General features: G+C 48.1%; 1 protein-coding gene across 3 annotated transcripts; it reads left to right on the plus strand.

Moving 5' to 3' along the window:
- The first annotated feature begins 1,051 nt into the window (after positions 1 to 1,051).
- Positions 1,052 to 239,454, plus strand: LOC149371993 (uncharacterized). Of its 3 annotated transcripts, XM_089566333.1 has the most exons (5): positions 1,052 to 1,351; positions 73,158 to 73,228; positions 159,961 to 160,037; positions 197,165 to 199,208; positions 236,522 to 239,454. In XM_089566333.1, the coding sequence occupies exon 4, from the start codon at positions 197,531 to 197,533 to the stop codon at positions 199,199 to 199,201; it is 1,671 nt and encodes a 556-aa protein (XP_089422459.1). In that variant the 5' UTR covers positions 1,052 to 1,351; positions 73,158 to 73,228; positions 159,961 to 160,037; positions 197,165 to 197,530; the 3' UTR covers positions 199,202 to 199,208; positions 236,522 to 239,454. The 3 variants fall into 3 exon arrangements, with proteins under 3 accessions (XP_089422459.1, XP_089422460.1, XP_089422461.1); XM_089566334.1 differs by lacking the exon at positions 159,961 to 160,037; XM_089566335.1 differs by lacking the exons at positions 73,158 to 73,228; positions 159,961 to 160,037 and having other exon boundaries at positions 1,337 to 1,351.
- The last annotated feature ends 48,904 nt before the right edge of the window (positions 239,455 to 288,358 follow it).

Below are 288,358 nucleotides of genomic sequence, written 5' to 3' on the forward strand. Positions count from 1 at the left end.
GCGAAATAACAACTGCAGTACTTATATTTCCAAGGTAAGATTTAATGCATTTACTTTTTATTCCAGCATGCAAATTTGCTTTCTGTGCGCGCAGTTCTATGGATTCATCGCTCACCTAGGTGTTCGGTGCTTTCTACAGAACCATCTAGGCATAAAGCTGCCAAAAATCATTCTTGTACCTCAGCATCAGGTTTGGGAACACCACAACTTTGAAAATGAAAATGACAGGGTTGACGGAAAATGTTGTTGCTGCTTGTAGACAGAATACGGTTGACGTATCTTATGTTTAACGTCTGGAAACTGGACATCGCATATGAGCAGATTAATTTCCGTCATGCAGTTTTTTTTTTAACGTGCACTACACCACACAGCACACAAGTGTTTTTGTACCTCGCCTCTGTTTAAGCGTGGCCGGGATTCGAACCCGCGACCATCGGATCAGCAGCCTAACGCTAAAGCCACTGAAGTACTGCGGCGGGTCAGAACGCGATTGGTGAAACCAAGGGGCGTAGTAAGGTAATGGCAGTGAAGTGGCCGGGACAAGACAAAGAAAAAAAAAGAGTGAGCAAAAAGTACTACGATAAACAATACAAATAGAACAAAAAAAACATTGCACTCTAAGCAGTTCGGCAGCGCCAGTTTCGAGGTCTCAAACAACGGATCCCTATTTCAGACGCTGTCTTATTCTAAGACAGGGACGAAATCAAAAAAAAAAAAAAGCAGAGAAAAGAGACAAACAGCGCAAGAAAGCGCCGTGTAACAGCCGAATTTATTTTTAACTCCTGCGTATCAAGCAGCTTGGAAGAAGAAAAAAATTAACTTTGTTGCAAGTCTGCACTTTTTGTATTGACGGCTTGTATCCTCACTTGGGCCGCTCTTTGAACCCTTTCTTCAGCCTGTTGCACAAAGCTGTCATTATACCGACGAGTCCCCTCAAAAGCCTCACCCATTGTGCGCCTTCTCAGTCATCTTAGCGCTTCACAGAGGCGGCGGCGGCGGACAGTGGACTACAGCGTGGGCGGGGAAAGCGGAGGCGCGCAGGCGAAGGCGCCGCTAGACACGGGACGATGCGCTCCTTTCCCTCGCCGCCGCGAGAGAGCGCGCGGCTCGGGCCACGGGGGCTCCCGGGCGCACCAGAGCCTCTTGGGCCGGTGTTGTGCACGGACGCATCTGTGAACTGCTGCTGCCGACGCCGCCGCCGCTGCTCCGGTCGCCTCTGCTGCCGCCGTCGACGCGCAGCGCCGGCGCTTGTTGCGAAGTCTTCGCAAGTGCGATTGCGGATAGACTGTGCGGCCCGACGACGAAGGGGAGCCGGCCACGGGCCGTGCCGCGCGCACCGCCGCCTCTGCAGGTGAGTTGCACCTCCGTCAAACGGCGCGCTTTCGGTAAATAGGCTGACGGTGCAAGACTTCCTGGACGGTCCCGGAGTCGTTTTCTCGGTGGAGTTTTCCGGTCACGGAGACGCGCGATAATTAAAACACGACACTGGCTGTTTTCGTTACGTTTCTGCGAGAACTGATGTTACCTTCAGCAACAAGGAGTACTAGCCGCGATTAAAAGTTCCTAGAATTAGGACACTTCGTGTCTCAGGTTGAGTAGCCTGCACAGTGTGAACATCCAGCGGCCACAGAGTGTAATACAAGAACAAACAAAGAACACACATGTGTCTATATAGGGAGGGACACTATTTTCCCCTGCGGCTGAAGCGTACGGAAACCCCGTCGCTACGTCCAGCTGCAGGGGGACGAGCGAGAGGGGGAGTGTGGCATAGACAGCTTTACAGGGAGGCTGCTGTGATAGATGATGATTACGACCGAAGGCCGGCAAACTAGCTGATAGCGGGGCTCATTAGAATGCCCCTTTTAGGGCCAATCGGCCGGACCGGTTAATGAGCGCCAGTGGCCATTTCGTGCCCGAATGTTGGCCACACGGCGCGCCCCAGGTTAGAGGCGCGGACTCCGGGCTTCGATAATCGTCGCGTCCCTTCCCGAAACGGCGGGGTTCTGAGCGAGCTCGTCCCGCTGGGGTGGGTGTGCGCGCTGATTCCGCATGGGTGCGAGGTGGAGATGGATGTGCCTCTTTGACCGGAATGGGCGCATTCGGCCGGCTGCGAGACACACCTGGGCCCCCTCCCACCGACGACGCTGTGGACCATGTGAAACTTTACGATCAAAAGCGAGCCTGTCTGTGCCGTTCATTTGTTCTTAGGGTCTACCTAGAAAAAAAATTATTGTTTTTCTCTATAAACCATCAAATTTGAATTCGCTAAGATGCCGAAACTTTGTTAAAAGCGAACTCAAGCTTTTTATGAAATTTTAACTCTACTGCTCCCAGAAACGAGAGTCAGACACAACGGGCTTCCAGAATGCTAGTGGAGTTTCTGTTGATCATTTTGTAGCATTGCTTATGCGTTATCTTGATTCCACTTATCTGCGCTGTAAAGATGGCTTGTATGTGCAACATGACTGGGTGTGCTTGGTTTGGTTTGGTTTATTGGGGTTTAACGTCCCGAAGCAACTCAGGCTATGAGGGACACCGTAGTGAAGGGCTCCGGAAATTTCGACCACCTGGGGTTCTTTAACGTGCACTGACATCGCACAGCACACGGGCTTCTAGAATTTCGCCTTTATCTAAATTCGGCCGCCGCGGCCGGGATCGAACCCGCGTCTTTCGGGTCAGCAGCCGAGCGCCGTAACCACTGAGCCACCGCGGCGGGTTTTTTTATCTTTACGCCTTCGACGGCAGGACTGACTGTGCATAGGCTCGGCTATCGCTCCTATTCTGAGTGAAATGTTTCTGGCTAAGTGTGATAAGTAGATTGCCACGTGCTTAAACGCGTATACAGGGTATAGATTTGCCAAGATTTTGCGTTGCGTGGACGATTTTCTAATCATGTATAATTTGGCTTTCAGTATACGAGCAAGAGAAGAAAGCTGTTATAAAGAGGATCAGGAAAGTGTGCAATGCAGAGGGACTTGTATGTTTTTGAGGGACACGATGCTTTTTACCTCAGATTGAATTTGTAAATGTTGATGATAAAGATGAACTTTTAATGACTTTAGGGTAGCCTGTCCAAAGAGCGCCATGACGCAAGGTTTTTCTCTCTACTGAAAGTGGGGCAAAGAATCAATTTTGCGAGCATTTTAGCCCAAAGGAGTCGAGCACCGGGCAGGGGAAAACTTAGAACCATGGTATCACCGGCCGGTACCCGGTGGCACTGGGGATCGAGCCCCGCAGTTCTTGCGTACGAGGTGGTTGCTTAAACGACTAGGCCACCGCAGCGGTAGTTTGTGAATGCGATGAGGCAGGAACAAAATGGCTAAAGGCATCCGCTTAACACCTCCAATAGACGTATGAAGAGACAAATCCAGCTGAGAAACCAACTTCGGACTGATATCACAGTCGCAGTTGGTGAGTTCCTTCCTTAAGCATGCTTCGCCGTAGTTTTATCGAAGAAAAAATACGAATGCACTTGATTGCTATCTCTTCTGCGAATAGCTAGGCTTTTTTTTTCTTTTTGTTTCGCTCAGCGTGGTAATCTTCATGGACCATGGTTGTAGGCACAGGAGTAGTATGCAGGTTTTTGAAGCACTGCGCATTTGCATGAACGAGGAACATGAAATGTCGCATATAGTGCACTAGTGACGTGAATGTATCTGGTGCCATTTCACAATGAGTGCTTTTGTTAACTTCGTTCATACCGCGCCGCGGCGGTTCAGGGGTTACGGCGCTCGGCTTCTGACCCGAACGAAGCTGGTTCGATTCCGGCCGCGGTGGTCGAATTTCGATGGAGGCGAAATTCTAGAGCCCCGTGTACTGTGCGATGTCGGTGCACGTTAAAAAAAACCCCAGGTGGTCGACATTTCCGGAGCCCTTCACTACGGCATCCGTAATAGCCTTAGTCGCTTTGGGACGTTAGACCCCCATAAACCAACCAACTTCGTTCAAATTATTTTCGTTTTTTTTTTCTTTTTTGATTCATCGCGTTCTAACGTGAACATTTTTGAACTCTACTCCTTGCCTGGTTTCATCCAATCTAACCATGATGTTAACCATGTGCGCTTGTTGGAGTTTGTTTTTACAGACAGCGCTCAGGCAGCCCGAAAAATGTATGATTCACAGCAGAGGGATTCCTCAACGTGCAAGTTTTGCAATGAGCTGCCCTTCTACGTACACGTTTAATGAGATTGCCCAGAAGGACAATGGTAAAAGTCAAAATCAATAAGAGGAAACCTCACTTAGCCTTGTGACCTGTGCTTCTGACTACGAAGGAACCAAGATGCGCTATAAAGAAAGACAGCCACAGGAAAAAGCCAAGGAGACAGACAGAGCGCAATGCACCAACTTGCCCAACAAGAAGTTCTTCTAAGCTTCTGACTACAGCGACAACTTTATAAAACTGGTAATATTAGATGAACATAAAAAAAATCAATACAGCTAGATAAAAACTAAAACCAACGCGACAGAGACCCCGGAATTAGTGCCTCTCATAACAGCAACTATTTAATAAAGTTTCCTTATGCTTCATGCTATGACAACAAGATGGGCCACCGCAAATACTACACGCCGTAAACAATGCCTCTGTTGAAAGGAAACGGGGAGGAACAGAAACATTGCGCTGAAAGGACCCAGGGCTCCCATCTCCCACAATCAGCATCCGAGACAGTGTAGATATGTCCCCAGGGTAGTGTTTTCAATATTCTGGCGGAGTATTGATGCACGGACACATTTTACCTCAGAATTTGAGGAAAAGCGTTTCAATACAACAGCGTCGAAACAAAGGTTCCAGGGTCAGACGAGGGCAAAAATAGCGTGAGTACGGTCCAGGAAATGAGGACGCTCCACAGCCTGCTCTGCGCAAAGACACTTCTCCGCTGAAAGCCTGCTTACGCTCTATTTCTCGCCTTTTTGCGTGAATTGAAGCCATTATGAATTCGGAGGAAAAGGGGGGGGGGGGGGGGGGGCAAAACTTGGTGGTTATGCCCTATGCCTTTCTATAACTCAAGTTTTTCCTGGCTATTTTTGGTTGAGAATATAATTATTTGTTGATACTCGTCTTACGCAGGACCTAGAATTACTAAACATTTTATTATTATTGTCATAAACTGCTGACTGTTGGCCTGCGGCGCCAAGAAATTGTTTACCGAATACGATATCTTTTTTTTTTTCGTCTACTGCCATTGTTTCTTCGCGTACATTACAATTAGAAATAAAATTACGTATTGTTTTTTCGCGTACGTCGCAGCGGCCACCCTGAACACGCATGTGCACTGAAACAGGCCTACGCGCTCGAGGCAGTGACGTCAGTAAACCGTCAGACCAGTACTTTCGACTCGGCGGCTTTGAATGGTGTCGGAAGTCATCAGAAATTTAAATAAAACGTCGCTGTTGAATAGGTGCTTGTTATCCGCTAGTTTCAGTGCGATATTGAGGTTTCCGATCGGCACGACCACATTATTTTTGAAGTCGCCTTTATGAGTAGAAAACTGGTTCGAGCTACTTTTCATGAAACCTGATCTCTATGAAATAGTATGGTGAGATTGGGTCTTACTTAAAAATGAATAGCTCCTTTGAATCATTCCAGATTGCAATTGTGCTGCAAAGGTTCTAAGAATAAATGAAAAAGAACTCATATCAGTAACAAAAACCTTAACAATATTCAGCGTCTACTGGCAAGTTTCAACGGATTCGTTATCGAAGTTTAAGAAAAAATAAAAAAAAGTTCTCGACGACGACTAAATGATAGCCCCCTGGGTTGGCAACTTATTAGTGCAGTAGCCTGAAGAACCCACCGTGAACACCGTTTACTCATTGCAACCACTTGTAACTATAACTTTGCGGACGAAAAGGTTTTAGCGAGAAATTACAGTATTGCAATCACGGCATGCAACCCTAAAAAGATTTCGTTTACCTCACTTGTTCGCACACCAAGTTCAGTAGCACAGCTGTAACGGAATCTCTTTGCCGAGGCATTCTCACGTTAATCGGTTCAGCTTTTAGAGGGGTCAGTAAGTGGACTATGAGTTTTGTTGTGTGGCTAGATACTCATTGCTTCATGGTCCGAATTCGAAAACGTGCGCTGCAGGCATGTGATAATTGTATTTATTTGCTTGCGAATACATCACAGCGTGCCTGCAACGCGCTTGATTGCATGACTTCGGTCCGGGCGTACTTTTTACAAAAGCCTGGTTTCGGGATGAAATAGATGTGAGACAGTCCTCATAGAATTCCAGCTCAAGCCTACGCTTAGAGTGGAACAGCAGGAAGCGGAACGCGCTCGCTTAGCGGCAACATGTGAATTTATTAGAGACATGAAAAGCAGTACTAGTGCGGCACAGCCCTGAGTAGTTGTGCGAGCCGAAAACGTTAGCGTAATTAAGGAAAAACGGCAGCAAGTATGAAAACAAGAAATGAAAGCGAAATGAGTGGGAATAAGTAAAACGAGAAACGTATGAAAAAAACCTCAACCTTTGCACTGAACGGGAAGCGAAGGCAGATGTCAACGCGACACATCTTCGAAGGGAGAGGGGCCTGTAAAGACTTTCTCGTGTGATAGAAAAGTATCTTGATACAAAGTAACAGTTTCGATGCCTGAAGCTAATACGTGCACAGTTCTTGGGTAATCCGCGGTAAGGAAAGCTATCAAGGCTACATGCAGTTTCAATGCGCCAGCGGCGCATGGAGCGCTGCAATCCCTCGGTCACATGGCCGCGGCTTTACACTGGCGACGAATTCGGAATGTGCAAACTTTCTCCCGTTTAAAAGCCAATTCTTCTCAGAGGCATAATTAATTAAGCATGATTTTTGAATTCCATCTGCTCCAAAACTCGCGATGCTACTGCTGAATGTAATATAACATGCGAGTGAGCCGCGTCTTTAATTTACCGACAGGCGTTTTCTCTGAACAAGCGCTGCGCCCATCAAATATCTTACTCCGTGCGCTCGCTTCCTTGAGATATCAGAGAACGCTCTCCAGATGACGCTTCCTTCTCATAAGTGCACCATAAAGAAACTTGCGCTGATAAAAGATATAAAGGGTTAAACAAGTACGAATTAAAACAAAAAAGAAAGTAGAAGACGAATGGAAAGCTAAAGAAGAACATGAATGAAAACAATAAGAGAACAACAACCACAAAGTTCGACCAGGCTTTTCGTACGGCGTTCGTAACTTTTCCGGCCAAACCGACAAACTTCGTAGCAAACATAAACAAGGAACGGAGTGAAAACAGGCACACGGCCAACCCAGCTGAGAGCAGAGATCCCCGCTCCCGGTGAGCGGGTACGCCTCAGTGCTCGTGTTTGCACGGGAATGATCGCAGATGCCGGGCTTTGCCCAATATCGCGCTTTCCAGCACGGCGTTCGCTCTCTGGTGAATAATTGAGTAATAACAAAGCGTGCCCCAATTTAGATGTTGCTACAACGCGGTTTAATTTGCTCGTAAACGTTGAAAACGAAAAAAACAATATCTGGTTATCGTCGGTCGATGCCGAAATACCGTTTTAACATAGGCACGAATGGGCTGCTGAGGTAGGAAGCCGTTGCTTTTCGTTCGAAGATGGTGTATAATGGTACAAAAGCAAATATAAGTTCTCGCTTGAGTTGAGAGCGAAAAATTCGCCCCTACTCTGGGTTTAATTAAAAATACTCCACACATATTTAAAATGGCGTTTATCTCGGCTGGCTTTCGCAACTCGGCAATGTTCCTCGTGTCATTTTTACCAAGCTTTCCTTCGTTGCTGATTTATGAAAATTGAGCAAAACCGCATGTGTGCGTAATTTTCTTACTGCTATTTTTAAAGCGTTTTAAATCAACCCGATTTGAGATCCCAGTACTGCTTTCTCTAAATGAAGGGAAATTTCAGTTCAGTTCAGTTCAGTTTATTTACCTTAAAGGCCCCCTTGTATCGGGGGTATTACATAAGGGGTGGGATTTTAATGAAATGAGCAAACAAAACAGCGAATATTATTTAGCACTGAAGGTGATCGGTTACATGTTCTTGAAAAGTAGAGGATGAAGCTATGTTGACGATGTCACGGGGTAGGCCGTTCCAGTCCGTTGCTGCTCGAAAGAAAAATGAAGCAGAAAAGGTGGCAGTATGCGATGGCGGCTGGGCAACTTGTAGGGAACGACTGGTGTGGTCAGATATGCGTGCGGCAGCTGTGATATACGGTGACCGATTCAGGGAAGAATGAAATAATTTGTGATAAAGGGTGAGACTTGAAATGCGACGACGGAACGAAAGGGGCTGTAGTCCTAATAATGCTTTCAATGAAGAAATGCTGACGTCATATGAGTATGAAGAGTAGATGATTCGAGTTGCACGATTTTGGACGGCTTCTAATGCATTAATTAAATAAGTTTGGTGCGGGCTCCATATGGCAGAGGCATATTCCAATTTTGGTCTGATGAGCGATTTATACGCGAGTAATTTTACGTGTAGAGGGGCAAGGCGGAGATGGCGCTTGAGAAAACCAAGTGCTTTATTCGATGATGAAATGATGTTGCCAATATGGGTGCGCCAAGATAAATCACAAGACAAGGTGTCTTCTACATACTTATAAGATGATACTGAATCAATCGAGGTGTTAGAAATGGAATGATCGACATGATCGACGGTCATCATCTTTTTTTCGCGCATGGGTGTTATTCTATCTACGCGTGTTACCTTCACGTATTCTCGTTGAGATGGTATCGGGAAGCCTTGTCATTACTCGCTAGGATCGACGTGCGGCGCGCATGGTACGTTGTAGCTATATCAGATTAGGTTAAGTGGTTGGGCCAATTCTACGACCGTGCAACTTTGTTCGTTGTTTTTAATAATTTCATTTCACTTTTTTCTGAGCCCTTCTCGTGCTTTTATCTTACTAAAAACCCCCTCAGTACAGAGTGGCATGGCAGAGCGTTTTAAACGCCGGCTAAACTTTTTTGTTTTTTATCAAACGGACACTGAGGTCGACTGCATTCAATTTTTGCTCTTATTAAAATTTTATTACATGGCTCTTTGCGGGTGCTTTGGAGTTTTGCCGGCAGTAGAAGACACTTTTATTGCTGTGAAAATTGTTTTCAAAATTTCCTGCCACTCGGTTCAAGCCTACGACGTCTGCACCGAGGACTCCATGACTGCCGTCTTAAGGTGAACTGAAGTGAAGCCTAGCGCAGGGACCAAGGCAGCAAAAAAGTTAAGATGGCCGCTGAAGGTCCTTACGTGGAGTGAATGCGAAAACATCCATTGACTTAAGTGACTTTATGCTAAAGGCCTTTACCATAAAGATTTTTGACCTAAAGGCATTTGATCTAACAGACTTTACCAGAAAGACTTTTACCGTAAAGGTTTTTTACCTAAACGCCTTGAACTTAAATACCTTTACCAGGAAGGCATTTGCCCTGAAGGCCTACATCCTAAATCCTCTGTGTAATACAGCGGCTTTCAATGAGAGAAGAAAAGAAAATTTCTCATTGTGCAGCGTTCTTTTTTTTATTAGGAGGGTAATTTTGCACTTATGCGTGACTTCCAGTATTTACTTCACAACGTGTCTTCTTGATATATTATTCTTGATTGGAAAGTCAGCATCTGTAATAAGTTTACTTCGCAGGAGGGGCTACAATGGCGTGGCATTCATGCCACTCTCTCGCAACGCTGTTAGGGCCAAGCCGGCAGGTCAATAAAGAAACTTCTTGCGCCAAATGTTGAGGTGCCATGCGGATCCGCCCTCCAAAGTGTGCTCGAATAAAACGCTCACTTTGAAGTCAACTTTTATCAGATGTTTGCAACAACAAGTTATAGCTGATGCACACTTTGACTGTTGTATATTTAAGTTCTCTATTGACGAGGCGACTTTATTGAAATCTTTGACAACAATGAGCACTCAATACATCTTACTCTACCGAAAATGAAGCGCCTTTTTAGCAATGCGACCTTGCTGCAGAGAAACATGACTTAGAGACATAACTCCACTGTGCGTTTTGCACATTTCTGCCGATTGAAGGGCCTTTCCGGCCTTACAACCTCTGTTGCAGGGACAAAATTTACAAACTAGACCGCCCTAAATGTTGCATACATCTTTTTCACATCTGCTAAGTGCATTTCCGCTAATGTTAATCCGTACTGCAGAGAAATTTTATTTACAGGATTCATTTTTATGCTGGACTAGCATCTCTAGAAGGAGGCGAGTGGAGCTGAAGGAACAGAAAAAGACGCGAAATGTACCTCAGAATAGAGAGAGAGAGAGCCAGTAGTTAGGCATAGAACAAAGCGACTTTTTTTTTCTTGGCCATTTTCTGCACTTCAGACATATATTGTACAAAACAGCAGGGAACGTCCCGTTAGCACGAAGCCTTTATATGCACGGTTGCCTTGTGGGGAAGCATGCAGTCTGCGCTGGAGTCGGTCTTGTGGACGGCGTCGTCGGTCCGAGCGCCGAGGGCGGGTCAAGTGCGAACACTGTAGGGCTCCCAGATGGCTGCTATGATCCTTTGAGTGGGGGTTGGGCTGACTATTCTCTTTCTTTTCTCTTTTTGTTTAAGTCAGCTATGCCTTAGCAAATGCGCCGATGCATTTCTTTTTTCGTGTTTTTTTGATGCAGTGGCTTTCCTCCTCAATTTTTGCGAACCGGGGGTTGCTCCTAAAAGTGCGTCATCTCCGGTCACAGGGTGTCGGGTGAGTCTGGAGCGAATGCATTTTACGGACGGGGCTTGACTTGTACGGAAGGCATGTAGAAGCCGTCACGCACAAAATAGAATTTGTAAGGGGACGAGCAAAGTTCTAAAATGTAAAATAAGCTCAGGAACGCTCCAGGGGATAACTAAGCTGAGCCGAGCTGAGAACGAGAGTGAGTCAGCAGGTACGTGACGCACGATAAACACGCCTGGGAGATGTAACCAAGTTCCAATAGTCATTTCCATTGCGGCTACTGTGGCATACAAAGAAAAGTAATAGACCAGCAAAACTTAGTTGGGCAAGCGCGCACAATTACAAACTTACCCTCTCATCAAAAGAGTATTCACAGAGCTTGTAGCCGCCTTTACCAGCACACGTAAATTCCATCTATTCACGGACGGAGATCGGGTGAAAAGTGTCATTTCCACCACCGTGTATAAAATGTACGTTTGGAAAAACAAAAGAAAGACAGCAAATGTCGCAGACCCTGCCGAAAGCTGCGGTGCAAAGCATCATGGTCACATGCGGTAACGAATGTCGTTCGCCAAGCAGTAAAAGAAAAGTAAGAAATGAAGACCGCCTGTTCGGCGTTTTCGATGACAGGCTGGCTGTGCCGGGGCTTGAGCCGCGCGTCAAGCCGGCGCTATGGCCCGGACCTGTTTTACGATCAGCCGGAATCGCGGTCGCAGAGCGAAGCGGTCGGCACAGGCCTCTGTGCGGCGCGCGTTTGCAAAGCCGAATGCGCCCTTATACGACGCGCGCGGCCGCCGGAGCGGCCCGGCAGGCCGTAAAAGCGGAGAACGGCCGCGGGCCGCCTAAACGCGTTTATACCTGCTCGCGGCGGCGCCGTGTGGCACGCGCGGAGGCATTCGCGATGGCCGCGCTGGCCGCCTTGGGAGCCGAGAAGAGAAGCCACACCTGGGCCAGCTTTGAATCCAAGTGGTCGTTGCAAACTTCCAATGGCCCTGGAACGCATTAATGTTGCGCTTCCAGAAATGGAGACGCCCGCGTAGCGGTGTTCTCTGTCTCGCACAACTCGCGCCGGCTACCGCGCGAAACATGGATGTGAGAAGTAACGCGAGTGCGAATGCGAAACAAAGCGGAGACAGGCAGAGTAGACGGAAGGAACTGTTGTGGGCACCGTCACTAGAGCCTTGGAAGCTGTTTACTTCATTTGGTATAAAGCTATTGTGTCTAAGCTAGTGTACAGTTCTAAAAAGTCATGGCAACGCGTACGAGACTGAAAGCAACCCTAGGCTTAAACGGAGAGCCGTGTTGGCGAGTACACGCCATAGGCTAAAAATAATATTTGAAAGTGCAGCTGTGCACAAAAATATCTGACTTGGTTAAAAAAAAAACAGAGGGAGAGAGAGAGAGAGAGAGAGAGAGAGAGACCGAAGTGAGGAAATCTGAAGAAATTATTCAACACCATGAATGGTTCGCTTCACTTTTACATGAAGCGTGAAGAGGAAGAAACCGATAAGTTTGAGGCGCAGAATTGAACACACGCGCTCAGCCGAAAACACTCGGCATGGCTGCACGGGGTCTGTGAGCCCTGTTTGCTTAGAACAGTGAAATTTATAATATCACAATTTTGTTTCAAAATATTAGAATATTGTTTCAGGATATCATCATATTTTGAATTTAGAATAGCGGTGCTCTTGTGGCCTTTCCCGCCATTGAAGCATTAGGTAAAATATTATTCCACAGACAAGTGGAAAAAAGCAAAGGGCTTTAGAGGACACTAGAAACTTGCTTCTTGCGTAAGTAGCGGGTTTATAGAAGGGAGTGAGCAGTTGCACCGAAGAATGCACGGCAGAGTGCAGGCGGCGTATTGCACTGGAATCGTAGTTGAAGAGGCTGTAAATGAGATTTAGCGTCCCGAAATGTTGATGCGCTGCAGCACATTCCTTGACGAAAGTTGAAGTATATTAGCCGCCTTAGTCCGTATTTCTACAGGACTGTCTGCTTCTCTCAGCATTTGTGTCACTACACACGATGCGTACGGCGCGCCGCCCATTATTGTTGTTGTCATGAATGTTTTGTTTGCATGCATGAATGCAGACACAAGGTATAAGAAAAAGCGGAAGGGAGGTAGAAAGAGGAGAGAGAGGACAAACTAACAAACAAAAAAGGCGAACGAACGATAACAAACAAGCAAACATGACGCATTCCACATTACGAATTGGTTTTGCAGCACAGACTTTGGTGCACGCACGTATACTGGTGTTCATATGCTGCAGACATTAAGAATCTTCATACAAGCATCTGGCGCTCGAAGGTACTGTTCCGTCTGTTGTCTCGGCAAGGGCTAGAAGGGCTAACTGCAACCTTTATCTGGATGTTACAAGCACTTCATCTGCGTTTTAAAGCATAGGTGTTTCTCCGTGAGCACTGCCTCCAACACTGATCAGTGCTCGAACACTTTCACTCCCGCTCGAGTTTCTAACCGCAACGAATAAGCCACAACTACTTTCAGAAAACTTTTCAGTGATGGATCTGTTGCGAAAACCTTTTCTTCGTCATTCAACTTCACCCGCTTTTAGAACTCAAAGGACGGTCACGAGTCCGCTACGCAAATGTTGAGCGTTAGCTGGCGCTAGGGAAGTGAGGACTTACAGGAGGCGGCTTTTTTGTAGCGAGAGCTACATTACCCGCAGTCTCGCCGTTTCGCTGTGGGCCTTCGGCGCCACTTGTGTGCATGCGCGAGGAGCCGAGTGACGTCACAGCCGCGCAGCTGGTGCGCCGCGCCGCTCGCCTCCGATCAAGAGGAACCGCCGAGTGGCGTCACAGCTGCCGGCGCCGCGCACCGACGCCGCTTGCCTCCGACCTAACGGCCGCGTGTTACTTTACGGATCACCGGGCCGTCTTTCTGGCAGTCAGTAAAGCTGAATAATATGTGCCGTCTTCACCGCATGTCTTGTCTTTGATGTCTAACACGTAGCCATGACGACAGCAGGGATATGCCGTACCTTTCGCTACGTATATCCTGGCGTAGCTGAGCTAAGCCACTGCCATTTTTTTTTGTTTCTGAAGGGGAGGTGGCAAGGGAGGGAGATGAGGGAGTTCTTACTTGAGGGAGTGGGTGCTTATTGGTTCGATGTCCTTGACTAAAAAAAAAAATGAAAACTTTTTTATTCGCTTTCCTCTGTTTCAGTCACTGTCGGTTTCTTTCATACATGCATAGCAACGAGCCCCTAATTTCTTTACTCTTGTCTGCCACGCATGACTAAGAAGCCCGTCTCTATTTCTACAATATTTTATTTTGCTTAGCGTTCACTAAAGCAAAAGTCTCACGTTTTTTAACGGGTTTGCTTCAGGGGGTTTGTTCAGTGGAAAACCCGTCGTCGTTGTCATCGTCCATCTCCAGAAAAGCAACCTATAAATAGCTCACCTAGTTGGAAAGTAGGCCTATTAGGTCACATGACCTTGTGACGTCATCACAACCCGGCCGCCTGATTATGAGCTAACTGCCCACTGTGGGAGGTGGAAGTTAATGATTTGGTCGCGAGAGGTTGCTCGGGAAGAGCAACCTGCTGTCGCGACGCCGGACGATGGGCCCGAGTCGAGGGTAGCGAAGACCAGCGAGGCGTCGAGGAACCTCGGAGGCGAGGAGCTCTCGTAGGCGAATTAGAATTTATTTACATCTTTACAGATGGAGATTTCAGAGAATTCTGCCTCCTACGAGGCGGAAACACCGGGTTTTAAGCCTTAGAATGTCCCTAGGTCCCTAGGCAGGGAATTTGTTGTCCTTGGGCACGCACCAATCGAAGAGCACAAATTGCCATTCTTTTCACACGGCACCATAAAGGCCCGCCCTCGAATTCCTGCACGTAAGCCACAGCACGTGAGCACACACACCACCAGCCTTCCGCAGGCAACCGCTGTTTCTCACGCTGCGAACTTGGAAGATCGTGTTCTCGGCGGGTCCGCTCGTCCTCCTGTAGGCTTGCTTCTCGGCGATGTGTACGTTTCTCCAAACGGCGGGTTTCGGTAAACCGACCCCGGCGAGAAGCCAGCGTTGCTTGTGTTATGCCCACGCCGTCGCACCTGGGCGAGGTCGCCGTTCTCGGGTAGCCTTGTATATCTTCTGCCTCATCCGGCCACTCGAAACGATGCGAACTTGAGCTCCGTTTACGGCCACGCTCTACGGCAACCCTCGTCTACGAGTGCTTGTTTCCAGGCCACGGTTGCTATCCGCCTTTATGCGCTCCACGGTATACTTGTCATCAATGAGACGCACCGGCGCCTTCGCAGACAGTTGAGACATTACACTGCGTATCACAAGCACCACCGGTGGCAGCACCGCCTATCGCAGGGCAGTGGCGCATCGCTTAACCACTGCAGCATTGCGCCAGAAGTGGCAGGCACGAGGACTCCAGCGGTCTATGAAAGTAGTAGAGAAGGAACAATTCGGCATACGTCACCATTAACCCATTCACTCTATCGCGTCATACCCTCAGGGCGAAGCTTAAATGTCCGGTCCAGCTTTTTTTGTCTAGCTAGATGAGTAATATGAGTCGACTGACTGATGAAAGAAAAGACTGAATGTTTGTTATTGTTGCTAAGTAGGAAGAAAAAAACACACGTCAGGGTCATCTAAAAAATATTACACATCACTACCTGATCACGGGCCCCCGATCTTCTGAAGGGTGAACTGCGCTTGGACGGAGGCCAAATTTCTTGTTTCCTGCATCGTTATACAAACTGTCCTTTTCCATTTGGCCATCTCGATTACTGTAAAAATACAAAGAAAAAAGATAAAACAAAGGTGACTTTCTATTTCAAAAGTGTCACAGAATGAAGTATGATGACGGTGATGAATTTTTATGGCCCAAGGGCATCTGTGGCCAAAGAGCGCCACGGTACCAGGTTGTTTCTTCTGCTCAAGGTGGGGGCAGGGACCCATTTCCCAAGCATTTCACCCAATAGAGGCCGAGCACCAGGCAGGGGAAGCTCGTACCCATTATATAAGCTTTTCCCTGCCTGGTGCTGCAGCTGATGCCTGGCAACTGATGCAGCCGCACAAAGTTTACGAGCTGGCAATTACTGTTTTCGCGCACGCAGCCAGACAAAAGCTTGATAAAAGGGGCGGAAAAAAAACCCTGAAAGAGCGCATATCGAGGTTCCTATGGCGTCGCGACTTTGTGCCTGAATCTCAACATCGACGGTTTTTGGGGAAGAGGGAAGGAAAGAGGTGGACACGGGCAGCACCAAACATAAGATCGTACTGTTTGCTGATAAACACCTCAGATTAGGAATCGCGGAGTGGCGCGTGTTTCCTTGCGTGACACGATCAACAACAAATGCGGTACGATCCGGTTTGATAGCTGTACGCGCCACTATGTGAGACACAGCCTCGCTTGAGCTTCTTGGCTGACGATGTTCGACACGCCTCTACTCTGGTGTAACTCAGCTTACTCTCATTAGAGGTCAGTGCGAGGAAAGGAGGAACACAAATGCGAAAACGAAAGAAAAAATGAACTGAAATCGCAGGGTGTGGCACGCAGCGTGTTCCTCGTCGGAGGCGATGTCTAACCTCACGCCATCCACGCTACGCGTTAAACTGCCGGCGTACATACTCGGACGTTCAGCCCGTTCGATAGCCCGCTCCGGGAAGCCGCGGGTGCAAAACGTGTGAGGAAATTTGATCAGGGCGGCCGCCAAGTGCTGACTCGTGGACGGGGCGTTGACTTGGGCGGAAATTTAATAAGGCGTTAAGCTCGCTGCGACAGCCTCGGAACGGGAGCGTTTCAGTTGAAGCCGTTGGGCTCCTTCGATTGCTCAAGCGGTGGGCCGACGGCGCCGTTTGCAGGCGAAAGAAACCGTGGCCAATACAGAAGCTATAGAAAGTAAGGAATTAACTTCGCGTGTGACTGAATCTTGTTTGGTTTGGTTTTATGGGGTTTAGCGGCCTCAACGACCTAAAGCGACTCCGGCTATGAGGAAAGCCGTAGTGGAGAGCTCCGGATAATTTCGACCCCCTGGCGTTCTTTAACGTACGCTTACACCGCACAGTACGCAAGATACTAGCGTTTCCTCTCCATTGAAATGTGACCACAGTGGCAGGGGTCGAACCCGTGTCTTTCGGATCAGCAGCTATAACCATTGAGCTACCGTAGAGGCGCGTCACTGAAGTTGGTGCTGCGTTGTGTAGCGCACTTTCTGAAGCTCCTGGCATTTCAGAACGTTAGAAATTCCAAACGACAGTCCTCGTTGCTGCATGGCGCTTTGGAGCTACAGAAAGGCTATGCTAGGCCCAGAGTACAGTCTTTCCTAAGCTCTGGTAACGATTGTAGTGGCCTGATTTCTTCAGGCAAGAACTATACGAAACGCATGCATGAGGATTAAACCAACATTTTTTAAATGTACGGGCACCGAGGGGGCAAATCCCCGTCATAGCTTGCATTTCCCGAATTCTACAGAGAATGTGTTTTTGTCGCGTAATTTTCCTGAGCCCAAATTATTGAAGGCCTGTACGCACACGATCTGCAGATACGTTATCACTTATTGTTGGATATACCATGAGCTTGTGAAGCTTTCTCCAGTGAAATGCAAGGAAAGTAAGTCTAGACCACAGGGAATCCGATAATAGCTTACAGACAGGCGTGTGGAAAGAGGCGTAAAAATTATAATATTTTTATTGAAGAGCTGCAATATAAAGGGGGGGGGGGGGTAACAAGGCTGGTCGTAACAGTGAATCCCCCTCATGCAGTGACTGCTCACTGTGCCTCTGCACTGCGACGCCCCACAAGTTCGTGAGCAAGCATCTCTTCTAGAACATAAGAAATGCTCTCTTGCGGGGCACAAATGGCAGGAGGGCAGTGTACGTATTCCGCAGAGTGGCGAGCCGCACTTGGACTTTAGCGTGGTGCTCCCTTAACTCCCTCAGTTAAGGGAGCACCACGCTAAAGTTGACGCATAACATTTGCTACTTGAAGGTGAGAATTTTTCTGCAAGACGTCAAGATTTACCCAGAGAAAATTGTGAACTCGACGGGGCTAATCCTCGACATTGCTTGCATTTGCCGAGATTTGGGGAAAATATGTCTGCTTCACCTAATTTCCCTGCCCCTAAGTTAGTGATGATTTGCGCGTACATTGTCTAGAGACGTCGGCTGGTAACATTCAGCCGCTGTGTTCACGTTCCGCAAGAAAAAGAAATAAAAACAGCGTTTTAATTAGGCTCCAGCAAAGCGGCTCGAGCTATTTACAACGCTCCTACTTGCCAGAGGCCGACGATCTGCTCATAAGAAAAGTTCATTTAATGGGATTGAGCTGCTTCTACAATCACTACCTTTACATGCTAGCACCCATTTACAACTCTACTTGAACTAGTTGCCCCGCGTGCAGCGAGCACATTTAAAACTTCACTCTTCGCGCTCGGTATAAGTTTGCTGAATAACGTTTTTGTTCATTATGGATGCCCGGCGAGGTTATCTGAAGGGAAGTCTACGTTTACATGGTGTCAAAACCAGTACAATTCGTCACCAAGCGATAAAAAGACGCGCCCTCGCTGAACGCCTCACACTGAAAGACTCCCAATTTCGTGTCTGCACGACTCACTTTTGCTTTCATGCAAGAAATAAACGAACAATTTGTCACTGAAACGAATGGAACCCCCCAGTCAAACGAAAAAACCTCGATTCAGTACTTGGTCTCGTGTAAAATTTCGAACGACACTATTATATTTCTGTTCTACGACGTATGCGCGAGTAGTTGTTTTCGCATTGATGCTTACGTGTTACGCGCGTTAGTTGCCATTACGACGTGAATCTCTTTACACTCTAAACAGAAAGAAGTTAAAAGAAAGTAAGCTATTTCTCTAGAACACTCTTTTTTATGAAAGAGTATGCGCTAGAGGACGGTTTATTCTCTTTTTACTCCCATATAGGCGTATTAGTGTTTAAAGTGATTATAAAACACCTAAACTGAGTTTTTCGTCGATTAAATAACAGAGGATGAAAGCAGGTATCCAATATTCAGACGTCTCCAGGGAACGCACATCAGATGGCATCAGCACGACCGTCGCCAGGAAGCCTCAGAGATTAAACTAGCTCACCTTAGACTGTAAGTATATGGGGTCTCTTCAGTATTTGAGCGGGCATGAATAAAATTTCGATGGGATGATGCAAACCTGCGGTGAAAATTCTGTCAATCATCTGAAGAACGATGAGCACCCTCAAAAGCCTTTTCGGTTCCAAGAAAGGCACTCTGACGGACGCTCCTGTGATACGGCCGAGACTGGAGTGAAGAACGCGTTCATAGTGTCCATAGTGGGTAAAATGAGGCCTTTAAATAAGTGTTTAAAAGTTATAGTGTTTGTAGTGGTCCTCTTTAAAGCGCAACGTATGAAAGTGATACAGCTCGCCATCCGCGCTGCGACGCGGTGGTAATGACTCGGCTGGCGGTAACGACGTTATTACGGCAACTAATATCGAAACGATGAAGGCTGCTTTGGAGTGTTGCCAGCGGCCATCGAAAAAAAGTCTTTTTTTTTTTTTAATAAGTAGGCATAAAACATCTGCGGCCTTGTGCGGAGGTGAACGAGGAGGCATATTTACATGTATATATACACGAAAGAAGCCAGATCTCTTTGGAGTCACGGAAAGCGTTTCTTGAAAGAGCTTTTCAGGCATTTCCATGGTTTGGAAATGGCTAGCTTCTTTCGTACATATATTCAGCTAGGCCTTCTAGTCACCCATTTTGTTTGTTTGAGAGAGAAAGAGCTCTTTCATAAAAAAAAAAAACAATTTTAGCCGGTGTGAATATTCGCTGACATGCTACTCTGCGTATCTACATGCTATCGGCTCTACATGCTCTATCTGCTCTATATGCTATGCTCTAGATGCTATCTGCAAGGGTTCAAAGATTTCGTGCGCCTTACGTAAACACTGCCGAGTCGTGAGGTACATTTGTGGGTACATCTTCGACCGTGGAAGAAAAGATTACCCTCTTCTCTGGCATAAATTTATGTTCGGGGCTAGAATTTTCTTTTTTTGGTTACTAACATCTTTCCCCCTTTTTATCGCACACCCCCGATAATCTCCTTTAAGAGAAACTCAACTACCGCTGTCATCATACCTGATGGGAAGCCCGTAGCAGACAAACGCTGGTGACATTGAGTGAAACAATATTGTTACGAGGTGGCAAGCCTAGGAAAATGACGATATGATGACAGATGATAATATGATTTAATGGCTGCGGACCTAGCGCGAGGACTCCGTCTCGTGCCACTGCCCTCTTCTTCGTCTTCGTAACAATATGTCTGCAATTTTTCTTCACAGCGTTTTGAAAACAAGCCCTCGCATTACTCCTCTTGATTAGTTTCGAATGATTATAATAATGATGTAAGATTCGTTCTGAGCTCTAGGCATGTACATCGAGCTCACATGCCTTTCTCAAAAAAAGTTAATAGCAAGTCCAAAAATCTGATGGAGTTGTGCATATATAATGTGCAAGTAAACTTCAAATAAGATGAAAAGCGTCGAAAGGCACCCAAGATGCTTTCTACTGCATCCGGATAACAGTCATTTTGTCCGACGTTTAAAATCACAAAAAAATCATCAACGTAACTAACAGTTCGCACAACACGCGAGTCCTCCAGAAAACTTGAAAGCGAGCGGTCAAATTTTGCTAAAAATAGTTGCAAAGCACTGGACCTACGCATACTCCCATGCGCATCTCAGTCTTCTGATTATGAAAACAATTATTAAGCTCAACGTCAGTCGAAGATAAGCACGTGGAAACTATGTAAAAAAAAAATCTAACTTTGAATTCCTCATCATGTTTGAAAGGCCAATTCACGAGACTGCTGCGTAAGCTCTCTCACCCCATGGAAGAGTTTGTAGTGAGGGGTCGAGTAGAAAAAAAGGAATAGACTTCGATGTCCACGGGAAAGGCCGAATTTGCTCCCAAGAGGCCTTGCTGAAGTTCATCTACGAGAGTTGCAGAATTCTTTACCCCGGGTGGGTCTTTTCGGGTAGCGCTTTTCAAATGTCGCTGGAGATACTGTACAGAACCTTTTGCCACGAAGCTTTTTAGGTGAGCATGGCCGTTGCCGGCTCAGATAGCCTATTCGTCTTGGCCGAAAAAAATCCTTTCAGGAAATGACCAGAACATTTTCTTTATGTATTTCCGTATGTGATCCAAATTACTTCCTCAACGAGCTGCTTCTGCAGTTACAGGACACGAGAAACAAAGGACCATTAAGGGTACGCTAGAATTAAGTACCACAACAAAAATTAAATGACAAATCACTCCGCAGTCACAAGCGACACACATAGATCTGAGCTCCATTTGTGAACGTACTGAAAAACCCATTTCCCATGCCACGTTCCAGCAGCCAGTAAAATGCGGGTGCGCCAGATAGCATGTGGCTATTTCTTCTTTTTATCATGCCAAACGTGAATGGTATGAGCACTGCAAGGCGACGTGGATTGCATGTTGTCCTGTCCACTTCCTTCTGTTGATGATTTTCTTTAGCTGTATACCAGCTTCTCCTGTTTTCGACGTTGCAGTAATATATGTCCGGGTGACGATGTACAGGTAACGTCAGAAGGAAATGGAAGGCAATATTAACGAAAAAATTTAATCATTGCTCCTCCAATTCAGGCATCTTTAAATAAATATGAGACTAATATTGACTGTGCGAATTGCACCGTGCACCAGCAAACATGGACCATTATGCTTTACATTTAAAAAAATTAATTTTTTTTGACAAAGTCGCCTTCCATTTACTTTTGACGACGAGTGTACTTGTTTGGAAAATAACAAACCTTACCATAGAAGACTTAGATTAGGAATGACTTAATAAATGAAGTAAGCAAATGCACTTCGTTTGCATAGAAAGGTTCTCACTGTTGAAGAAACTGAAGCAGCCTTCTAAACCAGCTGTTTTCTTGCAAAATCCAGCTACAAAGGCCACACTACGCGATCTATCAAGATGTTAAGTGGATGGACAAATCCGAAAACATCGATAATAATACCAACAATTATTTGCGAACAAAAATCTGCTTTTGCACTACGGCATGCGCAAAAGAAGTTTCAAATTAAAGACTAGCATTATCGAGTTCACGTTTTTGCTCCCTGGAAGCTATCCTGAAAACATATCGCAGCTTGAAACGCATTTGGTGCGGAGAGAAAAAACCTGTGCTATCATCTGTAAAAAAAAGCCAACAACAAAATAGTATCGGCTCCTTAGCAGCACTGTTGATAGCCACACACCGACAGATATTGAGATGTTAGATTATGCACAAGTTTCGATGTGCGTGATCGTCAAGCTTTAACTCTATCATAGTTAAAAATGAAAACAACAATCAGCATAGTGCTACAGTCCAGGTATTAATTATTTCTTGTTTCTCTGCACACGTAATAACCACTATGCTGCAAGGTAGACCATTTTGCTAAGAAGAAGTAAAAAAAAGATAAACAAAAGAAGAAATGCCCCCCCCCCCCCCCCCCCCGGTATTTCTTTGTGCGGCTTGCACAGCTCGTGGAAGAGCTACGCTCTCGTCTGCTGTTACGCTGGAGAGCACGTCGCAATCCAATTTAGTCGAGACACTTGTAGTCCGCGTTTTGTTAATTAGCGGAGGGTCTTTTTCTTGCACGAAAGGAGGGCGTCCGTAGTTTCCTTGCGCAACGGCGGGTCGCCAGCATCGTTTAGCTTAATGTCCGAGCAAAAAATACTCGGACATTTCGCCAGCAATAGCCGACAGAGTTTGCAAACAACACGAGTAAAATTTTGCCATTTAGACAAGGGGGAAAAAAAAAAGGCGCAGGTCATTAGACGAGCGAAGGAAAAGAGCTTGCCACTGCCATTGCTGCTGAGTTTGAAAGGCTTTGTTCTTGTGTTTGCGGCTTTTTAAGGCGTTGGATGAGAAGTTACTGCCTAACGAAACCCTCAACTAAAATCAGAAAATCAGAAAAACAAAACATTAAAAGCAGAAATACGTAGCCAAAAAAAAAAAACTTTCTGGAAGTTTTGCAACGTTCTAAACTACCGTCTTTCTCTGCGGTCCAGAGATTGTACTTGCTTCTTTTTCATGAAATAAACCAGCCATAGACCTAACCAAATACGGAGAACAAAAATCATCTAGAAGGTGAAAAAGAAGTAGATAAACAAAGTAGACAGCACTAGCCGAGACATTTACATCACCTTCTGCTAAAAAAACTAGGCAGCTTCTCTGTTGAGGCGTTGTGCGCAGTGGGAATTTCTTTCTGAAGTCCTGACTGCGTTCTTGTTACAGGAGAGACCACAACGGGAGCACTCCCACGCGACGAGCTCGCTTTCAATCCGGAGAGAGTATTGTGCCCTATTACTTTCTTTCTGTTTACATTCTCTGTCAAAATGACAAAACATATCTTTGGTACGCACGGCCTTTCAGAGAGAGTAGTGCTCTCCGCAGCGGAACTATCATACGAGAACCTAATCTATCAGCCCTGAAAAAAAAAAAAATTCTCTGTATTCACTGAGAGTGCATGGTGTGCTTCGAGGGAAGAGTATTGAACGCTAAGAGCCACCGCATTAAGAGGGCGGAAAAATCGAGCGCCATAGAATATTTCCATTACTAAAGTGACACTGCCGTCAAAGAAACAAAGAAAAAAAGAAGTGTATATAACTCATCTTATTTTGAGTGAATTCGAAAACAGCCCTAGCTTTTCACATTCTTGCAAAGCAGATGCGCGCAACACGAGCTCTCGTAAGCGTGCTGGATGATGACAGTCGTACTTTCGTTCGTTCGGGATTTGTTGCCTGTAATGAATGGGATACGAACGAGGCGACATAAGCGCGCCAGGGTGCCTCTCGCAGTATATTGATTAAAATCCGTCCCACTCTAATTTTTTTTCCCACAGTGATACGAAAAAAATTGGAGCTGTCATGAACACGTTTGCGTTTTTTTTTTGTATATAAATAAAAATCATAGATGCGCGACGGTCGTTGGGCTTCATACCTCCTGCCTCGCTTCTTCAGAGAGAGAGAGAGAGAGAGAAAAAGACTCGGATGGATAAAAATTGCCTGTTTTGAGCACGGTTTCAGCGTCGCGGTGCCCTAGTGTTTCTTTCCTTTTGTTTTCTGGCCCCCAGGCAGACCAGCGCAGAATCGCAGACAAAAACAAAAGCAGCGGCGAAGCCACGAGGTGATCCATCAGTATACGACGCCGCTGGTTTGGTTTTCATTGTTTGCGTCCGTGCTTTTCCTGACGCTTCCGCGTAAAGCTTTTTCATCACACGCTCTGTTGCCTGCGCCTTCGTTGCGTTACTCCTACGCTTCACTGCTGTACAGCTCCTGACCTCGTCCGAAGCATACAATAGGTGCGCCGCTCTCGGTAAAGTGAGAAAAGTAAAATGCGAGAGCGCAAATTTTCTACAGTGCGGCAAAAACAGTGGGTCCCAGGTACTGTAAATGTCTATAATGATACCCCGGTAGATCTCAAACCACTGATTTAAGCATAACTGCAGAGTCGGAGTAAATTTTACCACGTTAGTGGCGTGACTGACAAAGGTACAAGCCTAGAGCTCGCAACTCGCATTCGGGTAAAGTTAAGATCTTGTCAGTTTTTGTCGCCATGCCGGCTTATGTCAAGGCAAGATAACGCTTTAACGCTGATTCTAGTCGAAAGGTAGTTCACACACACAAAAAAAGGATAGAATCAGAAAGTACTCGATATTTTAGGTCGTAGATTATTATCATTTTTCAAATCTCCAAAACTGTTTCCGAAGTTCCTAATTCGCTTTGTGGTTTTGTTCATCACCTTTAAATACTCACCCACTGTGCCGTTCTATGGCATTCTTGGTATGGCTGTGAGAGAAGCGACGATATTTCTGATATCTACGTGAGAATTTTGCGTGACGAAGCTCTAGTTTGTCGCACATAGATTTGTTGCCTGCAGCTGCTGTCTTCGTTTGGTGTTTTCAGACACCAGTTGCGGTCAGCAGTGCCACAAGGTGGAAAAAATAAAAACATGCTCATTACTGAGGAACAAGAACCCCCTTTCTGGTGTTCCATCAACTAGGAGGACAATTCGCCTTCCTCCTCTCTTTTTGCCGCTGCGGATATGCCTGCCAAAGCCTTTATACGTTTTGACGTCCTCTATCGTACGCTTCGATGCTGACTCTTCTCTCGTATCTGGCGTATATAGCTCTAAAGGTCCCCTCCATCAAACAGTTGGACGCAGCCGCCGTGTTTTGGCGGCCATACGTAAACGAATAGCGTTGTTTCTTTTTCTTTTCGCTTCGGCCCGTTTCACCAACACCGCCGCGGCGATACCAAGGGCGCTGGTGGTGGTGGGGGGGGGGGGGGTCGCCGATGTCGCCCGTAGAGCGCAGCAAACGCCTCCATTTCCTGCGGCCTCCATAGCCTTTCCTCCTTTTCTGCTTTCCTCCTTCAACCTTCGCTCTCCTCTAGCACGGCTGCAGCAGAGGTCTAGACATATACTTTTTCAAAGAGTTTGTTTCGCGAATCGGCGGCGCCGCTGATGGACGAGGGCAGACCCGAATAGGTTCGAGCTGCTTTCTTTGGCCCCACTCGTCCTGTTGGTTCTTGCTTTTGCGAATGTGCGGCTGCAGCTCCCTCTTCGGGCTCGAGGGAGAACAAAAGGGAGCAGGGCAGAGATCGGGGCTGAAAACAAAACCGGAAGCCCTTCCCGTCGCTTTTTGTTTGCCCTCCGCGATGTGGCTCTCCTTTCAGCCCAGGCGCCGCACGGCCTCTCGTCCGGTCGAGCGGAAATTGCGTTGTTATCCTTTCGATTCGGCGAGACGTGTATAAGACGGAGGTCAACAGTTTGCCGTTGCCGGCAACGTGATTATGTTTTTGTCCGGAAGCGAGACATCGTTGATGTGGACGCGCTGCCCCTGCCTGGCGCCCCTAAGAGCAACAGTTTTATAGGCTCTCGCCGCAGACGCGTTTGCAGTGGGTATTAAGCGTACATTGTGTTTTTTTCTTGTATCCCTATACATTTACCGTAGCTGGTTACGCTTCAGTACACCGAACAACCTTCTTAGGGGGAGCTTACTCGCAATGCAGCTGTTAAAAAGTCGACTCGCGTATATCAATTCCGCGAGAATTTATATTTCTCTCTTGAGATGGCACTCTGCGTCAGTGGACAGAACAAGAAACTTATGGCTGCTGGATTTAAACCCGGCAGTAATTTTTATAGGATGTACAGGACACGTTGCACAGACTCGAGAAAAGCGTACTGCAGCTTTGTTTAAAATGGAAGTCTGTAGTCCGCTGAAATGTGTAGGGATTTTGCGAGGTGACTGGTTCTTGCCACAATCTTCCCCAGAGATGTTATAACTTGCATGACGGCTGCTTAAAAAGGCGCGGTCGTATGCCGCAGTAAGAGTTTGAAAAGTACGGATGCATAATCGAAGACATCCCATGATTAGGTTTGCGTGATACTAGCCGTTAGTACTATACAGACCATTGCTCGCAGGTAATTTAGGAGAAGAAAGGATTCGGCCTTTCACTGACTGAACTCATAGACCAAGTGAGCTCACCTCTTCAAACAGCGAATGCGAAAGGATGTTCTGGAATAATGCTTCTCATATGTGCATGGATCGACGAGATATTTTCTCGTTTAAATATAGGCCGGTGCTTCTTTATGACCTTCGAAGTCATGAAATCGCAAATTCAAGGGTTTGAAAGCCTAAAAAGTAATACAAAGAGGAAATGAATCGTGCGACTTTTAGAGCAATGATATGTGTATCTGTCAATAGTGGACGACTTACTTACCAAGAATGGACCATCTGATTAGCGGGGGACTTGCCTCTTCGAGATGTATGCAGATTTAGGGTCTCACGCATCGCTGAGGAAAGTGCGGCCGACAAGGGTCGATTGTTGCCCAGCTGAAACTGTCACCCTCGTTGCGCGATGGCGCCATGAAGAAAACGATTCCTCAACACAATGGCATCATGTTTACGTGACACGAAACAAGACTGCACGGTTATAGACATAGCAGTGCGAGAGAGAAAAGGAGAAAACGTGCACCAATGTGTTCATCTCATGCGCCCCTATACCGACCTACTCCTCATATTCGTAGGCGCTGAAGTGCGCTTTGACACGGCACGCGCGCAAAAGGAAGGCGAGACAAATGAAGCCGCTTGACGGAGAATGGCTGTCGCCATCGTTTCGCGACTAAACGCTGCGCTGTCGCCATACAATGGGCTCGCGCTGCTCTCGTTCTCCGCGAGGCGGTCGATGTTGGCGCGCACGAAAGAGCAGCGTCCCCGTTGGCTGCAGTGGCATTTTCTCTCATCTATTCACTGAGTGGGACGCCGCCCTTCGACGGTGAGTACGCTTTCTTCTATACAGGGCGCGGGCACGCGAGGCGCACGCAATCAGTGCTAAAATCATGCAGAGCACGGTGGCGTCGCTGTCGCGAGACACTAAGCTTATGCAAAGTGATCTCGTCGTTCGGTGGCTGTGTACAGCGCTGCGTGTCATTGCGGGAATAACAGTCTTTTTTGTTAAGACTTCTTGGAAAAAAAAAAAGCAGGACGGAGAAACGATGAAATCGATAAGCAGGTGTGTTCTGAAATGACGAAGAGCAAGGCAGAACGAAAGCGAGGTCGGTTCATAAAAATTGTGATTCGCTTACGTGCAGAGAAGCAATTTCCCTGAGATACCGGAGTGAACTCTGAAGAGTGTGCTGCGATAGAAGCTTTTGTGATTCATACTGACACATTAATTTGCCTAATGTACGCAAATGCGTTAGTTAAGTAATTCAACTACCGCAACGTAGCCACTGCGTTCTTTTTCGGCAGAATCTCGCGAAGTTAAATTGTTGCGAGAAATAAGTTTCGCGAATCTCAGTTGGAAATTTTTCCTCACTGGCGCTTTAGCATACGCTATTCGGAAAGTATGCATAAGGTTAAGTTTTTGTTTCCATTTATGTAGTTGCTATTGCACTTTCGTCATGGCCATAATCTTGAAGTCAGTAGCCACCTGCGTTTCTCACCAGATTCTCACAGCATTTACAAGCACTTTTCTGTGCACTACTCAGTGTGAATTTCAGTACGTTCTCCGTTACCAAGCGCCTTATTTACATTGCATACATTGCTGTCGTCCGTTTTACTGCAGCCGTTACATTTATTCTCTACTCTTGAAGCTCGCGAGCTCAGCGATGGGATAACTTTATACGCTTCCAAAGGTGACCGCGCCTTGGCGCCAGCAGTCACAGGTGTTAGTAAAGTGAAAATGGAGGAATAAATATAGAAATATAGAGACATAGAAATAGAGAAATATCAGGCATCCACCACCACTTTGTTTCAAAGGGGATGCTGCTGACAGGAATTCATCCATCCAGCGGGCCAGCGAGAAAGGCGACCACCGTCCACAATAAGGTGACGCGTCAACGTCGTGACTTACTGCCGCGTCATTTTTTGCAGTGAATTCACTGCGGTGCAAGTGGAATGCTGCGTGAGACCGTGGCGACGGATGCCAAAAGATTTGCTGCGTTCTGCACTGCCGTATTGTCTCTGTAGGAAAACGGACGAAGAAGTGTCGATGGTTGCCTCGCCGAGTGACTGCGAAGGGCGTGGATTACTGCATGGGCTGCACACGGCGGGAAATTGGGATTTTTTTTCGAGCTCTGTAAAAATAAAGCTAATCTTATTCATATCCTCTGGGAATGCCCTCTTGTCCCTCCGGATGGTCGCAAAATAAAGTCGCTCGACCAATGGGAGATTTTAATACTCAGCTCTAAAACAGAGATCCATCTAGAAACCGTCCGACCGGCCTAAACTGCCGCCAGGAGTCAACACGCCTGAAAAACTGCTCTTTCTATTCGACAATAAAAGTTTTCCAATACAATTGAAAAAATCGACCTGGCGAACGTCCCCGTCTGCAGAAAGCGTTTTTACAGAGAGTGGCAGTATCCACGTCGTCCAAGCTGTCGTCATGTCGCAACCCGAGAGCAGGTGAAGTTCAGTGCGCGCGCTCTAAATACATAACAGATGGACGCTGTCCTGGTTGAACAGTCAGCATCAAATGAAACGCGAACACAACAGCTGAAATGGGGGCAGCAAAACGAGGTGACTTTACTTGAGGCAGGCTGACTCTTCGGGCATTCGATATCGCTTTTGTGACGCGAAGACCGTTGCATAGAAGTACTAATGAACCCTGTCTGTATTTCTTCTCCAGCAGCTAAAATTAAGGTGCCCAGTAGAAAAACGCAGCAGACAATGTTTTGTCGTCCCAACAGATTTTGTTGTGGTATTTTTGGCCATGAAATTGCAGTAACAACCCAAATATTTGTAGTAACGAAAAAAGGTCATGTAGTATTGTGCCGTGTACTGTGCTAAGTCAGTGCACGTTAAAGAACCTCAGGTGGCTGAAATTTCCGGAGCCCTTCACTACGGCGTCTCTCATAAAACCCCATAAACATAAACCGAAACCTTTTACAGCTTACTCCCCTGTTAATCCTGCAGATACAGCACTACAGACAAATACTACAGTACGACAGAAAAAATGCTACAGTAGTAAAAAAAAATCTGTCGTTATTACAAAATGTCTAAATAATTCATCGTATCTTAGGCACCATTGTTCTCTAGCACACTCACTTTTACAGCTTACTCCCTCTTTAATCCTGCAGCTTCAGCACTACAGAAGAATACTACAGTACTACATAAAAATGGTTCAGTAGCACAGAAAAATCTGTCGTTATGACAAAGTGACTAAATAATTCGTCGTATCTTAGGCACCATACTCTCATGTTTTTTCGGCTCGGTGTTCTTTGTTCTGACGATAATTATTTCCTTCTCGAATTTCGAACTGACGTTGATGGTACATCCGAAAAGCGCGTCCACGTTTTTGTCGAAGTAGGACTTAATAAGACGACCGTTGGCGCAGCAGCGACCAAAAAACCGCCATCTGGAAGCGTCACCTGTACCTGACACAGCGGAAAATTGTGTCTATTCCGAGTTCGAACCTCTCCAATAAAACTGATATGAGCGATGGCAAGCAGCAGGAAAGCAGCAGCTCGCTTCATTGCCAGCTCGTTCATTTCTTTATTAGAAACACGCTCTCGATGCGCAAGCTGACCATGCATGAGCTTTGATTTTTATTGTTCTGAATGCGCAACCATTTGCAAATCGAAATGAAGGCGCGGCGCGCAAAAAGTGAAAGCGCAGCTTCTGTGTGGACCGCGATTTCAGGAAGTCTAATGAAGCTCATACAGTGCATGAAAACGCTATGCAAAATAACACGCTTATCTATGTTAATTCCACACCTCCGGCGAAAAGGTACTAGTCGCGGCTTTTTTTTTTACTTTGATAAAGTAGCTACATAAGTTATTTTACTCGAGGTGCTTAAAATATGTGCTTGATTATTATTTGGTGCGTTCATGTTTTATACCTTTTCCATATTGTTCAATATCCTTGCGCGGGGTAATAAATATTTGTAATTGGAAACGAACACAGGCGCCTCAGATTTCTCGCGAATAGTCGACTGCATACGCTCATGCAGTGCCTGGTACATTTGCTCACACTCTAAGCAGGACTTGGTAGCTCCGTGAGAAGACTGCATTTCTACGTTCCCCAAGGCGGCGGAGCCAGATTCTTACTTTGTTCTTTAACCAACACTGTTTCGATACAAAAGATATGACATACAGAGATTGCTGTACTCCTGTCCTGCATTGAAGTATGAGACGGCTACCGTTTGCCTGCGTCGTCATTTGCTGTATAGCTTGGCTCGAAATAAACCTTCGATCGCACGTTCCTGGCAGAAGCGCAACTACTGAAGCTTTTTTCTAGAGCCCGTCCCCTTCAAATGATTCTGCAAGAGTGTAGAGGCAGAAGTCACTGTACAGGTTTCTATCTTCGTCTCTAGCATGGGCACTGCTGCTTCGGACACAGCATGTGACTTCGTGCTGCACGAGAGCTCGTACCATTCGAGACAATTCGCACTGACAGAACGCTGCAATCAGGCTGGAAGAAATCTGTTCAGAGACCAGCGACATGGTCTTCACATCGCGCTCTTATCGTCACCACAGCACTGTACAAGTCAAAAGAGAAATGAAGTATCTTTTCTGTAATCATGGCTTGGCTATACTGACATGACAAAGGCCTCAGGAGCAATTACAAACGAATACAGGCATATTTTAAAACATCACATTTTTCTGTAACCCATCAGTTCTGGCGCCACATTGTTGCATCTTCAGTCGCTGCTGCGCTTGTAGGGGCAGATTATGTTTCTATATTAAACTTAGTGCGGAGCTTCATGACCAAGAAAAATGTGTTGAATGGCTCTGGTTTTTACGTTAGCTTCCTTACATATTTTGGAGAGAGTATGAACGAAAGAAGCGAGCAGTCGTGAGAGAGAGGAGAGAAAGGAGCATGAAGATGATGATGATGTCATCAGGCTTAATCATCATCGAAAGAGAAAAGGGAAACGTCACTTTCCTTTTTTTATTGTGGCGTTCAATATATAGATGATTGATGATTTAATATCAAGAAATGAAAGGCGTGGTAATTGTCTCGCATTCCGGCGGATACCTCAACCGTGCCTTCACGGAAGGAAAGAAGGCGGGAGTGAAAAAATAAAGAGAGAAAGAGGCGCCCTATGATAGGCTCCGTAATAATTTTGATCTGCAGCGGATCTTTAACGTACACTGACACTGCACAGCACACAGGCGCCTTTTGCGTTTCGCCTCTATCGAAACGCGGCCGCCGTGGCCGGGTTCGAACCCAGGTATAAGCTGATTGACCGGGCTAGGCTGGAGGCGAAGGCCAGAGGGCTCTTGGACTGAGGAGCCCTCCCGGGAAAGTTTTTTCTTTTTTATTAAATATGTTTATCCTCCTCCTCCGGCTAAGTAGCCGAGCACCCTTACCACTGAGTCACCGCGGAAAGTGTGTTGACGATAGGGAGAAATTAGTAGCAGTCATTTTAAAGCGGAAACGATTGTTTATTAAGAGGAAAAGACAGTCTGACTTTCAGTTGCGCAGCGAGGATCTCGGTTCCGACAGTCTTGCTGCCATCGGTAGCATGCACTGCCGCTTCTCTCTCATTTCGATCCTGTTTTGCATGGCACTTGCGGTATTACAGGACGTTCCACATCCGCCGCTATGGCCGGGGGTGGCGCTGGTGAACACTCTTAAGATTAGGCTGCTTGCCGCTTAAATGCCCTCGGAAGGAAAAGGCGAAACAGCTGCCGGCGAAGATCACTTGATAGAGCACCATACACGACATGCAGAGATCGTAAGTTCGGATCGCGTCGGCGGCATGTGGCTGTATTTTATTTTTTCTTTTCTGCAAAACTCTTTCCTCTCTGAGGTCATTACGCAACTAATTTTCCCTCCAGTCAGTATCACCATATAGTTAGCTGCGCTGTCCTGTTAGCCAAAAAATCTCTTATACACTTACGAGTATATAAGATATTTTTTGTCTAACAGGACAGCGCAGCTAACTATAGGGGAACTCAAGTCGGAAAACATACCATTGGGAAATAAGGGTACCCCGCAATGGTCGGTTTTATCGCCCTTTTTATTCAACACCGCACTGATCACACTTCCTATGAAGATTGACTCCATAGAGGGTGTTAGACATACCCTGTATGCTGATGACGTCACGATTTGGGTAAGTCATGGATTGGACGGGCAGATCGAGACGGCCCTACAAGAGGCGGCGGACGTCGTAGACGCCCACGCCCGTTGGGCAGGACTGGAATGCTCCCCACAAAAGTCGCAGCTGCTGGTCGTCCGTAATAACGGATGGGCCTACAAAACTTAGCCGAATAGGATACAGCTGACAATCCGTGGAAATGAAATTCCAGAAGGGGAAACGATACGGGGGCTTGGAATGCATATACAGTCCAACAGATGCAACAAAGTAACGCTGGACAGGTTGACGACCTCGGTCCAGCAGACGATACGACTCATTAAGCGCGTGGCGACTCGGCGACAGGGCATGAGATAGCGCGACACATGTTGGCTCGTTCAGGCTTTCGTCGTCAGTCGGCTCGTGTACGCTACCCCTTACCTGGATCTCAAGAGAGCAGAGAGTGAAAAGCTGTCCTGCCTGATAAGGCAGGCGTACAAGGCGGCTCTCGGCCTCCCCAGAAACACGTCCACCGCGAGACTTCTGTGTCTTGGGGTCTATAACACCCTCGAAGAGCTGATTGAGGCGCAACTTACATCGCAAGAGCAGCGGCTCAGGCAGACAGATATGGGGCTCTACATTTTGAGAAGATTGGGCGAGGACCCTTCAGGCCAGGTAATTTTACCGACAGAGATGCGCGAACGCATTCGGGTCAAACCCATCCCCAAGAACAAGCAAGCGGACCGTCACGACAACCGGAGGAGGGCCAGGGCGAAGACGTTAAGCAAAAAGTATCTAGGGGACGATATTGCCGTTTATGTTGATGCGGCACATTATAACATTACAGGCGAAGACGCTTTCACTGTGAGCGCGGTGAAGATCTCCCGCAGGGTAGCGGCTGCGGTGGTCACGGACCGAGTGGAAGACGCCGAAGAGGCTGCAATAGCACTAGGGATCGTTCAAGAAGGCACCAGCACAATTCTCAGTGATTCCAAAACGGCCCTTCGCAACTTCGCGAGGGGACGTATCTCCGCCACTGCGTACAAAATTCTTCGTACGATGCCAAATTATAGGAAGGAAGTGGATCTGGTCTGGGTCCCAGCCCGCGCGGATGTTCCAGGGAACGAGGCCGCTCACCAGAATGCTCGAGGTTTTGTCAGCCGAGCCGGTGACGGGGTCTCGGACCCTGATGCCCGAAGGGGTGAGACGCTAATTGCATATCAGGCCATAACAAATTATTACAGGGAGCTTAGAGCGAGCCTTCCTCCTCCGCCCGTTTCGCTCAGCCGCGAATAGGCTACCACGTGGAGGCGGCTGCAAACACGGTCGCAGCCAAACCCGTGGACATATTCCAATATCTTTCCAGATGTGGTAAATCCGTACTGTCAGCTGTGCGGCGAGCCTGCTACCTTAGACCACATAATCTGGGACTGCACGGAGGATCCGCCCCCGGCAGATCTAGTCACATCTCCCACAATTGAAAAATGGGAAGCTGTTCTCGCTAGCCCGGACCCGGGCGTACAGTCCAGGGCCACGGCAAGAGCGCAGGAGGTCGCCGACAGACTCAAACTGCCGGCCACCTGGAGCGGCTGAAGTACCCAAGAACTTCACCAACGCATTGTTGACAATAAAGTTTTCTCTCCCTCCATCTGGAGGACACTTACTTAACATCAGCTGTGTCAACGCGATAGCAGAAGAAACTCGTTGTCAGCTTACAGTTCTTCCACTGGGTTCTTTCCCTCCAGCCACCTTCAGGCCTCACGCTCTACTTTCGTGCAGGTGCAGAGTTACTTTCTCTCTCCACTTTTCCACCTACCAGCTGTGGCAGCCCGCAGCTGGCTTTGCCGTGTGCAAACCTTAGCAGCTGACAGGGCCCCTCCCGTGGCAATCACCTTCCGGTCTCTCCCTGCTCTCCCCTAGAAGAGGAGAGGACGATTTCCCTCTGTCCCCTTTGCCACATGGCAACTGTTGCAGGTGGCAGGTCGCAGCTGGCTCTTCCATGAGGCAACGTTGTCAGGTGGCGTCCTAATTGGGCTCTTATGCTATATAGCATAAATAAATGGCGTTGTCGTATGCTTTCCTTCGTTTCAATGACCGCTCGCTTCGTTCGTAGGCGCGTCGTTATAAGCCTTTTTCTTTTAACCATAAACCACCTTTTCGTCCCAGACTCATTTCTACTCAAATTCTGCAAGAAACTTGCGTCGATCACATAGCTTCGCGTAGGCGACACAAGCTTACATGCTATGAGCACACTACTGAGTCCGACGCGGCAAGTGTCAGCGTTGCGGCATGTATGAAGTGCGCCATATCCTTAGTAACACCGGTGAAGAATGTCTACGAATGCAGGTGTACTTCTTTAAGCAGTTTCGAATAAAAACTAAGGGAAGTGCGTGCAGCGCTTATCGACACTTTTTCTCGGAAGTGCAATAGATTTAGGATCAATGTCCGGTGCTTTTATATGATTTGCAGTCAGCACAGATACGCAGCTTGCCAAATGCACTGCGTCTAAAATAAGCGGGCTCCAAAAGCCGTCGGCCGTGAAGGTGGCTGCGCAAGCTTTGTGGGATCACGCGACGGTGTACGGAATAGATCGTATATCTAAAGCAGTTTTCTGCGAGGTTAGGTGTGATGAGGCCTGTTCCCCTGCGTTAAAAGTGAATCTCTGCACAAGACAACGCGGCGCACTTGCGAAAGATACGTGCCAGCTGGCATAACACAAGCTTCTTTGACGCAGCTCTTTTTTGTACGTACTGTATTTGCTTTCCACTACATGGTGTGCATTTTCTGGGAACAGTAAAATGAACTCAACTCTGATTATGATATCGGCATTAGTAGAGCTGGACTGAGTTGAGATGATGTGTTGAGCTTCATCGCGCATAAGCGGCTAAGGCTATCAGGTGCCAAATGCAGAGTTTGGGTTCAGTTGAGGTTGTTAGACTACTAGCTATATGGCGTGTAACTTGACACACCACCCAAGCGATGTGCTACTGAACATTAGGCATCATATATCGCCTGCGCACTGACATTGCCAACGACCTACGTCTCCACGTGCTATTGTGCCACTAGCCTACACCTGTGCACACCTCTGCAAGGTTGGAGAAAAAGACCTCAGTACGGCGCTTTCTTTCTCTTGGCGACCCAACGCAGTACGGCTTCTTCCGTTACAAAATTACGCTCCTGAGCTTGCAGAATATTCCCGAATGGCCTCCAGGAAGCCACACGCGCGGGCTTTCCGTTCTCGCAAGAGCGCCGGCACGCGCCTGTTGTGCCGCTCCTAAGTGCCCGTGACGCGCGCGATGGAGACGCGCGGCCGCGCCCGCGGCGCGCGGACGCGACAACCGGTGAGCCACGGCGACGAGCCCGCAATCGGAATGCCTCGGGGCTTTGATTATGAATCCGGCGGGCCCATTAGGGCTCCGAGTCACGTTCGCCCAAGGAGAAAGCGGGGGGCGCCTCTCATTTGCTTGATTACAAGCCCGGCGCAAGGGGTGGAAGAGAGGAAAAGGTCGACACTTTTGACCTCAGCGGACCGCGCGCAGCCTGCTGGAAGCCGGTCACGCGCGCCGCGCGGTCGCCCCCGCCTGCGCGTCGTCCGTCCCGCGCGGCAGCGGCGGATTCGAAAGCTCCGCGTGAACGCGGCGACACTGTGTGCGTGGGGGAGTTGAGGCCGTCGGGGTGGGCTTCCCGTACTGACCCATATTCGCGCGCTCGGGGGACAGAGTCGGCCGGAGAGTGACGTCGCCGTGCAAGCACACATTCGCCTCCCTTCTTCATTCGACCGACAGCCTTTTGCACTCAGAGAAATCTGCGAGTTTTGCATGCGATTCGTGTGCGGTCCCTCCAGCATTGGGAGAAGCTCCTCGTTTCCTAACCGCGCTGCACCCCCCCCCCCCCCCCCCCTCTCGCTAATAATGAGGGCGACAGTCTGAGACTCCCTCGCTGCATCTGACAACACACGCCGGCTCTGGTGCCGCACTCTCTGAACAGTGCGCGTCTGACAGGCTTGTCTGCGCACAGTACGCCGCACTCGCGCGGTGAGGCAATGCGTTCACAGCGGGTTTCACACTCAAAGGGGATTTACAGGGTCTCGGTTTCAGGAAGCGCTGAGAGGTCGGACGTGTGAACACTTCTCCGATCTGTTTCTTCACACCGGGGATGGAAAGGGAAGGATAGGATAGGAAAAGGAGGAGAGTGAAGATTGCAGGCAGTGATGATAAGGTACGCGGAGCAGCACATACGGCTTCCAACGCGGAACGAACAAGCGGACACTCCCACCGTACGCACTGATCGCGTTGAAAATTAGCAGGCTGGATTCACGAAGAAACTGAAGAATAGAGTTTTCTATGATCACATTGGGATAGATGCCGTGTCACCCGTTGGTACGTGTAATGGTCAGAGGTAGACGTCAAAGAACGAAAGCACAGATTAGTGGGTTAGATGTAAATTGTTAATTGTTTGGTTTAACGTCATGGGCTATGAGGAACTCCGTAATGGAGGGCTCCGAATTAATCTGGACCACCTGGAGTTCTTTCACATGCGCTGGCATTGCATAGGACATGAGGGCCTTTTGCGTTTCGCCCCCGTCGAAATACGGCCGCCGCGGCCGAGATCAAACCCGCCAACTTCGGATCAACAGTTGAACGCTAAAGTTAGTGAGATGCCGCGGCGGTACTGTGTTCAATGGTACACGACCCACGAAAGAAACTAGGCCTAAGCCAGACATGAACGGTGCAAGCACGACAAAGATCAGGCTCATTTGCGCTCAGTTAGGCTCGCTGACTAGCACCTCTCCTGCCGTGCTTCTACCCGTCGTCGCGTCTGGTTACGTGCCATTAGCGTAAGCCGAAAACACAGAGAAATGTTACCACCAAAACAAGGACACAAAATTAGCTGCTAGAGAAAATATAAACGCAGTGCCTATTAATACTTCCAGCCGCGGTCTTTTCTCCGTCAAAGCGAAAATGAAATGCAGTAGTAGTACCTCTGCTTCAGCTAAATTCTTCTTGCTTTTGCTGCTCCCGTTTAGACGGTATCGTGTGCATTTAGTTGGAAGCTGACAGTACGTGTATTATTACTTCCGTCATCCCGGTCGAAAAATACGACAGAGCTAGTCCAAAAACAGGACAAAACTATTGTCGTCCTGTCTTTATGACAGGGGACTGCAAAATAACAATGAAAATACTGTTGTCACGACAAGAATTTCTTTCGTCGTGTTGCTAAACGCTGCAGGAAAATTTGCTTTGACAGCAAAAAGTTTTCTGTTGTTTTTTCATACGTACGTCTGGGAAAAAACGCGCTGTTCTAGTGTGCCGAAACTGCTCACCAGGGGACGCCATGGAAACGCCCTTCTCTCCTAGTATACTGTCATTACTTAAGGTTTCGTTAGTATTAAACACAAGGTCATTCAAGGAAGACCAGTGAGTGGTACCATTGGTACACTGACTGTGGATCGCCTAATTGGCGTAGAATGTTCGGAGCGGTATCAAGCGAATCAGCACGTTACGGAGCATAGGATTACTGCGTCGAATCAAAGCCTAGCTTACCATTGAGATTCGCACCGATGACCTTTGGTTCCCCAAACTGTGGCTTCTTGAAACTTGAAACATCCAGTACGGCCAAACTAATCGACGTAGGACGTTTGACGCGGGGTCAAACCATTTGTCTTCTTGCGCTGTATGCGTTGGCATCAAAGAAGTAGATATCCGCATATAACGAAAAAATTTTACCGGATATACCGAAGATGGCTAATGCGGCGATATTCGTTCGATATTGCTAACACTCGATACTCATGCGCTGCCTCAGCTTTTTGCTCTTTTTCTAATCGCATATTGTGTAGTTTGTAGAAACATATAATGGGAAGTTGCTGTGTCGGGACCGTTTGCGCTCGTCTAACCGTACCCGCCGACCTTTGAAGTTACGGGGCAGCTAGTACTTTAGCACTTCGCACGCTCCGGCTTAAGTAAAGCCAGGCATTGAAAGAACCGCCGCGGTGGCTCAGTCGCTATGGTGCTCGGCTGCTGGCCCGAAAGACGCGGGTTCGATCCCGGCCGCGGCGGCTGAATTTCTTTGGAGGAGAAATTCTAGAGGCCCGTGTACTGTGCGATGTCAGTGCACGTTAAAGAACCCCAGGTGGTCGAAATTTCCGGAGCCCTGCACTACGGCGTCTCTCATAGCCTTAGTCGCTTTGGGACGTTAAACCCCATAAACCAACCAGAAATTCGAGGCCCGTGTACTGTGCGATGTCAGTGCACGTTAAAGAACCCCAGGTGGTCGAAATTTCCGGAGCCCTCCACTACGGCGTCTCTCATAGCCTTAGTCGCTTTGGGACGTTAAACCCCATAAACCAACCAACCGGAAAAAAAGGACAAGTATCGCAGTTTAGGATGGGCAACTGAACCACGCCGCGAGCGAACGGTGGAGGCGCAGCTGTGTTAAGGAACCTGTGAGCCACGCCGCGGCCACGGTGCCTCCGAGGCTCGCTTTTTCATGTCGACGTGTCTATGATGCTATAATCTACGAGGAAAGACACGACTGGTGCAGAGTGTATGGTGCCTGCTGCCCTTCTCCCACTGTGTTCTCTGCTCCGCTGACCTACTCTCAGGCTGTAAGTACCCCCTTGGGCGAAAAGTAACCGAGCATCAGGTTTTTGCTTCTCAACCGTATAACAGAGCCTTTACGGCGCCCCTAAAGATCGAAAGGTATCAAAACGTGAGGACGAGGGCTCGGCTTACTTTGCACAGATCCAGAGCGTAAGGGCTGCCATAAGTGCTTCGGTACGCGGCTAAGAAAAACCACTTGTGCACGGATACTTTTGTACAAGACGATACCTGCCCTGCATTGTGCATCTTCTCCTCACTAAATTGCACCTGTCATCATGAAAAACAGTTTGTTTTTTATATTAAATACACTCCATCCTTAAAGACCTTCAGAAAGTGGTCTTCAAGGAAACAAAAGTGAAGTGAAGTAACTGTCTCATTTCTTAGCTCAATGGACACGACCGCCTGGGGATCTGAAACATGCACTGACATCGCACAGTACACGGGCGCCTTGTATTTCGCCACCATAGAACTTCGGCCGCCGTGGCCGGGATTCAATCTGCGTCCTTTTTGGGAAGGCAGCGTGCTCAAAAAATTTTGACCTTGGCCATTTCTTTCACTCTCCGCCTCAGTCAGGTACTCCGCACCGCCTTGTTGCAAAAAAGTGTACAAACAAAAAAGAAAGAGAACGAGGATGCGAGGAAGCCATTTTGTGGCTGCACCATTCCATGAAAATGGATCCACGCTCATCGAGCAGGGCTTCTACCGTATATTTGGAGACTTCGGGGCCGTATATGGTCTTATCAGCGGAATACCCGCCATGGTCGAGACTCTGTAAAGCAAGGAAAAAGCAGATTAACAAATAGCGGGATCGAAACTAAAGAAGAAAAAATGAATATCGTACGGGGAAGGAACGGGTCAATACGCGTGTGATTCTTTTGCCGAGCCTCCGTCGTTCAGCTTATTGTTAATGCGTGAGTCGGGTCGAACGCACGAAACGTCGTTTGAATATTGATGGACCGTTAATGATGCATTTCGGAAAACACGGAGCGGGCTCTGGCTGGGCGAAGGCGTGGACGAGGAGCGCGAGGCTCTTGAGTCGGCTGCGCACATGCGGCCGCGATTGCGTCGCAACAAGATCGTTCCCCCGAGGTGTCGCGCTCTACCGCATTCAGGCGGCGCAGTACGCAGGCGTCGAATGCGTCTAGAGTGTTTCTGTGCGACACGATGCGCTTTATGCGCGAAACCTGCAGTGCTCACGTGTTCGGTGATTTGTCTCATTGAGGACCCGAGCTCAAGTGGGCAACCTTAAGCCGTGCGTTGTCTATATTTATACAATCCCGTCCCCATCTTTTCTGTGTTCCTTTCACCCCGTTGCTCCTGTTCGCGAATGCGCCCAAAGTTCGATAGGCGGTACGCTTATTTTCTTTCCACCTCTTTCTGAACCTCTCCTCGTCTTCCACATTTTCCTCCTCTTCCACAGCCGGTTTTGCTCTTTGCACTCATGTCGTTGACGTCTACCCACCGCAGTGGCTCAGTGCTCAAGGCACTGGGTTACTGAGTCGGAGTTCGTTTGTTCGAATCCGGCCGTGGCCGCCGCGTTTCGATGGAGGCGAGACGCAAAGGCTGTGCCATGTCAGTGCACGCTAAATATACTAAGGAAGGTGGTCGATTCCGGAGACCTCCACTACGGCACCTCTTTCTTTCAGCTGTCACTCCCACCTTACCTTACAGCGCGTTTTGGGTGTCCACCGAGGTATGACACATTTACTGCGCCATTTCCTTTCTCCCAAAACCATATTTAGCAGGCCTTCGTCGCCATGAAACATGATTGATAGATGGTTGCGTTTACCGTACTGCGTCAGGCCTCCAAGAGAATCTGCCACTGCTCTAGCAGCAATGAGAAAATGACGGAAAGAATGGGAGAGAATGAAACTGTGCCGTGCCACCGAGGAGAAACGTTTCAAGCCCTGTCATCCTCGTGGGGACGGGGACTGCGCGAATCCTGTGATCTTTAATGATAATCGGTTATTGGGAAACAGTAACTGTCGCACTCTCGATGGACACCTGAACTTCGCCGCGAGTGAAGGGATGAAGAAGGAAATGAACAATGGAAAAGAAAATGAGGCTCCGTAGTGGTGGGCTCCGGGTTAATTTCGACCCCCCGGGGATCATTTAACGTGGGCTGACATCGCTCAGCACACTTGTGTCTTGTGCCTTTCGCCTCCATCAAAACATGGCCGCCGTGGTGCAGTTTCGTCAGGACATCCTACGCACGAAATAAGCGCTGTCAGCTGACGTTGCAGAACACACCGGCTTCTCCTGCATTTCAATGCAGGCGAAACGCAGAAGGCGCCTGTGTGCTGTGCGATGTTAGTGCACGTTAACGAATGCCAGGTGATCGATCGCTTAGAATTAGCCCGGAGCCCTGCACTATGGTATCTTTCATACCCCAATGCTGCCATTAGGCTCCAAATTCTACTGTGTCAAACAAAGGCAGCTTCAGCGATAATAGAAAGCCGAAATATGCAAGTTTCTTTTAGGGGGCGCTGCGATGTCTTCAAAACTGATCACGTCCTTTGATGAAGTACTGCAGCAGCACGAGGCTGCTGCACGATTATAATCCAAGGACGACTATAGTTTACGATTATAGTTTGAGCCAGCTAGCTATAAAAGAGACGACACCACGGCGACATTGTACGTACCGCCATCGGCTGTTGGGAGGAGATTTGTTCCTGGTCTGGTGAACAGCCAGTGAGCGTTGATTTCTCTCGAAACCAACAACACAAACGTGATTCCTTGAGACGCTTCTTTTATGTTAGTGCCATGTCTGCGCCATGTACAGCGTTGTCATGCATAAAAAATAAAACTTTTGCAGGCGCATTTTCAGGCAACTATTGGTCGAAGCTGGAGTCTGTGCAGAAAACTAAAAAAAAAAAAAATGCTCGAAACCTATACTTATACACGTGTCGCTCTCAAAGCCTTTACCTCAGTATATAGTGAAATGAAAGTGTCTCAACGGCTCTCGATGAAGGCCGCTTTACACTGGGGTAACCACCCATAAGTTTCTTTTTTATGTCCGACGTATCTGACCTAATTTCCTCAGAACTTAGGTATCGTGGGTACAGCGATGCGCTTCCGTCCACTATTGTATGGTCGTATCAGGGCAAATTCAAGTTGACGCGATTGTATAAGCGCGGGTCGCGTGGTGGTGTAGAGTTACTTACTGCCTAAATCATGTCTACCCACTGCCCCGATTGGCCGATTAGCGTTAGATCTGTCTGCTTCAAGTGCACCAGCAATGAACTGTTTTTGCTGATACGCACATGAGAAACCCCAGATCTCTCGGTTGCATACCGGTTGGCACACGTCGTTGGGTTGCAACCTGAGAACTGCGAAATGACTCCTGGTTATTACGCATGCCACATGCAATTTTCTGCCGTGTGCAGACGGCGCAAATGCTAGTGATAGCTTGCTTAAATTACCAGTAGATCACTGTGACAGATTACGATACTGTTTGCTAAGTGCGAGGCAAAGGAAACGAGCGACATGTTTGTCTCTTACAACGTACGTCGCGTCATTTGTGGGAGTGGCGAGAAGAATGGGCGAACTTTTCTTCGTAGTTCGCCTGAAGTCGCCAATGTAGCGTGTAACTTGCATGCGCTTTGCGGGGAAGAGTGCTCCGCGAGTAGCATGACGCGCATACGTTGCACGTGAATTTAGCCATGGTCCTACAGCGACGTCCGCCGTTCCTTCAATGAGAATCGACTAGATACATCGGACGTATCTTAGGCTCTTTCAAAAATTTATTTTAAAGAGCTAGCTTGCCCTTCAACTGCATTTTCAGTCCATGAAGAAAAGACAATCATCTACGTCATCAAGTTTAAATTCACAATGACAAAAACTATCATAACTCATAAGCATTCGTGAGGATAATGATGTTCCGAGTGTAGTCGGGACTATCGGTCGATGAGATTTTATGCAAACTAAGAGCATCTAGTTCAATGAGGCGAAAGACGATGCTATTGACTTCCTTATCTCACTATCTATCGAAGCACTCACTTTAAGAAAACACAACGAGCACAGAACAAGCATTACCACTGTTCAAGGGATCCTAAAGCCAGGAGGATTCAACGACATTTAGCGACAAGATATTTTTGCAGCAATGTCGCAATTTTTTCCATGTCATCCGATCTCACTTGACGTTCTAGGAAACGAGTATAGTAGGTGGCTTTATTTTATAATGATAAAGAAACTTGATAGCTTCCTAACAAGCAGTCGACTGCCGAGATAGCTGATTTTATAAGATCATGCTCCAGAACTGAAGACGCCGGGAGGTCCGTAAGAAAAAAAGGTACTAAGGAAAGCGCTGTACTAAGACGAAGGACGCCACAGAAAAGTACTTACAGGAACGCGTTAGTCTTTTCCAGAGATGAGTAACGAATGGTCTGAAGCGGAGTGCCCGGGCTTTTAAGCGCGCCGCTATGTTCCTAGACACGGCATTGATCTTTCTGTTGTCCGCTTGAATGTAAAACGCATCTAAATGCGTCGGCGGGCAGCGCGAAAAAAGATTGTCGCGTGCTCATGGATCTGTCCCAGACATTCAAAGTGGTCTCGTGGCTGCCGTTTTTTTACTGCGCAATGTTTTTACTATATTAAAGTTCCTATGAGAAAACTTGGTCAATGCGCACTTGGTTTAAAGGCTGACTTTACTTAATGCTGTTGAGTAACTCATGCTGTTTCAATAGCATTTTTTTGTAAAAATGTATAGAGCTTTTTTTGCTTCATGTTTACCGATGACTTTTCGCTTTGTTTCCTTTACCCGTTGGCTGTTTGATTCAGTATTATATAACGGTGTTAAATTTATTCCTCTTCTCTATGAGTTCCTTAACGCTCTCGCATAATAGTGCAGCTGAAGCCTGAGACATACCTTAATAAAAAAATTCGCAGGGGCACCTAATTTCATTACGTGTTGGCAATGCGATATCATTAGCAGTTATTTATTCACTTACCGGAAATGACATCACTACCGGTCTGGTGGTGTCACCTCCCTTCAACCAGTGGGTGAATTTTATTACCGACGATGCGTTAAAAATAATATTCACGGGAAAGTTATGGACTAGAAACAAACAGTCTTGTGTGCGTAAGATGCGGTCGAGCGGCTAACGGTATACGTTCGCGCTCGGAAATAAAGTTTCATCGTCGAGTAAAATACTGCTGAAAAAGCAGAATTGCCTGGCAAAACGTAGTGGCTATGAAACAATCGAATAGCTTTCACCTCGATGACAGTAATATTGTAAGCTTTCTCTGGCCCAGAGCCGTGTCTATCAGGAGCTGCACGAAATGCTGTGTGCGGTCCGTTACCATGTCAACGACTGCGAAGTGGCGTCGCGCAAAAAAAAAAAAAAGTATCGAACAGGGATAAAAAACACGTTCGTGCAGCTCGGCATCCAACGCTGTGCAGCAGCTTTCAAACCGAGCGCCCTCCAATGTGGGCACACAGGATTGCGTGTTGCCACTCACACGCCGCGTGCAGAGGTACTCGTAAGCTATTGTTCGCACTACGCCTTGGACAAACCAAAACTGCGGGGATAGTTTCTGATTAAGTACAAACGTGGGTGGAGGAATATTTTCTAAAAAAGAAAAACAAGGGAAGATAGACGGCGCACTTTGTGGCCTCCTGCGCGTCTTCACCTGTCCTTGGGGGGAAGTGAGCAAACGGTTTCAGGATGTTTCTAAGAATCAACCACTGGAGCAACCACTTCGGTGCGTGCAAATATGGTGGCTGAAAACCTGTATGTATGTAAATATTAAAACACGCACAAACTGGAATTGACATAATGATCTGCGGTGTTTTATACCTGCTTTTGCTCCACATGCTATCTCAATCGATGCTTCGTGAAGCCTACCGGTAAACTTTCCAGTGAGCGAAAGAAATAAAAAAAATCAATAGTGATTACACTCGTGGTAAGGCGAACGATGAGCACTAGCTATGCAGACACAGTTACGTTTCAGTCTCATTTGTCCAGCGTCGATAACATTCATGCAGTCTGCACCAGCCTTCTCCAAGCTTCTGATTCCCGGGGCATAACTTTTCTTAAATAATATATTACAGCAAGTCTGTCAGGTAGAGTAATATTAATGTTACGGTGGATAGCTGATAGTAAACTAAATTAGTAAATTTGATTTGCAGGTAGATTAGAATATATTTTCAATAAGGGTTCTCAGGGCAGATTTCCCGATCTACCACAATAGACTTCAATCGCTCTAAGGACTTTTTTTTTTTTATGAGAACAAGCAACCTATTAAAATTCCCTTATGTAGTGGCTCCCCACACGGGAATCCAATATGACATTTTAGAATATAGATGAGCTTAATACATTGAAACCTTGAGCCAAGTGGGCATTAAGCTAGCCCTTTTATATTAAAAACAACATCCTACAGTTTTACTCGCGTTTTAGTGAATTTAAATCATGCATGTTTTATGAAAGGTTTTAGTCAACCCAAACACCTAGAATCTTGTGATCGGTGACATGTCTTGTAACATTGTTTTTTTTTATGTAAAAAATATACTGCTTCGTTCAGCGCCATTGATTGGTTGGTCTAAATATAATGTAGTAGTTTTAGTAAGATTAAAGCCAAGTTTATATGCCATCAATCGATTCCCTTGGCTACTTAAACAATCACTAACCCTTATTGGTAGCGTCATCAGCGTACATGATAGGAACAGGTGAGTGAGGAACATTTGAGATATCAATAATATAGTGTTTGTCAAATATTTAGCAGAATCCCCCAAGGTGGAGTAGATTTGTAATAAGGGAGTAATTACTCATTGGCATCCACCCGAGCGCAGCCATACGGCTAAAAAGTAGGGGTGTGCGAATATTCGAAATTTTCGAATATATTTCGAATATTATATTTTTAGTATTCGAATTCGATTCGAAATCCAAGTATTCGTGTTGTTTCGAATATTCGACCCAACGCGAATATTCGTATCTAGCCGAATATTCATTGTGAGCACCGGCGTTAATTTCGGTCCGCAAGCCCTATCGACAGATATATAACAACATGGCGGCGCCTACACGGAAGGAAAAGTCTTTCTTCCTCTAAGGGCCATGCCGTAGCTGACTGCGCTGGTGAGCTTTCTTGTGGCTATACCTGCGAAGCTGGTATAGTCAGAGCTGTGCACGATATACCTCGCAATACGTGCCAGTTCAGTGCCAAGTGAGAGGGCATTTTCTGTCGCTGGAGGAGTCGTTTCAGTTAGAAGGGAACTACTGACCATGTGGTGCAGCTGGTTTTCCTTCACGACAACCTTTTACGTGATCCCAGCAACGCGCTTTTGTGCTGACGGCAAGCTAGCCTTAATCAACGCTGTGTACTAGCCATCTTCTCTGATATTTCCACTCTTCTAAGAATAATGTTCGAGACTTTGATACTTTTTGTGCAGCCACACACACCTTTTGTGTTCATTTAATCATCGATAGTTGAACTGTGATGTTATTGAAGGCCCAAATAAATGTTTTGTAGTGGTTAAATGCGTCTGTCCTTGATTATTCGATATTCGATATTCGGAACTAAGTACTCGTATTCGATTCGTATTCGAAAAATGTGATATTCGCACACCCCTACTAAAAAGGGAAGCTATACAGCTTTCTCAGAAACTTCGTAGTTAAAGAAAAATTCGTCCTGGTCCGGGGTTCGAACCCGAGACCACCGCTTCACCGGAGCAGTCGCTCTACCAATTGAGCTAACCGGGACGGCAAGCTTATAGTAGGGCGAGAGCGAATTGATCAATAACTCGAAGTGGGAACAGTGTTGGTCAAATGTTTAGGGGAATCCCCCAAGGTGGAGTAGATTTGTTTTTAGTAATTACTCATTGGCATCCACCCGAGCGCAGCCATACGGCTACAAAGGAAAGCTATACAGCTTTCTCAGAAACTTCGTAGTTAAAGAAAAATTCGTCCTGGTCCGGGGTTCGAACCGGGGACCACCGCTCCACCAGAGCAGTCACTCTACCAATTGAGCTAACCGGGACGGCAAGCTTATGGTAGGGCGAGAGCGAATTGATCAATAACTCGAAGTGGGAACAGGGATGGTCAAATGTTTAGGGGAATCCCCCAAGGTAGAGTAGGTTTGTTTTTAGTAATTACTCATTGGCATCCACCCGAGCGCAGCCATACGGCTACAAAGGAAAGCATACTCCCTTATTACAAATCTACTCCACCTTGGGGGATCCCCCTAAACATTTGACCAACACTGTTCCCACTTCGAGTTATTGATCAATTCGCTCTCGCCCTACCATAAGCTTGCCGTCCCGGTTAGCTCAATTGGTAGAGCGACTGTTCCGGTGAAGCGGTGGTCCCGGGTTCGAACCCCGGACTAGGACGAATTTTTCTTTAACTACAAAGTTTCTGAGAAAGCTGTATAGCTTTCCTCTGTAGCCGTATGGCTGCGCTCGGGTGGATGCCAATGAGTAATTTCTCCCTTATTATCAATAATACACGCTATGAATGATAACGGTTCAGAAATTTATCGCTGGGGAACAGCTTCTCGTATAACCATGCTAGTAGAAAAGCAGTAATTGTCATACAGCCGTACTGCATGACAACCGGCACTCTCAAGTAGAGTGCTTTCCACAATGAGAGAGAGAGAGAGAGAGAGAGAAAAGGACGGAAAGGCAGGGAGGTTAACCAGGCGATGCCCAGTTGAATGCCTGAGTAAAGTGCGAACGTTCGAGACACAGCCCCGTACACTCCGAACACACATACGGCAATTTGGGAGTAAAGGGGAAGTAAGCTGTCCTTTAGCGGACATCTTTTTATAAAAGAGAGCGCGCTAGAGAACAGCTTCCTCCATTTTTTGCTCCCTTCTGTTAAGAGTGCATAACCTCTGACGTCGTCTACCAGGTGCCCTGTTGCGTGCTGTGATCCCATGGGTAGACCTTTATCATATTATGTCATAATGGTTGATGCGCAGGTCTACAGAAAAGCACTTCTCTTCGCGAACTCACGAGAAATTCGCACCGGGGCAATAAACGTGATCTGCAAACAAAATGTATTTCCGAACTCAGTCTCAATTCACTATGCAGCAGATTCTCCGTACGGCGCCACAGTTAAAGTCGATGCGGCGGCGCCGGGGCGCATCGGCGAGTTCAAGAAATCGGAGCGAACTTGCGGCGTGTTGTCGCCGTGCGTCTGTATCCGCCTCAGGTCACGCGGTGCGGTCGTCGCGGAGAGTCGTCGTCGATGGCGGAGGGCGAAGCGTTACGTGGCGTGACCCGGGGCGACGTGCTCCGCGCGCGCTGTTTCTAGGCGCCACGTGCGGCTGGGCCTCCTTCCTTGGCGGTCGACAAACGCGGCCGAGCAGCGGACGTGACTCGCGGCCCGCTCGTTTAATCGAGCTCCGGCACGGCAGCTGGCGGCGCGGGCCCAGGGCCAAGGCACTCTCTCCGGGCTGACCGAAGCGGAGACGCCGTATTTTTGTCGTTTTGGTTTAGTGTTGTAGCAAGTTGGCCAGTGGCACGGGGCAGCACTTTCGTCGGGGCACAGTTCTCACGCGGAGATACGCGCGTTTGTTAGAGGTTGCCTTCGAGGCGGGCGTTGCAGGCGTACGCGAAAAAGCCGGTCATCCTGCGGACAGGAGACGGTGCGATAAGAGTGATGTACTGTCGGGGACAAAAGTCTCCGGACCACGTGTTCTTCAAACGAAGCTTATAGCTCTACTATCAGACAGCGGCTGGAGACCGCACTTCTGGAGATGAAAGAACAAAAAATTACCGACGATTACGTTACTTCCTAATGCGAAATTTGAGCGCAGCAAATAAGCTGTTTCACCTTTTCGATAGTGAGTCAACCCCAGCTGCGGAGTTGGTTTCAGGGACAACGCCGCCGATGCCGACACAAACAATATGATACCCTCGCTTCCGCAGCGCTAAGAACCAGGTCTAGCCGTGGGAAGGTGGTCACGTATTCGTCGACGTGCCGGGGCCTACGTGAAATAACCGGCGCGTCGGCAACTAAAGAGCACCCTATCCGCCACACAAGACCAGGGGGGGGGGGGGGGGGGACCCTTTCCTCCTCTCTCTGCATGGCGGCGACGGTGTTCTATGCAGTCACGTTATCTTGACTCTCTAGCGGCGTCAGCGGCATCCAGCGGCATCCAGCGGTATCAGTCGGTCGCTGCTAGCGCTCGGGGGATGAAAGGGGCGGAGCTGGTTACGAGGCCGACGACAACGCCGACGACGACGCGAAACCCAGGAACGGACGCCAAAGAGCTGCGCTCTAAAATTTAACTTTCATCTCCACAAGTGTGGTCTCCAGCCGCCGAATAATAGCAGAGCTATCGGCTTCGTTGGAGGAACACGTGGTCCGGGGACTTTTGTCCCCGACTGTACTACACCTTCCGCGAGCTTTTCGCGCATGCAGCGTCGCGTTCCCGCGTTCACCGATTTATTCAGCTTGGTGTCTCCTGAGGCACCCTCCTGGTTTATGAAGTCCGAGTTTCGCGGAAATGTTTCTGCCTTCCCACTGTGCCTGCCGCAGCGCGACTGTATAGCGCGCGTAGGGCAAAGCTGAGTTCACAGTTTGTTGTGAAATTTAAAAAGAAGAATTAGCTGGGAAATCTAAATGAAAAAGTCAAACATGTTCAAGCTCAGAGAACCATGTTTTTATTGAAAGCAAAGAATACGGTCTGGGTCGCAACTTGGGATCAATGGCTGCGTGAAGACGTATCAGCCAGGCTGGCAGGTGGTGCAAGCAGAAGACACGTTAACGAAAAAAAAACGACCATAAACTAAAAAAATTGCCCGTGTTAAATATTTTTAAAAATTTAAGGCGGTTAGATATGCTTTTGAAGCAGCCAACACGCAGAAAGCACAAGCAGGTACACTAAAGAAAGAAATGATGTAAAGAAAAAAAAGAAATCGAGCTCCAAAGAAAAAGATGCTCTCTCTCTCGATGGTCAGGGTTTTTTGAGTCCTAGTTGATCAGTTGATTACTTATTTTAGATTTTGGATAATGCTTGCATATTGAGCTTACTTACAGACAAAACACTGCAGTATATTTGCTGAGAAGGCGGACATTTTCGGGAGCCTAATGAATAATCATAACATTTGCCTTGAAGATATGTGACTACCACCGTGTACTGAATTGCATCATACTGAACAATCCTTTTTTTTTATAACAAGCAATTAGGGGAGGGAGATAGAGATTGAGAGCGAAATTTGGCAGTGGCAGGCTAGATTACCATTGCAGGGAGCAGTACTTGGCGCTTCGGGTGGACGTGACTAGTCTGAGGTGTGTGCTGCAAACGGACAACGATGATGGATGGTGATGTGTCGGTGTGGAAGGATACAGGTGTGTTGGCTATTTGCGCACTCACTTTTGCAAGTGGGGGGTATCAACGTAACTGCACAGCGTAACGTAATAAGCTGGCGCCGACGGAAGATCATGAAGAGACAGCGCCTGGTGGCACGTAACGCAATCATATCGCGCTGCGCTCTGCCGTGAGAGCAGCAGCAGAACGGAGTAGTGTGTGCGAGTCACAGCGTGCTTATGCATTTATGAAAACATTTTATGCCTGGCAATGAGTATTGGCACCGCAGTTAGTGTTAGAAACGTGAGGACACAGCGTTGAGCTAGAGCGCGTAGCGGTAGCTATCACATATATTTGCTCTCTGAGTGGGTTCAGTAGTATGTGCAACACAAAAATCGCGGTAGGACAACACTACGATTGAGGACGCTCCCGAGAGTGTTAATGTGTAATGTGCGTTTATGGAAACCCATGAAGGAGAGTTGACCGCGCTGTTTTTTGCTTGTTATACACTAAAAAGTAAAGCAGCGAGTAAAGCTGTAATGAGCTTTGGTTTTAGTCATGAACTTGCTATGCAAGTGTACCCACTCCTCAAGGTTAACGTCGTTCATTTCAGGAACACCTGAATATTCTCATTGTCATGCACGTGAGAATTCATGTGTATAGTAAAGCTGCTTCGGTAGCTGCTTTGAAATTGTTTTATTTAGATTTTTGTTCCATTTTTGCGTGCTTGTAGCCTTGTCTTACGTCTAAGTTTCGTTTATGAGCGGCGACTTTATTGAACATTTTCACTCTGTGTGCTGTTGAAAAAAAAATTTCTGGTATCCTTTTAGACCCCTTTAAGTTTCTACATTAGAACGCTCGTAAACCTACTATTTTTCAGATTTTTCATTACATTTCCTACGCTGGACAAAAATATAGCAAGTCATTTTCTACTGAACAGATACATAGTGCAGTAAGGAAATAGTTAATATGTAGCTCATATTCCTGTTTTCACAAATATTGGAAACTCCCGTGATCTTTTCGGTGCATACAGTTCTCGACCACATAAAAGAAGAATCAAAGAAGAAAGAAAGATAAAGCTTGAGAAGACTAGGAAACTAAGAAGGAAAGAAAAACGAATCGGTAAGTTGTACAACAAAATTATCCGCATGAACGCGGCCAGTTGTTTGGCTTCTCCGCAGTTAGATTCTTTAATTAACGAAGCTAGATTTACAGAAGGATATTGATTGCGAAGTGGTTTGATGAGAATAATATCGTTTGAATGAGTTGTTTTGGAGGTATTAAATTACTTTTATTTTTTGTACGAAGTGTGTTAGTGCAGTTACGTCGCAGAGAAATCATATTGTGCGTCTAACAAGCATTTACAACCCCTGCATTTTTAAAAATCTTCACAGGCTTATTTCGTGTATTCGATTGCAACTCGGAAATTTGATTACAACAGCGTTACGCCCGGTATTTATGCGTATATGTATGTATTTACGTATGTTAATTGTAATTGCTTGTGAAAATAAGGGACAACGTTGTACTACAACAAGCACAAGGGAGCAGATTGTTTTTCAGACGTGATACTCGACAGGAAATCACGTTCGTCGTATCAATCAAAATACAAAAGAAATCCTCAGCACAGTACAGAGCACCAATTATATGCAGCCTTATTAGAATACAAGCCCACATTTAATTAATTAGGAACAGTAGCCGCAGTACAGGTGTGGCAAACCCAAGACTTCGAGGAACCATAGCTGAATTTGCGTGATAATATCTACAAAGAACGAATTCCGCGATCCTGGCACCACTTACGCAGAAAAACTAGTACAAGAGAATAAAAAATTGAAGATGTATAAGAGAAACATATAATGACTTGTTTGTTATTTACAGCATGTCTACAAGAAGTACTCACTGGGTTATGTGTAGGAACTGAGGGAGAGTGGTTCAGCTCACTCCGACTTGCCGACAATGCCGTCCTGGTAAGCAATATAGAGGACGAATTACAGCGAATTACTCAGGAGCTTTCTACGTAAACAGCAACGATAGGCCGGAGACTGAATAAAGCCACAGCACTTTTTGCACTGTTACGGAAGATAAACAATTTGGCATAGGTATTAAAGTGCTGAGCTTGGTGTAGTAGTACATCATTCTCGACCAAGAAATCATGGCTGATCACAATTATTCATGACGGTTGGGTGTAATGCATATGGCTATCATTTCTTTCATGAACAGAAGCTTACTTATACCGATAAAAAGAAAACTACTGGAATTTTTGATACACGTACACGTGTATGCATGGGTCATGCTTCACCTGTAATTTTTTTTTGTGGATACTCCGCACACAGTACATAGTCCGAGACCTTTGCTAAGACCCGCATTGGGCATTTCATGCAATATCGCCATTTTTATATTCATTTCTTGGGCTCTGCTGTATTTCATGTCAATGGCGCTTTTGTTGTTTTGCTGTCTGTGAATGCAGTTTGTTCATTTGCTCACCCTACTCCTGCAGTAGCCCCGTATTGGGGCTGCTGCACGTATAACTAAAATAAATGAATAAATAAATATGAGGCAATGTTGAAAAAATGGCATTGAGTCCGCATGTGTCGATAGTCCGCAAAGCCCAAAATTTTATCTTTTAAACATGTACAGTCCACGGTCTGTATGCTGGAATTTACGGCTCAAGGTAGACAGTAGATGTTCCTTGCCAGTGTTTTCTTGTAGGGCGAAAATTTGAATATTAGCAAAGGTTAGAAATCAGGCTTAGAACAGTGCAGCGAGCGATGAAAACGAAGACTGTCGGCGCAATGTTGAGAAAGGCTGAAAGCAGTGTAGATAAATTTAACGTGGGCTGAGAATGATTTAATTGAACTGATAACAAATAGGCGCGCAAAGAAAGTAGAGCGCAGAAATGATAACCAATGGTTTCTTGGAAAATTGGTCAAAATAACGGAGCCGCGCCTGGTGAAAAAGGGGAGTAATGACAGGTCACAGAAATACTCGTAGCCTTCTTTGCTGCTGCTGGTGATGATAATTATGATGTGAAAAGCTTTTAGCCAGGAAATGAAGAAACGCATCCACATGTTTCACATGTCATGAGCAAACTCAGCTGCACAAGACGTCATCATGATCGCAGCTGTTGTCCACATGGAGGCATGATGGCAGGAGAAAAGTTGTATGGTCCACGTTTCGAAGTTTTTTGTGAGCTATAAGGCATGCTGGAGGGAACCTAATAACTTATTTCGATTACTTATGACTAAAACTATTCGTCGTGTGAATTAAATGTGACAAGACGCAGGTCCAGCAAGAGCAAACCTTCGCTGTTAAGTCCATCGTGTTCTAACAAGCCCGCTGCCTGTCATCACCAGCGTCCGGGCGCAGCTCAACAAGTGCATGTTGAGAAGCACACAGTGCGACTCGTTAACTGCGTTCATTAAACACAGAAGCTTCAACAGTTCGCCTCTACTGAGATACTGCCACCAAAATTTGAAGTCCTTCCCGCCAACTCATGCTAAGCAGCAGAACGCCATCATTACTAGGGATTCCGGACCAGCGGTGCCAGTTTCTTTGGCTGTCACCGCGTGGGGTATTGCTTTGAACATTAAAAAAATAGCGTGTTGACACCATTCGCCACGTAAGGGAGAGAGAATGACAGACTAGAATGAACAACTGAAACGCCATAGGCCGTTAGGCTTAGGGGCACTGGCTAGGCGCAGTTCCGAATTCCCGGTAATGAGCCGTTAAGCCGTGGCGGCCTGTGACGTGATGTCATTACGTGCACCATAGAGGTTCCCCTCCGAGATGGAAACGTGTAAAACCCACTGTCTTGGCAGCTGCTTTCACATATCTCTACAGCCGCCATTTTTGCACCCTTAACGCTGCGCTTGGGTGGATGCCTGTGAGTAATTACTCCCTGTTTACAAATCTACTCCACCTTTTGGTATTCCCCGCAACATTTCAACAACACTGTTCTCACTTCAAGTGTATGACCAATTTGCTCTCGCCCTACCATATGCGAGCCATCCCCAGTTAGTCGACAAAAAATTATCTTTATTTCTTCTGTTAACTGTCGCCTGTGTGATGCACCTGAAACCATCGAGCACTGCTTTATTGACTGCAAGACACGATATTATGTATTTTGGGGCATTCTACAAATGACACTGAAGAAAGGCTTTGTTTTGAATTGTCATAGTATGCGTTACCTAATTGCCACCCAACATGACCACGAACCCTTTGGAATGATCTTCCTGCACGGATTGCACAGCCCGTGAAAAACGCGCATGTTGGACGTGCACGCTGAGCCTGTCATCTCCTCCAGCACACACTTCGGTCAGATTATGCGCCAGCTGAAAGGCATTTACGAAAACGGTGACTGTCAACCGGACTGGTTCCCGTTATTTATGTCTTCTCTTTAAGTTAAGTTGTGTTAAGAGGTGTGTTTTAGTTGTGCGGTGCTGTGTTTCCCTTCAACTTGCTCGGCTACTGGCTGATTACTTTGTAAATAACGTACACAGCCCTTTCCCAGATATAAAGGAGTGTAATAAATACCATGCTAAAAAAATAGTCCCAGTTAGCTCAGTTGGTGGAGCGACTTCTCGATTGAAGTCGTGCCCCCGGGATTGAAATTTAGAAAGCTGTATAGCTTTCTAAATTTAAGAAAATATTTTGCTGCTCAGGAATTCATCTTTCAGCTGTATGGCTGCGCTTGGGTGGATGCCATTGAATAATTATTCTCTTATTAGCCGTATTATAAGTGGCAAAACACGTACCTTTCAACATACGAAATATTTACTCTCGTGTGTTGTGTGTGTAAGAATGTGTGCGTGTGCGCGTGCTGTTGGGAGGGAGAGGGTATGTGAAGAATCACCCTGGTCCGCGAACATAAATTAGTTCTCTATTCGCAAACAACGGAAAAAGACAGCAGCAAGTAAAGCAAACAAATACAGCGCACCACTGTACCACGCTTCAGCTTCTGATGCGAATAAAAACGGAACGAGTACGGGGGACTAGGTTTCCGATTTCCAATGAGAGCAGCTCTCTAATTAGGAAGGGCTTCTCTTCATTCGTCTTAAAGAATCTCTTCCGACGGCTGGATAGTGAGAGAGACTCAGTGTTTCTCTGAATGAGAGGCTTTTGGGAGAAGAGATTTACCGATCTGCTTCCAGAGTTCAGCAGTATATTATTATTTGTAGCCCGGACAGCACTTGGTAAGCGAACGCAAGGAGGCCCCTAATTGAAGAGCGAGACGAATTTTTCTGCGCGATTCTTGACATGAGGATGACGACGAACTTTTTTTAAAAGAGATTGCTGCCTTGACTGCCGCTAGCCATACGTGTGTCAATTACCTTGCCCTCTCTCTTGATGAGGGCATGCGAGGGGTTTATGAGCAGCTTGCTTTCGTTTGTGTAGTTATTTTTGTTTACTTCTGCGGCGTCGAATAGAACTAAAGCAGAGCAGGCTGTAGCAAGTTTGCAAAGGAAGAAATAAAACGAAGACTACATCATTTATTTTCTGGTTGTAGTTTGTTCCTTTCAATATATCTCGCAGTTTATAGTTCACGAACGCGAGACTTTATTGGAGTTCGTTTGTCAATCCTTCTTGCTCGGCCTCTCTATTGCTGAGTCACTAATAACACTGTGTTCGCCGTCACTCTATGTTAAAAGTTCTGTGCTGGCGGATTCGCAACATTCTTTTCTCATCAAAAACGTTACTAAGTGTGCCCCGCTTCCCTCTGAGCCTCCCTCGCACGGGAAACGTCAGAGATACGACGAAAATAGCGCACTTTTTGAGTTCCGAGCGAAGCTCTCTGCATCATTCCTTTCGTACTTTGGTTTGACCGACTCGGTTGCTGCATTGCATTGTTGCCCAAATAACAAGGGAGGTTATTAAAGCGCATCAGACTGCGGTTAACATCAATAAATTTGTTAGCGAGCTTACGCGCCTCTTGGTAGATTAAGAAATTGCATTTTTAGATTGCACATTAATAATATTACCTTCATATATAATTTTAAGCAACTAGCTGAGATGCTGCACAGGCTTCGGGAATTCGGTGTATTGGCGCAACATGCTGAAGATCAAAGTATGCTGTATGAACACGCGCGTGGTCATATGTGGGCTTATGCGTACGTGGGCGTGCTTGTTTTAGTGTATGAGTGCGTCTTACTTCGTGCCCTCGTCTGTTTTCTGCATTTTAATTCCAGCTTGTTTTTCCACGTTGATTCTTTCTTGTACGAAGTGCTTTCGCCTTGAGTTGTGTATTGACATTTATTTTATGGATGGGAAGCTACTCAGGTCATCCATGTATGGTACCTATTGTGATTATTCATTAGTGCAGTTTAATGTCGAATTTTCTAATAAGCGAAGTGCATAATTCGGTACGATATGCCGCAGAAAAACTCCCAGTCCATCTTCGCTCTCTCTTTAAATTGTTCGCTACTCTATCGCGCTCGGCCAAATGCTAGCATGCCTGTTTAGACTGGACAGCTCAATTGCTAGTGTGACTGGTCCGGTGAGGTGGTTGTACGGAAATTCGGGCAAAGAGCTAGAACGTTTTACCCTTCCAGGTACAAAGAAATAAAAAAAATAGATCTGTAGCTTTTCTCTGCAAAGGCATCCCTACGCTGTGGTGGATGTTAGTATTAAAGTTTTCTTCATTTACACATTGCTTTGAATACAGCGTCATGCAATCCTTTCGCGCCCGAAATATTGGATTTTAGTGGCACGGCTGACACAAACGGCTTCTTTTCCCATTGTTTATATTTGAATTTCTTGTTGTGTAACCAAACAAAATGCAGCCATTCGCTTTATCATTTCATCAAAGGGTTAACCCAGCCATGAGAGCGCAACTTCTTATTTAAGACAACTGGTTCATACCCGCGAACATATTGCGTGCGTTGACCTTGACGCTCCTAACCTGGCCCCTGTAGCCACCAGCGCGCTAGAAACACGAGAAAAGATCAATTTCCACCGAAGCAACGACACAGCTTTGCTAACAAATGGTGTTTGAGAGACCCTTTGAGCTCGCCCTGTCGTCGTTGCGCACAACGGAGGTGTTTGCCACTCAGCGTTCACGGTTTAGACTGTGGGCACCGCACTGATCCCGGTCGGCAGCCCGGGCAGCGCCGCTCGCGAAGGCTCCGACCGAGCCGCGGCCGCGGAAGGTGCACGCATCACTTCGTATTCCCTGGGCGTGTCGTCCTCTCCGAGCACGTTCGGCTCGCCGTGGTGGCAACGGCTGCGATCGAAGAAGCAGCGCGTCTGGCCCGGCCAGAAGAGCAGCAGCGGCGGATGAGGGCGAGGGAGGAGTAGAGAAGGCCCTTAGCAAACTTTTCTCCCCCCAGGCTAGAGGTTTTCGCCGGTGCCGAGGAAGCCCCCAGCTGGCCCGCGCCAACCACGGCTCGTGCTCGGCTGTGCGCCGTCAATACCTCGCAAGCAGCAGCAGCAGAAGCCCAGACGGCGTCGAATTTTGCCAGGGAGGCCCCCCTCTGCTGGTTTCCCTCGGACGGACGTGCCCGGGATGTACAGAGACCTCGGGTTACGGCATCGATGGAATGTGGATGGGACGTGCCCGCCAGGGCGAAGAAGGGAGAGAGTGCGGCCATCGAGTCGTCAAGCGTCGCTCCATCGCCCTCTCGACTCGAGTCGACCACCCTGTGCTTTGGCCTCCTGTCTGCTCTGCTCATTCCTCACTGGATGGCCTGAGAGAGGGGGAGAGGAAGAAGTGTAGAACATTCGAAAGGTACGCAGCGGGGAAGAGGATGTACGATGCCCTCGTCAGTGAAAGGGGGCGGGGAGGGGGAGTGGGGGAGGGCAACGGCACGATCTTCTACCTCACACGCGGGTGATTTGTCGGAACATGAGTGAAATACCCTCTAATAGGTAGTATCTGGGAGCCTATATTGTAGATTTTTTATTGAAAAAGAAGAACAGGTGTGATTGGTTTGGTTTGGTTCATTGGGGTTTAACATCCCAAAGCAACTCAGGCTATGAGGGACGCCGTAGTGAAAGGCTCCGAAAATTTCGACTACCTGGTGTTCTTAAACGTGCACTGACATCGCACCGTACGGGGGCCTCTAGAATTTCGCCTTCATCGAAATTCAGCCACCGCGGCCGGGATCGAACCCGCGTCTTTCGGATCAGCAGCCGACCGTCGTAACCACTGAGCCACCGCGGCGGGGAGTACAGGTGTGAGGTACATAAATTAATCAGTACAGAAGGAGGTCAGAAAGTGGATGCTGTCAGGAGGACCTCCTGTTATTAAATGCATATATGGCGCATGATAAAAATATTGCAGGTAGCAACTACATAGCTGAAAACACGTGCAGTAGGAGTTAGCAATCACGAAAGAAAATTTTGGTAAAGCATGCTCAATTTTACAACACATTTAGAAACACGGCGAAGAAGAGAACACAATACTGTACAGAAGCACACAAGCAATAAAAGCCATGTACTATCAGCAACGAATGAAACGCGAACAAGAAAACGTAGGTGGCAACACAAAAACACCAACGTATTAGCTCCTGTATTGGAAATACAAGCGCGGTTGAATAGCACTTCTAAAGAAGAGTCTTCGTGCCTTCAAAATGAATAAAGCAGGAGCTAGTATACAGCTTCCCCTGGCTACGAGCTGCTTATTTTGCAGTGCGTGGTTCAGTAGCCTTGTTCGCGTTTCATTTCTTGCTGATAGTACAATAGATACAGAATAGATCTTCATGATTAGCAACTGCGGATGTACTCTCAGCGTCAAACAAAATGCGAACAGGATCACTGAAACGGGAACGCAAGAACACATATACATTAGTTGCTAGAGAAGAAATATAGTCATGGTCCATTAACACCTCAACGAAATGGTCTGTGCTTCATCGAAGTGAAAATAGAGTGCGTTAATATTCAGTCTCCATGTTTTAAAATCTTCTCCCTTTGCGGTGCTTGTTTAAACTGTCGTCTTCATGTTTTATTTGACGCTGACAGTAAGTCTCCTCATTGCATCTTTTCCGTAGTGTTCATATGCAGCCCAAAGAGCAGTCTTGCGCACAGTCTGTTGATGTGACCGTGTTGAGGTGGAGAGGTATTTGACAGCGGTGGCGTTCGTAGCTAGCGTAAAAATCCGATCAGCTGAGGAGTTTCGATAAAAACCTCTACATTTTTCTTCTTTCAGTCATTCCTCAGAGTTAGGATACACCTCGGTAAAAAAAAAATTAAGAAGCGTATAACTGTAAGTAGTATACATTGCTTAAAACATAAATACGTCACGAGCAATTCTTTCGCGCAAAGTACTTTCACCCACCACCAAGAAAAAACTGTGGGAGCGCTCAAGCACTTCTTAATAGGGAACACGATAACATTAAAGTTAGCGGCCGCACCTTCATTGGGGGTTTGCGTCAATTCTTTTGCATGTGTCAGCACATCAACCGACGCTATTCGGACTCTCAGTGCACGCTTAGTTTGTGGGCATGACATTGTTTATTTTATTAGCTTAATTCATCTTCATAATCCATCCTCTAATTCTTATTAATCCACATCTGAACCTGTCTTAACCGACCTCTTTATTTTTCGTAATGCATTTCGCATTTGATGGTTTGGACTTGCCTCTAGTGGGTTGTGCTCTGTGGTCGGTTCTTTGTGGTCTCGTGAGACGTGTTACTTCATCACTGTCTCGACTAATCAGGCATTCTCGTGGCACCAGACAACGGCGCGTCTTTGGTGTGACGACAACTCTAATGTTATGCCTAAAAACACAAAAACAAGCAAGACTAATCACCACAGCGAAGTGCAGGTTCGGTCAGAAGTTCTTTCCGGTGAAATGAATGTAAACACCGACACTTCTCGAGCACTCCTCTTGTTGCTAAATTGTAATGCTCGAATTTCTCTAAACCAAAACTAAACCTGCGGCCTCTCCGATGCAAGTAGTGCTGGCACGATGAAAGCGAGCCCTGGTTGTTAATCACGTATTACGAAACGTACAGGCGCTGCGAACGAATACCTGAACTAAAGCCTGGCTCTAAGCTCGCAGGTGTTTTGCGCCGCAGTAGCAGCCACTGAGGAGAACGGCGCCAGTCAGTGTTCAAGCGCTTCCTGCCCGTGCAGCGTGAATCGGGCCTAATTGCGCCATTTCGCGAGTTCGCGTTGTCCCAGCCTTCACCTCGGATGAATTTCACATCGTATATATGTAAAGTAAACGCGCAACATCATTTTTTTCCCAAGCTCCACTTGCACCTTCGCACTGCGTCGGAGGAAACGAACCATAACTCAGCGGGGACGTCACTTAATAACCCGCCGCGAAGACGACTAATCTTTTGTTGGCCAGGACGAAGCAGAACGCTGCTGCGCAGCAGTCGCAAATTCGGCGCAAGGGCGCGGCAGCTGAGAGATAAGCGTCCTGTAATTGCATCTGGTTGCAGACTAAATGTTTAAACAAACCCGGGCTCTAATTATACCGGTCGGGCTCCGACACCTGTTGTAATTAAAGAAGCTGAAAAGAGATCCCCTCCCTTCCGTCGTCCACCGGCGCTCTCCTCCTAATTTAGCCCCGCGCAGTGGCTTGGGTTCCCCTCGCGGGAAATGGGAGGCCAGGGCGAAAAGAATAACGCGAGCGTGTTAATCTAACACGCGAGCGAGGGACAAAAGTTTAACCAAGAAAGGAGAGCTCGAAAGGTCCCCGCTTTCTCTTCCTTCTACTTGGCCTCTCTGCGCGCTCCGCGTTCGCCGAACATGCAAGGTGTAGTACGAAGCAATGAAGATCGAGTGAGAATCTCGCTTGCGAGGTCTCGAGTGTGTGCGACAGGGAAGAGGATAGGAAAGATGCGAATGAGGGCGCAGTGTGAGAGAGAGAGAGAGAGAGAGAAAGAGGGAGGAAGAGAAGGAAGCCGGGCTGACAGTGCAGGAAGCGTAGGGAACGGACGGAGTAAAGCAATGACAATAATCTCGGAAGCAACGTCTTGTTCTGCGAAGGGTTAAACAAGTGGGGCGTTTAACAGGAGGCCCATTTAAATTGCAAATCAACGCCCACGCCGGAGACGACGACGTTCGGGCCCCGACATCCTCTCCTAGCGAGTGGGCGCTGCGGACTCACGGAGCGCTGCGTTCGCGAGAACGACGTTATCAAAATCAAAAGCAGAGAAAAAGGAGTCACCGATGAGGTAGACACCGACGGGAAGTCAGAAAAAAAAAGAGGAAAAAGAGCTGGCGCTGAAATACGTTCGCATAAAAGAAAAGAAACGAAGAAAAAAAAGCCAACGCTGGCACAGAGAAGAGCCGAGCTCTAAGCCCGTCCTCAGTGAGCGAGACATTCAGACACCGTTATGTTGAGCTTCACTTGCGCAATTCTGGAGTGCTTTATTTTTTCCTTCTGTCGTCGCGCTCTAGTTTTACCAGAGTGCGCCGTGCTTCTCTCCTTGAATCCCTGCCATCTTCTCACCCTCTGGTGTCTCTCTTTTCTATACCGGCTCTCAAATTTTCGAGCATCGTCTGGGTTTTATTTACTACGCGCGTTTTGTCGTTCTTTCGCGCTTTCCTGAAGCGAAGCAATCTTTTGTCCTAGCACGTTCAGCGGTCCCCAGCGGCGGTGGTCTACAAACAGATACAAAGATGCACGTCTAAGCATTGAAAGTTGACACTTTTTTGTTCTCTCCACATTTTTCACCCCATTCCTTTCCATTCTTGTGCTTCCGTTCGGTTTATCAACGGGATTGCAAAAACACGATCACCGCCGAAGCTGCAAATTGAATAAGAAGCTGCCACTGAGGCGTCTAGCAACGAGGAATTTCGCCTGACACCTCTATGTATCTATCTCTCTTCGCGTCTTGCGTTCGCCTACACGTGTAAACGTATCTTCGCGCCTTCACGAGCGAAGAAAAGAAAGCGGCCTTCGCTAGCGGGCGACATCTTCGATTGAAGGAGCGTCCTCAAACGGCAGCCCGCTCCTGCACGTCTCTTGCGTCGCACCCCGTTTCTTTCCCGAACCCGGATGAGGGCCCAAATTCGGTTACGGATCGAGCACGGTGGTAGCATCGGGCGCGCTTGCTCATATGTCACTCGCTGCAATCGCGGAGCGGAAAAATTTCGCAACATGCCGCGAGTTGTGTCGAAAGGGCAAAATAAAAAGGATGAGGAGAAAAGAAAACAAAAATGTACGGTTAAGGGAATGGATGGGAAAGAAAAACGGGATGTGGAGGTAAAAAGAGGACCGGAACTCGAGATCTGCGTTGTTGATTCGCTGTTTAAGTGCGCACCTGCTGCTGCTGCTTGTGCTGCTGCGGTCGCTGCGTGGGAGTTGCGCCTAGAGGTATGTTGCAAGCAAGCCGGAACTGAAGGACTCCGGGGAAATGGTGCTTGCCCGCTCTCTGGTCTTACTATGTGTCGACCGTCGCCACAGTGTGTGTATTATTTTTTTTTTTTGTCGATGGTAGAGAGCTAAGGGACGCATAATGAGTCTTAGTGGAGGTCACCGTGAAGCAGCCTGTCGTGGAGTTAAAAGTGGGCACGCGCACTGCAGTGCTTCCATCTACTTCGTTATGCGTACTTGAGTTGCGGCAGCCTGTTGCTTGTAGCGATGGCTGAGCACGACTTTATCGGCGTCCCTTGACTCAGTTTGACGACGCTGCTTAGAGGCCCGGCGGCAGCGGCTGCACATCAAAGGAAGCCAGATTCAAAGACGCTCGTGGGACGGGATTTCACGGCATGTGAAACAACCAGAAAGCCCCGCAATCTATCGTAAGCCCTGCACTACGGCGTTCGTCAACAGCGCACCTTTTCCGCCTAAAGGTAAATGCATTAGCTGATTGCAGTGAAGAAGAAGAATTTGACTAAAGCAACGGTGGTTGGAAATGAAATACCCGAGGCAGGAATAGGAATACGAAAAGGTCAGTGACACCGGAGGCATTGTTTCATGCTTATGCGTTTGGGTAAGCAGTCAAGCGCTCAAAGTTCATTTCGCGTGTCTTGTTCATGCTTCGCAGCTGTAGTGCTCATTTCGGTTGAAGATGGTGCGCAATCAATTTCTGTCTGTTTCTGACCGCAAATTGCTTGACACGTTTTTCTCGGAAGCAATGTTCTTACGTTTGCAAAGGCTATCTATATTTAAATTATACATATCATCGCCAGACTTTGCAAAATCTTTTTCACATTGCTGCATCTGACCTTTTGCTACCGCCGGTGGGGATTTTTTCTATACCTGTAATCTATTCGTGGACCTATCGATTAACGGCGTTCCGCATTACGTGCCAACTTGGCTTTATTTATTACGATTTCAGGATAGGTATCGATAGCTGTCCTAAAATTAGAATAAATAAGCCCAAGTTGGCACGTATTGCGGAACACCTTTAATTGGTGGGCCAAAGAATATATTACAAGCATAAAAAAACCGGAGTTGCGGTGATAGCTGGCACCTTTCTATAATCCACGTGGTTCATTTCCTCGATGTTATCCCTAACATCATTACAACCTGCTTGACGCCTGATGGCTCCTCAGACCGCGCAAATGAGACAACCTCGTTGAACAAATTCCTGCAGAAAAGTAGCCATGTTCAATATTAAATGACCACCTGTCCGCCCGTAAAAATTTTCAGCACCCTCCACTGCGCCGCTGCACTATTCTTCATTTTTTTCAGCATATTTCTAGCAGGAGTGGACGAAGGCCGTGAAATAATTGAATGCGTACATGGATTCATGTGGATATGTATAATTACACAACTTCAGTCAAATCATACTCCTCATTTGATATATAGTGCAATTAAAGTAACTATATTCAAGATATAATCGTGTTGCCTTCGTGAAGTGTTGTAGTTACGTTTCGACAGTTTAACTGACCATGGCAACACTGATTTGCTCCAACCATGAGTGAGGTTTAATACACTGCTTCGAACGGTATACCTTAAAAAGCACTTACCAGAATTTATTTAGCCTGCGTGGAAATCGTCTTGTAGCACAGAAAAGATTCACAGACAGGCATTTCAGAATTACCGTAGACATGCAAAATGTATCGAGAGTGCGACGCACTGATCATCACTTCGTGCCTCAGACAAACAGCGAAGTGAAATACGTTAGGGGATCTTGTCACCCACGACTGCACAAGCGGTTTAAAAGGAACCAACATTATGAGGTACTCATTCGACAACGCGCTCAAGTACGCATTTATTTTCCCCGCTTTCAAGGCTTTGCAGCATAGAAAAACTAAACAGAAGAAAGAGTCGAAAAAGAGAGCGCAATAAGCAAATATGCAGTTCATTCAATACACGACGCCGCCAGAATCGAGCTTTTGCTGAGTCAGCGGCAACAAAAAATACACAGAGAAGACAACAACCGCTCAGTCCTGTCCGATCTGTCCTGCCGCTAATGCACCCATTCACGTGTACGTTCCGGAATTAAAAGAATAAAAAAAAAAACAGGAATTCGAGCGCCAGCAGAAAGGCGGGCAACTGGGGACGCCATGGATTAGCATAAGCGAACAGGGGCGGTGACAAGGGACGGCGGTGCGGCGATAAAAACGAAAGCCGCGGCTCCGCGTCGCAGTGGCGCGCGACCAGCGCTCCGCGTACACCGAGCGCAGCCCGGGCCCAGGGTTAATTAAACAGGGGCCGGCGCGCTTCTGCGTGCGTGCTTCACGCTTCCTCGCGAACGCTGCTAGCAATGCGGCGAAGCTCGCGCAAATCAGACTGGCGCTGCCGGCGCGATTAGGTTTAGTTGCGCGAGCGAATAAGAGAGAAAGAAAGGGGAAACAAAACTGTGCACTACGGCCAGGTGTGAGGAGGGGCGCTACATCGTGTTCGCTCTGCGGCTTGTGGTTCCTCATAAACCAAACCATATTATCATCGCCATCACCATCCCGGGCACCAGCCTAACTACTTCGACTGCAGGACGAAGACCTCTCCCGTTGACTAACAATCATCCCTCTCCTGTGCCAACGGCGACCACCTTATCTCCGCAAACTTCCTAATTTCATCCGCTCGCGTATTTCGGTGCCAGCCCCTGCTACACTTCCGTTATCTTGGAAAGGGACCATCGATCATCACTATATCAGGGTTTAGGTAAACCAACCGCGCAAATCAACCTTAAACCTAGTAGTTTCTGTACATATCTTTTTTTTCTACTAAACCGACTCAAGTCGACGATGACGTCGACGCTGTTAAAGTGGTGAACGTGGCATACACAGCTGTAGCTGTAAAATATGAAAAGAAAATACGGAGGTAAGTCTTTGGGAAGGTTTCCCTGGCGAACTATGGAAATGAAAGTCAATAGTCGAGCTTCTTGCCGCGATGATTCCTGGCTTGGCAGGATTTCGACAGAAACAGCTGTACGGTAGCACTTCCTTTCCCCCTTTTCATTGAAACTAAGGGAAACACTGTTCCCACTTCAAGTTATTGATCAATTTGCTTTCGCCCTACCATAAGCTTGCCGTCCAGGTTGGCGCAGTCGGTAGAGCGTCTGCTCCGGTGAAGCTGTGGTTCCGGGTCTGAACCCCGGATGAGGAAAAATTTCCCTTTAACTACAGGGTTTCTGACAAAGCTGTGTAGATTTCCTTTGTAGCCGTATGGCTGCGCTTGGATGGATACCAATGAGCAATTGCTGCCTTATTACTAGAGACCGGATTTTAGGCAAATGCCTATTTTTTTCAGCGCTTCGTAGGCGCACCATTTTTACATATGAGCACGAATTAGGTGTTCACAGTAAGTTTAATACTCTTTTTATAGTGTCTATAAATGCCTATTTTGGGTGCCAGTGCCTATAAATGCCTATTTCCAACGTCGGTGCCTAAAAATGCCCTATTTTACAGAAAAGGGGCCTGAAATACGCTGTGATTTTGCTTTCAGACTCTGTTTGCTTTCGAATCTATTTCGGTTTTGAGTAGAACACACACGTGGCAACATTAGATGGCCTCGTTAGTTGGCTGTGGTGAACACTGCACCTACGCCGGCTGTGTACACATTACCAACCACGTCAGCCGAAAATATCGAAGCAACCGTTTTCTTATTTTCTGCCATTTTATCGTGGCAGCTTGTTGATGATTTTGGCTGTTGAAGGGATAGTTGACCAGATGGCACCACATTTCGGAAAGTATATGGAGTAAGTTATAGGTTCGTCCAAATAATTTCCAGTTGGTTCCAATTGAAACCAACTGTAAAATGTTCCATAAACCTGCTGGAAACAGTTTAACTGATTAAAATTTCCACCTGGGTAACCTGCCTTATTTTCCTTCCTTGTGCCCCAGCAGCATGCCATCTTCATAAAATGGCATTTGGCAGTAATCTTGTTGGAGCAGGCCACACTAGACAGCTGGCAGTCGTGCGTGCATACGAAAATGCATTCGTGCACTCAAACCATAGAGTAAATGACTCAAACAATGTTTATTTAATGCTTGCATGAAGGCCACTCTTCCAGCCACTCTTCAGGACAACCTCCAAGGAGACCTCGAGTACTTGTGCGCTAACTTCACTTTTCTTGCGAGCACTATAAAAAAAATTGAATGTGGGGGTGTAATGCTGACTACCAACATTGGACTAATTGAGAATGTGCAGCAACGAATCGCTGCTCTTCTTCACTGAAAAGTTGTCGAGAAAATCCGCGCAAAGTTGCAGTCCGTCTTGGAAAAAACGAGGGGTTCTCAGTCAAATTTCAGGAGTACTTACCGGTGAACATTCTATGATACCGAACAGTGTAAAGCCATCAAATGTTCCTAAGTACAAGCATGCTCCTGTAACATCCGTTGATGTTGAGCGTTCCTTTTCAGCATACAAGCTTGTTCTTACTGATAAGAGGCATAAATTTGAGTCGATCAACCTGGAGATGGTGCTTGTCTGCTACTGCTTCCATAGCTTCAACAGTGATTTCTAGATGGATGATGTTTATTTTACCATGGATCCTCGTGGATGTACGTAGGCTCGTGCAGAACTATGATTCTTTTCGGCATCAAGCAGCACTGTGTGTAACATTTTCTAGCATCTCGTATTTATAGTTTCCAGACCCTTCTAATGGCAAGCACTATTTGATAGTCGCGTGGCTCCAGACACGCCACAATTTATAAAACACTGTTTACACAAATGACAACATATTTATTAATGTTGAAGCATCGTGTATGCTTGCAATAAATAAGTTCAAGTCCTGTGTGAGCGAAGACTGAACTCATTTGTCAGATGCTTTGAATTGACGATGTTTCTATCAATTTCTAAATACATGGCCTCCTGTTAAGGTGTTCATTGTTTCTATCTTTGTACGCGACAAGCGAATTGTTTGTTTCGAGGTATACCAAAGTGTTTTTAAAAGGGTTGGTAACCGTCCCTTTTGCTCTGCTGAAGCATGTGTTTTGTACGAAAAGTTGCGCGACAGCCTTAAAAAAAACGGCTGCTAATGTTCGCACCTTGCTTAAGGTCCCAAATTATTCCTGCTCTGTTTTTGTTGTATTTTACGGCAGATATTGCGCGCTGAAGTTTGGAACTGTGTGCACTTTTGATAAAGTTTATAGTGCCTATTTTTCTCCGTTAGGTGCCTAAAATGCAATTTTAGCCGCCTATTTATGGCGCCTAAAACGTGCTTTTTAGTGCCTAAAAATCCGGCCTCTCCTTCTTACACATCTACTCCACCTTGGAGGATTCCCCTAAACATCTGACCAACACTGACCAACACAGGACTTTTACTATCATATTATGTTCAGAAACACAAAATCATTGAATATTAACTGGCGAAGTGTTCCAAATATGAACCAATTGACTTGTAAAGAAGAAAACTACATAATATACTAGCAGTGATTTCATTAACTGCTAGGTATTTATAGTGTGGAAGTCGAGAGGTCTGACTGTAAGCACGTCGCAATGCCAAGCGTCGGGATTTATTTCCACCACCCTCAGTTTTTCGACCTGCTCTGAAATTTGCGCTTCTTTTGAAACCTCCACGTCATTCTCTGTAGCTCAATACCGTAGCTAGTCGGTCACCTCGTCGGAAAGGCTGAAACTATTACTACTTTGAGCCCGCCGTCACACTGGGTTTTCACGAAGAGTTCGCTTCTCATATGAAGCGATCGGAGTGAAAGTAAGGCTCGTGAAGTTGGTTTTGAAACACACTTGCAGAAGAGTAGCGTGCGGCGCAAAGAATTACGCCAGCACCACCGGACGGGGGATAGGGGGAAGGGGGGAGGGGCCGTTGTGCAGACTTCGGTGAGCTGCGTGCTCGAGAGAACTCTCCAAAGTAAAAAAAAAAAGTATAAAACGCGAAGGAAATAGTTCTGCTTTCCGAGAGCCTCATCCCCCTTTGCCCCCTTCTCCACGGTCCGCTCTAAGGAACCAATCTTCTTACTCGCAGAACGGCGCTCATTACGCCGAAAGCGCGAGTGCAGAAACTACACGAGTTCTTAAGCGCGGCTGTGACTTATTCTAGGCTGCATATCTTTCTGTTCTATGTTGGCGTTTCCCAAGCGAAATCACGTGTTTTTTCTTGTTGTTGTTCAATACGTTTCTCTTTATTCTTTCGGGACTCATTTGCCTTTTTCCGCAAGAGTCTTTCGCTGGCTAAAAAGTGCACGGGGGGAAGCCACTGCAAGGTCGGGGCGGCAGAGGCTTCGCGAGCCCTAGGGGCTCGTAGGGAAGCGCAGGCGGATAGGAACGAACTGCGCCGTCGCTGAAGCCAAGCAAAGCCCGAGATAAGAAGAAAACAGCCACAGTGGTGCGCAGCTGACTTGGGGCGAGTTCGGATCTCGTTGCGACATACATCGTGCGGAGCGGACGGCTTCGTTGTGGCCAGACCGGAGCTTGCATACGGGGAAGGCGGAGCGCCATTTTGCACGCATTCAACTTCGTGAGAGGGAAACGATGGGTGTTTGTCGCGGATTCCTAAGAAATCCCAATCGAAACACACAACACGAAATTTTCTCTGGTTACAGCACATTTTCTGTAATACTTTACGTCGAGGACTTGTGGTAACAAAAGAAAGTTTTGTAGTAACAACTAAATTCTCTGTCACTTGTAACAACAAAACTATAGAAAAATATACCTTGAAAAAACATCAGCAGTGCAGAAAAATAGAGTACTACAGAACATTGTTATGACAGAACGAGAAAACGTTTTGTCATATTATGGGTATGATTCTGTCTTGTATTTTGACTGGAATTAGCATGATTTAGGCGTCATTTCACGTCAGTTTTTGTGCTGTTGGCCCAGTCAACGGAGAGAAATTTCAAATCCACAGCTTTAAAAGATCTAATTTTAGTTATGCCTAGTAAGGGTTCTTAAAAATCTGACTTGCCATGTTTCTTTTACGAACAGTGAACTCTATGCTAAGAAAAGAAAGCCCAAACAATGTTGCACTTGAGACTTGCTTCTTAGCTTAATTACAGCTATAACAGGTTCTGTGTGTGAAACATATTTTAGTTTCATTGGTACGACCGCTGGCAAACCCTGTGAACATGCACGATAGTCACTTGGTGGCGGTACCAACGACTTGCTTTGCTCGAGGTAATATATATTTAGATATTATATATAAGTTATTATCGGAAGTCCTTTAGTTGATATGATTTTTATTGTTTCAGGCATCGCTGACTTAACAGCGCCGAGGTCTCACATATGTTTTCATGTTGATCAGAAAATGAACAAGGGAGGGGAAAACCTCAGGTTGCTTGAGCCAACGTTTCGACAAGAGGACTTGTCTTCCTTTGTTTTGTAGTAACAACAAAATTCTCCGTGACTTGACGAAGACAAGTCCCCTTGTCGAAACGTTGGCTCAAGCAACCTGAGGTTTTCCCCTCCCTTGTTCATTTTGTGATCGCCAAGGACCATCTACCACACCCTCTCTCTACCATGTTTTCATGTGTCAGATATGTTGTGGGAGCCGTAAAACCTAGGCGTCGTTCTGTCGACTCGAGCATCCGCTGCTGATATTTTACTGCCGTATACGGCTTCATAATTTCATATGAAGATTCAGATGCGGAGAGGATAAATATAAGATTCCTTTTGTTCGACAGTACAGCAGGAAATGAGCGCACAAATTTACTTAAAATATCAGAGAAAATAGCGAGTGATATCGAGGATATCTGCCTAGGAGAGGCAGAAAAAGCGCTGCAATTTGCTCCGCCGGCAGAATGAAGAATTAATCGCGTGAAAACGAGAAAATGTGAGCAGCAGGAAGCCCTATGGTGCGTACCGTTCTTCACGTAGTGTGTGGATTCTCAATGATAACATCGATGAGTGTTTCTGAGCCAACTCAGCCAGCTGTGTTTAGCCCGAACAGCCTGGGATACTGGGGCTAGTGAAACTGCGAAACGATATCTTAATGGTTAACACTTTGGGTAAGGTCTCTTACAATGCGAAACTGATAAGAAAAAAACTGTCCAATTTTTTTATTATCTTCGCGAGAAGTTCTTCGGTTATATTGTTGTTTAGCTGAGACTCAGTCACCCGGCGCAGCCGCTCAGGAGCGGCGACGTTCTGGCTTTTGCGCCCATGTTCGCGGGACCGAATCCTTCCAGCTGCGGGCGCATTCCTGTAGAGGAGAAAATACTGCGAATACGCCCATGTGCTGCGTGATGTTTTTGCATGCTAAGGAACATCATGTGGTCGAAGTTAATGTGAACGTCCTTACTACTGCGCTGCTCACTGCCGACACGAGGACGTTAAACGCTAACACAAACTCTCAAAGTAATTCTGTGAAGTCATTTTTTCCCGAATCCGTCCACTTCCGCTCCGGGACGACTGACGACACGCAGTAAAAAAAGATCCACGGAGAAAAAAAAAATCGGTGCAAGAAGGCGCCCTCTCTCGCGCACGAAATAAAGAAAGAAAGAGCGAGCCGCGAGAGCGGGGTGCAGCAAATGCCTCATGAGCCGTGCAGAAGGCAGCGTTCGCAAGGGGTCTGCGAAGTGTCCGATAAGACGCCCTGATGGCTGCCAGCCCGTCAGGTCGGGTTCGCTTCGCTGGGCGCCTAAGGGTTGGGGACGACAGCGCACGTGAAGGCCACGCCGGCAGGAGCGGCTGCTGCGACAGTCGCCGCGTTCGCAGCGACCCGGATCCAGGCGTCTCGGTTTGCTCACTCCAGTGATGTAACGGTCCGGAGACGCTGCGAGAAGGGGCTTGGAGAGTCTTGCAACTAGAAGAAGCAAGGGACAAGAAAAGGAGGGACAGTCAGTCAATTACTGCAAAGCTAGTCTTTAACTGTTCCTCCGTATAATTTTTAAACGTCCTCTTCACACCAAGACCTGCACGGGAGCTGACATTTCCTGCATTTGTTTTGCCTAATACGCGTGTGCAGCAACTCCTCGCATCGCGGTTTCGAGCCATTTGAAACAACAAAATGTTTGGACTTTGTATTACTTCGTCCATCGCCTCGTTTCTATTTTTGTTTTGTTTGGTTTGGTTTATGAGGGTTTAACGTCCCAAGAGACTAAGGCTATGGGGACCCCGGAGTGAAGGGCTTTGGAAATTTTGACCACTTGGAGTTATTTAACGTGTACTGACATCGTAGAGTACACGGGCCTCCAAAATTTCGCCTCCATCGAAATTCGTTCGCCGCGGCCGGGATGGAACCCGCGTCTTTCGGGGGTTCGATCCCGGTCGCGGTGGTGGAATTTTTGTACTTAACGTGTTAGGTTGCCTGCATTCTGTCTTCCAAATTCATGCATGCTAGGTTGTAAGCACTGTTAATATCGCTGTATTTTATTTTCTGTGAAAAATTTGGCTCACATCCGCTTACTACCGCCTATACCTCGACATGTGCTATAAGTCCGCAAAAAGAATTAGAAAATTTCCTCCGTAGTGAATAGCGGTTCTGTTTGGTGATTACTAAGAAGGCTACTAGAGCTTGGACATTTTTTATAGGCTGCTTTAGACGAGTAAAAGACAGATTACACATATGTGGACTACAGCACGATTTATGAAGGCTTGCTCTCTGGCACAGAGCTCGCAGTTTTATTTGCATTCAAATGCTATGACAGCTCAAAAGCGCAGTGTTTCTAAGTAATGGCGATAGATTCAATATGTAATGCAGCGAATGCTGACGCATGTCTTGTACTTGATGACGTAACAGATGCTGACGTGGTTTCCGTGGCAACACCACGCGCAAGTAGAAAGCTCTTGCGAGCGCATTCAGAACTTCGTCTGACTGTCGGCCAGCGATGTGGAAAAGCCAAATTAGCGAATAGTCAAAAGCGTCTGTGGGGTTACCATTCAAAAGAGCTACATGAAGGAATTGGTGAGCGCTAAAAAACACGGAAAAGGGACGAACACACAGGACGAAGCGCTTTCTAACAACTCCTTCTAAGAAATTCCGCCTTCTAACGCTTCCTAACAAATTCCTTCAAGGGGTTACCATGGTTAATATATTTCTGCTTTCGGTAGTACCAGTGCAACCAATGGGCTTGTGCTGGTTCGTCGAATACGTTTGATGACATACATGTGCTGAAAAAAGGAAACGTTTGCATTATACTACAACTCTAGCCGTTATAAAGAAATTCGTGCGCCGAGCGGCTGCGATCACGTGACCATATTGTGCACATAGTGCCAACTGCGTCCTCATCAGGTGGGGTGCGGGGACCAAAAAACGGCGCCACCAAGCGCCGCCAGCGGTGACGTGGCGCGTCATTCGCGTTGTGGGAGTGCCATGGAGGCAGCCGAGGGAGGGCTTCGCTCTCGGAACGGTGCACGTATGCTTGGTGCCAGAGCCACAGACGTTGTGGTGGTAGGGGTAAAAACATTTATTTAGGATTAGTTACAGCCGTCCGTGATGGGCGAATTTTTCATTCCGGGTCTGTATTGGCTGGCGCGATCCGGCGCGCCCGCTCAATGGGCGATTCTTAAGCGCTCGGGTCCGAGATGGAGAGGGCAGCCTTCGAGGAGGAGAATCAAGCGTTGGAGATGGATATTTAATTTCCTAGTGGGTTCGGGCATTCCCAGAAAGAGTGATAGAGTTTCGGATGTGGATTGTTGCGCTGCGGACAGCATTCGGGGTATTGGGTGTGGAACAAAAGGAGCACGTGAAAAATGTTAGGTTATGTGAGAGTTTGTATCTGGCACCAGGCGATGTCGTCGGCTTTATTCAAGGTTTTGTGGCTTTATTCAAACAAATGCAAAAGTGCAATGTGAACCAGATAGCGCAGGTCAGCTGCTCTGGCAGGAGTGTAATCGCTGTTTATGCTTTTTTGTTTCTCCCCCCGCAGTTCTGTTACGCATACCTGGCCGCCCTTGGAGCCGACGCAGATGACATTTTGAAGGACGAGCGAGCCATGAGGTATGTCACTGAGTGCCAGTGTTCTAACCAATACCCTCTTACGGGTTTGGGTCACTGATTGCATGTGCACCGTTGTCAACAGCGAGCAAAAAACAGGGCCTTGTATTTACTCATGAGCTCGCAACTGGAAGATGACAATACTTTTGTTTTTGCCTTGAGAGAGATTCTTCAGAGGGCCACGTTTACTGGCAATGTGGCCATGAGCCGTGCAAAAGCTTTTTCATGTTGCACTAAAAGCAATCATTAACAGCATACGCTAGTTGTCGGAAAGAACCATCCACCAATAGATTCCTGGCTCTTTCGCGGAATTTCCAAGAGGCTTAGATGCAAAGTACGTCGCGTGATTACTGGCATTCGACCAAGAGAAAAAATGGGGGGGGGGAGTGCAGCTGAGAGAATTTTTTATTTTCTCTTTAGTATAGACGCTAGAGTGTTATCGAGACATATCATGCTGAGATCGATGAACAGAGCGCAAAAAGACGTCGCCGACCGGGTAGCTAGCCATGAAAACCCCCTTTGCTTGGCTTCATTTTTTTCTATATGTGACTGAGTGAAATACAATAACGCGAAGATGACTGGAAACGTTGCTTGCATGTTGCATACTGCACGCCCTGATATATGTCGGTTCACTCTTTCTCCTGACTGTCTATTGAATGGGCAACGAGGATTTCTACATTACACTTATAGGTGGTTAACTATTCACATTCGTGTTTGAACCAGAGCTTCCTTCGGCTCCCAAATGCTAAATTCCACATAGAGAAAGCGTGCTGAGCCTCGTGCCCATTTTCTCAAAGAAAAAAGTCCCCGGCCGCGATCTATAAATGCGCCCCTGGTTTGAACAGATGTTAGTTATGCACAATGTTTTTATTCTCGGTACCGTCGGTGCTCGAACATCTGTTCAGGTCTCTGCGGCAGTCAGTCTCTGCGGCAGTCAGTCTCTGCGGCAGTCAGTCTCTGCGGCATTGCACACGTCGGTCCGGTCAACACGAGTATGTTAAATACTCAAGTTAGCGCTGTGAAATGCAGCGATTCGAAATTTCTTTCTTTAAAAGTCAGAGTCCAGCGTTTTAAGCGCACCCTCGTCCAGAGTCTTAAACTGACACACAATAGCGGGCGGGTGATACAGTACCAAGAAGGAGATGCCGCAGGTGTGGATAACGTAGTCCAGGAGATACAGCGTTCAAGTCTTCAACGGGCAGATTCTCGGCTTTCAAATAAGAGAGCGTAGTAAGTGTCGCAACATCACTGACTACCAGTGCAATCTCTTCACAAGTTTCGTACCAACGAACGAACGAAGCAATGAACGAAGGAACGAAGGAAGAAACAAAGGAACGAAAGAAGCAACGAAGGAACGAACGAACGAATCCAAATGCTCGCCGCGCGCACTACGCCAGCTTCGTCGCGATATAGTGGCGCTGCCGCGCAGCCGACGGCATCGCGGGCTACAGCGCAAGAATGAGAAGCTGCGCAAGCCGACCTCCATCCCGCCAGACTCGCTGCCTCCGCGAAATGGCGCTCTCGCGTGCTTACGACGACGCTTCTCCTTAAACCCCCTCCGGCTGCGGCGGCCCCGCTGAAATTATGGCTCTAACAATTTCTTCTCCTCGCCGCCGACACGCTAGAGGGTGCGCTCGGCGGCGGCGTCTCTCTGGGTGTTTTGTCTCCGCCGGTGCCGGGCGTCGTTCGCGCTCTCACGGGTTGCCACACGCGCACTTTGTTGATGTTTGTTCGCCGTCCGCGCAGCGCACCTTACTCGTTTCCTTTTCTTCTTCTTTCTCTCTCTGTGTTCGGGTCCGTCGTCTTTCTTTTCACTCTCGCGCTGTCCACAGGCGGGAACTGCGTCTCCTTGAGCGTGATATAGTGAGCCATGGGAGTTCATCGCGTTATAAGGCACAGAGCACATAAATCCTGACTGCATACTCAGCCTTTCTTTCGGGGGTCTCGGCGAGGAAGGAGTCGCAAGAAGAAACTGGTTCAGCGAAGCGAGAGGGGGCAGTAAAAGAACCAAGTTGAGGTCAGCCACTCGGAGCGAAGCACACTCCACCCAGTATGTTTTCCTAGCACGACACAGCCTGAGTTGATAACACTTTATGTTAGTTTTTCGGGGACGGCTGTTTGAACCGCTAAACTTCAGTATTGGGTTTAAGTTGTTACGTCGGCGTTGTTGACATAACGCGTAGTAGCAAGCTAACACTCACTAAGGTTTTCATATAGATCGTTGAATTATGATGCTTTCTCTTGCCGAGCAAAAAAAAACAAACAGGCTTTTCGCATAATGTCCTAACTAGTGACAAGGATAGCCGTAATTCAAACAATACCTCACGTATACACGTATTTACCGCCTTCCAGCTTTTACTTAATCGTTCGCACACTACCCTGCGTTGACTTTACTGAAATATGTTGCAAAGAAAACGGACTGCGCAAGTGACAAAAAATGACTCTGCCCAGGAGTTCAGAAAGTCACAATTGCGGGTGGTCGGTTGGGTCAAGTTAGAAAGGTCACTCGAATTGAGGGACGTGGAGAGCGACATTAACAACCACCTGTTTTCGCGGATAGCTTCGTTAACGCAATTGTTCCTGGCCACGAAGAGTAAATTCGGCAATATATTTAGCATAAAAAAGAAAACAGTAGCACCCCTGGCGTAACCAGAAATATTTTTCAGCTGGTGTTATATGCCGCCGGAAAAAATTAAAACAAAGAGAGCTTGCGCCCAGATATTATCTTAGTCATTTTTATGCTTTAATAAAGCAGGAGGGTTAGTTGTTTCTTTCACTCTAATAATACGAGTGCAGTTAGGACTCAGAGGGCTTGATTCGTAAAGAACATTTATCTTCTACAAAAAGAACGCGGCTATTTACAATATTTTAACATGATATACGACAACACAAAAGCTTCTACACAAAGGAAAATTTTTAGGCTAGTCATTAGACATTTATATGCGGCTTGAAGTAAAAAAAAAAAAGCGCAAAGGACGGGAAAAGACATTGACAGTAGCGTGAGCACTCGTCCTATTATTGCCTCTTTTTTGTCCCTTTCTCTGCGCTGTTTTTTTTTAAGAGAAAAGCTTCTGCTCTGCAACAAAGTCAGCAACTGTGAACGAATGACATCTGTCGAAACTTTCATCCGATGCATACGAACCTGCGCCTGGCCGCAGAGGTGCTTGAAACAAACACACACACACACACTTTTTATTTCGCGATAGTGATTATTTGAAGACAATGCAAAGGTTGAGAAAGGAGCCTGACGTGGAAAGGCATGTTTAGTTGGGTGAACTGTGCATACAATTAAAAAGAGTGTCATACGTCGTGCGATGGTGAAGAACAGTGACTCTCTTCTGCAAAAATTTCCGCTTCCTATGATAAAACCGCCACAACGTACGTCGCTCTTTTAGAAAATAAATCTACGCTCTTATTTTAGTTTTATCATTTTAATATACTGATGTGATGTGGGAGGGGCATGCAGCGTTCAGAATATTTCAAGGGGTGTGCTGACACCGAAGCACCCCCTCCACCTTGGCTACGCCCCTAGCATTTATCGGGCTCACTGTAGGTTTTTCAGAACAGCGGAAGGGACTCGGACGAAGAGAGAATGGAGCAAACAGGGCGCCTACGGTGGCCCTGGAGGGCAGTTCTCACCAGGATTGCACTGGGTGGAGAAGTAGCCTCACGTGCTGTCTTGTGGGCCAAGGACAAGTGCCTTGTGACGTTCTTGGGGACCTCCAGGGGACCTCCGGGATGTGAGTCTGCCCACTTGCTTCGTGGTGGGTGCTTCGGTGGTTGGCGTGTGCTGAAATAAGTCAGTTTCTTCTGCCACGGAAATTCAGCTGTGCGGTCCACGGTGAGCAGGAATTCTCGTAGACAACGCTTGGCTTTCGCGGGGTCCAGGTGGCTTTGCAAATGAACGGAAACCTGTGCTGTGTGCAGGCGAGCTTGCCTTTGCCATTCTGATATCAAAACCTTCCAGATCCGAGCGCCGGAACCCAATGAAGTCATGCCAAGTCGCCAACAGCACAGAGATTTCAGGAGCGCTACAAAAAAGCCCATAGAATGCTTGACGAAGGATCTGCGCCCCCGCACAAAACTTGGCCATTTAGCAAGGAAAAAAGCTTTTCGCTTGCACAACAAACAAAAAGACACTATGGCATTTTCGCATAAAGCTGACAGAAACGGCGGGAAAACAAGGCATACTAACGGATTAAAATAAAGAACGTGCATGCGGTGTACAAAAACAAATTACAGCAAAAAACAACCTTGGCAGGACTTAAAAAAAAACAATTTCTATGCTACAAATCTCCTGCTGTGTTCAAAAGGAGTAGTGAATTGCAACTGATCATCCGACGGCCATAATTCGTTCGTGTTTGCGGAATGTGAAAATTATCATGGGTGCGCGTACCGTAAATAGTTGACTTGTGCTCTAGAATGAGTATTGCTTTGAAAAATATAGCTAGATTATCAGCAGCTGGCTTGTAACGTTTTAACAAAGTATGTTTATATAGTTGCTGTATTGAATCATATTTAGTGTTTGAAAAATTGTCCCTAGGAGCTTTACGGGAAACGTTGACTTTAATTTGTGGACTCATTTTTGTATGTTGTAAAGCTTGCTAATGCTTGAAAAGGTAGTCACTCTCCACATACACGCACAAACAATGTTATAACTAGTGAAAAAAGAGAATAATGAGCGGTAAATAATTTCTTTCACACATTGAGGAAAAAAGTAACGTGTCTGGATAAAATACCGACGACCTCAGAAAGTTTGTTTATTCCAGGACAAATGCTATTTGAAATACTCTTAGGCTTTTAACTTAAGAAACCTGTTCAATTTCAATTGAACCAAAACAGAGCGAAGCGTCTGGTAGTTTAGAACGCATATTTCGCGACCGGAAAAATATTGCTGTGGTTTTATAAGTATTGATTACTAAAGAGTGAATGGTTGTCCATTCATAAAAAGAAGGCATACACTGATTCGCTTGAGCAATGAGATCAGATATGTGAGTTGATTTAAAAAAAAAAAAAAAAGACTGGTGTCATCAGCGGATATTATAAACGCGCACTTCTCGTCAAATAATATAAATTAGGTTAAGGAAGAGTGGACCCAAAACGCTCTTTTTAGGGACACCACCTCGTACCGATTCGACATCGGAAACCTCTTTATGCATCCTTACGTGCGGACTGCGGGAGGCTGAGTAAGATTGGATGATTTAAAGAAAGCGGCTGGCAAACCGTGAGTGTCGAGTTTGGTTATTAAAGTATCATAGTTGATCCCGTTGGGAAACGACAAGCAAGGTGATGGCGCTTTCTGAGAGCGCCTTTGTTCTGATGACACCAAGCGTGTAGGACAGTGAGCCGGCTCCGCGGACTGCGACAGAAATGAGCACCAGGATGAAGTGACCCTCAGAACCGTTGCATAGTCACTTTGTCAGGAGACGGCTTTTATTGTGGGCAATCTTCAGTCATGTAGCGAAATTGTCACCACCACAATCATCATCATCAATAGAAATATTATTATTATTACTGAAAACAATATAATTTCCTACGTTATCTTTTTTGGTATATTCCTTGAACCAAATAGCGTGGATGTCAACCTCAGTGTTTCTGTTAAAATCACGTTTCTCTGGGGGACAAAAAAAAAATCACCTATTTTAAGAAGTCAACTTTTTTGTCACTCTTAAATTTGCTGCTAAACTAGTTACCTCTTTTTGCTTGTTTGAACGAAAAAGTGTCCAGGAAAGAACAATGCGGGAGGCAGGCCTTTTCCCCAAATATATCCGCTCTGCTTCTCCAACGCATTAATTCTCTTTCTCGCGCCACCAAATCTTTGCAAGGCCAGCACGGATTTTCGCCGCCGCTGAATAACGGCCGGGAAAATACCGGTTTACGTAAGGCCGCAGATTTAGCGCTTCCCGCCGGCCAAACCTTTCTTGCCGCGCTTTCTGCTTTTGAATATATAACTCATAAGCGGAGAAATTGGGAGCGAGGTGGGTGCGCCGGAGGCTGCTCGCGTTACGTAATGACGCCGTCCCGGAATTGAAAACAAAATAAATAAAAGATGCGCGTGTGCCGGGCCTTGATAAATAGCGAGGCCTGTGAATTACACGTGCGACTACCCCCGCCTCCAAGTAGGCGAAGGGGGAGGGGGAGGAATAGCGTCTCCTGTCTCCGACGAACGTTGACATTTTGCCGTCGGCGGCCGGCTACGTCCGAACGACCGGGCGAAGAACACTGGTTCGTTCCCTCTGGCGCACCTCCGCGGATTTCCAGCGCGCCGCGTGTGTGGCTGTTGGTTGAGCAGCTGCTACGATTCGACACTGGTCCCCGCGTTGCAACGTGTTTCTGTGGTGGTTGCGTTCCATTTAGCGGTGGAAGACGGCGGGTAGGGAGTTTGCTCGTAGAATTTGGTGGTGAACGCAAGCCTGATAGAAGCGAGGGGTGACAGTGAGCAAAATAATGAGGTTGTATTTTCATAGATGTGATCTTTGATGCTGGACGGTGTTGCTAGCTGGTGATTTAAACTACTCACACGAAGTCACCTCTTGTGGCTGTGGAAACCTAGGTTCTATCCCGCGCCCCGCAGATGTACCCTGCAGTAGCCGTCACCAAGTTTAGAAACACTATGGATTCCATCATGGATTCCACCGAGTACCACGATGGAGGAGAGCGAAGTGCTCTCTGTGAAGAAGTGCCACAGCGTGTGTGTGTTGTTGCTTCGTTCATTACACATCGGCCAGAACAAAAAGTGTTACGCAGGTACTGGCTGTGCATGTTTGTTGGCAGAGGTTAATGTTTGGACTGCTCCGGTTTGTCTTCCTTCAGGTGCACCCTCCGTCACTTTATCAAAGCGAGTTCGATAGCGTGGCACTCAGCTATGGAATTAAAAAGTTGCCATCGGGGTAGGTAGGTAGGAGGAGACATGCGTGAATGTAAACCCTTGGTTAACATCGTTGAGGCAAAATAAGCGAAGAGGCTGCATTCCGGGTAGGAAGAGAGGAGACGGAGAGAGACGAGGGAATGAAAGACGCGGTAAAAAGTGTTGTGGAATTCTTGATCCACGGGTAGACAAACAAGATGCCGCGGTGACTCCGTGGCTGGCGCTCAGCCGCTGACCCGAAGGACGTCGGTTCGATCCCGGCTGTGGCGATAGAATTTCTATGGAGACGAAATGCTAGAGGCCCGTGTACTGTGCGAAGTCAGTGCGCGTCAAAGAACACCATGTGGTCGAAATTTCCGAATACCTTCACTACGGCATCTCATAGCCTGAATCGCTTTGGGACGTTAAACCCCCCCATACTAAACCAACTGGTACGAATAGACGCGACGTGCGCACGGTAAAGAGTAAGGATTGTTGCCTCTTTCAACGTAATTTTTTTTTCGCTGATTTTTGTTTTGATGTCTAGAAAGTACTGTTTGATAGAGAGGGCTGCTTTGATAAAAGTTGTACGCTTTGATAAATGCTTTGTATCACTGCATTACCTCTATTAGCACTGCATGGAGGGGCTTTATGGCTTTATGTTCTAGTCGTAACCGTCTCTTTTGATCATAGATACCGCGCATATTTTTTACGTATTCCTAAGACACGTATCTATGCTTGTTTGAAATAAACTGAAATTCAAAAATTAGAGAACACACTTAATCACGGCCTTAAGGGTATGACGTGACAGCTTACGTAAGGGGTAAATTCCCACACATGCAGAATTAGTCATTCTCTTCCTTACGTTCATAGACCCTTGGCAGCCCTCATGCCACCCCTGGCCCAGTGGTGCAGCGATTAAGTGATAAACCATTGCTCTGCGATGGCAGGTGCTGCCTCTGGTGGGCCTTGTGCGACCCAGGTTGCACTGATCTTCCCGAGCTGCCACCGCCACCTGCCACGGCGGGCAGTTTCGTCACAATCCGGTGGGCAAGTTTTCATAACACGAGCTCTTTAACGCTATAGCGTTGAAACGGTCAAGAATATTTTTGGAGTTTTACGTGCATTCACTTGAAGAATGCCAAAATAAATGTGTATTAACAGCAAAATTCAAAGCCTCATACTAAGCTGCTACAAATGCGGGAATAGAGCTGCAGACATCTGGCTATGAAGCTTAGTCCAGAGTTCAAAGTTAAGTTAGATCTCCTGTCCTGCTCATCTAAAAAACTATACACGCATGCGCACGCAAGCGCACGCACGCACGCACTCACGCACACACGCACACACACACACACACACACACACACACACACACACACACACACACACACACACACACACACACACACACACACACACACACACACACACACACACACACACACACACACACACACACACACACACACACACACACACCCACGCATGCGTGCGCACAAAATGAAAACCACAGTCATTTAATAAAAAAGTACGCGATAGGGTGTTTTATTTGTCTTCTGGGCCACCGTGGTGGCTCAGTGGTTATGGTGCTCGGCTGCTGACCCGAAAGACGCGGGTTTGATCCCGGCCTCGACGGTCGAATTTCTATGGAGGAGAAATTCTAGAGGCCCATGTGCTGTGCGATGTCAGTGCACGTTAAAGAATCCCAGGTGGTCAAAATTTCCGGAGCCCTTCACTACGGCGTCTCTCATAGCCTGAGTCGCTTTGGGACGTTAAACCTCATAAACCGAACCAAGCCATTTGTCTTCTGGGTGAGCCTTAAGGCCCGAAAACAGCTAGCGGCTTCACAGACGGTCCTTAAATCAACAGTGAGAGAACGTATTCGGCGCCTACGACGGTCAGTGGTAGAGAGAATGGCTAGAGGGCGACCGAGCGAACGGGGAAACCGACAGGTGTGCACCAGCTGCTGACCAGCAGCAAACGGTGCCCCGGCAGGACGCCATCCGCGCGCACTCCATCGACGCCGATGTGCGGAAAACCGAGGGCGATTATTCCAGCCGAGACGGACAGCGCCTGGGCTCTGTCCTCTCCTTTCTCTCCGGCGGGAATCCGAAGAGCTTTGGCGCGACAGAAGAGGAAGGGAGCAGCGGGCAGCCGGGCCGCGCGTGACAAACGGCGCGGGGCGGGCTCCGATAAGGAGGCGCAGTCCAGGGGCGCAGAGCCCCCGGAAGAACAACACAACACCCCCGGCTCGGGCGCGTCAGCGCCACGATAAACAAGCCGGTTATTAATGAACGTGCAGACTCGCGCCGTTGTTCATTAGCCGGGCGCACGTCGGACTTGGCGCACTACCAGCGGGGGAGAGAGAGAAGCGAGGGAGAGGGAAAAGAATGCGGCAAGAAGAAGGAGGGTAGCCCGTCTTCGCGCCGAACGGCAGAACCACGGCTGCGGCGGGACCGCTGTAGTGGCGGAGTTCCTTCAATTAGAGAAGAAGCGTCCCGGCGGTCGACGTCGCTCGCTTTGTGCGTCGGGCGGCAACAACAGCGCCGAAGGCGTCGCCCGGACAATAAATTCTCTGTCCACTCCGGGAGACTCGGCCGCTGCTTCGCCTCCTCGCTGCCGGCGTCCCAAACATTTCCGACGTCGTCGTGATTCGGCCATTGTTTCCGCGGCGGCGACGACGGAAGCGGCCGCGCCGCGAGTAACCCTTCCCCGCCGAGCTTCTCCCTCGCCGTTTGCTTTCGGATATTCGCTGAACAATTCTTTTTTGCTGCGTCACTGATAAGATCAGAGCTGGTCTTCACATGCTACGTCGTCTCCATGGGCTTGCATAATCTTCCGGAACACGAATGACAGCGTCAAAGGCATTTTATACCGAGTACTTTGTCACCTGTTGGATGACCCAGCTTTTGTGAGTGCCATATCGTCGGAGGGAACTGCGGAAACGCTCAGTTATTGAGATTTCGGCTTCTGTTTCTGCGTGTTTCTGCGTGTTTTAGAGAAAAACCTGGCTTCACTAAGCCAGTTCTTGAATGACGAGTGCTTGATCTTCCAAGGCGTCTACTGCTTGTGGCGTTCCAGTCGAACGAAGGTAACATTGACTTGATTTGCAGCACACTGCCAGAATTAGTTTTTATAGTGTCGGGGCAATTATATATTTCCACGTATTGAACATAATGAAAGGAACACCTTCGGTGGTGTAAAAAATCATCGTCTTTATCGCCAGCCTAACTATATACGCCCACTGCAGGTCAAAGGCCTCTTCCATGTCTCTTCAATTAATCCTGTCCTTCACCAGTTGCGGCCACCGTATCTCCGCAAACTTCATAATCTCATCCGCCCACCCTACCTTTCTGCCGCACCATGCTACGCTTGCTTGCCTTCTCTTGGAATCCACTCCGTTGGTTATCTTGACTTCGCATTACCTGCCCTGCGCAAGCCCAGTTCTTCCTGTTGATTTCGACTAGGATGTCGTTAACCCGCGTTTGTTCCCTCACCCACTCCGCCAGCTTCCGATCTCTTAACGTTGCACCTATCATTTTTCTTTCCATAGCTCGCTGCGAGAGTATAATGCAGCTTAGCACGAGGAGTGATCGACTGCGGCGATAGCACAGTGCCCTCGTGCAGTGGCCAGCGAAGCTTACCTGTTCGCGCCACCACGGGTTGGAATCCAGTCGCGGCAATATTTATTAATTTATTCAAGGCTGAAGTCAAGGCTTCTGCTGTGAATCGACTTTTACAGCTTTGGTCATGAAGTAGAGCTTTCGCATGTAAAAATTGAGCCAGCCGCCGAATGGTTGGTAGTCTCCGCAAAACAAGAAAGCCAAAGGCTTAGTACAGTGCGGGTATATTTTACAAGAATTTTATGAAAAGAGAACTAGACTGACATTGTGGTTTAGATATTGATAAATCTTATTTACTACTTTATTTTGTTAGCTGAACAAGTTGTTAATATTTTCCTGAAGTGTACGCAGTTAGCATCCGCAAGAGGTACGCATAGCATGCCTTTTCAATTACAGTAACTGCCACATATAGCGGACCTATCAGTATATTTTTTCGTTTTTTTTTGCATCCTAAAAGGTCTTGCAAACATTTAATCAAGAGCAAGGGAACATTATCTAGAAGTGATGTCTTACCAGGCTTATTTTTAGAATGATAGCCTCTTAGGACTTTGCATATTTCCTTTGAATGGGAAGGAGAACTATGAAGCGGACGTCTTCGTTGCTCTTTCCGCGCCCAGCATTCATGCAGCTAAGCACCTCATTATCTCTTTGGGCTTGGCGTGAGCTCTGCTAGCAATCTTAACGCTGCAGACTCCCTCGAGAAGGCCGGTGCTTTTATGCCCCAGGTAACGGGATCGAGCACAGTTCTCCAATTCAGTGTGCTTGGTAGGTTCACCAAGCTCCCTCTTGCAGCATGGGAGAGGCTTGCGCGGGATAGCAGAGCACCTTAAAACACTCTGCAGTAGAATTAATCCGGCAGCTGAAAATGACGATGATTCACAACCACGCAAAAATAAAAAAGCTATTACTCTCAAAATTTATTGGTGTTCGAGTTTCAGCATCCTTTTTCGCCGTAAGGGCGCGGATCAGCGACATCGTAGTTATGTCCATGACGCCCCAGGGAGTCCGATGCAGAGACAATTCTTTGGCGCAGCGCGGCAGTGTTCAGAGGAGAAAACTTATTCGCGTCTGCACTCTTCTTTCAGGAGAGTGGAGGTTGTTTTTTTTTTCATTATTTTTCTTCATTTTGTATGAAACTGAATGTAGCAACGTGTGCAAAAACTGCTGGGCCATTAGCTGATGCGGTTATAGCGCGGTTATTACTCACACGCTTTTGTTTTTGCAACAAAGGAACAACGAAACGTGAGACTCAAATATACAGTCTCAATGAAAAAAAAAAGCAGAATATGTAGACAAAGATTTTGTTGCGCAAACGAAGCAGTTAGAGTAATTAGTCCATAGGCATTACTGGAAAGCAAAAATTAAAATTGGTATTGGTATGGGTATGTGGAATTTAACCTCGTGAAGCGACAAGTGCATTGGCTGTGAGAGACATCGTACTGAAGGACTCCGGATTTTATACCACCGGGGACTATGTATTGTGCGCTGACATCACACAGCATGCGGCAGTATTTTACATCTTAAATGTTAGTTTTAGTTTTAAGTGTCTCGCCTTTGGTGGGCTAGAGTTTTGAGATAAACGTAAACCAACTGGTCCAATACCGCCTACTGTCGTCTTTAGCATTTCGCCTCCATCTAAATGCGGCCGCCGCAGCCGGGATTGCATTACGCGACCATAGGACCAGGAGCCGAATGCCTAATCCACTGAATTGAAATTAACGTTGCCTGCGTACCTAGTGCGCTTGTTAGGGGATGCAAATTGGTAAGTTGTTTTTGCGCTCGACGACTCCAATGGACTCCATGTCGTGCCGCAGGACTTTTGTGGTGCTTGTAAAAATCCGAGGCCCCAGAGTGCGAGCACGTTGTGCTCACTCTTCAAAGGTATTAGACGCCACTGGAGTTTCCGGCTTCAGTAACGCGCCATATGGCCTGTGCACTTTTGCAAGAAACTGCACAAGGTGTTGCCTCATTGAATCAGCTTTCCTTTTTGAGCGCTGAACCGTAAGTGAAAACTATGCGGCTGTGTCTGGGGCGGTCGCGTCGGCTCCGGTCATTCAGCGTCGTTCCTTCGCACTGAGGCCGAACGGGTGAACTGACTCGCACGCGTACGGCTTGTTCTTCTTTCCAGCTCGCGATTATCTTGTAAGACAGGCAGCGTCTCGTTTGCGAAATGCAGCAGGTCTGCTCTTGCTCAGCAAGAACCGCTCTTTGAGAGACATAACGTCGGCACTTCTCAGAGTCTTCGCACTGTCTCCACGTTTTGTTTTTTTCTTCTTTTTCCCAGAAGCATATAAGGTGAGTGAAAATAAGAAAAAGGAAACAAAAAGGCTGCAATGAAAGGACAGGATGTGAAGTCAGTGGAACGCATAGACTCGACGACCGGAGGGCGTTTGTGCCGCGGCAGCGGACGTGCCTGGGGTTTTGAGGGCGACCCTTGTTTGCTTGGACACAAGTTGAATTTGCCCGACCGGCGCGGTCGCCGGAGAAAATAAGAAACTGCAAAAACAAACAAAAAACTTTGCGAGACGCGCAGCTAGCTCGAGCTCGTTACTCTGCTACATTTTCTCCCAGTAAAAGCACTACAGATAAAAGGACATCCTGGAGCCGTTACCTGGTCATCGGAGTAGACAAAAGAGGAAAATTGATAGAAATCGCAATGAAAGATGCTTCAGCGGAGAGCGCTTTTTTTTTGTTGCTGCTGCTCGCTTTATAAGCTGCATGTTCGCAGTTGTTCTTTCTCATTATTCAAGACATCCGAATTCTAAGTAGACAGCACTGAAACTTGCTTCCGTGTTCCTGGATTTTCTTCCACTCGGTTTCGCCGGGGCCGTAAAGGAAAAAAAAAAAAGTGAAGAACTGTCGGCTTCAAGCCAAAGTAGCTTTGTCAGGCGGCTTTAATTGAGCGCCACTTTCATCAGCAGTTTCGTTCGCAACGTTTGCATCACGTTACACTGTTGCCTGAGAGACTTACAAACTGCAGCAATGGCTCATGAAGCGTCAATGAAGGGTTCAGTAAAACAGCTGCTTGATATTGTACCGCATCGTTAAAAAGATCCATGAAGTATATATGTATGCACTGATTATACATGCAGAAAGAGTGTAATAAGACCGGCTATAATAAAATGGATATAATAATGATATTTGTTAGCAACAGAAACCGCTGCACTACAGAGTTTAAGAATATGACGAAAATGTCATGACATATTTGATTAAAAAACATATTGATATATAAAAGAGGTCCAACCAATAGACCACAACGCAACAGGCAAACAAAAAAAAATTACTAAAACCATCGCATATGAGCAGTTAGAAATAAACATGGCGTTTAAATGACGCTAGAGATGGAGATATAATTTCATGGGGTAATGAATTGCAAATGTTTATGAATGAAAATTCAACTATTTGGATTACGAAGTTAGTGCGAACTTTTGGAAGCAAAAAATTATTCCGACGTGAAAAGCGGGTAACATTCGGGTTAGTAATGTATTTCATGAGCATGAATTGAAAAATATTATGATAATTAACTATATTTTAACCAAATACACCAACATTAAATTTGATGAGATGAATAATATGGATTACGTTAAGCTCGCGATAAAAAGGTGATGTCGCAAAGTGCCGAGTACTTAAGGAAAAATTGAAAGTCTAGTTTTCATTTTGCCGGGAATAAAATTCAAGAATGAGATGTGAAAAGCGGGTTTACTGCTTTTTGGAAGGAACATTAATTTAGCCCAGATATTGGTCTCTATACAGCAGACGTGCCTCATGTTCTTGGCCTTGATATAGGCAATTAACCGTAGCTTTCTTTCTAAGGTAAATAAGAATTTATTTCCGCTGCACTGACTTGAACACACCAGTGAATTTATCTCGAGTCGACTTTCTGCGTTACTGCATATGCGTGTCGCTTTTCAGCAGATGGAGGTTCACAACGATTAAGTGACTAGACCCCGTCACGCTGGGTCAATGCTTACGGCGCTATGCCCCTGAGCTCGAGGTCACTGTTTCAGTACTTTGTCATGACAAATGCATTCACACACAAAAAAAAATAGAGAAAAAATGCACAGGCGATCATACGATATGATGCGTCAAATTGCGCTAGCTGTATCGGTTGTTCATTTCGCTTCTACAATGATCGTCTTCCCGTTGCATCACTGAATTGTATTTTGCCCTCGCTTTTTCGTTCCAGCGATGCGTGCTCCTGTTGTGGAAGGAGGCGTCTAGAGTGTTGAAGTGAGTAGGTGGCTAGTAGACAGAGACCTTGTGAAAGGTGGAATGGGTGATGGGTGAGCTTCTGGAGGGTGTAGGTTTGTTGCTTGATTGTAGGGAAGGATCCTGGAGGGAAGAGATGTGTAGGAGAAAGTGGTGGGAGGGTAGTGGGCGGAGACCTCCTGTAGAGTGCTGGCGTCATAACACAACAGACGGACAGTTTTTGACACAGTCAGAGTAGTAGTGCTAACGCATTAAAAGGTTGCAACTTGCCCAAAGGGATTTAAAGTGACGGCAGGGAATCCCAAGTGGTCGACATCAATGTGGATCCTTCACTAAAGCGTTCGTGCACAAAACATATTGAATAGAGGGAGAAGATTACTTCGGAGCTGAATCTTGATTAAAATTACATTCTCCTTGCCAAGAACCCGAGGTGGCCCGGGTAACGTGACCCATAAGACTCCCAAAAAGGAAACTAGCGCAGGTTGCTGCAATGAAAGCGAAACGACATTGTTCCACAGTTCGACCAATAAAGCTCATTTTTCATGCCACGTACGCTAACTGCATTAATTGTTTAACTTCATTATTAAGCTTGTATTATGCAGCAGACATTAATGAAAACCCCAAATAATAATAGGAAGCAAGAATGTTTGAAAAGAAACAAACAGTCTACTCATATCAGGAAATAGATTGTATATGATAATTGTTTACCGCGTCACACAAAGATGCGCTATTCAGCCTTGCATGGTGTACCAGCTAGTCCTGCTGAACATGTTTGTAAAAAGTAAAAAAAAAAATAGTCGTATTTCGCAATACTAACTAAAATTGGTCTTGTCACTAGTGCTAGTAGTCAGCGTCATTTAAAAAATAAAAGCGAAGCCTCCGGGCATAGGGCAATGCTGAAATCCGGGCGCTGTACACTGTACGTCAGACATCGCCTCAGCCGCTTTCCCTCGGCCTGCGCTTTCGGTCTCTCCGCCATGAAAGCAGATCACATGCTTGCGGCAGTAATTACGTTTCCCGACCAGAAATCCAGACACATCAGAGCCCGCCATCCGACTTACTCTTCTCTTGTGCAAGACGCAAACGAGCACACCGCGCAGCGCTAGAGATGGTGGGCGAGATCGAATTCGCGCGCCGGGGGTGCGACGCGCGTTTCCTCGCCGGCGCGGCGTAATGCGCTCGCAGAACGGAGCAACAGAAGAGATCGCGTTCCATCCCGCGGAGACACGCTCCGTCCTACGGGCGCCGAGGGAAGGGGAGCGTTGCCAGGAGGTCTTCCCGGTAAAGGATAGCGTTTATCACTTTCTCCCGGTCGGACGCCTCTGAAGAGGAGGGTGCCGCCATTAAGAAAACGCGGCGGCCCTGCCGACCACCTCGCCGAGGGGACAACCGAGGGCCCGTCGTGAAGGGGAAGGGGGGGGGGGGGGGGTGGAAAGAGGGGTTGGTGTCGTTTCGGTCCCAAGGAAAGCGGCGGTCGCGCAGCGCTCCGTTGTCGGCCACCGTTTAAGTAGATTCTGATGAGCGCCGAGCGCTACGGAAGTTGGGCGACGCCGCTCGCGCTGGGCCGCCCCGCCGCAGCGAGCCATCGATTTCAGATCTCGCTCGGTTAAGAAAGAGAAATGAGCTCTGCCGGCCGACTCGGAACCGTCTCCACCCTCTGGTAGTTTCGCGGGGGTGGGGGGAGGGTGGGGGGGGGGGGGAGGCCTCCTTTCGTGGGGCTCCCTCTCCATCGTTCATGTTCTTGTTCGGATGCGAGCAGGCATCGACGGTGAGGAGCGCCCGGCAAGAAGAAAGGAAAAGGTAAAGATGGCGGGGCCCGGCTCCTCTTCAAAAATGAACACGCGCCCGCCTCCCGGTTATTGCCTCGGAAGAGAACAAACTGTCGCACAAGGGAACCCCGGTGGAGACGAGAGCGAGCGAAACAAAAAAAGAAAAAAAAAGGAGTCGGGGCTGGAAGCGTCGAAAAAACGAAAATCTTACGGAACGTGGATGGAGGCACAAACGCGCAGCGATGAGCGAATGAAAAGAATGAAAGAATGGTGGGGAGGGGAAGACACACTCGCCGGCGACAATTACGAAAACTCGAAACATAAATGACACGTCGAGCATGGACTGTGGCGCGGGGCGCGTTTCTCTCTAAAGAGGTTTGCCCGAGCAAATTCTTTTCTCCTCGTGGGGGCCCCCGATGTCTGCCTGCGGAGCCGATGTCGTCGCGTGCGACTGGAGAGTGTCGTTTGCGGCGGATGAGCTTGCCAAAAGCGACGGTTTTGTTATTTGTCGTCAGACAAGGGGATCACTTGTAGGCTACTTTTTAGACGAAATTGCAGCCTCAAATTTGTGTAGCAAAAGCACAAAAGAAAAAAAACGCACGGACAGATTTTATTTTTTAGCCTGCAATAGCAAAATAAACTGCAGATTTTACATGAAATAAATATAGAACTACGCCGTAAAAACGCGTGTTCCGCTGGTCACGGTTGTCCTAGAGATCTCTAGGCAGCTAGTAATTTGTTTCTATTCGGCGTTCATTACCGTTTTTACATTAATACAATTGAATACATTGAAGAAGAGTAGCTTAGAAAAGGCTGTCCAGAAAGCTAGTTGGTTAAAGTACACAGCTGATGAAATCCAAAAGGCGCGTAAAAATACGGATCTCCACCCGAAAATACCCACAGCAGACCGAATGATTTATCTCCAAAAAAACCGCTAATAACTACACGAGTGTACGCAGCACAAAAAGAAATGGGAGTTGACCAACAGAAGGATAAGATACAAATAGCGCAGTAAGGCTCACAGAAATTAAAACGCGGGCGTTGAACTGTTCTGGAAAGCAATTTCTTCCTCAGTTCGGGACACTGACGGCTTGCCTACGCACGTGGGGTTCCACTGCTTGATCAAGTGTGCTTCTAATTTTTCTCGTTCTGGTCTATTCTTCGACCGAGCCGTGAAAAGCAGGGGAGCGTTTACGGCTTTTGTAATGCATTGTCATGTGAATGATCGGGCAAGGCAGGCCAAAACGCTGGTGAAGAACGATTATGGTAGCCGCATGAACAGTTCGTTGGCCGCGTTTTAGTCACTTTGGTCTTTACTACGCTTTTTTTTACTTTATCGTTCTGTGAATTAGCTCAGATTGATTTTTGTTCTTTGTTTACTCCTGTGTGGTTATTAGCGGTTGTTTCGAGATCAGCGTGTAGTTTCTCGCCTGTCCCGTCTACTTTTTGTTCTCGTCCATGTTTTCTCGCCCCTTTGTATTTCACCAGCTGTCCAGAAATGTTTTCATAAATTAGAGAAAAAGCTGCTTTGTGCTAACTTCCGTAATCTTTATACGCTATCGGGACATATTATGTCGATTAAAACAGCCTTATAGGCTAACAACGTAAACATTCTTACGAAACACTGGTATTTACGGTTTGCACAGTGTTTAATGTGCATGCAGCCTTGCTCGTCAGTTCTAACCTGTGGTTTAGGATTCCCTTTTAGAAGTTGGTCAATATGAGCGGAAGAAAAGACGCAGAAAAAACACCTGGCTCTGGTTGCTATACGTCATAGGCGGATCACAGATATTTTCTTGTCGGAAAGGTTCCGCATGTCGCTGGAATAATATTCCGTTTGAAACCATTGCCATGTAAGGCTTCTTCCTGAGCCATGTAAACTATTATTGCCCGGTGGGGAGCACGATCTCTGCTACTAACATAAATCAATTATTCCTGCTCCCCCCCCCCCCCCCCGCCCGCCAAAAAAAGAAAACCGTACTAACTGAAACGGAGATCAGATTCCCAAATGACACTTCTCTTCAAACGTCTCGATGTACACACACTGCACTGCCCGTCTAAACTATTTCTGTTGTTAGACTTCAATAGTGAACAGAAACAAAACAAGTAATACGTTGGCTGCAAAACGAATTTGATTGGAAACGCACTTTAATAAAGGACATGATACCCTGAATATTGGCACGTTTCATATCGTGACAACAACCATTTATTTGAGATGCTACATTACCGCTTACCACATTCGTGAGATAACCTTATACGCAACAATGTTATGTAACTCCATGATCCCGTGTTCGTCGTTGCGCTGTGTGAATGAAAGCATGAAATAACAGCTCGCCCAGCAACTCATTTTGAGCAAGTCCATGACTTGTTTCGCGTTTTATGAGTGTTTCAGGGATGTTGAATCGTGCTCTTCAATTTATTACCTTTTCATACTTTACTCTGCTCTGACTGTGTTTCGTTCGAGGCAGGCAGCTGGTTATTATTTGCTCTGGGTATCTGCGCTGTGACAACTGCGTGTGCATATTCTTCCTCACAGCGATTGCTTGGTTAATGACTTTATTAGTATCTTTGTTATTGGCATGGAACCTGCAGGTTCATGTTTCTAAGTGATTTGTTATTGGCATCGAACCTGCAGGTTCATGCTTCTTAGTGACTGATGACGTACTTTGCTTCTTTTACCTCATTCTTTTGCTGTGTTAAGGGTAAGCAACTTCGTTGATTTCTATTATTTTGCTTGTGATGTTTGTCCTCAATTAGGACTGTGCCTGCCGCTGCTGCCATTAGACTGGACTTAAGGTCAGTGAAGTTGTCGAGAGTAACTTTTTGTTCAAATCCCGCCTTAAATTGTGTATTTATTGAAATAAATGAAGTTTACATCAGTTGAATTTGTCACGTGGTCACTAGTGCACTTTACTTTGTACCAGAAAGGTAGAAAGCGAAACATTTCTCCTGCCGGCCAGAGAAACTGCGGCTTGCATGCATCGCGAGTGAGGACATCCCTGGAGTGAAATTTTCTGGATTATTAAACTTATTACGGTTTATAATTAATGAATCTTTTAACCCTAGCAGTTGACAAAACTTGGCATGAACTTACAGCCATCGCCAACCAGCGGGCAGTTCCTGGGATTAAGAGTTGGACGCACCGCCTAATCATTGGACCGTGCCAACCTGCGCCTATCATACTTTTCACACCCTCGATTTACGCAAGATATGAGTGCGACACGTGACGGGAGGGTAAGCTAACCTCCGAGTTCCGCGCCAATTAGAGCGACGGATTTGGATACCTGTGCCCTGCGGGGCGTTTCGAAAGCTCCACGCAGGGATCCAGCATTCAAATACCTGCGTGGCGATCATTGAACGTGGAATTATTAACAGGATTACTCACCGCTTGTCGAAACGTACCGGGCCAATTATCTTGGAATAATTGCTAACTTCGTAAGTGGTTTTTTTTTCTGCTTTACTTAAAGTTATTAATTAGAGCTTGCAATTTAAGTCTCGTTCGATCGCTTGTTCTGCGCATTGTCCTGCTTATGTCGCTTCAACTCGAGTTAGTTAAAGCCGCCGCGGTGGCTCAGCGGTTATGGTGCTCGGCTGCTGACCCAAAAGACGCGGGTTCGATCCCGGCCGCGGCGGCTAGAATTTCTTTGGAGGAGAAATTCTAGAGGCCCGTGTAGTGTGCGATGTCAGTGCACGTTAAAGAACCCCAGGTGGTAGAAATTTCCGGAGCCCTCCACTACGGCGTCTCTCATAGCCTTAGTCGCTTTGGGACGTTAAACCCCAATAAAACCAAAAACCAAAAAAATCGAGTTAGTTAAAAGTTAAGGAGAGTACACCCATGAACTTAACTGCATAGAACCGTTTTCAGTAAAACATCGCTATTGAAATGCACACAGAAACTTCGGTCAGGTAGCGTGTTACGCCGACGACGCCACAACGCCAGCGACGCTGACGGCTACGACGCGAAACGCAGGAACGGGCGTCTAAGAGCTGCGCTCTAAAATGTAACTTAGGCAAGTGTTATTACTGTAATCAACATGAACAACCTCTTCAAAGAGGTACCCGACCCAGCATCTCAATCATAAAGACACAACTTTAGAAAAGCAAGCCAACGCGAATGAAGTATAAAATACTAAATGAAGTGTAGATGTGCAGGTGATTTGGTTCGTGGAGGTAGCCGCTTCGGTTGGGCCTGCCCCGCTCTCCTTCGTGGGAAGGTTGGCTTAGTACGCATTCCTCACCGGTACAGCACCCTCTGAACAACATATCATGCCTTCATCATCATCATCAGCCTAACTACACCCACTGCAGGGCAAATGCCTCTCCCATGTCTCACCAATTAATCCTGTCCTTTGCCAGTTGCCGCCACTGTATCCCAGCAAACCTCTTAATCTCATCCACCCACCTAACTTCATGCCGCCCCCTGTTACGTTTGCCTTCTCTTGGAATCCACTCCGTTACCCTAAAGGACCACCGGTTATCCTGCCTTCGCATTACATGCCCTTCCCAAGCCCATTTCTTCCCCTTGATTTCAACTAGGATGTTATTAACCCGCGTTTGTTCCCTTACCTACTCCGCCCACTTCCGATCTCTTAACATTACGCCTATCATTCACACCTATAACGTTACACTTATCATCCTGCCTTATAGGAGGCCTATAGACTGCGGCTCATCACATAAAGTCGTTCTCTCTCTCGTTTTCGCGTCGCACATGCTTACCGAAGGCTTTGGCACTCTCGCGTGTTTTTTTGTTTGCGTCTGTAGAGCGAAATGGAGGGTCTATTATTACTATCCAATAATGCGCTTTCAAAATCTTGCAGCAGTATACATCCTTTTGGTATGTGTTGCACCTCGATAATTAAGGCGACAATTCACGGCAGCGCCTAATACGCGTCACTGCTGTGAGTGATTGGTCGAAGGGGATATGCGAAGATTTTGTACCTTAGCGCATTCGTCCGTAGTAGTCTCGTGTTACCTGTGACATCGTTATTGTCTGGTCTAATTAGGGAATAATTTACATTTGTGGAGGGTTTTTAGTATAGCGACAGCTCTATGCTATCGCAATTATAATTACTAATAAGCAGTTTGTTGTGCACGAATGCTTCCAGAAGATGACTCTGTAAAGCGTGCTTTGTCTGCTTGACTCAAATGTGAAAAAAAGAAGCCGAACTTTCAGTTTAGAACTAAAATGAGAAATTCTAACGAGCGCATGACATCAATCTATTTCTTACTAATTCGTTTTTACTTATCCCAGCTGTATCCTACGCATCACACACAAACGATTCGAGGCTTTTGGAATAGTTTTGACCCCCATGGGCTCTTTTATGCACACCTAGAAGCAAACAGACGAACGCTTTCTGTACTTCACCTCCATCGAAATGCGGCCACCGAGGCCACGAAGCGAACGCTGGAACACGTGCTAAGCAGCACAGCCTCCTGGCCAATGAGCCTTCGTCATTGGTGGGGCCATCACTTCAGTTTTCGAACAAGCCTCTCTGGCGTAAGTCTACGGTGAGCTCTACTGACGGCCAACTGATCTCATCTTTGGATGTGTGGGACATGCGGAGAGAGTTGATGAGCACCAAAAGAAACTGCGCAGTGCAGGATTACGGAAATTTAGCTTTACAGTGGACGTTCTTGCTGAACTGTGAAGCGGTAACTTCACGAAGCGAAAATTCGCGGCGACATGATTACCGATGGCTTCGTGCGATGAGCTGAGGGCCGCTATGGTTCACTCTTCGCGTCACTCAGGTTGCGCGTTTGTAGAACATTTCACGCATCAGTCGGTAGTGGCTCGCGGGACCAGCCGACAGCAGATGGCACTAGGTATACCTGACTTCCGATCTATTTTGAGACCGAAGTTGGTTTCTGTAGGCGTGGTTTCAGCGACGAAGCTGTCGAAGCTCGTTTCTTCGTCATCCATGCATCGACATATACATCTTGGGATCAACGAATAAACACGAGGACGTTAGGAGACGAAATGGACAGGGCAGTGCTGGAAACAGCTGACTGAGAGGCTGTTACGAGCTGCGGAACAGAGAAGTGTATTATAAGGTATGCCTCTTTAACATTACAATCTTCAGCATTTCAAAAATATGATTTGGCGAAATAGTGTAGGACTCCTCCGGTTCATATATTTTATTAAAATTGCAATACATTGAAAAAAAAAATGTTTTCTTCGTCGCTTTTATCATGCTGTTTAAGGTCTCAAAAAACTGGGTACTAAAGCACTTTTACTCATCATATAATGTGAACTGAAGCAGCCGCCACCGATCAACCCTGCTGAATTGTGTCACTCTGCTGCCAGGTCTTGTCGCTTCGTGCGGGTGTACCAGCCAAAACAATAGTTGACGGGCGTCTCCATTGCACATCGCCTCGCGGGGAACATCGGATGCACGCAAAATCACAGAGGAGCACTGGACTGCTGCTACTCGCGCTCGCTATTGACGCTTTCCTAGTTCATGCCTACCACCGACTTCGACTCCGGTCAGGAGTACGGCTGGTGTCAAAGCACTGCCAGGCGTAAGATATTTGGAGCACGCGTCTCGGGCGTGGACATATTTGAGTTTCACGTGCCTTGTTTCAAGCGCCGAACATACTCTCACCTCAAAAAAGCTGCTGGTAGAAAAAAAAATGAGGTCATTGATGTCCAACTGCAGTGGAATACAGCTCTCTAATTGAAACGTTTCAAGAATATCAAGTGTTTTAAGTGCTAATAAGAGAGACTAGCTAATTCAAGTACCCCTTGCGTTTGACTGCTGGTGCTAACGGTGGAGCAATTGCCGGCAGAAACCGCAAGGCTAACCCAACCTCTAGCTTACAGCATTTCCCGTCAACTCAACTGCTGGTATCAGTGCTGCCCCGTTTTATTTTTGCATTATGTTGCTGAATTTTGTTGTTTAAATATCAAGGGTCGTGTCGCATCGGGCACTATGCACAGTGCATTAGGAATTTTGGGATGTTCGTACGAAAGGTGAAGTCAAATTTAATGACACGTCTAAGTATGTTTTCCACCTGGATGCTCACGGCTTCTTTCCTCTGTTGTCGTAGAGGTGCGTTCGTCGGCTCGCGTCCTGTGTGTCATTTAAGCCACACTAAATTGCTTCACTTCTTGTTAAGAAATATAAGAGTAAACGCCAGACGATTGATACTGGCTTCTCAGCTTGAATCAGGGGCCTTCTGGATCTCAAGTTTTCACAAATTCGCAAAACAACGCGAAAAGGCGTGCGCCATTACGCCAGTAGCGTTATAATTTGATGAAATCAACCTTCAGAGATCCTCATTTGTTTGAGCACAAAGATCTTGCATTCGTTAGAAGATTGGCTCACCTTTTCTTAAATACGTTTTAAGCGCGCATTTTACGCACAGAGTGGTTCACACGAGTATAAGTGCTGGGCGATAATTAAAATGTCTTTGAGGTGTTATTTTAGTGTGCTGCACAAATTCATTCGGTTTCTTAAAGAAACGCAGGCCGAAAAAAGATACAAATGATGCGTTTTTAAGAGCCGAAACTAAATTATAGAGCAGAAACTTTGTTAAGTGCAAAGGACAAGGCTTACCAAAACAAGAAACCGGTACACACGGCCAAGCTCAGTTCCGAGAGGCTCCCTTCGAAGTAGTCACTAGTCTTAACTCCTTCCAACAGAGTACCCACTCATTTTTCTTTTTATCCTCTCCGGCGTTGTCCCCTCGAAGTGGTGCAGCGGCCAGTGCTTCCCCAGTTCGCGTTGCTGAAGCGAATGAAGGGGCGAGATAAAAAAAATAAAAAGTGGTGGGGTGAAGATTTCCTTCGTTAGTGCGTATTACGAACGTTGTTTAATTACTGCGCAATTAGGGCGCTGGTGGACGGCGCTAGCCGCCCGCAAGGCGACAAACTTCTCGCGCATAAAGCCCACGCGCCACCGAAGAGCGAGCTGTCGGCGACAAGATAAAGGTGCGGGCCTCGGCCGGACAAGAAGAAGATTGAGCGGCGCTGCCCGGCGCAATCTCGGAGTAGCCGGGCGACAGATCTTCGTCGGCGCGCACGAGAGAGCGCGCGCAGGCGTGAGTTCACTCCCCCCCCCCCTCGACAACAGAAAGCAAATGACTGCGTGCGAAAAAAGAGGAGCAGACGGCACGTGGCGGGCGGGCGGAGTCGTTAATTTAAAACCTGCTTCTAATAGGCCCGCTATAAATCTGGGGCCGACCTTCCCAGTCTTCCCCTTCTTTTCCCTAGCTGCCGCGACTCGGCGCCCCCCGACCGAAGTTGGTTCGCGCCAAGTCGCCCCTCCTAAGCCGCTGGGTACACAGCGGGCCCCGACGGCGTTCCTTTTTCGTCCCGACGAGGCTTTTCCGCCTTGCAGCGCGCCGCCATCCCCCGGGACCCGCCTGGAAAATGGCTGTCCCCGGCCAAGTCCTAATCCTTTCTTTCTTCCAGGGTCACCAGCACCGAGAGAGAAAAGCCTTGTTTCGTCCTGATCTGCTTCTTTGTTTTTCTGCTTCCCTCTTACCTTTGCCGCCATTTGTTACTCTGCCCTTCGCTCGTTCTGTGAAGGAAAAGAAAAACGGGACAGTGCGAAAGTTTCGTCGTGCCTTCCTTGGTCGCGAAGTGCTGCGAAGGAGGAGCAACGAAAAAAAAAAAAAAGTCGCTTTGTTTCACGTGAAGCGTGTAGTTCCTTTAGCCAGGGGTTATCTCATCTCCGGGCTTCAGCGGCGCTCAGCGCGAGGGAGGCTGACAGCCCGGGCGGCCTCTGCCCCTGCGCGACCATCCGACGGCCGAGTCTGTGATTGAAGCGGGCAGAAATCGCTGGCCAGGAAATCTAATGCAACACTAACTTGCGAAGTTTGCCGCTCAGAGGAGTGTTAACTGTCTTGGGCGCGGGCCCGTCCTGGGCGGCAGCGACAACAACGGGGACCGCGAGAGGCGAGGAAACAGGGTTTTCACCTCTTTGGGCGCCTCTTTCGAGCAACGGAATGTAAGCGGGCAGGGCCGGAGTGTTCAAGCAAGTTATCTTAGTCATCTTGGTCTTGATAAGAAAACATTTTTGCCGTACGCAAAGGATGTCTGAACTTTCGGTTGTCTTGGAGTCAGTTTGTTTATATTTTCTCGGACGAAAGGGTTGCTTGCTTTTCATGTCTAAAAACGGGGCTACCTCTCAGAAGCTAGCTCTAATGCTCGAGGTATGTGCCCCTGAAAACACTCAATACGACACTATCGCAGGAAAATAAAAAGGAAGGCTGCTCTTCGTCCGTGTCGTCTCTTTTTCGCGCCTTAGTTGGTGAACAGTCTAAAATGAACGAAAAGCAACTAGCCCAATTTGATGTTATTTAACAAACCTTCGTCAGTGTCATTCAGATAATTGCATATTAGAACGCAGGAAACCGGCGTTGACCAGTTTCGACGTGTTTGCATATAGAAAAGGGGTATAAAACATTGTGTTTCTGAAAATTGGACGTGTGACAGGCAAAAAAAAAAAAAGGGCCTGGAAATAAAAACATTAGGCGCTGTGTTAGAAGACCCGACATAAAATGGAAGAAACTAAAATGCAGTAGCAGCCATTTTAAGAAAGCGCTCGAACTGCTCGATAGAATTACGAAGTGTTAAGCGGCAAGCATGTTAAGGAAAGTGACAAAAACGACACTTCATATAGCATGAAAATTCCTATACTAAAGAAAGGGAGGGACATACAATAGCGAGAGAGCCTATTATTGCAGGAACGTGGAGATGTGTGTGATATGCATCTGTGAGCATACCTCTGACCTCTCAGGCGTGATGTGTGTCCATTCTGCCCTCATCCTACGTCCCGTCCCCCTTTTTTTCATTAAAAAAAGAAGTCAAGAAAGTGATGATGGATTCGATTTTTCTTCGTCCGCGAGTCTCAGCTTGGGCGACTGGCTTAGGCCCGCCTCCTAACCACCGAGCTGATTGTCATAAGGCCTGAATTGGTTGGCTAAGTGAAGTGTCATGCCACAAGAAATAATACGCAGGCGTTCAGGGCCGATTTTACTTTGTGAGCTGAAAGAATTTATTTCGCGCCTAAATAATTGCCATATGCAATGTGGTGGACTTCCTTCTGTCCGTTTGCAAAACCAAATACGTCGTAATAATTTATTTTTGCTTTTCCAGCATGAAAACCCCCAGCCTGAATGCAGGGACATCAGACATTAAATTGACAATAATGCATTTAACTGCAAAATAACGATATAATGACCGCAAGACAGTAAACTACTATCGCCAATATTTGTCCTATACGACTGCGGTTGGACGGATAGGTCACCTCGAATGTAAACTGCATAAATTACAGATTCGTAATATCTTCGGCAGCCAGACTGCTTGAAGCAGAAGGTAATGGTTGTGCTAAGTTGCCACAATAAGCACGCTGCTTTATAGTTAGCATAATTTTAGAATATCAGCCTCTGGCATAGATATCGTTGAGGAACAGCTTATCAGCCAGGATCTGGGGTTGTAGAGAACGGGATGTTCAATGGTTTACAATAACTTCCAGTGTGTACGAAAATTCTGTAGTTATCTATTTTTTTAGTTTGCCTATGCACTGTTTGATGATACAGCCTTTTAAGATCCGAATTTTGCGTCAGATGACATGCACTGTTAAGTATGCGCTCCTATCGAACTTTTATCGGCGTTGTTAGCGCAGTCTTGCTCACTTTCTAGGCACTACAAGGCCACACAACTATTTCACAGGAAGAGGGGAGTGACACGAAGCGGGGGACGGAATATGGGAGGGGCACACAACCGTTAAGCTGCGATTGCTGCCAACCACGTCGCTTTTGCCGAAGAGATGGTTAGGTGCTGTTGTTGTACGGTTAGCAGAACGGTTCGCGGCGTTCGCATGTCCAACTTCGCCCATGTTCAGTACTAATGTCATCCTCAAAAATGAGCCAGGCGAGTTTCTCTTTCTCCTTACATGTTCTCACTCATTTTCTATTGCGCTCCAAGGTGTGCATACGTGCCTCAACATCTAGCGTTTCAAGATTTCGATCAGGGCTCGAGTGGCAAAAGGGAGCAGTCAAATAATTTTATTTGGTGCCGAAGTTACAGAACGGGCTCAGACACGCTGAGGTGGAGGAATTAGGTACATTTGGACCACCTGTGGATTCTTAATAATAATCGAAATCTCAGTAGACGAGCATTTCTACACGTCGCCTCTATCAAAATGCGACCGCCTTTGCAAGGAATGTAACCTGCTCACTCGTGCTCTGAACCAACGCGTTCTTACTGCCAAGCCACCGAAGCGAATTGCGGGACTCCGGTCGGAGCAACCCTAGTCTTCACCTTAAAAGTTCTCACCCTTTGGGTGCCGTTGAATTTCAGGGCGAAGAGTGACGGGAGTCCTGCGAGCACGCACTTCTAGTTGGGCCACTGTGGTGAGGGCCAAATCGGAGGCAGCGCTTGTGAAATGCGTCGAACTGTGAGGGCGTCCAAAAAGGGCGATATTGTATGGTACGGTCCGGTATGGTATGATGTGTTATCATATATACGATATGATATGATGCGATATGATATGATACGAAACGATATGATATGATACGAAACGATATGATATGATATGATATATGATATGATTGGCATGGCAAGAATGGCATGGCATGGAGGGAAGGCATGGTATGGTATGGCGTGTTGTGGTATATTGTGGTATGGTGTGGTATGGTGTGGTATGGTGTGGTATGGTGTGGTATGGTGTGGTATGGTGTGGTATGGTGTGGTATGGTGTGGTATGGTGTGGCAGGGTATGACATGGTATGCTATGCCATGGTATGCAAGGTTTCTGCCCTGAATGTTCACTTGGAAGACTCGTAATGGAGGGCTCTGGATTAATTTTGACCACCTGCTGAAGTTCTCTGACGTGAACTGCCATTCTACGGCACACGCGCCCTTTGAGTGTGCTACCACTCGAGCCTACCATCACGCAGAAAGCCTTTCGTCGTTCTGGTCCTCCGGTTAACAGGTGTTTGCAGCCTGCCGCGCCGGACAGGTTATGATGAAATCACAAGGTGACGTGTCCTTGGTGGCAGGTGGGCGACGCGCTTTTCCGCTCACAGCGCCACTGCCGCCGACGAACGACGCAAGAGTTTCTGCAGAACGGGAGCCGGGACTGATATGCACGCGTGGAACGACCGCAATAAACATTGTGGCATTATCAACTGTACTGCATTGATGACATGCAAATGCACTCAACTCACTTGGTACACTACCTTAATTTCACATGCAATGTCATTAATAACAAGCATAACCACTGTGCAAAACTAAGATAAACAGTGCTAGACCAAGATAAACGCAGATAAATGGCCACACAGTGCGAGCGCATCTAATTTGCACTTGACTCACTAGGAGAATAGACAGTAACTTTATGCATCTCAACCCCCCCCCCCCCCCCTCCTTATCACCATGCAGCCGGTATTTGGTCTCGCAGCAAAAATGTATCGTAGGGGAGGTCAATTTGAACTATGTGACGAAGGCAGAAAGCACAAAGTGAAAATCGACCTAATTTGCATTAAAATGCAGAGCGCATCACTAAGAGCAGCCCAGTGGGCAAGCAAGTCTAGTCCAGCGAGTGTCTCGCAGCAGGGAGTCCCAGTGGCCGACGCTGGCGCTTTTTTCGCGCAATACCTCAGGAGGACTTCTGCTTTGCGGGAGAATAAAGGCAGACCTTTTTTTTTTCTTCTCCTGGAAAGAACGAGTGGCTGTTAACGGAAGGAAGCCGTCTCAATCAATGCGCGCCTCTTGAGGGACAGCAAGCACGGATCCTTTAACGCGGCGCTCAGTTTGCTCCTGTATTGAGCGTCGGCTGTGTTTCGGAAGCAGAAGAGACGAGTCTGCCGAGGAGAAGGAGCAGTCCTTTGCCGGCGCTCGATTCCGCGTTCGAGCGAATGCACTTAGGAGAGCAATGGACTCGTCGTCGGCCTGGCTGGCAACTGTGCCCAGTTGCGGGTAGCAAAGCGAAACTTTCTTTTTGTTGACATGCACGCCTTTATATATTTTAACGAAATGTGCGACTGAAACTCGTGACGCTTCTCAGGGATCCTCCTAGACTGGGAAACGGCGAAGGTGAAAAAAAGGAAGAAGAGGAAAAAAAGGTCCGACTTTATTTGGAAGATGAATATTGCAAGCGAAGCATTTTAGCGCAAATTCGCCAGCGGTGAAGGCAAGCGAACGTACGATGGGTAACATGCTGGTGGGCGGCTGAGAGGCATTGAAGGTGACAGTGAGATCAGACGATTGAAATAAAAGAGTGTGGAAAAGGACGAAGTTATGAGGAAAGCAATCCCCCCACGTGGGTATGTACCATTATAAAGAGGATAAGAAGAAGAAGAACGAGAAGAAGGAAAAACGGATTATCTGTCTCGCTTGGAGTTGGCCCTTCAACCGCGCTGGATGCAGCTAAGGAATTGGACAATATCTCCTGAGCCATATAAACGCCCGAAAGTCCTTCGTAAATATCAACTACGTACTTTCAAGAAGAAAATGTGGTTGCTTGAAATATTTTGTGTGTTTTTTTGCTCCTCATTGTCCCTGCGCTGCTCCGGAAAAAACGACTACACGTGTTCGGATTTAATGAATGCTACAGTCCTAATCACTGCCATTCGAGAAGCAGACTCCGTCCGCTGTGCCGCCTTCCAAAACCCAGCCAACTTCCACTTTAAGGGAATAGCAAACGATGGGTGACTGGAACTTGCTTCCTTTCTGCCTATGCTTTCTTTAAAGAATGCCCGGCATTTTTTTTTTTTTGAAAAAAAAAATAAAGCACTTCGCGCTTTCGTGGTATATGTAACATACTGTCGAGAAGCGACTTAAGCTTATGGAGGAGCATAAGGCTACCCAAGAGCAACACGAGCCGGTCGCGCACACGTGTTACTCATGCCTGTGAAAGTGTGCAGTATTTTGAAAGCTTTACTGTGACCATGTAATGTGGTAACTTGGAGGCAATCCTGTTCGCATATTTTGAAAGTTCGGGACTAGTGGCACGCCATGCTGTCGCTACGGAGAAAGCGAAAGGTACGATAACCGCGATTCATGCCGAAAGCAAATCTTTTGAAGTGGCATAAGCTTTAAGAACAAGATTCGTGATGGGGCTTAGACCTCTCTTGTTCGCGGCCTAGCTCTTGCAACCGCTGCACGCTTTTAGTCGGACATGATACGAGCAGATACACACGGGGGTTCCCGACGACTCCTGGGACACGAGCGAACAAGCAGCGCGCTGGCGCTCCCGCCGCGAAGGATCACGGGAAGGAGCGGCCGGAGGAGGGGAGGCGGAAGTCAGCTTCCGGCCCCGCACGCGCGCGGAAGAAAGCAGGCGTCCGCGCGGAACTTGCGCGCTCCGGGGACATTAGCCTAAAAGGAAGTTGCTGTTCTCCTCGCTGTTCGTCGCCGCGCTGGGGGTGCATGAAATATTCAGGCCACAAAGTCTCGGCCCCGACTCCGCAAACGCTCGCGATTCAAGCCTCGGGCTGCACAGAGCGCGGTGTTCGCCGCTCGTTCACTGGCCCCTTTTGCAGCACCGACCTGTTCTGAGCCTTTCATTCTTTTTTCTTTTTGTCGTTCGGCAGGGCGTTAGTGCAGTGGTCAGCCGTTTACGCAGAGATAAAGCGGGCGGAGAGGTTAATTTGCTCCCAAGAAGTCGGCTTCGTAGGTCGAGGTCGCGCACTCCTGCTTACAAACGTGTTTTCGAGTGCATGATCCCAGCTTAAGGTTGCCAAATTGTTTACGCCAACTCTTGGGTTGCCGGGAAGGTCGCAACTTGTTTACAGCGGTGCAATAGCATAAGTGCGACTACAGCTCCGCAGAATTTAGGAAAGTAAGAAACACTCTGCACTTTTTTTCCTGTTAACAGTTGAAAGTTTTCTCTTCTGTCCTTTTTTTTTTTACCCAAATCAAAGGCTTCCTTTAGAGCTGCTGATTCTGGAATAACTTTCACTTTGATACTAAGTTTACGAATGCACACTAGAGGTTACTGCAGACTGCACAACGGGGCGATTCTCTTAAATAAGCCTTAGTGAGCGCGAGATAAAAATTTCAAGGTTTATCAGCCTTCCACAGAGTCAAAGAAAAATACTCTTATCAGCACGCACATGGTTTTTGGTTCTGTCCTGTCATGGTGAATACTATAGATTAAAGTTCGTTTTCCGCTCGGCCTGTCTGATCTTTGTTGCATTCAATGGTAGTATTCACTGATGGTCATTGCATTGTGCTAGTGAGCACGAGGCGACAGACTGTATTTATGGTCGGTGAGTCTGAATTTCAGTTAAGGTGAAAGGCGCTGCTTTTACTGAAGTTATGCAGATCTTTAAGCATTTGGGGCGCAAAAATTGTCTCGTTCAGGAAGCTGAAAACAGTCCATAAAGAAATGTAATTATGTTGCCACAAAAACAGTTTATTTGCAATTGCGCAATGCTGAAATAGACTTTGCACCTCTTCTCTAAAATTGGTGAACAAAACGAGTAAATATAGCATCTGATGTCAGTTTTCTTGGACCAGGTTTTGTTCAAAGTGACTTAACACCTGTACCAATCGCCTTTACTCTTGTCACGGTGCCTCTTCGAATGAATATCAGATCCTTTGCCTGATCGAGCCATTGGTTCTGACATGATATCTCTTCTCTGATCATTGCGCCCGTAGGAAAAAATGGGGGATTATTAAGTGGCGTAGCGGTAAGTGTTGGGCTAAACAATTTAAAAGCTCAATAGACCGAGCGCTTTTTCAAGCTCCATGTAAGCGCAACAAAATTCAATCGGCAGTGGGAGGACGCCATGGGCACGCTAAATCGTTTTTCGGCCACAACTGGACTTTGAAGCAAAAGCTCAGTTATGAATGCTGAGCTTAGAATACATGGGCTTGTTTTTCTTCTTTTTTTCGCAGGCGAGAGAAATAGTTTGCCGCAAGTCGCGAAAGGAACGGACCTACTGAGGATACCAGAGTAGCAGCCGGCAATGAAATAAAAGTGGAGCCGCCGTTTTTTTTTTCTTTTTTTAAGCTACGCAGTGATTTATCCCAAGAAAGCGAGGGACATCGAAACGTTTCTGGTAAAACGGAGAGCTGAAAAAAAAAAATAGCGCAACGTCTACTTGAAAAAAAAAACCGCTAATATAAAACACAACTGGCCGGTAAAAGCTTATCATTCGTGCCGTCTTAGTTAATTATTAAAGCTGTGCACATCCTAGGGTGCCTTGAATGCATGTGGAACTCCGGCTGCAAACTCTGAACCAGCGTACGAATAGCGTTACAGGAGGAGGCGCCCCAAGCTGAACTCGTTTTTTTTTTTACGTTGCCTTTCAATTCGGGTGCAATCATAATTGTCAGCAGCGAGGAACAGAGAACTCATTACATTTCGTCGACGGCAATGGGTAATTCTGTCAGAACACGCCAAGACCACACCTTAAGTTCCAGCCGATTTTTTTTTCTCCGTCACTGTACATTACTAGAAGCGTTCTCTTACCACCCCCGCGCTCTCGGCAGCAGAGCGGTCTGTAAAGCAACAAAGGCTGCTCGTAGAAGAACAAGGGGGAAGAAACGGGAGTTTGAATTTCGGCCCAGAAATGACATCACATAAAGCTTTTTTTCCTCCCTAAGTCTTCAGAGACAAACGCCACAAAACAAAGGAAAGAAATCACGTTCGCTCACAGAGGTTGTGGGTGAGAGAGAGGGAGGCTGGCAGAGGACGAATAAAGCGGCAAGGTTCGATGGGTTCTCCCCTGCTGCCGCGCACGGGGATCATTACTGGGGATCAGTTCTCCGCGCGCGCAGAAATCGATGTGCGCGCATTCGGCTCGGGCTGCCGCTGCGCCAAACCGTTCAGGTTTCTGCATTTATATCAAAAAGAATAAAAAAAAATGGAATGAGCGTGCGAAGAGAGAGTGAAAGACAGAAACAAATCGCCCTCACCAAACTGAACCATGCGTATTACTGCGGCACAGCAGTAGTGGTTCTCTCTCGGGAGCTCTTTGTTCGGTTTTGTTTTCTTTTCACGATTAGCTAAAAAGTTTTCCTAAATAAAATTAAAGCGAGGTCTGGTTAACTGGTGAGCTTGGTCTCGTTTGTGTAGAAAATTGCCAGGAGAATGGGTTATAGTTCTTTTTCGTCGAGGGTTCTGGATATAAAAGGAAAAAAAAAAGCGTACTGCAATTGTGTGCGTGGGCGTTTGATGAATGCGAGGGAGAAAAAGCGCTAAAAAGAAAGACTAGCATTACGTTCGATGTTGTCGTTTGTTCTGCGATAATTGTCTAGTTTGCAACGACGAGTGCGACTTGTGTGGGCGGAGTTACAGCAGAGGGAACGGAACGGAAGGAGGGAGAAATCAGAAGACTGATCATAAGGATTATAAACCGCTGTGTTGGCTCAGTGGTTATGGTGCTCAGCTGCTGACCGGAAAGACGCGGGTTTGATCCCGGCCACGGCGGTCGCATTTCGATGGAGGTGAAATGCTAGAAGCCCATGTAAAAGAACCCAAGTCGGTCGAAATTTTTCAGAGCCCTCTACTATGGCGTCCCTGATAGCCTGAATCTCGTAGGGGCGTTAAACCCTCTAAAACAAACCAAATTAAGTATCCGTATTTTTATCTCGATTCCGAGAACGCATGCCATTTACAAAGAGTTGGGCACGAGATCTGATGACGGGTGCAGTTGTCAGCTGTCTCATCGAATCTTTGACCAACTTGCACCCTGGCTGCCCTCTAACTAGTGCGATGTGCAGGGGCTCACGGTAATGAAGGCACTCGGGTACAATTTATGGAAAATAAATGGCGCTCTGGTGTCGTTTATCGAAGCTGCTATTAGAGGCATGGCATATTTTGCGGGAAAATATTTGCTGCAAAGACATAATTTACCGGATGTGGGCTTGGTTCTGATACACTGCAGTGCATCACAACGTGTTTAGAGAGAAATTTTTGCATCACGTTTACTATTCTTATAACGGAAGCATGCGGCTCTTGGCAAGTTGCCAGCGCTATTTACTGATTTTTAGCTGCTGTTTGTTTCTGAACAACAATGCTCTTGTTAAATGCTGAACACGCGAGTTACTTAAGGGAAGACATTGGGATACTGTGATGTCGCGCATTTTCTTATCACCTTACCCTTTCTGCTCACCTTCTCTCTTTTGACGAGCCCCTTGAAGTGCGTTATTGTTTCCTGCGAAACAAGAAAGCTGCTTGAATGCAGCATATTACTTGAGTAACGCCGTCAATGCGTGCTGACTGCACGGGCAATGGCAAAGCTTGGGAGGAAGGTGTTAAAGCGCAAATTAAAGAGATCATAAAACAGGGAAAACGCTCAGTGCTATACCAGATTCGCAAATATGCGAAACCAACTGGTCCAAGTACCAGCTCTCTTGGCAGGAGTACATACAGACAAGAGCTCACGTGGGTTGTTTGAGCTAGAATATGCACCGTGATGAAAAATGCACTAGTTCTGCCTCAGCCATCAGTATCTTAAGTCAACAATACATGCGTGCGGGCATATATCTCGACGTTAGAGGGCTACAGAAACACTCCTTTATGCCCATACTTGTTTTTACGTCAATTTCTCAGCAGTCTCCGTGAACAGACCGGTAGATTTTTCGTGACTAGCCGCAGAAGTACCGGGGAGCAGTCCAGCCAAATGTTGTTTTCGCTACAGTGGAAAGGGGGGTACCACGGTGTTTGGTCTCCGTGCTCGGAGCCTGTGCTCGGCAGGAGTGGCGTCATCGTCCCATTCGCTCAGCTCACCATTCCTGATGGCCGGTCGAGCAGAAGCGACGTCCTTTTCGGCCCGCCATTCTCTAGGAGGCGCCGAGAAAAAGCTGGGAGACTGGACTGGCCGTGTTCCGCAATGTGACTGCTGAAAAGAAGGACACTCTTGCAGCAGAGGCCATTTCCGAAACATACGCCTACAGGTGGCCTTCAGTAGGGGGTCGGTGAATACAGGACATATTCTCGCCGTAAATTTAATACAGATCAAGAAGGTCCATGGAATTGTCAAGGCTCTTAAATGGGCAAGTTGGTTACTCATTTTAGGCATCTTAACTAGCGCAAAGAAAAAAAAAACATAAACGCGGACAACAAAATTAAGCACGTGTGTCCGGTCCTCACCCTCTTGTACGCGTCTTGTCCGCGTCTTTTCGCGCTAGTTAAAACACCTGAAAACACGTCACTGTGTTCCTTGGGGTCCGAGGTGACGGACTTCCTACGCATGCGGTAGGGAATCTATAGGAGTCAGTATTTTGTTTATTTAGAGCGGAGCGTAGGCAAATTGGTCTATTTTTTCGCTGTTGCCTTCGAAAACGATAACGATTGTCGCAGCAATGTTACCGCTACAATCGTCAAAGAATATTTAGAGCGTTATCGACAGAGAATATTTACGGCTACAAACAGTTCGCCGACTACTGATTGATATATTTCTCGCCGCTCATGACCAGCTCGGTGTTTGCATTTGAACTTTTTTTCTTAAGTGATTGCTTATGCAAGCAGCAATGCAGATTAGAAGCGGGTCGCAAAGCATTTTTTTTTTCTTTACCGGAGTGGTGGCCTTGAAAACAGTTCAAAATCGTGTCCCAGTAATGCGCTGCGCCGGTGAATAACTCCGTCATCGCAGAGAAATGCTTGCAGTATTGGCGGATGCTTTCGACTGACTGCGGAACACCATGATTGTATATTACGGGTTTCCTACGCAGGTGGTTGCTGCTAGTGCGTAGAGTCAAGATATCTGCTAACGGCCGACTGCGGTTGGCCGCAAACATTCTAGTAAAAGTCTTATCTGCCAGTAATTCGGCAAGTTTTAATCCACTGCGTCCACTTCACAGCACCAACGAAGCGAAGCTTCCTCTGAAGGTGGTCGGTGTGACGTGCCATCTAGCCATTGCGCTTATGTTACGATTTCTCCCGTTAGGAGTGGAGTCGACGACAGTCGTGTGCTCAGATACAGAGCACCTTTTCATTTGCGCACAAGTCTAGATCCTCCGTTTTCTTTGAGGCTATGGGAATAGCGGACATGCTGCAATAGTGGACATGCCTCGGTAGTGCCGTAATGGCCCTGAGGGTATAATAAATAAATAAATGTGCATGAGTACAGCAGTGAAGACAAGAGCAGTAATTTGACGTCCGCACTCTTTGGTCTGTGCCTGTGCAGCTCCGCATACGCAGCAGTTCTGTTTTTCAGGGGCAAAAAAAAACAACAAAAAACCTGTCACCTTTTTTTGTGTGTGTTCATTCCCTAAAGTTTGTCTGCGGATCATGTAAAGAAGAAGCTTTAGCTCTCCTTCCATAACCTCGTAGTGCACTCCAGCGCCATCGACTCCTTGTTCACGTAATGTATGTTAAGGCTGACGATCTTCTAGCAAAAAAAATAAAAAAGAAGGAGGAACGAATGAAATTAACGAAGTTCTGCCCCGCGCACCCACCTGCCTTCTGCTGTTCGTTAGCGACACGTAGATGCCCGCGCGCAGCGCCTTCTGTCGTCACCCGTTGCTCTGCACAGCTTAGCTGACGCAGAAGAGACTCCCGGCCGCTGGTACGGCCGGTACACAGCGCGTCGGCGCACTTACCTCGGCGCGCGCAAAAAGAACCCGCAGACTCGCTGCGCTAAAAGCCAGCTCGCGTTTGCACCGTCGTCAGTCGCGCGGCGTTTAGACCCGGCCGAGCTCGGCCCAGAACGCCGGAACGAGCGTATATATTTTTCTTTTTGTCTCGTTCCCGTGTATACAGACTACCCAGATTCATGCATGGCGCCTCGCCGGCTCGTTTGCGCAGGCTGCCTGCCTGTGAGAGCGCTTTTTGGCGCCAAGCACGGAGGAGGGGCGCAGTCGGCGGTGGGAAGGCGCCGCCGACGACGCTTTACGTTCTCGCCGCAACCAGATTGTGCGCGTGCCGAGCATACCGCGCCGAATTCCCATCGTGTTATACTTGTTCGCGGTATGGCGGGTGTTTTGTCTGCCCGCCAGTGACGAGGGGGGGGCGCAGGCTTTTCATGTCTGTGTCGCATTCTTTTTTCCTATTTCGCGTTTGTTGCTGTCTGACACGCAACATATTTGACTACTTTTTTATTTTTTATTATTTACAAATACTGCTATCCCAGTTGGGACATTGCAGGAGTGGTACAGTGGATGGAAAACAGATAAAACAGTAGGAAAGTGCATAAACAAGTGTGAATCGGACATTTTACATAAACAAAAGTGTGCTATTAATAAGAAAATACATGATTAGACAATTCTTGCGCAAAGCGGTCAACAGACATCTGACGTAATGTAATATCCAAATTATTCCATAGCTCGACTGTCGAAAGAAAAAATGAATATTTGAAGAGAGGCCTCTTATAAAAAAAAATAAAAGAAATGATCAGGATTACGATGACGGTGATTTTAAAAGGCACCGCCTTAACAACCTCGGTTCTACATGGTGAAGTGTATATTTAGTGATGAAAAGTGTAAATTAACCCTCACTGAAACGATTTTTTCAGTTCTTCGTGATTAATCAATTTAACGACAAGACAAAGTGCTTATTCTTATAATTCTTCCATGTGAAACTTGTTCAGCGTTGGGAGATTGTTTTATCGTGTTTAACGTCCCAAAGCGACCCAGGTTATGAGGGAAGCTGTAGTGAAGGACTCGCGATAATGTCGACCACCTGGGGTTCTTTAACGTGCACTGACGTCGCACAGTACACGGATCTCTATACTTCATCTCACAAGATGTTTGCAGCACTACGGAAGCAGAGCCCTCTCGTCCAATCAGGGCTGCAGGAACACAAAAAATATTGAGCGGTGTAGGACTATTAATCAAACAGTACGCACAGCAATTGAAAACATAGTTTGGACTGGAAGATTTAGATGGTATAGAGTGCTTCAGTCACTGGTGAAATTAACAGACAAAGCCCGTACGAGCACAGCTCTGCGGAGGCTTGCTGCGAGGTAGTGATGCGTCGCCATTTTCCAACATGGCGCCGGCCGATTCGGTTGTGTCGCCAGTGTGCCCTACACCGACAGTGCGCTGTTTTTCCAAGCAGGCCATCGCAGTTGGCTTCTTGAAGTGCTTCGCGTCGAGAACGGGGGCAGTTCAAGTACGAATGCGCTCATCAAGAGGACGGCAGAACTCACTCAGGTGAGCGAGCGAACGTTTTGCCAGTGCACAACGCAGACGTTAAAGGAGGGCCGAATGTTGTCCCCGAAGAAGCCGGCAGCGTTACATGATGGACAACGCGCCATATCATTCTCTGAAGCAGGATAAAGTGCGGCAGTTGACTAGCCTCAACAAAGGACATACAGACTTGGCTGCCTGGAATACGTGTCGCGTGGAGTGGCGACATGGTGAAGGCCGAGCTCATGAAGCTTGTCAACAACGTGAACACAGGTGGGGACCGATACCGTGTGGACTGCATCGCCGAAGCTGCTGGCCGTCTCGTTGTGCGCTTGCCACCCTACCACTGCCAACCGAACCCGATAGAGCTTATTTGGAGCGATGTCAAGGGCTTCGTCACCAGTCAAAAGAAGACGTTTAAGGTCTAAGACGTGGAGCCTCTTGGTTGGCAAGGCATCGTGCAAGTGACTGCTGAGAAATCGAAGAATTACGTGCCATGTTATTAGTGAGGAATATGGGATGAGGAAACTGGACCATGTCATCGACGATGTTGTTTGCCAAGGACCGCCTATTGTTGTCAATCGAGAAGACGACACAACCAGCAGACCTGAATGGAGCTGTGATGAGGACGATAAGATGAGCCCCATTAACGTGCTAACGTACGAGCGAAAGTCTCAGTACTGTCGCAGCGTCTATCATAAGATATGGCAGACGCCGTAGCGGACGGCTCCGGATTAATTTTGGCCGCTTGTGCGTTGACTTTCACGCAGCGCATAGGCGTTGTTTTGCATTTCGCCAACATCGACATTCGGCTGCCCCGGCCTGCATTCGACCCAGCTTAAGAGCGTAGTGACCATGCTGAAATAAATATATTCATATACACATGACAGCAACATTGAAAATAACTGTGGCGTGACAGCAGAGGAACTGGTACAAACAGATGGCGACAAAAAAAAAAGAAAAGAAAAAGTGGGGCCAATGCGTCTGGAACAGGCGTCTGCCTGTACAAAAACCAACATGAAAGAATAAAAAGACATCAAGCGCCACCTGCTAGAGGTAGAAAGAAGCTTACTACTAGTGCGCCTTCTTTCATATGGATCGAGCCACCTGGACATCAGGTGGATTGAGCCACAGGCGCGTAGGAACACACTAATGTAGTGCGCGCCATCCTGATTGGACGAGAGAGCTCTACCTTTCGTAGTGCTGCAAACATCTTGTGAGACGGAGTATAGCATTTCGCCCCCATCGTAAGCGAGCGCCGCGGCCGGGATCGAACCCGCGTCTTTTGGGTCAGCACCCGAACACCATAATCACTGAGTCACCGCGGTGGCTTACTGTAGGGAGAATTCTGCAAAACCTGCCGTGCTACTGCAAGTTTCATCTTTGCCACCTGAAGTGTTATAGTAATATGTACTCGCCCTGCCATGCACTTGGCATTGCGGTTAGCACTGTTTAAGCAATATAATTAAGTATAATTTCAATCATTTTTGTTTGTCGCTCAGTGATTACTCCACTATATGGGCTGCTCTGGATAAACAAACTCGAAACAACATTGGATAAACGAACTTACGAGCTAAATGTGCCGGTAAGATTTGATTTTTCTAAGAGGGTTTTGATTTTGCATTACGCATCACGCAAGGCATCTTTCAGAGTAGGGAACGTTGTGTCAAAACGAGACATCCACAGTAGTGCGACTTAATCGGTCGTGTTGCTGATAATGCATTTATTCAGTAGCGCTAGGAATTTCCAACAGTGCAGAAAAATGTTTTCGTCGTTTTAGCTAGCTTAAATTACGCAGCATCAATCCAGATGAAGTACAAGCATAAACATATCTTGCGTTACTAGCCTAGCGTAATATGCGAGGAAGCGTAGCGTGTATTGTTATGTTTTCCCTTGTTCGAGAAATGTAAACAAGTAAGGAACTGAATTGCGAGTTTCGTTCGATAAAACTTCTGCTGAACAGGGCCAGATTAAAATGTAATTAATCGTGGCGGTTTCCCGTTTTGTAGCATGTGCCAAATGAAAACTGCGATTTCACTGCGGCTGACGCTGGCTAAACTTGAGCAGCGCAGGTAACGTAACATACGGCAGGAGTACGCAGCCATCGAGTGGTTGTCGAAATAAGCCCAGAAAGTAAACATACCAACCCCGACTATCCCTGGGCAACGTATCAATAACATATGCGCCGCGCGAACGCAGTAACGCTCCTCCATATCAATGCTCGCTCACGAACGAGTAAAAACTGAACCAAACAATACGCGCGTACACCCCGTGCACACAAGGCGTGGTCGCAGAGCGCTCGCTCCCCAACGCCCAAAAGAGAGCGGCTCGATCAAACAAACACAGTGCATATTTTTTTTTGTCTCCTCGGGAAAGCAAGAAAACGAGGAAATGCCCAGAAGGAAAGGTCTTCTGTAGTTTGGCTCGTCATTCCTCCAGCTAGGCCGGTGGGACTCTTTGAAGGGGAAATTGAAGAGAGGCCTAAATCTTTCTTTTCAGTTGGAGATTCCGCCTGCCGGCGCTACGCCAGACGGCGGGCACGATCCCAAGCCTCTTCGTTATAAATAATACATCGAGTCCAACACAATGGGCGAGGGAGTCGGAAAAAGTACAAAGAGCCTGGCAAAGCGGTTCGCAGATTGAAGGTACAGCGGATCTTGTAGCCGAGTAGAAGCAGCAGCAACAAAAACCGAGTTCGCATCTCGCGCCACGTAAAATCTTTACAGATGAGGCAAAAGCGAAAGGCGGCAAAGACGAACTTCCGTCGTCTCGGTCGTCGAAGAGAGTCGCTGCGGACGGAGGGTAGTGCGAGGAGCACAATGGCACGCGAAGGAGAGAAGAAGAAGAAGAAGAAGCGGATCTCTGAGGCAGCCTGGCAGCGGAGGAGGAGGGTCGCGGAATCAGCGAGCGGAGAACCTTCTTTTGGCGCGCTTTCCACTTCGTCACCTCTGAAGCCCTCGTGCGCACGCAGAACCGCGCTGCTTCGAGCTGCGCAAGATGCAAACACAAACGTGTGGCGGCAGACTCAGCCCGGGGGTATTGTTGAAACTGCGGTTCGCTGCGAGAACTGCAAGGAGTCATCGACACGTGGACGAAGTCCTTGCGAACTTCGAATAAGGGGTGGAAGGAGATTTTATTTTGCGTGCGCGCGAGCGTTCGGGCTTGTGCGTGCGTCTGCACTATTTTATGAAAGCGCGAAACAGCGGTTGGTCCCCAGTAGGTCAGTACGCTTGGCGAAATCGTCCGTTGTCGAGCTATGCGCAATGACATTTGCTGCTGGCGGTGTAAGTGACTTTTTGCGGGATATCTAGTTTGCGCCTTTCTCCCTACCTGTTAAAGTCAGTCTTGCCCAAGCACAGCTTTCTGTGTACGCTTCATCCGAAGGCTTGAGCAAACGTTTCTACCGTTACCGTGTACAGCAGAAACACGCCATAAGCACGATGCCATCCTGGCCAGTTCTAAAGTGATTGAGCCATTAAGCTACCACTGCAGGTATGAATATTTGACGTGACGTCTATTTCACCAGACTGGACGCCATCGGTTTTCTTTCATAGAGAATACCCAGTATGACGTTGCTTCAATTTTCAGATTTCTGCTGAGCTGTAGCAGACATCTGGCACTAAGCCATGTTCTCTCTTCCAATTTAAGTCAATTTGCCACAGTTGCTCAGGCCGATAACGCCCGAACGTTTTGTCGAATGATTGGCAGCGCACGTAAACAGAAATATTTCCGTCAATCACTGTTGCTGGTTTAGTGCTAAGTCGTCGTGCTTGGCAACTTCCCTACTTGGAACCGTGGTGTGCTGCAGAGCTTGATTAAAAAGCAAGACTGATGAAAAGAAAGGAGAAAGAAAGAAAGTGAAGAAGGAAAGAAAGGGAGAAATAAAATAAGGAAGGAAGGAAGGAAGAAAGGAAGAAAGGAAGAAAGAAAGAAAGAAAGAAAGAAAGAAAGGAAGAAAGGAAGAAAGGAAGAAAGGAAGAAAGAAAGGAAGGAAGAAAGAAAGAAAGAAAAGAAAGGAAGGAAGGAAGAAAGGAAGAAAGGAAGAAGGAAGAAAGGAAGAAAGGAAGAAATGAAGAAAGGAAGAAAGGAAGAAAGGAAGGAAGGGAGGAAGGAAGAAAGGAAGGAAGGAGGAAGGAAGAAAGGAAGGAAGAAAGGAAGGAAGAAAGGAAGGCAGAAAGGAAGAAAGGAGGAAGGAAGAAAGGAAGGAAGGAAGAAAGGAAGGAAGGAAGGAAGAAGGAAGAAAGGAGGAAGGAAGAAAGGAAGAAAGGAAGAAGGAAGGAAGGAGGAAGGAAGGAAGGAGGAAGGAAGGAAGGAAGGAAGGAGAAGGAGAAGGGAAAGGAAGAAAGGAAGAAAGGAAGGAAGAGAAGAAAGGAAGAAAGGAAGAAAGGAAGAAAGGAAGGAAGAAAGGAAGGAAGAAAGGAAGGAAGAAAGGAAGGAAGAAAGGAAGGAAGAAAGGAAGAAAGGAAGGAAGAAAGGAAGGAAGAAAGGAAGGAAGGAAGGAAGAAAGGAAGGAAGAAAGGAAGGAAGGAAGGAAGGAAGGAAGGAAGAAAGGAAGAAAGGAAGAAAGGAAGAAAGGAAGAAAGGAAGGAAGAAGGAAGGAAGGAAGGAAGGAAGGAAGGAAGAAAGGAAGAAAGGAAGGAAGGAGAAAGGAAGAAAGGAAGAAAGAAGAAAGGAAGAAAGGAAGAAAGGAAGAAAGGAAGAAAGGAAGAAAGGAAGGAAGGAAGGAAGGAAGGAAGGAAGGAAGGAAGGAAGGAAGGAAGGAAGAAAGGAAGGAAGGAAGAAAGGAAGAAAGGAAGAAAGGAAGAAAGGAAGAAGGAAGAAAGGAAGAAAGGAAGAATGGAAGAAAGGAAGAAAGGAAGAAAGGAAGAAGGAAGAAAGAAAGGAAGAAAGAAAGGAAGAAAGAAAGGAAGAAAGAAAGGAAGAAAGAAAGGAAGAAAGAAAGGAAGAAAGAAAGGAAGGAAGAAAGGAAGGAAGAAAGGAAGGAACGAAGGAAGGGAAGAAAGGAAGGAAGAAGGAAGAAAGGAAGGAAGAACGGGAAGGAAGAAAGGAAGGAAGAAACGGAAGGAAGAAAGGAAGGAAGGAAGGAAGGAAGGAAGGAAGGAAGGAAGGAACGGAAGGAAGAAAGGAAGAAAGGAAGGAAGGAAGGAAGGAAGAAAGGAAGGAAGGAAGGAAGGAAGGAAGGAAGAAAGGAAGGAAGGAAAGGAAGGAAGAAGGAAGAAAGGAAGAAAGGAAGGAAGAAAGGAAGAAAGGAAGAAAGGAAGGAAGAAAGGAAGAAAGGAAGGAAGAAAGGAAGAAAGGAAGAAAGGAAGGAAGGAAAGGAAGAAAGGAAGAAAGGAAGAAAGGAAGGAAGGAAGAAAGGAAGAAAGGAAGAAAGGAAGGAAGGAAGGAAGGAAGGAAGGAAGAAGAAAGGAAGAAAGGAAGAAAGGAAAGGAAGGAAGAAAGGAAGAAAGGAAGGAAGGAAGGAAGAGAAAGGAAGGAAGGAAGGAAGGAAGGAAGGAAGGAAGGAAGGAAGGAAGAAAGGAAGGAAGGAAGGAAGGAAGGAAGAAAGGAATGAAGGAAGGGAAGAAAGGAAGGAAGAAAGGAAGGAAGAAAGGAAGGAAGGAAAGGAAGAAAGGAAGAAAGGAAGAAAGGAAGAAAGGAAGAAAGGAAGAAAGGAAGAAAGGAAGGAAAGGAAGGAAGGAAGGAAGGAAGGAAGGAAGGAAGGAAGGAAGGAAGGAAGGAAGGAAGGAAGGAAGGAAGGAAGGAAGGAAGGAAGGAAGGAAGAAGGAAGGAAGGAAGGAAGGAAGGAAGGAAGGAAGGAAGGAAGGAAGGAAGGAAGGAAGGAAGGAAGGAAGGAAGGAGAAGGAAGGAAGGAAGGAAGGAAGGAAGGAAGGAAGGAAGGAAGGAAGGAAGGAAGGAAGGAAGGAAGGAAGAAGGAAGGAAGGAAGGAAGGAAGGAAGGAAGGAAGGAAGGAAGGAAGGAAGGAAGGAAGGAAGGAAGGAAGGAAGGAAGGAAGGAAGGAAGGAAGGAAGGAAGGAAGGAAGGAAGGAAGGAAGGAAGGAAGAAGGAAGAAGGAAGGAAGGAAGGAAGGAAGGTAGGAAGGAAGGAAGGAAGGAAGGAAGGAAGGAAGGAAGGAAGAAGGAAGGAAGGAAGGAGGAAGGAAGGAAGGAAGGAAGGAAGGAGGATGGAAGGAAGGAAGGAAGGAAGGAAGGAAGAAGAAGGAAGGAAGGAAGGAAGGACGGAAGGAAGGAAGGAAGGACGGAAGGAAGGAAGGAAGGACGGAAGGAGGAAGGAAGGAAGGAAGGAAGGAAGGAAGGAAGAGAAGGAAGGAAGGAAGGAAGGAAGGAAGGAAGGAAGGAAGGAAGGAAGGAAGGAAGGAAGGAAGGAAGGAAGGAAGAAGGAAGGAAGGAAGGAAGGAAGGAAGGAAGGAAGGAAGGAAGGAAGGAAGGAAGAGGAAGGAAGGAAGGAAGGAAGGAAGGAAGGAAGGAAGGAAGGAATGAAGGAAGGAAGGAAGGAGGAAGGAAGGAAGGAAGGAAGGAAGAGAAGGAAGGAAGGAAGGAAGGAGGAAGGAAGGAGAAGGAAGGAAGGAAGGAAGGAAGGAAGGAAGGAAGGAAGGAAGGAAGGGAAGGAAGGTTGGAAGGAAGGAGGAAGGAAGGAAGGATGGTTGAAGGAAGGAAGGTTGGAAGGAAGGTTGGTTGGTTGGAAGGTTGGAAGGATGGAAGAGGAAGGAAGGAAGGAAGGAAGGAAGGAAGAAGGAAGGAAGGAAGGAAGGAAGGAAGGAAGGAAGGAAGGAAGGAAGGAAGGAAGGAAGGGGAAGGAAGGAGGAAGGAAGGGGAAGGAAGGAAGGAAGGAAGGAAGGAAGGAAGGAAGGAAGGAAGGAAGGAAGGAAGGAAGGAAGAGAGGAAGGAAGGAAGGAAGCCTGGTCTCTAACCTTAGATACATTAAATACATACACGTAGACGTAACCATATTTTCTTTTATGTTATTTTGATTTTTCGAAGTGTAGTTACCTCGCTGTCGCACTGTGAACTACGTCGCGATCACGACGAGAACGGTGAAATAAATTCCGCTAACGCACCCTGTAATCCATATTTTCTTCTAGTGTCTAGTGAAGCAGCGCAACGGCACAAGGCTAAGGAAGAAGAGGACAAACACCGCTTTCTGTGTGATGACAAGGGAATGAAGAAAATATGACAACATGGACTGGTGGGCGAGTTGGTCTGACATATCTAGTGAAGCAGCGCAACGACACAAGGCCAAGGGAAGAAGACGACAAACACAGCGCTGTGTTTGTCCTCTTCTTCCCTTGGCCTTGTGCCGTTGCGCTGCTTCACTAGATATGTCAGACCAACTCGCCCACCAGTCCATGTTGTCATATTTTCTTCATTCCCTTGTCATCACACAGAAAACCGTGCTCACGTTTGTTTATTTCACTCACGCGTGGACCGTGTGACGAGGTCAGAGGTAAATTTGAAGGGCAGGCCATTGTCTCCTGGGTGTTGCGCCACATTGACACGAGTGACCTAGTCCTGAAGAGAGCTGCTCGCGGCGCCCTCACTCGAAGACGCCGTTGCGAGGACGCGAAGACGGACCGCGTAGAGACCCCGCGCCGTTGCCCAGGCCGTACGTGTCTGTGTCGGTGTGTGTGGGTGGCGAAAGCGGCTCGCTTAAATATTTAGGCGCGGTAATCGGCCGTTTTGAGTCGCGATCGTTATTCACCCGGCCCCCTCCTCCGCCTCACGCCTCGACAGCGGCCCACTGCGCGTTTTGCAACGCACGAACGCCTCTTAAGCGGCGACCCGGCCGCCGCCGAGATGGAAATTTGGACTCGCTCGCGGGCCCGTCTTCGAGTGAGTCCGTCCTCGGCGCTCCTCGAGACACGCGAGGTTCCGGCTCCGGGCAGGCCTCCCTTCCGCCACCCGCTAGGCGCCAACACATCGCACGCAAAGGCAGCGGAGCGTCGTATACGCTGCTCATGGGGCGCGATAGGGTCGCTCGAAAGAAAGAAAGAAAAACGGATCCCCGGGAGGTGGCGAGGATTTCTATTCGCGGCCCCTTCATTAGGCAGATCGTTATTCGTCGTCCGACGTGCCCGCTGCGATGCCCGCTGCGGTGCGGACGTAGTACACGCATGTGGCGTGACCGCGCCAAGGAATGGCCGGCTCGAAGGAAAGACGCACAAGTTGTGAGCCCGCGGAAAGAAATAATAAATGAAACACGGACGCGAAGCGAAGGCTGCATATCGAATGCATGCAAATTGAAAAGGGACTGCACCGGGTATGAGTGTTCTGCCGTATCTTTAATTGGCGCGATAGCGCCGACCACTTGGCATGTGGGCCTAAACAGCGCTGAATCGGAAACGGGGCTGCGCTGAATGCGAGGTGGGAAGCGAAGAGGGTCCAAGAAAAGGTCGGCTATAGAGAGGACCTCTACCCGAAAGCAGAGGTAACGAAGTAAATTTAAGGGCGCGCACGTTCTCTTGTACGTAAGAAGGAACAGGCCACTTGATCCGTTTGTCAGAAGAGTCTGCAAGAACATTACTAGGTAGCTGAGATTTTTGAATCCGAGTGTTTTTTTTTTTTTGTAGAGAAGTTATAAGAAATGCGGCAAGTAGAAGGAACTGCGTACCTTCATTATAACAAGCCTGTGAAGGGAGTAATTAAAGAAAAAAAAAGAATAAATGTTTTCATTCGGTAATACTAAATCAAACTGAGCAGGGATCAATGCTATGCTATTAATAGTAGTTTATTCAATAGCATCGAAATAATGATTCACGAAAGAGAAATATAGCAAGGCGAAAAACTTAATTCGGTTGCGTCTTTTCCATTTCGGTTTTCTTTTTGCACACAGGGCTCCCGCTTGCGAAGAGCTCCCTCTCACCGAGACTCACCTCTGCTAAGACGTTCTCTTTAAATGATAGGCACTCTCAGTTGCTGTTTACTTGTACATAATGTAAATACTTGTATAAAGCCTTTCCTTGTCTCCTCGTAACCATGTCACGCGCACAACTGTTAATCAGAATACTGCACTAGAGATGAAGCGATGACAGGCGGACACGATGCTGCTTTTTTTCCTTTCGTCTGTCTGTTATTTCGCTTTCTCATCTGTGCTGCGGTTTTCAGAATAATGCACCGACTAGTGCAAGTGTTCGAATTGCTCTAGTGAGAGAGTAAATGATACTTACTAGCGGAGAACATCTAACGAAGCTATAGCGGATAACACTACTGCATTCTGTGAAACATGGAAGAATGCTTGGCTACACTTTTGCGCAGCCTTTATCAGAAGTGGGCAGACTACGCTGTGTACGACTGGAGCACTCTGCGACCCGCGTGACGCTCTGTTCGCGTGAAAAGCTTCAGACACGAAGAGCGACTTTCTCCTTGCCTTGCTTATAATTTAGAGCACGAAAATCAGTGTAGAAGAGCCGCCGTTGCAGGTCACGAAAAGGGCTCCCATACATGCACGGATGTAGTGTATACTTACGTTAAATGATATTCTTTGGATTGATGATGTTTCCATAGTTAGGCAAAAGGAAATACGAGCGAAGGAAGATGCCCCAGAAATATCAGTTAGGATTGAGTAATTACTCGCGTCGCGACCACCGCGGTGGCTCAGTGGTTACAGCGCTTGACTGCTGGCCCGAGAGACGCGGGTTCGATCCCGGCCGCGGCGGCTGAATTTCGATGGAGGCGAAGTTCTAGAGGCCCGTGTTCTGTGCGATGTCAGTTCACGTTAAAGAACCCCAGGTGGTAGAAATTTCCCGAGCCTTTCACTACGGCGTCCCTCATAGCGTGAGTCGCTTCGGGACGTTAAACCCCAATAAACCAAACAAATTACTAGCGTTGCTTTGCACGGGACAAAATTTTGTGAAAATCGGGCGTTGCTTACGCTGATCTTATTCTAGGGATTTTTGCAGTTTCGGGTTCGTTAATTGTTGATGCGCAGAAAATGTAAAATGCAATCATCCGGCACAAGACTAGCAAACACCACTTTACTGCTTTTCTCATTGTGAACAGCAATAAATTTCTGATGTGATCAAAAGATGGAAGTGTTCAGAACCTATCCCTGCATGCGCATGAGCAGTGGGGGGGGGGGGGGGGGGGCACTACAGGAAATGGGAAAGAAAGAAAAGAAGGAACTGTTCTAGTTTCGTTCTAACCAAAGCCTGGGAGCTCCGATGACGCTAAATCTGCCGTGAGCGCTTGCACATAGCAGTTTACTAGCGAGAACAATTCGCGACCGGTCGCGACGCCTCCGCAGGACAGTCGACGGTACGAGAGGCAAGATAGCGGCCGATTTACTGCATTGAAAGGAGTTCTTACGCGAGAAGAGCTTTGCTAGCTTGTCTCCTGACCAGCTGACAACAGCCGTCGCTTCTAGAAAGCCGCGCAGTTTCCGTGCACACAGGTTTTGCTGCACATCTGCCTCCCTTCGATATCGATGCCACTACGCCAGAAAAAAAAAAAATGAAATATACCAGGCGCCAATGTCAAACACGCAAGCGATCTCTTTAAGGGATCGTTCCAACGAATGTCCCCCGTTTCGCGGCTACGACCCGCACGATGCCGAAGTGAGAACTCCGGGATGTGCCGAGAGGAAGTTTTCGACGAATAAGCACTGCGTCCCTCGGACGGAGCAGACAGGCGGGAAAGGCTGAGCTGCGCGCCAGATGGATAAGAATAAGACGAAGCCGCAGACGCGCATTCGCGAGTAGCGCGCCGAAAAGGGCCGCATCCATTTTTCAGCCGAGGCGCCGACGTTGCATAGGGGGACCATTTTTCAGGCGCCGTGAAACGCGAGCAACCAGTGAGCGCCGGCGCGCGCGTCACTCGCGGAGAGAAGGAGAGAGTAGGAGATCCCCCAGCCACCCGAGCCGCGGGTGCGAACTGCCTTTCATTGCGCGAACCTGTTTTATGGGCGCTGTCTCACACGGGTCCCGGAGAGTGTTGCCACCGCGATCCGGCCCCGGAGGCGCGCGCGCCCAACCCCGGCACTGCACTCGAGGAGCGCTCAAAGCCCTGCCGCTCTCGGATTGCCTCCGTTGCATATAGCCCTCGGAGCTGAGAGGACGGAGGGGAAGGGAGAATGGCGGAGGTCTATTGCGAAAAAGTTTGAGGACCGCCTCAGATTGAGGAGGCGGGGAACAGAAAGAAAAAAGAAACAAACTAAAGTTGCGCGAAAGATTGCGCGGTGGAAACTAATTCGCGCCCAGCGCATTGGCGTCGAAGTGCGGCAAAGCTATAAGGAAGCCAGGTAAAGCTCTGTCGCAACTTCGGGAGATCCTCGAATATACGGGCAAATACGAAAAAAAAAAGATGACAAATATGGCAAGTGAATGACACGACAGCAGATGGCGTGACCCGTGGTTGGTACGTGTGAGAAGTGCAAAGTTTGCCGACGTGCAGTTCAGAACGTGCGTGAAATTTTCTTGAAAAGGAGAAAAAGAAATTTCAAGAAGCGGTGACCCACTGCTGGCAGCGTTCCTAAACTAAGCCGCAGGATGCTTGCGTCACGCTCTGGCAGCACGCCATCGTTCATCTATGTTTCAAAAGAATGCACTGCTAAGAGCGCGATAATAGCATGCATCGGAACAAAAAATACTCAGAAAACATTTCGTAAGAGCATTATTCTAGCTGAAGCAGCAAAGAATTGCCCACCTTCACCGCGTTTTGTATGCTGATGTTCGTGACAGGCGCTAGAAGGTTGGCAAAAAGCGAAAAATATCACAACGACGACGTCGCTACCGCCATAAACTCTGCGCAGCCTGCCTCCTGTGGCTATAACTGTGAAAGGTTTGCCAGGGTCTGTTGCCGTGACGAAGCCGTGCTCCTCACGATACTTCCCGGAGGAGCACGCTAACGACGCATTACAGTTGGGAGTGCCACGGCTTTGACGTCCGCTGCCTAGACGCGAGGGTAGCAAAAAAATGTTCTGGACTCATTCAATGCCGGGCCAAAATGTGGATGGCAGCAACGAAAATATTTTGGAGTATTTTGCAGACTGAAGCTGCATTTTCAATCTGCTCTTTTATTGAGAGGTGAACCTCTAACTTGGTCAAAAGCCTATGCTGGTATTTAGAAGCAATAGGTGTTTTACGAACTCTAGCGGCGAAAATATCACATTGCTGTCAAACCTTTCGAAATTCAATGTCTTTTAATCTAGGAACTAAAATATGTGTTCATGTGGCGTCGTAATTTTCGTAACCAGTACTCAGCCGTCAACATTACCAGGGATTCCGGACAGCACCCAGGCAGTGCCGCGAAGCCTACAACGACCTGTCACGCTCTGTTCTGCAACCAATTGGTTATTCTTTTTCTTTCTTACGTCACGGATGACGTCAACGCGATGTTGTTGAATGTTGAAAGCTATGCGGCACGTAGTGACCGCCAAGACTACGAGAAGCGCTTGTCCTGTATTCCTCTTATAGCCGGTAGGGAAAAGTGCACCAGCAGCGGATCGTCATGAGGAATCCAGTATGCTTACCCAAAGCCAGGTGTGGAGCAACACAAACGGCCGCAGTCCTTCTCAGGCATTCCCGATAACCACTTTGCTTGGCACTTCACTAAAGAAGGCAACCAAATGTAAATACCAAGGGAGCGAGAAGGCAGGTACAATATAGATCTCTTGTCACGAGAGGCACGGGTGTTCATGGCGGCATTTCGTCTCCAGTTAGACTTACTAACCTTGACTGATGGACAGAGAGAGCGACAAAAAGCGTTGAGAAAGCAGCCTTAACAGGGGACGGTGTCTCTATAAATATTACCGCCTTCGGAAAGTCCCGATAGAAATATAAACTACTTGAGGATAATGAATAGTACTATCTTCCATGAACAAGATATCGAGCGAAAGAAAAGCTTAAACAAGGAGACGTTACTGTAATAATATTAACTTATTTACAATCAAACATTGCAGTCAGTTAAAAGGTATTCTCATAAACAGTCACTGTGAACACGACGACCAATGCGCACTTGAAGGCAAGGGGGCATATAGCGGACATTTGTACCCCTTTAAACTATATTTAAGCAGATCACGATACCGCAACCGTTCTGCGCGAAACTCCTCAAGAAAGCTTACCTTACAAGTGCAAATCTGGACTGAAAGCAAAGTCTATCTGTGCCGTTACCGAAGTGTTCGATTAACAAGTAAAAGTAAGCATCCAGCATCTAAAGACACTCGAACGCGCAAACGTTATCAGACTACAAGAGCCCCTAGAAAACACCATAAATCCTTCGCCCCTAAAGTCCATTTAAGAAAGCATAACTCTATAGTGTACTGGAGATACATATCTGCCAGAGAACGGACAAGGCGCGCTAGCCTACAGTCGTGTACAAAGCCGACAACAACAGAGCAGGCAGCAGAGGCGGACGCCTCGGGAAAGCGTCCAGATTCCGGTCACGACAGTTTAAAGGCTGGCTCTGGCTCGCGGTGAGCCAGGGCCAGGCGAACGCTCGGTCGTTTCGATCTGCCCCTGAGACGGTGCGGTCTGCCGCGGGCCCGTGTGCCGGGAACAAAGGGGGGGGGGGGGGGGGGCATCTGCAGCGCCTCGTCGCACGGCCATAAGTCAAGGGGACCAGCCGGGCAGCCCAGCGAAACACAGCGCCTGTGTGTGTGCGTGTACGCGCGGTAGAGTCCGCCGCTAAATGAACGCTGAACGCACGGGCGACGACCTGCATCTTAATCCGAGGAACGGCCGCCCTCCCCGTTCTTGGAGACGCGGCTCGCTCACGCTGTCAAGCGGCGGCTCTCGGTGCTCCTGCGTGCACCGACTGCGCGCAGCCTCAAACTCCGAGGTTTCTTTCTTTTTTCGTTCGTTCCCTTCCTTCCTCCTGCCTGCGAAGCAGTATAAAGGCCGTTGTACGATCGCTTTTAAGCGGATCCGCCAGGCAGGCGGACTGGCGGACCGAACGACCAGACAATAGGCATTCGCCCCGTTCGGCAGGCGGAAGGAAAGTTGGTGAACTTCAACTTTGGGGCGGACGAGCGAACCGCCCGGCGACCGAATTGCAGCGATTGGCTGCTTTTTACGTGACGTAGGCATCCGCTCCTGCCGGGCAAGATGGCCGTCCGTCGACTGAACTGGGGAGCGAGGCATAGGTCGTGGCTGTAGTGGTGGCACCTATGCCGCGAGGCATACTATATTGGCCACATGTTGATATTACGAGTGTTCAGAGCGACTGCGAACTTCTCCGCGTGCAGCAGCGGCGAGCAGCGACAGTTTCCCGAGTTGAAATCGACGCTGATGTAGTTGACAGAGCGCCTCTTCAAACCGACGCAAGACCTACGCGTTGGCTGTGTCACGAAGTGTTTATATGGAGCTGTTTGTGGTTGCTGCAAGGGTTCCTAATTCCTGCGAGGATCATCACGCACAGCGGCGAACAACAGCTGCTCACGGTGAACTTTTGTGCGTGCATGAGCTGCGTAGCACAGTGACTAGTGTCCGCGTAGTGAAAGTGATTGCGATCGAAGCGAGTGCTTTTACGTCAAGGCAGTGAAATGTGCGCCTTCGAGAGCTCACTACGCACGCCGTGCTTTCCGAATGCTGAAATGAGCGTGGCGTTGTGCAGCTAGTCGCATTCGTTGCGATGGTTGCAGTGATCGCGACCGAAGCGTGCACACGACGTTGTTGCTGGCTACGCATTCGTTACCATTTTGTTCGCGATTCGTGTTGGCACTGTGCTTGATTATTGCCGTGTGTGCGACGTGACGCGACGCGAGCTTGGCTGCACGGCCGTAGGACTGTTTTGCGGCGACAACAGCGATGTCGCCATCCTCTGCGCTTTGGTGCTCCATTCAGTACGTTTTGTGATGATGGGTGCTCGGGTTACGACTCGCCGCAGAAACTGTGTAACCTGTGTTAAAACATCGGTGCAGTGCAAATGTATCTTCGGGAGCGTCATTTCTTTTTATTTCCTGCCGGCTGTGCGCACATTTGCCTGCAATAAACATATCGGCGTTATGAATGGGTGACTGAACACTTCCGCTAGCCATTTCGGTTTAGGTTGTAACAACATGGAAACAAGAATCATTGCCGCTTTTGTATCACGACTGATTGACAGTGTACAAATCTCTAATATGTGCCAACTCATAAGTCTGTTTTTCATGAGCATTTCAATTGATGTAGCGCAGAAAAAAAAAAAAAGTGTGGCAGCAGCTTATGCAATCAAAACTGACCACAGAGCAAGTTGAGCATAACGAGTCTTGATGAAAAAGAAAAAATATTGAGAAAACCTTTGCCATTGCTTTTTTTCTCTTTTTGCATAGCAGTGTTAAGTCAATATTGACAAATGCTTGGCAGTATTCAGTTCGAGTGGGATGTTGGTTTCCACTGCAATCAGAAAAATACAATGGTCTTGAAGCACCTCATAGGCAATGACAGTGTCTGTTGTTGATTTTGTTCATGGTCCTTTTCGATCCGGGGATCAGTGGTACGAAACTGGATGTGTTCGCAATGCTATTGTTGCAGAGCTGCTTGCGAAATCGGCCTTATTGGTGTTAAGTGGTTGTTCAGCGGTGCTTCCTGGGTCAGCCGCAGCACTTTGTTTAACAAGCCATTCTCAAAGCTTTGAGAAGATCTCGTCGATGCACTTGCATATGTCTGTCTGCTACCACCTTCATTTGCCTGTGACTGCTTGCTACAGACATGACTACTTGCAGACTGCAAAATAAGCCCTGTGGAGCTGGTAAAGCTACGCTAGGAACAAAGACGATGGTAACAACATCACTGCACAGGGTAGCAATTATTGCTCTGTCGTCGTCCCTTAGCACAGTTTCGACATGCCAACTTGCCACCGGTGCACCCCACAGTACGCTATGATCAAGTTCTGTGAAATTTACAGAAAGCAACAACGGGAGAGGAAGTAGGTTGTATAGGCATATCTAGTGCATGCTGTGCAGATAGCTTCCTGCCTTATTATAGCCTGGCCCCTCTGTTTATAATCCTTCATCACCCAGCACCTATGGCCCTATTTGTGTTATTGGCATGTGCTGCAAATCACCAAACACATTTCATACTCTTGACCCTGCTAGATTGTTTTGGCCCATTAAGTTGTTTGATTCAAATCGGCAAGCTTTTAGAAGACATTTCTGCAATAGCCAACTTTTTCTTGTTCTTCACGACATGCACCGTGACTGCAACATCCCCCTATGATGCTTTTGTTCTTTGCTTTGAAAAAGCATGCATTTCCCCTATTTATGTGAGGCTGGTTTTCTCGTGCTTTAACTTGCATCCAATAGCTCTAAACTGGATCCAAGCTTAAACAGCCAGCCTTCGGAAAATTTCCCTTGCCAATTCTTATGTATCTTGCGTTTTCCTGCAATCTCGGACGTCCGCCAAGGCACTCCTTTGGGCCTCAGCTTTTCATTACTTGCATTATTACCGTCCCTTCAGTGTTTTGTCATATGCCTTCACTGACAGCCATATGGTGTGTGCCATATTGCAATCAATACCAGCATTTCAGTTGTTCAAAACAACAATTAGCATGCCCTGGATTGTCCTGTTTGCTAATGTTACTAAGAATGCAGTAATATTGTTTTTTATTGTCAGCATTACATTTTGCCAACTTATAAGGCCTTCCGATAAAGGTATATTCACTGTATACTGGTTCAAATACCTAATAATCCTCATACACCCACCCACAACCTAGGATATTTACACCATGACGTGTTGTTAGTATCACCGTCTTCCAAGTTACTTGCATTCAATTCCCCTGTGTGTCATCAACTTGGGTATTCTAATGGCACATGGCACAAATCTAACTTAACTAGAATCCTTGAATTAGTTCAGTCCTGAGCCGCTTGTTTTATTTTCTCAGGCCATTTTTGAAGGTCCAGTGTGACAGCACCAAAAGTGCATATTTGAATGTCTTCATCTTATGCAGGTTTTTTTTGCTCCTTACCAACACGTCCCCAACTAATCAGTCCCAACTTGTCTCTCGTGCACTAGGTGCACTAACACTCTTGTGCCTCGTTTAGCTCATATGCCACTGAATTTCAAGATTCGTTTTTGTTCGTGCCACAGAAGGCTGTAACGGTCTTGCATCCCACAAGGCTGTGTATCTTACTGTCCTGCGAAGTGGTTACTACAGAAATCATGCTATAAATTACGAACTCACTGAGCTCCTACCTGGCACACCATTTTAAAGCTCGCTACTAAAGTAACGTCATTTAGGACCATTGAGGTGTGATAAATATGAAAACAAATAGATCTGATATAGTGCTCAGTCACTCGGTCACCTCGGCAAACCAGTGCAATGCTTACTTATGCATAACGTGTTCATTGAGAACTATCGGGGCAGATTTACACAATAGTAGCATTTGGGCTAACTTTGCGCAAGCTAGCTCTAGCTACCTACATTCGCTCACTGCAAAGCTAAACATGCATTAGTGCACCCACCTGTTGTTGACCGGGCTTCTCTTTGTGCTTGTCTGTTGTGCTCAGCTGAGCAACACACTGACTTCATGATGTGGCTCAGTGAGAATTCTACATCTGTATGCTTATGCATGTAACTTGTATATAGTCACATGTACTAAGGATAGTATTAACTGGGCAATTGGTTCAGCTTAAAAGCTCTCATCATCAGATTGCAGCAAAGAGATAGCAATAAAAGACAAAAGTCATCACTGCCTTTCTGTTTTTCTTCGTCATCCTTCGGCCTGACTTCAACTTGGTTTTTTTCCAACTTCCTTATGACTACTGATGGCTCAGTTAATTCGTTTCCTTGCAACCCAGACTGGCAGTGGAATAAGGATATTTTGCTAAGAAATTGGTAATTAGTAACTAGTACGACATCATTCTATATATAACAAGTGGTGCGGATATCGATTAACAAATACAGATTCTCTCTTTTGCTTGCTGCTTTGGGAATCATAGTTGCCCTTAAAATTTCTCATATTTTTTACTGATCAGAAAGGACGTACCTTCAAGATTGCTGTAGAGCTTTACTGGAGAACTTAAGCATCTATGGCCCACACATACTTCAATGGCTTATTTTTCAATTCATTCTGTCCTGAGACATCATAGCTCTTATTTCTGAAAATTAACTTTTTCGCATTCTGCTTGATATGATTGTGTTTGTTTGAGGTAACTGCAAAATATGAAGCAGTTCCCGTTCCCTTGACTATACAACGCATTCTATCCTAGTCTCCGCCAATATTTGCTATGTAAACTTTCCAAATCGGTTCTTGCATTTCCTTAACCTCTAGGCCAGTGTACTTACTCCCTTATCTAATTATGTATGGATTAATGAGGATGGCACATGTACACTTTTCTGAAATATGAAGCAACCACTTTGTTTTAAATTCATGGGACAGTTATGAATGCTTTGTGGTCGTACGCACAATACGCCACCTTGTTTCTGTGCATGTCAACATTGGCTCTCAACAGAACTTTCCACACTTGTTTACTATGCTGCATACTGGTTTGCACAATGTTCACTGCAATGTCACCTCAGGAAGTACTGGTAAAAGGAAGCGGCCTGCCCACTGTCACTGCAGAACAAAAGCGTGCACTTTAGTACAGTGATGCGCACCATATCCGCTTTGAAGCCACTGAGCGGTATTTATATTTCGATTTTCGTAATGGTGTGAAAAACATGACGAAAAAAAATCAGAAAAGAAATCAGTATTATTGCGTCGTCATTTTTCTGTGATATTGTAAACACCTGCAGTTAACACTGATCTTCCATATTAGTAAAGGTTGGGAACATTGTAATTTCCTCATGTATAGATGCATTCATATCTGATGGTAACATGCTAAAATATGCTGATTTTTTCATGCATGCATAATACACACATACACATACACCTTTTCTTTAATGAGAGACAGTGGCGTGTTTGATGTCATTTGACCACACATACTATGATGTGGATAGAGTTGAAGTGCGGCGGGAGTGAACAGGGACACAAGAAGAATGATATACAGGTGATGCTGGATTTCCCACAGCTGAAGAACCAAGCTGGGCAGAAATGATCTGGTTTGGTTTGGTTTATGGGGTTTAACGTCCCAAAGCGACTAAGGCTATGAGAGACGCCGTAGTGGAGGGCTCCGGAAATTTCGACCACCTGGGGTTCTTTAACGTGCTATGACAGAGCATTGTTAAAGGCTGTGAACAAGTAGTCCACATCAGCAGCAGCAGATGCCCTCTCTACAGATGCAACAACCAATCTTGTCAAGGTCACCTTGACGTCAGAAGCAGTAGCATGGACTAAGCCTCGGTACTATTCCCTTTTATCTAAGAGCACACAGAGGCATCTGCTCTACGTCACCTCTTGTGTAGGACAGTCCAGCATACACTGTTCGTGATATCGCTTTGGACAGTTGGCAGTATCAGTGAGGTGTTTGTTGCGGGTTGTCTCTTTTTGTTTCATGTTAACTATGCGTATCTATTCCTACAACAAATATTTTTGTTTGCATTGAATTGGCATCTAAGCTCAGTCAACAACCAATGTTCAGTTTTGGTTTTTGGCTGTCAGAACATGTTATCACCGAACACAATAGTCAGATTCAATTTAAGTCTGCAGTGAAGCTCTGCCATCTGGACCGCCGCACAGAATTCTTCTGCGCCAAAAAAAGTAGTCCGCTGTCAAAACTTTTATTGTATACTACCATAAGAAGCTTATTACAAGAAAAAATGATAACTTCTAGAATTCTGATACCTGGATAGATTAATAAAGTCAAGCATCGAACAACTAATTTTGTTTACTGTTATTGGTTAGTGGAGTAATACAGGATGCCTCGGGCCATGACCGAGTGCTAACAACTGCTGTTTCTTTTAAGTTTTATCCTACTATACATGAGGTACGCGGTATGTGAACCAGAATCATAAAATTTCAGTCACAGCAATTTCATCTTGCTCAGATGTTTGATGTGTGTTCCACAAGGTCACCATCCTCAAATCCAGCAAACCATTGTCATGAAATGCACCATTATTTTTTTACTTGCAGTTATGTTGTAGGTAGGTAGCCAACGTCTGTGTTAAGGTACTCCACTCAGGATGTCTGTTTGCTTCTGCAAACAATGGAAACTCACTAAAAGCATGTGTTTGATTTCACAGACGGTTACCAGTTGAAAATAATAACAGTCATATTCACCCGACATCACTGCTATCATTCAGCAGCACAGAGAACCCTATGCAACAATTTTGTGGCAACAAACGACAGAGTGCAGGAACCACTGTGTATACGCATGTATGGAGTGCATGCTGCACGTACTGTTTCTTACTTCAGAATGCTGGCCTTTGCCAGTTACCACCCAGCAGCTATTGCCCCATTTCCATCACTATGCAAGATCAATGCTCAAATGCATGTGCGGTAATTAGTATCCAACTGTACAGCACTGCATACAAAAATTCCCAGTAGGTGTCAGCAGTTCACCCATGATGGCTATCATTAATCCTGCTTTTCAATTATAACCTCAGGAATGCCTTCAGGTACTTTCCCTGGGCCTTTTCACACCTCTGTTCCATTATGGGGACAGTGCTTCTAATTAGCCCCCTCAGTTCATCCATCAATAACTGTTCCCTCTTGAGGCTGTTCACTGGTACATGTTCCTCCATAATGTCATTTTCCACCTGTCTTAGTTGTTTTTTGGGCTTCTCCCAATAAATGCAGACTTCATAATATCTTTTGTCAGTTAATTTGTTATCCTTTGTAATCGTATGACCGTCGCAGCATTCCTTTCTGAAAATTTGACATCCTTCATTTTAAATACCCCTAGTATGCGGTCTTGACATTGCGCGCATCCATCCCGGCATCCGTGGGATTGGTACGCGTTACAGATTCCGCAAATATGTGCTTCCGAATTCGCTCACGCGGAAATGTACAGGTCACAGCCTGCCTTAATTTCGAGTGCTACCATACTGTACATGCGCCCGTTTCTTCGCCCTCCATCTCGTGCCGCAGCGAAGCTCTTTCGCAGCGGCTCAATGCGCGGGCACAGCGGGGAATCAAGGCATCAACCCACGAGACGATTCACTTTGAAACCGGTTCGCATCTACGTGGTTCGCCGCGTGGCGTCACCTTTGCGTGTGCAAAGTTCTTCGTCCTGTTGCCGGCTGAACTTCGGCACGCCATGGCTATGCCGAAGTTCAGCCTAGGTGCCGGTCGCCGAGGAGCAAAAAAAGACCACGTTTTCGCACCGTCTATGTTGCCAACAGGAGCATGCTATTGGACAGACGGCAATCCCGGGCGCGCCAATCGGAACGCTTTAAACCATCCGCCTCGTCCGCCAGCTCCAAAATGATCGTACAACACCCATTCCGCCCCACGCCCGAGCGAAGGCCGAAAGCGAGCGGTTCGCTCGCTGGCGGATCCGTCCAAAAACGATCGTACAACGGCCTTAACAGTCCTCGCAATCAAGACCGAGAATGCTTCGTGCTGCCCTGAAATGGCGCGCGGTCTTCCAGCTGTTTGGTCCGCTCCCCTTGTGGGGATGAAGAGGAACGACCTTCAAGACTCCAGGCCCAGAGTGAAGAAGAGGCGCCCCGCGAAAAGAATACTTTGTAAATCCTGGTGAAAGGCAGAGCATTCCCAGATAGTTTAGGGAGGGCGAGCTATCTTTTAAGGGCAGCAAGGGAAACTTTAGCGGCGTTCTGAACGTTTTTGTCTTTCTGCAGCTGTGCGTGTGGAGAGTTTATGCTGTGCGGAAGTCGACTGAGGCTTTCAGTATACCTCTTTCGGAGAAGCATATGAGGTTAATTTATGCTGTGCTAAAAGTATACCTTGTTACTTAGGAAAAAATTGGGCAAAAAGTGACATAAATTTGCGAATAATCACCTTGATTTTACTTTTCACAAGTACGAAGGAAAAATCTTGCGCAATTATTGGCCACCTTCCTCGCAGAGCAGTCAGTAGATATGATTGACGATCTGAAAGGAAAAGCAGTAAAAATTTAAGAAATGAGACCATTCATAACGCCGTGTTTCGCACCAATCCCCGGGAAAAAATTTAGTTAGTCCACGGGGCAAAATGAGACGCCAATTTAAGCTTAATTAATATATTGCTCAGTCCTCCAATGTATTCACACGGAGCTGGCTTAATGGGCATCTAGTCATTTTTTCGAGCCTATTCGCGCGACAAACACAATTTCTAGGCCGAACCTGGCCCTGTTCTGTTCTCATGATCCGCTGCAGAACAAGGAGTTCTATAGCTGCGATCTGCGTGTAGCCTGGCTACGCGATCCCTCTGAATTTCGCACACTTCACAATTTTTCTTCTCTCTTGTGTCACAGCTGTTGCTGGCTCGATTCGTTCAATGCGAACAAGAGCTTTGGGGTGCGATTGAAGGCGTGACCGAACAGAGCTCGTTCCGCTATTAATGGGCTGCACAAGTATCCCTCCTTGCTATCCGGAAAAGTGCGGCGCTTCGTTGTTTTCCTCCACTAATACTAAGGCCATAGCATTTAGGCTGTCGTCTTGCAAAAACCACCAGGTTTCTCTCAAGGAAACGTTGCAACGCGCGGTAGATACTATCGCGGAGCTGGCAGGTCAGGCAGGTCTAACATGCTCACACTCAAAATCGGAGCTTCTGGTCATCAGAGACAAACCCAGAGGTCCCGGTGCCAGGCGCTCCCACCACCACTTAACGTATGCGTGGGGGACTTCTCATTAAGGAAGTGCAGTCAATAAGGATCTTGGGGCTGTATCTACAAGCCAACAGGAAAAACAAAGAAACCCTGGGAAAGCTGAACACATCAGTTAATATGTCAATTAGGTTAATCAAAAGGATCGCCAACCGCAAAAGGGGAGTTAGAGAAAGAGACCTCTGTAGGATGGTGCAGGCATTTGTTCTGAACAGGATGGTGTATGCACTACCATACCTTAAGCTAGATGCCGCGGAGAAAGGCAAAGCCGAGGCGATAATTAGGCAAGCGTACAAGGTAGCCTTGGGACTGCCGAACTTCACGTCGACAGAACGACTCTTGGGATTAGGAATACATAACACTCTGGAGGAGCTCAAGGAGGCCCAACTCACGATGCAAATAGAAAGACTTAAGCGCACCAAGGCAGGCAGAACCATACTAGAGCGCCTAGGCATAGGCGTGGAACCTACACCCGCGGACGCGAAAACACAGATACCCAAACTCATTAGGAAGGGACTGCGGATGAAACCACTACCAAAGAATATGCACCCTTCCCACCACGAAGGAAGGCGGAAAGCTAGGGCACTTGCTCTGCACAAAAATACAATACGGACGCAGGAGCTGTCTATGTAGACGCGGCACAATACACATCACGCGGAGCGTTCGCACTGGCGGTGGTGGACGCCCGCTGGCGGCTGCGGGCCTCGGGATCGGTAGTTACAAAATCTTCGGAAACAGCGGAAGAGGCGGCTGTGGCGCTAGCCATAGCTAGTACTGACGCGGAAACGATCTTCTCGGATTCCAAATTGGCCGTCCGTAGTTTTTCGGGGGGGCAGAATCTCGAATGTGGCACAGCGAATACTGAAACTGACCAGGGAACCTTACAAGGATATTGAGGTGATATGGGTGCCGGCTCACTCGGGCAATCCGGGAAACGAGGCGGCCCACAACATGGCTCGAGGTTTCGTCAACCGAGTCGGTGAGTCGTCCGTATCCATGGATTACTCCAAGGAGGCGCTGGCATCTTTTCATGATATTACAACTCATTACAAATTGGAAAGACACAAATTTCCGCCACCTGACAAAACGTTGGATGAGGCGCAAGAGACCACCTGGAGGAGACTCCAAACGAGGTCCTTTCTTACCCTCTGTCTGTTATCAAAAATGTACCCGAATGGCTATATCCGAGAGTGCAGGTTCTGTGGCGAAACAGCCAGATATGACCACATACTATGGCAATGTAAAGAAGAACCTCCACCGGAGGATCTAGTACGAATTCCTTCTGTTGAGCGATGGGAGGCCGTGCTGGTCAGCTCGGACCCGGGCATTCAAGCCTTGGCCATTGAGTAGGCCGCTCAGGTCGCCGCCAGCCATGGCTTCGTGGCCATCTTGCGCGGACCGTCTGAATCTGCATTTTTGACGGAATAAATGTTTTCCAATCTATAGCGGAATTTCTGATTGGTCGAGAGGGTCATGACGTGATCAGCATAGTCAAATTTGAAAATCTTTGGACAGAACATTCGAGCTCCTTCTATTGGACTATCATGCGTGCGGGATTATACTAAGTCGACCCACTTCCCCCCCCTTAATCCACCAACTAATCCGTGGTAATCCGCCAACTAATCCCCATTGCTCCACATTATTCCGCCCACTAATCCACCTTAATTCATTTTATGAGGGTGGACCTAGTTTCAAAATTTGAGGGGTCCTATGGAATATTTGAGGGTGGACGAACTCCCAAATACTATCGCATTTTCTTCTTTAAGTGGCGAGAAGGCCCCAGGAATTTTCCAAGTTTCTTTGCAGTTGCCTGGTTTCGGTATTAGGTGTTGCAAAACGCTCGGTGGCACCAATGCTGCTTAATGCTGTTCAGAGCTTTGCTCATGTCTTCTTGCCGCCATTCGGTAATAAGTGTTTGCATTTCGTGTATTGGTTCCGCTGTACAGTTTTATGAGTCAAAGGTCGAGCTTTAGAGCAGGAAATTACACAATTATCTCTGGTTCATGACCGGCAGGGCACCAGCATGTTGGCATTTACCCCACGTGTAGACTGCTGCCGAAATTAATCCTTCGGAAGAATGTTAGCAGCATATAATTTCAAGCTTTTCGCAAAAAAAAAAAAAAACCAATAACCACTTGTAAGATGTAATGCTTACATTAATGTAATGCCTACATTAATCCAGGACACCTGGTCGGTTGAGCTGCACTGTACGAAAAAAAAAAGATAGCATGCTGCAATTCGCTCCTTTTAATCAATTTCTCATTGGCCAAGGCTCACTTCACATTTTTTTCTGTTAGCAAAAGACCAATATCGTCAATCCTAAGTTTAGTTGCTGTGGGCGTGTGGATGATGGTGACAACTAATGATAAAAACTGTTTGACACCTCTATAATTAGGTGGTGCTAATTAAGAAAACGTCGCCTTTTGCCCCATTTTACTCTACCTCATTTCCAAGTGGTGTGCCTGTCTTCTAAAATCGAGCTGTGTCGCCTCCTTGAAGTTCACTTCACCGACTTGAACTTCAACTAACCAGGCATTCGCGATCGCGGTGGGTCGGTATAGGTAGACCAGGGCTACGGCGGCCCTCGTTGGCTGCGAGGATGACCTCCGAGACGTGAACCTGTGCCGTCGGTCTGGATGACAAACTTGTGATGACATGTGAACAGATTAGAACAGCCTGTTTACTTTTCGCAAATACGATGCAGCTATCGTTCAGCCTTATGCGGTGGCTTTCCAGGTTTAGAAGTCTGATGCTTCAGGGCCGGTATGCTGCATAAAAATCGCCTCAATACTGCCATTCGGTAAGCTGCTGGTAGACATCTCATGCCTGCTGTACTCTGAAAATTGTTTCTTTTTTAAATTCTCATTTTTCTCGACCCCGCCTGAGTGATCCGAAAGAGGATGAACCACTCTATATCCTTTCTTGAAGCATCGCAAATCCGTTCGATTTCATAGACGGTCTCTCAAGCGAGCTTAGCACCTTTCCCTCCGCCCGGGAACGGTCAGCGTTAAAATAAAAAAATGCGATATTTTTCGACCCCGTGTCTTCACATACCAAACAAAAGCAATGAAAGCAGGGGGCAAGACTCAATTTCATTCCGAACCAGGATCAGAGCATAAACAAACGGCGCTCAGAAGCGGCGGACACAGCCGGCTGCTCAGAGAAGGTCGAAAATAAAAAAAAAAGAGGGCGGCAGCCATAGAAACCAAAAAGAGCTCCGAGGAATAACTGGCAAAGAAAGGGAGAAGGGTTGGGTGCAGGCAAGGCCACGGGAAGAAAGGCAGGCGACGTGGGAAGGGAAAGAGGGCAGCCCTGCGCTTTTGAGACGGTGCGTGGCGAAATCTAGATTGGAAGCAAACATGGCTCGTGTGCGGATGGCGCGGGAGGGGGAGGAGGACAGCGCCGGAGAGGGCGACGTCGGCGGCGTCAGCGACGAAGAAAGGACGAGCAGTGGCTCCGACGCCAGCGCTACTTCCACACGCGCTGCTGCTGCTACCGCTGCCGCTGCGGAGATTGGTCCTCGCGCTTCGATGCTTCCGAATCTGCCGGGGAAAAAAATAAAAATACGAGAGAGGAGAGGGAGAGATGAGGGAGAGAAAGAGGTGGCAAGAAAAGCCTGCGCTTCGGTAAAGGCCTGCTCAGGGAAGCGATCGTTTGCAGGGCTACGGCCCTCGCTCAGCTCGACACAGACCGAACAAAGCTCATAACTAAAAATCAGCAGAAAGAAGGAAACAGGCGAAGTTAGTGAGAGAGAGAGAGAGAGAACCGATGGAGAAAGTCGTATGGAGACTCGAAAGCGAGCGCTGCCCTCTTGCACGGCGGTCGTCACCTCGTGCTCTCCTTTGAGCCTCGGCCGTTTTGCTCTTCTCTCGGCCGGTCCGCCTACCTCTCCTCACGTCCTCCCTCGAACCTGCCGCGTAGTGTCGGCAGTGAAGATCCGCGCACGGCAAACACAAGGGGTGCCGTGGGGAGAGGGGGAGGCCTTCAGGGGACGCTCATTACGCGACCCCGGCGGCGCGAAGATGGAGGAGAGCGCGCCGGCGCGAAAAGGTGCCGCGCCCGAGCGAGGGTCAGGGCTCTTAGTGGTTCTCGAAGAATCTCCGCTCTGACGTTTCCATTGATTGCCGTGGCCAGCGGTGCCGCGCTGGCCGAGTCGATGCCAAGACACAGAGGCCCGGCCGAGAGACTTGCGCCCACTTCTCTTCGCCGCACCGTCCTCCCCCTTCTTCGCGCTGGAGGGCCTCTCCGTTCGGTTGATTTAAAGCTCCGATTGCTTTAGTGACGTATGGATGGTCGCGAGGATGGTGGACAGAGTGGACAATAAGGCCACGAAGAGGCCCCGTCTCAACGAGGGGCTCTGATGTTGGCTTCCATTTGGTTCCTCTCCGATTCGAGTTCGCGGGACAGCAGCATAGTGCACGCCTTTACCGCGAAACTGTTGAATCTAGCCGCCGAGTTTGAAAGCTTGATGCCCAGACGTTTTCGACTTCTTCAAAAGTGAAACTATCGGCCGGTCTAGGAAGTCAATAATGCTACGGCCACGACAGTCGAATGGGATGCTTCGCACTAACTGGTGCTTCATCAAAGACCTCTTGCGTAGCTACGAATCAAGAAGGGTGAGAGGCAGAAGCGGAGCGAGAGATTGATGTTAAAATTGTAAATGAAAACTGGCTGATTATAATGCGGCTAGCTTTCTGGTCGTGCAATATTGTGATAGGAAGAAGTGCGTCATCTTCATGCGCGTAAATGTGAAATTCACGGACGTCAGTGTCTTCAACCAGCCGTAAGAGCAGTCTCTTCAAACGGAGTTAGAAGACACCGCCGATGAAGAGCAATGGCGACATCAATTACAGTGCTAATCCGTTCATACGAAAGCAGGCTGGTTTATTAATTGGCTTGCTTTCTCACTCACTCACTCACTCACTCACTCACTCACTCACTCACTCACTCACTCACTCACTCACTCACTCACTCACTCACTCACTCACTCACTCACTCACTCACTCACTCACTCACTCACTCACTCACTCACTCACTCACTCACTCACTCACTCACTCACTCACTCACTCACTCACTCACGTGGTTCAACGGTATTGCAGCGGCTTCGCGCAGTCATACAGGTGGTACCCCGCGTCGAATAAGTAGTGGCTTTAGTAGTTTGTCGGAAATAAAAACAAGAACAGAAGAAAACGGCGGGCGCCGGGCACGGCAACAGCTCACTACGGTCTTATGCGCCTCAGCTGCAGCCGATGGAAATAAGACAAAGTAAAAATTACGCTATATACCGGGTGTTTTTTTTTAGAAAGTCCAAAATTTTTAAAGAAAGGTAAATTGCTTTAGATTTATTTCAGCACTGGGGCTATACGGGAGGCTACGGCGGGCGCTAGGCAAGAGGAAAACTGCTTTAATTAGTTCGCTGATTAACTAAATATGTTAATTAAGTTTTCTAATTTTTGTTTTAGGGGATATGTCGTATTCGCAGAATTGGAGATCGTCCTCTAAGCAGTCCAACCGAGAAAAAACAATTTTCATTAAAATTTTCTCACGCACGTTACGAGGCGCGAAAGTCACCCTGGTAGGCATCTTCACACCGTAGCGAAGCGGCGGGAGTGCCTCTGACGTAGTTCACTCCGCCCTGCGCTTTGCGTCCCGGACTGGCGGCCTGCGCTATCACTGCTTATCTCGCTTCGCTCCGCGGCCTCACGGAATGCCGCGCTGGAACAGAAACGCATTGACACAAAGTGCAGGGTGGAGCGAGCTACGTCACAGGCGCTCACAGACGCTGTGTTACAGTGTGAAGCTGCCTACCAGGGTGGCTTTTTCTCGCTTCGTTCACGCGCAAAAATTTTTTTCATGAAAATCTTTTATCTTGGCTGGACTGTTTGGAAGACGATCTCCAATTCTGCTAATACAACATATCCCCTCAAATAAAAATTATAAAAGTTAATTAACGTATTCAGTTAATCAGCGAACTAATTATAGTTTGCCTCTTACCTGGTGTCCGCCGTAGCCCTCAGTATAGCCCCAGGGTTAAAATAAATCTAAAGGAATTTACCTTTAAAAATTTTGGACCTTCTAAAAAAAAAAAACACCCGGTATATATATCCCACCGGCGACATGCGGTTGTTTTTTCTTCTGCTTTTCTAATCAATTAGCTTTAAGCGAAACATATTCAGTAATAATCTAAATCGAACAACAGCATAAAATAAATAAAGAAAAAATTAAAAATCCCCTGTGTCTCTTGGTTTCTGTGGCTGTTGGCTTCTCTCGTATTTATAACGAGCCCCTCAATTCCCTTCCCTTGTTTGCTTATATATATATATATATATATATATATAAATTTCTTGATTTCGGCGTGGAGACATTACGAGTCGGGGTGCGCGGCCAGTCCAGCGAGCGACGTGTCATAAGGGTGGCGAACCAGAACGCGTTGCTTCCGTAGCTCGTCGAAGCTTTGGCAAAATTCGTATACCGTTGCGATGGTGGTCGGACTCAGCCACGAACATGTTGAAGGCATGTTGACTCGTTTGCATAAATCGACGGTGTTCTCGATGTAACTGGTGAAGCTTTCACCTGTCTTCTACGCTCGCGAACGGAGACGCTGTTCAGCGCGAAGTTTGCGAACGGCAGGGCGCTCGAATACTTCGGCAAACGTAGTTTTCAACGCGGACCAGGTGGTGATGTCCGACTCGTGGTTCCGATACCATAGGCTGGCGACGTCAGTAAGGTAAAGTTTCAGAGCGTCGCCCCACTTGTTATGCCGGCTCACCCGTTCGTAGGCTGACAACCAATCCTCCACAGCTTGGTCGCAGCTGCCACTAAAGATAGCAGGGTCGCGTTGACATAAGGGGCCAGAACAGGTGACAGGTGGAAGCAGGTCGCGGGAAGCAGGGTGTGGGGCTGCTGGCTTGGCTCCCCCATGGTAACGGACACCGTGCGACTGTGGAGTTCCAGGGAGACGTCGGGGGTTAGGATCGTTGCACCCTCCACCAAGTGAGCAGTCGATTTATTAAGGGGTCATGGCGACCAACGCACGCAGCGGTCGGGTCGTAGCAGGACGGCAGAACCAGCCGAAGGAAGCAGCTCCAGCACGAGACTCGCGCCCGAACCACCAGCGATGACGACGAAGTGCGGCACTGGGGAGTCGCCCTCTTCTTCTTCTTAATATATATATATATATATAGCACAATAAGATAAACGTACTTGGTTGCTAGTTTAAATAAGATGCGAAATTGAGAAACGCTTCTTTTAAGTAAACGTTTATTGGGGGTCGACGAGGACAGGCTCTGTCCGAAACGTCGACCCCGAATAAACGTTTACTTAAAAGAAGCGTTTCTCAATTTCGCATCTTATATATATATATATATATATATATATATACATATAATGCACCAAAAAAAGGAAAAATCTTGGCACCGTATGTAATAGTAAGAACGTAGACCAACGTTTGAAACGCTTGAAACAATTTATTGACGTTTCGACCGTGGAACGGCCTTCGTCAGAATTCGTTAAAAGAACAGTCGCATTGCTGTGCCTTATATATATATATATATATATATATATATATAAGGCACAGCATTGCGACTGTTCTTTTAACGTTTATTTTGCCAACAGTTTCGGGAATGGTATTCCCTTCGTCAGGGCAGGCTTATAATGAATCGGTTTCATCAATATAAGGACACAGAACAAGCGAGGAGGTATAATCTCCGCCCTAGAAACAAACTTGAGCTGTCTATTATACGGTCCCTTGCCCTCATTCTCAAGTTTGACTGGGTCTTTGCTATCTGACGCTACTATCGCTACCATCTCGCAGATCTGACATACCTAGGCCTAGGAGAGGATGTCATGGTCAGGCTTTTTACGTGTATTGGAAAAACCTTGTATGCGCAGTATAGGGCACTGTTTGCCAGCTGTATGCGCAGTAGAGGGCACTGTTTGCTAGCTGTATGCGCAGTAGAGAGCACTGTTTGCTAGCTTGAGATTGTTTACTCCAGCAGAGCCGGTCTTTGTGGCTGTGAAGAAAGTGCACTTTGTTATGCGCCATAAAAACGGTGCACCGACGGCCCGGAAAACGCTGATCTTGGCAGATTTTAGCGCACAGCTGTTAAGCGTCCATTCCTGGCTTGAACGGTGGAGGTGTAAAACATCAAGTGACGATATTACGGTAATTTAACATCACTTGACCATGACATCACCTTGACGTCACCGGTCACTTGATATTTCTTGGCCTTGCGTGACATGGGAGCCGGCCGCTTGAATCTGCCTCGTGCTGTCGGCGCGCCATGCCCGTTCGCTGATCACATGACTGCTCGACGCTTCTGAGTAGTTGATCTACGAGCGCCCTTAGTGAAGTTAGCCACGTTGACGAAAGAAGAAGTACAGGTTAGGTCCAGCTAAAAGAACAAGTCATGGCGCGCAAGGGACGCCAGTATGGCGCCTTCGACAGCTGCGCTGGTCGAGCACATTAATGAGAAAGCGTAATCCTAAAGCCATTTTAGCAAACGACTTACACAAGCGCCGAAGATAGGGGCAAACTATTTCCTATTTGAGACAGCCTGCCTGGTTATATGCAGTGTGAGGAGGTATAGCGTGGTAAAACAGAGCACGAAAACGAACGAGAGAAAAAGCAGGGCTCGCGGCATGTGTAATGAGCATCAGCTCTTCTCCGCTCGACCGCCGAAACGCCAGCGGCGAGAAAGTGTGGGGTGGCGTCGGCGTCGAAGCGCGAGTCCTACAGCCGCCGTGTTCCACTGAACGCTCGCCTGCGCGCGTCAGAGTCTTCGGAAGCTAGGTGCCCGCGCCATCTGCGCTCCGCGCCTAAACGGCCGAGACCGCATTCCAAGTAGGCGAGGGGGAAAGAGGCGGTGTCGCTGAAGAGACTTTTTTTTGTGTCTACGTTCCTCTTTAGCGCCGAGAAGAGAGGGAGGGAAGAAAACGAAATGCAGTCTCGCAACCAGAGGCGAACAAAAAAGTGACGCGATTTCCGGAAGAGAAAGCTTGCCGCTCGTTTAATGGAATTCGTCGACGAACAGGACTCGCTGCCTGTTTCGCAAAGGCCGACGAAAATGGAACAGGCACCGCAGCCGAGCGGGCATCGGTGTTCCCAGCTCGAACGGAGATGAGAAACGCGTCGGGAGCAAACGACCCCGGCATTCGCGATCGGGTTCCGGCCGAGGCGCAAGCGAACGCAGGACGCATTCCACTGGCGGGCTCTGCTCTCATGGAGGCTGAACAGGGCCTCAAATCCACGAGGCGTCGGGATTTCTAATTGGGGGTACACGTCCACTGACAGCGCCATGCGCCGATTGAGTGCAGCTCGGCTGCGGCTGCTATTCTCTTCTTCAATGGCGCCGAGTTCACCAAGACCGGCGCCACCCGATCGGTGCTGGTGTTATGACAAGGGGCGATGGTCTTGCGGACGTGTTTGTGACGTCAATTTTTATTTTTTTTTTTGCTTTCCTCGCGTTCTGGGAAATTCAAGTGCTAGGTTGCGGAGTGCATGCAGCCGGCATTTATGCTAGAATTATCAGCGCCTAAAATAATTGGCGCCTAATTTCGACGTCAATAGTGCCAGTAGTTAAAACTGTTGAGAGGTATTCGTGATTTGGAATACGTTTGAAAGATCGAAATAGCTACAAATAGGACTCTTCTGAAATGTTCTTGCGAAAAGAAAAATTCACAAACGCGAGTTTGTTCTTCTAAAACGATGACTTCAGAAGGCAGTACAGTGTGCTTTTTAAACCACTGGGTCGCACTCAAGGAAAAGTTATTCATACTTAATTTCAGATAATTATGTTTAAGGGCATAGTGAATTTCGCGGTGCTGTATTTTGTTTGCCGCATCCGGTCGCGTTAGTGGAATGCCCATTACCTTCTTTCTCTTGGGGCCCTCTGCACAACCGCACAGAGATGGGGGGGGGGCGCCGAATAGCGGAGGATTACGGGAAACGTCAAACTCCCCTCATGGACGGAGTCGTTAGGTCGCATCCTGTGTGCACGCGTTTACGGCTAGGTAGACCCGCGTCACAGTGCGTGGCTTTTTGTACCATGTCTGCAGCGGCGTGCTTTTGAAGCGCGGTCAACAGGATATTGCCACGCTAGCTGCAGGCATTTGGAGCGACGATGCTTAACAGATGGGTTGAAGTGGCTTTCCTGGAACTTGGGTCAACCGGACGTTGGGAAAGTGAGTGTTCGCGAAGCTCGCAGCAGGAAAGCACAATTATCCGAAATCGTGATTGTAGAAAGTTTACATATGTGTACGGTGTCACGATCAGCTACCTTCTTTCCCCAATCATTGATTGGTTGTGTTATCCTTTCCAAATTGTTGATTGGTGGTGTTTTCCTTTCGCCAATAAGTTATTGGGTTGATGTTTGTACAGTACCTGATTGGTCATTCTCCCCACCGAGGGCGGGGACATAGGGTTTAAAACCAGCTGTTTCGGCAGGACCGAGGGCTGGTTTCGTCACATCGAGTCAGTCAAGTGTAAATATGTTTTCTCCTTCCTTGTATCTTCCTTTGTGCTTTTAATTGTTATAAAAAGTTAACCTCTCCAGAAGTGTCCTCTTGCAATGTGATTGCAATTCGAATCTGCAAGACGTCAAGAATCCTACAACAATTATTATCAACCCAACTTCCCTCTACGAGATCTTAAGAGAGGATTTCAACTGGCGCAGCCGTAGAGGAGACATTTTAACTGGCATCATTACTATAAAATGCTTAACGGTGCACAAAAAACAAGCAGTAAAGACGCTGAAATCACATAACGTGACGACGGCGAAAGTTTGCTCCTTTGAGTGGGCAGTCGAATGCTTAACACTGCGCTGTTTGGCATTTATTCATCTGCGACTGCACCGCGGGCGTAAATATTGATGCGGGTAGACGCATCATTGCCTCTCGCATTGTCTCGGCCATCCACGAACTGAAAATGGAAATTGAGTGCGGTTATTTTGGTGTCATGATTTATTCCTAAATGTAACAAAATTATTTTCAGCCTCTCCTGCCCTCCCTCTGTAAAGTGCTGGTTAACATCTTCGGATTTTCCGGAGAAGTGTTGTGTTTGTTGCTATCCTCATACAGTGCTACATGTCCACACAGGAGGATCGGAGAAGTAGATAAGATGGAGGGTAGATGTGTAGGCCATTTGGTGAGACATGAAGGAGCTAGACACCGCAGCGGACACGGGACAGAGAAAGAAGACGACACATGGACATAAGATGCCCATTAGTTAACTGAACTTTACTTATTTTTTCCCCCAACCTAAATAGTAGGAGTCCGGGAATAGTAGTTTTCCAAAAAACAATCGAATACTAGCAGCGCAGTGCTGCTACCAAATAAATATGAATAATGTGGCTAAAAACCGATTCGGATATGAATGGAATATTTTCACGAATATTCGGCTCTCGTGCCAATATTCGTACAATACTAATAATCGTACTAGACCAAAAGCGCGAGTGGTGGCGCTGCAGTATGGCACTACAACCAACGGAGTTAAAGCTCGAGCTTTCAGAAGACGCAGCACCGATCTCCATTATTCGGTACACGGCTCAAAGTTAGTATAACTGCATGACCGTCATGCAATACATGTGAAAACACCTTTTGCTACTGGTGAAGAGAGCGAATAAACTAGCGCCACCTTTCGGTGGATAAGCGAGGCGAACGCTATAAACGAGCCATGGATTCCGAGATCGGGCATCAACGTTGGGTTTGCCAAACCTTCCTTGGTCCTGTCGCATCGCCGAATCTTGGGAACTTGGGCATTACGAACGCCGCCACACGAATGGACCGTGTTATGGTGCTGAGCCCTTTTTTCGGCGCAGACCGATCACTGCAGCGGGTTGTGCTGGGTCGAATGCGTCTGTTTTTTTTTGTTTTTTTTTGTTTTTAACAGCCGTAAATTAAAACTACGGCGTGCTTCGTGCCAGTTATTCGAAAACTTGAGCACGTATCAGATTCGTTTCGAATAAATTTGGAAATGCAATATTTGATTCGCAGGAGCGTTTTTGATGCGATATGCGTAAGTATCGATTACTCGCACATCCCTACTAAATAGCCGTCCTCGCAACTTGGCGCTTTTGACGCTTTGACCAGCTGAAGTCAGCCTGACCCAACGTGAGCGCATAACATTTCACGAGTACAATAACATTAAACTAGGGTGATGATTACGAATGATTTTTTGGAGCTAAGAGCGCCATGGCACAGGGAGGTTTCGTGTCGAGAAGGTGGAGTCAAAGACCCATTACCCTAGCATTTCGCCCGAGATAAGGAGAGCAACAGGCGAGGGGAAAGCTTGTACTCACTGTATTACCGGCGCGTACCCGGCAGCACTGGCGATCGAACCCCGTACCTTCCGCATACGAGGCGGATGCTCAAACCACTCGGCCACTGCTTCGTTAGTAACATGAAACCAGCGTCATTTTCACGTACCTCACAGAGGTGCAATAGTAATACACGAAAGACACACGAACAGTCCCTGTAGAATTCAGCCGAAAACGCAATGCACGTCATCGCCGACCTCGTGAAACACACGTTGCGTTAACAACCATGGAGTGGTTTGAAATTTTTACCTAGCTTGCGGCTGCACACTAACGTCCCCAGAAAATTAAAGTTCGGCGAAAAAGTGAAGCGCTAACACTCTTGAAATGCGTGCGAGCTCATCTCTAGGCTGTGTGGACGTGTGTGGGCGACTAGGCATACTTTCATACAAAGAGGTCTGCGTGGGACGTTGCCGCATAGGATTTTATTTAGTGCTACTGAGGAACACAAACAGAAAGATGAAGGGGAGGGGGCTGAAGTAAGAGATTGGAGTGCGCTGTGGCAGTAACACTCCGTTCAAGCGCAATAATGCTTGCCAAACACTCCAAAACACCAAAGTACTACCGTGAACTTTAAAAAAAAAGAGAAAGCATGAAAGAAAAACCGTCTAAATTAGAACGGCAGTTCCACGCACAGCTTCTACAGCAAGGAAAAAGCGTTAAATATGCAAAACATTCCTGTTTTTTGTTCGCTGGGCATTTGAATCTCATGGCCATTACTTCTTGGTGCACACTGTTAAATGACCTTTCGGTAAATGTTTTTGTCTTTAGTTACTATGCGTGTTCTTTAAGCAGGCTGCTTTGATCTTTGACCTTTCCGCTGTTTAAATGCGTACTCGTTAGATCGTGAAGTTGTGAAGTGGAATATTTTTCCATGGCGCCTTTTGTAAGCCGACCACACGTTTTCGGCATTGCGAGTTTTGAAAAGCATGCCTGGGGTCTTTCCGGCTAAGAAAATATTCGTTCACCCGGGTGCTTATGCAACAAACAAACACCAAAAAAAAACATCGTAGTGCAATGACACGTACGGAAGACTGCAAATACAGCCGGGCGCCTCCAGTGCGTTAGCAAAGGTGAGGAGTATCGGTGTGTTTTTCAACAATTTTAAAGTCCTAAATAAGATGCATTGTGGAAAACGCACGGTCTTGCGGAAATTTTGCCGGTTTCTACATCGGTAAATTCCTGTCCTATCATAAGAAATCAGACCCTGAAACTAAGCCTTTCTAGACCAAACCTTTTTTTTTTTTTCGTTGATGGTTTCAAGGAAAGTTTTTCCTTTGCGCGATCTTTTCGGATTCCTCCAGGGCTGCTGAGACAAATTCTACGAATATCTTCACACAGGATGGAGGCCACACGGATACCACATTACGATGAAGTAAAGCTAAACAAAGTAAAATAAAAAATTCAAAAGCGAGAGGGAAGAAAGAGAAATGGACGCCCAAGTTTTCTTTCAGTGGATAACCAACTGGCCCAAAAATACGACTATGCCGCATTACACGCCTCTTTGCCAGGTGTCTTATATATAGAAGAGAGCCTTTATTTCTGTTCTTTTGTATTTTTTTTCGAAGAAGGGGAACAAAAAATGGCTTTCTACGCAAAGCCGACCAAAAATGGAAGCGCAGGCAGGGAGCGGGTTGTTCACGCTTCGCAAGAGAGCGCTTTCCAGGAGGATGGGGACGGGGAGGCGTACACTGCTTCCTGCAAAGCGAAAGTTCCGTTTTCTTTCTTCTTTTTTCGCTGGTAGCGCAGAAAGTGGGTCCCTTTCCTGGCAAGCCCCGCTGCGCCGTTACACGAAGGAGGCACGAAGAGATTCGGAGGAAACCGGCTTGACGAGCGCAGGAACCGTGGAAAATTTCATTTTGTCGTCGCTTCGTCGTAATGTGCGCGCGGGGGTATGTGCCATCTTGGTCGAGTTGGATGTCGCCGCCGTGTTTTTCTTGCGCCTTGCGCCAGTTGTCTTGTTTCTTCTCGATTCGAGAATCGCTGTCGTCTCTTGGGCTGAGGCACAATCTCAAGGCCAGACAGAACTGCCACCTCGCGCGGACGAGGACAAGACGCGGTGGAGAGGAATAGCCGTGCGAATGCCTTTGGATAGCGATTACGTGCAGACGTCGGCACTCGTAATAGCACTAGGAAGGAAGGTGTCGCATTCCACGCGTAGGGTGTGGATGTTGCATCGGCGAGGACAGGAGAAGGGTCGTATTTCGGGCGGGATTTGTACCGTATTTCGAAGAAGTATGGCGTGGATAGGTGAATGCACTTATAGTGGTAACCTCGCTGCCATTTATGTTATTTTCGCGGCGAGGAACATAGGCCACAAGACAGCCGCCAAGCGAGAAGCAATCACTGCACCAGGCGTAATAGGAGGAAGGCACAGTCCACTCTGCTGGGGAGCTCCATGGCGCATCGATTTATTGCACCTTCACAAACTGCTATTAACTTTTTTTGACTGACATAACTTTTTATTTAAATTTGCGTTGTTTGCTGCAATCAGTAGCTAATAGCCATTGAAGAAGAACCTACTTCACTCCAACCCAAGGAAAATAATTGATATTTGAATTTATAGCTGCCAACTTTAAGTTCAGATTTAAAAGAACGCTCGAGAACACCCTGACGTCTCTGGGAGATAGAACAAAGCGGGTGTTCGGGAGGGCATTAAAAACCTTGGCCTACCTCTGCCGTACCATTCTCCAGCTACCCGGGAGAGCTTTCAAACAAAGGATTATCGGCAAACCGCTCTACTTGCTTCAGTACACAATCTAATCTTTACATGATCCGTAGCCTCATGCCATGCATTCACCTGTTTCCGTCTTTGGCCGCGAGATAGTTCAAGTGTCCATCGCTAGGGGAAGGCATTTACTGTGCCCCTAGATGCACCTCTTCCTTATTAATGCGACATTCATAAAATGCGTCGCCCGTCATAAAATTCGTCGAATAGCTCGGGAAGAGGGGATGACCTCACCGGACCAGAGCATTCCTATTGGCGGGAGTGAAGTGGCGGCACCGGACCTGAGAATTCCCATTGGCTGGAGGAAAGTGTCGTCTCCATACCGGAAGTGGAATCACTTCCTATAAAGGCATCAAAAGCTGCCCATGCTATCGCATTCCGAGCAAGTAATGGAATTAGGAGTCCGTATGATTTTTTTTTTTTTTTTGCGTTACTTGCCTCGCTGGCCAGCGGCTTTGGCGTTCTTCTATTCCTATCAAAACCGTGCGATTAAATACTGGCTGCGGCGGCCGCATTGCGATGGAACTGAAAAGTAAAACATACCCTTGTCCTTGCGGTCTTGGTGCGCGTTAAAGAACCCAGGTGGCCGAAACTAATATGGAACCCTCTGATATGGCGTGCCTTACAGACCATGTTCTTCGGAATGTTAAACCCACACGCCTTCTCATTTTGTTTTCTTCAGATGACCGGCTGTTACTTCCTTCCGAATGTCACGGGACTAGCCGCACTTCGAGTTCAAGTTTATTCAATAATTTGAGCATATACAAACTGGATACATGATGTGCAATATTTTAGGAGGCCTCGGTGTCAGTAAACTTTCTCAGGGATCTCTTTGTACCATGGGAGTGGTTTTAATATAGAGTACACGCAGGAAGTAGAGCCGCAGTTAGTGCTATGTTACAAAAACTTAGCAAAGCGATAGCCTATTGTAACGAAGAAGGCCAAGCTGGCAGTGGCCCGGGACGGAGCCCTCGCGCTAGGCCAGCGGCCATTAAAATCATCTTTGCCGTCAGTCAGCTCGTCTCATTCTTCGGCTGGCCGCCAAATAAAACTATAACTGTGCAACAAAAACAAAGAGAACAATGCAATTATTCCAAGATTTAAAGGACTACTTGACCAAAATTTTGCAAACCGTAGAAAGGTTGTTTTTTCATAGTAAACCCCCGTATTATGCTACCCACAAAACAGTACGCTCCAGTTTCAAGCAGTTAAGGTGCCAACGGCACGCAAAAATCAAAGTTTTCTCATACCGAAACTGGAAAAACGGGCGCCATTGCCGCCCGCCGGAAGTGACGCACATTTGAGACAGGAGTCCGGACAGGTTCGGAGCGTCTGCTCATTGCGGCTCGTGCAAAGCGCTGGTACCGGTAGCGCGTGCAGCACTTTGCGCAATAAATACTGGTTATATATGAGAATACACATTTTAAATAGGATGAAACGCCCCAGAAAAAGTTTTAAACTTGTTTTATTTACTGTAGAAGACTAGAAAACTGCTCGCTCGAGGTCAGCGAAGATGGTCGCGCCGCAATGCTAGTGAGCGTTGTTTGCCTGGCAGTATTCGATTAGAGCTTGTGCAAAGTTCGGACACCTCGAAAGAAGGAAGCATATTCAAATAAAACAAAGTAAAAAAAATCTTGTATTATCAAGTGGGCTTTCTTTAGTGGGAGCGCGTGCCAACAGCACATGTGCGCTCTGTTGTGCGTGGATTATGGATATTGTCTAGATATAAAAAAGTGACCTGCCTTCTCCTTTGCCTTCTCATTTTTCTCCCTCGCCGAAAGGTATTATTGCCTGTGCATAGGAATTTGGAACCGGTGTCGTGAACGCGAGACAAATCAATAAAAACAGCTCGATGTCAAAAAAGGGAGCTCTAGGGAATTAAGCGCTGTGCTACACGAAAGAATGGACCTGAACGCAAGTTATTTGAATGATACCGGTAAAGGAATACAACACGCACATAATTTTGATTACATATTCTGCATTGTTACTCAGTAGATACAGATACACTTCCTTCCGGCAACCATCACATCAGATCCGATCCTAAGGACAACACGAGTTTGCAAATCTCTCTGACGGGAGGCCCCATCAAAGAGGTCGGGGAGCTCCGCATACTAGGTCTGTTCATCCATAACAGGCTCAGCCCGGAATCCACTATTGCCAAACTCAAGCGCGTAGGCGAACAGGTCGGACGCATGATCCATCGCGTTTCTAACAAGCGCGGCGGGTTGCGAGGCAGGGACGCGCTTCGGCTCGCCCATGCCTTCGTGACCAGCAGGATCCTCTACTCCGCTCCCTACCTTCGCACTACGAAACAACAAGAAATAAGAATCGACACCATCGTTAGAAAGGCTACAAAGCGAGCCCTGGGCCTCCCAGTGGCCACCTCCAATGCTAAGTTGTCGGCGTTGGGGGTGATCAACTCCTACCAGGAGTTACGAGAGGCCCACCTCGTGAACCAATATACGCGACTCTCGCAGACGGCATCCGGGCGCCGCCTGCTAGACCGCTTGCACACCCAACACGAGTGCACTCCAGAGGAGACGTGTCGGATTCCGGAGCTATGGCGTCACAAGCTCTGGGTCCCTCCACTCCCGCGCAACATGGACACACATACACACGAAGGCAGACGAGAGGCGCGCGCTCGGGCCCTCGAACACCAACATGGATCCAAACAGGGTGTATACTACGTTGACGTGGCAGGGCCGTCGCCCAATGGATTCTACACGGCCGCAGTAGTTCACCAGGATCAATGCGTTAACGGGCTCTCCTTTCGAGCTCGAAATTCAGCACAGGCTGAGGAAGTAGCCATTGCGCTTGCCGCCTCGGACTTGAATTCGAAGGTAATCGTGACAGATTCGCGTCGAGCCTGTCAACACTACCTGGCTGGCGAGATTTCACCTTTAGCCTGGAGTATATTAAAGCGCGCAGTGAGGGAATCGGACCCTTCGCCCAAACGCATAGTTTGGACTCCAGGCCATCAGGGCGTTAGAGGTAATGAGGCTGCGGACGCGGCTGCCCGAGCGCTTACCTACCGGGCACCTCACCCAGGCTCTTCCGGCTCGGAGATTGTGCAACCGCTTCTGCGGTTCAGAGAAATTCTGGACGACTATTGCGAACGCCATCGTCTTTTCCCGGTCCCTGCTAAGGGCCTGAGTAAAGCTGATGAGCGAACTCTGAGGCGCTTGCAGACCAACACTCTGTTGTGTCCTGCAATAGTGAAACATTTCGACCCCAAAATTGATGGGCGCTGCCCTCACTGTGGGGAAGTTTCCGATACCTTCCACATGGTTTGGGCCTGTCAAAAGAATCCTTCCCTTCCCCCCAATCCTTCCCCTTCCCGAGAGGCATGGGAGGCAGCCCTGCTCAACTGCTCGGGGCTGGAGTCTCAGAGGGCTCTAGTCCAACGGGCGCGAGTAGCGGCCTCGTCCAGCGGGGTCCCGGACTAAGGACTCCACCTATGTAAAGGGCCATTTTTGGTCTGCAAACTCTCCTGTTGTTTATTAAAAGTTTTCACCACCACCACCGGCAACCAGCGTGGTCGGCGTATACGGTTGACTGAGGTCCTGCAACCACGTCGCTCTGTCCGGCTGTGTGGTTTGAAAATATTAGAGAACCTTTTCTGTCCCTTCCGTACACGGGTTTTAAGTGGTTCTAGGTAAATACAGTAATGAACGCAGCGCATAAGTCTTTGTTCATTTGAGCCGGCATGTATTTTGCAACGCGCAGTGGTTTGCCCGACCGAGGCGCGAAAAGATGAACCAGCCCACCATCGGCACCACATTGATGCCGCGGTCCTCGAAGAGAAAAATCTATTTTGCAGCAAAAATTTTGCTTCTGGCGTGAGGTCTTGGAGAAGCACCTGGGATGGTAATGCTGAAGCTTCCTGTAATCGACCTCAAGTATGAACGGCGTGAGGTAGTAAGAAATTCGACGTTTTCAGTAGCGCACGTCTAGCCTTCCAGGATTCTCAGCCCGCCCGGCCTGCGAGTCTTCGCGGCAGCAGATACACTCGGCGCACGACGGCATTATTGCGCATTGGGCCGAGCTGTACCTGCAATAAACGCGTGCATGTTGATTCCTTTTCAGACGAAGCAGACCTCTCCTTAGACTTCTTCCTGGTGTAAACAACGTGACGTCAAAAGGGCGTTGCTCGATGAGCAAAGCCGTCCACTTTAGCTTCTGAACCGCCTAAGCTAGCTTGTGACGAGCGGGCCCCTGTCCTCTTTATTCTCCCGATTAGAGATGCCACGAAGCCTTTCTTCTCCCAGTTATAACCCTCTCGGTTCGTGGCATGCTTTGCCGATTGGGCCAGAAACGCGTACGTGCTCTGATGCTTGATGTGGACCGGGAGAGGTCTATTGACAAAGCCCAACCCACAAAAGGGGTTAGCGCAAGGGAGAAGCGTCAGTCACCCCCCATTATATGTTTTGAAAAAGAGAGGAAATTCGCGTTAAAACCTGAGCTCCAGACAGTTGACACCAGCTTTCGAGATCGGGTGTGAAGGGCAGTGGCCGCGAGGTATACATGGTGCTATTCGCATTCCTCGTATTCCTTTCCGCGGCGACGCACTTCGCCGACATGATGCCAGCAGTTAATTTTACTCGGAGATCATCGAGCTTCGCAGTGAAAACAGCCAGAAACGCGCCAGAAGAAGGGCTTACAAGGGGCGTGCACTCACTTCTGAACACCTGAAACTGGCCTGCCGGCGATACCGTTGTCTCAGCCCGGCAGCCCAGAGAAAAGGCCCAGGGCGTCCTGTACAAAATTCCGTGTTCCGTCTGCACGGCGTCGTACATAGGGGAAACGAAGAACTTCGCGGAAAGGATGAGCCAACACAAAGCGGACGTCCGTCACATGAATCGTCAACGCAGCGCCGTGGCCGATCACTGTGAAGGGTGCGACCATCCAGTTGACTTTGACAGCACCATTGTATTGGAAACGGAAGCTAACCCACGCAGGAGGCTTCTACTCGAGTCGTGGCATATTCAGCTAACACGAGACAATGTTAATCGTTCCCTGGGGACACTCCCCTCATCCTATGTCCATGGGCTGCGGACATTGACCCGGAGGTTCTCCACGCAGGGGCTTAAAAAGCCAAGCTGCGCTCGCCCGTAGTCACACCGTGAAGAAGGGGCCGAGCCGGTCCCGAAACGTCGTGTTTTTCCGGTAATTTACTTGGTTGGCGTCAGTTACCTTCTCCTAACATTAAATTTCCCAACCAGACAGACTTCTGTCGAATGTTTTCTTTTGAGTCGTTTCCGGTCAGGTTTGTTAGTTGTCCAACACATCGCTAGGGGATTGCGTCATCTGCTACAGAGGTTTTTGAACGCTTATAACTAAAATATAGACGCTTCACAGCTCTAATATTAAATATAAACATTGTTCATAACATGCACACTGTATCGAGCGCAAAATTAGCTGAAGTAAACTTTCGGTCAAGTAAGCAAACAAGGGAAGGGGATTGAGGGGCTCGTTATAAATATGACAGAAGCCAACAGCCACAGAAACCAAGGGGCACAGGGGATTTTTTTTAATTTATTTATTTAATTTGTGGTGTTGATCAATTGAGAATATTACTGAATATGTTATCGCTTAATGCTAATTGATTAGAAAAGCAGAAGAAAAAACAACCACATGCCGCCGGTGGGATCCGAACCCACGACCTCCGAATTACGCGTCCGGTGCTCTACCTCTGAGCTACGGCGACGGCTGTCAAATCTTCTGCTTTCGGGGGCATTTATGTTTACAAGTAACCTAACCTTGAGAGTGTTCATCAGCGCCACCCACGTTCATAAGCGGCGGACGTGGAACGTCCTGAGTTACCGCAGGTGTGACGCAGAACGTCATCGAACGAAGAGGGTGGAAGCTGTGTGAGAACCCTCTTATGCTTCCTATGGCGTCAAGGCTGCCAGAATCGAGGCCCTCGCTAAGCAGTTAAGCAAACAAGGGAAGGGGAATGAGGGGCTCGTTATAAATATGACAGAAGCCAACAGCCACAGAAACCAAGGGGCACAGGGGATTTTTTTTTTTTTCACTAGGCCTTTAAGTGATAAAAATTTCATGATCACAATATATACGCAGCACAAGCTAGAAAATGCACAGATGTGAACATAAAATTTCAAAGTTGTGAGCGGATGGTTGTACGCCTCGATTTAAAGCAGCATAAACTGAGTAAAAACACAACAAGCTTAAGCATTATATAATGTGAAAGTCGCAATTTATCAAAGAAATCATTTTTAAGAAGACGATGAAATGGATTAATTGTATGAGAAGGCTTTTAAAAGGAGCTCTGCATGGAGAAGAAAGATTTCGTCTCAGCGCAGTTTATGTCATGTACGGTACCACACTGCTGAGCAAGTCAGCTACACTACGTTTAGGTCTGAACTCAAACGCAGGGTGTTCAAAATTAAGATTTGCAGATTTATTAAAATTAGGCACTGAACGCTACGTGAAATCCACCACTTCGCGTAAGGTATGCGGACAGCAGGACACAAAGTGAGATTATAATTGCCCCCGTCAGGCACATAATTATCAAAATAAAATTGTCGAACTTTTAACCGCTGGGGCTAGCGTTAATGTTTATATCAGAAACATATAGGCGGCCATGTTTCCAGGCTACTCCATTTGGTAAAATTCTTTTAGAGCACGCGTCTTCCGAGATATTCGCCCATATAGTTTCCATAGATTTCACGTAATTACGCATGGAAGGCAGTGGCAGTCGGTGCTAAACTCCTGCCTAGTGTGCCGCAGCGGTTGCGTGGGCATTTCTTTGATTTAAATAGTCGAAAGTGAAAGGGAAACAGTTATCAGCGTCAACCGTCGCTTTACGTCGTTGGCAGACGAAACCCTGCGTCTCGCCGGGAGGAGTTCGACGCCTACCTTCATCGCCGCGCATGCGCAATTACCTGAATCTGGGTGAAAATTTTGACTCGAAAATTTCGGAACACTCGCGTGATAGAAGACTTCTACCAAATGGAACTGTGTAGGATTAAGAATTTTTTGGTTTCCGATGTAAACATGCGCGCTTGCTGCAGTGACCAAAAAGTTCATTAATTGATTTTAGTTAATTAGGTGACCGACGGTTATAATTATTACTGAGTTTGTGTCCCCCCAAGCAGTATAACTTCTCTGTAGAGGTGGATTTCACGCACCTCCCAGCGCCTATTTCTAAGAAATTTGTTAAGCCCAATTGCTCTCTTATTATAACTAGTATGACTGAACTAATGCCATTGCATCAAATTCTTAGCCGCCGCAGTGGGTCAGTGGTTACGGCGCTCGGCTGCTGACCGGAAAGACATGGGTTCGACCGCGGCCGCGGCGCTCGCATTTCGATGGAGGTGAAATTCTAGAGGTCCATGTGCTGTGCGATGTCAGTGCACGTTTAAGAACCCCAGGTGGTCGAAATTTATCCGGCGCCTTCCACAACGACGCCCCTCATAGCGTGAGCCGATTTGGGCGTTCAACTCCATGAACCAACCAAACCAACGAAGCTAAGCGCGTCTAATTCTCACGTCTCTTCTTCCATCAGAACGAGTTTTTCATTTTTTATGCCTTGGACGTCTGACTCTGCACTTATCCTCAAGTGTGCCTGTAGAGAAGCCGCTTTTTTCTGCTTGGTTCTGCTCATTTGACTAGTTTCTGCCGCTTCCATGCTCAGACGTTCTCGTGTATGTTTTGTTTTTCTGTTTGCCTGCTGCAGTTTTTGTGTCTCACTCAGGGAAACTGACAGGGCGATAGGAAACTTGGTGCATAAAGGTATCGACCACCTTTGAGGAAGGAACGGGAAAAATCTTTGTCAGGCATGGTTAGTTTCTCTGCCAGCGTTCCCCGCCACATACTGCATGGAAATTATACTGTGGCCGTGTAACTAAAGAAAAAGGAAAGACACCGAAAAGAGTATATATGTGTGCTGAAGTCGGCGTTTAGATCAGTGACTTAGAGAATTGGGCATATATCCAGTCTTTATGGGCTTGTAAAACAAAGCAGCGTGCCTTAATAGTCGTATTTTAACACTCCCCATTATTAGAGGAGTCCGGCCTGAAACGATCGACGTAAAATTGGTGCACGTATGTGCCTCTCCTTGACGCAACTCCTATCGCTGAAACATATACGCAGTGCTTTTCTCTCGGTATTCCGCATAAATAGCGCAATCAATAAAATTCATTTTATTAGGTCACTCAGTTTAGATGGCGAGTGCAGAATGGGACATCAAAGTGGCGCAGAAGGAGGTAGCGGCGCATAAACGCCGTGAGTATAGCCCGGCATGTGTGTACCGCTTATATTCCTCGGTCATGTTCAAGACACTTTAAAGGTAAAAATCACAATTAAGCGAATTATAACGAAGCAAATATGCGAAGAATGTTTTGGTTCGTGTTGCGGCGCACAACAATCCGCTCGTTATACGAAACATAAAAAGAGCGCAACCACGCTGGCTGCCCTCCGCCCCGTTCCGCCGAGTGGATTGCGGATATTTCGCCGAGCCGCTTAGTTTTAAACGCTGAAGCAGAGTTTCGGTGGCTGCAGCGGCGGCCCCGGGGCCATCGTCATAACACACGGCAGCGTGCACAGCCTTGCCCCTCTCCCTTCCCATCACGCTTCGGTTTTCGCTCAGTGGGGCCTGACGCACTCGTTCACCGATGGCTGATCCGCGAGCTTTGCCTTTGCTCTTTCCTGCCGCTCACATCCAACTTTGCCCATCGTTTCTGATTACGAGTTTTGTTGCTTGCTCTCGTGTTTATTTTGTACGCTTATGCGTATCGACGCGTGCTTGCTTTCAGTTTCAGACTTGGCCGTGTTTTTGCGGTAGTAGCTGGGGGTGCTAGAAGTCCTAGCTAGCGCAATTTGCGGGCGCGAAATTCCATTAAACGAATCAATGACGAAGGATGCGCCGACAAGGACGCCGGGGCAGGAGAACGGGGAGGGAAGAGGCCCAGCAGGAGCAGTGGACCCGGAGAAGGAGGAGGAGGAAGGTTGTGTGCGCCAGCCCTCAGCGGCGTTGATCAGCGAACGTGCTCGACCGAGCGGCCAGGTTTTGCTTGTCGCGAAAGCGCTGCTCGAGAGGCGGTGATCGCATTCAAGCGCGATGACGTTCGGCGGTTTCCACGCTGCTACGGAGCGCCTGCAGCGCCACCGGCTGTTGAACGGAGCTCGCGGTGTTTCACGCCGTTATAAAGAGATTTGCGCAAGCTGCGGATGTGGCGGTTACGACAAGTGCTTGGCATAGGAGCTGGCGGTTTCCTTCGCTTTTTGTGGCTTAATGCGAGCGGGGCTTTATTTAAAGAGGGGGCCCCAATCTTTCCGTACTGTGTTGTGTTCCCACAAATCTGAGCAGTACGGTGGCTGGTAACCACATACGGCGTCAGCTAATACGCTGTCCAATTTAGCACCGCTGTTCTCACGAGGAAACGATTCGCGATTGGTCGCTGTCTTCGCTCTCATCTTCGTCGGCCAGTGACGACTCGTTTTTACGGCGCGGAGGTTTACTAATGCTATCGCCGATTGGCTGACAGCAGCTCCGGCTCCCGTCTCACTGCACGGTTTTAAAGTGGTGCCATAAACTTCGCTCTTCCAGCTACCTTATCTGGAGTGCCTCGCGTCACGTTGATGCGCCTGCTCTTCTTTTGAGCACCTCTTTGGCGGTCTAGGTAGCGCCCGAAACAACGTATCAGAAAACAGCTCTGCGATGTGGGTTTTTCTTTATAAAAGTGTGCCAGCCACGACGCATTAGTGTGTTACCTAGGGGAACAGGAGTGGTGTGTTCTTGATATCGCTGATAGATTGCGTCATTGAGCTTCTTTAAGAAGACTGCCGTCGGAGTGTTCCTCTGTGCTTCTGTTTCTCTGATAGCGTTGGGTGTTCGTATTATGTGAGCAACGAAGCGTCTGTACTTATTACGCTACAGCGTTAAGCTCCGGTTCAGCGCAGAAACCGCCGTAGTTATTTGGCGCTGGCGTGTCGAGAAAATCGGCATTGGTCGAGAGAGTTGTGGCGTGACACGTTGAGCTGTGTAGTTCAAATGATTGAATCTTGAGTTACATTGGGATTATGAAGTCGTAGCATGACTCGAATGTCATTATGGCATACAATGTCAGTTACGCTGAGAAGAAAATTGGAATTATTAGTTGGCAGTCGAACCCATGACCCTTGGGTTACAAGTCATACACTGTACTCCTAGGCCATTGAGGCACTCTCGTTCGACTAGATTAAAGTGGGTCCTTGTGTACAGTCTTGTGGTGTATCATGTGGTATAGTATGCCTACTGCTAATGACCATGCTAGTAGGAGTGAGAGTTTGTGTGAATACAAAAAAGTACTAATCAAGAAAGAAAGTAGCTAGTAGACTTTAACGCTGTTGCGTCGTCATACCCTCAAGGCGGAGCGTATGTGTCCCCCTAATTTTGAGCGAAATAAAAGGGTCATCACAGAATGCTAATAACGTTCCATCAGCTCGACATTATCTTAACCGCTGTTTTCCATAGCGGCCGTAGCTGTGGTCATAAATCCTGAACACGTTGGGCACCCTTCGACTCACTCACACAGAACTGCTTACTTGCTTGCGTCTTTTCCAGCGATAGAGGTACAGAAGCCATTGAGACGTCTTCCTTTACGGCGTTCTCCTCAAATTCGCTGCAGTGGCTTCATTATTGTCTGCCTGTCTTCGCAGGAATTGTCCATACCTCCGAAACCTCCGGAGGCGGTGACCCGTGGGTTGCATACCTCCCTATCGTACGGCGAGTATTCGTAAGTGTTCCACCCTCTAAGTCATACTGCACGCACTGATTCTGCATCGGAGAAGGGGTTAAGAGCCCGCGGCCCCTCTTTCCCTTTTCTCCGCTAAGCGTTGCATGCTTGGCCGGGTCTTGGCGCGCCATCTCACGAGAGAGCGAACTGTCGCAAGTTGCGCGTGACATCCCCCTCACTTGTTCTCTCGATGGCCGCGAGTGTCGCGACCTCTTGCGTCAGAGGCGAGCAGACACGTCGCACGCCGAGCGGGCTCCGACCCGCTCGATCGAACCGTGGTCGCGCGTGCGTTCCCGCGAGACGCCCATTAAATATTTATCGAGCCATACCGCGCGCCAATGATTTCTCCGGCGGCAATCAAGGCGCGTCGACAGCGGCGCGCATATTCGCCGTCTTAGAATTCGATCTTCGCGGGCGGCTGGCTTCGCGATGCCACAAGTGGTTCACGGAGGAACGCCGCTTCCCGGGGTAGAGTGGAACCCTGCTGGTCGGCCAATGCCGAGTGAGTCGCTACGTCCCGACTCGAGTTTACTGCAGTATGCGTGAATTTATTTATACTCAAAAAGAGCTGACTCTCATTTACTAGGTTATTTTGAAACATCACCTTTTCGTGCCCAAGGCCACAGCTGTCATCGGCGGTGAGGTCTTGCCAGGCCCTCCTGTGGTTCTTGAGAGTGTCGGGCCTGCACGATAGGCTGTGGCTTTGCCGTAGCCTTTTCGCCTTCTGCTTTTTCTTCTTTCTCCCTTTTCTCCCTCCCATTTATACCTTCGCATCCCTTTCCCCCAGTGCAGGGTAGCAAACTGATCTCATCTACCGGTTAACCTTCCCGCCTTTCCTCTTCCTCTTCGACCTCCTGGTCTATTTTTCGTGTAATCCATAGAGTGACTTCAACAGAACTGTGTGTGGGCAACCCAGCACATTCGCATTTTCTCTTACAACTGGCTACCCGAGTTGGTTCATAATGGTTTTAACAGATAACGATACGCACCTGAAACGCACCTAACGATACGCACCTAAAGAAAGCCTGAACAGGGAAAGCGCTTCTACAAACTAACTTTATTTGCTGTTGAGGACGCAAGCAAAAGTGCATGTCTAGCTTTGAAAAACGCTTTTGACAAACGCTTGTGTTTGATGAGAGCATTGGCATGAAAATACGATACAAATGCGCCAACGAAGCGTGCACGCCCTGTTTTAGATTGTTAGCTGCTTCAGCCAAGGAGATACTTTTAGTCCCGTTCCTCGGGTTTTGGGCAGAAATAATTCGTTGTGAGAAAAAGAAAGGCGCAGTTAGTGTCTGACTCTCGGTAGGCACGTCAAGCTTTGATACAGGAAGATCTGGACGACAGGCGAAGTCGCTGATTTCGGTAGCGGACGACGTACCACGTGACTGGACATCACTGGCCCCGCCTCGTCCATGGGGTAGCCGAGTAACCATCGACAGGATGCAATAAGAAGTAAACTTGTGTTAGACCACCTCAGCTTGCGAAGCTTACCTGAAACAAAGACAAAATAATTACGGTTTAAAAGACTCCCTAGAAACTAAAATGGATTACAATAATGCAGTTAAGAGGAAGATTTCAATGGAAAACCGCATAAGGCAGTTCCAAAACATGATCTTTTAAAACTTGCGACCACGACATCATTCGTTGTGCCTGCAGCTTGGTTTCAATTGCGGTGGAAAAAGCATAAAGAAAGGTATTCGCTTTGGCGAGAGCGAGAAATCCACCCCACAGACTTGGGTAAGAGGATCACACACTGCAGATGTATGCGTTGTTACGGGAAAACAATGCCGTCGCCAGAAATCAGAATGGAACCATCGCAGGCGTGGGTGTGCGTCGCTGGGGCGTTGCCTTTCCTGCGCGCGCGTCAGAGCCTGCGGAGCTGGGTGTTGCTTATGTAGCTGGAGAGGAGGGCCTCCCCAATTAAGAGCACGTCGCACAAATATTGACTTTGTGGCCCGAGCGGCTCGTGGGGGCGTCCGCCACGAGCAGCCATTGCGGAGACTTAATGACGCCGCTAATTAGGTTTAGTCGGCTGGGAGTAATTGAATTAGGCCCCGATTTCTCAGCGCTGTACGTCCGCGAGCCGAGAACAAACACAAACAGAAAAGGCGAGCAGCGCAAGTCGCCGCCGCTGCCGCCACCGATCACTTGGAGCCGCCTGTAATGACCGCGCGCGTGGTGCGAGAAGCGCTGCCCGCAGCGGAGCGAGATCGGCATCTGCGAGACTCGGCCGGTCTCGCTCACGCCGTCAGCTAAATGTGAATGGCCGCAGAGTCATGAATAGAGCCGGCCGCTCGATTACTGCGTCAGCGAGGAGGCGCCCGGTGGGTACGCCCCCATTATAATGCGCTGCAGGGAAGTACAAATGTAACACAGTGTAGTACGAAGCTTGCAGCGCGGCTTTAGTGTCTATTCGAGGCGCTTCTCCACAAGCGGCTACCTGCTAGAAACACAGACGCGTAGGTAGTATTTAGAGAGGAAGGGCTGAAGAGAAAGAAGGCATAAAGTTAACCAGGGGCCGTGTTCTATGAGCTATCCATTTTCCATTGTCCATTTGGCGTCCATTCGCTCCTCTGTCAGTAGTCCTTAGATGTCCGGGTTATTGGGTTTATTGGGGTTTAACGTCCCAAAGAAACTCAGGCTATGAGGGACGCCGTAGTGAAGGGCTGCAGAAATTTCGACCACCTGGGTTTCTTTAACGTGCACTGACATCGCACAGCGCACGGGCCTCTAGAATTTCGCCTTCATCGAAATTCGGCCGCCGCAGCCGGGATCGAACCCGCGTCCTTCGGGTCAACAGCCGAGCGCCGTAACCACTGAGCCACTGCGGCGGCCTGCGTCAAGCGGCTCGGCCATTGGCTAGTTGGTGACCGCACCTTACCATTGGCTGAAATTGGATGCAATATGCAGCCAGGTGCATCGGAGGGCTCTGTCAACGGGAGGTGACCGGACATGACCTTTGGCTGCGATATGCAGCCGATGCTGAGGTCCGGTCGCCAACGGCCCAACGACGTGGGTCACCTCCCACAGACGCTTGAAAGCCACGGCTATACCTGATTGACCAATGACAGAGGACCAAATTGACGCGAAATGGACAATGAAAAACAGGCAGTTCGTAGAATATGGCCCCAGAAGGATGTTACGGTTGGCTACTCTGCAGTGAGAGAGAGGGATGCAAAATGGAAAGAGGGAAGACAGGGACGGGGTAAGGACCAAAGGCATAAGAAAGACGCGCGTACTTGACAGCCACATTCTGTCGCACAAGCACGACGCACTCAGGGATCAAAACACCGTTTTGTGCACCCTGAGGGCTGCTGGTCGCTGTGGTCATAGCCCGGCAGAGGGCGGGGATCGAGGTGGCCTAGAGCACAGCGCTGCGTTTGTCTTTCGGCCCTGAGCACGGGACAGTCACAAAGCAGATGCTGTACTGTCTCATCACAATCACATGTGTCACAAGCAGGGCTGTCGGCCATGCGAATGCGGCGGGAGCAGTGGTTTGTGAAAACATCACCCAGGCGTAGACGATAAAGAAAGGTCGCTTGGTGTCGCGGTAGACAAGGCGGCAGGGAAATTTGTAGTCTAGGATTCAGTGAAATAAGGCCCGCGTTAAAAAATTGGCCCTAGTTCAGTGTGGCAAGTGTGAGCTCCCGCGTAAGCCTGCGGAGCCTACTCGCTGTGACAACCTTTGAAATGGAGATATTTGCATGAAGGCCGTCGTTGTGGGCAGACCGCGCTTCTTCGTTCACGTGGTGGTTTCCTGGGATGCCGAAGTGTCCAAGCAGCCATTAAAAAATTTGTCATGTCCTCTGGTCATTGCGCCGTTGTAAACTTCGGGGATTTCTGAGACCGGCTGTTCATGCAATGCGCGGTGTAGTGTAGCGTACAGGCCTTGGTACAATGGCAGACCGATAGGCAGCGAGGTCCATTACCGTTGAGGAAGCTTGGTGTGCGTTGTTTTTACCTTGATCTTGACGCACCTTGCCGGGATGACCCCAGACCGTGCAGTTCTGTTACAGTTATATATCTGTGTGGACATATAATCGGGACTGGATATAATTCAGAAATTTTGAGCGACTTGTTTGAGAGCTGCCGATGATACCATGGCTTTCTTCCTAATGGCGACTATAGAAATGAGCACTGGAAATTGATGCCTATTCCATAAGGGTGAGAGAAGTCTGGATGCAGGGCTAAGCTGCGCGGGCAGAAAGGCGCGATTGTGAATCAAGGGCCGTGGTGATCGTACTACGCGGCCTGGTAACAGAAAGGGTTGGGAGATGGTGTCACGTGACCTGAGTGACGTACCGAATATGCCGCATAAGGGGCGTGCAGCACAACATATCTAGTAGTGGGATCCTCCCGCCTGATTTGAAACGTATGAACGCCTGAGTATTGATATTTTTGTTTAATTAAAGAACCACAGAAATAGCCGACATAAATTCGAAACTCTTTACTCTGCCGAACCCTATACCCTACTTATAGTTCTAGAAAGTTAATTTTCATTAACCTTTCACGGTCACGAGAGAGGGTGAAGGCACAAAATTAGTCTAGGTTGATGTGCTGCCTAAGCCGAACATTGATTAACGCCTGTAGAGCAGCGTGCATGAACGCATTTCGCACATTTTCTACGTGACTAAAGACGTTTATTAGTCAATTAAAATATAAAAAATAATAAAGACAGTAGGAATGTGATGTCGTTCACGATTTTCGCGTTGTTTTGGTGGATTGCACCACTAGGGAATGAAATGCTCTGGGTCAAGAACCGCACACGGGTTTGCTCGCAGGCGTTAGAGCTAGCGAGCCGTAATGAGGTTCCCTAAAGCAATATGAAAGCCAAATTACGTTTACAGGTATTTACATCAAAGCATAAGTGGCACATATAAATGTGTGTGTGTGTGTGTGCGCGCGCGCGCGCGCGCGCGTGTGTGTGTGTGTGTGCGTGCGTGTGTGTGCGTGTGTGCGTGCGTGAGTGTGTGTGCGCGTGTGTGTGTGCGTGTGCGTGTGCGTGTGCGTGTGTGCGTGCGTGTGTGTGTGTGTGTGCGTGCGTGTGTGCGTGTGTGCGTGTGTGTGTGTAAAATGAGTGGTAGAAGATGAAAAGGGGAGGGCTGCGAACGAACATCCACTCAGCCTTTGTTAACTATAACCCTACACCTTGGGCTTTTTGTGCCCTTATCATGATTTAGCTCTCTCGATCACATCCAGACTACGAACTCTGCTTCTAATGCTACTTCCGATGGTCACTCAGCTGACAAGCAGCTTCCGAAAGCAGCGGCGATCCGGCACGCTTCAAAGAGCCTACTAACCTTCCAACGCTCATTCGAAGTGCGGCACCTACACCTTGTGAGTGGCATTAGGAGAACGTAATCCCACAGACAAAACTAGCTTTACTAAAGAAAAAAAAAAGTAAGTTTGTCCTTGTCTCTCACTCTCCGCTTCAGAGCTGATCAGTTAAGCAGTCCTCGCATTCGCTCACAAATGCTAAGCTATTTGGAACAGTGCCTTAACTACTCCTTTTATGGCGTGCAGTGGGCGACGTGTAGCGCGATACAAAGATCCGACGTCTTGCTTTTATAGCCATCCATTATTCCTCTCTGAGCCGTGCATATACGTACACTGACGAGCTCCTTCTTGGCGCTCAAGGCAACCATTGTTCCTCGCGCTTTGGAAGAGATCTTCCGGGGCGTATACGAGAGGGGGGGCACGTAGCGGTCGACGCGACTGGAATTTCTTGGTTGTTTTTGCGTTACTGCAGTGATGGTTTTAGTTAGCGCCTCTTAGTGCTTCAGTAGTTACCGCATTCTCTGTTGCCTTTTGTGTTTGCTGAGCCCTTTGTCAGTCCCTCCACAGGCTGTGACAGCGACAGACCTGCCTGCTTTAATTTTTCTGAATAGATTTGGCTGAGAAGAACCAGAAGAAAAAGTTTTTGGGCTAACTGATGCGTAATGACTGCGTTGTACTCCGTGCAACATAAAAACACAAAGACCGAACATGACAAGTGCCACTTCCAACTAAGTTTACTGGTCAGAATTAGGGGAGATAGCAGAGACTTCAGCGTTACAAACATATTTCGGAGACCTGATTTGCTGTCAAACATTACTGCCCTCTCTTTTTGATAAAGGACGCGTCTATCTTAAAAGTCCTGCATGACGCTTTCGAGGAAGCCACCGCCGGTTATTTTTATCCTCGAAGCAGAGACATTAAAAAAGGAAGCCTGGCAGAAAAGCTAAGCTAAGCAGATGCAGCGCTCGACGTGCGTATACTGTAAGGTGCCGGAACGCTTCAAGCAGCCTCTAACGCGGCCGAGAATGGAATACCCGGTTTAGCGATGGCTCGCTTCGCGTCAGCGCCGCCGCACCTGGGCCCGCCAGCCATGAAGCCTCACGGCACGCCGGCGCGCCCCGAGCTGAGCAGACGCTCTTTCCCCACCGCACTTCGATGCATGGCTTCTGGAGACGTTAATTATAGGTCTGCTCGGGGGTCCCTAATGGAGCTATGATGTCGTCGAGTCTACCCGCGAAACGCCACACCGCCTGCAGGTGTAGCCCGCGCTGCTTGAGAGCGGCGCCAAGAGAAAGCAGGGACGCGCGAAGGAGGAGGTGAAACCGAGCCTCTTATCGGGCCACAGAAAAACAACAGCAACGCCGCCGTCCGGGGAGAAGTGGCGAGGAAAAAGGCGGAAGGGAGCGGCGCGCCTCCTGCAGATGACAGCCGGGAGTGGGGAGCGGAGGGGGCTTCGGGCGTCGGTGTCGCGTGAAGGATCGAGCCGGCGTAGTACACCGCTCGCCTGCCGGGCCCGGTGTCGGCGCTCCGAGCGTCTCTCGCTGCGAGGAATTGCAGCCGCGATTGCTGCTTCTCGAGCGCGATGCGGTTTGGCCCGGAGCGTGAAACGAGAGCGGAGAGGGTGGCGGGGAATCATGCGGCTCCGGCAATAGCGCCGCCGGCGCAAGGAATGCGTTCGCCGGGCAAACGCGGAAAATGTGGCGTGTCCTTATCTTGCTCTCGTTTCTATGCCTGCATTTTGAGTGTTATTTATGCATTAGACCCCTTTTTATTGCCGTTTTTTTTATTACCACGAGTAGCTCGCTTTTATTCTGAAGCATACCTGAGTAATAACTCCAGTCTAGGGCAGTCGTCTGACGTTAAAACGAACCAGAATAATAGGGAAACAAAGCTTCCACTCGTTAACTCATATAGGTATAAGGGGAAGAGATCGATAGGAGAGGAAGAAAAAAAGTGCGCTTTTATGGCTGCTACCACGTATTCAGACGGAAACATATCGTCAAGATGTCATTGGTAATAGGTTTTTTCTTGAACCGTTTATTAAAAGAAAAAATTTTTGCTCCTTTTGTCCTCGGCTATCGGAACCTAGAGGAAAGAGACGGTGAGAAAAACCAGGATTAGGTAAGAGATCTCTAATATTTTAGTAATATCGCGACATCGTCGGCCAGACGGCGTTCAGAGTCCCATGCAAGAGCGCAGTGGAGCAATGAATGAGTACACACATTCGCTCAGAGCGCTTGCCAGTTTCAGCGTCGTCGCGAGCAGTGGGGAGGGGGGGGGGGCTGTCACGTCAGCAGAACAGCCCAGCAGAAGACGCTGCAACATGCAAGCGCTCTTGTGCGCATGCGCGTGCTCTAGTCCGTTTCTGCACTACAGTCCTGTATGGATTGCTGAACAACGTCTGGCCGACGCTACCGTGATACTACTAAAGAAATTAGAGAGCGGCACGGATATGGTACTCTACACTGGGAGAAAGGGAAAGGAGATATAAAAGGCAAGGAGAAAAGAGAGCTAACGGCGAAAAAGATTCTCGGACGGTGGCCGATGCGATCACCGGCTGGAAGTCCTCGTAGGGCTCTGCTCCGCTTCTTGAGGGCGTGGCCTAGTAGACTATAGCGGCGTTTACACGAACCCAACAGCACCGTGTTGAGTCGAGTTAGCGGATCGAAAACTAGTTGCTGGGATCATGTAAACGCGCTCCGAGTCGGGTCAGGAGTCGAGGGGTCGGGTACAGTCAACTCCGCTGCAAGGGGTTGGTTGACTCACTTCGACCCAGCCGGCGAGGTGCTTGTAAACGCTTTAGAGTCGAAGATTTGGGTTAGTGAGAGGGGACAGGATAAATGTGAACCCGTTTTTTGCTCATGCCGTCGCACCTCCGAGACAGTTGTGGCGGAGCGTGATCTTGGAGGCTGCCACTGTTCGCTCGCAGTGCGCTGCTCGGCGCTTGGTGTCGCTGCATTTGAATCGGTTCCATCTCTCTAAAATCTAATTCATGCTACCGAGATGCGAGACAGATAGTGAACACTTCCTTTCTTCAAACAAACAAAAAAAAAACGCGCAGTCGTTGCGATGGGGTTGCCTTGCTCAGTCCGACTCCCTGACTCGACACGACACTATCGGGTTTGTAAGCCTCTTTACATGAACTCGATAGAGTCGAGTCGAATTTGCTTGTCGGGTAAAAAACCAGCTGTCGGGTTCGTGTAAACGCTGTCGGGTCGAGTAAAATAAGCGGCAGAGCGAGTCGAGTTAACTCACCTGCAGGGGGCAGGTTAACTCGCTTGGCCCGCCTTTCTAAAAACCTCGACGCAAGGCGCCGCTACGATAATTACGTGCTTGAGCCAAGTTCATGTAGACAACAAGCGGGGCGATTCAGGGGCGAGCCACCTAACCCGACGCTGACTCTATCCAAGGCTTATGTAAGTTTATGTAAGCTTATATAAGCTTATGTAAGGGCTTATGTAAGCAGGGCTCATCCCTTTGTCGAGAGCAAAATCCTGACTTCCTTACTTTACACTCTGCATTTGTAATGGAAGTTAATAGGTTCAAATGATCAGGGCTGAAAATCGGTAAAATTAAAGACGTCCTGAGGATTTTATGCCATATTATTTCGAAGTATTAACCTGTATGGATACTACGGGCATTGATTGAGAAGTCCCTCACTTTTCGTTGGCATTCTGAAATACGATGTTTTGGCACATAAAAAGGAAGAATATGAAGAGAGAATGTGCTAGCTCAAAGCTTCTTCAGTGCTCCTACCAGGATGTGTTGTCAGGTTCTTTTTTTTTATCTGCTGATTGCTTTTTGTACCATATCTGCGCAAACGCCTAGAGATTGATAAAGAATGGAACTAAATTCAAAGAAATTTTTATCATTTCAATGTCGCAAAGTCCTATGCGAAACATTAGGGTCTATGTGCAATTAATTAACTGATGATCCATTACAGGGCATTTCCACACTGTCTATTTCTGTTCAATTTTTGTTCAGACGTAAGAGTCATTAAACCATATCTTGTTTTTTGTGTCAGCAAAAAGGAAAGTGTAGCAGTAGACACGCGAATGCGGTATATAGAAGCCACGTTTTTCGATAGAAGTGAAATTATATTGAGCGCCCGATATTTCTTAATAGCGAACTTTTCACGTTTTCAGAAAAATTAATGTCAGCTATATGCGGGACGGTTACTGGTTTAGCACCATCGTCACCGTCGGCATCTCTAGTTTCGGATTCTGGTTTAGGGTTTATGGTTTATGTGGGTTTAACGTCCCAAATCGACTCGGGCTATGAGGGGCGCCGTAGTGAAGGGCCCCAGAAATTTCGACCACCTGGGGTACTCGTGCACTGACATCGCACAGTACGGGGGCCCGTAGCATTTCGTCTGCATCGATATTCGACCGCCGCGGCCAGTATCTAACCTGCGTATTTCGAGTAAGCAGCCGAGCGCCAGTAAAGGTAACCCCTTGAATACTTTACATGTCTTCAATACACAGCTACACACAGCGTCATAACAGAACACAAAGGACGTTAGTATTGTTTCCTGTTGTAGCCAGTTTGCGTAAAATATACGTGCCTCGAGAAGACAACCACTGAACCACGGGCGCACGACCACATAGAGCATACCGTCCTTGCCGTATACAGCTTTGACGCCTGCGGTCGCGGAGAATGCTCGCGCAGCAGACAACAGAGCCTCGCAAGCAGACAGATATGGGGCCGAGCCTGGGCATATGACTGGCTTGACGGGAAAATTTAATACAGCCGGGGCTTTAAGGTCTCTCGGACAGACAAAAGGGAGCAAGGGAGGAACCAGCGAGGCTCGGCCAGGAATGCAAAACCGACGAGATCTCGCGCAGTCAGCAGAGGATGGGGGAGAGGAGAAAGGGGGAGGGCGGACATTTCGCAGGGCCTCTCAGCTGGAGCGAGGCCGACAGCGCGATGAATGCGAGACTCGTCCGCCGACGCCCCGGACGCATTGCCGGGGAACAAAGGCACGCGGTGGCGGCGGCACCAGAGACTCTCAGTGCGCTTGTCGCTCGGCGTGAATTCGCCGGCGTTTGGAAGAATCCGCGACCACTGGCTAAGGCAGCTTAGTACTCGAAGTGAGCCTTTTGCTGGAGCAAATTTTTTTTGTCGCCTTGTTGTTCTTGCTGTTACAAAACTTTGCCTCCGGCCTCTTATTGCCTCATTGCTGTTTGCTTTACCCCAACTTTGCGGTTTGAAATTTCATGGAGTTAGTAACGATGTAAGTAGCATGATTGTGGTAGAGAAGGCTTAGTGGAGAGCTCAGGATTAATTTCGACCTCTGAATTTTTTTTTTTTTTGACGTGCTATGGTATCGCACAGCACACGGGCACTCTGCATCGCGCCTCCGTAAAATGCGGCCGGCATGACTGGGATTCGATCTCACGACCTTTGATTCGCCATCCGAGCTCCGTAGCCTCTGACCCACTGAGTTAGGTAGTCGCGAGATGAAAACCGAAGAATTGGTAGGTATGGATGGCGGAAAATGGCGGAACATGGTGCCGCTCTTAATAAGTAGCAGTAAAGTCCAGGAGTACAACGTTGAATCCCGGAGCTAATAGAAACTAAGTGGTTTCATGTCAATTTAAAGTGGCCAGTAAAATGAAATGTATTCAACGTGGAAGGGAATTTCTAGCATGATAGTGCACACACTTGGCCTAATGCCTTCAGAGTTCATCGTTTGGTTTCAGCCATGTATGCAGTATGAGCTTCTAGCTCCTGTAAAGCACCCGTTATATAGCACGCGTAATATATGAAAGGCTAGCCGCAGTAGTGACGTCATACTGCGCTGAAAATGGCCGCTGCGCTACGATGTTAAATATACGTATGTTTCTGGAGTGTACAAAGAAAGGCCAACAGATATAATTTCGTCGAGAAATACCTGCTGTTGGGATTGGTAATGAATGCTCATTGAGAAAAAAATATTTGGTCCCGTTGGAGGTTTTTTGGTGTATCCTGTTAATTTTGTGTGTCCATAAATATAATATTCGGCAGCAGAGCATTTAAGGAGCAAAAAACAACCGCTAATATTTGTGGAAAAAAGCAAATACCCCGAAAAAACACGAATTTAGGAAGTCTTTTGTGGATAACCCGATTTGTACCCGAATCTGAGATAAAAAAAAAAAAAAGCTCCTGATTTTAACTCTGGAATGAAGTAAAAAAAAAAAACATGCCTGGAAACTAGGGGAGTTCAATACATGGCTCAAAAATTAATCATGGGGCCTAGGTATTTTTCACCAAGGGTGGACGTGCCTTTACTTAAGGCTACTAAAGTTCCAACGAGAACACATGGCATTTACGTCACCTGTATGCCTGAAATTTAGCACAGCGCTTTCTTTCACTATCCGGCCTCATCAAGATATGCGCAGTGCTAACAGGCAAGAAAATTTTTCCATAAACCCAGAGCCGGCAGCACATTTCTTTCAATGGTCGTGTATTCATTATTACTCAGTAAAGCAGAAAGTTGGGCTAGTTGGTATCTTCAGTTGCTAGTGCGCGGTTGTCCTGTCCGTTCTCCCTGTGTTTTGCGTGTTTTTTTTTTGTGCGCCGTTTTTAAATGGATGCATTATTACAAATTTCAGTTGCGTAAGCTTTGCATAGCATGTGAAGATTGTACCCTTCATGTCTGCTGCAGTGGGTTATCTCTCTTTGTCTGCAGGCTAAATTATAAATAAATTAGTAGAAGCATCAAGGACACCAGCGGTAGATCTCCGTGTGAAACAGAGCCATGAAACTTAGTGTTGGCAAGTTTAAGGACACATAGTAGTCATTATAAAAAGAGGCATCCGGAATTATGGTTTGTGCCTGGTCTACAGACTAGTTATGGTGTAGAACTATTGTGAACAGCTGTTACTAAAGCTCAAATTTTTTCAGAGAATTTGGACTTATTATAGAGAAGCTACCGTCAAGCAGACTGAATCAGTTGTTTTTGAAATGATTTGCTTTTTCTCCACATTTGCAAAGATATTGCCACGCGCCTAACGCGCCGCGCGGCCTCCGCGCTGAGTAGAAGACGACGACGAAGCGGCGGTGTGCTCTCGAGGCGCGCTTGTTCTGTTCGGTGACCTGGAACCTGCTGCTGTGATTAAAAGAAGGCTCCCAGTCTTGGGTTCTTCCCGACGCCTATCTCCACGGCCCCTCTGGTCGTGACACTGGTGGAGGTGCTGGGTATGCTCCCTACTCCTGAGGACGACTCGACGCGCCCGCCTCTTGTGACCACCCCTGTCCATCGTGCCAGCCGGAGGATCCGAGGCCTGTCCCCCGAGGCCCTCCCTTCTGTCGGTGAGCCCTCGACTACCCCTACACTCATGGCGACGCCAATACCCGCCCTGCCTCCGACTGTCCCTGCAGCCAACCCCACCTACCTCACTCTTCAGACCCCACGAACGCCTAAGCCCTTTCACGGTGACCTGTTTGAAGATGCCGAAGATTGGTTGGCGCACTACGAACGGGTTGCGACCTTCAACTGCTGGGACGACGCTACAAAGCTGCGTAACGTGTATTTTAGCCTTGAGGACTCTGCACGCACGTGGTTCGAAAACCATGAGGCTACTTTCTCGACGTGGCCGGACTTTCGACGTCAGCTCCTGAGTACGTACGCCAACAGCGACCGCCGGGAGAGCGCGGAGCGTACCCTGTCATCTAGAATTCAGCTCCCCAATGAGGGTGTTGCCATGTACGTCGAGGATGTGACGCGTCTTTGTCATCACGCCGATCCGGCAATGCCTGAAGAAAAAAAGCTGCGGCACCTCATGCACGGCGTAAAAGACCAACTCTTTTCCGGCCTTGTGCGGAACCCGCCCAACACCGTCGCAGAGTTTCTGGCCGAGGCCGTGCACATGGAGAAATTGCTGCAGCAGAGATCCCAACAGTACGCCCGGCAACTGCGTCCGTCGTCGACACTGTCAATGTTGGACCGGTTCGACCATGATCCCAGGCCGAATCCGGACTCCCTTCGCGAACTCATCCGTTCAGTGGTCCGCGAGGAGCTGCAGCACCTTCAAGGAACCTTTGCCCCTCGCGTCGATTCCGTCACCAGCGTCATCCGCGAGGAAGTCCGGCAGGCCCTCAGAGCACAAGACGCTGCAGTTGTGCCGGCGCCGCAACCGACTTCATACGATCCCGCGCCGTACCCGATTCCGGCCCAGCCAGTCACGTACGCGGACGTCGTCCGCCGCGCGGCCCCATCTCCTGGGCCTTTGCCTTACACCGCACCATTGGTCGCGGTGCACTCTGCTCAGCCTACTCCTTTCTGGGCGGATCGGCGCCAGGCACCGCGGAAGACTGACCTCTGGCGCACCCCAGATCAACGACCGCTCTGCTACCACTGTGGTGAGGCCGGCCATCTCTACCGGCGGTGCCCCTATCGCGAAATGGGACTACGCGGATTTCCTGTCGACAGCCCCCGTCCACGGCCTGGAGAGCGCCCTCAAGACATCGCCGAGTACGTCACCCGCCAGCGTAGTTCACCGCCTCCTCCGCGCCGCGAGTCGCGATCGCCTTCTCCTCGCCGGTCTTCCCCCTCTGGGCTCCGTTTCGCCTCAGGACAACGCGGTTCCTCGAGCCCTCGTCGGGAAAACTAGCTCCGGCGGCCTTTGGAGGCGAGGCCGCCGAACGCCGATCCGCCGCAAAGCTTCCACCGCCGCAGCAACCGAATAGCCCCGACGTCGGATGCCGCAACGCTGCACAGTTTTCCCCGACGCGCCTTCCGACTCGCCGCGATGCCGTGACCCCAATCGCCGACCCGCTTCCGCCGCCGCACCGACCCGATCGCCCCGACGCCGAACGCCGCATCGCCGAAGAGTTTTCCCCAACCCGCCGCTTGAATCGGCCCGACGACGCAACCCCAGTCGCCGACCAGTTCCCGCCGCCGCACCGACTGAGTCATCCACAACAGCCATCGACGGGCCGCGCTGAAGGAAGGGTCTCTTTCGATATCCCTGTTCTCGTCGACACAAAGGAGGTCAGCGCGTTGGTCGATACGGGCGCAGATTACTCTATCCTTAGCGGACGGCTGGCGACGGCCCTGAAAAAAGTGACGACACCCTGGGACGGCCCCGACATACGTACGGCCGGCGGACATCTTGTCGCACCACTCGGTATGTGTGCGGCCCGGGTTACGGTCCGAGGCTGCACATTCGTTGCCACTTTTCTCGTTCTGCGCGAATGTTCTCGCGATGTCATCCTTGGCATCGACTTTCTTCGCGAGCACGGTGCTATCATAGACCTCCCGAATCGCTTGGTGACATTTTCTACCGCAATGGCCACAGAAGAACCTGCGCACCAGGGTTCTCGGTCCGCCCTGCGAGTTGCCGACGATACCGTTACGGTGCCACCACGTGCCAGCATTCTCGCAAGAGTTACCTGTGACGAGCCACATAGGGGACTGCGGGTTGTCGAGCCTAATGTCTCCCTCGTACTCACTAAGGGAGTTGCGGTGGCACGGGGCCTTGGATCCCTTCATGACGGTTGTACAGAGGTCCTTGTCACCAACTTCTGCAATGAGCATCGACATCTGTTTCGTGGCACAGCCATCGCTTACGTCGACTATGTTCAGGAAGTGGCCGAATGCTTTGCTTGCGAGGAGGGCACACCTGGAGCTGACACCGAAGCGGTCACCAACGTAGACATCAATCCAGGCCTTGCACCCGCTGAAAAGAGGCAACTCCAGGACCTCTTGCGGGAGTTTGGTGCGTGTTTCACGTCGTCGTCTAAGTGCGACAAACGTCGATAGTTAAACACCGCATTATCACGCATGAAGGAGCACGACCCATCCATCAGCAGCCCTATCGTGTGTCCCCTCGTGAGCGAGATGCTATCCAAACACAGGTCGAAGAGATGCTCACAGACGGCGTCATCCAACCGTCAAGCATTCAGTGGTCGTCTCCTGTCGTGCTCGTGAAAAAGAAAGACGGGACACTACGATTCTGTGTCGACTACAGGAAGCTGAACAGTGTGACCAAGAAAGACGTGTATCCGCTCCCGCGTATCGACGACTCCCTCGACCGACTTCGTGAAGCCAAGTACTTCTCTTCGGTCGACCTCAGAAGTGGTTATTGGCAGATAGAAGTTGATGAGAGGGACCGTGAGAAAACCGCCTTCATCACACCGGACGGGCTGTATGAATTTCTCGTCCTCCCATTCGGGCTCTGCTGTGCTCCTGCCACGTTCCAAAGAATGATGGACACCGTTCTAACAGGTTTGAAGTGGCAGACCTGCCTTGTTTATCTTGATGATGTCATCATTTTTTCCGCAACGTTCACGGAACATCTACACCGCCTCAGGACTGTCCTCGAAGCCGTTCGATCCGCCAACCTCTCCCTCAAACCAGAAAAATGCCACTTTGGTTTCACCGAATTGAAGTTCCTCGGGCACGTCATTAGTGCTGACGGAATCCGAGCTGACCCAGAGAAGCTTGCTGCCGTTGCTGCCTTTCCGGTCCCCGCCCACAAAAAAGCAGTCCGACGCTTTCTGGGCCTGTGCTCCTATTATCGCCGCTTCATTAGAAACTTCGCCCAGCTCGCCAGCCCTCTGACGCTCCTAACCCGTGATGACACGTCATTTTCCTGGGGCAACGAACTGCAGGCTGCCTTCGACGAGTTACGACGCCGACTCCAATCACCGCCCATCTTGGCACATTTCGACGAAGATGCCGACACCGAGGTGCACACGGATGCGAGCAACGTCGGCCTTGGCGCCGTTCTAGTTCAGCGGCAAAGCGGTGTCGACAAAGTAATTGCCTACGCCAGCCGCGCACTGTCACGCGCTGAGTTGAACTACTCTACCACGGAAAAAGAATGTTTAGCGGTAGTCTGGGCCGCCGCTAAGTTCCGCCCATACCTGTATGGCACACCGTTTTGTATCGTCACCGACCACCACTCGCTGTGCTGGCTGAAAAATTTAAAGGGCCCTTGCGGCCGCCTAGCACGTTGGGCATTACGCCTGCAGGAATTCGATTTCACCGTCACCTACAAGTCAGGCCGGAAACACACCGACGCTGACAGCTTGTCCCGCGCTCCCGTCGACCCTCCTCCACAAGACACCACCGACGATGATAGCTTCCTTGGAGCGGTCAGCACGTCTGAGCTCGTTTCCAGACAGCGTGCCGACGCCGAGCTGCGTCTGCTCATCGATCATCTCGAAGGTGGCTGCCCTGAAATACCACGATACCTCGCTCGTGGACTTTCGTCGTTCTGCCTGCGGAGAGGAGTGCTTTATAAAAAGAACTCTACTTCAAGTCCGACAACTTACCTGCTCGTCATACCGTCTGATCTACGGGATGAAGTCCTCCTTGCCTGCCATGATGAATCAACTTCCGGCCACCTTGGAGTTACACGCACCTTGTCCCGAATCCGGCAGAGCTATTACTGGCCCAACCTTACTTCAAGTATGAGGCGTTATGTCCGGACATGCCGGCAATGCCAGCGGCGGAAAAAACCCGCGCTCAAGCCTCCTGACTGCTCCAATGCATCGAGATGCCCCAAGTACCATTCGACAAAGTCGGCATGGACCTTCTGGGGCCATTTCCCCTCTCGTCGACCGGCCACAAGTGGATCGTAGTCGCCACAGACTACTTGACCCGATACGCTGAAACGAAGGCCCTGGCGCGGGGTACTGCTGCCGAAGTTGCCCACTTCTTTATGCACGACATCGTGCTTAGACACGGCGCCCCATCGGCCATCATTACTGACCGAGGCAAGGCGGTTACAGCCCGACTCCTACGTGACATCTTAGCGCTTAGCCATACAGCTCATCGACCAACAACAGCGTATTATCCCCAAACCAATGGTCTAACGGAACGGCTCAACAAAACATTGGCGGACATGATCTCGATGTACGTCGACGTTGAACACAAAACCTGGGATGAGGTCTTGCCTTACGTCACCTTCGCATATAATACTGCGACGCAGGAAACCACCCAGTTCACCCCGTTCCGTCTCGTGTATGGCAGAGAGGTCCGTATGATGCTAGACGCCATGCTGCCGTACGGCGACGCAGAGCTCCCCCCTGAAGCAGGCCACTTCGTGGAACAAGCAGAGCAGGCCCGTCAGCTGGCCCGCTTGCACATCAAGGACCAGCAATCCGCCGATGCCCGACACTATAACCTTCGGCACAGGGACGTGCACTACGAGCCGGGCGACCACGTGTGGGTGTGGACACCCGTGCGCCGCAAGGGATTGTGCGAAAAGCTTTTAAATAGGTATTTTGGCCCGTACAGAGTCCTGCGCCGCCTGAACAGCGTCAACTATGAAGTTGTCCCCCATGGAACTGTGATCACCGGCCCTCAGCGTCACCGGCCGGAAATCGTGCATGTAGTGCGCTTAAAGGCGTACTTTGCGCGTGACTGGGCGCTGTATTCACGCTTCGTTTCGTACCTTTCTTCCCTTACCCCATGTGTGTACTTGACTCTCCCCGCATGTCATCTAGCGTGCATTGTATAGTTCACCTCACCCCTATTTTTCTTCTTTTTTTTGCTCCTCCTCCTCTCCCTGTACATATCCCATTCCACATCGAGACGATGTTTGCTTTCGCGGGGGGAAATAATGCCACGCGCCTAACGCGCCGCGCGGCCTCCGCGCTGAGTAGAAGACGACGACGAAGCAGCGGTGTGCTCTCGAGGCGCGCTTGTTCTGTTCGGTGCCCTGGAACCTGCTGCTGTGATTAAAAGAAGGCTCCCAGTCTTGGGTTCTTCCCGACGCCTATCTCCACGGCCCCTCTGGTCGTGACAATATTGATATGCTTGAAAATGGTGTGTGTACCGATAATTCATTTGTTCGGGTTCTGTTAATTGATAATGCATTGCACGTTTGTGCAACTGAATGTGTATCCAAATGGTTGAGGCCCGTGTGCTGTGCGATGTCAGTGCACGTTAAAGAACCCCAGGTGGTAGAAATTTCCGAAGCCCTCCACTACGGCGTTCCTCATAGCCTGAGTTGCTTCAGGACGTTAAACCCCAATAAACCCAAATAAACTTTTTGTTTTTATTAAATTGGAGTGCAAGAGGTCATTCATGTTAGTTGCCTTTCTGTACAAAATATGCGGTGGTGCTCCTGTAAAAGGGGATGAGACGCAGTTTTCTTCTTTCCCATAGTCTCCTGTATGACATAAATAAATCTATAAATGCAATAGTTATGAAGACACACTTACGCTGACAGCAGCATCAAATCTGCGGAGAGGAAAAAAAGAGAGCTGTTGTCTTTTTAACCTCCTCGCCACGTGAAGATTGGCGGAAGCAGAGAGAGCTTGTGGGCAGTTCGAGAAGCGTACTGCCGGTTGTTGCGACAAATGCCTTTCGTAATGCACTCAGATACAAGAGGTGCGCGTATGCCTTAAACTCACGAATTGAAACATATTGCGCCATTCTCGACGAGAAAAATAGCTGTATTTTGTGGTGTCTGTTAAATTTTTTTCTGTACAAGAAATATGAGGTTGAAAACTTAATACGACGCATGAAAATGAGGTGAAATAAACACACTTTTTAACAATATTAGCTTCGTTAAAATGGTTCATATATGACTATCAAATATTTTTTTGCGAAATTAATGTTTTTAGATGCAATTTAAACTAGATACGTTTACAAGGGTACACGTGCAGGCTAGTTGGTGAACCATGATTCTTTAAAACAGCGCAAAATACAGGGACACAGATAGAAAAGACACACACAGCGCTGTGTGTCCCTGTCTTTTGCGCTGTTTTAAAGAATCATGGTTCACCAACTAGCCTGCACGTCTACCCTTTTAAGCTTCATCTCTCGTTTGGCGGGCTCTTTTCAGTATGTGTCCTCTGATCCTCATTTCATCCCAGCGCTGTGTGTGTCTTTTCTATCTGTGTCCCTGTTTTTTGCGCTGTTTTAAAGAATCATAGATATGTTTGTATGCGAAAAGGAAAGTGATTTAAATGAGCTCTGAAATATACAAAGTGGCTGCTCACCCAATACCAAATTCGTGTGTAAAAAAGTCAAAGCTACAGCTCGTGCAGGTTTGTGGCTAGAAAATATTCACTGTAGGCCCTATAGTTGGGCACGCCATTGGACGAAACAGTCCGGTGAACCCTTCGCAATGCAGGCGCTAACAAATCCTGCGCAGACGATGACGGTGACGTCATACCCTCTTCAAAACTTCTGAGTAGAGCAAAATGGGCCCAAATAAGACTCAAACCGAGTCGCTGTCACTGATGTTGTGGGTTAGTTCCTCGGGTCTTCTTCACCCTCTTATCTAAAGTCGCATGATGAGGCAACATCCCTAAAGTCAAAGCTACCTAGACCATCAAAAATATTCACCGCGGACGCAGCTGACTCGCGAGATCTGGCGCGCTTTGAGGGCGCGTTACACGCTGGCGGAGGCGGCCATTTTCAACGTCTGCACTCTTCTGTTTTTCTCAAGCTGTTCAAAAATCGCTGCCGCGCGGAAAAAAAAAAGAAAAACTAAAGGCCGAAATAAACCGCAATTTTTATGGCTTCAAATCTAATGACGCAGCACGTACTATCGGGGTCAAAAGTAAATTGGCCCCCGCCCCCCTCATCCCCCCTCCCCCCCTTCCGTCTACCTCCAAGTTCGGAACCGCGCCACGCTGCAGGCAGGCGCCAACTGACGATGCACTCCTGGCGTCGAGACCGGCGCACTTCGATGAGGGTGGAGGGAGGACAGTAGCTTTTGATCCGGACAGTACGAGAACAGCGCGGAGGCGTTTAAAACTTACGTTTGCATCAATCGTTAGCGGGCTAACGATGGTCAATGGGGGCGGTAGGGGAAGAGTTAAACACCGAGAAATTCTACCCACGAAGTATCTAGAATTCCACGACAGCCTTAGATACACCACAATGCCCTGTTATAGACAGGACTAAAAATCACATAGCTAGTACGGTCCGAAAAATGACTGACGTGACACGGTACGCTGTGTATACCTTTTCCGACTAGGAGATGACATGCAATTCCCAGCTGAGCCAGCAAAACGAATAATCTGCGGTCTATTGCGTCTCCGTGGTCGTCATCTTTAAATGTTTTATCGGATCGGTGTAGTATATTTTAGGACAGGCCATTGACGATGCTAGTCGCTCTTTCTGAAGCTTTATCGGCCAGGTCATGTTTGTCTTTCTGGAGGCACCTGTCACATTTTGTTCGACCTTAGCGATGCGTTCGGCCGCCTATGTCGCCTTCCGGCGCGACCGCATAACGCTGCCATTTCGTTGCCGTTTTATTGCCATTGAGGTTTCGCGTTAAGCTGCGGTTGCGGATTCTAATGTCTCCCTATACTTCGGCGTCTAATTCCTGTGTCATTAGAAATGGCGCAGAGGATTTCCGGTCCTCGAATCCTTCAGCTTCATATAATGCTGCAGCGCTGTGGCCACAGAGAGCATTAACGCAATAATGAGAGTACTAGACGTGAAACTGACGAAAGATGGGGACATTAATTTATGTCCTTTCACAGCGGTAGGCGTCGCCATCGCGGCTTTCATGCGGTCACTGCAAGCGCCTTAAAAGTAGCGCTATCTGTTATCAATGCGTCCACACGGGTAGTCTTGAGAAAGTGGCACGGTCTCCACTGCAAATACCAGCTAAGCATTGGACGTACATTTGTGGCGATGGCCCAGTTGTTTAAAGCGTCAGGTGAGCTGCTCACTCAGCGCAGCTGCTGATTCGAATTGAGCCCCTCTCTTTTCTCGTGTATGAATACATTAGTGAGGGAAATTTCAGCTTGGCTTGAAGCGCCGACCTCGCAGGAATCTCGAGACAAAGTTCAACTGTCAAGAGCGTACACTGAACGCGAATTGAGAGAAAAAGTTCAACTGTACAGATCACAAGAGCGTACACTGAACGCGAATTGAGCGAAATATCATAAAAATAACCAGAGGCAAAGAAAAAGTGCTTCCACATCTGAACACCACGAGCCATCTGCACCCCGTGCTCGCTGCTATAAGCGCCTTCCATTTTCGCTTATGCTACCTTGCACGAAGCTCAGAAGGAAATTCGTCGAACTGCGCTGTAAACTCGCCATCTCTACCAATGAAATAGCTTCCATTTGCTGTGTAGTTTCCGAGCGCCACCGGCGGGGTGCCGGCGTAATGCATCAAGACTTCTGCTACCAGTGCATCTCCACCCGTCGACACAACAAGCAAACAATCGTGATGACATTGCATCGCGTGGTTAGAGAGCTGGTCTGTTTGCTCGGTTTTTTATGACTCGATCAAAAAGCCCGAGTGACGACTGTACGCATAGTTTAGGAGCGTGGCGTCGTCGCGTCGTCGGCGTCCCGTTCTATGCCGGGTTAGTGCATATAACACGTATCTGGCTCCTCCGACGAGCCGCCCGCATGGCTGCTCCGGGACAGTGGCTGTCAGGGACGCTTAGCTAGCGCGTCAGTTCGGCGCCCACTTCGCCCTGCCTCTCTTCATGGCGACACGCTTTCGTCCCAATAAAGTCTTGTAGCCGCGTCGCGAGGACGTTCTGGGCTGACAGCCGAGTCGACGACCTTTGACGTGTTCATATGGCAATGAACTCGAATAAGTTGTGCTGACGGGGCTCGGGTGAGCTGCAAGGTCGCTTGACGGGTTCGCTGGTTCTGCTCAGGACAGCGTTGGTTGCTTGCTTACCTCTGGTCTGGAATTCCTGCTAATCTGTTTGAAAGATGCTGCCTATTTCGTTTGTCCAGAGCATGTGGCTTACTTCCTCTAGAGGCTAAGTTTAATGCTTTCGCCTTTTCGTACACAGCCATGAATGCCCTGATATAGAGAGCGGGTTCAATACGTGTCTTGTGAACGAATAAGACAACTGTGCATTGCAAATTATATTACTCAAGTAAAAGTAAGTAAAACAATAATCTATTTAGCTCTGACTTAAAAAAGCAGTCACAGCACGTCGTAAGCGAACATAAGCAATGCCACTACATAACATCCACAAATCGAATGGTTTTTGTTATTGAGTTCTAGTTCTTGTTTCTATTATCTTGTCATCTTTCCATTCATTTCATTTACCATCTTCCCCGAAAATGAAAATGATAGGCGGCAAAGATCAAAGGTTCCTGTGAAATCGTAGTTAAATACAGTGGAAATCTGTTGTATTTTCGTTTTAAGTTGACAGTGCTGAGCGATGTTTGATAATTTTTGGCTGTTTGTTATTGACTCAAGAATAAGCATAGGTTACGGCCTACGGAGTGGACATAATTTCTAACGCATACACTTTGTATTAGCAGTTCGCGGCTTACCGGTGTGAAGGCCTTGCGGACACTGGCGCATCATTTTAATAACTACAGCATGGGTGCTCACCTACGGGGTAGAAACATGGAGGCTAACCAAAAGGGTTCACCTTAAGTTAAGGGCAACGCAGCGAGCTATGGAAAGAAAAATGATAAGTGTAACGTTGAGAGACCGCAAGCGGGCAAAGTGTGTGACGGAACAAGAGCGGGTTAAAGACATCCTAGTCGAAATCAAAAGCAAGAAATGGGCTTGGGCAGGCCATGTAATGCGAAGGCAAGATAACCGCCGGCCCTTTAGGGTAACGGAGTGTATTCCAAACGAAGGCAAGCGTAGCAGGGGCGGCAGAAAGTTAGGTGTTTGGATGAGATTAAGAAGTTTGCGGGGATAGGGTGGCCGCAGCGGGCGAAGGACAGGGTTAATTGGAGAAAAATGGGAGAGGCCTTTGCCCTGCAGTGGGCGTATTCAGGTTGATGGTAATGATGATTATGACGATGATGATAGACACCTTGGTACTTAACGATGTTTCTTATTTTTTCTTGGTTGGCATTCAAACTAACAGCAGTTGTAGCTACGGTGCCGGAAAATTCGCTGTTGGTGCGGCAGAGAAGGTGACTAAAAAGCAGAGAAATTGCGGGAAATGAGGGACAGGTTGCGACCAACATATGAAGGAAGCCAACAGTCACGAAAACCAAGAAAAGCATAAGAAAATGTCTGTTTTTTTATGTGTGGCGTTAATCAGCGGGAATTTAATATTGCAATTATTTTACGGCTGAAGGGTGATTTACAAGAAAGCAGAAGAAAAAAACAATTGCATGCCGCCGGTGTGATAGGACCCACGACCTCCGATTTTCCCGTGCGCTGCTCTACCAACTGAGCTACGGCGGCGGCTATGAAATCTTCTACTTTGGAGGTATTTATGCTTCATGTAACTTAACTGTGATAGTATTCGCCAGTCCCGCCCTGGACCATGGTACGCCCCGCGTTACCACGACAGTCACGTTTAACGTGATCGAACAGTGAAGGTGGGAACTGTGCGAGAACCCTCTTATGCTACCTATGGCATCAAGGCTGCCAGAACTGAACTATTGAGCAGAGAAATCTGGGGAAATGAGACGCTCATTATGAGCAGTCACCGACACCAGGGAAAGCACTGGGGAGTGTTTTTTCTTTTTTTTAATTCGTGATGTTAAGCTATGGAAAATTTATAGTGCAACCATATTATGGCTGAACTATAGTTGATAACAAAATAGAAGAAAAGAACAACCACATGCCTTCGGTGGGAACCTACCCAGTACCTCAGAATTTCGGGTACGATGCTCTACCTACTGAGCTATGGTGGTGACTCTTTTGCTTTTCTTCGTTTGAATGTTGGCTTCCATCATAAGGAGATTTTTCAAACGCCTCCATGACGTCTCCACTTTGTATCCAAGCACAAGTGGCCCACAATAATGAGCCTGCAAATTCAGGACGCCGAACTACATCATCTTCGATGAAAGGTGTTGGTTACCTGAAACAACAAGCGGCGTTTGGCTGCCAGAAGTGTCAAGTTTGGTTGAGAAATATTGCCATATTTGAGAAGTTCAGGGAATGCCACCAGACATTCATCGAATGAACACGCGACCAGATAAATATCGAGGTGGCAAAATTAGCAAAGTGCCCGATGGGCAGTGTCCGGTCCTGCTTGAATAATGACTCCTTTTATTGTTCTTTTATCAGTTGTGTCGTCTTTATCCATGTACTCTTTCTCCACTCTGTATTATTTTCGGAGAAAACCGCAACAAAATTATCGAGTGCATGTTTTCTTGAACCAAATTCTTTTCTACTGACGCGTAAGGTGCAAAATAATTCTGATTCCTGTACCCGGAGGCCATCTTTGAAGCTGGTGTGGTGAACAGATTTAGATTAGCGCCAGAATCATTGTGCTGCTGGTATTGCTTACGTTGTGGAAGTTGCCAATAACTTAATCGTCGTTTTCAACATAGCTGTAAAGGTAGAACCGTAAATTACAACCATTAAGCTTTGTGGATTTAGAAAAGTTAATAGCAAGTTAGGCACAGTATAGAGCCAATCATACAAAATAAATCTAATTTGCAAAAACATATGCCTTAGTTCATTGTGCAGCGTACTGTATTTGTACCGCGATGCATATCTTTCAAATGTCATCGGTCGTCCTACTTTCGGCAGCAAGCAAAGGACCGCATATTCGAGCTACCAACTCAACGAACGCTGTCTTGTTTCGAACTCGCATCCTGTCGGAGAGTTCATACAAAAACTGCACGACAATGGCAGCGTCTGCCTCTGCACGCGTGTCCCGAAATTTCGTACGAGAAAAGCAATTACAGCTTCGCTTGTTCGTCGGGACGGTGAACGAGTGAGGGACAGCTGCCCACAGCCTGGTCCCCCGCATGCCGGGCCGCGCAACCGCCGCACGGACAAGCAGTCGGGATGCCGGCCCTCGGGTAAAAGCAGGACGCGTCTCAGCCAGGGGGGCCCCCAGTTTCTCCTCCGCCCCGTTTTAATGACGTCCCTCCGAGTGCGCGTGTGTTTTGGCCGCCGCAAAAGCAGCAGCAGCCCGCTGCAAAACGTCGCGACTCGGGAAAGCGAACCATTATGCAAAGCAGGTTCCCCAGCGCGCGCGCAGGCAGCAGCGACGGCGCAGTCGTCCTAATGACGACTGCGTTGCGGATGCCGTGCGGGCGCGCTCGCGTCTCCCTCTCTTTCACTCGCTGCAATCCGCGCGCTTTGTGCAGAGAAGGCCGGGGTTCCGCTGGCACAGCAAAAGGACAGCGCTTCACCGGAGCGCCCAGGAAGCGGGTAGCAAGGGAAAGGGGGGCTCGCACTGCGCCCGTCCCAGGAGCGATTTATTTCATCGGAGAGCGCAAAGGGCTTACCGCGCCCGCCACGGATTAGAACTCTGGCGCGGCGCCCGGGTAGCTTACGCCGCGGGCTGACGCCAAAAAGTTGCCGCGGCTCCTTTTTCTTCCCCGCACTCTTTCGTTCCCCACGTTGGGAATGCGGGAAGAGATTAGTGAGCGATAACTCTCTTAGTGAGCTCGAAAGCGAGGCGCAACGTGTTTACGGCTGCAACCTACAAAAAGGCTCGGCACGTGTCGGGAATAAGCGGGTTATAATATCTGTTCCTAAAGGAAATTGAGTTTGCTGCTCGAAAACAGTGTCTGGTAAGTTGTGGAAGAATTGCCGCACTATACTAGCAAAGAATGAACTTACCTGTGGCCAGCGGCGAAATTGCTACTTTAGTAATGCGATTCAGTTTATCGTACAATACAAGTGCTTTGAGTTTGAACCCTTTTTTTCTTTCGCTCTTTGCGTTAAGAAGTAATAGATGAACGAAAAAAAGCTTATTTTCTAATTGTGACGAATGCCTCCTGATCCAAAAAGTTAATCCTGCGATCCGCTGTTTATACACCGCAGTCTCTCCAAGGGGAGATTTTTTAGCGGCAGAGAACATTCAGCGTTCATCGAAGATCTTCAAGAACCTGGTTTTCACAGGTGCCCCGGTTAAGAAGAGATCTCCAAAGAAAACGGGGCGACAGGATACAATCATGCGCCTTCCTCTGCGCTCTCCACAGCCTTCCAATTGGTGCCATCTTTGAGCGGCTTATTTTCTCAAATGCACCGAGAAACAATTAAGTGAGGAACCACGAAACGATCCTGGCCGCTGCTTCGCCTGGAATATCGGAATGCGTGCGGCGCCTTAATGGCGCCAATGAGAGCTGGCTCGTTTCGCAAACACAGTCCGGGGTCCGGTCGGCAATCTCGGGGTCACTGACGCTGGCGATGCAACCGCGCTTAGCCGTGACGCCGCAGCGCAATCAAGCAGCTCACTTTTTCCACGGGGTGTGGCCGGAATCTGCAAATGCGCACGCCAGGTAAATCAACAGCACAGCTTGGGCCTTTGGGGGTTCGGGCAAGTGGGAGGGGGAGGTTAGTTGACTCAGGCAAGCAGAAACAAGCTAGTGCCAGGCCACACGCGAATCAGGCGAAAGTGCTGGCGCGAAATTGGCCTCGTCCCATTGTATCCCTTGCTTTTTTTTTGCTTCGAAATGAAGCCATCTCCAATATCACACCGTTGCGTAGTCCGCGTAGCCTTGCGCAAAAAAAAAGGCAATTGGCGAAATTGCGGCACCGCTTACGCGTAGCCGCACGTGCAGGGAACGACAAACGTTTGTGCATGGTGGATACCCCAGCACATCGAGACCCGAGCAAAGGAGCCGCTGTGGCGTGTGTGCCTGACATGCTTGCAGAGCATCGCTGTTGACTATTTCGACCCTAATTTTGTGCAGCCGCACATGTGCAGCTAGCTTTTATGTGTGCAGTAACGATCGCTATTCGTATGCGAAAGTTTTGAGACGATGAGGGAGCTTCCGCGCGACGATAGTAACAATAGTCTTCTTTCATGAAGGACATCACGCTGGAAAAAAAAAAAGATGACTATAAAATTGGGGGAAGGGGGAGGAGGGTTTGATAAAGGGATTGCCGTGGATTTTACGTTACTTGAAAAAGTTCACATCAGCCCTATCCCTAGTGAAAAAGGCTGTATGATCCAATAACCTCATACAGATGTCATACCATACAAATTGTATGACATTTGTATGACGAAGTGTGTATAAGGTTATGACATCGTACAACTTTTTCAGCTGGAATGAACGTACGTTATGATACGTCATATGAAAGGTCTCTTGATATGTGGGATAGTATTGGTCAAAGCGTTGACGAGAAGAGCCAGATTATAAATGGCTTAGGGGCCGCAGTGTCACTCAGACTGAGCTTAACTGCTAACGCAGAAAAAAGGAAATGCGGGCTCAGCGAAGTAATTAGTTATTAATGTGTGCACGTGACAGGCCACTAGCATGGACTGCACTATTGGAACTAAATGAGTTATAGGAACGCCTTTTGATAGAGTACCGTACATGCTTGTCCCATATTTCACTGCTTTTGCTAGAATCGAAGCAGTCCTGCAAAGTCGGAGTGCAGCGCACGCCCTCCGCACGAGCAGATTCCTATTACGAATATTTAGAAAAGGCAGAGCTTCAGCCAAGCGGAGAATTGAATCGATGAACTTTCAGTCGTGGGCCCGCTGCGCTACCTATTGGCTGCCGCTGTTTTTTTTTTATTTTTACACCTTCTTGACTACCTACCACTTTGATTAACATCATTGCTTTTTAACACACAGTTAAGCCTCGCTGTGAGTCGCGTTTCTGCTTCCTGCGAACATTTTGAGCTCTCCAGTGGTCCACCTGAATTAAAGATTGCTGCCGGGTTAGAGTTGGCCGTGCCGTGTAAACAGTGAAGTAAGTCACAAAATAGCTGCACACTGAAAAAAAATTTCGCCCGGATGGAATTTCGCAGCGTACGATGTGCTGAAGGTTCGACCTTCGTTAACCGAGATAACTGGCGCCTTGCTGCATTGCTCTTTGCGTTAAATAGCTTCTGTAGCGTAACTTGCGCTCACGTCGAATTTTTGAACCGTAGTATCAGTGCAGTATAAAGCATACTTATTTAAATTTAACCTAACTCAGCCGACGCGGTCGGCAGGTACTAGTGCTAGCATTTTTTTTTTTAGATTCAAGCTAATAAACCCGATGATTTTTCTACAATAGTCAATCTCGGTTTTTCTGACATCATTGCTGGTTGCATTAATCACCGCATCCTCGAAAGAAAAGTTGGTCACCAACGCAGCGCAAGGTAAAGAACATAAGCGTGAGCTTCCGCCGGAGCAGGTGGTGGGGTGCATCACCTTGCGACAGCAGTATAGCGAAAGCAAAGAGTCCTCGGGGTTTTTCATTTCCGTGGGCATAATTTGCGGCTATGTTGTCTGCGACTGAAATGATTTATTCATGGAAACTTAAAAAACAAACAAAATAAAAGCGAGAACGTTTTCCAGAGCGTTCTGGAAAAGTTTTCCAGAACGCTCTTTAGTGCACCGTTAAGGCTCTTTCGCACAATTTATAATTATTCATTACTTCACAGCAATTTCTTTAATTCACCTTTAGCTGTTTTTTCACACCATGATCATATTGTCAACATGAAACGCATCACATGTCATACTTCATCTTAGGCAAAATCATTCATGCCTAGAGCTCCTATTGACTGGAAAAGGCTTCCATCTAACATCGCAACTGAAATAAATGCGGCAATATTTCAAGAGCTCTAAAAAGTGAAAGCAACACGTATTTTTCTGCTACTTCTGCTTATCGTCTGCTTTTGTCATTTTTATTTTTCGTGTTGTTTTTCATGTTGCGTTTTCCAAGATATTTATTTTGCATGTTGTATGTCCGCTACTTTTTGATAACCGTAGCTTATCCATCTCATGTTTTCTAGCCTTGCTTATTGTTTTTTTTTTATATTAGTCGCTTTCTACTGTACCTTCAAGTTTACTTTGTGCTACCTACGTAACATGCTCGTAGTGAAGCTATTTATAGGTAGTTTTAAAATAAAATTAAACTGATGTTCCGCGACGAATCGCGCAGGTTTATCGGCGATTTAGCGGAAGTGTTTTCTCTGAACCAAAGCGCCGCTCGTTTCTGCGAACCGTTTTTCCTCGCTGGGTCGCTGTTATGAAATCGATGTTCGAAAACATGAATGGAACCTTCGAAGGGCATCAAATATTTGCGCTTAGCGATAGAGCCGTAATTCTTTCGCAGAAATTGCGAAAGCTATGGCGTGATCTCATATTCATGTGCACAAGAGCCTGCCTTCGCCGAATGACACTTATTGAGAATCTTTGTTCGGACATGTCTTTTTTTTTTCTGCCGCTCAAAAGGAGATATATTTATTTTACGTGGCATCAGCGACAGTCGTCTTTTTTTTGTTGTTGTTAAAGGTGCAGGTTATATGCATGTACAATGCATTGCACAAGCCACGAAAGTAAACATCCTCTAACGTCTTTTGGCCATAGAGGCAGTTCTAATCTTTGCCGAAGGTGGCGCTCCACACCTCAGGTAATTAAGGTTGGGTAAACAGCTGTCTAAGTGAGTATATAGCGGCCGGTGTACTACTTCTGACAGAGTACAAGTTCTTAGAGTGTATGCCGGGTCCATGCGCGGGAGGTTGGGGGGGAGGGGGTGGCTGAACGCCGCTGTGCTAATCTACGTGATATCATTTACGAGGGACCAATGAATTAGGTCGTCATTGCTTGGCCCTGGAAGCGTATCTCGTGAAACCGTGAGTTACTTTACTTCTGAGGCTTTTGTTTCGTCTCGGAATCTCTTGTGTGCTGGAGGCTAGTATGGAAGGATCAGCGCAATACATGCAACCTGGCCAGAGCAGCACGCGCTGCGGTGGTGTGTGCCTGACGCTGTGCCAGTCTTTCGACAGCTAGCTACTTCTCTTTTAAGGCGACAACGTTAAGGCTCCCATTGTGCAGAAAATCCGGCGTCGTCGGCGGCGGCAGCGGCGTGTCGGCGTTGTGAGCGATAAATCACCGGAGAAGCAACATAGGTGGGCAGCTTAGATCACGTGACCTTGTGCCGTCTTTACAACCTGCCGGCCGGATTGTGAGAAAACTGACCACTGGGGCAAGGGGCAGTTAAATTGATGAGTGGTCACGAGAAGTTGCCCAGGAGGGGCAACCTGGGTCGCACAAGCTCCACCGATAGCAGCACCTGTCATCGCAGGGTCATCAGTTAACCGCTGCACCACTGCGCCAGCAGAGGAATGAGAGGACTCCCAGGGGTCTATGAATATGATCATAGCACGTCGTGTATGCGAAACTAAGCCCGACATGCGCGCAGATCTAGCTGTTTCATATTGAAGGAGTAAAGAAAAACACCTGTTCAGCGGAAGTCTGCCTCGTCGGAAGCAACTCCGAACCTGTGCTCTCATATCATGCGGACGCACTTTTTCTCAATCTGCGCACGTTCGGTTTTGTCCAGGCGTAAATTGCTCGCGAAAAAGGCTTTGAAGCTTAGGACAGGTTTCTCGAAATTTAGCCGTATAGTTACAGTCAGTATCCGATGCGATGTGAACAAATACTTCATTATTAATCGCCCTTAACAGAGATTATGGCCGCCTGTTCTTCAGCAGAAGGTCTTGCCTCGCTCCCCAGAAACGGCTCATGCGAACACGCGTATCGCATCTGCAAAACCGCAACGCTGAACAAGCGGCCGATTCCGGGAGAATCAAAACGAGCCCTGAGAACAATGCAGCGCCTTGCACGAGGACACATGTGGCGAGGACAGGGAGCAGAAGAATCTTTCTTGCGCAGCGTCGTATCGACGTCATCGGGTAGACGGGTAGAGAACAGGATGGCCTGCTGAACCCCTTTCGCGAGAGCCCGAAGCTGGTTAGGAGAAGAGGGTCGCGGTGTGCAGCGAGAGAGAGGCGCATTCAAACATCGATCGCACGGAGAAGCGCCCCGCCGCCGGCCGCCTCACCACCTAGGCGCGCACTCGCTCGCTGCTGGGCGGTGGGAGGGCGCACCAAGTGAACACGGGATCCTTGTCTCGTCGCTGCGTGCCCCTTGACCCCTGGTGCCCCGTGTTTGACGCCCGTGCGGAATGCAGGCTGGTCAGCGGTCCGATCAAACACTCGACGAGCACGGGGCGCCGAGGCCGCGGCCAGGTTGGAGCGCGGCAGCAGCGAAGACCCCTCGCGGCGTCCGCTATCGATCCGCCGTCTCCTGCGGCTTTCTCCGTTGGCGCTGGGATCCGCCAAGGTGCGCGCGAGGGCTTATGCGGCGCCGCTGCTGACGGAAGCAGCAGCAGTCCTCAGCCGACGCTCTCGCCCGAGCGAAGGAGACCTTAGGAGCGACGGGGAGAAGGTACAGGGTGGTGGGAAGGGGGGCTGTTTTTTCTTGCTAGCGAGGTGGGGGTTAGAGGGTGACGCACGGGTATGGCTTGGAAAAACGCGACACCGAAAAGTGTGCGGCGGTAGTCTGAAGGACTACTTTGGGGTAATCACGTCTTTGAGCCTTCTGAGGCATGATGAGCGTGTATGTGTGGCAAGCTCTAAAGCCCTCGCCACACACTACGCATTCGCGTGAACAGAAAAATTTTCGTTTTAATAACGGCTGTCGCTGAGTATCCTGCAAACGCGCTTGTGCGAAAAACCTATCAGCAATTCATAGGTAGGCCTACTGTAAGTGCGGCTCCTTCCTTATGCATAACTGCCTAACATAGAGTACGCTTTACAGGGATACAGTAAAAAAAAAAATGTAATCGCACCGTTCCCTCTCTCGTTTGTGATTAGTGCTGGCTGAAAAATTTCTCACCCGGTAACGCTATCACCAACTCATGATCATGTATTTTAGTTTTAGTCTATGGATTTTATTATTAGGTGGCATGCTGTAGCTTGATGTAATGATTTGCAGGGTACATTACGTAGCTAAATAGTGTAATAATGTTGTCTCTCTGCACAGAGAGTTGCTGTCAAAGCTCCTGTGGTGAGGCGTTAACGCCAGATTTATAGATACTCGCTCCTTGTGGCTCCATGCACGTGAAAGAAATCGAGGGGTGGCGTTCCCAAAAGACGAGCGAAAGGTGTCGCAGCGCGTCGCTGGGTGCTGTAGGCCTCGAAAGAAGATCTAGTATCTAGAGAGTGTCACATCGCAAAGTATTCACAAACGTCAGAACGAAAACGTCACCCAAGCGCAGTAGTTCGGCTCGGTGAAGGCGACAGCTAAAAATGGTCCATCAACACTGCGACTGAGAGCTACCATACTTAGGCAGAGTAGACGCGTACCTAATGCTCCTGCCGTAATGAATAAATCACATGCAGAGGTGATCGTGGGACATAAACTTAGCCTGGCCGGACAGGTGGAGGAGTAGGAATAAGAGGAAAGGCAGGGTGGTTAACCGGAAGAATAATCGGTTTGCTACTCTGTAGCCTGGCTGTACAGGCTTCTAAGTAGTAAGGGTAGACGTGAAGTTTCAAGGCAAACGTTCTCATTAAGCGCTGGAATGCATTTCATTCATGATGAGCTGTATGCTTTAGTAGCGCAACGGTCACGGCTCTTATTAAGTGAGCTACATGTAGGCTTAGCTTAACAACGAACTGAGAAATGTCCGGCACCCTTTGCGCTCGCCACATATTACACTTTGAGCCTCCTTTAGATCCCGTGAAGTCGTTCGATTTATTTCCTCAGATGCATTTTAAATTGAGCGTTCCAGCCAAAGTTGAGAGCGAATGTAAGTAAATTTGTGCATTTTTTGCGGAAGTCGTGATTATATATTGCAGTAAGCACGTACACTGAAAGCTTCACAAGCATTCCGTGACAGGAGTTGACTTATTCTTTCGGGGGACCACAGCCTGGTGTCTGCGGTACAGGCTTACATGGCTCTTATACTCAAGGACAAGCAGAGTTTTCGATCACACCATACCACGCCACTGACACTCTGCATCTCTGAGAAAGTCCTTTATGCGCGTAATTTTCGTAAAAGAATGCAGTTATTTTATTCGTTGTAGTAAATTGACGAAAAATATTTAGCACACACAAAAAAAACTACCGGTACTCTCATTTACATTACGTGCGAGGAATGTGATAGTATTGCAGTCAGCGAATGTTGTAACAGACCGGAACGCCATTTTTTTTCCCGTGACGTTGCTTCTGGTTGTGGCGACGCAGGTGGAGGAAGGGGGCGGGGGGAAGGTAGCAGGTGGCACGTCACGTGACCTAACGACGTCATAACTGTCTCGACCAATCAGCTAATGTTGTGACACACCACAACCAACTCCCGCTAGACTAATCAGCGAATTTTATGACAGACGAAAACTATGACTTTTTCCCGGTGTAGAGAGAACGTGGGGGAGGTGGGAAGTGGCGCAGGTTGAACGTCATGCGACTTCATGAGCTCAGGACTGTCTCTATCTATCAGCGAATGTTATGACAGATCACAACGGCGACTCGACCAATGAGTGAACTTTTTGACATGCCAAAACGGCCAGTTTTTCCGTGATGAGATTTCTAACGCTATTGAAATAAAAAAAGAAAAGAACACGAATAACTCTGTGTGTAAATTGCAGGGATATAGACACGAGAGTTATTGTGTGAACCGCACTAAGGAGCCCATTAACACCACCCGGACGTAGGCAGCATCTCTGTATTCTGATGTCCACCACAGCGTTACGGTGTATGCATATTATCTCAAGCATTTGGTGCGGGATGAAATCACATATTAAACGCTGCAGACGGGGCACTTCTCCGCGACACTCAGTCATCCGTGGTGTACGAACTCTGTCGCCGTAATTATCGGCCTCCTGCCACTTGCCAGGCAATCAATCTAAAGGCGGCCACTCATCTGCCCTTTTTATTATCGCCCGTGGGACACTACACGAATGTGAACAGCGTCTTTAAAACAGTTGTGTTGATGGTCCAGGTAATCACTGCGGTGCTGTTAATGACTGTTGTTCATGCTGACGTTGCAGATTATATTTCATTTCCTCCCTGCCACTTCCTTATTTTGTTCTTAGTCTTTTCTATTCCACAGTGTACACCCCCTCCTGCCCGCACTTTCGTTTTGGGCGAATTAATCGACCAGCGATTGATATCTCGGTATCTGGTTCTCACTGATTATGATTCATATTCGCAAAAAAGAGACTACAAAGTTCAGTCAAACAAAACTATCTGCGGCACCAAGTTGCCCCGGCGAATTCTTTCTTTGCAGTAGAGTTGGCGCATGTTCAGCTAGTGTATAATTTTTGTAGACATTTTCTCGATCGTAATGTAATCTCATCTACAGACAGTAAGGACTGAATTGCAGGCCAAATTGGAGGCATCAGGTGTTTGTGAGAGCGGGGCATTGCATATGGGTTTCTTCTAAGTCATCTTATTTTGTGTAATTCTGTCGGCCCCCCTTGGCTTAATTAAGACTATGCATTCCTCTTAATGGTGTTGCTAACGGTGGGACTAATAAAAATAGTCTGCTTGGTGCAGAAAACATTACGCTCCAAGACCAATAGCAGACCACGTGTAATTTATTTCTGTAGCTATCGGTGCATCAGAAAGGCTTGCCGGAGTTCTTCTCGTCGTCCTAAAAGTGTGCCTGCCAGAGAGTCAAAGGCTCCACGTCTCAGGGGTGATATTTGTTTCCCTTCGGGCCACGGAGAACGTACAGTTGGAGAATTTATATGTTAAGCTCTTTGCAGATATGGATGTGACCAATGTCGGGCTAGGTTAGTAGGGCTTAAGCGAAGGGCATCTACAAAAATATGGGGGGGGGGGGGGGGGGGGCAAGTGGAATAAATTTGCTGCCATCAGTTCTTCTCCCCTGTGGAGGCATATTTTTTGCATGCCATAACTTAACGATGATCGGTGGGATCAGATGCGCTCGACCGTAGGATATTTGGGAGCAGAGTTGTAGCGAGCAGGCAGTGGAGATAATGCAACTGCCGAGCCTATTAAGCATGTGCCTGCCATAAAACGGGCCTTCGTGATCGAAGCTTCCCCGAAAGTCAAAGTTGAGTTCCATTAAAAGCGTCGCTTTCGAAAGGAAGCGGCCGTTCGATACCCTGCTCTGCACCCATACACCAGGAGCGCGCTTGCGGCACTTGCGTACGTTCACTGCTGCCCATAGGGCTCACGGGGGCGCGCGGACGTTGCGTATATTGTCTGCCGTGAAACGAATCTTCCTCGGTTCGGGAGCTCCGAGCTCTGCCTTTAGTGCTGGTAGGGAACGTCAAACTCTCGATCACACGGAGTTTTAAACGCCCCCTCCTCTGTTGCTGAAGAGGCAAACGAGCTCCCGCTTCGGCGTTGATGGCTCATGCAAAGCCCTTCTAAAACTCGCCAGGAGAGAAAGGGGCCGAAAAGCAGCGCTCTCGCAACACGCCCGGAGCTTGAGCGCAGAGGCGGCGCAAGCGGTTATAAATCCAGGGGTTCCCCAGGGAGAAAAGGTAGCATATTTCCTTTGCTCTCGTGACAGCGAAGCCTGCGAGAAATCACGGATGGAAAAAAAAAACAAGAAAAAAAAACGACGAGGCCAAAAGGTCGAGAAGTGCAGAGAGAGAGCTCGTTTCCGTAACCGCCTCAGCGCGAATCTCCCGGTGTCGAGTCATAAAAAGTCCTCGGCTTGTCGCCTAAGGCTGCGCTGGGGGTCGTTTTCACTAGGTTGCTCCGAGGAAGTTGCTACAATAACAGAGGCGAAACAACCGGAGCAGCTCAGCCGGAAAGAAACGCGCGAAAATTTGAGTGGTAGAAAAACTGACGAGATGGAAAGGCCATTGTGAAGGGAAGGGGGGTTGGCTACTGTGAACCCAGTTCCCCGTTTTCTTCGCGGCTCCTTTCTTTTTTTTTCTTCTGTTCTTCCAAAGCGTAAAGTATGCCGCCTACGCAGACCAGTCCCGAGCGGCGGCGAGTACAAACGTGCAGCCAGAGGGCGCTCATTGTGTTCTCCGCTCGTCAAACCTTTTTAGCATTTTTACGCCTCCCTCGTTTTCCAATCGCGGCGCGCGCGCGCGCGCTATTTCCCGGCCAGGGCACCGACGCTGCAACGGCGAGACGGACGAGCCCTGTGCGGCTCCCGACGGGGGCACGCGAGCGCCAGCCAGCGTGCTCAGTCTAAGCGCACGTAGGCGAAGCGCGCTCTCGACTGCGCCGCTGCTGATCGCGCAGAGCTCGTGTTTTATTGACAGTGGAAGTGGAGTCGCGGCCCCGCGTGCCGACAACGCGCAGAAGGGGGCGACGGACGGGGCGGGCAAGCGCGACCTTCATTCAAAGTGCATGCGCGGAGCGCATTTGGGGCCGTTTTTCTTTACGGCACTGCAGAGCGCGCTCCGGATAGCTCCGTTGGCCCCGTCGGAAGAGGATGGTGGAGAAAGGGTGGAGGGGAGTCGCCGGCAGTGAGCAGGCGTTCGCCTGCCTGTGCTAAAAGCCCCCCCCCCCCCCCCCCCCCCCTCCCTTTCCCCCGCTCCACCCCCCGCCCCTAATGCTGGCGCTTATGTAGGCAGATGCTGTACGTGCTAACGTCACTTTTCAACGTGCCTGTCTGGTTATACCCCTGGCGGCGTTTCTGTAGCACGTAAACGCTTTTTTTCAGAGACCGTAAAACGTTCAACTGCAGGCCTCCTGGCCCTGCAGATAGAAGACCAGAGTTAGGTTGTGCCTCGTTTCTTTGCGCTTTTCTATTTAACTTGTTTCTGGGGCACATGCGGATGACACAAATGAGGACAAGAGCGTTGCTATAGGCAAAATTCTCCGCCATCGGTCTAGACACGAAACACGTGAGACGCGCCATTAGTAGGCCGATGAACCATGCTAAGCGAACTGCGAAGCAAATATACAGCGCAGAGGGAGCCCACATGATGCGAACGAAAGTTGACGACTCACCAAGATTGTCGAATTCATCCTATTAATCCGGGAACCCCGCAGAAATATTCTTTTTATTCGTCCCCCTTTTTTTTTGCCTGCTGAGCATGGATTCATTTTTTATGATCTGCGAGGGAGAGCGAAGTAGGTAGCGTATACGGAAACACAATATTTAAATCTCACCATTGGTTGCGCTGCTTTATTGCCGAACAGATTTCGAACTCGCTCGCTGTATTATGCAAAACATGCATTTAATGAGGTTAGTATCCGAAGCCACAAACCATGCTGCGTTGGGAAAGATGCAATGTGCTGCACTTGTAGCCCGTACATAAAATGCCTTCGATTGGCCGAGTTTCTCACTGTGTGCATATTTCTTTGCAGGTTTCCATGGGGCTACTTTTGAAGACAAAGCCTCGTCAGTAATTCGCGTCGCTGAGTGACACTGCTTCAATATGTTAAGGGCCTCCATCGAGCCGGCTCGAAGCCTTAGTTCGCACCTTCGGCCCGCAACGACGCAAGCGTTAGTGCTCCGCACGCCACAGCATGCAAGCCTCGTCGCGCTCCAGCACCGGCAATAAATGCGACCGCCTGCCGTGCGCAGGACGTTCGACCATGCACCGAGCGCGGTGCCGCGTCTTCGGTGACCGGGACAGCTGACAACGGCTGCAAGGGCATGTGACCAGCTTAGGCCGCGTGTTCCACCGATGGCCGCGGCGCACAGAGCTCCTTGACGGGGGCTCGCCCACGATGCGCCGGGTTTCTTCGTGGCGAACCTTTGCTCCTAGAGTCCTCCTCTCACTGGCCATGGTGGCCGCTGTCGTGGCGGGCGCCGGCGGCGCGCCGACCCCGGCGACCCACAGCTGCCCGTCGGCCTGCAGTTGCAAGTGGAGCGGCGGCAAGCGTACCGCCGAGTGCGCGGGCTTGTCGGGGAGCGTCCCGCAGCACCTTCCCGGGGACACGCAAGTGCTAAACCTGACTGGCAACATCCTCAAGACGCTGCCGGGCGGCCACTTTCAGCAGGCGCGTCTGGTGCACCTGCAGCGGATCTACCTCTCGCGTTGCGGCATCGTCCTCATGGCGGACGACGCCTTCCGAGGGCTCAACAACCTCGTCGAGCTCGACCTCAGCCACAACTTCCTCACGGCCGTTCCCAAGCTGGCGCCATACTGCCCGCTGCTGCGCCGGCTTCAGCTTAGCGCCAACCCCATCCAGAGGCTCGGCGGTCACAGCTTCCGGGGCCTGCATAGCCTCGTCTCCCTGGAGCTCAGTCAGTGCCAGCTCGCTTGGCTCGAAACGGACGTGTTCGCCGACCTGCAATCGCTCGAGGTGCTTCGACTCGACGGCAATCGGCTGCGCTCTCTGCCACCGGACGGCCTGAGACTGCCGCCGCTCCACTCCCTGGACCTCAGCGACAATCCGTGGCACTGCGACTGCAACCTACGCAGCCTGCGCCAGTGGATGCAGCGGCACAACGTGCCTCTTTCAGTGCCGCCGCGCTGTGAGGGGCCGCCCAGGCTCGCTCGCCACCTCTGGTCGCAGCTGGAACCGGACGACTTCGCGTGCGCGCCAAGGGTCGCGGCCACCGAACTTCGCGTGGGTGCCGTGGAAGGAGAGAACGCCACCCTGCAGTGCGACATCGACTCCCTTCCGGCCGCCAACGTTCGATGGTTGTGGAGAAGTCGCGCCATCGCCAACCTGTCGCTCATGTCGTTCGGGCGGCAGATGTACTTGCTGCGCGCCCACCAGAGCGGCCGCCAGCAGTCCAGCACACTCACCATCATCAACGTGATGCTCAAGGACAGCGGACGGTATCTGTGTGCGGCGGCAAACCGCGCTGGAAACCAGACGGCCAACGTGACACTCATCGTGCGACCGCGTTCGGCCGACCTGGCCGCCCTGTCGCCGCCCGAGATCGGCGGTATCGTGCTGGGCCTCCTGCTGCTCCTGGCGTTGGTAGCGGCGTCGGCCTGCCTGCTGGCCGTCCGCCGGCCGGCCCGAGGAGCGCGCGGCGCCGCGGCCAAGGAGACCCAGATGAGGCTCGAGTCCCTGCTGCTCGAGTCCAAGCAGCGCTCGTCGGACGCAGGCAGCCTGCAGACCGAGGAGCAGTCGGGCAGCCCGGCTCCGCTGCTGAGCGCCTCTAAAAAGCCGCCGGCTACCACCAAATCAGGCATCGTGGCTGCGGTGTTGCGCGGCGAGTATCGGACTCTGCGCGCGTGTCGCGGCGGCGCCAAGGAGGACGGAGACGTGGTGACGGACGCCGTGCGAGTGTCTGCGGGCACGCCCAGGCACGAACAGGTGTGCGCGACCAGGAAGAGGCCTCCGGGCCTGGTGGCCAACCCGCTGTCGCCCGGCGCGCGCGACTCACCCGATGAGGGCCTCGGCGACGAACGAGAGTACGAGACGGACATCCTGGACTGACATGTCGGTGAGTAAGGAGAGTAGTAAGTGCGCTCTTTCTGCAGGCTTTGCTGCTCCGGCTGGGCAGTAAAATAACAGGCAGGTACTGAAAAATGTGTGTAGAGCCAAGGGCTCAGGTTTGCATTACTAATACAGCTGAAGTGGCCGCGATGTGGCCTACCTATCTCATATTCTTAGTCTTCGTGGCATGTCACGTTGATGAAAGTTGTTTGAATGCAGAGGGTCGGAAGTCGTGTTTCCTCTTTGCTGTTGAACTTGGTTCTCCTTTTTTTTCACCAAAAGATAGTAAACCGTATCGTTTCACCCAGAGTGCGAAAACGTGCGGGGCAGCAGCGCGGCTTTTATCTTCAAGGTATTTTCCCATTCCTTCATTGTAGGCCGTCCGTACTGTGTGTAATCGGAACACAGTAAGCATCTGAGACGTGGCTCGCAATCTAGGGCTCACGGCAGCACTCGAAAATAAAGATTAAAGGCAATGAAAAATCGTTACCTCTTTCTATGCAGAATACGGAGGTTCGGGGAGGGGCTACCATGAGCCGCTGAAACCCTAGCGGATAGTCAGTGTCAGGAGATGCTCAGAAATGTCGCTATTTGATGTGTATACGCGCTATGGAGTATATAATGAGAAACTGATAGAAAGTGTTCTCTACATACTTCTCTCCACAGGCGTTATATGAGCAATATCCAGGTGACAAGGAGATCCGAAAGAAAGTCCGTGGAACACGGATGGCGTTCGGGGCAAACAGCTCGAATTTTAACCCCCAGTGTAGTATGCATTAGGAGCTTCCATTTACAGTCGCAAGAATATTTATCAACTGCATAGTCACCTATGTCAGCAACAGCTCGGGGAACGCTACGAGCGCAATGCTTCGTCAACTCAGTGCCATTCTCTGTCGTCTCCACTGTGTGGACCGTAGACTTCAGCGCAGTTTTCAAAAGATCGAGTAGAAATGTGTAATACGGCAGCGCAAGGTCCTAGCTGCGCTAACTGGCGAACGCAAGGGCACAAAACTCACACTATTTATGATAAAGGTTATGAAACACGCGTTGCGAATCCCAGCCGCACTGCTCAATACTACCGATGCTACGAAGCCAAAGATCGCTCCGGTCTTGAATGGCAAACAGAGCGGAATGTTTGGAGTGCACTGATACAACGTCGTGCGATGCTGCACTGCAGCGAACACTGGCCCATTGCCGTTTCCTCTTTCCGCAGGATCATCACAAAGCCAAGTGCTACGCGGCCGCACGCAGCAGCACGCCGTTTACGAGGGGCTATGTATAAATCATAACCACCCCTGCTGACGGTGCACAAACAAGATTTACGCGTTGCAAAACGTGCGCGTCACGTCTGATAGAAAGAAACTGCGGAGCAGCGGAGCTGAGTCGTTTGCGCGCTTACGCGATTCCCTTCCAGGGCTCGTAGATTGCGGCGGACGGCGTTAGTATTCACTGCGCGGTCGCGGCTCTCGCAACGGCCACCCCAGCGCGCAGTTGACGGCCCACTCTGCAATGCGCTTCACGCAGTTCGTTGAACGGGACGCGGCAGTAGCGCGCCCACGGCCACTTTACAAGCGACGTCCACATCGCCCCCGTCCCTTGGCAGAGTGCGCAGCTCCAGTGGCACTCACTCAGTGGACGCGCGGGGCTCCTGCTGGGGACTGCAGTGGGGCGCACTTTGCTCGCATTTGCGAAACCGATGCCCAGTGAAGCCCACCGGATAGGAGAGCGATATCGGCTGACACGCTGTGCGAAGAGCCGAACATCGGACTGGGTTGTTGGCTTAGAGCACATTAATACTATTGCCAAGGTTTAAAAACTCATAACGAGACAGTAAGGAGGAGCGGGATAACCGGAGCACCGCGTCCTTCGTTTTCACTGCCTTTTAGTGAATGAGAGTAGGTGGAGAGGGAAGGCGAAATACAAAGGATAGGATGCGACGAAAAAAATTCCAACAGATACGCTATGTGAAAGAACACCGTCCTAGCATCGAAGAATCAGACAGTCCAGATGATTAGCGGTACCCTGAACACCTTCTACTGTAGCGAGGTGGGCTGTTTGAGGGGAAGGGGCAGAATAAATCTGACATGACAGAGACGGTCGCGATGACACGGGGTTTCTTGCTGCAGTCGCTCAGCGGTTGTGGATTTCAACTGCTAAGAACGAATTCCTGGTTAAGGTTCCGGCCTCTGCGACCGCATTTCGATAGTAGCTAAATGCAAAATAACCAATGCACTGAAATTTCGGTGTAAGTTAAATGTCTCTGACTGTTTTTTTTTTTTTTTGACTCAGGAAGGAAATGGAGCCGCATAAGAAAGAACCCTTGATGTCTCCAGCTGAAGGATGTTAACAAGCAACGTACTGTCATCTGACCTCGCTTCGGCGAGCGCGGCTTCGGCCGCATATCTGATTTTTTCAGCAGCGTCCGCTCCGGCGGACGCAGTTGTTGCTGCGACGCGCGTCTTTTCTTGCCTTTTTCTCTTTCCTCTGATCTCTTACCTCTCCTCTATCTGCACGTTGGCAGCGGTGGTGGCTTGGCTAGAGCCAGTAGCAGGCCCGTGCAATTTCCTTTTCATCCTTCTCTCAGTCACAACAACAACAACAACAGAACTGCAAGAACAAAATAGTGGAAGGAGGCGCAAAACAGAGCGTTGTCAGCAATTGAACATTTATTGAAACGGGACCGCAGCTTTTATGCATTGGAGCCACTTGTGAACCGAAAAAAAAAACCACGAGGCAACGGTGAAAGCGCGAATCAAGATGAAAGGTGGAAAACAGCTTTCCAAGACACGCATGTATCGTAGCAACCCGCGCGTGCGAGGTATCAGTGGAGAAAAAAAAAAATACTGACTAACCCTCTCCCTCATCTCGTGACTGTTTCGCGGGGCCCACTTCTACTTGATGTAAACGTGAGATGTCGTTTTCATCCCTTTTGTGTGGTTTTATGGTTTGCGCTTTATTTATTTTATTTATTTATTTATTTATCATCATACCCACAGCGCCATTGGCTGGCATTACAGTGGGGGGGTAGAAGAAAAAGTACACAAATGCCACCGCGTGCAGGTGGTTACAAAAAAAAAGATAACAATGAGATAGAAAGAACACGGAATTATTATACACAAAAAAATGTCACAGCATGGAAGAAAATGAATCATTTGATAATATGGACACTACTTCCTCAGGCAGCTTGTTCCATTCCGAAACCGTTTTGGGGAAAAAAAGACATTTTAAAAAGGTCAGTCCGGCACCTGTATTCTTTAACTTTAAGTGAATGATCTCTACGTAAAGACACGTAATCAGGGTTGGCTATATATTTGGTTCTGTCTATTCCAGTTCTAGAATGAAATATATTATGAAATAATTTTAAACGCAGTACTTTCCTACGTTTTTGAAGTGAGTCCCAACCCAAAGATTTTTTCGCGCTCGTTACACTAAAATATCGCCCATAGTTATTGAAAACAAAACGAACAGCCAAATTCTGAACTCTTTCTAGCTTTTGAACGTCAAGCAAGGTTTTCGGATCCCAGACTGTGCAAGCATACTCAAGTATGCTTCTAACGTTTGTATTATACAGCAGTTCTTTAGTCTTTAAAGGGAAAAGTTTAGCGTTACGTCGCAGGAAACCTAAAACACGACAGGCTTTGGCAGTAACGAAATGCACGTGACGATGCCAAGACATTGAACTTGTTAAATATACACCAAGATATTTAAATTCCAACACTGAAAGCAGTCTGCTATTATTTATGTTATAAGTGAAAATATGGGGAACCTTCTTTTTAGTGAAACACATATGTACAGATTTTTGTAAGTTAATATGCATACCCCAGTTCTCACACCACTGGGCCACTTTACACAAATCCTGTTGTAATGCATCGCAGTCACTTTGATCGTTAATAATTCTATACAATACACAATCGTCCGCAAAAAGACGCATGTATGAAGAAATACCTGAAAAGATGTCATTCATGTAAATTATGAACAGTAATGGGCCCAAGACGGACCCCTGAGGCACCCCTGATGTTACAGCCACCACATGCGATTGTTTCCCGTTGACAACAACACATTGACGCCTAACGCTCAAATATTCCTTTATCCACCTAATAACGTTCTCATTTATGTTGTACCAGTATAATTTTTGTATTAATAAGGCATGTGATACAACGTCAAAGGCCTTCCTAAAATCTAGAAAAATACAGTCAACAGAATATCCCTTATCTAAAGCACTTGACAGGTCATGTACAAATTCGGTAAGCTGGGTGACACACGAGTAACCACTGCGAAAGCCATGTTGATTAGTATTTAATAATGAATGTATACTAAGATGATTCATAATACTAGTATAAAACACATGCTCTAAAACTTTGCATAATACACTGGTCAAGGACACTGGTCGATAATTTGAAACAACATTCCTAGGTCCCGATTTATGTATAGGTACAACATTAGCAAGCTTCCATTCATCAGGCAAGGAGCCTTCCTGTAATGACTTTGTGAAAAGAATTTGAAGGTACCTTGACAACGCAAAAGCGCAAGAAGAGAGCAGGATCGTGGGTAAGCCGTCCGGACCGGTGGCACTGTTATCTTTTAAGCGTTCTAAGAGCGACACAATTCCTCGCTGATCAAATTCAATGTTCTCCATGGGTTCCGTACAGTTCAAGGCAAGGCGAAAATCGGCAGGGCTATTGCTGTCCTCAGCAGAAAAAACTGAGCTGAAAAACGTGTTAAAGCACTTGGCTTTCTCCAGATTATCATGAACGATACTTCCGTTGTGATCGAGTGGCGGGATAGACAATTCATCCTTTCTGTTTTTTTTTATGTACTGCCAAAATTCTTTAGGGCGATCCTGGATACGCATGTCGAAAGACTGAAAGTAGGTAAATTTAGCCTCTTTGACCGAAGCATTCATATCCTTTGTAATCTTTTTTAACTGATCCATGTTATCTTCCGACGGATATCTTTTGAAGCGCGCATATAGTTGTTGCCTCTTTTCAACGACTCTGCGCAGCGCTTTTGTGAACCATGGCTTGCTTTTGCTGCGACGTTTCGTCATCACCCATGACGGCACATGCTGCTCACGCAAATCAAAAAGTTTGGCTGTCAGTGTGCGCCACAGCTCATCAACGCTGAGTGAATCAGACAATGTTTCGTACACATCGACATAGGATTCAAGTGCCCAGGCTATCTCGGGGAAATTTGCCTTTCGGTAACTGTAAATGCGCCGATTGCCACAGTCTTCAAGTTTAACATACTGAAAGTTCATTTCCGCTAAAACACAACTATGATCACTGATACCGGGCACTACAAGGGTAGAACAAGCTGCCGATGGTTGGTTAGTGAATAATAAATCCAAAACATTGTTGCCACGGGTTGGCTGCAGCACTAATTGGGATAAGCTGAAAGAATTGCACAGATTTAACAATTCTTTGCCTACTGCGGAATTGGCTCTAGACGGAAGACATCCTGAGCTCCAGTCTAATTCAGGAATGTTAAAGTCACCTCCAACAACTAAACAGTCAGTTTTAACAGTTTCAATCATATCAGTTAGGTCGCTGATGGGTTCAAGCTGATTTCCAGGTGGCCTGTAAAACGAGCAAACTGATAGTAATTTACCATTTAAAAGTCTAATTTGAGCCCATACTGCCTCACATGTCCCAACATCAATTTCCATCTTACGAGAACTAACTAAGACGTCCACCAGTATAAATACGCCTCCTCCGTGCCTGTCTCGATCTTTTCGATAGCTGATATAGTTACTCGGAAAAACTTCGCTATCGCTAACATCCCCATCCAGCCATGATTCACATCCGATCACAACGGAAGGTCTCGCCATGTCAATTAGACCATGTAGCTTGTCCACTTTATTCTTAATACTTCTGCAGTTTAGTACTAGAATCGACAAAACAGAGTGATCCGGCTTAACTTGTCAAGAGGCTCGAACTACCTGCCCCTGAGATTCGTCGTAAATGTACTTGACATTATTCAAGTAAAGGACATCGTATTTCAGATGTGCTTTGCCATTGGGTCCCTTGCGAGGTTTGGCGTAGTCCCATAGCATTTTCCTCTTGTTTCGTACTGGTTCAGAGAAGTCCTCTGAAATGCTAGTAGAACTTCCTTTCAATTTCTTCGCATTTGACAGAACAGCCTCTTTTTCTTTGAATGAACTAAAATTAACAATTATTGGGCGAGTTCCTTCTGAACGGAACCGTCCGAGGCGATGGGCTCTTTCGATTCTGGGGTCTATTCCCAGAGTAGATCTACACAAATCTAGGACAAGTTTTTCAGAAATTGGTTGTGACTCGCGTTCATCCTCGTCCTTAATTCCATAAAAGAGCAGATTGCACCGTCGAGATCGATTTTCAAGATCGTCCACTTTCTTCATCAGAGTCTGCCACTCGGAACGCTGTCTTTCACTACTCGCCCTACAGTCCTCGACAGCGGCCCTCATTTCCTCAAGACCTGCAATCTTTGCTTCTAAATTGGCCATACGGGCATTCAGATCCGACATAGCTGTTTTGTTTTCATCCTGATAACTCTCGATAGTTGCAAGTTTTTCCTTAATTTCTGTCTGGCCCTGCAAAAGCTGCTGCAGGATTGCATCGCTAGGTCCTGGGTTAACTTCTATGTCGCCGCACAAAACCAGAAGCAAAAGGTAAAACGCAGCTCTTCGAAATAAAGAAAAACGACACCTTCTGCGTAACATGGGTCTGTGTGCTACAGAATGAGAAGAAACGCATGCATACAATACAGGGGGTGGAACCGGCAAAGCATACACTAAACATATATTGAAATATGTGTCACTAACCTGCGTGAAAAGCAGTAAATGCGTGAGCGGCAACGCCATTTCGGTATCGCCGGTTCCACGCCCCAACGATGAAGTGACGATTCCCGCCTTTTGTAGAGTGTAGTGGCACGGGCTGTAAAACCATGGTGGTTTGACTGGCACCGCACAATGTCCAAAATCGGCTGCGAGGCACACACAATCGTTGAAGTCGACCGTGGTTAGCACAGGTGAAAGCTTGGTGAAGGAACCAGTATCCAGCGTAGACGAATCATGCACAGCAGACAATTCCTCGGCATGAAAGCAGTGACTTGAATAACCAGCGATGAATACCTGCGTGAAAAGCAGTAAATGCGTGAGCGGCAACGCCATTTCGGTATCGCCGGTTCCACGCCCCAACGATGAAGTGACGATTCCCGCCTTTTGTAGAGTGTAGTGGCACGGGCTGTAAAACCATGGTGGTTTGACTGGCACCGCACAATGTCCAAAATCGGCTGCGAGGCACACACAATCGTTGAAGTCGACCGTGGTTAGCACAGGTGAAAGCTTGGTGAAGGAACCAGTATCCAGCGTAGACGAATCATGCACAGCAGACAATTCCTCGGCATGAAAGCAGTGACTTGAATAACCAGCGATGAATACCTGCGTGAAAAGCAGTAAATGCGTGAGCGGCAACGCCATTTCGGTATCGCCGGTTCCACGCCCCCACGCCCCTTTTTGAGATGCAACAGATGCCATAATCAGTCTTGAACATGGCAGGCGTCTCGAAAAATACGCCCGCCAACGCATTTTTACGACAGCGCTCATGGTGCTGGGCAGAAAATAATCGAAGATGGATAGAGTCGTTATGAGCGTCGTTTGTAGCACTTTCTCAAAGAGGTAAGCACTGCCGCAAAAAATACAGGATGTCTCATTCATTCAATTGAAAGTGATTACAACTGTTCAGATAAATAAATAGGACTCAGATAAATAGTAAGTCAACTTATTATTAAATATGCGTGAAAGGCCTGTTTACCTGCCCATATAACTTTATCTCAAAACCTGTGCTCCGCAGATACTTCGGCAATGTCATGAAGAACTGTTATCGAGTAAAATGAATCATAGAGTAAAACTGTGTAAAAGCATTACTTTTCAATCAAATTTTGAAGAAACAATTGATTGTGAACAAAATTTTTAGAACTTCCTAAAAAAGGAGTACTCGAAATGAAATTTAGCCTCTTACTATGTTAACTACATTTTTCTTATTTCATGTCTTTACATCAAGCCACGCATCTACGAAAGCTATCAGTCTAGTAGCGAAAAATGAGCACATTTTAGAGCACTTTCTGAACGAAAATCTTACGGGGAACTAAACTGCGGACCTGTTTTATACTCCTTGCTGTTTTCTAACTAAATGATTAGTTTTACGAACTGCATTCCTATCACGAAAACAAAGCAATTCAGGAACATAAATTTTATACTTATTTGGAATAAAGTGGCGAATTTTCTCCACAGTTCGTACTACCACCATTTCAAGATTAATCGATAACATAAAATTAAATTTTTAGGACTATTAGAAAGTATAGCTTTCTAGCATTCATAATTTTCATAAGTCTGCGTAAGAATATCAACACCTTGCAGAAATCAACGTAGCCCTAACGTATGTCAAAGCTGAAAATATGGTTCAAATAGAACAAGTGTTTCGAATTTTCACCTTTTACTTCTGCTATTCCTTTCATTTATTTTATTTATTTAACAATGCTGCCAATCTCTTGGGAGATTATTGAAGGATTAACACTCAGATGATTAGTACCAAATCCAAGAAAAGGATCAAAGGCGAGTGAATATATTTCAGAGCAATGTCAGAGAGGTCGGGTTAGTTTTGAAGTTAAAAATTCTTAAAACAAGCTCAGTGCCTATCAGTGCTAAAACTTTGTTGTGCACAGACGTCTTCGGAATGGACGATTTAGCGGGAGTCCAGCCCGCTTCTTTATTGGCAAAATACACAACCCTACGTGGCTTTGTCCTCTGGAAGATGGGATCGGGCAATCGGACGCTTTTAAGCCCTTCGTACAACAGTTAGTGAAACTGTGACATACAACATAACGTAGTTAATATCACAAAAGCCCAATAAGTGCGACTTCGCATTATGCTAAAGCGAAACTTTGGGAAGAGAAGATAAATTGAGGCTTGTCCGGTACACGTAACCAGTACTAGTGGCCCATGGCAGCGAATATCACGATAAGTATCTCTACTCGGGGTTCAAAAAAGGCTTCTGGCCCTCTATGTTCATAAGGTGCAGTAATAGTGCACATATGCAAAACTTTTTCACAACTGAGGTCAATCTTTGCTGGATGCCGTTGAGAAAGTAGCGCTAGTCTGCCAGGAAAGAATGCTATTATTCGTTACTGTAAATCCTGCATGGTCTCACTCTCAATATAAACTACAAAAAACAAGGAACAGCTTCTTATATCAAGATGGCCTCTGGTTGCTTTCGACCAAAAAAAAATTGGGAACAAAAATTTGATGAAAGCCAGCTCACTACACTATCTTAAAATTATCAGACTTCAAATGCTTATGACGCGATTATGGCGGTAGTACGATATTCCTCGGGTAAATATATGGCATAGTTTCGTTGACAAAACTCGTCGTTTGAGTTATGCGCAACAATGCGCTTATGAGCATTTCGTGTCTTTATCGCCCCTCGTCGAGAAATTTTTCCTTTTTTTTTTAGTAACAACCAGACTTCGCGACCTCAAGAAGACCGAAGTCGCAATGTGATCTTAAGTACGCAGTTATCATACCGCTGTAGATTCATAAGCGAACTAAAGTAAGACAGTGTGTACCTGTACAGTACATACCATCATCGAAAGCTTAATGTCAGCTCAGGAAGCTGATAGAATTTATGTGAAGTAAGCGTTTTTCACTTTGATGGGCTCAAAATCCATGCGGTTCTCACGTGGTGAACTGTTTCTCAACTATTCTGCGGTAAGGACCGACGCTAACCCAACACAAACGTCGTGTCTTACATTAAATACATTCGTGGTGGGGAAATCCTTTCTTTTTTGAGGCTCACTAAAATCTTCCGGGCTATTAAAAAATTTTTGAAATCATCATTCGATTCAAATTTATGCATTTCAGAGGCTATAAAAAGCCTTCTGCTGAACTGATCGCGTTCTCATTTTGTTTCTCAGTTTTTTGTCACCTCACAGCATATCTAGCACACTAAAGGCTGCAGGAGCATGCGTGATGCCGGCGTCCGTCCGTATCACGAAATTCCCATTGGCCGAGAAGACCCTAACGTCATCGCACGAGCGCTTTCGCAGAAAATAAAAAAGGTGGTCAAACGGAATCCAATCGCGGTTTCCTTTTTATTTGTTTTTCTTGCCCATTCTACTCTTTGTCCTACGGGTCAGGAGCCGGGCACGTTAACTATACGCCACTGAGAAGCGTTTGTTCAATGCGATAGTTTAGAGGCTTTGTGCGACCACCTAATACCACATAGTAGGCAACAAATGATTGCTTAACTAGAGTCGCCAATTTTCGTTAGCAATTAAACAGAGCCTATGCGCACTGAACAACCGGAAGCGACATATGTGGCGTGTAATGATATTAGGTTTAACGTTGTCCAAGTTTTTTAACGCTGAAACGGCGTTAGTATCATTTTCAGTTAATAAAAAAGTTACGCTAGCACCGCGCCCACAAATTCACTAAACATCAATCTTCTCTGCGCCAAGGTAATGCGATAAAAAACACTTCACGATACCTTACGTTGCAACAACATGTCCGTTGCAAATTCTTGCTGGCATATTTCACAGCGAACTTCGCCAAATATCATGAGAAAAAAGTTTCTGCATTGCGCTAGCAGCGCCAGCACTTTACTAAACCCTGATCATATGCCATATAGCTTGAAAAATGCGAGACACTCACAAGAAGCGCAGACGCTGAAAAGCAAACAACACTCCAACAAAGCGAACAACAAAGCAGAGTACACACACAATATATATATATATATATATATAGAGAGAGAGAGAGAGAGAGAAAAGGACGGAAAGGCAGGGAGGTTAACCAGGCGATGCCCAGTTGGCTACCCTACACTTGGGGAGGGGAACAAAGGGGAAAAAAGGAAAAAGAGCGGCAAAGAAATGAGTCTGTCAAGTGTCCATCGACCACTATGTCACAGGGACAGAGGGCGAGCACAGAAAACTTAGATTATAGGCGGGAATGCAACCCCGAGTCCCTTAGGAAATTCAGGAGCGCTTTCACCGCTTTCCGTTGTCTGGAAGGTTGCGTCCAAGGCCCCAGAACGTTAGACTCTGTTAAAGGACGCGAGTCCAAGCGGAGCAGAGAAGCAACTAGGCAACCGCGCTCTCGCTCAAAACGAGGGCAGTCACAGAGGAGGTGGCTGATCGTCCCATCACAACCACACTGGCCACACGCAGGAGAGTCAGCCATTGAGATGAGATGGGAATAGGCGTTTGTGAATGCCACTCCCAGCCACAGGCGGCACAACAGCGTAGTATCACTGCGGGGGAGGCCGAATGGTATATGATGTTGGAGAAAGAGGTTGAAGTGATGCGAGCGGGGTGTCCAACCTCCAGGGGCAGACCACGATGTTACAGTCAGGTTTCGGGCGAGCAGTTGAAGGTGCCTTGCTGCGTCAGCTCTTGTCAGTGGTATGCGGACAGTGTTGGTTGTCTCGTGAGCCGATCGAGCAGCATCGTCAGCTAAGGCGTTACCAACAATGCCGCTATGGCCTGGTACCCACTGGAAGATGATTTCATTGAGACATAGCGACCATGAGCAACTTATAGCTGAGATACGATATCTGCATCACCAGGCAATCGAACAAGACCATGAAATCACACAATATAAAGAAGGAAGTAAGAAAGCAGAGGGCATGCTAGGGAGAACGAACGTTTAGCTATGCATTAAAGCCTAGTTATATAATGTGTTGGAGTATCGAAGGAATGCTGTTAAGAAGCTTGCAGCGCGCTTTTGAAATACAGAGGCCGTAATTCAATGAAGAGTTTCCGTAAAGACAGTAGTCTTATATCCAGTGCGCGTAAACATGTTTGATGGGTTATTTCTGTTCGCCAATGACACTTTTAACGTCGTCCTTTCTCCTGAAAGTGGATCGGCAAATGGCGGTTTTTTGGATTAACCCTAAAGAAGCCGCCAGTTACTGCCACGCAACCAAGGACCACAAGTCTATCAAGCCTACCTCGTTTTTGAAAGAGACGCCAGAAGTTGCCGCAAAGAGCGTTTTATTCTTTTTCTAGTGTAAATAAATGCACTAAATTAAACATACCGAGAGCAGACGCCCTAAACAGCGCTTTGTCGACCGTTGGTCCCTAGAACTTAAGGTGCGCAGATATTACAGCATGAATTCCCACGAATTCCGCAGAGACGCCATAACTTTAGCCCACCCCGAACGTCTAGTCTCTTATTACCGCATTATACGTGATGATAAGGAATAACAAAGTGCGGTTTAGGAAAAAAAAATCACTCGATAGCGTAACAAAAGCGGAGAAAAACGGCTCCTCGAAGAAGACAGAAAATCAAATGAAGGCAAAGAGATAGCCCGGATGCACTACGTTTTCTTCTCCTTTCAGTCAGGACACTTTGGCAGAATTAGTTTTCAAACGGAAGCATCCGCCCTTAGAGAGAATAAGCGAAAGTGGGTTGTGGACCGGGAGGAGAAATAGGGTGGAGTGGAGGGGGGGGGGGGGGGGGAGAGGACATCTTTTCGTCCACGATAAGAAAGCCCAGCCGGACAAAGCGCTGCCGCCTTCGCTAGCGCGTCCCGTACCGTAAAAGCCGGCGTTTCCCGCGAACAAACAAGCCGCAGTCGCCAGTGCAGGCTGTTAAAAAGAGCGCTAAAGTCGCCTGGAGAGCGCCTTTTAAAGCGGCGGGAACTGGGCGGCCTGCCGTGGTGGAAAGTAAGAAGATAGGCAGCGGCGGGTGCGCGAGTTTGGAAGATAAAGCGAGAGGAAGGAAAGCCTCTTCCCGGCGCAGATTTTTCGTCCCCGGGTCTTCTTTTTCACGTTCATCAGGCGATGGCGCTGGCTTGGCCTGTCTGTGCGTCTTTTGAGGGCCTCCCTTGGAAAGAAAAACAGCTCGCGGGCCTTACGGAGGCTATGTGAAGTGGCTTGACAAAGCCTCTTTGTTTGACAAGTGCGGGGTTAACGGTGTCTATTACGGGCCGGGGGCCCACCATCGAAAGGATTAGGTGCGCTGCAAGAAGGCTAAGATGCGGTACATCTCGCAGTAGACGTCAAACAGTCGGAGAAGAAGAGTATGAGACGAGAATGAAAGATTATTTAAGAATTTGTTGCTTTTGTGCTGTGCAGAGGAGGACTTGATAAACGAAAACTCAGCATAAGCAGGAATTCGCTTGGTGGGGCTATGTTTTGTTTCAATTTGAATGAATGGAGGAACAGAATAGCTGGAAGAAAGCTATGCGTACTTCACTAACCTTTGACACACGGAGATGGAAAAACAGAACAAACGAACTACCACAGGTTGAAAAGTGGGATAGCTGGTCGTCCCTTATATTGCGCAACAACGCAAGCAAACCGGGATGAGGAAACGTACAAAACATACAAGCACAAATTTTCAACTTTTTAGTTTTCACCTTAGAAGGCATGTATTATTGTCAGGAGGAGCAGTTACGCATATATTCCAGGCTAGAATTGAGTAAACTGCATTGCTGCGCCAAGTTTTAAACTTTTTTCGAAAATAGGACCACCACGAACACTGAGGTAGAAACTGACATGCCTGCAGATAAAAGCGGTCTCTTTTTCGGCTGGCCGGACACCAGACGCGGCCTTGACGTAGAGGCCCAGTGCAGCTTAATCAAAGCTGGCCTAGTATGCAGCACTTTAGCACTTTGGTTATATGAGGGCATATTTCGGTGCAAATCTCCTTCCTTATTTTCAGGAAGCGCACGCGTTCTTATAGCAAAAATATATTGGGCAGAATAATCTAGTAGTCGCCGGTACTGCTAACAAGAAAGAACCTCTGATCGCAGCAGAAATATCACCTTATTTTCTTACATTGAGTGCTCATTTATGGTTATCACGGAGCACTGATACGTTCAATGTACAGCTTGGTGATTTGCACAGCTCCTTTTACCTTAATAACGAGTCGGCGTCTACGCGTGCAGAAGACATTGTTCTTTGCAAGAATGGAAACGCATCGACAATTGTGGCAGTACATGCTTATATCCCGCTGTCAGTCCTTACGTTTCTTTAATCGGTCACTCGGGTGCCGCTCCAGCTTTCACCGTACCTTTTTTTTTTTTTTTCATACGAGGATGATATGAAACAAAAAGCGCCTTTACGCATTGAACAGAGCGTTTCCGATTATATTTTTCACGCTTTTTGCTAGTCGTCTTCGTACCAGCATGTGACTAAAAAATGCTTTTGAAACGCGACAGGTGCTGAAAACACATCGCTCACGCGCAGGCCACGGCCGATTAGGTCAGAAATTCTGGATTTAAGAGAACTTCTCAGTTTCCCGCTCTTCCTCACTCGCAAGCTGTCACACCTCACAGCATTTTGGTTCCCTTTTCCTTGAGGAGTTGCTTCGCCAAAACTATTATTTTCACCTTTTTAAGATATTTTATATTATATTGTTTGGTTACGGCCAGCCGAAGAATGAGACGAGTTGACTGACGGCAATGAAATGATTTAATGGTGGACGGCCTGGTGCTAGCGCTCCGTCCCGTGCCACTGCCAGCTTTGTCGTCTTCTCAGAAACGGCGAAGTAAAATTTATACCCTGTCTCGTCGTCGAGAGCAGGTGTAAGCATTAAATTCTTTGCAGGAAAGGCATAGCGTATTCCTAGGTGGTCTCGCAGATGGTAGCGGCCGCACGCTGGTATAGTGCAGGTATAGTGGCCACTGAACGTACCCCTGCGTTCACCCGGTTTTGATCTTCGAACGAGGCAACCCACGTGTTCTCCCTGGCTTCTTTCGCGGCTTGATGAGGCTCCGACATCAGCCTCTTTTCTTGAATGGACTCCGTGTTTGGCTTCTTTCACCGCTTTTGAAGCGTTATCTCTCGCAGCGTTCAGCCGCTTCTGTGTTATGTAATGATCAGCAAGCGCATCTCCTCTCGCAGCTATCGATGTTTTGAGGCGCCATAGCGCTGGCCTGCACTTCGTCGACCTTAGCTACGTGTTTGGCCAGAACTACCTAGACTAGGTCTAGGTGGTTCTGGTTTGGCCCCCTTGGCCGCCCTCTCACTTTTGTGTGCGGCGGCTTAAACCTGCTATTGGCGACACTGTGGAGCCTTTCTCTCTTTATGACCCAACCAGCTTAATTTCACAGCTACTGCGGCAGCGCTACTGGCTAGGGTAAGTTGGATGCGCCTAACAAACGGTTGTTTATGGTGAGGACAAAGTGAGAACATGTAGCGTTAATGGCTAGTACACCAGCAGCACAGACAATTGGCCCAATATTGAAAATGGGTGATTTTAACCAAGCCCTTTGCGGGACCTGCCTTCGCCAGTACGTTTTCGATATTGGGCCTATTACCTGCGCTGCTTCGGTAGTTAGAACGCGCACACGTGAAACATGTGGCGGTAAAGGCTAGTGGTTAGAACATGCACAGCTAGAGGCTGCGGCGGTGGCTGATTGGTCTACGACATGGAGAAACGCAGCTCTTTCTTTGTGGCGGGAGTGGTTGAAATCTCGCTCCGGACGGAAGCGTGGGGATTTTTTTTTTTCTGCTAGCTGCCATATGAAGAAGAAGTTGGGCAGTTCCCGGATAAGTTCGACTTGATGTTCGGCCTCAGGTTCGATGCGGTTTCTGGACCATGTACGCCTGAATTCGCCGAGGATGGGAGATAAAAACGTTTTATTCTTAAAAACAAATTTGTAAATTAATGATCACATTTCTTCTTGCCTTTTCTTCCTCTGCTCTACGTTGTTGCAATTAACGACCAACGACGCTGCTTATACGTAGATGAATTTTCAACACGCAGGTAAATGTAATCTAGGGGTCCTCAGCAGGTGTACTAGCGAGCTACGCTCGGTATTAGCCTGTACATATAATTCGAGTTTATTTGAAAAGAAATAAGTCTTGTACTGCGAGAAAGCGGTAAACCAGAAAATTTGGGCTTCATTCTCATCAGAAGCACCTGACTATCAATTTCGCCTTTGTCTCTTAAGAGAACTCTGGCACAAAAAAAAAAAAAAGACACACACACACACACAAAAGAATGGCAACGCCAGCGAAGCCGTGAGGGAAGGTCGCTGAATTGTTAAGCCGCCTCTGCGATAACCGATAGCTCTTGCCTTTTTCTGCTGCTCCCTACAAGAAGGATAACCGCTCTACATCTGGCACGCATGCAGGGATATAGGGCCCAGTGAAAACACCTTGTCCAAGGGATATCCGAAAAAGCTCGCTACCGCACCGCACTTGCAGAAAAATTCTTTGGTTATCCCAGTCAGGAACATCCTATTACAAGATCCAAGAGCCATTAAATAGGGCTCCGTTTTGGCGCAGTAGATATGCACCTACAGCGCTTGCTAGCTTTGCTGCAGTAGGACTTGTTATAGCACAGTTGAGAAATAAAACGTTCTCTAAGTGTCAGTCGTCATTAGGTGGTCACGCGATGATATTCAGGTAAGCGCTTGACGCGCAATACGCAACTCCCCCAGCTGTGACTTCGACAACTCAGCAGAGACAGAGTTAACAAAGCGCCGGACTGGTACCTTGCGGTTGGTTGGCGCGGCGCACATGCTCGCACGATAACTTCTGGCTTGAGCTCGAGAGCTAGGGCTGAGCACAGAAATATACTTGTGTGCTTCTCTGGTGGGTCACGGCGTCGGACAGGTAAAACCAACGGCACGCCTGCATTGCTTAGCAAAGTTAGACCGTTCCTCGAAAAGCATTGTCCGCCAACACTACGTGCTTTTTGTAAGCTATGAATCATTGTCCCGTGGGTATTTTATCGTTCTCTTTGTGACTTTCGGAGCGAAAATTTTCGCAGCAAGCAAGGAAACTGATCAGGAGTTTGGCGTATTACATGGCGAGTGAAGGTAACGGTGTGTTGTGTGTTGGTGAATGATTATGAAAGCGAAAAAAAAACACGTGGAATATGTGCCCTGGTGCGTTACGTGCCCTCTCTTTGAGGACACGAGAAATTACCCCTCAAGACAAGTAATATCAGTTCATATAAGAACCTGACTGTGAAGAAAAAGAATATGTAGACCCAATATACAATGTGCCCTTTATAGCTTCATGACTCCCGTGAGAACGTGGAATGGATTTTCCTGGGTCACGCAGCAAGAGGCCATAAAGTTTTGCATAGGATGTCCCCTTTACCATTCTCGTCCTTCCCTGGGATATCAGATCGCCCACATAGATATTTGTGGGATATTCCTGGGCACAGCTCTGTTCAGTAGAGTCCCCGAGGTCCAGCATTTTCAGAAAGGCTGGATATCAGATCGCCCACATAGATATTTGTGGGATATTCCTGGGCACAGCTCTGTTCAGTAGAGTCCCCGAGGTCCAGCATTTTCAGAAAGGCTGGATTATATCATATAGGGGCTGTTGTAATTCCCTCTTGCGACACCAACTGTTCTGCTTGGGACGTCCTCGGTACCATTATCGTACTTCCAAGGGGTTTCGGATCACCCACTTAGGATATTTGTGGGATATTCCTGGCTCGTACTTTTCTTCACGTGGAGATTGAGATAGGGGGAGGGGGGGGGGGGTGTACAGCATTCCTCGAAAGGCTGGTTTATTTCAGATAGGGGCTTTGTACTTCCCACTTGTGATACCTACTTTTCTTCTAGTAACCCTGGTGTCGTGCGCACATTGGATGCAGGACCGATATTCTATTTCGCTCCTTTAAGTGACCACTTGACAGGGAAGATCCCATTTGAAGAGCCTTAAATGCCGAAGAAAGATCACCGGGAAAGCAAACATTTGTTTTCGCTTACTGTGGCAGTTACTTTCGAAGGTGAGCTCTCACAACCTCCTAAAGGTCAAGCATTTCGAATGAAAGCTTGAAGAAGGCACAGACACTTGCGCAGTGCTTTGGAGGAAGGAGTGGAAGGTTCTGCGTCGTTGCGAATACCAACTTTCTCGTCCTGAGCCTTAATGAAAGTGAAGGTGCCTATTTCGGTTCTCCGCGTAACCAGGCTCGGTTTCAGGAAATGAAGCCCTGGGCTTAATGCGAAATTCTTGGACATTGCGCCTGCAGCAATGATAATGTTAAGTTGGTGCTTCAAACAAGACTGTGCGTCTTTTCTTGCCAGAAGGGAGACAAGCTGCTGCACGTTACGTCATAAATAAAAGCAGGGCACCCTGCTGTCGTGCAGTTTTCCTTTCACATTTTTTTCTGTTCGACACAAGACCTGTAAAGAAAGGGATGTGAGTGATTGCACGTCATTGCTGTGTGTTACAATCCATTCTTGACGGAAGCGATCATTTACGATGAGCACAAATGGCCTATAAAATGCGAGTGAGATTCATCACAAAATTTCATTCCAAAAGCTCCCGGATCCGTGTGGTTTTTGCAGCAACGTAGTTCGTCAAAACTGTTTCTTGAACTTGTTGGTCGTACACGATGAACGAGACAGACGCACAAAAACAGTGGAAAATAACGAAGTTCAGACACCTCAAGCGCTCCAGAAAAATCTGCCTTTGGTCCTCTGGTTTGGTAATTTTCGAGCTGGTTCGTTTGCCACTCTTATTCCTTCTTCGCGAAATGATGTACCAGATACCTCCCATTGTATCGGGCGCTGTCTTGTTCAGAGACATTGATAGAGCCTAAATTAATCGATCCGGGAAAAAATTATGACTTCTGAGTAGTTATCAGTCACTTTGTCGGAAAAGCAGTAGTCCTCTATCCAAATTGCGCATGGCTTCAGGGTTACAAGAAAAGGGGGTGTTACCCCCCCCCCACCCCCCACCCCCCCGCCCCCACCCTCGACTCCGCCACCTGTGAAGGAAGCTACGAAACAGGAATATCCCCCATATACCCTAAGTAGTTTATCCGATGTCCCTGGGAAGTTTGAGAATGGTACCGGGGACACCCCACGCAAAATAGTGGGTGTCATAAGAGAGAATTACAACAGCCCCTGTCGCCTGTCTCATATAAATCAGACTTTCGAGAAATACTGGACCCCGGTGACTCCACTGATCAAAGTTATTCGCCAGGAATATCCTACAGATATCCTATGTTGGCGCTCCGATATGCCAGGAAACTACGAGAATGGTAGCGAGGATGTCCTACGCATAACTTTATGGCAGCTTGCTGTGTGATCCAGGGAGAACCTTTCAATATCCGCAAGGGTCTCGTAGGGAGCTATCAAGGACACACTGCATATTGGATCTGTATACAGTGTTTTATGCGAAGCATATTACTAGAGCTACCACTCACGCCGTCGGCGTGGGACCCCTAGACGTCACACCACGTGACACCGTGACGTCACACCACGTGACACCGCGACGTCACACCACGTGACGCCGTGACGTCACACCACGTGACACCGTGACGTCACACCACGTGACATCGGATGAGAGAGGCGGCCTCCACCTCGCGCCGTCGCCGTGGGACCCCTAGCCGTCACGCCACGTGACACCGTGACGTCGTCGTGACGATGCCATCGCACAGACGCCGGAATGTCCTCGAGCGGCATTCCCGCGCATTTCGAACGCGCGTTCACACTCGGTGTAGGTGAAACGCTCGCTCCACCGGGTAGGCAGACGCGGCTTCCGTGGCAATCCAGGCGCTCACCCAACGCGCGTCTCGGGGTTAGTCGGCGTTCCGCTGTAGCCATGCCGTTCTCTTCCCCCACGACGAAGGCTTCTAGTGGTTGTATTAAAATGACCAAGTATGCAACCAAGGAAAGCCATGTATTACCAAGCCTAGCCACCAATATGCTTCGCATCTGACTAGGCTTAACCTTAGCTAAGCCTCAGCCATAATTTTTTGAGATTGAATCTTCTTAGCCATACATCAGTCTTTTGGTTCGGGACAAACGCCAACGTATCCAGAAAGAACAAGATAATCAATATTTACCAAGAACAATATTTGGTTGGAGTTCTCTTCGGTATCCCTTAAACACCGACAGCTGCCTGAAGAGCTTTCTCTATGATTTATACCGATTCTCTGTGGGTTTGCAGAGCCTCGTCTTATTTAACGGCTGTCATTATTTTGTCCGCACCACGGAAATACGAGTTATCCAGATGCGTCTCTATGTCATTGAAAGCAAAATCCGCCTCCTCCCCATTTCTTTGCCTTTCCTGCTTACGTGTCTACGTCAGACAGATTGTTTTTAGTGGGTCTTTTTTGTTTTTCGCGTTATTTCTCACTGCTTAGTGAAGAAAGCAGTTAGTCTGCGCAGTGAATGAGGTGCCAGCGTTGCCTTTTACCTGTGCGTGAAAAAATAAAACGAGAACGTTCGTGGCTCATACGTGAGTGGCACACACAGAAGCATGAGACGCGAGCTCAACGCATTACATTCAACATGCAACATTATAATTTTCCCATTTTGTGCACACATCTAATTGCTGTCGCTTTTATCGTTATCGTTAATAAATCCATTCCCCAAGTCGTCCTCTTCGTCGGGCACCCTCGGGGAAAATTTCACTCCGTTAGGCGGGAGTGTGGGCGTTTCTAAGTTCTAGCCGACAAACCGCTCCAGAGAGACTGGGAAACCTGCTGGTGCATGTTCAAACTGTTCAGTCTAATTGCGAATAAACAGACACTTTTCAACGTTGTTAAGTTTACGAACGGAATGAATGCAGTTCTGCGTGTGGTGGTAGCGTTTTTTGCAAGGATATGCCGGTTTACGCGTTTGGCACTGAACCGCACCTTTGGATGAGTTTTTCTAGCAACCATAGGCGTAAATCTGGTTGAGACAGAACCCATATTTTAGACGCAGAAAACTATGCCCCTTTAGGCCTTACACCCTTCGCAAAATTCGTGGCATTGACGTCTGACAACTTCTATTTCGCGCGGAGCACTTACGTTGTGCTTTTTTAAGCATGAAATGCTTTTAGCTCCCGTTGTCGGCAGTGTGGTGACGTCACGCCGAGACCGAGAGCCATCATCCGGGCACTGAATTCCAGTCATCCGGGCTCTGAAACGAGAACATCCGAGCACCGTACGAGACTTAACGAGATTTAACGAGACTCTCTAAGCCCTCCTACGCGGCCGGCATGCAAGCGCAGGTTGGTCTCCAAACGAGACAAAAAATAACTGCTGCCAGTGCCTTCTCAATGTTTATCAAGATATCAATGGAGCTGTGGGTTTGATAATGCACGGAATTATAATTTCCGATTTCTAATAACGCGTGCAGAAAGCACATAAGTGCCACGTTACACTTCGTTCTCATACGTGATCTCTTAGGGGCTTCGCGCGTCGAAGCAAAGCCGCGCAGGCGCACAGGGGCCCGGGGGAGAAGCGCTGCGTTCAAAGGGCAAGGCATCGCGCCGAACGGGTGGTGGCGTTCCTCCCTTCCTTTACGGTGCGGTTCGGGTGTCCACCGAGATGGCAGAGAATTACTGCGCCATTTCCTTTCCTCAAAAAACCTTGCGTTCAAATGGCAAGGCATCGCGCTGAACGGGTGGTGGCTTTCCTCCCTTCCTGTACGGTGCGGTTCGGGTGTCCACCGAGATGACATTAGGCCCGTAAACATTTCATGCTTACTCTACTCTCGTTTACGGGAGAGGCAGAGATTTTTTTTTTCTGGGACTGCCGTTGTGTTTTTTGAAGAGAGCATAACTTTTCTGAAAAAATAAAAAAACACTGCTAGCAAAACGCTTTCCTTTTTCATCCTCTGTTTTTAGTGTTCCACGATGCTAAGAAGGCTGTAAACCAACTCTCTGCTGCAAAACAACAACAAAAGAGGTTATTGCAAACACATTTTGTTGGATATCGAAAGCATATCAGTGCTTGTCTTCTATGTGTAAGTGGCTTCATGCGAGTCATTGCTGTAGAAAACACGCGACCTCGCAACCCGCGTTTTGCTGTGACCTTTTAGATATTCTTAGATTTGACCATTACATGTATTTGAAAACTTAGCTTTTTGTTACGGCGCAGTTTATTCTGAGAATAGTTCCTTACTTTTGCTCTAAGCTTCGTATTTTCTTTTCGCGCGAATAAGAAAAACCATACGACTGCACGATTTTCCTTTTTATCATTAGCAAAATCAAGCATGAACGGCTCAGTGGTTATGGTGCTCGGCTGCTGACCCGAAAGACGCGGGTTCGATTCCGGCCGCGGCGGTTGAATTTATTTGGAGGAGAAATTCTAGAGGCCCGTGTACTGTGCGATGTCAGTGCACGTTAAAGAACCCCAGGTGGTCGAAATTTCCGGAGCCCTGCACTACGGCGTCTCTCAGAGCCTTAGTCGCTTTGGGACGTTAAACCCCATAAACCAATCCAAACCAAACCAGCTGTTTGAGAAGTTAGTGTCACTAGTTAGAGGGAGACATTTTGTAAGATAAAAAAAGCACAAGTTAGTCCCTCGAGATAACTCACAGTTTGCGCTCTTTACTTTTTTTTTTCTCGGTGCGCAAGGATAGATGCTATCGTAAATCCCCCGGGACACGAGGGAGCAGCGCGGCAGCGTGGTGCGAAAAACAGGGATTTGAGCAGCTCTCGGGGCACAGCCCCTCGTTACAGCCAGCCACGGACGGTGTGCACTGGAACGCGTGGCGCGGGGTTTCGCACGGACAGGCCGCTCACGCAACAGCACGACGTCGGCCAGCGTGTGTGTAGAGGGTGGGCGCCCCCACACACATGCCGAACACGTCGCGCCGATGCGCGCCGCGGATCCTCGGCTGGACGCCGCGGCGGCGGATCGACCGTCCTTCATTATGGAGCAGAGCGGCCGCCGCGCGTTCATTACACGAACGGGGCCCTAATCCTCTCCCCGCTGCCCGCTATTTCCGGGCGCGGCCATCGATTATTGAGTGCCGTGCATCGTCATGTCCGTCCGTCCTTCCGGCCGTCCGTCTGTCGGGCTGCTCCTGCTTTTTCGCCTCCTTGGCCGCACACACGCACGCATCCCCTGGGAGTCCCACCACCGAAGCACTCGCGCGCATACTGCTCCCTCCCTGGAGGATTAGCGGGGAGGCGGCACCAGGCCCCAAATCCTCAGATTCCCGAGCTGCCAGCAGCAACTCTGCCCCTCCTCCCTGCTCGAGCCTTGCTCGAGCCTTGCTTGGGCCTTGCTCGGCCAAGGCCGGACGCTGCCACCGTGAAAGCAGCAGCCAGGGACACGAGTCACCTTCGCCGCCGCCGGCACGCATTCCGCCTGCGCGCACACGGCGCACGCAGCTCCCGAAACCCAGCGCGGGAGCCGGTGCTCGGCTGCCTGGCTGTGAGCCCGTTCGCCTTACTTTCCGCGGCTCCGACCTTATTCTTCCTGCCTCAGGGCAGACAAGACGGGAAGGGGTTCTTGTTCCCGGGGATTATTGCGATAAGCCCCCCGTGCCCCCGTGTCGTAATATATGCGGAGCACCCTTCCATTTCCGGCAGAATTCAACTCGGCGTTCTTTCTTTCCTCTTTTCCCTTTCGGCCGCCCAGATTGCCTTCCTGGCTATTTTTTGTTTCTTGTGTCGTGCTTAATTAGAATTGCAAACACGGGGTTAACTTCACATTAGCAGTCACTTGGTAACGAACGACCGAAGCGCTGGGAACTGAGTAAAGCTTATTACGCATTTCCTCTCTGCAGGTTCGCTTCTGGCTTTCAGTTTTACACTTCTGTACGTTTTCTTATCTTTTTTTTTTCTATCGTGAACGGCGGAATGTAGCGCTGGCGTGAAATCACGCAGGGTTCTAGTGCAGTCTCTCTAGTAGAGCTTCATTGTCTCATGCAAAAATATCACTTTTACCATTTTCCCAATAGCAAACACGCATCTTAAGCGCTGTAAAGTCAGATAGAAAGGAAGGTTTCAAGCTGCGAAAACAATCTGTGATAATGGGATTGGAAACCAATGCTCAATTTCATAGAGAGGTGCAACGCTGTCAAAGCTAGCGCTCTTGTTCGCGGTGCCTTCATACGCGATCTGAAAGTAGTGCATTCCTTGTGGTGAGCGAGAAATAATAGACGCTTTTCCTCCAAGCTTATTACGTAATAAGTTTGTAATAAGCTTGAGTAAATGGACTCTGCTGACGACACGTTCTCGCTTTCTGGTGTCTTAGACCACTCGGCCACAATAGAAGCGTGGATAAATAGGCGCAACCAAGATGCGCGGTTGTGACGAAAGCTTTTTGCTAGAACATTTATTTATGCTTTGTTCTGCGACAGTGGTACGAATGCCCCCTAAAGGTTTCGTCTTCTACCCTCCGTGAAACACGCAGTTTACCACAGCGGATAAACCAGGTGAGGCATAAAATGTCAGGAGCGAAGGAAGAGTACTATAAATGTGGCCCGTTCTAGTCCAGTCATTGTGCAGGCAAAAAATCTGACACGGGTGTACAGAGTAGATAAATATTTACCTTGTCATAATTTATGAGGCCTAAGGTTCGGCAATTTTTGTTCTTACTTTCTTTCACAGGATGAACTGCACGTAGGAGCTACAGTCGCGCTCCATATGCGTTGCAAACGTTTGCGAGTGAAGAATGTGACGTTTCCGCTGTGTAATAAATATATGTGCGCCTTCACACAGGACAGAAAACTTGCACAAGCATTCAGGGTACTTTGCTGTTTGCATCGGACACTAAATTAATGAAATTTCAGCATCGCTCGTCTCGCATGACTTAAGAAGAACTTCTTGTTGGGCGAGTTGGTGCATACTGTTGTAGGAACGAATTGCGCACAAAAGACACACACAGGAAAACACGAGGGAGACTGAAAGAGCGCAAGTGCGCTCTTTCAGTCTCCCTCGTGTTTTTCTGTGTGTGTCTTTTGTGCGCAATTCGTTCCTACAATCGCATGACTTCGAGAACTGAGCTCTTGCCGGATCTTCTACGTTGTAACTTGAATTGAGCGCGGTAGTACATTTTTATTTTCGTGTTGTTTCCCCTTTACTTACCAGCGGTTATGCTGATTTTCAAGTTAGAGGTCAGTGGTGGAGCATGCGGCGTTGATAACGCGCGTCAAGAAAAGATAAAAATGCGACGACGATTTCGCACCAGTGCGGCTGGCGGCTACGACTGAATGTCACCGCATGTAGCCTTGAGATGGGGAGACATTTTTTCGAAATCACGTTGCACGTGTCAGCAAAGACAGCAAAGACCCCCGCCGTGACGGAAATGCGATCGTCTTTGGACTTAATGTGTGACATCTATGGGCGACGTTGCTGCGTGGCTGAAGTGTGGCAACTACACCAACTTACACTCCTGCCAAGGCAATGATTGGAAGAAATATCGAGGAAGATAAGCAGGTTAATTAACTATACTACTTAGCGCACACAGATCAAGATTATGCAATCATTGTGGCCTATAAAGCTGGAGGGCAGCGATGGCAGGGGAGCAGAAAAAATTAACTGGTGCTCGATGGGTCGATGGTGCTTAGATATATGAAGAAAGTAAATCCAAGTAGCCTTTAAAATTTACACTGTTCGAGCTTGCCTTAAAAGCAGCAATAATATTTTTAACTCTTTGAACTTGGCAGATTGTTCCAGAGGGGTTGGATATGTGGAATATTTTCATGCGGTAATAGCAAATCTCATCTCTCTACAAAGTACCTTAGAGGAAGTGACGCAAGATTAAATGTGCCTAGCAGCATGCATAGTTAAGGAAAAAAATGTTGCATAACTAGCTTGACTCCCTTTAATGGGTTCGCTTCCTTCGTATGTGAGTGTAAAAATCTGCCTGTATTTCCAGATATCTGTAGTATCTATTTCTTGACGGCATATGGTAAGTTCCAGAGCTTTCAAATGTTCAAAGAACAAAATCAAGGATTAGGATTTTAACTTTCGAACGACCGTTCAATTAATCTAGATAAATCCTTAGCTGTTATGGCTAGAAATGTGCTAGTGCAGGAACTTTAGATAACATAATGCGGTAGAGGCAACGGGCGATGTTCTTGTGCGGACATGCTTTTGGAGAACCAGAGCCTGTAACTACCTACAATAAGTAGAATGTGTAAGCTTAGGTTGAAGGTTGAAGGTTTATTTCCGCAACTAGGTGTTGCGAGGACAGCCAGGGAAAAGGCTGTATAGACAGCTTGAGAGGTCCTGGCTTCCTCTTACAGTGCAGCATTGACGGTGGCGGAGTACGACATCAAACAAAATGTAAGTAAAGTATGTTCGGTACAGAGAATGAGACATGTACGTTCAATACGTAGTACATTGTGCTTATAAAAGGAAGAAGAACTACATTAGATCAAAGAGCCTATAAAGGCAAACACAGGGAGGAGAAAATAAATGACAGCAAAATTGACAGGTGCACTCAAAGTGGTAATAGGAAGAAAAAAAACTACATGAACATTTGGGGCAATTCTTTCAGATAAATATTGGATAGATCAAGATTCTTGTGGCAGTACAACTGGTTCAGAAGTGTCGGTAAGGTATGCTGCAACATTTGCTTGCCATAGTTTGTGCGGCATTTCTTAACATTCCAAGGTTCTGCTGCTCGGGTATCATACACAGTTCTGCTTTGCTCTAGCCCAGCCAGTGTAAGTAAGGAGCCATCATTTTTCATTATGGCGAGTCTATATTTATAGCACAGCCTATAGTTATACATGGACTTCATTGGTATGACGTTGTGTCGATGGAAAAGGCTCGCAGTGTGGAAGAAATATGGCACTTTACATGCAATGCGTATAATTCGTTTTTGTAACACTGAGTTTGTTAATATTTTCAGCTGTTGTTGTTGCCCACACCATACATCAAGAGATAAACAAAATTTCAGGCAGAAGACACCGAGAGTCTCTAAAACTCCACGCTTTTAGAGACAAGTGAAAAGAAAATAGGAAAAGGAAATGAAATAGCTAGACGCGTGGCGAGCTTCGGAGAAGACGACTACAGGAAGCACCGCACAAAGTTTCTCGAGCCGAGACCGGGCGCCGAACACGGGGAAACTTTTGAGTGCATTCTCCTAACTCGGTCCAGTTTCACAGCGCCCTCTCCCCGGGCCGTATTTTCAGGGCAGATCGCTCTCAGGGGACGACGCGAGAGGATGCTACTTCTTCCTCCGGAAGGTGGTTGGTTGCCATAGCACCGGCCCACTCCGCCGCCGAAACAGCGCGGCTCTGTCAACATCAAACCTTAATAACCTGAAAACGGGCGCAGCCAATCGCTTTTTTACTTTAACGCTCTTCCGTTCCAAGCAGCTTCCGAAACCCCGCGCAGCCCCGTCAGATTTTTGTGTTAGCTTAGGCTGTCGTTTATTGCAAAGGCGCATCGATAACTCCAGCGGACGACAAGTGAGGCCCTAGCTCCTGTTGTGAGCTGCCGCGTAGCGTGAGAAACATGAAATACTACGACACTCGATTATCATACACTTGTTTTATACGCCCGAAGGCATACTGCGCCTCTCGCGGGGGTTTCAAGGCAGTTTCTGACGCTGTCCGCTAAGAAAGACGGGAGAAAAGCTTATACGGCGTGAACGGAAAGCGCGGGGAAACCTTATTGCACTGCAGACGTGCCCAGTGCCACAGAATGAAGCACGCCGCACCAAGGAAAGCTTCAGGGAGCAATCGGATGAAAAACGATCACGTACCGCGCAGGAAGAAAATGAAGTTTCTTAAGCTAGCGTGGCTATGGAACAGGGACATCTTCTCTCATGCGAGTCTGTAGCATTTTCAAACAGCCGATAAACGGAGGCAGCCATGAATGCCAAGGATGCAATGAAAGTGCCTTAAAAGCCAAATGTCGAGAAACCCCGCTTCGTTTCGCTTTGCCTGAGAAATGTGGGCACATGTCGAAAGCGCTTTGTTTGCATGTCGCAACCGGTAAGCTTACCTTGAATGTAAGCTCATGTGATATTTTTGCACGTAATTTTAAAGTAATATTCTTTTTTGCAATAATGAATAAATTATTCTTATCCCTTTCAGAAAATACTCATTATTTCGATTCAAAACGAGTAATTATTGTTCTTAAAGCAATATACAAAAAATTAATTTTTTTCAGGCAATTACCAAATTTCCTACGCAGGGTCACAATGGTTGATAGCTGTAACGCCGAAATGCCAGGATTCCTCAGGTATCACTTCTAGCGTGCACATAACGCTATAAAATCATATTATTACATGTGAGAAAATCTGCGTGCATAAATATGGCTGAGGGCGGGTTTCCACGCTCACTGTTTAATTTTAAATAACATCCCGCCGCGGTGGCTCAGTGGTTACGGCGCTCGGCTGCTGACCCGAAAGACGCGGGTTCGATCTCGGCCGCGGCGGCTGAATTTCTTGAAGGCAAAATTCTAGAGGCCCGTGTGCTGTGCTATGTCAGTGCACGTTAAAGAACCCCAGGTGGGTGGTCGAAATTTCCGGAGCCCTTCACTACGGCGTCTCTCATAGCCTCAGTCGCTTTGGGACGTTAAACCCCAATCAATCAATCAATCAATCAATCAATCAATCAATCAATCAATCAATCAATCAATCAATCAATCAATCAATCAATCAATCAATCAATCAATCAATCAATCAATCAATCAATCAATCAATCAATCAACATTTGCTACATTCCCTGAACATTGTAAAAAGCCAACCTATTTACAGCATGAAGGATTTTGAATTCACCTGAAGCGAACAAACCACTGCAGACTGGATCACATTCTCGGAAAATGGTGCGAGTTCGGTTCGCACGCAGTTATGTTCATAGCGCCTTGAAGTGTTGGGGCGCTATACGCAAAGGTTGCCCGGGTAAAGCTCTCACCAATGCAGAGGTGTAGGCAGCTTGCGAGAACACTTTTTTGCTCCTCTGATCAGGACAATTTACGCTATACAACCTCCTCTGAGCACTGCTACTTTAACAGTGATTTAACTTGAGCTGGTCGCAACGTAGTTTGCTCGCCAAGAAAACATAAAAACTTGCCTGACGTGCTAGCAAGCCATGGCCCATAGCTTGCTAGCTCTGAGGCCTAACAGCACAATAAAGGAATGTTACATATGATGAAACTATCAGCGAGACAGTGCTGTAAAAGTCCGTAGTTGACTGCACTGCTGCACACGTGACTGTTTTATTATTAGTGACATTGCGCTTAGGATTAATAATTTTCGTTACTAAATTGTGTGGTTATGAATTGGTTCTTTAAGAAGTTACTTTAGGGCAGTTATTTTGTTTTATTTACGCTACCTGCGGTGAATTGCATTAGCACCGAACGCATGAAAGCAAGCAGCCTGTAAGCAGCCTTTTCAAATTCGACGCGCGTGTCGACTTTCGCGCACTAGGAAAGCGACGTCGCCTATTTGTCTCACTACATTCTCACTCAGGAAAAATGGACTGAGGCTTCGAGAAGGGATAGAGCTTGCCTGACTGGCCAGCTCACAGTCACTTTCAGCTTCTGTTTAGCTTTGCCTTGTGGAAACTAAAATTCTGCATAAAGTTTGATGAAGGCTCTAAATAGTCTTTTGACGCGCTTTAAGAGACAGGAAGAGAACAGAGTGTGTCAGGAAACAAACCCGAGTTCAATAGAGTTAGTTCTTGGGCTAGTTGGTATACTTGATTTAAACTCAGTTTTTCAGCGCAACGGCACACGGCCAAAGAAAAGAAGCAGGAAGAGAAGAAGGACGGACACAGCGCTGTGTTGGTCCTTCTTCTCTTCCTGCTTTTTTTCCTTTGGCCGTGTGCCGTTGCGCTGAAAAACTATGAGTGTAAACCCGAGTTAATGACATCCTACTCGAAATCAGGAAGAAGTGGGAATGCGTAAGGCATATGTAATGCGAAGGCCGGATAAGCGATTGTCCTCTATGGTAACGGAGTGAATTCCAAGAGAAGGCAAGCATTTGCATAGCAGTGGGCGGCAGAGGCTCAGGTGGGCGTGGGCAAAAAGGAAGTTTGCAGGGGGTAAGGTGGACACTCCTGGCACAGGACAACGTTATTAGATAAGATATGAGAAATGGCTTTGTCCCGAAGTGGACGTAATCAGACTGATGGCGAAGATGATGACGATAAATTAAAAAAGAAAGACGTTGTGTGCAGCCAATTTCCGACATGCCTTCAAAGCCAAGGCCAGTTGCACGAATGTTTCGGCGTTATTGAACAATTTATCATGGCCCGGTAGGCAGCACCGGCTTGCAGTTAAAAGTATTCGGTTCCAAAACTTAACTTGGAGATGGAAGAACGCCGAAATTCACGGTTGTGAATAAACAGTAACCGCCAATAGCTTTCTCTAATTCGCTGGATATCGCATTGCACAAAGCGCGTTCGCACTTCAGCTCTTTCAAAACGTGGCTATCCAAGGAAGTGGTCGAACCCGAGACCATTAGTGGACAAACATCAGTGACTGATCGTCAGTAAAGCTGTCTCCGAGATGACTGTCTGTAAAGAGCCCTTCATATTTCCTTTTACAGTGACGCGATATCATTTGTCAATACACTGGAGAAACTGACTAAGCACGCTGTGGACGGCGTTCTTTACTCCTTCTGTACGATGGCACGTGTGATACAATAGCAAGCGGGGTATACAGATATACTCGATCGGATATATATGCTGAGAGTATGGAAATATATGCTTCTTGTACAGACCGAAACTATCTAAGCACTGTTTGCGAAGGCATTACGCTTCCGACTGTGCATGTCGCCTGAGAGTCTCACTGCAGAAACGCTGGAGCTGGGCTTTTATGCCGTTGCAAACGGTAAGCTGTGTGTGAGTGCGTGTGCGTGTGTGTGTGTCTGTGTGTGTTCGTGCGTGTCAGTGGGCGTGCGTTCGCGTGTGGATAAGCGGGCAAATTATGTGGCGAAATAGTTTTGGAATCGATACTAGACACTGCTCGTCGCCGCAACGATATCGAGCAATTTAAATTAGGATGACGATATAATAGCGAGCTACAAAAACATCAAATATTGCTCGAAAGAGCAGAACAGGCAGCTGACGCCACAGACTTAGCAGGCACAGCCCAGACTGGGAGCACTGCTCCAGGTGGACTTGAAACATGAGGCTACACGTGGCGTGGCCAGCGCCCCGATGCGCACGTGGCGAGCGTGCTCAATACATCGACTCCTGTGATGCACAGCAGCCTAAGCGTCACGTACGCTCCAGCCCTCTTCTATGCTTTCAGCTCACGAACAGCATTCGACCCGAAACGCTAAGCCCGAGTTTAGTGCTTTCATGCATTAGTGGACATGTAAGTCCATTTATAAGACATGCTATCGCGCACTCCGTTCCGGATTTGCTACAGGCCTCGAAAACGTTGGTTCAGCCAATGTGGCTATTAATTAAGTCAGTCCTTATCTCTTTTACCAAGAGCCTGCGCTCACGTGTTCTACGTTTACCCTCAGGAGGGCTTATCTCTGTGTTGCCTCGTGAGTCTGATACGCCCTAATGACGACATGTAGAGATGACGCACGTCATTCATCACCATAATGTCGTCTAGTAACAGCTGTAGCCCATTAGAAATCGTTGCTAATGATGAAGATCAGGTGAGCGCGCAAACTAACAGGAATGTTAGCTTGTAATATTACTGCAGGGTATGTATGGCTGATAATATCTTTTCGGGAAGCGGTTACGATAAATGTCAAGATAAAAATTTGTATACTCTAGTGGTAACCAGTCTTTGAATTAGGCTGGCGTTAGAGACTGCAGCTATCATCCATTTGAAGCAAAATTAACAGAAATGGCATATACGCATTTTAAGAGTTTCAGGTTTCACTGAACAAATTGAAGCAATCTAGGAAGTTATATGTCTGCAATCTGTTATACTAGCAGAGCAACAATATTAGCCGCATCCAAAACAGAAGTTTTCCTCAGCATTTCCTTGGTGACTAAAATGGCCATCCACTTGTCTGTAATGTCCTTGTTTGCGAATAACACTAGGAAGTACTTGTGTATGGCATTCTAGAGTAATGAGTTTGAGTTTTCTGCCAAGCCAGCGAAAGCAAAGTTGGAAGTTAAGAGGCTGCAATCTGCTATGCTTGCAAAACAGCACTAGTGGGCGTACCGAACACTGAAAGGTTTTTTAACAGTTTCTTTTTGACTAAAATGGCCTTCCACGGGGCTGTAATTCCCTTCTTAGCGAAGAACAAAGTACTCATGTGTGGCATTCTTAACTAGTATTCTTTGCCCCTAAATTAAACAATACATCATTCACTGGTAGTTTCGATATCGCTTAGAGACACGTGGTATAAAACACATTCTTTTAGATACTTGATCTTTTCGGTGACCGTTACCGTGTACCCTGGAGGACGCGAAGAAACGCTCGGCTCGTAAATTACACCTGAACCTCTTAACTGCGCAAGCGTCAGAGACGCACCACACCGCAGCATGACGAGTCACACACGATGATCCATGATGATGATAGTCCCCTAGTGTAGCTGAGCTACATGTCAAGCATTACAATCTTACCCGAGCAGAAATTTTGAGGGACATAGTGTTTATTAAATACAAGCTTTCACTTAAGTTCATGCGGGCTTAATTTGTGTGCTCTCATGTCGAATGGAGGTACGTGTGACAAGAAGACAAAGAAACAGAGATTAGCAAATTTTTCGCGACGTCTCTCCGTAGAAGATTCATTTTAAGCTGTTTGGCGGTGCATTAGCAAGCCCTAGTGGCTGCTGTGATTTGCCAGCACTCTCTGACCAGCCCTTCATAACCAAATGGCTGTGGAAGACCTCTCTACGTCTGGCCACAGAAGCCTTATTCGCTACTGTCCACAAGCACATGGAGACCCGGCGCCTTTGTTTTGGGTAACCATGAGTGATTTATCGAAGAAAATGAAAGCCAGACCGCAAAACCGTTGTACTAACAACTGATCTTTAATGAAAAATGTAGAATATACGTGAACGTGGTTAATCTTTTGACTTTCTATGCATGGGTGGTACGTCGTTTCAGCTGAACTATAAATTAATAAAAATGTGTTTCATCTAAGATAGTTAGCACTTTTTAAAAATAGCCTGTGTGAGCTAGAAGAGCGTTGCCTTCGACACAGCACTGTCATTGATTGTGTGCATCAAAATGCAGACTGGTTAACTATTATAATAATGAATAGTTAATTTTTAACTATTAATATTAAGCTCCTCATCCACTGGGAGGTTTGTAGTCCGCCGCAACTAATGTCCACATCAGTTTCTATGTTTTCGAAAATTTCATTTTAGTCGCCGCTCCAGCGCAAGGATTTTTGGGGCTTCCGGGCGGCAAATCCAAAACCACGTGACCGGAGAGAGCGCTAGCCATGACTACGAGCGTTCGTCACACAACGGCACGGGTGTCACTTGCTCTATTCGCAGAGCCGGGCTGGGAGCGGCGACACTAAATTAATGTTAACCAGTCAACTCTCCTTTGTCATGCGTCAATTTTCAACTTTGCATTATAGCTTCATTTATTGCGAAAATATGACCGGTCTGTTTGTTTTCTAAATTTCTCTCTCTGTGGTCTGTTCTTGTGCTGAAGTTTTATTTTATATAAGCGACTCTGCCCATAGTGAGCCAAACAAAATTATAGAGTTCTTTACATCGTATAAACCGATACTGTACCTGAGGTACATACAGTATGGGTTGTTTCCTTGAAGCCGTTTAACTGTGTTCACTTGCTTACATATTAAGTAACATATAAATGACTGAATCGAACCGCATTTTGTCAACTATTGATATATCTCCCGGTTACTTTACATGCGCGCGTCCACGCTCTTCCCGTTCTCACCCTTTCCACAACTGCCCGCTGTTGACTAACCTGTGTCCCCCTAATTTCATAGCATAAATCTCTTTTATTAACGCAGTATTACTGAAGTGTTATCCCAGAAGTGTTGTTCAGTCGTACGAACATGAGCCGGTTCGAACCAGTATAAAATGTAATTGTCTACATACGCAGGCAGAGAAATCAGTGCAAAAGTACTGCCTGACTTCCTCGGCGCAGCTGCAGGTCCCATGTTGGTAAAGGTCACAAGAGTTGTCATCCCGTGCGCAGTGAGCACGTTGTTTGTTTTCAGGGCTTCTTTCAACGAGGCCTCGCGCGCTGTAACACACTGACCCACTTCCCGCGAAGTGCGAACAGCATCCCTAACGAGGCAGCTGGAAGCGGCCGTCCTCGTAAAAAGAGCTGGCCGTAAATTCGCCCTCGTAGTGCGTTGTCGCGGCCGGCTGGTTCGAGCACCAAGCCCCTTCATGCCCCGCTGCTTCAGTGACAATGCAGTAACCTCGCAAGCGCGCGTGTGCGGTGGCGCAGCAGGCCAGTGCATAGATTTGTAAACTGTCGACTCAATGACGGCCAGTGCCCCGTCACTGAACGACGGCGCTGTCACAACCACAACCACTGCTACAAGTATACTGAGTTTTGCGCTTAGTGTGCAAACTTGTGGAAGCTGCGCCCTCAAAAGCACCTTACTCCGCCACGTGTCACTCCTATTTTAAGGCGAAAGCCTTTAATGCCTCATCGTTGTCGACAGATGCTTGTCAGCAGAGGTGTCACGCTTTTCGGTTGGTCGAAATGGTTATGACGTCAGAGTGCGCGGATTCGAAGTAATGAGGTCACCCACGGATGCCTGACACCCCCTTTTGGAGCACACGACAACTAATAAAATGGTTACACCCCACTCCGACAGGGGGCGTAAGGCGTCCGTGGGTGACCACATTATAGATAGATCTTTTATTTCAGACAACAAGGTCACGGATACAAGGGCAAAAGGCAGATGCACTCTGCCTGACGGGGCCCAAGCACCCGACACAATGCTCAGGACAAGCGGCAAAAGAAGCAAGAACTTCAAACGTTCTCATTACAAAAAAAAAACACATAATTATACAAGGTAAAACTAAGAGGAAGGTACATTACATACCTCATTACTGCGAACAGAGCCATGGATACAACCGAACTCATCGAAGCAGAGAGAGAGTCGTGCTAAAGAAGCAGTCAAAGCCGGCAGTCAAAGTGTGTAGTTGTAATGTGTAGTCAGTGTGTGTGGTCAAATAAAGCACAATTACAGCACAAGCAGCCTCGCAGTCAATGCCAAACAGCGCGCCAGGAAAGGCTTTCGCCTTGCAACACTTTAGAGAGCGAAAGTGCCCCCTGAATTTCTTGACGCATGCTATGCATTGAAAATCATGATGCCTGTAATTTGTCGCGACGAAAGATTCCTGCTTTGTCAATGTAGTCAGGCATTGAATTCTTGAACTCTGATTATGTTTCACTGATGGCGAACTATTTTTTGGGGTGCGATTGTATCTAGCGAGAACAGGTTTGAGGTTTGAGGTTTATTTTCCTTCAAATACATGAAAGAGGGAACTGTGACAAAAGGCGGTAAGGCCTGACGAGGTCACAGTTACCCAAAACAGGCATTGTTCCCCAAAACAGTTCCCCAAACAGGCATTGTAGTTCTGGCAGTAGTCCACGCTAAGTGTGAGAGTGTACCCAAGAGTAGAATAGTTTAGTTTAGTTTATGGGGTTTAACGTCCCAAAGCGACTAAGACTATGAGAGACGCCGTAGTGGAGGGCTCCGGAAATTTCGACCACCTGGGGTTCTTTAACGTGCACTGACATCGCACAGTACACGGGCCTCTAGAATTTCTCCTCCAAAGAAATTCTAGCCGCCGCGGACGGAATCGAACCCGCGTCTTTTGGGTCAGCAGCCGAGCACCATAACCGCTGAGCCACCGCGGCGGCGAGAGTTAAATAGGCCAGTTCTCTGGAACAGACGCCAGAGCTAGAAGCAGTCATCTTGCGTCGTGTCAAAAGCGTGAAATCTTTAAATCCTCGATAGGGTTGCTCGTTGAAGCGACAGCCCAAAGTTTGTGTCAGAACAAAAACTGCAGCCGTAATCTCGGACAAAGTATGGGTAATGACAGAAGTTCTAGTCATTGCGATGATATTTTTGGCTGTTTCGAACGACCGAATGCCGCTGCGATATCGTTTACTCTGTCACGAATACTGCGGATTTTCTCGGCCCAAAGATAGATAACGTGGTAACAAAAATACTTGTATTTGAGAATCGTTTTTATCTTAAATACAAGATATTTAGTGCGAAAGCACGGCTAGGCGCAGGCCCCAGGTTTCAGCAGTGTCTGTTTGTGTATGTGTATGGCCTCCGAGTAGCAAGTGTAACTGGCTCACTGGGTCAGTAAACACCTAAATCACGCTTTGAGTAGGGAGTCACTACAAGGACCATCAACCACACCCTCTCTACCATGGACACCTATAAATTAAGCCAGATATGCGTCTTTCCTTTTCTCAAAACCAGCGTAAGGTTTACACTTCGTTGATTTTGAGGAAAGGCAAGGCTCAAAACCTGCTCCCCTGGGTCAGTGGACACATCGATCGCGCTTAGAGGTACAGCCCCCGTCAAAAGTATACGGCCCAAGGGTTTTGTTTGCGAGGCCTGCAGTGTGCCTCGTTATGCATCCTCAGCGACCGTAATCCCTAGGAAGAGGAATGGCTTCGCGTCCTCAGTCCTCCCATGCTTTGGACTGGTGGATGCGCCAGACAGTCGAGCTAAACAGCTTAGACGCAAACCCCTTGAGCTGTATACTTTTGACGGGGGCTGTACGTTACAGTGGTGTCCACCTGCTTAAACGTGCTTAGCAATGCTAAAGCGCGTCATGTTTTTTTTGTTATCTCTCAAGTGGACACGCGTTAGCTGCTAAGGCGTCCACATCAGCATTGGCCCCACCGGTCAGTTCCAAAATGCTTGCGAGAGTAGCGGTTTCTGAACTGAGTCATTGATTACGTGATACTGCACTGACTTGGGCAATGCTGTGGGGTTTCCGTAGGATAGAGCAACAAGCCAGTCTGGGTGCTCTAAGTAATAAAGAAAAATGCAAAAAAGCTAGAAAAATGCTACACTCTGAAAATTGTTAGCAGTAAGATAAGCCTTCCAAGTCTGGCCATTGCGTGTGACTAAATAAATTGAATGTGCGGCGTGCACTATCGCTGTGCGTAGTCTTCAAGACTTCAAGAGTGGCTTCGAAGTTTTGAAGTGCTTCTTTTAGGAAGAAACGCGGCAGCCAAGAAAATTGATTCTGCGGAACGAGTTCTTATTGGTTAGCAAAACATGGCGCATATATTTAAGTGCTGACTTATGCCACGCACTTATATCCTGTAGCTGCTATTAATTGAAAATTTCCTCAATTTTTAGAGTTCTTCATTCAGTATGTACTTTAAGATATACCTAACATTAAGTGAACGACACTGTTGCTTTCTTCGTTAACGCGCACGTGTGCAGTTGATGCTAGTTGAAGTATACCACCTGGAGCTCATTGTTCCTTGATCCTACGTTGTTCATTCAATGACTGAAATAACAAAACGCGAAGTGTGGGCCAATTTATTCAAGTTAGTCATAATTTGCTGATTATACTAGAACAACAAATTTCTTCCGCACAAACTCCTCTCAGCGCATGGCGAGAAAAAATAGTTTTGAACTTGATCTCCCAAGTGTCTGCTGGATAAGTTACAACTCAGCAGGAATTTTTAATGTCCTGCAAGTAGTTTTATTTTTGCGAGGACATACGCCTTTAAAGAAAAAATAATGTTGCTCTAACTTTCCTCACCTTTTTCATTTCAGGAGGCGGTCATCTTGTGGAACGCCTGGCAAGGAAAAGACTGCATCAACGTTGCTCACCGAATGCGCGTACTTGACTGGCCATTAAAGGGCAAAACCCTGCACCAAATTAACAAGAAGCGAGAACGTTACGCGCCACTGGTCTGCGCAACTGCATACTTTAAGACATTTGAGTGGGTGTTTCTATGCGCAGGCGTGGCTTCAACACAGCGGCACTCAAAGCAATCAGCATCATACTGTACATTTACGCTTAACATATGCTCCAGTTTCTCGTGAATGCAGCCATGTTGGCCTCCGATCTCTAAAGATACGGGCATAAAAGCTGCGCCGACGCACCAATTATGTGATAGCGCAATAGAGTCTAATGTGAGCTATATTTTATCCCCGCGAGACTTTGTCTGTCAAAGACCTCCTGAATATGATTACGAAAAATGGTTATGAGTGTTAGTCATCGTACAGAACTGTTGAAGCAAGTGCTAAACGTCGCGTGAAAATGTGCGGTGCCCAGATTGTTTAATATCCAGGCTAATTCCGAGCGGTCGATATTCTGTATAGAGTTCAGTTCAACATTTCACGCGCCTTCTTAATGCTAGACGCATGAACTGAACTCACATCGACTCTAGCTGACTTAGCTCGGACCTCGAATGAACTCGGGACCTAAGCAAGGTGAGGCTAGATGTGACAGAAAACACATGGTTACCACAGGACGTGATGAATCCTATTTATGATTGCGTTGCAGAACATGTTGTGGCACCAAATTTTGTTTGTGGTTCATGGGCTTAAATGATAAGCAGAGATCCTTCAGCAGTAAACGATAGATGTAACATAAACCAGTATGCCACACATATGCTAGATTTAAATACAATTTCCGTTCTGAAGTTCTGTGTCTGGTTTCCTAGAGCTGGCAGCTGCCTGCAATGTCATTCATGACAACGCAGTGCATCATTGGAGTTACTGGAGTCAGTAGAGCTCTGACGACAAAGGCTCGCCATTCGCCGTCTGCGCAGCTCCAAAGACAGCACTCTCTAACGCGCTACATGATGCCATTCTGACCTCGATGTTGATGGCTCGACCGCTGAAATGTTGGAAGGCCTTAAAATTCGCGTCAGAATGCATTCGGACTTGAAAACCAAAGTGGAACTTGTTGTACACATCGCCACCAGTCATAGTTCATGAAAATTATCTTCAGAATTCTGGCCGTTACTTTTTCTGATTTTGCAGTGAGGGATTATTGCGTTTTTTTTTCTTCATTAAGAAGTTAACGTGAGGCCAAATTTTCAACTGGCAACACTTTGATGAACATAATTTCCACAGTCTTGAATTTATTCTCGAAGAGTTATAATTGCTTTAATGGCAACCTTATGTTCTCTGTCATATCAGAATCACACAGTACATGGAGAGGCACAAATTCTGCTAAATCGACAGCCTTCATAAAAATAAAAAAAAACCGAGCACCTTCATATGAAAAACTACTTAATATAAGCTGTGTTTTTGCTGTTGAAACGAAGGAAGTGGAAGGCAAAGAGCATCATAGGGCTTTCACGTAAAAAAGGCTCACAATTTGCAAATTAACTGCCATATCACAACAATTAGCACCGATGGTTATCTACTTGAAGACACAAAAGTAACGTTGCTCCAGCGAATGCTTGCGAGAACACTGATCACCTGGGTTTTTTTTTTTTCTTGTTCCGAGACCTTCCAGACAACGACTCCTACCCAAGTTACTACCTGTTACAGCGGCACTCAATGTTTCGACGAACAAGACTCTCGCGCGGTGAAAAGGCCCACCGCGTGTCGTGCGTACTTGTGTGTGCTCGTCGTCTGTCGGTGTCTTTATACCAAGCGAACCACTGGGCGCAGTCCGTCGGGATCAGGACGCCGCCAGCAAATGCTTTCAGAACATCACAAAAGCGTGAGTGGATCAGCAACCATCCCACCCACTCGTAGAAAACAGGAAGCTGCCAGAAGTGGAGCCACCGGCGCGTCCCGTGTGTGTTAAGTGCGTGAGTGAGCGTGCGCGTGTCTTTGCTGCCGGTTGTGAAAGGGCGAGACAAGGAGAGTCATCTGTCGGGGTTGTGTGCTCCCACTTCGGGGACCACGGCGGCTGCGTGCCATGCAATACCTCCGAGACATGACCCGCCAAGGAACGAGTCGACGACGCCTGGTCCCACGAGAGTGTGCCCCAGTGTGACGCACAGGGGTCATGTCGAGACATCGACCACCCTCCCGTCTCCTCGTGTGTGCCCTCCCACACTCTTTCCTGCCGGGTGCGCCTTCCTTCTCTGCTGAGCGAGCCGAGTGTGTCGCGAGAAGTTACCGTGCGGCCTTCGGGCACAACGAGCAAAGTTTCCTAGAGAGTTGACGGGGCTTCGGAAGTAGGGGAGAGGGCAGGGGGAAAAGAAAAAGCGAAGAGCGAAGTAAGCTAATGGTAAATTTCAAAACCGCGCTGTGACCGAAAAGTCTGCTCTCTCCGGGTGGGGCAGCTAATTAAAACGCGGCGGACGTTCGGCTAAATCGTTCACTAAGAAAAACCAAAGTCGAGATAAGAGCGCAAGGGCTGAATGAGTGAGGACCGTGTGCGGGGGAGGGACGGCCCGGGAGAATGTTGGATAGAAAGAAATAAAAGTGACAAAAGTACGACACTCAGGGGAACCGAAGAAAAGAGTAGGAACGAGACGTCCGTAACGAGTCTTAGAGGGAGGGAGCAAGGAAGACGGAAAGGAAGTGAAGAGGGTGGTCCTCGCGAGAAGCCGCGAAAGGTGGTGCGCTGAAAGCGCCCCCCTGCTGGCGCTAATCCGCGTGCCCTACGCGGGGATCTCCGGAAGGATTTCAACGGCGACAATGGGTCATCGCGGGCCAGCGGGCCTCATCCATCTTGCTCTGGAAGGAAGAGTGTCAAATTACGTGCGAATATTAAAAATGTTTTGTTTTCCTTACGCCCCGAGCATAATGATGACTTCCGCCGTTCCACCCAGTCTTGTCTCTCATTCTTCTTCTCTCTCTTTTTCTTTCTTGATCCGGTTTCGCTTCCTCGGTTTACTTTATTTCTTTTTGCCAGCGCACCTCGTTACGTATTCACTGCACGCGAGCCAAACTTGCGGCTCCACAGCAACCAAGGCCTAAGCTGCGGTGCTCGCGCACAACCTGACCGACAGGTGTGAGTGGTGTCCATAGTTATGCGCAGTGTGGCGTTGAGAGGAGTGTTGTCGATTCGTATTGAGCGTGGAAGCACTCTAATGCTTTGTCCCAGTAATACCGCAAAACTACTTGATGTCGATTTTTCTTTATCGAACTGCCTTTAAAAATACGATAGGTTGAATTCTAGGTGCATTTTTCTTCGGGGCTGATCTTTAAAAAGCATATTATAAAAAGCACGAGTGGGTGCATTGTAGGTTGACTTTTTCTTTGGCGCTGACTTTCAAAAAAGCACAGTTGGTTAATAAGGCCTCAGCAGTAATCAATTACAGGGTTTCAACTTGACCTTAATGTTAACAAAAGGTAAGTGTCTGCGAAGGCATAGGAAAAAATCCGCGCTAGAGTGGCCTGACAGTGTTCTCATTGGGCTCCAAGATAAGTCTGAGCTGTAAATTGAGCTGTAGTAGAGAACTTCGGATTAATGTTGACTACGCGGAGCTTTTGAACGTGTCCCGAGCTCCCAGTACAAGATCATAATTTTATTTCACCTGCATCAAAACACAGCCGCCACAGCCGGTATCGAACCCGCATTTTTATGCAATCCATCATAAGCAGCGGTAATATACAGTCGTATAGCATGGATGGTTTACGTGCTACCGCTCGGAACTACATGAAGGGTAACAGGACACAGACGAAGACCACGACGGCGCCAAGAAGACCACGAAGTTTGTCTGTGGTAGAGCGTCAAACTGTCGGCATGTATCGCCAACTGCACTCTATTGTCGCCTTGCTTGCTTCTAGTGGTACTGCTCCGAAAAGTTCGCTGCAAAGCACGGCACATAAATATTAACCTGGCATGTGTGACATTTTCATAAATCGGATCAAGGTTTGTAGTTCACGTGTCTTGTTCCTCGTGCTCGTATTGTGGTCGTAGCAGTGCAGTGCAGTGCCCACTGGTTCAACAACAACAACCTTCAATTTAAACATTACAAGCATCGATATTTTTACTAGCCTTGACGCAAGAAAGCTGCCGTTGGCTAACATCAAGGGTGCGCTGAGTATGCGCTCTAGGGCATTTGTGAGAAATAGAGGCAACGCCGGTGGATCCCACATCTCTACGGCGAAAATGACTCTTGCATGTAGAGGCAGGTTCGAGAGTTGCGTAATGCGCACTATCGTCGTTGATATTGTAATGCTGACTTCTACTCAAGATGAATACCGGCCATGGTTACTCTGTACCTTTAGTATTCTGCTACTGGGTACGCCGTCTCGAGTTCAGTCCCTGCCTCTAGACCTCTTAAATACGCAGGGAAAGTTCAAAAACACTCGTGTACTAATACTGCGGTACATGCTATATTCAAGCTTGTCGAAGTTCACCTGAAACCGCCCCTGAGACATAGCCCCTACTGTAGAAGCGTCAAATTTTATTCATTATTATTCCTTGCGCTCTCACTGCAGTACGTATCATCTACTATATATTTTTTGCCTTGTGCGTAATAATTAACAACAGGACATATGGAAGGACAGAGAGAACAAACACTTTTTTTTTTTACCATTGGCAAGGTTGACTTCATAATTACAGCTGGGTATTCAATACCTTCACTGCAACCAGACCAACATACATTCTTCTTGAAAGTGATTAGTTCGAACGCGCAAGAAAATGTCTAGTCATTGCACGAATTAGAGATTATTCAGACTGTGAACGTAGAGTTACTGCTCCAGCTGGCCGGTGTTACGGCTAAGCTTACGCCCGAGCTTGACTGGCAACTGCCCTGAGTTACGGCTGAGCTTACGCCTGAACTTGACTGAACTTTATGTTCTTTGCTTAGGTTCGTTGCTAGCGAATTTTAAAACTGGTTGTTAGTGAGAAGGCTTACGCACAATCGAAGCACCATGAAAACGCCGCGTAGTTTTGTAGCCACTTAGTTTCCTCGGCATGGTGCATTTCGAAAAGGCGGTAGGTTCGTTTCTTTACAACACATTATTCACGATCAGCAGCTTGGCAAGGTAGAAAAACCGTCATGCTGGTTTGTGTCATGGCCCGAAGACTGCAAAGCATGTCGAGAAATATTGAGAAAGCTTCGAGCGTAGCAGCCTCCGTGGTTTGCTCGGTAGGGGGCTAACGGCGAATGTAAACAGACTCCGAGCTCGCTTCGCAGCAAACCATAGCTGCTCCGCTCTGTTTTTTCCGGACACAAGCGAGCCCGTGTTCATCTGGGGGGATTACCCACTGCTGTCCGAACGTGTCCCTGCTACTCAGAGTACTTGGCACTTTCCCGAAGGGCCGACCTCTCCTCTGTGGATTTGCTCTGCTCTGCAACTAAGCTCCGCGACTTGCTCCGTTTCCTGCACGCCAAGTCCAACGGCTGCACGTCGCACGAGTTAAGCATAGTGCAATCATCGATGTCCTTTCTTATTCTGTAAGCAAAAGCAGAATAGTAGTAACGCTCTTCCGTAAACACGCAACCGGTTAATTTCGCTTATTCGGTGGCGCTTAACGTATCAACGGCTTCCTAATCCTTTATAAGGAAGAAAATGGCTTTTAATTGGCGATTATTGCGTTAAGTTTCGAATAATTCGAACCTGCGATAATTGCGCAAATGTGCGCTCAAGCCGGTACCGATCGTATCAAATGTGCTAACGAAGACACTGTCTCTCCTAAGCTGTGGTGCCAGCGCTGACGCAAACCGAACGAGCTCCAAGTGTGCGTTTTTCCATCCGAGTTATTGCCGGACGAAGGTGGCTTCAGTCAAGCGGGGAATATCCACTCCGCCTAATTCCCTGCGCAGGTATATATTATGCTAGTCGCGCTCCAGTAAAGCCCGATTCTTTCTGATTTGTACACCCCATGTGCGTCTGATAAGAGTCCGGCAAAGCACATCTGTGCCCGAAAACAACCACTCTGAAATGCATTTTGCCCCTAGTAACAGCGGAACTCAGCTTCTGCGCGGGAACTAGCAGTAACGTTGATGCCACTAATACAACTGTCGCTAGACTCTTTCAGTCCTCATTTCGGCCTTGCGTGACACCGGCTCACCAATAAATGCTATCCTTCGCGTGCTTGCGTTGTACTGTTACTCTCGTGCCGACCGGCATATGTTACGTATGCCGAGGCCGAGCAGGTCTAAATGGGTACAGAAAGACTGAAACGTACATGGTAATTAAAGCAGAAAAGGCTTGTTGAAAAAAGAAACAAGATGTACATTTATCACAATTTTCGTCACGCAACCTAAATTTTATAAGGTCTTTCTGGCGCAAAATTTTTTTAAAATACCGCCACTAATAAAATGCTTCATGCAATTCCCGTAATTGCAAAAATAACCTGTCCCCCATCTCTTTCCGGAGAAAACGTATTGTGGAACAGCTAAGGAAGAACTGGATTTGTACACAATTTTTCAAATGAAATATTACACCTGTAGTGTGCCAACTGTGACAGGTTCCGCTACCGCCATGCGCCGACACTGCGCTGCGCCTGACGACGACGAAGCTATGCGCCGACACTACGCTGCGCCTGACGACGACGAAGTTGTCCCGCTCTCTTGGTGCTGGCTACGGCCGACGAAGAAGCGGACTGCCTGCCTATCTGCTTTGGTTCCTGGTGGTGCCGGGCGTTTTTGTTTGGTGAGGCCGTTCCACGTTCGGGGGTTTTTTGGTCAGGATTCAGGGTAGCACTGTAGATTTGAGTAATGTGAGGTTGCCTTTGCGCCGGCTATAGGCATGGCTTTCACCTCCCCGGGTGGGGGCTCGGCAGCCTGGTTCGCCAGTCTGCCGGTCGAAAGCTTGCCTCTGACTTCATTTGGGAGGAATGGTGTAGATGCAATTCCGGTGGCGCTTGTACCGTTAGGTGATGGAGTACTAAAAATGAAGAATTCCAAAGCGATCCAGCACGAATTGAAGAGTCTGTCAAATCACTATCTCGACATCTCTGAAGTGCGTCCTTTCGGGAGGCGTGGTATTCTTTGCAAGTCGGCAAACACTGAGTGTGTGTCGGATCTGCTCCGGTGTCGTACTTTTAATGCAGTTCCGGTTAAGGCCTTCATTCCGGAACAGCTTGCGTGCACTAAAGGTATTGTCCGTGGAGTGGACCCGTCATCTTCCGCCCAAGAAATTCTGGAGGAATTCCAGGACGCAGGAGCCGGGGTTATTTCTGTATACCGTTGCTCGCGCGAGGTCGCAGGAGTGCGTGTTGCTACAGAGTCGGTAATTACAACTTTTGCTGGTCGCACCTGCCCCTCTGAGCTGAAAATATGGCCTATTGTATATCGCGTGGACCCGTTGCAACCTCGTCCTCTGCAATGCACAAACTGTTGGTGATTTGGACATAGTGGTAAAGCCTGCAAGTCGGCGACTAGATGCCGGGTGTGTGGTGAAGGCCACTCCTCCGACAGCTGCACTGCTGGTGAACCTGTCTGTTGCTTGTGCAGTAACGCCCACAGTGCTGATGATGCCACTTGCGAAAAACGGTCACAGGAGCAGAGTATATTGGAATTAATTGAGCAAAATAGATGTTCCCGAGCAGACGCTCATGCGCTCCTTAACCGCAGAAATCACTCTTACGCCAGCCTTGTGCGTTCCTCTACTCCCGACCTTGAAGCCACGCTGTCTGCCAAGATTGTGTCAAGCGTCGAAAAAGCACTGTCAGCTGTGGTAGAGCGTATGCTCAGCAGCTTTACTCAGGCTTTGTCTGAGATTGCTGCGAGTCAGGCAGTTTGTCATCTCCCACCTGCAGTGCCGCCAGTGGCAACTTTACTTCAACCGTGTGCTAAAAGTTCGATTGGACCATCATCTTCCAATATACCGACTCCCGTGCCACCTCTCGATAGCGTCCCAGTTAGTCTTCCTCGCAGCAGTGTCTGTACTACTGATGTGGAAATGACCTGCCCTACACAGAAGCGTCGTGCTTCCACCTCTCCCTCTAAGACCTCCGTTCCCCAGCTCAAGACTAGAAAAGGGCCTGCTAAAGTCTCCTCGAAGTCTGATGTGCTAAAGGAGGCTGTTTCGGCCTCTATTCTCGACTAGTTAACATGGCTGGTGTAAAGGTTCTACAATGGAACTGTCGATCTCTTGCTTCTTCTCTTACAGATTTAAAACCTCTTTTATCTTCTCATAATCCAGATATAGTGCTCTTACAAGAAACTTGGCTCTCATCTGTAAAATCATTTTCATTAAATAGGTTTCGTGTTTTTCGAGCGGACCGCATACATGGTAGGGGCGGTGGGTTAGTGACCCTGATTTCTTCAAAACTGTGTCACCGCGCATCAATTAATAAAAAGGTTATGCTTCCCGACTGCGAGCTCTTAGCTGTTGATCTTATTTTGCCGCACTGTGCTCCTGTCACAGTTGCTGAGAGAGAGAGAGAGAGAGAGAACAACTTTTATTTAGAAAGCCTGCAGAGTCGGTTAGGCTCCCTCCAAGCAGGGAGGACAAGCTTTTACCGCGACGCGGCCACTACGTCAATCTCGTGCGTTGTGCTCCTTGAGGTCTTGTTACGTCCCTCGCTACTTCCGCGGGTTCGAGAGGTCCGCCGCCCCCTTCCTGGGGGTGCCGCCCCCCTCTCCTCGGTTTCGCTCGGTCGCTGCCTCTCGAGAGCTGCCGAGACCTGCTGGACGGCCTTGAGTTGTGTCTTATGATCACAGCTCCTCGTTGCAGCCTCTAGCTGCGGCGGGATCGTCGTCTTCTCGCTGGCTTCGCGCGGATTTACGCTACAGTCCCAAAGGATGTGAGCCGCGGTGGCTCTCTCCTTCGCGCACAGTCTGCATATGTCACTCGCGTACACACTCGGACACACGTGCTTAGCTAGCACCGGGGTGAGCAGGGACCCCGTCTGTAACTGTCTATATAACACTGCCTCCTTCCGGGTAAGCCCCGGGTGAGGTGGCGGCATAGTCTGTCTGTTCAGTCTGTACCATTTCACTATTTCGTTGAAGGTGGTCATCTTGTCCTTGGCACTGCGTCGCGACCAGGACTCCGAGTCGGCCGTACTTTCAGCCGCGCGGTTGGTTAGTCCTCGCGCGGCCGAGTTGGCCGTCTCGTTGTGGTTCACGTTTCCGCGTACCGACACGTCACTGCCCATGTGGGCCGGAAACCACTTGATCACCACAGGACTGTTGCGTCCGATGTCTTCGGCCTTGCGCAGTATGCGCGCGGCCTCACTACATACCCTACCCTTGGCGTAGTTCTTCACTGCCGTTCTAGAGTCACACAACACTGTAGTACATCCGGGGTCGGAAACGGCCAAGGCGATGGCCACCTCCTCCGCCCGGTGCGCTTCTCGAGTCCGGACGCTCACCGCGGTCTTCGTTGCACCCGTCGATGCCCCGACAACCACCGCCGCGTATGCGTCGGTGCTCCCTTGATACTCTGCCGCGTCCACGTAGGCGGCGCCTTCTTCTCTGGCGTGGAGGTCCACGAGAGCCCTGGCCCTCGCCAACCTCCGCTCCCTGTTGTGCTCGGGGTTCACGTTCTTCGGGATCGGGAAGACCCTGAGCTTTCTGTTGATGCTATCTGGTATAGGTACGTCTTTCTGCTGCTTGCCTTCCCTCGGTTCGAGGCCAAGGTCCCGCAGTATCTGTCTTCCGATTCTCGTTTCGGAGAGACGCTCGAGTTGCGCCGTTCTCTGTGCTTCGGCTATTTCGTCCAGCGTGTTGTGGACTCCCAGCGCCATGAATTTTTCGGTGCTCGTGCTCCCGAGGAGACCGAGTGCCGCCTTATACGCCTTGCGTATGGTGGCGTCTATCTTGTTACGTTCACTCGGCCTCCAGTTGTGGAAGGCGGCCACGTACGTTATGTGGCTAACTGCGAAGGATTGAACGAGCCTAGTCAGGCTCTCCTCCTTCATCCCCGCTTTTCTGTTGGACACCCTCTTGATGAGTCTCATTGCCGCAGCCGCCTTGCCCGGGAGCTTGTTGACCGTTTCACCGTTGACTCGGTTTCGCTGGACGAGCAGCCCGAGTACCCGAATCTTCTCGACTTCCGGTATTACCTGTCCTCCCGCCGTCTTGACCGTGATTTTGGGACGCTCGTACTTGACTTCCATATTCTTTCTTTTCCTGCACGATCCTTTCGGGGGAATCACCAGCAGTTCTGACTTGGCCGGGGAGCAAACGAGTCCAGACCCGTCCAGCTGCTCCTCGATGGCGTTGACCGCTTCTTGCAGCGTTGTCTCGATGTGTCCGTCGCTTCCTCCCGGTACCCATAGCGTCACGTCGTCGGCGTAGATGGTGTGCCGGACTCCCGCTACTCTTTCTAGCCGGGTGGCCACCCCGATCATCACGAGGTTGAAGAGTAGCGGAGAGATCACTGACCCCTGCGGAGTTCCGACGCTGCCCAGCTTCTTCTCTTCGAGCTGTAGGTCTCCCGCACAGATTTCGGTGGTTCGTTCCGTCAGGAAGTCTTTGATGTACTGGTATGTCATCCTGCCCATGTTTAGCCTGGATACTTGGGCCAGGATAGCCGAGTGCCTCACTTTATCAAAGGCGCTCTGCAAGTCCAGCCCGAGTACGGCTCTGTTGTCCTTGGTGCCCGTCGTATCGTCGATGATCTCGTTCTTCAGTAAGATCATGGCGTCTTGCGTCCCGAGTTTGTTCCGAAACCCGATGATGGAGTTTGGGTAAAGCTCCGATTCTTCCAGGTAACGCTGCCACCTGTTCATGAGAACGTGCTCGAGGACCTTTCCCACGCACGAAGTGAGTGAGATCGGCCTGAGGTTCTCTATGTTGGGCGGCCTGCCAGGCTTGGGGATGAGGATCGTCTTGGCTGCTTTCCATTGCTTGGGTAGCCTTCCTTCTTGCCAGCACTTGTTGTAGAAGTTCGTGAGCGTTTCGATGGCCGCTTCGTTGAGGTTTTTGAGCGCTCTGTTGGTCACTCGATCGGGACCCGCGGCAGACCTTCCATTGAGTTCCTGCAGGGCAACTCTTACTTCCCAGGTCTGGATGTCGCGATCTAGCGTCTCGTTCTCCTTGCCTTGGTAATCCGGGTGTCTTTCCGTGGGGGTGGTCGGCAGGTACTTGGCGTCCAAGCGCCGCTTGACCTCGTCCTCCCCGTGTTCGCAGATTGCCTTGTGTAGGATCCTGGCCAGGTTGTTGTGTTGGTGGCCCTTGGTCTTGGTTTCGTCGAGGAGGTGCCGCAGTTGCTAACGTATATTATCCAGCAGGAGTAAACAGAACAGACCACCTGGACAGCTTGCTTGGCAACTCTAATAGGGTCATTATTGCTGGAGACTTTAATTCACATCACGTTGTCTGGGATACCTACACTGACTCTCATGGTCAGATGTTATGGACATGGATGTCGGCAAATAATGTGCGCTGCTGCAATTCTCGGGCCATAACCTTCATCCGTGGAACTTCGAGTTCATTTCTCGATTTGTCTTTGGCAGCAGGTGGGGTAGGTATAGGGGCATGATCCACAGTTGACAGTGGTACGTCTAGTGACCACTTGCCAATTATTTTCACCATCTTGGTGCGCTCACTCCATGGGCAGGGTTCTGCCCGAAAGTTAGTTAATCTTGCAGCCTACAAATCGTCTTTGCGCGCTTCCCTTTCATCTGATGTTTGTTCCAACGGAAACGACAGGGCTCAGCGAGTGTTTCATTCTGTTTTGAAGGCTACAGAGAGTTCCCAGTTCATTGTGCGGTCGAGTGCTAGCAATAAATCACCATCCCCATGGTGGAACGCTGCGTGTGAGACAGCCTTCCGCCGTAGGAAAGCAGCATGGAAGAGCCTTTCGCATAATCAGAGCCCTGCTAATTGGATCAACTATAAATTTTTCTCGGCCTCGTTTAAGAGAACAATAGCAAAGGCAAAGGATGACTACAATCAAAATTTGAATGCCTATTTGTCAGCCCCTAACAATAGGAAGGCTCTGTACCGTTTTATGGAACGGAATATCCACTCCTCATCTATGCAGTTAACAAGCTCGGCTGTACTGTCCCCACATGAGGCGAAAGATGAGTTAGAGCGAATCGCACAAGGGCTCGCGTTACGCTTTCAGGAGAAGCGCAGAGTGCCCTTGTTCGACCCCTTCCCCTGCTCAGACTATGTGGCGGTTGATAAATCAGAACTACTAACTGTAGTTTCTGCGATGCAGTCTTCGGCTCCGGGTTCGGACGGTGTTACGGTCGGTATGTTGAAAATCTTAGCTGAAGAATTCACTCAGGACCTTCTCGATCTGGTCAACGCTTCATTGGAAGCTGCATGGCTGCCGCACTCCTGGAAGGTGGCGAAAATAGTATTACTCTTAAAAGATTCAAAAAAAGGATTCCATCTTGATAACATTCGGCCGATAGCTCTAACATCCAATTTGGTAAAGCTCGTGGAAAGAATTGTGCACAGCCGCCTGTCAAAGCATGTTTCAGAAATTAATGCATTGTGTCCAGCCCAGATTGGCTTTCGCCGCGGATGCTCAATATGGTCTGCCCATGTTGATTTAGAGAGCAGAATCCGCCTTGCTATGCGAAAAAACGAAGTCCCAGCGTTAGTGACGCTTGACATTGCTAAAGCGTACGACAGTGTTGAACATTCTATCCTTCTCACGAAATTGTCAACACTACACCCGCCGTACTACGTTTATGCGTGGATCCGCGAATTTTTAGCGGGACGGCAGTTTTTTTGCACTGACGGCTCCTTCACTTCAGACACCTACGCCCAGACCAGAGGTGTGCCACAAGGTTCTGTGCTTTCGCCACTCCTTTTCAATATTCTATTGTGTGACATTCCCATCCACCCTGACGTTACAGTTTACGTTTATGCAGATGACATTGCCTTCTTTGCCTCGGCAACCGACATTCATGCCCTGTATCGTTGTCTTCAGGCTTACCTCAATGCTCTCGAGGTTTGGCTTAATAACATTAATCTGGTGTTAAATGTGCATAAAAGCAGTGTGTTAGTTTTTCAATCTAACATGCCTTTATATATATCGTTACAATATCGCACTGACATTATACCGCAGGTGGAATCCTTGCGGTATCTAGGCGTAATTTATGATGGTAGTATGGACTGGCGGCCCCACATCAAGAGTATCGTTGAGAAAGGAGAGCGTGCGCTGGGTCGGCTACTTCGAATAAGCAATAGGAGATTTGGCATGCGTCGGGACACGCTCCTACTCCTTTACAAAGCCTATGTCAGACCCATTTTGGAATTTGGCTGCATACTCTTTTCTGGGTCCGCCAAATACAAGCTCCGTCCGTTGCTGCTGTTAGAAAGGCGTGCCCTGCGCCTCTGCCTCGGCCTCCCTCAGTCAGTTTCCACCGCAGTTCTGTACCTGGAGGCTCGTATTCCCGACCTTAACTCTCGTTTTCAGCTATTAACTGTCAGGACTTTCTTACGGGCATTTGAGTCTGCTTCTGGTGTGGCTACACCTATTTTTGTTTCCCACCCGGCTCTCTTTTTTAGTCATCATTGGCCAAGGTTTCGCCTCCCTCAGGTCGTTTTTACTCAAAACCTTTTATCGGTCATTGGTGTAGATCTCAGTTCTGTGTGTAGAGTAAGTTCTGCAACGTCCCCTGTGGATATTGCTTTTGATTATATTTTCCCACCTAATTCAAAGCATCTGCCGTCCAGGACCCTACTTAGTCTCCTCTCAGAACACCTTGACTCTTTCCCCCACCACAGCGTGATTGCTACAGATGCGTCCGGGGCTGGCCAGAACGCAGCCGTTGGCATTTTTTCTGAGGATCTCTCTTGGAGTTATTCACTTCGAGTCCCGGATTACACTCCCATATTTCTAGCGGAGTTTATGGCTCTTGGGCTGGCTGCTTTAAAGATTCCCCCCAGTGTCTCCCAAGTGATATTCCTGTCAGATTGCCTCTCTGTGTTGTTGGCGCTGGATTCTAAACGGGACGATCTATTGAGCTGCTCATTGAAGTATTTCATTCCTGGATGGGTGAAAGAGGTGCGCTTCGTTTGGATCCCAGGTCACTGCGGTATTTCTCAAAACGATGCAGCAGACTTTTTAGCAAAATCTGCTCTCAATGCACCGGTCGCCTGTAGCGTCCCTAATCTGATCCTTTTCGGAATGTCTCGCTTTCAGCGCTTTCAGCATATTACCACTATGTGCAACGATCCCTTGCTGTCTACTATTGACTACCACCATCTCATGTACCCATGGAAGGTTCGTGCTTGTAAATCCCGGCAGTGTGAGGTTGCAATGACACTCCTGCGGTGCAGAATTCCCAGCTTAAATCTTTATTTATGCAGATGCGGGTTCAGTCCCTCAAACCTTTGTGCGACTTGCGGAGAGGTGGAAACACTGGAGCATTTCCTACTCTATTGCCGGAGGTTTGCACTTCAGAGAAGGACGTATCTCGAAATTCCAATTTCTCGAATGGGTCTCACTTTGTCGGTGCCGCTTCTCCTGTCCTTCGGTGCTAGCGCCAGAGGTTTTGCATTGCATCAAGTTTGCGATTTCCTCCACAATTACATAATTGCTACCGGCAGGTTCCCTTGCTAATGGTACCCAAAATGTCCGCATTGCAAAATCCTTCAGAATTTTTCTGGTATTCAGTTCTCTAATCTTTATGCCGGTTTTTTTTTCATTCATTTCTTCCCGTAATTTCTTTTTATCCATAATTCCATCTTTAATTCCTCGCAGTACGTACCCAAAGTTAATCATTAGCTTGGCCCCAAAAGGTTATCCATTAGCTTGGTACCAATTTGCCTTCTTTGGGCTCTCCTCACTGAACCCTGGCCAATCCCCCGTCGTGGGTATGTGCCATGCCACCAAGGCAACAACAACAACAACAACAACAGCCCGTCTACGCTGCCAGATCCTGCACGGCGGTTCGGTCTCTTGAGGACGCCTAATAAACGCACCCCTACAATAACCGCAGTAACCGCTTCCCGCCATCCCTGCCTCCTGCTTCCCTTTGCTGTTCTGACGATCGATCATGGACAAAGTGCAATTTACGTCTCGAACCCATCTTCGTGCCCGTCAGCAGTGCTCCGAGGTGAATGCCTCGGGCGTGTTGAAGAACTTGATTCCTGCCTTCCCTACCCTATTCTTGATACCACCGCTTCCTTCGATGTCGATGTGCTCAGCTCTTGTGATGTTAAGAATGATCCACCGCCCTCCGACGTCTTCCACCGTGCCATTGACGCCGACCTTCCACCCGCGCTACGTGATCAACTCGTCGCCCTCCTCCAGCGCTTCAGTTCTTCTTTCGATCTTCCTCAGACTGCCTTGGGCCGTACGTCTGTCGTTGCGCACACCATCGACACCGGTACACACGCCCCTCTTCGCCAGCGCCCCTATCGTGTCTCGGCTTCTGAGCGCCGCGTCATTTCTGATCACGTGGACGACATGCTCCGTCGGGGTGTCATACAGCCCTCCCACAGTCCCTGGGCGTCTCCTGTTGTGTTGGTAAAAAAGAAAGATGGTTCCATCAGGTTCTGTGTTGATTACCGCCGGCTCAACAACATCACACGCAAGGACGTCTATCCCCTGCCACGAATCGATGACGCCCTGGACTGCTTGCAGGGAGCTGAGTATTTCTCCTCGCTGGATTTGAGGTCAGGCTACTGGCAGGTGCCCATGGCTGACGCTGATCGCTCAAAAACTGCCTTCATAACACCTGACGGCTTATATGAGTTCAACGTCATGCCGTTTGGCCTTTGCAACGCACCGGCAACTTTCGAACGCCTGATGGACACTATCCTTAGTGGACTCAAGTGGGAAAGTTGTCTTTGCTATCTCGATGACATCGTCGTCTTTTCTGCGGACTTTTCTTCTCATCTCATCCGCCTCGAGCGCGTTCTGACTTGTCTTACTGACGCTGGGCTCCAGATGAATTTGAAAAAGTGCCGCTTTGCTGCCCGACAACTCACCATTTTAGGACATGTAGTCTCTAAAGACGGCATTCTTCCGGACCCCGCCAAACTTCGTTCAGTTGCCGAATTTCCGAAGCCCACCTCACTGAAGCAGCTCCGTAGCTTCGTTGGCCTTTGCTCTTACTTCCGTCGCTTCATCTTGAATTTCGCCACGATCAATGCTCCTCTGACCCAGCTACTCGCAGGCAGCTCCAACCTCTCCGCTTGGACGCCTGCTTGCGATGACGCCTTCGACGCCTTCGACACCTTGCGCCGCCTTTTGGTTTCGCCTCCCATCCTGCGCCACTTTGACCCGACTGCGCCTACTGAGATCCACACTGACGCCAGCGGTATTGGACTGGGTGCCGTTCTCACTCAACGCAAACCTGGCTTCCGTGAATATGTGGTCGCCTACGCCAGTCGGACCTTGAGCAAAGCGGAGGCCAACTATTCTGTTACCGAACGAGAATGTTTGGCCATCATTTGGGCCATTGGAAAATTTCGTCCCTATGTCTACGGTCGCCCGTTCTGTATAGTAACCGACCACCATGCCCTGTGCTGGCTGGCCTCTCTCAAAGACCCGTCAGGCCGCCTAGCTCGCTGGGCTCTGCGATTGCAGGAGTATGACATTCATGTCATTTACCGCTCTGGCCTCAAGCATAATGACGCGGACGCTCTTTCCCGCTCGCCGCTACCTAGTGCTTCATCGCCTGCTCCTGTGTCTGCTTACGACTTGTCCTCGCTTGCCACTGCCGACATGTCCACCGAGCAGCGGAAAGACCCTTGGATCGCCACTCTTATTAACTTCCTTTCGAGTCCTACGACTGATAATTCGTCCCGTTCCCTCATACGTCAAGCCCGTCACTTTTCTATTCGGGACGGTCTCCTCTATCGTCGCAATTACCTTTTCGACGGACGCAAATGGCTCCTAGTGATCCCCCGCCATCTACGCACCGACATTTGCGCCGCTTTCCATGCGGACCCCCAGTGTGCCCACGGCGGCGTGTTGAAAACCTATACGCGTCTGCGTCTCCGATTCTACTGGCGTGGCATGTACCGCTTTGTTCGCCACTTTGTGCGATCTTGCCCATCCTGTCAACGGCGTAAATGTCCGCCTCACACCTCGCCTGCTCCACTGCAGCCGTTACCCTGTCCTGCCCGCCTATTTGACCGCGTTGGCATAGACCTCTACGGCCCCCTTCCTCCCACTCCCGCTGGTCACCGCTGGATTATCGTGGCCGTGGATCATCTCACACGTTATGCTGAAACGTCTCCATTACCATCTGCCTCCGCCCGCGACGTGGCTTCCTTTCTTCTAAAGAACCTGATTCTTCGCCATGGTGCTCCTCAAGAACTGCTCAGCGACCGTGTACGCGTATTCCTGTCTGACGCTCTTGAGGCCCTCCTCAAGGAATGCCACATTATCCATCGAACCGCTTCGTCTTACCACCCTCAGACCAACGGCCTGACTGAGCGTTTCAACCGAACCCTTAGTGACATGCTGTCCATGTACGTCGACGCCAACCACTCCAACTGGGACCAAGTTCTTCCCTTCGTCACCTACGCATATAACACTGCGACACAAACCACCACTGGATTCTCTCCCTTCTTTCTTCTGTACGGCCGCGAGCCCCCCTGCACGATAGATACTCTTCTTCGCTACCGACCCGACATTTCCGAGTCCACGCCACTGTCCGACGCTGCCAGGTACGCCGAAGAATGCCGCCAGCTTGCTCGCTCGTTTACCACGCAGACCCAGTGGCAGCAAAAACATGACCGCGACACTTCCGCGGCCTCTACCTCCTACCCTGCCGACTCCCTTGTGTGGCTCTGGGTGCCTCCCACAACTCCCGGCCTTTCGCGGAAACTGCTGCATCGGTACCATGGTCCCTACCGGGTTCTCAAGCAAACATCTCCGGTCAATTATATTGTTGAGCCTGTTGCACCCGCTGCGGACTTGCGTCGCCGTGGCCGCGAAACCGTCCACGTCGACCGACTAAAGCCGTACTACGACCCCTCTGTTCTTCCTTCCCCTTGAGACGCCAGGATGGCTCCTTTTCACCCGGGGGAAACTGTAGTGTGCCAACTGTGACAGGTTCCGCTACCGCCATGCGCCGACACTGCGCTGCGCCTGACGACGACGAAGCTATGCGCCGACACTACGCTGCGCCTGACGACGACGAAGTTGCCCCGCTCTCTTGGTGCTGGCTACGCCCGTCTACGCTGCCAGATCCTGCACGGCGGTTCGGTCTCTTGAGGACGCCTAATAAACGCACCCCTACACACCTTATTGTTACGCCCCAAATTTTGAAAAATAAAAAAGAAAAAGAGGAAACGAAGGACGTTAAATATGCATGTAACCATCAAGTGATTTGCTTTTTTGATGATATATTGCCACGGACCTGGCTCGAGCTACCTGCGCACTAAGCCGTGATGAGGACGAAGCGGTCGCGTGCGCGTGAGGCGTGCTCGAGCTGGTTCTGGTCTCGGCGATTAAAACCTCGGCCGTTCTGCGGTCCCCCTCTACGTCTACGACTGTGCTCCGTCTGGCTTGTGACATCTGGTGGAGGTGCGGGGTTTTCTCGGCTGATGCTCCATCCTTCCTCGGAGAGCCGAAGCACAAGCCCGGTGCCTCTTGTGCGAACCCCCGTCCATCGTGTCAGCCGCAGGCTCCGCGGCTTGTCTCCGGAATTCGGACTCCGGCCTCAAGAGAGCGCACCCATGGCTATGCCCACGGCAGCAAGGTCAGACAGCGCTCCGTTCATTCCTGCTTCTTTTGTGAGCCTGCAAAATCCCCGGATCCCGAAGCCCTTTCACGGCGGATACTCGGAGGACGCCCAAGACTGGCTTGATCAGTTCGAGCGCGTTGCGCGTTTCAACGGCTGGGACGACAGTGCTAAGATCCGGAACGTCTACTTCAGCTTAGAAGGCGCCGCTCGGATCTGGTACGAAAACCGCGAGACGAGTCTTCCGACGTGGTAGGATTTTCGTCGCCAGCTGTTGGAGACTTACACCAGCAGCGATCGCCGTGAACGGGCCGAGCGTGAATTGACCGCTCGCATTCAGCTATCAAACGAGAACGTAGCGATGTACGTGGAGGAAGTGGCGCGCCTCTGCAACCGAGTGGACCCGGCCATGACGGAGGAGAAAAAGCTGAGACACCTGACGAGAGGCGTGAAAGAGCAATTGTTCTGCGGTCTTGTGCGAAGCCCGCCCAGAACAGTCGCCGAGTTCCTCTCCGAGGCTATGCTCATGGAGGGGGCGCTCCAGCAGCGGTACAATTTCTACGACCGGCAGCTAAACCCTATCTCGGCTCTACACCCCCTATATGCTGCTTCGGGGGCCAATACAAGCTCCCTTCGGGACATCATGCGTTCTGTGGTCCGTGAGGAGCTGCAGAAACTTCAGCGGATTTTTCCTGTGGGGTCTCTGACTAGCGTCATTCGGGAGGAAGTTCAGCAGGCGCTCAGACCACCCGTCGCTCCAGTAGAGTCACAGCCATTTGCTTGGCCGCCAGCGACGTATGCGGACGTGCTGCGCCGTACTGCACCGGTTTCCTGCGCGCCAATGTATACCCCTTCGGTAGTCGCAGTACACGCCGAGCAGCCGGTTCCCTACTGGCAAGCTCGGGGACAGGCGCCGAGGAAGACCGATATTTGGCGTGCGCCAGACCGACGTCCCCGGTTTTACCACTGTGGCGAGGCCGGTCACATCTTCCGGCGCTGTCCATATTGGCCTCTGGGATTGCGGGGCTTGTCTGCAGGTAGTCCCCGTCCGCGGCTTGCCGAACAGCCTCAGGAGATTGACGAATACGTCACCCGCCGGCGTAGTTCACCACCTCCTCCGCGCTGAACATCCCGATCGCCGTCACCTCGCCATCCCTCGCCTCATCAGTCCGGTTATGGACCTGGTGCACAGCGTCGGTCCTCGAGCCCGCACCGGGAAAACTAGAACAGGCGACCTTTGGAGGCGAGGCCGCCGAACGCCGTATTGCGGAAAAGCTTCCACCGACGCGCCGACTGACCCTTCCTGAATCGACTACCACGATACCGATGACGACGACGACGAAGGTGGCGCCGACGACTGGGTCTGGTAAGACCAAGGTCTCCCTTGACATACCCGTGCTGATTGACTCTAAGGAGGTTAGCGCACTAGTGGACACGGGTGCGGACTACTCGATACTGAGCGGTAAGATGGCTAATGTGCTGAAGAAAGTTATGACGCCGTGGGCAGGGTCACAGATACGTACGGCTGGTGGCCACGTGTTTACGCCGCTCGGAATGTGTACGGCCAGAATTACGGTGCACGGATGCACGTTCGTGGCAACGTTCCTCATTCTGCCTGAATGCTCACGAGACGTCATTCTCGGTCTCGACTTTCTTCGAGGAAATGGTGCGACTATAGACCTTCGAAATCGATGGGTTACATTTTCAACTGAACTCGCTGCCACCAAACCCGCCCCCGAGAATTGCAGAGCCGCACTGCGTATATCTGACGATGCCGTAACGGTGCCTCCACGGGCGAGTATTCTGGCTAGGGTCACTTGCGACTCGCCACATTGCGGATAACGTGTTGTTGAGCCAAATGTCTCTCTTTTGCTCAGCATGGGTGCTTGTGCCCTCCTTTCTATGTGATGGTCGCACTGAAGTCCTCGTGACCAATTTTAGTAATGAACACCGCCATTTATTTGGTGGCACAGCCATCGCCCACGTCGACCCTGTCCAAGAGGTGGCTGAGTGTTTCGCATGCCTAGAAAACACGCCTGGTGAAGTTGATGAAGTTGACAGCACGCGCCGTTCACATAAACGAGGGCCTCCCACCCTCAGAAAGGCAGCAATTGCAAGAATTTTTGCTGCAGTTTAAGGACTGCTTTACTTCGTCGTCTAAGGTACGTCAGACGCCCATCACTAAGCATCGGATAGTCACGCACGATGGCGCGCGCCCAATACATCAACAGCCGTATCGCGTATCTCCCCGAGAGCGGGAGGCCAGCCAAACGCAAGTGAAAGAGATGCTCAATGCCGGCATAATCCAGCCATCGAATATTCCCTGGTCATCTCCTGTCGTTCTCATAAAAAAGAAGGATGGCACGCTGCGCTTCTGTGTGGATTACAGAAAACTTAACAGCGTAACAAAAAAAGATGTCTATCCGCTACCTCGTATAGGTGATTCCCTAGACAGACTGCGCCAAGCAAAATACTTTTCTTCGGTAGATCTGGGCAGCGGATATTGGCAAATAGAAGTTGATGAGAGGGACCGGGAGAAAACCGCCTTTGTCACTCCGGACGGCCTCTATGAATTTCGTGTGCTCCCCTTCGGACTCTGCTGTGCTCCAGCAACGTTCCAATGAATGATGGATACCGTGCTCACCAGCCTTAAATGGCAAACATCTCTAGTATACCTGGACGATTTAATCATTTTTTTAACAACGTTTTCGGAACATCTGCAGCGGCTCAGAGTAGTGTTAGAAGCCGTCCGGTCAGCTCATCTTTGTCTAAAGCCGCAAAAATTCCATTTTGGCTTTACTGAATTGAAGTTTCTCAGGCATGTCGTCAGCGCCGAGGGCATCCGGCCAGACCCAGACAAAATTTCTGCCGTTGCGGACTTTCCGGTTCCCACTGATAAAAAAGCGATCCGACGATTTCTAGGCCTTTGTTCGTACTACCGACGTTTCATAAAAAACTTTGCTAAGCTGGCCAGTCCTCTGACGCGCTTGACACGAGATGAGGAGTCATTTTTGTGGGGTGCCGAACAGCAAACTGCTTTTGACGATCTACGACGTCGGCTACAATCACCACCAGTACTAGCCCATTATGACGATGATGCCGCCACTGAAATTCACACGGACGCCAGCAACGTCGGTCTTGGGGCGGTTCTCATCCAGCGTCCGAACGTCGTCGAAAAAGTGATCGCTTATGCTAGCCGTGCACTTTTCCGCGCAGAGTGCAACTACTCTACAACTGAGAAGGAATGTTTGGCCGTAGTATGGGCCATCACAAAGTTCCGCCCCTATCTGTATGGCAGGCAGTTCCAGGTTATTACTGACCACCACTCATTGTGCTGGTTGACCAACTTGAAGGACCCATGTGGCCGCCTAGCACGTTGGGCGTTACGCTTACAGGAATTTGACTTCACCATCATCTACAAGTCTGGTCGCAAGCACACCGACGCTGACAGCTTTTCGCGTTCACCCGTGCAACCTTACCAAGGTAACGCAGAAGACGATGCATTCCTTGGTGCAGTACGTTGTCCGACATCATCGCACAACAACGTGCGGACGACGAGTTGAAGCTGCTCACAGAGCATCTTGAAGGTCACCATCCCTCGATACCCTCCCACCTGGCTCGCAGGCTGCCATCCCTATGTCTTCGAGGCGGAGTGTTGTATAAGAAAAACTCCGCCTCCAGTGGTAAGAGTTACCTCCTGGTAATACCAGCCGCCCTCCGCCACGATATCCTCCTCGCCTGCCACGACGAGCCGACCTCTGGGCACCTTGTATTCACGCGAACACTTGCCAGAGTGCGGCAGAACTACTATTGGCCCAACCTTGCCTCATGTGTGAAGCGATACATTCGGACCTGCCGTGAGTGACAGCGTAGGAAGACGCCGCCTCTGAAACCGCCTAGCATCTTGCAGTCTATCATGCCTCCTAACACACCCTTTGAACAAGTCGGCATGGACCTCCTCGGACCATTGCCTATGTTGTCGGGAGGAAACAGATGGATAGCTGTTGCGACAGATTGCCTGACGCGTTACGCCGAAACGCAGGCTCTTCCTCAAGGCACAGCGTTCGAAGTAGCGCACTTTTTTATGCGTGCAATAGTGCTTCGACACGGCGCTCCGTCCGTCGTCATTACAGACCGAGGGAAGGCATTCGCAGCTCAGCTTGTCCACGACATCATTGAGTTGAGTCACACCAGCCATCGAACTACGACAGCATACCATCCCCAAACAAATGGGCTCACAGAACGCCTGAATAAAACACTGGCCGAGATTATTTCCATGTACGTGGATGTGGAGCACAGGACCTGGGACCAAATACTCCCTTACATCACATTCGCGAACAACACTGCGACTCAAGAAACAACCCGCTTTACACCATTCCGTCTAGTCTACGGCAGAAAAGTGCGGATGATGCTGGACGCCATGCTCCCGTGCGTGGATGATGACTTGACACCAGATGCGGGCTGCATCGAGTGGAACAGACGACGACACGTCGTCTGTCACCTGCTGGGCAAAAGTGAGCCCCCGCGTTTATTCAGCACTGGTTTTATACAGGATATGAATAGGCGGGTACCGCCCTTATCACATGGGGGCGTATCTTGCCATGAACACAGAGCGCGCTGCATGCTGAGCAGATTAGATACAGATTACGATACACAAGCTCCTTTGTCGAACAAGCCGAGTAAGCTCGCCAGCTTGCTCGTTTGCACATCACAGCTCAACAAGACACGGACTCCAGACGCTACAACCGGCGCCACAGGGAGGTTACCTACAACACCGGTGACCGTGTGTGGGTGTGGACCTCCGTCCGCCAGAAGCGATTGTCCGAAAAACTGCTGCACCGATATTTCGGACCTTATGAGGTGCTCCGTCGTGTTGGCAACGTGGATTATGAGGTTGTTCCACGTGGAACTGTGGCTATCGGTCGTCGGCAACCACGGACTGACATTGTGCCTGTAATGCGACTTAAGCCATACTTCTCGCGTGAGAGCGATGACGCTCCACTTTAAACTGTGTTCGGGTTCTGCGTTTTGAGCCCTCCACTACGGCGTCTCTCATAGCCTTAGTCGCTTTGGGACGTTAAACCCCATAAACAAACAAACAAACAATTTTTTTTCTTTTTTTTTAACATTGCCTTCCTGCTTTTCCTGTTCGTTTTCTGCTTTGTACATACCCTCGCATCGGGACGATGCTCTTCTTTTTCGGGGGACTAATGCCACGGACCTGGCTCGAGCTACCTGCGCGCTAAGCCGTGACGAGGACGAAGCGGTCGCGTGCGCGTGAGGCGTGCCCGAGCTGGCTCTGGTCTGTGCGATTAAAACCTCAGCCGTTCTGCGGTCCCCCTCTACGTCTACGACTGTGCTCCGTCTGGCTTGTGACAATATATTTGTTTCTAACTGCATTGAGCACCCTGTGTTCGTTTCGAGTCCGTTAAGCTTCGCGGACGTTACAAGCGCCGGTAACCATCCAGTTTTGTCAGCGAATTAACAAAATAATTAGCAAATACATGACCTAACTATTTACCCAAGTTACTTTAGACTAACGTTGCTGTGAAAGATCCAATAAAGGTTCTTCGTGGAAGAGGAAATACATTTAGACAATAATAACGTAGCTAGACTTCCATATGAGCCCCGCAGAAAAAAATTTTGCATTTGCCCTCGCCCATTCCGAAACTGTACACGCAGAGAGCTTTAGAAGGGAGGATCACGTGATGCTCCTCAAAATGACGACTTCGTGACGAGAAAACGATCACCGTCTCGCCATGCACCGATATATACGTTGCTGGTATTGTGGGCCAGCGCAGTGAGCGGCAGACAGGGCCGTGCTGAGTTGGCGGCCGTGATCTGTTCAAGAAAGGATCACATTTACGATTACCGCGTGCAGAGCACTTCCGATGCTCTTAGTAGGTTCGGTAATGGTAGTGAGGAAAGCCAGCAGAATTACGTTGCCTGCTACGACGATCCTCTTGAGAAATGTCCTTGCAGCATTAGCGCAATATAAAGGGATTAAAGAATAATTTTCTCTTCAGTTAACTAAGGAGAGAATATGAAGGCTAGGTGGCAATCCATACCATTCGCAAGACGTAGTTCACAGCGGAGACGAGCTTCTCGCAGCAACTAAACCTTTCCTGTTTTGAAAGATGTATGCTATATAGTTTATGGTTTATAAGGCTTAATGTCCAAAAGCGACTCAGGTCTTTGGGGGACACTGTAATGAAGGGTTCCGGTAATTTCAACCACCTGGGATTCTTTAACGTGCACTGAAACCGCACAGTAGTCGGTCCCCTAGAATTTCACCTCCATTGAAATTCGACCGCCGCGGCCGGGATCAAACCCGCGTCTTTCGAGTCAGCAACCGAGCACCATGACGACTGAGCCACCGCGGCGCCTGTAGAAGCTTTATATGAAGGATCTGCCCTTGTGTTTACTCAGTTGCATGTGTGCTCAATAGCTGTCTACTCTAGTCAATAATCTAACTACAGCGCGAAAGTTAGGACATGACAGCCTCCTGCTCATGGCTCTGAGTGTCATCTTAAACTTGGTAATAAAGTGAAAGAATGAAAAGAAGGAAACATCTACTACCCACTGCAAGGTCTTATATCGTTAGGTAATCGAGGCCAAGAAAAATGTTCTTTATCATCAGCAGCTACGTTCAGCGCTCTAGATTACGAGGTCGGTGTATGTTACCCATAGATACCAAATGAGCCACAGCGAAACAAAAATTTCAGCTTTGAATTTTGAACAAATGGCGCTTGAATAGAAAATTTGGACAACTCGACACATGTAATTACGCCGTCCCTGGTTTACGCTTTGTTGGAAGTCCTCGCTTGCTGATTTAACGATGTAAGTGCTTTTATTATTTCTTGTAATCGAGAAAAGCGAACAGCAAGACTGCAGAATTTATCACGAAACCAACAAATAGATCACGTACACGGCGTCTGAAGATCACGTACACGGCGAGCAGTAACACGCCTAGGCCGACCGTCTGAAATTCACCGTTTTGAGCATGGAATTCTTGCAGCTCCTGTTCTCGGGAAGCTGAAGCGAACATTGTTCCGAAACCACGATGAACCTGAAGCTGAAGACCAGGCCGAAATTATCCGAAAGCTCCCGAAGATTTCCGTCGGTTCGATCTCGAACAAGAAAAAAACTTCACATTAACGTAGTCCCCAGCGGCTTGACATATTTTGGTTAATTCGGTGAGTTACGCGCACAGGAGGGGTTGCTTTACTTGCAGGCTTTTACAAAGCACATGTATTTTGGCGCGGTGTAGGCAGAATTTGCTTGGCCACAGATTTGACGGCAACAGCGTTTTCGAAATTCTAAATACTGATATGGATGTAACTTACGGTGGGCTACACGCTTATCAATAAATAAGGAGACTAATAGTGACATTTAAAAATGAACTATTCATTATTAGTAACCAGCCTTGAAGTTGGCATGTCTTAGCTGTATTCTGATGCGCTGCATTGCTGGCAATGTTATGCCGAAAAAGCGGTCTTCTAACTCGAAAGCCCTATTTTTAAATATTGCAGAGCATCTACTGTGAAACACCCGGCATGCAATCCTGAACAAACGTTTCAGAACAGCTGCATTGCTTTCAGTGTGGGAGCCCAACAGATGGTTTCACGAGATGGAAGGAAATTCCAGTCGTGGTTAAAAGAGCAAGTAAAGACTAGCTGTTACGTTAGGATTCTGAAAGTTCTCCTGACGAATGTTGGCGTTGCGCTGACAGGCAACGTCAACGTGTATATGAAAAAAGTTTCTTTGCAGTATATATAATTTTGGCATATATTTTTTTTTATTGCGCAAATATGCCTTTCGGCATAAGAGAGTTATATCTACATGTGGAGACCAGTGCCGGCTACAAATGGCAACAAGGCCCGGTACTGGGGCCCATGGGCCTATATTCGAGTGTCTGGTGATCGGCTGGAATGGTAACCCTGAATGCCGAGGTGTCGCTTGCGTGGCTACCAAAGACCGGGGCAGGTTAGCATAAAGTGAGCTAACGTCACTCACTTATGGTATGTGGCAAATGTAATGTGGTATATGTAATATACAATAGTATATATAACTCGCTTTAATACACTAGTATCATGAAACCCAGGTAAGGCTGCCGGTACGACATAACCTGAGTCGTCTGCATTCCGTAAAGCTGTACAGCTAATCTTAAGAAAAGCGCACAATGAAGAAACGAAATGTTTTGGCAACTTTGTTACAAAAACCCCAGAAAGTTCTTTCACGGGAGTGTTCAGTCAGTGCGAATAGAAAAGGTAAATGAGCACTGAGCCGCCTATAAAGCCCAGCCACTGAAAAGGGTGATTTGCCGAGCCGAAAACGAAGAAAACGAGAAACAAGTGGGGGGACGAACAAGTGCACAAGGTTTGGCCCACCACATTCAAGAGGAAGAAACAGGTAGTTACGACACATGGGCTCCCATTGAGAGCGCCAAACGAAGGGAACAGCTATCCTATGCAGCGTCTGTGCCTTCTTCCTCGCACAATAGACGACTTGCAGGACGTAGACAAGCTTTGCAACCAATAAGATGATGCAGATTTGTGCCCAAGCAAACACTGAGCGTTACCGACCTATGTTGGTCGCTTAACAGAAAAGATTTGTGAACAAAGTGGCATCTTTTACAGGTTGGTTCTATAATATCGGAAGAGCGCAAAGACGCGAACGTGAAATGAGGTGCACAGACAACGCTGCGTCCTGTCTGTAAGCTTCTTTTCACTTCGGCTTCAGTGAACTGTTCCGATAAAGGTTTCAGAGTCCATGTAGGCCCCACTTTTGCGGGGCCTGGTGCAAGGTAAGCCTGGGCTGCTGAAGAGCGGCACGGCCCATGTTCATGACGCCAAAATGACTTGGCATCGTAAGTGACCGAACCAAAAGCATTTGGATTTATCAAAATTAATGAGTCCCGCCTGAAACCTCGCAAAACTGTCTAGTGAAATCCAAAGTATCAACTACACTCTTTTTGCCAGAGCAGAAGAGAGCGGCATTGTCTTTGTAAATAAAAACCCCTAACCTACATTGAATAAGTGAGAAACCAGAGATATCTGGGCGATTAATAACACTGAGATGAAGGAGTTAAATACATCGGCGAAGCACCAAGGCGGTAGTGGATAGTCTTGACGGCAGCCTCATGTCACTTAGCAAATCATCACCGCGGTTTATATGCTCCAAGATTGCAAGCAAGGAATCATGACCAACTGATCGTATACCTGCTCGATATCCAGGTCGATATATACATGGGACAATGGGTGCTGCTCCAAGCTGTCTTAGGCAGCTTTTGGAGCAGAAGCTCCACTACGCCATGTTTCGCCAAGGTCATCGGACGTTGCAGTTTCACCTTCATCAGGAGGTGTGGCTGTGACGTCAGACCATGTGAATCACCGCAGTTGCAGCCGCCGCGCCGCTGTTCCTAAAATGTTTATCACAAAAAGCTACAGACGGCAGCAAAACTTTCTGCAGATATTTGATTATCTGCATTACGCAGGAAATTGGACGATATTCTCAAGTTTTAAAGCGATTCGCGTCTTCGATTTTTGGGTTCAATAAAACGAGTGCGGAATAAAAAAAAGTGACAGGGTTTTAACGTAGTTAAACCGTGTAGACATGCGAAAGCATGTGTTTAACCTGGTTGGCGCGTGGTTTTGCTTTGCTGGGTCGTCGGCACATCTGGCGACGATACTAGACTCAGGTTAAGCTCTGATCGAGGTCAAGCTCATCTGATCTGTTTTCGCCGGAGATGGAAGTTAACGAAGACGACGATGTAGAATGCGCAGCGCGAGATTGTGTTGCAGTTTAACACGAGGAGTGAACGGATGCGGCGGTAGCACAGTGCTGTCGTGCAGTAGCTAGCGAAGCTGATCTTTTCGTGCTGCCGCGGGTTCGAAACCTTCGCTACAGTTGATAGGTTTCACATGTTCGCATCCCTTCTTCATTCGTTAGGGTCGGCGACGAGGCAGATTAAGCGCTGTTTACGACCTTCGAAAAGAACTAAGCGCCCTAATCGAGGTTTATTTGGTTTTCTGGGAAGGTTTGCGTTTATATAGGCTTAATTTGTGTCTTTATTTTATAGCTAGCGTGCGCATCACAGCCATAAACGTGGCGTTGGTTCAGTGCTTGCAGGATATACATGCTCTTAAGTGTCGTAGTGTTTGCCTCAAGACGTTTTCATCTTATTCCCGCCCCTTGGGCCCAATACCGCTTGCGAAGATGAAAATAAGTAAAAGCCGACTGAGAGCCACAAGCATCCCGTGCCTGCACATAACGTTCATGCACTGAAAGAGCAACTTTATGCTGAGGTCTCTTTCTGGTCGCTCCCTATATTCTCGCTCAATATCGGCCGCAAGACTATCCAAAATGAAGGCTTGAACTTATTTATTACGTCAAAGCATCAGAAAACCTTAATTCACAAATTTCTGTTTGCAAGCCTGAAAGATTACGTCACTTCCTTGAGAAGTTACTGCGAGCGTTGTACAGCCCTAGTTCAAACTTAAGGAATGAAAGGAAACCTTACTATAAACGTTATGCTCTTCACTTTGCACGCAAAGTTAAAAGAACGAAAACAGCTTAGTTTGAAAGGTAGGAAACTTAATTCGAAAGAAAAAAAAAACGTTTCTCGAAAACGACATTCAAAAAGGAACAAAACACATCAGGGGCTTTGTGTCGCTGTCATGTGGCGCTTTATTCCCTTCATAACTCTGAGCCAGCTCGCCTCAGAACAGCTTCTCTAGCTTTGTAGAAAAAAAAAATGCTGCGAAGCGGTAATGTGGTCGCGGGAATAGAGTAAAAACAAAACAAAAAACATGCCCGTATTGGCAAAGTAAACTGTTCACTCGGACAGTGCGTGTTAAGGCATGATGGGACAAATATGACAATAAAAGCTGAATAGAAAGGGAGAGATAAAAGGCGCCGCTCAGTTCAACCTAAAAAGGAAAGATAAGAGCTTAGTGAGTCTGTATAGAAACGTGAACCAATGAAGAAGAAAAAGCGAACTAAGAAAGGACGGCAGACATAACGACTCTGAAAGCCACAAAACTCGGCCTCCGTGAAGGGCGAGTGAGAGCTAGGCGAGGCAAGAAAGAAAAATAAATGTATATACGTAAGAAAAGCCTATGGCGTCATGGCTGGCGGCAGTCAGAGGGTGAGATATGGAGCGGCTGTGTGGACGTTTAATTTTTGGCGACAGAGACGAATGGAGCCGGCACCGAACGGCCGCCGTTGCGGCGTCGTTCTGAGGTAGGCACTGGCCGAAAAGCCTGTCGCCTTCGCCGCCACGGTGCCCCAAACCACCGCAGGACCAGAGATTAAACGGCGCGCTTCTTTCTCAGCGTATACTTTCTATCCTTTCGCTTACACGTACCCTGGGCCTCCCAATATTTTATAGGGTGAGAAGGAGTTTCCCTTTCTTCCCCTCTATCTACTTCCAATCTTTGACAGGAAAAAAAGTAGGCGGTGGTAAATTAAAAAGAAAATACAGATATCGAAGAAGGAGTTCAACCTTTATGTGCATTGTCGGCACCGCGAAATGTTGTTCCATCTTGTCTTTCGGCCGCACTCCATTTCCCAGGAGAGGTATGTAGTGCCACAAACTAACGCCGAGAGGTTCCTGTGACGTTCGTCTTCCCGAAGCTTTCCAGAGCGAGTGGATAAAAGACGTCACTCGCTCGCGAAGCGAACCGTCGGAAGCGATACGAAGGTTATCAGTTGCGTAGGTGGGTCGAACCAGACTGATATTAAGGTCTTTCCTGGCGCGTCGGCGACTTTTTTTCGCATTAAGACTGATGCTGCAGGATTGCGTAAGTAGACTTGCCGCTGCAAGAATTTTTCCTGATTTCCTGCAAAAAAAAAAAAAAACTTGTGGTGGAGCATCTTACATTATTTATGTAACGCACGTAGAAGTCCTCCTTTCAGTAGTAAAATGATACATTTTATCTAATAATGGCTCTTAGTTTAATTAATATGTTCCTTGTTAAAAGGGACAGGAATAGGGCACACTTCATTCCATACAACTGGCTGCAATCCAAAATTCAACATCGCAGCACTTCTACAAGTGCCCAATAACTGGTTCATTCATTCATTCATTCATTCATTCATTCATTCATTCATTCATTCATTCATTCATTCATTCATTCATTCATTCATTCATTCATTCATTCAGTAGCTATCACTGATGCTGCTTTCCAACTATAATTGTATATATACGAACCAGAGCCAGTATCGCGTGCCGCCGTCCGTTGCACGAATAATAAGGACGCCACAAACTGGCGGCTCACAACACGATTACTTTGTGTACTGTGCTTTGGAGGCATATTAGCAAAGTGTGAAAAGCTGTTGTTCATATGTGACAGTGCGTAGCACGAGACGTGCACCGCAATATCATATACTGAATACGACTACGTGAACACGACCATCGATGGCACCGCCCGAAAGCATGCCACGTATTGTTCTTTTACAGCGTTCTCACAGTGTTTTACAGCGTTGTTTCACATTACAGATTTTATGCGCCGGCACTCTCTCTCTCCGCGCGAGGTTCTGTTCTATAAAGCACACTCGCTCCGATGCCTCTCTCAGTGAGACATGAGCATCTGGAGAGATCGACTGACCAAACTTGGTGCGTGTACTGGGAGAAGTGCAAAAGTACAATAACGTTGCTGCGAACTCGAGCGCAAGCTACGAAAACGCCAATATCCGAGTTCGCGCGCCCGAAACTACTATGCCTAGAAGCCTGAAGCGATTTGAGCGTCCTTCTCTCATGCGGGAGGGAAGGAGTTTAATCCCTAGTAGCGCCGTGTCGCCACCAATTTTCTGATGAGTACCAGCTTTTCCGAAGCCTGGTGATCCGCTTTTTACGGGAGGTATGGTTGTAAAAATGGCCTTTAACCACACCTCCTTTCGATGGGTCATTGACTTTCTCAGCTCGAAATTAGCCTTATGCAGTAAACGCCATTTGTTACCCATTCAAGGTGAAGCTGTCTCTAGTCTCTAGACCAAAATGTAGGTAAAGTAAGTCGGCAAAACACATCCGCAACCTTGGGAAAACGACTGGCTTTGAGGGGCTGAGCCGTTCGGGCTAGTGTGCAGTTCAGGAATGGCACTGCACCTGGACTACCACTAGGGAGCCTCGCCAGGACCATGAAGTGCGCGCCCGCGAATCCGAACAGCCATGCAAGAAACAGGCAAAAGGCGATGGTGGCACTCGAATGTTTGAGGGTAAGTTCAGCGCAGATGCGTTTGACTGTGCGTGTTCGGTCAGCGACAGAAGGAAAGGGATGAAGGATTGAGTCAGAAAAAAAAAAAAACAGGCGCCGAATATTAGAGCGCCTATTAACTTTAAGGCGAAAGACTTATATGGTCCATTAGCAACGAAACCCGGCACCGTCGGCGTCCAGGAAAAGCGGTGCACAAAAACTTCAATGAACTAATCAACAAAGAAGAAACTTTCTTCAGAATTTGTGAAAAATTGAACTAAGAACCTCCAGATTGCTAGGCGAGCACACAGCCCTTAAAACAAACACACAATGTCTAATACAACTAGAGCTCCAAAAGGGCACCGACGTAATTGGCCAACTACGGGACGCTTATATACCCACATCTCTTCAGTCAGCAGATCCACCCAATCTACCTCCACCTAACCCAGAACTTGATGCCGACATCACCTTAAACGAAGTCCGCCGAGCACTCTTCAGTATTCGCCGCTCTACGGCGCCGGGGCCGGATGGCATAACGCACAAGGCACTACTCAATCTGGACGAAGTCTCCCTCCAGGAACTCACGGAGCTCTTTAATAACCACTGGCAAGCTGGGACGCTCCCATCAGCCTGGACCCATGCCAGCATGCGATTTATACTCAAACCGGGCAAACCCCTCACTCTTCAAAATTTGCGCCCCATCTCCTTAACGAGCTGTGTCGGCAAGCTCTTCGAGCATGTCGTTCTCAATCGTCTGCAACCGTTCCTAGAAACAACAGGCTTTCTCTCCAACGTTCAATTCGGCTTCCGGCCAAACATCTCGGCGCAAGACGTATTTCTCGCACTTAAAGAGCCCCTCTTTTGCACTAAGCGCCGTACAGCCGCTACGCGAGCCATACTGGCCCTGGATATTCATAAGGCTTTCGACACAATAAGCCGTGACCATATTCTCACGACATTAGCCACCACGGGATGCGGCACCCGCATATGGCAATATATTCGGGCCTTCCTTCAGGGACGCACGGCAGAACTACACCTCGGGGATATTGCATCCCAGCCTTTCCCCCTGCCTAACCGGGGTACCCCACAAGGGGCGGTTCTATCACCTTTACTTTTCAACATTGCCCTAGCGCCACTGGCAAAGGCCCTTGCTGCTATCCCAGGGCTCCACACAGCCATATACGCAGATGATATAACCCTCTGGACAACGGGAGGATCCCTTGGAACAGCCCAGGATATCCTGAAATCTTCCATAGACATCACCACCACTCATTTAGCAAACACAGGCCTCCGTTGCTCTCCAAATAAATCGGAACTCCTGCAGCTGAAACCCCTCCCCAGTGACCCCCCGATTGAACTGCACATGTACGGGAATCCAGTGCCCATTGTGCCTCAGGTGAAGATTCTCGGTCTTCTCATTAACAACACACTCGATGCAACCGCCACCCTTCAGCTCTTGCAGAGACAGACCAAACAGGTCGCTGCACTTATCAGGTGGGTGGCAGCACACAATCATGGGCTGTCTGAACGCGAGACCCTCAATATGACCTATGCACTAATCATTAGCCGCATTACATACCACCTTCCATACCACATACTCACTCAGCGTCAAAGACAACAGGCAGACATACTAATACGCAGGGCTGTCACCTCCGCCCTACGTCTTCCACGGACGGTTAGCACGAAACGTCTCCCGGCCACTGGTACCCACAATACAGAGATCGAATTAATAGAGGCTCAACGCACCAACCAATTAGTCCGCCTGAGTCGCATAGAAACAGGACAATGGCTACCGCGACAGCTACGTCTCAATCCACCAATTCCCACCCCAACAAGTCCTACAGCTTACATGATTTCTCTACGCACTCAGGATCACATATATCAGAAGCCCCTACCACGCAATATGAGTTCTAGTCTCCATCAGGGTAGGCGGCAAGCACGAGCGATCAGGGTAGGCGGCAAGCACGAGCGAGCTATTACACCAAAACATACAGCAACCGCTCCGATATTCTTTATGTCGACGCGGCAGAAAATTCTCAAGCAGGATATTTCACGGCAGTCGCAGCCTATGAAGACGGCACTGTGGGGGCCGCCGCCACTATCCGAACTAATTCGCCCGAAGAGGCGGAAGGAGCCGCCATCGCACTTGCTCTGGCCCACTCCACCATTGAGAAAAACGTAACCGAAATTTGCACAGATTCCCAGGCCGCGTATCGACACTACCTAAAGGGCGTGGAGACGCCGTTAACACACCGTATTCTTACCACGGCCACCTCTCTCGACCGAACGGTTACTCTGTCGTGGGTCCCAGGGCATGCCTCAATCCCCGGTAATGAGCGCGTTCATGCGCTGGCCCGAGAACTCTCCTCCCGGACCCCGGATGATCAGGCACCCAACCCTGCGCAAGAGGCCCCATCGGTCCTCTCTACATATCACCAAATCACCACATTTTACAAACTCAGCCGCATGACACTGCCACCACCCCACTGTACCTTGTCGCCCTTATCCAGCGCCACATGGCGACAATTACAGACAGGCTCCTTTATTTCACCCCACCGTCTCTCATGCTTTTACCCCACCTTTCCTCCTGATTGTACCACCTGTGGCGTGCCCAAATTCACACTTTTCCACTACCTTTGGGAATGTCCTTCCCCAAAGGCAGTGCCTCCCATCCCACTCATTCTTCCTGGGAGGCTGCTTTACGGACTGCTCAGCCCGCCGGCCAGAAATGGCTGGTGGATCGGGCTTTACGTGAAGCACAAGCCCGTGGACTCCTGGACCACTAGGCGACCACCCTGGAAGATTTTTTTTTTATGTGTGTAATAAAGTTGTTTCCATCCATCCATCCTACCAAACCATTTTGCTCCTTGGCGAATGAAGGTGAACCTAGTGTAAGCCTTGCCTTACGACTGTATGCTAATGGTTAGGGGTGTAACTATAAAGGAGAAAAATATAAATTAAAAAAAAATAATGATTTCGCCTTCAAAGAACGCAAGTAGTCTGATCAAGTACTCTCCGTAATTTTTGATCACCTTAGCTTTTTGACGTGCACTGCCGTCGCACAGCACACGGGCGGCTTTTCCAGTGCGTCGCTATCAAAACGCCGTCGCCACGGCCGCGACTTGATCCGGAGTCCTGTGGTCATCAGGCGAGCCGCTGCAAAAGAAGAAAACACTGGAATTTTATGCTCTCGTGCTAATCAGCTGGTCTATATCTGGGCAGACACAGCTGTATCTGGGCAGGCCTGTGTCTGTATCTGGGCAGCCAGAGTTACAAGCCCACAAGGTCGAGCGAGACTTCAAAAGTCATCAAGTATTCTTGCGGCCTACGTTCCCCTACAAGGCCTACAGATTTCAACCGAAAAGTGCACGCTTGTTGCCTTTACACGCAAGAACATGTCTTATTATACCGTATGCATAAACGGCACAGCAATACCCTACGTAAAGAGCCATCGGTTTCTGGGAGTAATCATCGACAGAAATCTATCCTGGACCCCTCATATTTCATACATGAAAAAGAGACTGCCAGAGATTTCTCACGTCCTCGCCTTTCTTGGGGGAAAGTCGTGGGGAGCGTCAGTGCGGTCGACGATGCAGCTCTACAACGCCTTATTCATGGGATTTCTTCGCTACAGCCTCCCTGCACTTGGAAACATTCGAAAAACAAACATACGAAGTCTGCAAAGCGTCCAAGCTCAAGCTCTCCGGACTTGAATAGAATTGCCTAAATGTGCCTCTACGGCCGCGTCTGTACTCATCGCCCAGGAGCATCCAATCCCTACCTACCTAACAGTTGACGCGCTGAGGGCACATTTCCGACACATATCCCGGGTTTCCTCTCACCACCTTGCCAGTATTACTATTACCAGGCCGCGCACATCGTTTACAGACACCATTGATGCACATCGCGCCATTCTGCCGTCCCACTTTACACCCGCCTCTAGACCGTCCTCGCCACTTTAGAGACTGCACAATCCCCGCGTGCTTCTTTCAATACCTGGCATCACGAAGAACACCGATTCATCGCCGATAGAACTAAAGTGAGTCACTCTGGAATATTTCCATGAGCACCATGCAAACCGGGTGCAAGTCTACACCGACGGGTCAGTGAACCCTAACAGTTCTTCGGGCTCCGTGGTCATTCCTGCAAAGACTACAGAAATTAGAGTTAGGATAGCTCACCAGACTTCTTCGACGGGTGCAGAACTCACCGCTCTTCGTGTCTCCGTTGAACACATAATTCAGCAGCGCCCTCAGCAGTGGCCTATTTTCACCGATTCCAAAGCTGCCCTCCAAGGCTTGCAAGCTGCTCTTCGCCGTGGAGCCCATGAACAACTGACGAAACTTTACGTGACGAAACGTGACGAAACTTTACTGTGTCGCCTGTGGCTTGGTGTAGCTTTCACCAACCATTACTATTTCTTGATCGGTATGGCTGATAGCCCTGCATGTGCCATCTGCGGGTATGACGAGACTAATACATTCTTTGTGACTGCCCTGCCTACATCGTCGAAACGCAGTATCTCACCCGTGCGCTGGAGCGTCTAGATCCACGCCCACTGACTGAAATGAAGATGCCCGGCCACCGGCTGCAGCGATCGTCGGCGGTGAAGGCCTCAAAGGCACTGATCCGCTTCTTGCGGACTTCTGGCCTGCAACAGGCTGTGACTTCACGAATGCTAACTTTGATGTGACTTCAATTTTCTGTTACTGTCTTTTCTCTTTCATTTTTTTTTATCCCCTCACCCCCTTCCTCCCGTGTAGGGTAGCAAACCGACTATTCTTTCGGTTAACCTCCCTGCTTTTCATATTATTTCTCCTGGGCGCGCGCCATTATCTTCTTGAGGACGGCAACAACAGCAACCGTAGAAGACACCGCCCGGGTGGGTAGAGAGTTCGGACTGCACATGTGCAACGCTTACACAAAAGCAACCACGAAAAGTCGCACAGAGTTGGGCTTGGTGTTTGCAAGGTGCTTTCTTGGTATCGACTGTCTCAGTTTGGTGAAACACTTCAGTAATCATAAGCCTATTAAGTGTGTGGTGATAAATTTCATCTAGTGATGGAGTATGTGCTATAGAAGTGTGACTGGGTATGCATGGTCTGTGCGCAATAGAGCGCACAGTGTCTCAACTGTCGCCGCTCTTAAATGGCAAGATGCGACAAGGAACCGGGAATATTTGAACAATCCTGCAGGTTACAAAATGATACCTTCAGCAGCATTTTGTTGGCAACTGGTGCAACCGCAATACAACTGAGGACCCATTAGCAACTTCCTCATTAGCTCACACTGTACTTACATCACGAAGGTAAGTATCTCCCATCTGAAACTGCATGTCGGAGATCTTGTGAAGATTAGGCTTAGTTATTTTCTCTTTCGAAATTTTGTTATACTTTGGTCATTGCCCTAAAAGCGCATTAAATCGGTTTTATGGCAAGATTGATGAAACAGACTTATGCTTCAAATCTACTTGATTATTAATTTCTTTTTTTGCCAGCAAGAACGTTGGTGAGCATCCGCGTATACGGTAGGCAGCAAACTGGCCTACGCTGCCTTTAAGGCCTTTACCCTCGCAGTCTACTCTGCAGAACATCGACTCCACTCCTAACCTGATGGTCAAATGTTTAGGAGAATCCGCCAAGGTGGAGTAGATTTGTAATAAGGGAGTAATTACTCACTGACGTCCACCCAAGCGCAGCCAAACGGCTACGAAGGAAAGCTTGGGTGGACGTCAATGAGTAATTATTTCCTTACTATAAATCTACTCCACCTTGGGGGATTCCCCTAAACATTTGACCATCCCTGTTCCCCCTTCGAGCTATTGATCAATTCGCTCTCGCCCTACCATAAGCTTGCCGTCCCGGTTAGCTCACTTGGTAGAGCGACTGCTCCGGTGAAGCGGTGGTCCCGGGTTGGAACCCGGGACCAGGACGAATTTTTCTTTAACTGCGAAGTTTCTGAGAAAGCTGTTAGCTGTCCTTCGTAGCCGTTTGGCTCCGCTTTCGTGGACGCCAATGAGTAATTACTCCCTTATTACACTCCTAACCTGTTGTTCAAGTAGTTTATCTGTGGTTCCTGAAACACCAGGAAACTGTTGTACCTTACTGGGATGTACAATACATCGAAAACATTAAGCTTACATGAACTTTTTGCACCAGTTGCGTAACCACGGTAGCGTCTTTCTTTGTATTCTGTTGCATGCGAACATCGCTCACTTATTTGGCTCTACTGAGATTGTACAGGAAAGCGGTCTATAAGCACAGGTTCATCAGAAAGCAGCACTAAAGGCATGATAATAGCGGGAAGTAGAGGGGAGACCGGTTGACTGCCAAATGGGCTCTTTGCTCACAACACTGCATGTGTAGTCGAACGTTACTCTTACGCACACATGTCAGCCTAGGTTATGTTCTGGTTTAACCATCTTGACAGGTGTTTTAAAACACTGGCTACTATATGGGGAAGGGATTGATGCGACTTTAGTTGGAGAATAACGTATCCATGAGTCGGTTGTAGATTTTTAGAGCCCCGAAACGACTCACTTTATGAGGCACGCCAGAGTAGAGGGCTCCGGATTAATTTAGATCTCCTACGGTTATTTAACATTGGGTGACATCGTACATCACACGGGCTATTTTGGATTTCGCCTCCATCGAAATACGGCCATCGCAGCAGGGTACGAACGCGCGACATGGGATCTGCAGCCGAACTCCAAGAGGCCAGATGAGTCACCCAGCAAGTGCCTGGTGTGCTGATGAGGGGCGACGAAAGTGTCGGCTAAGTTCCTTGCCGAAGTGAGCTAGAAAGACATCCTCTTAAGGGCTGTATGCTTGAGGGCAGTGACGAGAGTGGCACTGAGGTTAGCGGCTGTTTTGTAGCAAAAGCGCCATAGGAAGTGCTACCTAACGGGCACTGAGTCAAATAGAAGCGTTTCTGTTGACCCGATAATGCCTGCACGTGATGTATGATGTAGGGCAGAAATTAATAGGCGGGCAGGCGGCTTATCTTGGTGGCAAGTTGCCATATTGATCCTGAACACCAAGGCCTACTTTCCTTCACCTTCCGCTTATCATGCGCCTCGTTACGTAGCAGTCATAGTGGAGTTAGTGCAGATAGCACTCGTCCGTTAAAATAGACGGCGTATAGCCAGGCTCATTGCGGCTTCGTCCGGTGGCGCGGCCATGCGGCACGGCCGCTCCAGCGCGGGCAGAGATGCGTGTCCGGGCAGTCTCGGCCCCGTGCATGGCCATCCGGGCGGAACGCACCGCAAATTGCGCGACCCGACGGCGGCCGGAGATCGAAGGCGCTCCTGATCGACGACTGCGTCTCGGAGACGCCGCCGGCCCCGAAGGTGGCAGCAAGATGAATGCGCCCCTTGTGCGACCGCTCGGGCGCGGCGCTGCGCCGTTCGCCGCGACGCACTGCGCTGCCCCGCCGCCGCTAATAGAGAAAGCGGGGGAGGGGAGAAGGAACAGCGCGGCAGGGAGCAGGTTCTCTCTGGAGCACCCCCCCCCCCCCCCCCCCTCCGGCTTATACGCAGGTGCGCGTGCGAGCCATTTCTCTTTGGTCCTCCCGGTACGAGTAGGGATGTTGCGAGGCGGAGGCCTTAAAGTTCTTCCTCGAGGTTAGTGCCATAGGCCCGGCACGCCCGGGCTCCTTACCGACGGTTGGTTGGTTGGTTGGTTGGGCACTCACACAATGGCACGTCGCCACCACGGCGAAAGGAGCAGGAACTAGGGTGGCTGGAGCGGAGACAAACACTAAACAGAGAAAAGAGAAATGAAAAAGAACAACATCGTACGATGTTCCCTGTATCTCGTTTTCTCCTCGCCGTTACGTTCGTCGTATTTTTGTGCGCGAACAAATCTGCAGGCAAAAAGCCTTCAGTGGATTTTGAAGACCGCCTGTTTCTATGTTTCTTGTTTAAAGGTTGTTTCTCGGGCGTGTAGTTTGCTTTTGCATACAGTATTTATTCTCAGTTTAATGTCTTTATATCTATATTAAAGTACCCACCCTCCCTGCTACCCTCGCAGGTGGCAGCGTTTCTGGCACAAAGTTGTCAATGCCAAAGCATGCAGCGCACATCTGTCCCTACCGCCACGTAGCTTGAAGCACAATCGAGGTGTCTACTGTTCCAAGAGGTCAGTTATGCGCCTTCCTTCTGGTTCAGGTGTCCACCGAGATGTGTGAGACAGATACTGCGCATTTCTTTTCCTCAAAAACCAATTTACATATTTTGCCCTCTGCTTTCCAAGCCACCGCCCGCTCTAATGGTTTCGCAGCTGTGGGAGACAGATACTGCGCATTTCCTTTCCTAAAAAATACCGAAGACACTTTGGAAATAGTAAAGTGTGCTTGGCGAAAGCCTTGTGGTCAACCCACTGCCGCTTCCCCGAACCGCTTGGCGCGGAATTACTGGGCCGCTTCGGAGCCATGCGTTTCACTCATTCGACTCCAACGAGACTTCTGGCGAAGGAGCGGTGGTGTAGCCGCCACCGCCGACGCGCGCGCGCGCGCTCGTTGTACCGCTACTGTGTGACGTCACGGTTGCTATGCACAGCTGCGTCCCTCACTGGTTCACCGGTTGCTAAGCAGGGGAGGAGGTTGCGCTTTTGCTTTCTCCTTTCCAAGCTTCCGCTTCATTGCTTTCGCAGATTAAAGGGTGTTCACTGCTTGTTACAACGGAAAACGTCGACAACGACGGCGACTCCGCGAAACGCAGAAACGGGCGCCTAAGAGCTGCGCTCTAGAATTCACATGCAGAAAACCAAAGAATTGTTCAACAGTCTCGCAAGAGAACAGCAGTTCACAGTTGAGTTGATAGCGAGGTGCTGGAAGTGGTAAGAGAATACGTCTACTTAGGATAGGTAGTGACCGGTGATCCAGATCATGAGAGGAAAATAACTAGAAGAACGAGAGAAGCCAAGAGCCACAGAAACCAAGGGGCACAGGGGATTTTTAATTTATTTATTTATTTTGTCGTGTTGATCAATTTATAATATTACTGTATATGTTATCGCTTAGAGCTAATTGATTAGAAAACCAGAAGAAAAACAACCACATGCCGCCGGTGGGATCCGAACCCACGACCTCCGAATTACGCGGCCGGTGCTCTACCACTGAGCTACGGCGACGGCTGTCAAACCTTCTGCTTTCGGGGGTATTTATGTTTACAAATAACCTAACCTTGGGAGTGTTCACCAGCGCCACCCACGTTCTTAAGCGGCGGACGTAGCACGTCCTGAGTAACCGCTGATGTGACGTAGAACGTCATCGAACAGCGAGGGTGGAAGCTGTGTGAGAAGCCTCTTATGCTTCCTAAGGCATCAAGGCTGCCAGAACCGAGGCCCTCGTTAAGCAATTAAGGAGACAAGGAAAGGGGAATGAGGGCTCGTTATAAATATGAGAGAAGCCAACAGCCACAGAAACCAAGGGGCACAGGGGATTTTTAATTTATTTATTTATTTTGTGGTGTTGATCAATTTATAATATTACTGAATATGTTATCGCTTAGAGCTTTCCTTGTCTGCTTAATTGCTTAACGAGGGCCTCGGTTCTGGCAGCCTTGATGCCTTAGGAAGCATAGCATTTTCCTCTGTTAGATGGCACAAACCGTTTTCAAAATAACAAACAGTTCGTTTTTACACAGCAAAAACAGTAAACCGAAAATGTAACTCGGAAGATTGGACGAAGGCGATGATTCACCCGAAGCACCAGTAAAGGCATAGACATTACTGAAAAAGTTCTTGTAGGAGCGTTGAGTACCTCAAGAGAAACTTTTAACGATGTCTCTATTAGGGTCTGATTGAAATGGAAGATTATAAGTGTTTTAATGTTTGTATAGCCTCAGAATGTTTGCACCTTGGTGATGTTAGAAACTTATTTCTGCTGTTATAATCGCCCGTACTGAGGTTACAGAAATGTCATATATTGAATTTATTTGCGCAGAAATGATTGTGGCGTACAACGGCCAACTTTGGTGAAAATGACCATGACAGAGCACACACTGGTGTTGCCGTGTTAAATCCAGTATTATAAAAATCTCGTAATACTAGCACTATATATCAGGTTTACGATACAACTTTTAAAATTCTCTTTAAATTGACCCGAATACCCATGGATATACATAGTCTTAAATGCAAGCACTGGGCCTACTTTTCTGCCGGACGATTAGGCTCCTATTTTAAAACCCTAACGGCTGCGACATCATTTCACTAGGATTTTTGAGGTTATAATCTGCTTAGTAAGGAAAACTAAAGCATATACATGTTGCACACAGTGAGAGGTACGACGCGAATGGTGCATATGAACTTTACTTTCTCGGTCATTCGCACCGCAAAGGAGGTCAGCCATACCTCTACATTACCGATGGATAGCACATAGCGAGAACCAATCTGAACTGTATTCGACCACTGTATTCGTTGGCCACCTGCCATAGCCACCTACCAAAGCAACGGTCTATTCTGATCCTAGTAAGTAGCATTTTCGGAACGCACCACGGTCAGTGCCCATTCATTCTCATAGCAGAAGTTACAATTTATTCTTATTCCTCACGCGGCGTTCGTGCAATTTATGGAACAGAGCTGCCACCCAGCATTTAGCGGTAGTGAAACAAGCGACGAATTACACACATTACGCTACACATTACACGTGGCATTACGCTAGGCGTGTCACTTCATTCCTAACTGTAATCCCAAGAGCTTATTGCAAAGGCGAGCTCATATCAGTTACTTAATATTAAGTAAAAGTAAAGATTCAGAAAGTGTCAAGCAAAGAGCGAGAAGTGTGGAGATGGCGGTCGTTTAGCATCGAGAACCGTGATTAAATCCGTACCAATACGGTATTACCAGTTTCACGCTCAGGGTTTGAAGACTGCAGACGCCTGCGTTCCGCGCGCAGTCAGCGCGGAAGACCGTGACTATCAATCGCCCACGCAGAAATGGTAGCCTTCAGCATCCAGAGCCGTGCCCTTTGTCCGCACTTCGGCCTGTTCCCGTTAAGCTGGCGACCAAGGCGACTCAACGTGGGGTCTCTCTACCTACAACCACAGCCGGGCCTTCTTCGGCGCCGTCTGGTGGCAGCGGACAGCGCAAAACAAGGGAGAGGCTTCGGGTGACAAAGTGTGATTACGGCCGCTGTCAATCCCTGAGCCCCGATGTCTAATTGGGAGGCGAAATCTGGACCACGCGGGTGTCACGTCCAAACGCGCTCCCGGACAGCGCCGGCCACGGAGGGCGTTTCCTGACCTTACGCCTCTGGGACCCGGGGTTCTTTGGGGTGGTGAAGGGGGGAGTGGGGAGGGGGGGGGGGGGCTGTTTTCCCAGACGGCGCTCTAATTACCGTAGATCTTGACAGCGTGACCAATTAATTCTGTTCTGGCCAGTCAGATAAAGCTCCGGGCGCCATTTAAAGTTTGTCTCCCGCTTTTCCGATTCCTCCGCGCTACCGACAGACGCAGCCCCCCCCCCCCCCCCCCTTCCCCCGCCTTTCGTTACCCAAGCCCCACAGCACCGGACGCGCCCATGTCACCCAGCGAGAGCATGGCTTTCTGAATTTACGCAAACTAAAACCACGCTCGTCGACATCGCACGCGGTCTTCGATACTATGGACAGCTTGACGGATGATGCGAAGTGCTACTCGGCTTTTTCTTTGTTTCTGCTTGAAAGTGCAGTGGCTGAAACATGCTTTCAACTTCAGTTTGTTATTGTTTTTATTTTAGCGTAACGTACACCAATGCCTCAGGCCACAGACCAAAAGCGACACAAATGGCATGACGAGGTCCACGCCCCTTACCCTTGGCATCGGCCGAAGCAGCAGGAATCTTACGATACATGAATTTATGCACACTGTGCGTATTTAGTGAGATTCTTGGAGCATCTTTCAAACAGAGCATGCAAGTGCTGTCATTTCAGTTGTAATTGCACGTTAAAGAATACGAGCTGGTCGAAACAAATCCGAACCTTCCACTATGGCGTCTCTCATGGCCCATGTGGAGCTTCGGGACGTTCATTCTCACATACCGTAGCATACCCTACCAAACCGTGCATTCCGTACGGTACTTTACTGTACCTGACCATACCACACTGCGTCATGCCGTACCATATTCTATACTACACCACACCATACCATACCACCACCATCACCAGCCTGACTACGCCCACTGCAATTTTGTGAACGTAACCAAGAACGCGAAGAGTTTCACACTTAGAACAGCCTATAGACTGCGTATACTGCGGGCATCTGAAACTGCATTTTTCTTATCATTATTTCGCGCTTATGAAGACATCCGAGTGCACACACGTCATCAGTGTGTGAAACCCGATGCGAGCGCTTGGTCATACATATTTTCCGCACACATGGTTTGAGAAATGCTGAAGAATATTTAAGTAGGTGCCACATGCATGCACCACCCATCTCTTTCCACTCATTCGGCCTTTTCATTCGAGCGCTACTTTTCTATACGTCGAAGCTGTAGTGTACAGATGCGATAAGCTGCTAAATTCGTATTAACGGTACAACAGCTTTGGCAAGAAAACATTCAGCCAGCCGCTCTGTGTTCGTCGAGATTATGGCAGCTATCATTACAAGAGATTCGAGGAAAACACTCTCAGTTCTCATGGCTGCCACAACGTGGCGCATGACTTTTAACATTCAAAAATAGCGTGTTGACGTCATCCGTCACGTAGGGAAGAAAAATAATGACCAATTGACCTCGATGCTCTCCCGGTAGCGCAGCTGGCAGGCTGCAGACTACAGTTGGACAGGATGTACCGAGGGTATTTTGCATTTACTACCCTCAGGTAGCGATTCACGAACGCTGAAATCGCAACGACCTCAGCAATGACAATCCCAGGGTCGTCTTCGATCATACTGCGTAGCTAGTCAACAAACAAGCGATAATCGACCCCATAGCGCACCGTTTGATGACCAATCCGCGTGCAGTTTTTTTCACTCAGATGTAGAGTCGAATGAAAGGCGTTACAGCACGACTGCTGTTCGCATGTTTTTGAGTATTTCCGGGTGCTTCCTCATACCCTTCCCGTCAGCACACAACACACAACGCAGGCCACACGCTCGAGGTGTCGTCGTCGTAGATCCCGCTATGCCCTTCGGGGACGTATCCTGTTTCGACCAGCAGCCTGAAAAGGTGGTTGGTTATAAGTTTATAACCAACCAGGGATTTGTAAGCTCACTGCATACAAATCCCTGGTTAGACCGATTTTGGAGTATGCGTCATGCATATTGGACCCCTACACCAAAACAAATATAGATAAGTTGGAAAAGGTACAGAGAATGGCCGTCCGTTTTATTTGCAACCGTTACAGACGAACAGATAGCGTAACACAGATGGTTAATCTCTTGGATCTTCAGACCCTCCAATCTAGACGCACAGAATACAGGCTTAAGTTCTTGTACTGCCTGTACAATAATAAGACACAGATAAACAAGACTCTCTACCTTACCCCTGCACCTCGAGCTAACACACGGTTTAACCACGGGAAAATCTTAAAAGAATACCGGGCTTGCATCGATTCATTTAAATATTCCTATTTTCCTACGACTGTGTCCGACTGGAATAGGCTGCCTCAGAATGTTGTCGATTCTCCTGACGAAGTGGAATTCATTGCTGCTTTAAAAAGTTTGAATGTATGACTTTTTTCTTTGACTTTGTTTTGTATTTTTGGTATTATTCATGTGTTTCCCACTCCTGCTTGGACTCCAGAAGGAGTCTGCAGTATTCCTAAATAAATAAATAAGTTTCCGTGCTGTATGCTTAATTTTCTTAGTGCCGTTTGAGTGTAATATGTTTACCCCTTTCAAGGGGATGGCCCGGCCGTCAATGGGGGCCGAGGCGAATGAATACGTGCGTGAGCGCGTTCAGCAGTTTGTTATCTAGTCCACGCTTGCCCACGATAACTTCACGTAGTTTCTTCTGCACCCGCGGAGCCTATTTCTACCATTCCAGGCCTTTGAAAGTGGAGGCTCTGATTTTTCGGAGAGCACCGTCTCAAAAGCCTCATAGAAATGGCATACTATGTTCTCATTTTTTAGCGGGCGCTTTGAATGTTAAACTGCTTCGGGACATTGGCTTGCAATTTCCTCAGCAACGCTGCCACCTTTCCACGCATAAAATAGGTCGAAAGTGTTTCCGGGGAGTAATCGGACTGTCAAACATAGTCTGATTTTTTTTTTTTTTTAGTTTGGCGATGAGGACTATAGCATCCTTCCGGAGTGATCTCGAATTTCATCTGAATATAAGGGGACCATAATCACTCCCTTATGTATGCTTTCTCTTCACGCTGTTGCATTCACGGGCTGTGTAGGAAGCATGTGATTACATTTCAGATTTTGTCCTTGAAATAAGAAGAAAGTATTAGCACGTCTCTGCAGGAATTTTGTTCTAAAAAGGCAACACACCAGTAGAGCTTGTAATCGGACTACGCAACGAAAAAGTGATCGAGAATTTTCGCCGCGCGTCTTCCTCTCCGAGCGCGCGCTCGCTCCATCTCATGGAGGAAGCGAAAATTCGGCCTGCAACGCACAGCGGAGATTCTTATTTTGCACTTCAAGAGAAGGCGCTTCGGTCGCCAGGGAGCTCTGTAGCTCCAGAGCCGCAATGGAAGTGGAGACGCGGGTCGATTCGAGTGAAAGATTGTCGCGGGAAAAGATTGAAAGATTGTCGGCGGGATGTGGTGAATTCTGGTCAATACCGCTCAGTTACATTGACCTAGTCTAGTAAAATCGCCCGAATGAGCTTTTCTTGAATATAGAGAGATTAAGTTATCCGAATTTGAGGAGGAAATTTCGAACTTTCAATTTATGTAGATTTTTAAAAGCATTCAGTTCTGTTCATCACTTCGCTTTAGTTAAAAAAAAAAAAAAACGGGAATTAGATGGAATCCGAGGACATTTCCCAGATCTCGCGAAGTCATATCGCAATTTTCCGCTGTAGTCTGTGCAAGTTTAATAACGTTGGTCGGACTTAAAATCCGTAATTAAATGTGTTCCTTAGGACAGCATTCCTGGCCCGCTTCTCTTTAACATTTAAGTCAGTGTTAAAGCCTCAGCCCTAACCTCCGAACTATGCCTAAATGTGTTCTGTATGCAGACGATGCCAGTGTATTCTTATCTGCTCCAATGTTCCCTAGCCTGTAAAGCGAAGCGAACTCTTTTCATATAAACTAAAGCTTGAAAAGTAGTAGATTATAAACCAATTAAAAATAAATGTTGACAAAACAAAAGCTCTCATATTCAGACCAAAACTGAAGTATGTAAATTCTTCTGTAAGTCTAATATACACAGAATCACCAAAAGAAATTATAGGCAATATTAAAATTCTGGGAGTTACATTTTCTTAGAATATGCTACGCGATGGTCACATCAATTCTCTTTTAACTAAGTTATCTCGTGCATTTGGCATGATGCCCCATTAAAAACCATATCTGCCATTTGAAGTTAAAATATTGCTTTATGATTCCTTCTTCATCTCGCATCTCAATTGCTGCTTTCTTGTTTGGGGCACAACCACATATACAAATTCGCAAACGATTTTAGTGCATCAAAAGAAAGGTTAGCATATTCTTTGCTCTATCATATGCCACTCACGATGTTATTTGCAGAAATCAGACGCGATACTAGTATTAAATATATATAATTATATGCTAACACCCGCATTAAAGAGCGAACTATATGAGCATCCTTGCATGAGTTATCATTACAGGAAAGGAACACTATGATAGCCTACCCGTCATAAAGAGTAGAATATAGTAACCCTAGCGTTAACTACGCAAGGAATAACTTAAGGGTGCGAATCCTCAGTGAGAGGGCTATCGCCCAGGACTTTTTGTATTAGGCGACTAGTGCGTTTCGAAAACTTCCGTGAGAACCTCGGCTTTAGTCTCAGGGCTTTAACACTTTCCTTAAAGGGCAACTGCAGCACTTTTTGAAAATTTCGCTTTATTCAAGGATTCAAATCTATATAGGCTGTAGGTAAAGCATGCCAAGTGTCTTTGCACTAGAATTGAAAATAGGGACGTAATCAATTATTGAATTTTGCGCTTCTCCTCAATGCATCGGAGAAGTGCAGGGAAACTCAGCGTGACGTCACGGAAGGTATGATTTCAAATTACCGCTGTCGTCAACCACACCCTGCCCTGACTCGTTAGACGCTGCAAAACAACTCTCGACAGGGTTCGCCTTCAGTGCCTTTGGTTTTTTTTTTTTTTCCTTCAAAGCTGGCGTTTGTGCGTTGGAAATGTACCGATACCTTCAATGACGTCATCATGCGCCCCCCACTTGGTGTTTTGCGCTGCGGAAAAGCTTGAAGGTCGTCCGGATTTTAATCGGCGATTACTTCACTTTTTCAAGTGCTAGCTCAAAAAGACTTCATATGCTTTACCTGCAGGTTTCACACATTCGACCCTCTTAAGCTCGTTGATTTCTAAAACCTATGCTGTTTCCCTTTAATAGATTCCTAAGATTTTTACCTTGTGATGTCCTTTCTAAAGCGCTAGCTTTCAGTGTGAAGGCTCCCAGGATCAGTGCGTCTGTTGTCGTCAAGAAGCGCCCGTAAGGCCAAGCGTGACCGGAAGGAGGGGGGACAAACAGCCTGCACCAACCAACTGCCAACCGACTGGGGCGCTGTCACGTGACCGACATGTACACACAGTATATGCCTTGCGCCTCGCGCTAGCTTTCCCAAAGCAAACACAGCGAATGTTCTCGGCAAAGGCCTGCTTGTGTGCGATAAGAGCAGGGACTGGGACCTCGTACAGGATGCATCTTTCTGTGCGCAATCAATTTCAATTTCAATTCATTTTATTTCGAACAACAATGCATGGTGTCCGCGGGGAGAGGCTAAAGGAGACTATAGTGTCTCCTGACGAGGCCTAACACCCGCTTTACACGTCGATGCAGATGGTGCAGAGTGACATATCAGTGAGAACAGTGGTACATAAAACACAGTGGGACAGGAATTCAACATAAGCAATTACACAAACACTTCTCAGGCAGAAAATAATACTCAAGAAGTCATCAACAATGAGCGATAGTAATTGGAGTAGAAAAGAAACACACATTCGCACAGAGCAAAAAAGAGCAGTACAGAACAGTAGGTGTGAAAATGAATGCAGCAAGTATGCATAACAAAATTTCACACGGGGGTGTTCAAAAGCTTGCTCATTTTCTTCTTGAATTGGTGAATGGTGACACTCTCCTGGGCACAAGCAATTAGTGTTGGATATGTGTTGCATAAAACTGTTATTTGGTGATCCGTAGTCTGGGTTCCGTAATTAGTGCGAGGCCTAGAAGCAATCAAGGAAACTGTGCGCAAGTTATGTGGGACTTCTCTATTCAGATAAGAACGAGAAAATGATTCAAAGTCATGTTTTATTTTTTGGTAGATTAGGAGTGCTAAGTAGTGCTTATAGCATAGAAAAAACGGTAACACCTTACAAGAGGTAAACATCAGTAACGCGTAAACAGCTTGCGCTGATTTTGCGCACAACCAGTTGTGCAATAGACTGCAATTTTTTTTTCTCTGGCCCTTGTGGCATTTTAAAGCGAAACTACCTTCGTATGGCCAAGAGTGTAAGAAACCTGGGACTCAGTAGACCTGCCAACCGCAGCTACGGCGACCATTTATTATATGAATTTCCATCTCCCTTTCTCGCTTTCTTCGTCTCGTGCGCCCACTTCGTGCTATTTTTGCGCCTTGAGGTGGAACCAGGACACGTGCAGACTGAAAAATAGCGAGTGCTTTTGACATTTGAAAGCGGTAAGCGGTGTCTAAGAAAAACTAATCTTCCAGGTGATCCTTACCCTTTGAAAGCAGTCCTTTAGAATTCAGGTAAGCATCCGGCTTCGGCGTCTCAGAAACAAGTTTTTATATTTTGCGTCAGCGGTGCTTGTTCTTTCCCGCGGTTTATCTTCAGTACACTGACAGCACGCCCGAAAAATCGACCAACGAACTAGTTCATCTTTCCACCTTAACAATCTTTGGAGAAAAAAATTGGGTACAATCTTTGTCGCACTTTCTTGATTATTCCAAGCGTGTAGTGTCTATTCTGAGCCATTCGCTCATCTCTTGATTCTTTCTGCTCTCGTCTATTCGCACGAGGCAGATAGAGAGAGGAAGGGAAAACTTTATTACGACACACCATTAATCGCACAGTACAACCTGTGCCAGAGTCACCACAGCCAACTGGTTTATCAGCTGGTCCAAGAATAGTCACGCCCGCCACTTTTCGTGAGAAGGGTGTTTACAATGGGAGTCTTAATGACAACAGGATGGGAGAAAAAGGACTGTTCTTGATTGACATAGGGTTCGGGGCAACTGTGACAGTAGCGAAGAGAACGAACAGGGTGTAAGAGTGTAAAATGCGTAGTGGGGGTATACGTGAGAGAGGAGGAGGAGAGAGACTTCAATGAATAAAGGAGAGATCTGCCTGGTTATAAACCTAGCATGTTACTCCAGTACGTGAGAGATATGCAAAGGCACAGAGGGGAACTAGGAGTGGCCCTTTGGTGACACTCTTAGTTTCTTGTTCTTACTTCGAACAAGCACTTACAAACAGACGGTCAGTAGTTCGAAGTGAAGAGAGGCGCGCAAAAGCGCCGGTGCGCCAAGACAGCGCCTGCTCGTCGCGTTGCTTATGCATGGGAACAAATAGTGACACTGCCAGAACAAGTTTTGCATACCAAGCGTAGAGGGGATGGACCCGGTGTAGTGCAGTTTCCGTGCGATCTGTAAGTTGAGAAGAAAGAAGTGCATGCGACGCGTCCGCATTTCTGGATGAGCGTACTACACAGTGAAGCTAAGAAGACGCGTCGTCAAGTTTGTGACGCGTCGGTGCGGTGCTAGACAATCCGAGCTAGCTACGCATCACCGAGATGGTTGAGATCACAAACTTTTAGGATTGTTGGTGTGGTAGGCGTTTAGATCACGAACAGGCGCGCTCAGATGAGGACAGAGAAAAAAAAAGTTGAGCACCCAAGGTCCGCTGCGAATGGCAGCGGCAAAAATTGTGCCCGCGGAAATGTGGTGTAGAGAGGTGCTTATGAAAGAGGTTGATAAGTGCTTTTGAGGGGTGGTGTGCAGAGGAGGATTTCAGAGGTGCTGCTGAGACTTGTTTTGCAGAAAATATTGTGTGGAGATATTCTTGACGCATTGCTTTTCGTTATTCGGTGATTACGAGGGCAACCTTGTGATCCGCGCCATATGCTGAAGGCCGGGGTTCGTGACGGCCCTCACGTCTTCTTGAAGCAAGTACGTAGTTCGTGTACATCAGAGTTATCACCCATAAAGCTAAGTGGACGGATGAGATAAAGAAGCTTGCGGGGATACGGTAGACTTGAGAGAGGCCTAGCTTTGCCCTGCAGTGGGTGTAGTCAGGCTGATGATGATGATGGTGCTGGTTTTCGTGCGTGACAGTCGGGGTCTCCGTTCCCATGCCGCCGCCGAGTCAGTTCGCCTTTTCTGCGCAGCGCATCTCGCTTGTTATTGCTGCTGTTTGCCCAGCGAGCGAACCCCGCGTGTCCTTGGTATATCTGGCAAAAGCTGGGCGAGCATCCCATTTTGGCCAAAGGCGAACGCCGATGAACTATCGGACTTGCTGCGGCATTGGTGACGAGAAAGAAAAAAGCAAGAGCGGGTTTCTTCGGACAGGGAGGAATCATAATGTTATAAACATGGCTTCAGTAAAGAACGAGCGACAACAAAGAGACAATGAAAGAGGAGAAAACTACCGCATTCCGGTGTGAGCAGCCTACTCTCTGCCCCTCTCTACTCTTTTTTTTTTTTTTTGCCTTTTGGCGCATGCGCAGTTTGTCGGAGTGAACAGATTTTACGATGCGAGGTTGTACGCCGCGATTGGCCCAGAAGTTGCGCTAAGAGCTGCCGCTGCGAAAAGACATCACGAGCGCTAACTTCAAACAGTTCACATATATGCATATCGGAGTGTCAGAAAAGGATTACGAACAAT

Source organism: Amblyomma mixtum, chromosome 1 (assembly GCF_055824585.1).
Source record: "Amblyomma mixtum isolate Tamu chromosome 1, ASM5582458v1, whole genome shotgun sequence".
Taxonomy (NCBI): Eukaryota; Metazoa; Arthropoda; class Arachnida; order Ixodida; family Ixodidae; genus Amblyomma; species Amblyomma mixtum.

Excerpts from the sequence above, each read along its gene's own strand:
- LOC149371993 (XM_089566333.1), top strand. The coding sequence starts at position 197,531 with ATGCGCCGGGTTTCTTCGTGGCGAACCTTTGCTCCTAGAGTCCTCCTC.